This window comes from Epinephelus fuscoguttatus, linkage group LG1 (assembly GCF_011397635.1).
Source record: "Epinephelus fuscoguttatus linkage group LG1, E.fuscoguttatus.final_Chr_v1".
Lineage (NCBI taxonomy): Eukaryota > Metazoa > Chordata > Actinopteri > Perciformes > Serranidae > Epinephelus > Epinephelus fuscoguttatus.
The window spans coordinates 40,460,136-40,748,493 of record NC_064752.1 but is presented as its reverse complement, the minus strand read 5'-3'; the positions used below and the strand labels follow the sequence as shown (position 1 = coordinate 40,748,493).

General features: G+C 40.3%; 9 protein-coding genes across 16 annotated transcripts; 6 read left to right on the top strand and 3 right to left on the bottom strand.

Annotated features, from left to right (window-relative positions):
* Positions 1–44,828: 44,828 nt before the first annotated feature.
* LOC125888929 (deleted in malignant brain tumors 1 protein-like) lies at positions 44,829–50,624 on the top strand. The gene is made up of 7 exons (XM_049576579.1): positions 44,829–44,844; positions 44,947–45,297; positions 45,663–46,013; positions 46,379–46,729; positions 47,957–48,307; positions 48,673–49,023; positions 50,251–50,624. The coding sequence occupies exons 1-7, from the start codon at positions 44,829–44,831 to the stop codon at positions 50,622–50,624; spliced, it is 2,145 nt and encodes a 714-aa protein (XP_049432536.1).
* Positions 50,625–50,801: 177 nt separating this feature from the next.
* LOC125888918 (uromodulin-like) lies at positions 50,802–56,187 on the top strand. The gene is made up of 7 exons (XM_049576569.1): positions 50,802–51,171; positions 51,283–51,491; positions 54,894–55,042; positions 55,144–55,386; positions 55,482–55,641; positions 55,756–55,825; positions 55,925–56,187. Exons 1-7 carry the CDS (start codon positions 50,802–50,804, stop codon positions 55,933–55,935), a joined length of 1,212 nt encoding a protein of 403 aa, XP_049432526.1. The 3' UTR covers positions 55,936–56,187.
* Positions 56,188–96,039: 39,852 nt separating this feature from the next.
* Positions 96,040–101,646, top strand: LOC125888910 (deleted in malignant brain tumors 1 protein-like). Its single transcript, XM_049576556.1, has 8 exons — positions 96,040–96,392; positions 96,573–96,883; positions 97,002–97,210; positions 99,267–99,415; positions 99,517–99,759; positions 100,938–101,097; positions 101,215–101,290; positions 101,393–101,646. The coding sequence occupies exons 1-8, from the start codon at positions 96,040–96,042 to the stop codon at positions 101,401–101,403; spliced, it is 1,512 nt and encodes a 503-aa protein (XP_049432513.1). The 3' UTR covers positions 101,404–101,646.
* A 4,416-nt stretch (positions 101,647–106,062) lies between these two features.
* phactr3b (phosphatase and actin regulator 3b) lies at positions 106,063–172,428 on the top strand. 3 transcript variants are annotated; one of them, XM_049573141.1, is made up of 13 exons: positions 106,063–106,444; positions 132,069–132,227; positions 133,512–133,586; positions 133,735–133,875; positions 136,280–136,507; positions 136,587–136,794; positions 137,370–137,560; positions 140,001–140,154; positions 166,211–166,266; positions 168,434–168,495; positions 168,682–168,822; positions 170,411–170,487; positions 170,961–172,428. In XM_049573141.1, exons 1-13 carry the CDS (start codon positions 106,336–106,338, stop codon positions 170,974–170,976), a joined length of 1,617 nt encoding a protein of 538 aa, XP_049429098.1. In that variant the 5' UTR covers positions 106,063–106,335; the 3' UTR covers positions 170,977–172,428. The 3 variants fall into 3 exon arrangements, with proteins under 3 accessions (XP_049429098.1, XP_049429114.1, XP_049429105.1); XM_049573157.1 differs by lacking the exon at positions 106,063–106,444 and adding an exon at positions 127,172–127,288 and having other exon boundaries at positions 170,961–172,427; XM_049573148.1 differs by lacking the exon at positions 106,063–106,444 and adding an exon at positions 127,175–127,459 and having other exon boundaries at positions 170,961–172,427.
* On the bottom strand, positions 140,258–180,893 carry ppp1r3db (protein phosphatase 1, regulatory subunit 3Db). Of its 3 annotated transcripts, none has more exons than XM_049573256.1 (3): positions 180,557–180,893; positions 179,417–180,368; positions 140,258–150,092 (listed from the first exon to the last, which is right to left on the bottom strand). In XM_049573256.1, the coding sequence occupies exon 2, from the start codon at positions 180,346–180,348 to the stop codon at positions 179,452–179,454; it is 897 nt and encodes a 298-aa protein (XP_049429213.1). In that variant the 5' UTR covers positions 180,349–180,368; positions 180,557–180,893; the 3' UTR covers positions 140,258–150,092; positions 179,417–179,451. The 3 variants fall into 3 exon arrangements, with proteins under 3 accessions (XP_049429213.1, XP_049429204.1, XP_049429200.1); XM_049573247.1 differs by lacking the exon at positions 140,258–150,092 and adding an exon at positions 173,652–177,049; XM_049573243.1 differs by lacking the exon at positions 140,258–150,092 and having other exon boundaries at positions 177,500–180,368.
* Positions 180,894–183,030: 2,137 nt separating this feature from the next.
* On the top strand, positions 183,031–209,028 carry LOC125893377 (solute carrier family 41 member 1-like). 2 transcript variants are annotated; one of them, XM_049584011.1, is made up of 10 exons: positions 183,031–183,236; positions 193,483–193,590; positions 195,489–195,560; positions 199,014–199,158; positions 199,296–199,442; positions 199,773–199,917; positions 200,109–200,188; positions 204,399–204,533; positions 206,680–206,828; positions 206,960–209,028. In XM_049584011.1, exons 1-10 carry the CDS (start codon positions 183,039–183,041, stop codon positions 207,137–207,139), a joined length of 1,359 nt encoding a protein of 452 aa, XP_049439968.1. In that variant the 5' UTR covers positions 183,031–183,038; the 3' UTR covers positions 207,140–209,028. The 2 variants fall into 2 exon arrangements, with proteins under 2 accessions (XP_049439968.1, XP_049439976.1); XM_049584019.1 differs by lacking the exon at positions 183,031–183,236 and adding an exon at positions 187,769–187,963.
* A 259-nt stretch (positions 209,029–209,287) lies between these two features.
* On the bottom strand, positions 209,288–234,235 carry si:ch211-236h17.3 (carbohydrate sulfotransferase 11). The gene is made up of 3 exons (XM_049584033.1): positions 233,711–234,235; positions 218,495–218,574; positions 209,288–210,743 (listed from the first exon to the last, which is right to left on the bottom strand). The coding sequence occupies exons 1-3, from the start codon at positions 233,802–233,804 to the stop codon at positions 209,898–209,900; spliced, it is 1,020 nt and encodes a 339-aa protein (XP_049439990.1). The 5' UTR covers positions 233,805–234,235; the 3' UTR covers positions 209,288–209,897.
* A 10,003-nt stretch (positions 234,236–244,238) lies between these two features.
* On the bottom strand, positions 244,239–258,818 carry txnrd3 (thioredoxin reductase 3). Of its 2 annotated transcripts, none has more exons than XM_049579544.1 (16): positions 258,462–258,818; positions 257,693–257,753; positions 256,244–256,353; positions 254,553–254,660; positions 254,363–254,435; positions 254,059–254,241; positions 253,832–253,974; positions 253,316–253,431; positions 252,394–252,619; positions 251,918–252,010; positions 250,231–250,307; positions 249,058–249,214; positions 248,319–248,426; positions 247,546–247,641; positions 247,288–247,422; positions 244,239–245,518 (listed from the first exon to the last, which is right to left on the bottom strand). In XM_049579544.1, exons 1-16 carry the CDS (start codon positions 258,576–258,578, stop codon positions 245,456–245,458), a joined length of 1,866 nt encoding a protein of 621 aa, XP_049435501.1. In that variant the 5' UTR covers positions 258,579–258,818; the 3' UTR covers positions 244,239–245,455. The 2 variants fall into 2 exon arrangements, with proteins under 2 accessions (XP_049435501.1, XP_049435575.1); XM_049579618.1 differs by having other exon boundaries at positions 254,122–254,241; positions 258,462–258,816.
* Positions 258,819–264,792: 5,974 nt separating this feature from the next.
* bin2b (bridging integrator 2b) lies at positions 264,793–279,112 on the top strand. 2 transcript variants are annotated; one of them, XM_049579745.1, is made up of 12 exons: positions 264,793–265,231; positions 268,323–268,403; positions 269,539–269,593; positions 270,039–270,133; positions 272,254–272,349; positions 272,540–272,647; positions 272,766–272,851; positions 274,244–274,319; positions 274,506–274,588; positions 274,766–275,516; positions 276,807–276,899; positions 278,613–279,112. In XM_049579745.1, the coding sequence occupies exons 1-12, from the start codon at positions 265,139–265,141 to the stop codon at positions 278,724–278,726; spliced, it is 1,731 nt and encodes a 576-aa protein (XP_049435702.1). In that variant the 5' UTR covers positions 264,793–265,138; the 3' UTR covers positions 278,727–279,112. The 2 variants fall into 2 exon arrangements, with proteins under 2 accessions (XP_049435702.1, XP_049435781.1); XM_049579824.1 differs by having other exon boundaries at positions 264,794–265,231; positions 278,616–279,112.
* Positions 279,113–288,358: the final 9,246 nt, after the last annotated feature.

Here is a 288,358-nt window from a genome sequence, read left to right as displayed (position 1 = left end):
TATCTGATAGAGTGGAATTAAATTTAACCTGCTGTGGCCTCTTAGTGAGGAAAGTAATACCACCTGATTAAAAAGGGGTTTACATTCAACTGAGCAAGTTTCCTGAGGAGAATGTGTGGCTGAATCGAATTAAAAGCGGAGCTAAAATCAATAAGGAGCAGTCTGGCATGTGCACCTGGCTTTTCAAGGTGCTTCAGTGTAAGGTGCGTTATAGTTGATAGGGCATCACTAGTACTGCGTTTTTTTGTATACGCAAACTGATATTTATCTAGCACTGGCTCAACCTCTGCATGAAGTGAATTTAACATGAGCCTTTCCAAGGATTTAAAAACAGTAGAGGTAAGCGCGACAGGCCTGTAATCATTGTCCTCCCGAGGACATGCATTTTTCGGGACTGGAATTATAATGGATTTTTTCCAGATCTCAGGTACAGCCTGTGTATCGATGGAGAGCTGAAACAGCTGGTGCCATGCAGGAGTGAGTTCCTCTGCAAATGTCTTTAAAAGGAAGGTGGACATATTATCTGGCCCTGTCGCTTTTTTCAAGTGCATGGATTTAAAAACCTTGGTTACAGCCAAGCCTATTAATAACGTAAATATTGACCATATATGTGTAATGCCTTTCCAAAAGTGTCATCAAACAAATGGCCATACTTTATACTTCTCATAGTAATATGTGACCTGTCAGAACTGTCACACTTTAAAACTTACAGTTAACTCCTTGCAGCAGAATTGGGTCTTGACATTGTTGAATTTTGACCATTAATGAATATTCAAAGTAATGGAATACATTTTGCACAAGTGTGAGAAAGTTATAAACACGTCTCATCTAATAAATGACAAACATTCATTCATTATAACCTTTTAGTCTTTATTGGCTGAAAAAAAAAACATGTTTAATAAAACAATAAATAATTCATTATCATTATATTAATCATTTTATGTATAAAACTTAACAATATTTCTGTAACAGTTACAAATAATTAAAACCGAAAGAAATCTCATGGATGTGCTTATAGTTTGCTGGGCTCTGTGACTGGTTTCACCCTCAGGACACCCTCCTGGGAACACGAGGCAGCCAGCACCCCGTCTCTCCTCCACAGTCGGCCCTGAACGAGTCCCCTGCTGCCCCCTGTTGGACACAACACAAACCACATGTTAGGCCCAAGGCAGAATGCAGGTAAGTGTCATCGGTGTCCAGGCTTTTAATAAGCACAGCTGAAATGAACAATAAGCATTAAGCTACAACAGTAGCATACAAAATATACATAATATTCAGAAATGGGCCGTATTGACTAACATTCTACCAGAGGTGGGACCAAGTTTTGCAAGTCACAAGTAAGTCTCAAGATTTTGTACTTAATTCCCAAGTCAAGACAGACATTATAAAGTAAAGGCTCACAAGTCCAAATTCAAGACTCACAAGTCTCAAGTCAAGTCCCAACAAGTCATAATACGCTTTCCATTAGTTGATTCAGGCAATGAATTGATTCATGGCACATTTTTTAAATGACATACTTTTTAAATTGTTGAACATGGGGGAAGGTACCAAGTGTTTTCATGTCAAAAGGCTGAAGTCCAAAGGAAGTCACAAGTCATTGGTATCAAACCGCGAGTCGAGTTGCTAGTCTTTCTAATTTTGTCATGTCAAGTCTAAATTCATCAAATCTGTGACTTGAGTCCAAGTCATGTCACTTGAATCCATATTTCTAGAAGATGCTCTCAGAGAGTTTCTAACTTAGCCTAAATATTTTTAGAAAGGAGTCCTAGCATGGGAGTGATGGAGGGAAATTCTCAGAGCAACTCTGAGCAAGAGCAGGAAAGAAACTTTTATATGAGTGACAAGGTGTGGTTGACCACATTGCTAGGTATGATGCATTGGTTTAAAAAGGTATAATTGGTTGTCCTTTTGTGAGCCTGCAAGGTGCGGACATCCAGTGGAAATGCGTCACACAATAAGACCTTAGAAAGCACTCTAATTGTTAGTGTGATCAGTCTGCTGATAGATGTTTCAGACAGACCTGTCTTCACTGCTGCATTTTACGAGTTGTTAAATATTGTGAATGAACATGAACATTATCCCGGCACCACCTCATCTGTACCGTTTTTTTAACTCACAGTCACAGCCATTTCCTCCTCTGCCTAAGAAACTTTTAAGCCTTTCAAAAGTCCTCCTCCCTACTCCTAGCAGTTTTTCACCTAAAGATCTCTCTTAAGGGCCAAGATACTTTGTGAATAACTTTTATCTTTCATCAAATTAGTCTAAACTTTAATGGGAAATTTTAGAAAATATCACAATTCTAAAAATGTATTTCAAAATTTTGTCACTGGGAACTCTTTGTACTAGGAAGCGTTGTGAATACGCCCCAGAGGAGGAAGTAATGAATTACATTTACTCTTGTTATCTTGTTATTGTAACATAGTTGTTTTTTTGGGAGTACTTGTACTTTTTGGAATATTTCAAGAAACCTGTAATTTTACTTTTGTTAAATACTTTTTATCACAAGTATCATCCTTAGCTATATTTCAAGTCACATCCATTACTGAGCAAAAACAAAAGTCACATGAATCAGTAACAAGGAAGTTTGTGAGAACTGAACAAAAGAAAGGCACAGGAGGGCAGAGCTCAATAGAGATGACAGTCTGCACTCAGCCGACATTCTGGAAAAGAAACATGTTGTTAACGTTCAGTGACCAAGTGTCAGGGATGGGAATGGTGCAGAAAGGTGGTCGCACTCTGGGGTCAGACCTGGTATTCAGGTCAGTGAACAAAACAACTGCACAACAATGCAACAAATTAAGGGACACATCCATGGTTAGTATTATTGTACGTCAGCATTGTCAAAAAGGTCACAGCTACCTTAATTAAAGGTTGCATCCACCTAAATTACTGTAATCACTCAATTAATGCTCCACCCTGCAAGCATACTCAGCGACCAAAAGCAAGCACATATTGCTGGTTCAGGTTAACATGCTAAAATGTTCACAGTTGATCTAAAGGAACTTTAATCCTCAGTGAGGTGTATGAGGACTTTTGACTGTCTTTGACAGTATTCTGAGGCTGAGTGAACTGGTTATAGTGGAATAGAGAGGCTGAGTGGACAGGTTATAGTGGGACAGAGAGGCTGAGTGGACAGGTTATAGTGGGACAGAGAGGCTGAGTGAACTGTTATAGTGGGACAGAGAGGCTGAGTGGACAGGTTATAGTGGGACAGAGAGGCTGAGTGGACAGGTTATAGTGGGACAGAGAGGTTGAGTGAACTGGTTATAGTGGGACAGAAAGGCTGGGGAGGACTTTGTGGTGAACAAAGCTCACTGAGGGATGTTCAGACAGGTGAGTACAACAACAACTCTCCAGATGTGAATGTCAACAGCCTCTGTGTTGCCAAGCAACATTGCGTGTGTGCACTATGTGGCATTTAAGAACCGTCTCTCCTTTGCTATGTGTTTGTGGCTGCAGTCGCTGTAGTTTAATGTTTCGACAGCTCCATACCGCCTACCTTGGTGATGACTTTATTCTGCTTTTGATTTCATAAGAAGTGTCAGGTTATACATTTTATTTACTGTTTGTAAGTTTTGGCTGAGTGTGATCTCTTTTCTGGCTAATTCTCTCAATTCTAAAATGATTGATGATTTGTTGTATGTACAGTGTACAAAGTGCTGTCTGTAGAAATGGACTTTACTGTTGGTTTGAACATAAAGAGTCATGTTGCTCATGTTGTTCCACTAGTGTGTGCATTGACACTTAATGCCATTTATTTTGTAGCCAAAAGATGCCCTCCCCCTCTTTTAAATATGTAGCCCAGTAACATTTATTGGAGTATATTTTAACTGACTTACTTTTTTACTTTGACTTCAATAAATTTGTACACGCATGCTTTTCAAGTGTGACTTAAATTACCTGTACAGGTTCTGCTTATATTTCCTCTGTAGCTCCCCCACTGCGGGGGAGAGAAGTCATTACCTGTAAATGGCAAAGAAAATCTGTACAAGCAACACTTTCTCCAGTTGCTAAACTGCACTTTTTGCCAAGGCACACTCACCAACCAAACAGGAAATAAACTGACAACACTGGTTCCAGTGTCACATTTCAATGACATTAATCAGAAACATTCAGGTTTGTTTGTAACACACTGGAAAAACAAAGCAGAAGCTAGATCTGAAGGGATCTTACAGGTTCAGGTTTAACCAGCAAATATTTGGAATTTTCACTTGAAAAATGACGACAAAGATTATTCGATAATAGAAAATAGTTCAATTAATTTCATGTTGACAGACTAATTCATTATTAACTAGTCTTGGCAGTTTTACCTGAGATAAAGATGAATAAGCTCCTCTACAGTGAGGAGGTCCTCAGGCTGAGGGACCATCACTAAAACCTTTAGATCCCCTAAAAACACCCAACAGACAGCTGTGAGGACACAATATCTGTCAGGGACTGACTGTTTTACCAGGTCATTCCATTGATTGTGATAGGACTGCAGTCAGAAGATGAGTTAGAATCTGTGATAGAGGCCTTGATGTTCACAAACACTGATAAACTAACTGTAAGGTGAAGCACATGGGTCACTGTAACTGTAACTGCTGTTATAGTCTTCTGTAGGTTCATTCATTCTATCAAAGATCATTTGCATCAACTATGAGCCTGTTTTTCAACATTTGGTTTGCACCATTGTTTGCCAGCACTTTTAAAATGATGCTAAATCTTACCTGTTCGTACAAAGTAGCAGTGGAGAGAATGAGCATAGAAATGATCTCCGACTGATTTGGCAGCAGCAACGAGGGCCTGGCCAACTATTGACCCCCAAACAAACGCTGGGAATGAATGAATGAATGAATGAATGAATGAATGAATGAATGAATGTTTATTCTATTTGGTAACTTCAAAAACATGTTAATAAACCATACAAGGATCTACAATAGATCATATCAAGTATGGACCAAAAGCTGTAGACTGAAGCCGAAGCTTATTATGTCTGCCCTTTTAATGAGGTATGATTATGCCTCTAGCAAAGTGCAAGAAATAAAGAAAAAAATAAAAATAAAGAAAAGATTAAGAAAGAAACAAAAAATACAAAAATATATGTGTGTATATATGTACACATAACACATACATACCGTCACTTAAATAAGGATGAAAGTATAGTATAAGTTTATATTGTGATATTATATTATATTATACTATATATATATATATATATATATATATATATATATTCATTCATTCATCTTCTAACCTCTTCATCCTCTTGAGGGTCGCGGGGGGGCTGGAGCCTATCCCAGCTGACATCGGGCGAGAGGCAGGGTACACCCTGGACAGGTCGCCAGACTATCGCAGGGCTGACACATAGAGACAAACAGCCATTCACGCTCACATTCACACCTACGGACAATTTAGAGTTATCAATTAACCTAGTCCCCAATCTGCATGTCTTTGGACTGTGGGAGGAAGCCGGAGTGCCTGGAGAGAACCCACGCTGACACGGGGAGAACATGCAAACTCCGCACAGAAGGGCTCCCACGCACGGGATCGAACCGGCAACCCTCTTGCTGTGAGGCGAGAGTGCTAACCACCACACCACCGTGCCGCCCTATATATATATATATATATATATATATATATATATATATATATATATATATATATTTATTTATTTTAATATTAAGTACATATAAATATACAGTATTGCAATATATATCACTACACATGTACACAATACTATGGCTCAATATTCAGTGGTGTCATCCATTGAATATTGAACAACTTATAAGGGTAGAGTAAAGTTTTAGCTCTATCCTTTTGAAGATTTGATAGTTTGGTGTTTTTTTTATGAAGCATAAAAGAGCATTAAGAGCATGTGGTGACTGCCAGCAGAGCAGCATTACATTGGGCTTACCCAAAATTATTATTATTATTTTCTTTTTTTGAACTACTGAGGTAAGATGTCTGTTACGACCAAAAAGTTGGCAGAGGAATTGGAAGAGATTAATATTGATTTGTTGAAATGGAATGAACATAAATTAATAACTTTTGTAATACAATGTTTAGTTTTGGGCTTTGGCCCCTTATTGACAAACCAACTAGAATAACTCAGGAAAGTGCTACACTTATTGATAACATGTTTACAAATGTCCATGAAAAGTTAACAAGTGGTTTGCTTTTAAGTGATACTAGTGATCACCTTCCTATTTTTGTAAATTTAGATAATCATGATGTTAATAGCTCAGTTAGCCTTAATGAGCCTACTTGTAAATTTGTGAGAATAAGGACACCAGAAAGAACTGAGGCATTAAAGTTGGACCTTGCAAACTACAACTGGGATGAGGTATATGTTGATGACCACCAGGCATGTGATGCGTTTTGGATTTCTAGAAGTATACAATAAACACTGTGCTGTCAGGAAGTACTTGGTAACTGAGAATAAATATAATTGAAAGCCATGATTGACTAAAAGTTTGCAAAAAGCATGCAAAAAGAAAAATTTACTTCATAAGAAATATTTACAACTGAGAACTAGTGAAAGTGAAGAAAAATATAAACAGTATAAAAATAAACTGACTTCTATAATTAGAAGTGAAAGAAAGAAATACTACAATAAAATATTAGAGGACAATAAAAATAATATTCAAAGGAAAGTAATTAATCATATAATTTACAATAGAAATTACAAATCAGACTTTCCTAGTTATTTTTTGAACAAATCTGATGTTGCAGTCGACAATTTAAACAACATTGTTGACAATTTTAATGACTATTTTGTGAATGTTGGCACTACACTTGCCAGCAAAATACTTGTGCCAGATGACAAAAAAAAAGACATGTTTGATCACCTAATTGATGTTAATATTAATTCTATGTTCCTTTGTGGGGTTAATGAAACTGACATTATTGAAATGATAAGAAAACTAAAAAAATAAAACATCATCTGATATACAGTACAGGCCAAAAGTTTGGACACACCTTCTCATTCAATGCGTTTTCTTTATTTTCATGACTATTTACATTGTAGATTCTCACTGAAGGCATCAAAACTATGAATGAACACATGTGGAGTTATGTACTTAACAAAAAAAGGTGAAATAACTGAAAACATGTTTTATATTCTAGTTTCTTCAAAATAGCCACCCTTTGCTCTGATTACTGCTTTGCACACTCTTGGCATTCTCTCCATGAGCTTCAAGAGGTAGTCACCTGAAATGGTTTTCCAACAGTCTTGAAGCAGTTCCCAGAGGTGTTTAGCACTTGTTGGCCCCTTTGCCTTCACTCTGCGGTCCAGCTCACCCCAAACCATCTCGATTGGGTTCAGGTCCGGTGACTGTGGAGGCCAGGTCATCTGCCGCAGCACTCCATCACTCTCCTTCTTGGTCAAATAGCCCTTACACAACCTGGAGGTGTGTTTGGGGTCATTGTCCTGTTGAAAAATAAATGATCGTCCAACTAAACTCAAACCGGATGGGATGGCATGTCGCTGCAGGATGCTGTGGTAGCCATGCTGGTTCAGTGTGCCTTCAATTTTGAATAAATCCCCAACAGTGTCACCAGCAAAACACCCCCACACCATCACACCTCCTCCTCCATGCTTCACAGTGGGAACCAGGCATGTGGAATCCATCCGTTCACCTTTTCTGCATCTCACAAAGACACGGCGGTTGGAACCAGAGATCTCAAATTTGGACTCATCAGACCAAAGCACAGATTTCCACTGGTCTAATGTCCATTCCTTGTGTTTCTTGGCCCAAACAAATCTCTTCTGCTTGTTGCCTCTCCTTAGCAGTGGTTTCCTAGCAGCTATTCTTAACAGTTGTTCTAGAGATGGGTCTGCTGCTAGAACTCTGTGTGGCATTCATCTGGTCTCTGATCTGAGCTGCTGTTAACTTGCGATTTCTGAGGCTGGTGACTCGGATGAACTTATCCTCAGAAGCAGAGGTGACTCTTGGTCTTCCTTTCCTGGGTCGGTCCTCATGTGTGCCAGTTTCGTTGTAGCGCTTGATGGTTTTTGCGACTCCACTTGGGGACACATTTAAAGTTTTTGCAATTTTCCGGACTGACTGACCTTCATTTCTTAAAGTAATGATGGCCACTCATTTTTCTTTAGTTAGCTGATTGGTTCTTGCCATAATATGAATTTTAACAGTTGTCCAATAGGGCTGTCGGCTGTGTATTAACCTGACTTCTGCACAACACAACTGATGGTCCCAACCCCATTGATAAAGCAAGAAATTCCACTAATTAACCCTGATAAGGCACACCTGTGAAGTGGAAACCATTTCAGGTGACTACCTCTTGAAGCTCATGGAGAGAATGCCAAGAGTGTGCAAAGCAGTAATCAGAGCAAAGGGTGGCTATTTTGAAGAAACTAGAATATAAAACATGTTTTCAGTTATTTCTCCTTTTTTTTGTTAAGTACATAACTCCACATGTGTTCATTCATAGTTTTGATGCCTTTAGTGAGAATCTACAATGTAAATAGTCATGAAAATAAAGAAAACGCATTGAATGAGAAGGTGTGTCCAAACTTTTGGCCTGTACTGTATATTCTATTGATATGAAAATTATTAAAGAAGTTACTTATTCTATTGTTAGACCTTTGACTTACATATGTAATCAATCTTTTCAACGCGGTGTTTTCCCAAATGGTATGAAAACAGCAAAGGTAATACTAATATTTAAAAGTGGAGATAAACATTATATGGACAATTATAGACCTGTATCCCTACTTCCTCAATTTTCAAAAATATTAGAGACACTGTTTGTCAAACAATTAGATGTATTCATTGAAAAAAATAAATTACTGAGTGATCATCAGTATGGATTTAGAAAAAATAGAACTACTACTTATGCAGTAATGGAAATGGTTGAGGATATAACACAGGCAGTTGAAAATGATACATTTTCGGTAGCACTTTATAATACAGCCCGTGTTTTACGACGTAACTCCCCGTGTCTTACGGCGTAACTTCCCGTGTCTGACGGTGTAACTCCCCGTGTCTTACCATATACTTATTGGGACTTTCATGGTAACTCTCTGACATCTACATGGCATTTTAGAGGAACCTGTTGTGTAGTTTCGCTTGTCTTACAGTAGACCTGCCGGGGTCTTACAGTGGAACTGCTACTGTCTTATGCTGTCACTCCCAGTGTCTTATAATGGAACTTCATGCGTCTTACCTTGCACTTACTGGGACTTCCCGGGTGACTCTCTGACATCTACCATGACATTTTGGGGGAGCCTATATGGTTTAGTTTCACTTATGACTTACAGTGTAACTCGCTATGTCTTACAGTAAAACGTCTTACAGTCCAACTCCTGATGTCTTACCATGTAGGCCTACTTATTAAAACTTATAACTATAAAATCAGATATGATTTACAGTTTTAAAATACACGAAAATCATACTGCAATATGTAACCTGTTTAATCACACAATGACAACTTCAGAGTTATAAAATATCTTTATTCTTTACCACGCAGACACCTGGTACTTACATGCTAAGTGCCCAAGACTTCCCCTGTAAGTACCAAGGACCGGGCTGTATTGTAAAGTGCACACTGTTCACCCTTCCTTACCATGCAGGTACCTGGTACTTACACTCTAAGCACCCGAGACTTCTGCTGTACCTACCAGGGACTTTCCCTGTAATTACCAGAGACCTACACTGTACTTATCAGGGACCGGGCTGTATTGTAAAGTGCACACTGTTCACCCTTCCTTACCATGCAGGTACCTGGTACTTACACTCTAAGCACCCGAGACTTCTGCTGTACCTACCAGGGACTTTCCCTGTAATTACCAGAGACCTACACTGTACTTATCAGGAGCGGGCTGTATTATAAATTGCACACTGTTCACCCTTCCTTACCATGCAGGTACCTGGTACTTACACTCATTGTGTGATTAAACAGGTTACATATTGCAGTATGATTTTCGTGTATTTTAAAACTGTAAATCATATCTGATTTTATAGTTATAAGTTTTAATAAGTAGGCCTACATGGTAAGACAAAAGGAGGTGGACTGTAAGACGTTTTACTGTAAGACATAGCGAGTTACACTGTAAGTCATAAGTGAAACTAAACCATATAGGCTCCCCCAAAATGTCATGGTAGATGTCAGAGAGTCACCCGGGAAGTCCCAGTAAGTGCAAGGTAAGACGCATGAAGTTCCATTATAAGACACTGGGAGTGACAGCATAAGACAGTAGCAGTTCCACTGTAAGACCCCGGCAGGTCTTAGAGGAGTTACGCCGTAAGACACGGGAAGTTACGCCGTAAGACACGGGGAGTTACGTCGTAAAACACGGGCTGTATTATAAAGTGCTACCAAATTTTCTATTGGTATTTTCATTGATTTACAGAAGGCTTTTGACACAATTGATCACAGTAAATTATTGCAAAAGTTGTACAATTATGGAATGAGAGGCATTGCTCATTTTTGGTTAAAAAGCTATTTGGAAAATAGAAAACAGTGTGTGCAAATAAATGAGACTGTCAGGATTTAAGGAGGTCACTTGTGGGGTACCGCTATACCCATCTATACCACACTAACTTGGCGTTGCGACCTACTTGTAACTGTAAAGTGCTACAGTTGTTTTTTCATCGAGGTTGTTGCCGTTTGTATTTGTGTTAGTAGTGTACTGTATGCATTTGCACCATTACAGTTGGTTATGGATGTTATTAACGATGAATAGTCAAGCGTAATACAGTGTGTGTACTGGTGTAGCCCACAGTTTCGAAATTTGTGTTAATAGCATACATGATTTTGTTATTCATAGTTAAGTTGAAAAATGTTAAACAAATGGTTAAAAACATTAACTTTGTAGTTCAAAAGGAAATACGTAGTATTTGTAATTGATTAATAAGCTTAATAATCACAAGTTATGCAGATTACATTGTGCAGATCCCTGGGGGGACGGGGGGGACATGTCCCCCCCAAATTCTGAAAAACACAAATTGTCCCCCCCAATTCTAAATAGCTTAAATGATTGAAATTGAACAAATGTATACAGTAGTCCTATATACTGGGAGAAAGGGAAGATGAGGGATGAGGAGAAATGGGAATCCGTGAGAGGCGAGAGATGAGAACGTGAGTGGACATAACATGCCTGAGACCCTGAAACTAGAAGTAGCATTAACTAACAGCGAAGCAGTGAAAAGGAGGGTGATGGCTGGTTCCATGTACTACTGGCTGTTTAAGAGAAATAAACAGTAAAGGTAAGCATATGATTCTCTTTGTAGTGCTTTTTGAATGACTTGGTGATGGTGATGAGCCTCTATGAAATCGTGAAATATGCTGGCAATCTCAAGCGCTCTGTGGGCATGATTTGCATGCGTGCAATTAAAAAAAATCACAACTGATTTTGTCCCCCCCAAACTTGTCATCAGATCTGCACCCATGACAGTTTATAACAGAAGGAACAAAACTGAACTTGAATAAGACAACCAGTGGAACTCTGTTATTTTTTGTCAGGGACACTTTGATTTGTCTTTGTATTACTTTCTGGTGATATTGTTACCTTGTGAAGCGTTGAACTAACTGTTTTTAAAGGGTTAACATCTGAGTGCCAAGCTACAGACTAAGGACGGGCAAACAGTGCAAACTTCATAATCCAGCCTGGTCTCTCTTGTTAGTATATACTTAGGTGGAAAATACTGCCTAGTTTCCCTGTAAATTTTGGGGAAATTACCTAATACTTTCAGACTAAGGACAGGCAAACAGTGCAAACTTCATAATCCAGCCCGGTCTCTTTTGTTAGTATTTACTTAGGTGGAAAGTACTGGCTAGTTTCCCTGTAAATTTTGGGGAAATTACCTAGTACTTTCAGACTAAGGCCAGGCAAACAGTACAAACTTCATAATCCAGCCTGGTCTCTTTTGTTAGTATTTACTTAGGTGGAAAGTACTGGCTAGTTTCCCTGTAAGTTTTGGTGAAAGTATGCTAGATGTGAGAACAGCACCTACTATGTGGTTTCTGTGTAATTAAATAATAAAAACATTTTATAACTTTTCTTGACTCATTATTGTGTATTTTAAGATATATGTAGGCTATATTATTACATGACTGTATTGTTTGTGTTTCGTCATCGGATGGCACTACAAGACTTCCATAGATGTGCACTTGAGAGAGGTAAGTTCGCTTTGTACTCCAGCCTGCCCATTAATTAGGCAGTTCGCAGAATATAGACCCATTTCTTGACATATTCATATTCAAACTCATTTAATGAAATGTAAACAAAACATAAATGTTAAAACCCTGGAGTGTGGGTGAAATTGCCTGATGACACATAGGCTACATAAAAGTGACTGAATCAACTGCCATGAGCAAAGGGGCAAAAGCATTTGTTTTTATTGCACTTCATACAGATTCATACGAGGAAATTAAACCATAAGTTTCGGGAAACTCCTGGGAAAGTATGTGCTAAGTGACTGTGAGGGATACTCTAACTCCCGGAAAGTATGTGGTAAGTGACCGCGAAGGATACTCCAACTCCCGGGGAAGTATGTGGTAAGTGACCGGGAGGAGTTATACTCTAACTCCTGGGAAAGTATGTGCTAAGTGACCACAAGGGATACTCTAACTCCTGGGAAAGTATGTGGTAAGTGACTGGAAGGGATTATGCTCTAACTCCCGGGAAAGTACATGTAAGTTCCCGGGAGTTATACGCTAACTCCCGGGAAAGTGGGCGAGAGGTACACTCTAAAACGTGGGCTGACTTATGAAGTGTTACCGCTATTTGTTGGTTGACAGTAATCAGCTCTGTTTATTATCCTTATTGCCCTCTTCTGTAAAATGAAAACTGGGTTTGAAATAGTTTTGTATGTGTGTCCCCAGACCTCCACACAGTAGGTAATGAAAGGAACTAGGAAACAGTTATACAGCATATGTAATGAGTTTTGGTTTTGGTCCTTTGTTTCATGTAATATTCCGATAGATTTTGATAATTTTGATTTAACATGGTTTGCATGTGGCTTCCAGCACGACTTATGGTCAATAATGACTCCCATTATCAATATTGATTTGTACATAACTATTAATTTTACAGTATGCAAAGAACATAAATTTAGTTTTATTTAGGTTTAATGATAATTTGTTAATGTCAAACCATAGATTAGTTAATTCTTCTTCTATTGTAATCAGAAGCTCCTTCAAATCTTTTCCAGTACATACAGTAGCAAGGTGGTATCATCCGCAAATAGTACACAGTTTAAGACCTTTGATACATTAGAGATATCATTTATGTACAGAATGAAGAGTTTAGGGCCCAGGACTGATCCCTGTGAGACCCTGCACATTACTCTCATATGGTCTGATTTGAATTCATTTATTTGTACAAATTGTTGTCTATTGGCTAGATAGTCATTTAGCCATAAATGTTTTTTCCCCTCTAATGTCATATCTTTCTAATTTTCTCATGAGTAATTTATGGTCAGTGGTGTCAAAAGCCTTTTCGAGATCAATGAAGATCACTGTGTATTCTTTATTTTCAATAGCTGTTGTTATTTGTTTCGTTAAATCTATCGCTGCCATTGCGGTTGATCGATTTGACCTGAATCCATTTTGGTATTTGCTAAAAAGGTTATGTTTTTGAAAATTATGAAATTATCTAATCTTGTGACAAACAGTTTTTCTAATATTTTGGCGAACTGAGGAAGGAGTGAAATTGGTCTACTGAACATGTGCTTGTCACCATTTTTATAAATTGGAATGACTTTGGCTATTTTCATTGAGCTTGTGAAAGTGTCGGTAAAGAATGATTGGTTTCAAATATGTGTGAGTGGTTTAGCAGTATATTCTATATTATTTTTTGCTAATGCCATATCAATACTGGTGCTATCAGTGGATTTTTTTTTCATAAATTTGCAAACCACATCAACTAGTTCCTTCTCTTTTGTTCAGAAACATGGGGTCTCATTCATGAAAAGTGAGTAAATCTGTGTGTAGATTTGCACATAATAGCCTACGTTACTAAAAACCTACTCTGGATTCAGGAATGCCGCGGGAAACTCAGATTTGATCGTAAACATGCGTGTATGATCATGCCAATCCATCGTAAAGTGAAAGTGACAGCGTGCTCCCGGTAATCAATCAATCAATCAATTTTATTTTTAAAGCCCAATATCACAAATCACAATTTGCCTCACAGGGCTTTACAGCATACAACATCCCTCTGTCCTTTGGACCCTCACAGCGGATAAGGAAAAACTCCCACAAAAAAAACCCTTTAACGGGGGAAAAAAACCAGTAGAAACCTCAGGAAGAGCAACTGAGGAGGGATCCCTCCTCCAGGACGGACAGACGTGCAACAGATGTCGTACAGAACAGATCAGCATAGTAAATTAACAGTAATCCGTATGACACAATGAGACAGAAAGAGAGACAGAGAGAGAGAGAGAGAGAGAGAGATGCAGGACAGACGGTAATGACAGTAGCTTACACCAACATTAATGAAAGTAATAATATTATCGTTATAGTTCTGGCTACTGTGGTACAATATGTTGAAAGTATATATTAGTGTCTGGCAGTATACATGTGTAATAATAATCATATGTGTATAATAACAATAGAAGTATGACTAATGACTAATGATGGCAACAGCAGCAGCAGGAGGCATCTGGCAGGACCACGGCAGCAGCACAACCACACATGTCACGCTATCCAGGCACCGCTGCGATCTGAGAGACAGTGGAGCACAAAGGCTCCGGAGAAGAAGCTGAGTTAGTGACATCCAGAATGGCCGAGTTAGCAAGATGCAGTAATAGATACGAGAGAGAGAGAGAGAGAGAGAGAGAGAGAGAGAAGGTGCCCGGAGTATTATGGGGGTCCTCCGGCAGACTAGGCCTAAGTCAGTCTAACTAGGGACTGGTACAGGGCAAGCCTCTGAGCCAGCCCTAACTATAAGCTTTATCAAAGAGGAAAGTCTTAAGTCTAGTCTTAAATGTGGAGACGGTGTCTGCCTCCCGGACCACAACAGGAAGATGATTCCACAGGACAGGAGCCTGATAGCTGAAGGCTCTGGCTCCTGATCTACTTTTGGAGACTTTAGGGACCATGAGTAACCCTGCGTTCTCAGAGCGCAGTGTTCTGGTGGGATAATATGGCACTATGAGCTCTCTAAGATATGATGGAGCTTGACCATTTAGAGCTTTATAAGTTAACAGTAGGATTTTAAATTCAATTCTGGATTTTACAGGGAGCCAGTGCAGAGAAGCTAAAACAGGAGAAATATGATCTCGTTTCTTAGTTCCTGTTAGTACTGTACGTGCTGCTGCATTCTGAATTAGCTGGAGAGTTTTTAAGGACTTATTAGAGCTACCTGATAATAGAGAGTTACAGTAATCCAGCCTTGAGGTAACAAAAGCATGGACCAATTTTTCTGCATCTTTTCGGGTCAGGATAGGCCTAATTTTCGCAATATTACGCAGATGAAAAAATGCAGTCTGTGAGGTTTGTTTTAAATGAGAATTAAAAGACAAATCTTGATCAAATGTTACTCCGAGGTTTCTTACGGTAGTGGCAGAGGCCAGAGCAATGCCATCTAGAGAAACTATGTCATCAGATAAAGAGTCTTTGAGTTGTTTGGGGCCAAGAACAATAATTTCAGTTTTGTCTGAATTTAACATCAGGAAACTGGTGCTCATCCAGGTTTTTATGTCTTTAAGGCAGTTATAGAGTTTAGTTAATTGATTACTTTCTTCTGGCTTCATCAATAAATACAACTGTGTATCATCCGCATAACAATGGAAATTTATAGAGTGATTTCTAATGATGTTGCCTAAAGGAAGCATATATAGAATAAATAGGATTGGTCCATGCACAGAACCTTGTGGAACTCCAAAACAAACTAATCAGCAATTAGCATAAATCCCCGCCCATGAATAGCCAATGACCACCATATAAGGAGGTGTAGGTGCATCCATTTGACCTATCAGTCATGGCGCAAAGAAAGAAAGAGAGAGAAAGAAAAAATAATTTTTCCGAAGTGGAGATCGAAATAATTTTGGGCGAAGTGGACATTTTATTTTCTTCACTTAGTAGTGGTGTGACAGGGACAGGCAAAGCGAAGGCCTGGAGGGAGGTAACAGATGCTGTTAATGTTGTCTCCGTGGTACAAAGAACCATGTCAGAGGTGAAGCGTAAATGGTTTGATATGAAACTGGAAGCAAAGAAACACACAAGCACACACAAAAACACAGCGGTCACCAAACAAACAGAAGATTCATTTGTGGGGTTTTGAATGAAGTGTGAACAGGAAACCAGAGATGTTTTGTGCGTAATGGATAAACTCTAAATCAGTGATGGCTGTCGGAATGTAGAGCTATTTAACATTTATTTTAACGAATAACATGGATAACATATAGTCTACAGCAGTTTTGTATGCATTGTCTTCAAATTATTTGAATCTTAATAGCCTAAAGCTCTGTTTATACAACGTATATTAAACATTTTTCAAATCAGATTTATTCATTCAAATGATCAAAAAGCCACAAAAAAAGAAAAAAAAAGTGTTGTCTCAAATAATTCTTTCAGCTGGCGCGCGCTCCTTAGTGGCTCCACCACCTGCTGCTCCTTCTGCCCCTGCTGAACCCAGGCACCGAGGCCGAAGAGGCTGAGATCCGGCTGTCCTTACAGATGTTTTTATTATCATCATTCCACATGTAGAAAGTAATCTATTGAGTCGATTTACATAGATAATTCATAATCATGAACCTAATTTGGATCTTAAACCTGCTAATTGCCAACTAATTTAACTAAATGTGCTATATTTTTAATATTTTGTCATGTTTAGATTACGTGTTTCAAAGGCATCTGTGTATTGTGTACGTAACAGAGCGCAATACGAGTTAAAATTGTAATTTCCAATAGTGACAAGCAATATTTATGGACTTTACTAAATTTACACAAGCACTACGGGTGGTCAGGAGCAAGAGTAGATTTTGTTAGTAGCTATGAAAAGATCGGATCTACTAAAATATTGATGAATGCGGACATGCACGTAAATTTCCGTCTGCGTACAGTTTACACACAAATTCCTTCTGCTCACGTTTCATGAATGAGACCCATGGTGTTTGGGTTTCTGCTGATTATGTCCTCCTCTACCCCATCCTTTTGTATTGGATTAACACTATTTTTTGCTAAATTGTATCCTACATTTAAAAAATAATCATTAAATTAATTTGCTGTTTCTTTAGATTTAGTTATGAAAATAGAAAAGCAATTTAACTGTATGTAAAGCAGTCCAACAAGATGATGCTTTGACAGTAAGGCTGATCAATGCAGTGCTGTGAGTATGACTTTACCCAAATTTATTGGATTCAAATACAGCAGCCACAGATCCTGCCACTGTGAAGTGAATAATGACACTGTGCCAGAGAGGTCTTGTCTTTGCTTCATTAAAACTACATAACTATTTCACAAATAAAGAGGTATTTATTCAGACCTGCCCTTTTCATTGTAATACTGATGTGTTAAAATGTAGCTGTATTAAAATGTAGCTGGTTGAGTTGCAGCTAATTTAAATTATTCTGGGACATTTTAAGACCCTGCACACATACGGTACATGTCCACAGGTGTTCTGACTGCAAGGCCACCTGTGGAGTTGGATTGCATAGAATCCACTATAATTCTGCTCAAAATGTACTTGACTTTTAATATCAAATTTGAAAACATTTCAATGTACAGTTTTGGAGGTCATGAATAAATTGGACACTAAATAAATTATTCAGTGACCCTGACTATAACTATATAAAATCTGAAATTATTCTACTGTACAATTTTGGAAAATATTAAAGAGAAATATCCAACATCAAAATGCACTGCAGCACTTTCTTATATATTAATCTTTCCTTGATAGGTTTGCTGAAAATTTAAGTGCAGTCCTGTTCTGAATGACACTCACTGGCCTTATATGGCCTTATATGCACGTTTGTCAATGTACATGAATTGGATGAATGGAGCTATTGGACTTGTTCTAAATGTGTCTCCTTATTTCCTTATCATGATACTGATGATCACGGTCTGATTGCTGATATTAATCATGATTACAGGAAGACAACTGCTTTAGACCATAGGGTTTTCAATCCTTTTGAATTGAGCCCACAGAGTGACACTAAATTTATGGAGTTTTTTGATCCTGTTTTAAATTTTTTTAGCTCTTTAATTCCAGAGTCTCTATCCTGTGACTATTTTAATATTAATAAGTTAAATAGTCTACTACTTGAAATGCCAAAGCCCCATTCAAATATATTCTACTTTCCACTTTTCAAATATCCGCAATAGATCACTTGACCTATTTGGGAAGCTGATTGATGATGTCCCATGGGATAATGTATATATGCATGATGATGTTGAATTTGCTTATCAGTCATTTATAGCATCTTTTAACTCTGTATTTAACAGGTGTTTTCCTCTGGTCAATAAGCATATAAAAAGTAGCTACATTCAGTAAACCCTGGTTCACTCCAGGTCTCCACAAGTCAGCATTAACAAAGAATAAGTTATATAGGAAATTTATCACAAATCCATCTCCTTTGAATGTTGTGAATTATAAGAAGTATAGAAATAAATATAATCATTTAATTAGAATTGCAAAGCAAAAATATTTCACCAACAAGTTTGATGAGGCTTCAGATAATACTAAAGGAACATGGAGAGTCATCAGTCAACTCCTGAATAGGAAAAAGGCATCAGCCACTCTTCCTCCTCAGTTTGTTGACGAGAATAGAGTTTATACAGATCCATCCGATATTGCATGTGCTTTTAATAATTGTTTTGTCAATATTGGCACAGTTCTGTCAAAGAGGATGCATGCTATCACTGGGTCTCCATTTGAGTTCCTGAAAGGTTGTTATCCTTCTCTCCAGAGCTTTGACCCTCCTACTGAGAAGGAAATCATGGACATCATTGTCAATATGAAGGATTCTGCTGCTGGTTATGATGGTTATGAGGTCAGATCATGTCTGATTAACAAATCTATTCCCTCATTCATCAGGCCATTGACCTATATATTTGCTAAATCTTTAGAGTCTGGAACAATGCCAAGTGATCTGAAAACTGCCAAAGTGGTTCCTGTGTTTAAATCTGGAGACCGAAGCTCTTTTAATAACTATTGCCTTATCTCTGTCCTTCCATGTTTTTTCCAAGATTTTGGAGAAGGTGGTTTACAATAGAATTATGATCCATCTGCAGAAATGGAACATTCTGTATGAACATTAGTATGGATTTAGGAAAAACTATTCTACTGAAATGGCTGTGCTTCAACTGGTTGACAAAATTCACACTGCTTTAAATAACAATGAATATGCCTTAGGAGTATTTCTTGATTTATCCAGAGCTTTTGACACGGTTAATCATGATATTTTACTTCAAAAATTGTTACATTATGGTTTTACTGGAATTACTTATACATGGTTTTACAATTATATTCATAATCGACAACAGTTTGATAACATTAATGGATCGACATCTGATAGGGCGACTATAACCTGTGGGGTCCCACAGGGATCTATTTTAGGACCACTCCTATTCCTCATTTACATTAATGATCTGGCTGCAGCATTATCCTCCATGTTTCCTGTACTTTTTGTCGATGATACCAATTTATTTGTCTCACATTCTAATTTTTCTGTACTGATGGCCAAAGCCAACACTGATTTAGAAAGAATTTCCAAATGGTTTCTATTAAACAAATTATCTTTAAATGTTAAAAAATCAAATTTTATTGTATTTACTTCAAAAAACAAAAAATACTCTAGATCTAACTCTTGTCTTTCCATTGGAAACAACTCAGTTACCCAGGTTTCATTCACAAGTTTCCTTGGAGTCATAATTGATGAAACGCTAAGATGGAAGAATCATATTCAGTCTCTTTGCAATAAAATGTCTAGGTCTGTTGGTATCATTGGCAGAATTCAAGGTTTGGTTCAACAAAAGTGTTTATTAATCCTCTATTACAGTTTAATCTATCCGTACCTTATATATTGCAATGTTATTTGGGGAGCTACCTATCCCACTCACCTTCATAAGCTTTATATTTTACAAAAAAAAGTTCTGCAGAATTGCCACTTTCAGCAATAGGATATAACACTCAGCCCCTCTCTTCAATCAGCTTAATATTTTATCAATTTTTAAAATAAATGTATATCAAACCTGTATATTAATTTACAAAATCTTGCATCCGTCTGCTTCATTTTCCATGCCTTGTAAAGAATTTTTCCAGACTCGTAAGTATAATACGACATGCCAAATGTTTACATCTTCCAGTGTTTCATTCTAGGCTTTGTCAATTCTCCATCAGATATAGAGGGGCTCAGCTTTGGAACAGTCATATTCAAATTGTATCTCAGTCTACCTCACTCAAGAGTTTCAAGTATAGGCTACGGTCCTGTCTGATGAACCAAACTCTTCAAACTGATCACATTTAACTGTAACTGACCATCCTCTATCCACTGTAAGGATTTGACTGATTTGTCTGAATACAAGTGTGCTTTGGCACGTGCGTATACAGTCGCACACTCCCATGCTCGCTTGAGCATGCATACACACATACACTCATGCACACACACATACACATACACTTAGGCTTTTACTCACAATTCTATTTGTTGTTGTCTTTGCTTTTTGATTCCATGTTTTTATATTTGTTTGTCTGTTTTTTGCTATGGACAGGGCTGCCCCTGACCAAATTGGGGCCCTAAGCGAAATTTTATTTGGAGGCCCCCATCCCAAATGTATCATAGGTACAAAATGACCGTACAACAACTTGCCATTTAACTTGACAACCTTTATTGGCAATAACAAATGTACTGTAGATACAGTAGTTTGTCTGTATGAGTCAAATAAAACAAAAAATTAAAATAAATAAATAAATAAATAAATATTAAATAAAAATAACTTCAAACCGAAATAAATAAATAAACAAATCTGAGTCACAAATAGCCATCAATTACTCATCAAAAGAAAGTAACTTCCACCGCCTCAATCCCCCACCCTTGATTAAACACTGAAAATAAAATAAAAGAGGGAGACAGGTTTTTCCTATTTAATCTTATTTTGTTATTTTTCTCCCTCTCCCCTCTCTGGAGGCGTCCAATCTCCCTCAGCCCTCCGCCTCTCCCACCTTAATTAAACACTGAAAACAGAAATAAAATACAGAGACATTCTTTTCTATTTTCATCTTATCTAGCTATATTTCTCCCTCTCCCCTCTCTGAGAGCACCTGACCTCCCGGCCCCGCACATACCCCCGAGGCTCGGGTCTCCCCCTCCGTGGAGCCCCCTCGCCCTCCTGTCCCCGCACATACTCCTGAGGCTCTTTTGGACGACATGTCGACAACTCTTCACCTGCTGCAGCTCTGCAAGTGCCTGCCAGCGCACCCCTCTGATTGTTCAGATGTCGAGTGCTGTCAATCATTGCAGCGACACATGGGCGGTCAGGTCTCTTCTCTCCTTCCTCGCGCTGATTCTATGCGCGCCTCACGGTAGCGCATGTGTGCATCCATTGCGCATATGCGCAAATGCGTCCCCTCACACAAAATGTGGCCCCCCATGGAAGATGAGGCCCTACGCACAGCGCGTGTTCTGCGTTTAGGGAGGGGCGGCCCTGGCTATGGACTTATTAATATATGTTCTTAATGCTGATATGGTGAGATTCCCTCTATAAGCCTCTCGGGGTTTTGTAAATCTCACCTGCACAATCTACTTGCTGTATTCTGTCGGTTTTGTTTGCTTGTTTTTCTTTTTTTTTACTGTGCAAAATAAAAATAAAATAAATAAAATAAAATTAAAGTTATTCTACTTTTCTGTTTTGGAGAAACTTTACAGGAAAGTCACCCATTGAAATCTTTAATCAGCCTGCAGACACCATTTTAAAACATCAGGACAATTTTTGTGACATCAAATTTTCAACATGTTCATCAAATGATGTGTAGGATAATACAGTATCACTGCATTAGGTCTAAATAGTTCAGTGCCACGTTCATTTCTATTTACTCAGTAAATGCACTGAACCTACACAGTTGTAGCTCACTTGTTTCATTGTATCAACAATATGTAAAAAGCCTCTGTTCAACAGAAATGTGCAACACCTGAAGGACTCATGCTGTGTTCAGGTCATATGGGATGGATGGCAACACTTCTTATTTTAGGCTTATTTCAAAGTGCTTGTTCAGTCAAAATTCCCAATGCATGAGCACATCCTCCATTTACCACATTCACCTCAGAAAACTGTTGGCAAGAGATTTAAAAAGTCATGAGAATGAGGAAACAAAGATGTTTCAAGGAAGAAAGTATATTTCAGACTGACTGTTGACTGAGATTAGATTTCTTTGTGCAATGTATCCAGTGACATCATGTCATGGTGTCATATTGTAATTGGCTGTGTTGCTTTTTTGAAGTTATTTCCTGCTTTTTACACGCCCTACATTTCATGATGCTGCCCGAGGCCATAATGATCCTCTGAGGTTTTTTTAATCCTGTTCAGCTGTTCATGTTTTGCTTTCTACGGTAATAACTTTACATGTTATGTATGTTATTTGTTGTTTTAATGGCCAGTGGGGCCGAGGGACAACAGCTGAGAAGTAGCCTTTTGGCTAACTCTGGCTAACTGGCTAGTTGTCCGACTTTATGTTGACTTGAACGCTATTTGCAAGCATAATAACGACAACTCCGACAGTTATGATGGCACCATTAATCAGCGACAGTAATAAACTTTAGCCATGCAGCTACCTGTACAGGTCTACGTCGAGCTTTTCCAGGTTTAAAATGCTGTTGACAGGGGCCTCATTTATAAAACTGTGCGCAGGAGTGGTGACTAAAGGTGGCGTTCAAACAAAGCACCACAGAAAGTGCTTACACACAAAAATGTCCTATTTATAACAGTGCGCACGCATGTCTCACGCCTGTTTCCCTTTATAAATCACGAACAACAAAACAAAACTTCACACAGACTGTTTCAGAAGTCACGAAGAGGTGGTCCGATATGAAGGTGTTAAGGCCATTTGCAGTGATTTATTTAGACAGCTGACTATCAGACAATTTCAGTGACTGTCTGAAATAAACAGAGGGATACAGTTGCCATAGCTGTTTAACAAACAATCTGGTTGTCTTGAGTCAAATGATTTCTTAAAAAATACGTTATGAAAATACATTTTCATTAACGATGTATCACAACCAGACGCTGGCGGGCAGCAGTTGGCTCAAATGCCTGGGGATAGAGGTCGGGGTCGGGGCATCAAGCAGTGATGGCACGTTTCTCAGCTGTGCCACATTGTGCAGCACAGCTCCAACACAGCTTGGTTCCTGTGGGTGCTTCTTTGTAACGCTGGGCCCAACGCAGCACAGAGATCCAGCAGCACTGCAAGTGGCAGTCGGAACCGGCTCAAAAGCCACTCATCATCGCTGGCCACTAGGTCTTGCTGGTCCCTGAATATCCCCTCCTTCTGGACTCTCCCATCCACCACATCCTCCTACAGTACCAAATAAGCCATTGTGCATCATCGTGATTACTGCTTTTTATACCCACCCATGCATGTGAAAAGGAATTCCCTGAATTGTACCCAAGGGGCAATTTTGGCCAACGAACAAGTGAGATCAATATTAATACATGTTATTTGTTTACACTTTTTCTAACAGTGACACAGCACTTTTCAATGACATACAACGCATTTATCACACAGTGATAAAGAGAATTAAAAGCCTTAAAACAAATACATTATAAAACAAAATATATTGTCTCATATAGGATAACAGTGACACTCTGCACTCGCATCTGCCCGATTAAGGCATCTCAAACGGCAGCAGTACACTTGATTTGTACGACTGTTCACATCATTATTTCACAGCCTAAAGTTTATCAGATTACCTAATGATTATAGAATATACATGAGGAGTTCTTTTAAAATAAAGATATCTGCTTGTATTTAGTCTCCTAACTCACGTTTTTATGTGTGCACACCAGGGACTTACAGTCAAAGACATGTTTGTTCGTTTATTCATGTTTCATGTCATGTCTGTCTTTATTTTACACAATGATATCAAATTCACAACACTTCCTTTTCATCTTTCTGCTACGGGTATCGCAGTTTTTTTTTCCACCACTTTCTACGCAGTTTTTTGTATAGAAAGTGGTGTATGCCGCCTTTTGTGCATACACCACATTTATAAATGAGGCCCCAGGACGCTCTTCAGGTCCTGGGTATTCTGACTTGATGGACATTCCAAGCTCTCATCTTCAAGTGGTTTCGGTGACACGGTACCACCTGAATCATCACAATTATTAGTGGAGTCGTGAGCGCCACAGATAACACCCACCACTCTTTCTGCCATGCTGTTCTTTGTCTTTAGTTTTAGTGTCAGGCTGCAAACCAACATTGAAGGAGCATGCCGCCACCCGCTGTACCGGAGTGTGTAACATCATGACTTCACATAAAACTAAAAAAATTAATTTTCTATTAAGAAGTTATATTCTGGATTTAAACCTCTTTCATTTAAATATTTAAAACTCTAACAGACCCTCAATGCTACACCCCTAACACATCTACCAACCAGTCCTTTCATCCAGACTTTATCTTTCTGTAATGAAGGAGAAAGACTGAAATGTAGCAGGGTCACATCTCATGGGGAGGATGGCAGGGTGAAAGAGGATAAATGCTGACCAGAGGTGTAGCACCATATTCTGGGCCCTATGCAGGGGCATAAATATAGACAGTGCAGGAGGGCCCATTCTATGCTTTAGAGGGAGAGGGCCCTCCAGCTACTCCCTCTACACTCTCTTGCGAATGATTCAACTTGCCACCTTAGAAATACGGCTGTGTGCAAAGAGGAACACATTAAAACACAAATGCTGTTATTTGCTCTATATTCCCCCGAGAAGGCAAACCCATCTCAGTTAATGTTTCTATTGAAACTGTGAAATCGCTAGTAGAAATCTATAATAGAATTATAAGTTCATTTTACATAACTTATATAAACTATAAATAAACTATTTTAAAAATTCATTCATTCATTCATTCATCTTCTAACCACTTCATCCTCTTGAGGGTCGCGGGGGGGCTGGAGCCTATCCCAGCTACATCGGGCGAGAGGCAGGGTACACCCTGGACAGGTCGCCAGACTATCACAGGGCTGACACATAGAGACAAACAACCATTCACACTCACATTCACACATATGGACAATTTAGAGTTATCAATTAACCTAGTCCCCAATCTGCATGTCTTTGGACTGTGGGAGGAAGCCGGAGTGCCCGGAGAGAACCCACGCTGACACAGGGAGAACATGCAAACTCCACACAGAAGGGCTCCCACGCCCGGGATCGAACCGGCAACCCTCTTGATAGTTTGTTATTTTATTTGGTATAATCATGATCTGCAAGTTTGCACTGATGACTGGTAATATGTATGTTAATGTTTACCAAAGTCAAGTCTCTATTTGATTGTGATGATACTATAAAATATACGGTAGCCGTTTCGTAGAAAAATCTGGCGCTAGGGCCCTTCATAATACTGTGCACTGGTGCCCATCCTAACTACCACACACCACTGGCTTAATGCATAACCTTTAACAGGGGCAGGGGCCTCAGAGATGTTACTTTGTGGAAATCTTTACGCCACTGGTTCCACCCAATAATTAATACACTTAATTACTTTTTAAATGACATAACAAAAATAGTTCTACATGACAAGTTTTGACACACAACATTATTTCATTAAGTGACACAGCCATGGATGAGATGCAATAGCAATATTAGAAAATCAGACAACAAATTCTTGCAGAAATTCTGTAGTAGGCAAAATAAATGCACAAATATCCCATTTAAATCACATTGTACATTGAATAGAAAGCATGTCACATGCATGTATGTGAGTATCTTGTTAAATTATTCTACATTTATGTGGGGGTCAACCTTTTATATTTAACAATATAACAAGAGTACGAGAACTCATTTCTTTCTTGGCAATTATATTTGTATTGCTTTTTAAAAAAAAAAGGGTTGGCACATGACAATGAAGTCTTCACATTATGGCAGGGACAAGACATGGTGTAGGAAATGAAAATACTTGTAAGTAAAATAAATAAACAGAATAAGTGGCAGATACAAAAATGAGAAATTTAGTCCACAATGGCATAATAAGTCATATGTTTGGCTCCATTGATCTTTATATAAGTCCAAAAATGGTACCACAAGTCCCATCCTCTTGACAATCTTTTAATCCACTAAGCATTAATTTCTATACACATATATCTGTAGGCAACGGTAAAAGATTCTAGTTTCTGTTAGTAGTTCAAGTAGTACTGACCAGTTTGAGTGGGCTTTGACATACAAACACAAAAATATACAAATATATATATATATATATATATATATATATATATATATATATATATATATGTATATATGTGTGTATATATATATATATATATATATATATATGTATATATGTGTGTATATATATATATATATATATATGTATATATGTGTGTATATATATATATATATATATATATATATATATATATGTATATATGTGTGTATATATATATATATATATATATATATACATATATATATATTAGGGCTGGGACTTTAACACATTAATTTCAATTAATTAATTACAGAAAAAATAACACATTTAAAAAAATAACGCATTTAAAAAAAATAACGCATTTACTGTATTCGCACCTTTCTCAGTTCCCTAATTTCGGGCACACCGGTAACACTGATGCGCGCACTCCAGCCCAGTAGGTGGCAGTAATGCACCTAAAGTTTGTTTGTTAAACTTCCCGATGGCAGTTGGGATAAGAACATGGTTGTGTGCAAATTGTGCAACAAAGAGGTTTCTTATCGTCGCAGCACTTCAAGCCTTCTGTATCACCTCAATGCAAAACATGTTGCTGCGAGCGCGACACTAGAGCTAACGTTAGTTACGACAGTCCTGGTACAGGTAAATGGTGTAGCCAGCCAGGGCCGGCCCTAGCCATTGTGGTGCCCTAGATGAGATTGAGATTTGGTGCCCCCCCCCCGAACTACATTACCCCACCGGTACTGGGGACACAAACATCAGGGACTACAATGGTTTCAAGACAAAAAGTGCTGCTGGGGTAGGTGTAAATCATAAAATGTCACAGAACTCACTAATAGTAGTAAAACAGCATTTTTTATTTAGCCTAATTAGCCAATTCGTAACCCAGTAATCCAGTGTAGACCTAATTCATTGATATATTTCAATATCAATTGAGCTTACTACAATGTGCTACAATGCCAAGTGGCACTCACATCTCTGTTGCAAGCCAGTGCAGAAATCTGTTTTTGTGGATAAGTTATTGTTAGCAGTTATCACTGATATTTGTCAGCGAAATTTCAGCACAAGAAGGAGCAGTTATCCAGATAGCTAGTTATTGGCTTGCCATTCAGTCTCATATCCTTCAATCTGTAACATTATCTGAGTCCAACAGCTACAAATGTGGATAGACAGGGAGAAACACACACAAGCCTAAGATGTGGTAAGATACGATATTCCTCACTATATGAAGTGACTGATAACAAGATCTGTATAATGGATTGTAAAGAAATTCGTCAGGATTTTATTTTGTGGACAATCAATCTGTATTGCACAATGATGTGTGTGGCCCTGCACTTTCAAGTCCTATTAGTGGCATTTCTGTGCGAGCCTGCATTCGCGAGTAATCCATCCAAGAGTAATATGTGTGCAGAGCTGTATGAAAGCTCTGTTATACATCATTTTAGTCTAACTTTATCATTTTTTTTCGTTGTGAAAACATTGGACTACTGACAAGTGCTTGGTCTTGTCAGAAAGCTACGGTTCCACTCACGGTCGCAGAGAAAATCGATAGAGAAGAACAGGTGTGAATTTGGACGCACTATGCGTCGTTCGGGCCCATAGGGTTAAAAGATAACATAAGACAGACGACATACCTCTATATCGGACTTTCTTTTCCTCCTCCTCCCGCACCTGAAGGCTTAGACCTTTTCATTATTATGAAATGCAGGTAAAACGTATAATATCTGCCTATCTTGACCAGTTTTTGACACAGACCCCACTCTCAGTGCGCACAGTACAGGTGCAGGGGCAGCGCAGATGAAAAATTTTGAGGAACAGGGGTGCAAAGTGTATTTCTTTTTCCTTCTTGCTTGCTTTCTCTCTTTCTATCTTTTTTCTGTATTTGTTCATTTGTTACCTCCGGAAAAAAATAGGATGGGCGCCCACTGGCGAATTTTTATTATTATTATTTTTTTATCTTATTTTAATTTTTTTCCCAGCGCCCACCAGACAATGTGGTGCCCTAGGCGATCGCCTACATCGCCTATGCCTTAAGCCGGCCCTTTAGCCAGCCCACAATAGACCAGATGACAGGGTTCAGAGCCAAAAGGTCTTAAAATGTCCTGAGTCCTGAGTCCCACACAAGTCCAAATGTAATGCCATTTTAGCAATGGAGTAATGTTAGCTAAGCACTAGCCTGCTACCGATTTTAATATTTGGCCCCAACTTAATGTTCTTTGTTGAAAATCTTTGTTTTTCACACGTACCGTGACATCACCCACTGGTTTGTGGACTGCCATTTTGAAGCCTCGAGTTCAGTATTTCGACCCTTGCCATATCGTTTTTTTTGGAGCCAAAAGTGACCATATTTAAATGAGAGGTTGAAGCTGTGGAGGAGTGAAAAGTGGATTTAACTCATAGACTGTGGCAACACCTCACAGAAATTTTTTTTTTTATTCTTTCATCTTAATGACCCTGACTGACCCTATAATTTATTTTTATTATTTCGAGCAGTTTTGTACAACATCTTGCCTATAACAGTCTAATGTTGCCTATTGTAGTTGAATTAAAATAGTTCATCATTATGTTGTGACTGATTACCAGAAGCGGTTTTGTCATAATTCAGTAAGGTTTACTCACGATACAGATGTATCAAAAACTTAAGGCTGTGCACTCCCTCACATGTGTTCTCAGTGGCTGAGAGGTGTCATCTTCTGACAGCTTACAGTCATGCAAATTAAAATAATCCAAATGTGTCATTATCTACTGTTTGCAAAGCTGTTGGCACACATAAAACCTTGATTATGACTTGGCAGGTACAGACTGTTACTTTGTGGAAATCTTTACGCCACTGGTTCCACCCAATAATTAATACACTTAATTACTTTTTAAATGACATAACAAAAATAGCTTTCACATGACAAGTTTTGACACACAACATTATTTCATTAAGTGACACACACCTGTGGATGAGATGCAACAGCAACATTAGAAAATCAGACAACAAATTCTTGCAGAAATTCTTGCCCATGGTGAACAGCAGCAGTAGGCAAAATAAATGCACAAATATCCCATTTAAATCACATTGTACATTAAATAGAAAACATATCACAGGCATGTATTTAAGTATCTTGTTAAATTACTCAACGTTTCTGTGGGGGTCAACCTTTTGAACAGGCTCTGATTGCCTGCAGGCAACATGATTACAAATGAAGTGATCAAGCTGTGCTCACAAATCTAGGCAGTTACAGATGTAACACATGTTAAATGAGTGCTTTGGTGCCTCTTGCAGACCAGAACTAGACATAGATGATATGTGAAAACTATACTAACTGAAGAAGAACAGATACATGCAGAAAACCATGTGGATTTTCCACAACAGTGGAGTGGACGAATCCTGTTGACATTTCTATAATCATAGTTTTGCAAGTCACAACTAAGTCTCAAGTCTTTGTACTCAAGTCCAAAGTCAAGGCAGGCAAGTCCTGAGTCCTGAGTCCCACACAAGTCTAGATGTAGTGCCATTTTAACAATGGAGTAATGTTAGCTAAGCACTAGCCTGCTACCTATGTTAATATTTAGCCCCAACTTCTTTCATTCTTTGTTGAAAATGTTTGTTTTTCACACGTTGTGCATACTGCAAATCTTGTTTTTGTTTTTGTTTTTTTTTTTGGTGGCCACCACATAGTTTTTGTCCACAAAAGAAGATTATTTTGAATTTTTTTTTTCGTCAAGTGGCTCTCTGTAGTGTAACATTAGCTCTTTAAAGGAGCAATAAGCGAAATCGTTTCACCACTAGGTTCGCTGTTGTGCACTGCCTGTAGAGCAAACAAAGTGTGTCATGAGCCACTCCTCCCTCTACCTCTGCTCTCCAACACCCCCCACCCCACTCGCCTTGTCTGTGCCGGTGAGACAAGTACCGCATCACATCCAGACGGTCCTGGTGTTTCTTCCGCAGGCTCCGCTTCACTCAGCTTCACTCAGCTTCACTCAGCTGCCCGATATACCCGCTGCTTCTTCCCACGTTAACCTGAATAACAAACCAGGGCTCGGTGCTCTGGTTGGATCCAAACGGAGAGTTAGTGGAGGCTAACTGGCTGTGTTAGCAGTTGAGTGAAGTGGAACATGAGGAGGAAGCACTGGTTAGCCCCCGCTTTCACTGTAGGCAGATTCACTCACCACAGGGGCGAGGAAATAAAACCTAAACAGCCAGCTTAGTTTAGCAGTTAGCAATGTCCTTCACTCACTCTAGGTCTCTGCTGTGTTTAGCTATTTCCCTGCTTTCCTGTTAGCGTTAGCACTACTCGGCTACCACGCTAAGGAGCCGGGAGCCGGGCTCAGTTGGAGTTGGAAGAGTTGGAACGTTAGCATGGCAGCCCATTAGTGCTAACGTCCCCACGCTTCTCCACCAGGCTCAGTGAGTCGGAGCCGAGAAGCATGGGGACGTTAGCGTTAGCATTAGTCGGCTACCATGCTAACATCCCAGGAGCCTGCTTCTCGGCTCCGGCGAGCTCTAGTGTGGAGCCTGGCAGGCTCACGGAGAAGAGAGGAATGTTAGCGTTAGCTCCCAGAGTTAGCACTAGAGCTACTACGGCTACTGGCGTAGCTTGCAGCTATGGAGCGCTTCTACCAGCTCTTCTAGTCACTGAGCCTCGCCTCCATTTCACCAAATATATTGCATTTATTACAGGGACCATCATCATTGAAGTAGGCAGGGGAATAGCTAAACACAACCCGCATGAACGTACATGAACACGCAGCCAGACCGGCTTGTAAACAGTGGAGATCAACACAGAGAGAGGGTGTGTGAGGTCATGCTATACTCCAGATGAAATTACACCTTTACAATTTTTTAATTCCTTCAATCTAGAAATGATGAATTTTGCTTATTGCTCCTTTAAGGTTCTATCCAGCACATTGATTAGATGCTGTTGGACTGATTGAAGAAAGTGGATCTGGAGAATTAAGTGTCAACCATAGACTGTATGAATAGTACCGTGAAGTTACCCATTAGTTTGTGGACTCCCATTTTGAAGCCTCAAGTTCAGCATTTCGGCCCTTGCCATATCGTTTTTTTGTAGCCAAAAGTGAGTAGATGACAGGTTGAAGCTGTGGGGGAGGTGTATTCGACTCATAGACTTTGGCAACACCTGGAAGACAGTCTGTCACTCAAGTGACCCTGCCCATAAATATGCGTAACTTTGGGCCTTGATAAAATGTGCATGGGTGAGCTATATAAAAATTTGTTGAAACTAGCCATAAAAAACAAAACTGCTTTTTGTACCAGGCTGTGATATTTCTGCTGTAAAATTGGGCATTTTAACATGGGGGTCTATGGGGACTGACTCTGTTTTGGAGTCAGCCTCAAGTGGCATTGCAGTTTTTTGACACTTCCACGTTGGCCTAGATTTTCTGCCCTTGCCAGGAGTGAACAGTGTTATTGTTAGTTGATTTAGAAAATGAAGGGAGATAAATTGATTCATAGCTTTTTAAAAAAACAAACAAACATGCTTTTCAATCCTTGGCCTAGGGGAAAGGTGTTTTTATGTCAAAAAGTGAAAGGCCAAGGGAAGCCGCAAGTTATTGATGCTAAAGTCCAAGTCAGGTTGCAAGTCTTTTTTGATTTTGTCAAGCCAAAGGCATCAAATCTGTGACTCAGGCCCACACCTCCTGACTGCTTCCACTATACCGTTTTTTTTCCAATGCAGGATTGTGCCACAATGAAAAACTTTTCTGGAGTGCAACAACTTATTTATACCATTGAATGCATAAAAATGGGAGCCCATTTCAAATATTTGGCCTCATGAGCCATTTTAAACACACAGACAGTATAATCTAGGGTCGAGTAGGCTTTACCTTCCCTTTTTTTTAGGGAGCATACAGTTTATTTAGTTTAGTTCTGAAAAAGACAATGAAAGTAGAAAACATTACACAAGTTCATTGACCCCGACTGCATTCATTAATGGCATATCTCCAAGGTACAACTCCAACTCCTATCAGATGTTGGTGATGAAAACTTCCAGTGAAGACTTGTGATGCAGATGAGACCAAAGCCAATGCATTTGGGGCATGCGGAAAGTTCTCTCATTTTACCTTACCACACCTCAAAAAAACAAAAACAAATTAACTTGTTGGTACTGCTGTAGATTCTCATCCATCATATTTGATAGGTGTGCAGGGGCGTAGGTTTGATTTGAGCTTTGATACGGACTGTGCAAGCACCTGCTGGGCCCGATCTGAAAAATTTTTCAGCGCTAATTTACGTGCATACTGTTTTGAGCTACAGATCAGATGATCTTGATGACTGTTTCTTTAATCAGCGTCCTGAACTGATGCATTTGGCCTACAGATGATATGTAAGGGACAATGTATAATGAGCAGGTGAATACTGGGAAAATAACTCCCGACAGGGGAATAGAATTCATTCCCCTGAAGGGAGTTATTTTCCCAGTATTCACCGGCTCGTTATACATTATCCCGCTTATTACACGGCTAATTATCAGTTAAAGAAATAATGTTGTCTGCCTCTGCGAAGTGCATTAAAACTGACCGGATTCGACAACTTTTGGTGAAAGTTTTGTACTCACCCAGGCTTAGTGGACTGAACCGAGGCATAAAACTCGCGTAAAATGTCATTAAGCATGACTGCCGAGTGTGTATTCAACTCTGTCTTCTTTTGTTTTTGGCAGAGAAAGTCCGTAGGTATTCTTTTTCTTCAGCGGCATCCGTTAAAATCAGCCACTTCTGTTTGTTTTTTCCCTCGGAAGTTGTTTGACAGCTGCAGTGTTGCAGGGCAGCATCCCTAGCAACGCTGGGCTACATAGCAACTGTGTGTAATGACCGTTGCTACTAGCAGCTGTCATTACACAGTAATATCAGACCGCAGAATGCCGCTACTGACCAATCAGAATACAGCATTTAATAGAGCCGTGTAATAAATAACAGTATAATAGCTGTAGGCGGCTCTAAGCTTTATAATATTATCCACACATTACAACACCATTATTCCACAATCATATCTTTTAATTCTCAAGTTTTTGTAGTTTACAGATTAGTTTCAGAATTTTCATAAAACAATAAAACAGATGTATAGAGTAGCCTAACAAGCAGCCCACTATTCTTTGGTCCCTCAGACCCCTTAAACTTCTACAAAAGACCTGAATCTGATTGGTGCTGAGATGAACTCTTGGCCAAATCAGATTAATTTACATTGCCACTCATTGGGCAATGTGACAACCAATGACAAAGTTTATCCACAAAACTTACATCTGTTGAGTCAGACTCTAATCTCACCTGTAACCTTGATGCATCTCCAGACTCCTGCCTCTCCTGATCTTTCCTTTCTGCTGCTTTGGCAAAAAATGTCGAAAAGTAGGCTGCTGATTGGATAGCTTGCTGAATGCAGCTGTCAGCCAGGCCAGATAAGGTTTCGCAAGTTGTGAATGTTAATTCTAAAACTGTGATTTTGCAAAATAGGCCACAGTTTTCACTCAGCATTATTTTTGGTAGGGACATCGTGTTTCCGTGGCTTTGGTATGGACATGTCCATAGCGTCCATACCTAAAACTACGCCTATGTAGGTGAGCCACATCAGCCTACATGTGCACAGTACAATGCTTCCTTGTCCTGCCATGTCTCTGCCAGGAACCACAAACATCCCTGCATGAATATTTTACCACAAGTAAATTACCCTCCCACTACAGGAGGGCAGGTGTAGTGGAATGCTCCCAGCATGCACTGGGGCAACAGGTGTATTAACATCACTCTCTGTTTGTGCATGTTTCTGTAACATTACTGCTATTGTTGTTTTCTACAGTGTTCCTACAGGTCATCTGTGGTTGTTTCAGCCAGTCTCAATAGTAAATGTGTTTACAGTGTCAGTGTTGTGTGTAGGTAAGGTGATGGGGAAAGGAGAGAAAGTCTGAGTAAATCTGGTGAATGGTTGGAACATTGTACTGAAAGGGCCTGAGAAACAGGGAATGTGGCTGGAGAGGAGGAGACCACATAGAATATTTGTTCAAAAGTTTCTCTTTGAGAAGGAGAAGAGCCCCTAGGCCAGGCACGTCCAAAGTCTGGTCCAGGCCCTGGGGGACTGATTTTTATACGGCTCACAGCTTGTTGTTCACAGTCTACTATATGTGGCCCCCACACAATACTGATTATTTACGCAAGATCACTTTGCATTTTTTCCATTCACCTGTCGATGGCAGGACCATCAAACAGTTAGTAGACATGCACCAAGTAGGAACTACACAGGTGGAGCAAATGTGTTTTCATAAACAGACGGTAAACAAGCATACAAACAGTAACCAAGGAGACATTTCCTGCTAGGTAGCAAACATGGCCACAACGAAGAAGCGTAAAGTCAACAGCAGGAGCAGTGGAAAGATAAATTCTTTTTCACTGAAATGGTTGCATTTGTGTCATTTGTATGAGATTATTTTTAATAACCCATGTGATGTGAGAAGCAACTGGCCCCCAGGTATTTTCACATCATCTAATCTGGCCCCTGTTCAAAAAACTTTGCATACCCTTGCCCTCAGCTTCGTCTGCCCTTTCCAGTGTCACATTTTCCCCAGTTCTGACAGCTTCTCTTTGCAGGATTTTAGAAACACAGTTTTTGAAAACATTTCAAATATTTGGCCCCATGAGCCATTTTAAACACACAGACAGTATAATCTAGGGTCGAGTAGGCCTTGCCCTCCCTTCTTTTAGGAGCATACACTTTACCGAGTTCAGTTCTGTGTCTTTTTCCAAAGAAACCTTATTTCTAAAGGTGACCAAAAAAACTGCAGCTTATGAGGAAAACTGCAAATCTGAAAAAGACAATAAAAGTAGAAAACAATACACAAACTTACTGACCCGCACTGCAGCAGAGAATAGACTTCAATAACTGATTACGTGACTACACATTAATTAATGGCATATCTCCAAGGTACATCGCCAACTTCCTTATCCAGTGTTTATGATGAAAACTTCCAGTGAAGGCTTGTGATGCAGACTGGACTAAAGCCAATACATTTGGGGCATGCGGAAAGTTCTCTCCCCTTACTGTACCACATCTCACCAACAAGTTTCTAATTGTCTTGATGTAATATTACCCAAAACCTCTGAAAATCATCTCTTGCAACAATGTGACCTCATTACCCCAACATTTTTACATGTGCCAAGTACTGACAAACCCAACCCTATTGCAGTCACACCCACCATTAACAATAAACCTGTTGGTGCTGCTGTAGCTTCTCGTCCATCATAGTTGATAGGTGAGCCACATCAGCCTATACATGCGCAGTATAATAAATGCTTCCTTGTCCTGCCATGTCTCTGCCAGGAAGCAGAAACATCCCTGCATAAATATTTAACCACAAGTAGATTACCCTCCCACTACAGGAGGACAGGTGTAGTGGAACCCTCCCAGCATGCACTGGGGCAACAGGTGCATTAACATCACTCTCTGTTTGTGCATGTTTCTGTAACATTACTGCTATTGTTGTTTTCTACAGTGTTCCTACAGGTCATCTGTGGTTGTTTCAGCCAGTCTCAATAGTAAATGTGTTTACAGTGTCAGTGTTGTGTGTAGGTCAGGTGATGGGGAAAGGAGAGAAAGTCTGAGTAAATCTGGTGAATGGTTGGAACATTGTACTGAAAGGGCCTGAGAAACAGGAAATGTGGCTGGAGAGGAGGAGACCACATAGAATATTTGTTCAAAAGTTTCTCTTTGAGAAGGAGAAGAGCCCCTAGGCCAGGCACGTCCAAAGTCTGGTCCAGGCCCTGGGGGACTGATTTTTATACGGCTCACAGCTTGTTGTTCACAGTGTACTATATGTGGCCCCCACACAATATTGATTATTTACGCAAGATCACTTTGCATTTTTTCCATTCACCTGTCGATGGCAGGACCATCAAACAGTTAGTAGACATGCACCAAGTAGGAACTACACAGATGTCCCTGGACATCTGGGGGCCCTAAGCAGGAAGTTTTGGGGTCCCTACTTTGCCATGAAAAGACAGTTAAGGATACACAAAACCAGATACCACATGCAATTATAAACCTTACAGTATGCATTCAATTTTTATCTCTAACAACATGATGGGTCATAGTTTACTGCTAACTGTGCTACTGCTACCTTTACTATCTGTCTGAATGCTGCTTAGTGTTGAAAATGTTAAAATGGCATTAACTCTGCTTGATCACTAGACGACTCCAATCCTAAAGTATTATATAAAATATCTAATGTCCATCTAACAGAAGAAAAAGAAATGCAACAAAGATTATAGTGAGATTTTATATTTATTCTCTAAATTATAATTTGTAACAAGGCATGTAAGGTGGAAAACAACTTAATGCTGTAAAGAATCCTTAAAACAAAACTTCAAACTCTAAACTCTAAACTTTTTTTTGGAGTCTATTACTTTATACCAGTATCTTAATCATTATATCTAAAAATCATAAATTAGATCAAATTGTTGTAAACAAAGATATTATTAATTTCCTGTTGGAAATATAGTTTATGTACCAGGAACATGTGTTGAGGTTTCCTCTGTGGATGAACCAGGAGTTGGAGTATTGTCATCTCCAGCTGCTGTGTGAGAATACAAATAGAACATGCATAACATGTAGAGCAGATAAAACAGCAATCGTACCAGGTAACATCCATGAACAAGAAGACAACACAGTGAACTGTAATTTTAAAACATTTTCACTTACCAGTGCTTTCATCCTCTCTAGTTCCACCACCACCAAAATATTTTAGTATTCTCCTTATGAAAAATATTAATTACTTAATTTATTTATTTCAATAACAATTACTGTAAACAGAGAATAATACTAAACAAAATTATTATTATTTACCAATCCAGCTTCAGTTTAGTATGATTTTTTAACCCTATCATATTGTTTATATTCTGACCTTCACAGTAAGGAGCAGGTAGTTTTTGACCCTTTATTATTAGACACTGTCAAGAAATATGAACCACAGATATGTTGTGCATCCCCACAAACACTGCTTTTAATTTTTTCCATGAATTATATTGAAATTGAGGGACGTAACAACCTCGCTGAATGATAGGTTTCACGATAATCATTTGAAACTCTACACTGTGTGAGTGCATTAGTCAAACAACAAAACAACAAACTGGTCTGTAACTTTCAAACAGACACTACAAAAACACATATTGCACATACTAACCTAATCACCTATTTTGCTAAGTGACAAGCGTTGCTTTACTGGACTCGACCTTGAGCTTGTTTGCCTCTTCAACCTTTTTTTCTTCCTCTTCTCCGCACCTGAGGGATAAGCCCGCTTCGACATCTTCGTAGAAGGTACTGTGCATGCTCCGTTCAGTGAATGGCACCTGACCCCTGGTCCATAGGGTCCCCGCCCTGGCACAGGTCACATTATGTACCTATGTTAACCTTTAATGTTAACTCAATAGAGCTCCATGTTGGCAGGAAAGTCTTGAACGAAAATGAATGGCGCCAGTGCTGATTTCAGGTTGTCAGAGTTCACTTCGCACATTAAAGCCACAGAAATTGAGCGGTACATCGCAAAACTTGACCAGTTAAACATATCTGACCCTTACAATGCCCCCAGGGTGCTTTTCAGGAGACCTGAGACAGCCAGAGCGGACAATGTTCCAATATTGCAGTATCCCGACATCTACAATTACTTGATCAATTTTCCCTCCTGCTAACAATGACAGAATCTAGTGATATGTTTCCCGATCCCCATGGCAAAGCAATGACACGTGACATATCAGCAACCTTACATATAACTGTAATAAAATAATGTAAGTAATTTTCTTATCCCACGTTTGTTTCGCGTTGCTCATTGAGTGTGCGACATCCCTTTACTAGCTCCGCAAGATACAAGCCATAATTCAATGGTCAAACTTGCCTGTTATGAAAATTAAACGGTTAGAAAAAGCAATAAAAGCATGTATAATAAACATTAAAGTTACTGAGCATCGGATTCTGTACCTGATATTAAGTGATCACTACACAACCAGAATCCTTTGCCTGTGCCTGTTTTATAGCAGTAATTCCACCTCCACCGTCTTTTGGGATCTTTCAGGATTCGAAAACGCTGTCCCCTTCACGTGTTGACTGTTCTGACACTCCAGGGCACAACAGCTGTCCACCATGTTCACTTTTATATGAATACACCGCGGAGAAGAGACGAGTTAGCTGTTTGCTGTCCTATGCTTGGCAGTCAGTTGAACAGCGCGATTTTTCTGCCAATATGATGTTGTTTTGATTTCGACAGTGATTGTGTGACGTCAGCTACCGGCGCTCTATTGTCACTGTTGCTAGTTTTTTGGATCAAACAAACATGAAGATCCTCACATGCTGCCCCGTGAAGAAGCAGGCTGCAGTTCATTGTAAATAACGGGGTTACCAGGTCTGCGCAGAGGTGTGACAGTCAGTCAATTCAGTTTATTGTGCATCCATCTGGGGGCCCCCTAGTGGCTGCAGGGCCCTAAGCAGTGGCTTAATTCGCTTATAGGGAGGGCCGGCTCTGGGTGGAACTAATGTGTTTCCATAAACAGATGGTAAACAAGCATACGAACAGTAACCAAGGAGACATTTCCTGCTAGGGAGCAAACGTGGCCATATGGAAGAAGCATAAAGTCAACAGCATGAGCAGTGGAAAGATGAATACCTTTTCACTGAAAGATGAAACGTTTGTGTTTGTCTCATTTGTATGGGATTATTTTTAATAACCCATATGATTAGAGAAGCAACTGGCCCCCAAGTATTTTCACATTATCTAATCTGGCCCCATTCAAAAAAGTTTGGATACCCCTGCCCTCGGCTTTGCCCTTTCCAGTGTCACACTTTCCCCAGTACTGACAGCTACTCTTTGCAGGATTTGAGAAACACAGTTTTTGAAAACATAGCCCACCAGGGTTGACCCCAGTAGTCTATGTGGATGTGCTCCCCTGCCTGATAGACTCCTGATCTAAGTAAAATGCACTCTGTCTCTGACATAATTTAGAGCACGCTGCTTAATGTAAGAGCAGATCTATATGAAAGACTGTTGTAGAAACTAATGCTGTGCCTCAAACTGGATACTGGAAATACATTTCAAAGTTGTGAAATGTCAGCTGACTACAGCTTTGAACTATGAAACCTGGTACAGTTATTTATATATGTTTTTCATTACCACTGTACAGTTGTCGGATAGATATCATTGGTTTGCTTAATGGGTTGTTTCTGTAACAATCAGGTATCGCAGTCGATAAGGCAAATGCTAACATTAGCTTGCTAGCTAGCTAACAGTGGCACATTTTATCATCAGGCTTGGACACTACATGTTTTGTGCAGGCCCCCAGAAAAAATGCTCACCCTTGCAGCAAATTTCTCCAGTTGCCCACTGTAGTGAAAAAAATACCCTGTGGCCCAGAGGACACTTTCCCCGTAGGCCAGCACTGTAAAAGAGATTTCTGTATTTTTGAGCCACGGTGGTTTAATATATGTAAAACTTTCCTCAAGCCGAGACAAAACACTTTTAAAAAACTGTGACGTCATCACAATGTAATGTCTACAAGCTAAGCGTAAACTTGTGGGGGCAGCAAAACCTTACTGCACAAATTCAGTGGGCTGCAAACAGTGGAAGTTAACCCAGAAGCCAGAAAACTTTTTGGCGTATGCTTTAGGTAAGCAACTTAGTTGGAATGAAAAGTGGCCCTCTTGGCATCCGGTATCTTATTATTAAAATGTATAGTTTTGTGATGTTAGCTGTACGATTTCTGGGTGGAAGTTATGTTTGGGTGTTTATGCAAGTGACTGTAAAATGTTGTCTTAACTGTAGAGGATTGTAGTATTAGATTTGTGGTCAGGTGCTTGATCGTTTATATAAGTATTTGCAAAATGCGGCAGCTCTCATTAACCCAGTAGATCAGCTGGTGATAGCGCCAGCCAGTATGAGGCACGGGAATCCATGTGCAAGCATGTTTACTTTTAATACAATAGATAAATAAAGAAACAAATACAAAGAAGTCACGTGAGAGAACAAGCAGATACAGCACTCATTTGGTGAGTGAAAGCCATTGGTCTGATGTTGGTGATAATACTGTGCCAATTGCAATTCACCAAGCAGAGGAAGAAAAGCTGCCAGATCTTGGGATCGTCATTAAAGTGTGCAGTGGCCTTGTTTGATTTGAGACGACACTGCCCTGTGCAATATGTTAGTATAGACACAGTGTAAGCAGTGTACTCCATCTAGGTGTACTCATGGCAGAAAAAAAGCAAGCTGTCCTGGGGAGGATTTTTCATTTACCACAACCCAGGGGAAAATATTGTAAAAGACTGTAAAATTCAAAAGCTCCACCTCTTATTTTCAGTAACATAAAGGCAGTACCAAATAGGCTAAGTATTACCCTACAGAAATAATTATATGTTTGCTCATTTACAGACATAATCACAAATTATTACAAAGCACAGACAACTTAAGCTTGCCTAACTTCTCAGAGTAACCCATCTAGATATGCAACATTCTTTCTTAAACAAAGCATGATCTTGGCATCCAGTTCAGAACATACCAAGCATCACTGTGCCATCTGATCTGACTCAGACTCCTATAAAATGAACAGTGCATCAAGGGAGGCAGCACAGGCCTGCTGGGACTCTTCTCTCCAGCACTGGCTGAGCGCTACCACTCAGCCTCTGAGGACGACTGCCAGTGTCACACCTGGAAAAGGTAAGTGAATGATGATGACAACATGACTGGGGGAAATGGTGATGGTGAACAGTAAATATATATATTGCACAGTACATTTTATAGTTTTCATGAGATATGATTGGTTAATGCCATTGAACACAAACAATGTTTAATTTCTCTTCCCTAGCCAATTTGCACCCTTGTGTTGTTTATCTTTAAAATCCAATTTATATTTTAAGTGTTACAAGGTCCTAATAATATAATAGCCATGTCTCTGGACACCAGCACTGATTTTAACATGGTCCCATTCTCACAGGAAGATTCTCTAACAAGCTCCTTTACTCACTGCTGGATTCCCAAAAAGCCACGATAAGGCAAGTAAGGGCACTGGCAATACACTGTCTTTTAATCTAATCTACTTTCTGTCCTTAATATTCATGAATGGTAGCATGATTTGGTCATTTTGTAAATTAGAATTTACATTTACATTCATCATTGAGCAAGCCAGTATTTTGGTGCCTGTTCTGATGCAGGCTGTCATAATATCTCTTTTGTCCTTTTCAGCAGGTGTGTGTCCCGTAATGACGATGGCTTGGGGTTCGCTGTTGCTCCTGCTGATGCAGACGTTAACTGGATGGTCAGGTAAAATGTTTGACTTATTATCAGGTTACTCATTAAGCTCAATTTTTCTGTGCTTAAAGCTGCATCAATCAATAGTTTTACATTAACAACAGATCAAATGATTTCTTGTAATGTAAAGGGAGACGCAGGTTGGGTCAATACCACAGATAATTACCATCCCACTCTACAACTCAACCCCATTTTACTAACATCACATTGCATATCATTACTGTACATTACTATGTGGCTCCAAATCAAACTAAAACAGTTAAGGATCCATTCTTTTTACTGTAGCTGAAAACACACTTGCTTGCTGTTTTTTCCTTCTTTTTTTTGATAACATAACAATCATGGTTCCTTAAAAGGGTTAATAAAAAACAAAGACTTGAGTGGGGGCAGGGCAACTCAATTAAGATTATAAAGTACAGTGATCCATGTGTACGTCATGATTACTGTTCACAACTGCAACATCTGTTTATTCACCTCTGTTTTCATGTTGTTGTTTTGCTTATTTGTTTTTGTCAGGTTTTTTTTTCTTCTAGTTGCCTTTTCATATATGGTTTACCTTATTTGCTGCCAAGACTGACTATTTTATTTATACCTAATATCTTTTAGAAATGAAAACCCCAATAAAAACATTTTAAAAAATATTAATTGAAATCCTGCAATTCAGTGATAGCTTTTGGTTTAAGTGTGCGATACCGCCTGCTCAGTACCAAACAGTAGATAGAAAATAGTTTGCAGTGATTGGACTGCATGTTCTGCTGCCCCCAAGTGGCCAAATAAATCACTTCATTCATTCATCGTCTAACCGCTTCATCCTCTTGAGGGTCGCGGGGGGGCTGGAGCCTATCCCAGCTGAGATCGGACGAGAGGCAGGGTACACCCTGGACACAAAGAGACACAGGGCTGACACAAAGAGACAGACAACCATTCACGCTCACATTCACACCTACGGACAATTTAGAGTTATCAATTAACCTAGTCCTTAATCTGCATGTCTTTGGACTGTGGGAGGAAGCCGGAGTGCCCGGAGAGAACCCACGCTGACACGGGAGAACATGCAAACTCCGCACAGAAGGGCTCCCACGCCCGGGATCGAACCGGCAACCCTCTTGCTGTGAGGCAAGAGTGCTAACCACCACACCACCGTGCCGCCCTTAATAAATCACTTATTGGTACTTAATAATTCCACATGCATGGGACAAATAGCGGTGAAGAAAACTCTCGTTTAAACCCTTTAACAAAATGTCTTTGAATGTATTCCCATACTTGATTATCTCTACACCTTCATCTTTTTCAGTGCTGAACATCAGATCTATTAATGGAAAATAATTTTCTGACACACTGATGAAATTAATATCAACCAGTCTTTTTGTCTTCTGTCAAGGAAGCTGAGACTTTGATTTAAGTAATCTGTACCGTACTAACCCACTTCCAGATCCATAAAGCAGAACTGGGTGGAGTTTAAATTGGAAATGGGTGGGACCTAACCAGAAGATGTTAATTGTAACCTGACATTGGTATGGGTTGATCAGAAATTGCTTTATTTGTTATTTAGTAGAAAAGTATTTGCAGATTAATCTCAAGGATGGAGCCTCAGATCATTTTGATCTCAACAGTAATAGATAGAATACAGTGTCATACCGTTGTTCTGATGATCAATAATTCAAAAGGCTCAATAGTCCATCAAATGTCCCTTTGGATAGAAAGCCCAATTTGGATGACAGCTCATGATCCTGAACACAAACGTGCATTGCTACAAAGGTTCAAAAGCAGTGGGACTCACCTGAAATAGACTTAAATAACAAAACAAATAAAAAGCTTTAGAGAGTAGGGAATTCTATGTGGGTTTGTGTTCTACTTTGTCTTATATTTTTATATTGAAGTGTTCATTCACTGCCAGAAGGGACACTGATCATTCATAAAGGACATCATCTGATTTATCTCAACAATATATTATGTCTTTATTGTTGCAGTTTCGCAAGCAACACCTGGACCCTCAGTGAGACTGGTCAACTCTAACAGCCACTGCTCAGGCAGAGTGGAGATCTTCCACAATGGCCAGTGGGGAACGGTGTGTGATGACTTGTGGAATTTGGATGATGCTCAGGTGGTTTGTCGACAGCTGGGCTGTGGCAGGGCTGTGGAGGCACCACAAAGTGCACGTTTTGGACAAGGCACTGGACAAATTTGGTTGGATGACCTTCAGTGTTCAGGACGTGAGTCTTCTTTGCAAGACTGTCCACATGGCGGATTAGGGAACCACAACTGTGGTCACTCTGAGGATGCTAGTGTCATCTGTGAAGGTAAGTGTGTTTCCACACAGTAAGCAGACTTCACTTTGTGTTTTTCACATCTGTCTAGATAGGGAACCTTATATCCTGTCACCAACTGGATACCATACAGAATTGACTCTTTTCTTTTAGAACAATCAGTTACATTTACAACCAAAACACAGGTTTCTGATTTGACACTTCCAGCACTATAAGAAAACATCCAATTTGCTTTTCACTGTGTCAAGACCACTTATTTCTAAATAAATGAAAGATCCCAATGATTAAACGATCAAGTAAAGTTACATTAAAGAAATTGGGCTTCTGCTCAATATTGGTGTGAATACAACCTGCAGTTGTCATGTGGTTGACATAGTTTTTTCTTCTCCTTCAACCAGAAATTACCACAACGACCCCACTTATTCCAACAACACCAAGTGTTTCAGTGAGACTGGTCAACTCTAACAGCAGCTGCTCTGGCAGAGTGGAGATTTTCCACAATGGCCAGTGGGGAACGGTGTGTGACGACTTCTGGAATTTGAATGACGCTCAGGTGGTTTGTCGACAGCTGGGCTGTGGCAGGGCTGTGGAGGCACCACAAAGTGCACGTTTTGGACAAGGCACTGGACAAATTTGGTTGGATGACCTTCAGTGTTCAGGCAGTGAGTCTTCTTTGCAAGACTGTCCACATGGCGGATTAGGGAACCACAACTGTGTTCACTCTGAGGATGCTAGTGTCATCTGTGAAGGTAAGTGTGTTTCCACACAGTAAGCAGACTTCACTTTGTGTTTTTCACATCTGTCTAGATAGGGAACCTTATATCCTGTCACCAACTGGATACCATACAGAATTGACTCTTTTCTTTTAGAACAATCAGTTACATTTACAACCAAAACACAGGTTTCTGATTTGACACTTCCAGCACTATAAGAAAACATCCAATTTGCTTTTCACTGTGTCAAGACCACTTATTTCTAAATAAATGAAAGATCCCAATGATTAAACGATCAAGTAAAGTTACATTAAAGAAATTGGGCTTCTGCTCAATATTGGTGTGAATACAACCTGCAGTTGTCATGTGGTTGACATAGTTTTTTCTTCTCCTTCAACCAGAAATTACCACAACGACCCCACTTATTCCAACAACACCAAGTGTTTCAGTGAGACTGGTCAACTCTAACAGCCGCTGCTCTGGCAGAGTGGAGATCTCCCACAATGGCCAGTGGGGAACGGTGTGTGACGACTTCTGGAATTTGAATGACGCTCAGGTGGTTTGTCGACAGCTGGGCTGTGGCAGGGCTGTGGAGGCACCACAAAGTGCACGTTTTGGACAAGGCACTGGACAAATTTGGTTGGATGACCTTCAGTGTTCAGGCAGTGAGTCTTCTTTGCAAGACTGTCCACATGGCGGATTAGGGAACCACAACTGTGCTCACTCTGAGGATGCTAGTGTCATCTGTGAAGGTAAGTGTGTTTCCACACAGTAAGCAGACTTCACTTTGTGTTTTTCACATTTATCTAGATAGGGAACCTTATATCCTGTCACCAACTGGATACCATACAGAATTGATTCTTTTCTTTTAGAACAATCAGTTACATTTACAACCAAAACACAGGTTTCTGATTTGACACTTCCAGCACTATAAGAAAACATCCAATTTGCTTTTCACTGTGTCAAGACCACTTATTTCTAAATAAATAAAAGATCCCAATGATTAAACGATCAAGTAAAGTTACATTAAAGAAATTGGGCTTCTGCTCAATATTGGTGTGAATACAACCTGCAGTTGTCATGTGGTTGACATAGTTTTTTCTTCTCCTTCAACCAGAAATTACCACAACGACCCCACTTATTCCAACAACACCAAGTGTTTCAGTGAGACTGGTCAACTCTTACAGCCGCTGCTCTGGCAGAGTGGAGATCTTCCACAATGGCCAGTGGGGAACGGTGTGTGACGACTTGTGGAATTTGAATGACGCTCAGGTGGTTTGTCGACAGCTGGGCTGTGGCAGGGCTGTGGAGGCACCACAAAGTGCACGTTTTGGACAAGGCACTGGACAAATTTGGTTGGATGACCTTCAGTGTTCAGGCAGTGAGTCTTCTTTACAAGACTGTCCACATGGCGGACTGGGGACCCACAACTGTGCTCACTCTGAGGATGCTAGTGTCATCTGTGAAGGTAAGTGTGTTTCCACACAGTAAGCAGACTTCACTTTGTGTTTTTCACATTTATCTAGATAGGGAACCTTATATCCTGTCACCAACTGGATACCATACAGAATTGATTCTTTTCTTTTAGAACAATCAGTTACATTTACAACCAAAACACAGGTTTCTGATTTGACACTTCCAGCACTATAAGAAAACATCCAATTTGCTTTTCACTGTGTCAAGACCACTTATTTCTAAATAAATAAAAGATCCCAATGATTAAACGATCAAGTAAAGTTACATTAAAGAAATTGGGCTTCTGCTCAATATTGGTGTGAATACAACCTGCAGTTGTCATGTGGTTGACAGAGATTTTGCTTCTCCTTCAACCAGAAATTACCACAACGACCCCACTTATTCCAACAACACCAAGTGTTCCAGTGAGACTGGTCAACTCTAACAGCCACTGCTCTGGCAGAGTGGAGATCTTCCACAACAGCCAGTGGGGAACGGTGTGTGATGACAGCTGGGATTTGAATGATGCCCAGGTGGTTTGTCAACAGCTGGGCTGTGGCAGGGCTGTCTCAGCACCAACATTTGCACATTTTGGACAGGGCACTGGACCAATCTTGTTGGACAATGTCCACTGCTTAGGGAATGAGTCATCAATACTAGACTGTGGACATTTAGGCTTTGGATCCCACAACTGTCGTCATTTTGAGGATGCAGGTGTCATCTGTGAAGGTAAATATATACTCTATCTACACATTTCAGTCTTTACTGCTCACATATAACTGGAGAATTGAAAGAAAAACCTTTATTAGTGTTTATTAAACTAAACAAATACAGTGACATAGTTACAGTAGATATGTCAATAGTCATGATCTCGACCAACAACCTGCCTATCCAGTCCCCATGTAACCAGCTCCATCTACTACAGTTTTACTTAGTTTTATGTAATACTTTTTTTTCCTCTTTATCTCTTTCTGCGTTCACCTCAAATATACATCTACTTTGAAATCATTGCATATTACAGAACCTCACATTTTCCACATCATTTCTATTTTCCACTGTACATTATACATGATTTTGTCTTTGGTACAGTGTGATAAGTTTTCATTACAACATTACTGTTGTGCAGCTTATCTCCAACAGATATTTAAAAAAACTGAAGATAACATGATCATCACAGTCACTGACCATGGTAGGCCACTGCCTTTATAGAGGACCATGTAGTCATATGTTGCTTAGTTGTGTCATTAAAACACAAGTCAGTCGGGATAGTCTAATTTGAATATGGTTAAAAGACCACACCAATTTGGACATTAAACCATCACTTAGTTGGATTTTACAGGAATCAACAAAAACAGTGTCCTCATAATTCTGTACCTTTGAAAGATCAGGAGTGGTCCTATCCAAATTAGACAAGTACATTAAAAGATCATCTGCATGCAACAAAACTTGGCTCAAAGAGCAAATTAGAGAGGCAATGAAGGACAACTTTGTCTGCAACCTCTTTTGAGATGGAATTGTTTGGATGAGAACCCATGGGTTACTATCTCTGCCGTAGGAGCTTATACAAAAGTCCTACACAGATACAAAGATGATCTTCAAAATGTATTTATTTATAAAATACGGATACAAAGTCCCACTCAAACACTTTTTCAGCCACCATTATAATTCTGGTTTTTAGATTAGATTATTATTTTATGCCTCAGCTGAAGAGAATAATTCATATAGGATGCCATATTCAATGCACATTGTTTTACAGCACAATGAGCCCAATTTACAATGCATAATATCCTTATTTTGGGAGAACAGAATATAAATAGGATATGAGGGGTGACAAAAATTAGTAAAATGTAGGTGCAATTATACATATACATTTAGGATTTTCACTAATACTATGGGTGACTCTAGAGTCTGCAGATGCCACATGGGCTCACAAGATTTTTCTCTGACTTTAATCAGAAATTCCCAGCACTACCTCACCTGCACCAACACCACCAGGCCCCCTGGTGAGACTGGTCAACTCTACCAGCCGCTGCTCTGGCAGAGTGGAGATCCTCCACAATGGCCAGTGGGGAACGGTGTGTGACGACTTCTGGAATTTGAATGACGCTCAGGTGGTTTGTCGACAGCTGGGCTGTGGCAGGGCTGTGGAGGCACCACAAAGTGCACGTTTTGGACAAGGCACTGGACAAATTTGGCTAGATAACCTTCAGTGTTCAGGAAGTGAGTCCTCTTTACAAGACTGTCCACATGACGGACTGGGGACCCACGACTGTGCTCATTCTGAGGATGCTAGTGTCATCTGTGAAGGTAAGTGTGTTTCCACACAGTAAGCAGACTTCACTTTGTGTTTTTCACATCTGTCTAGATCGGGAACCTTATATCCTGTCACCAACTGGATACCATACAGAACTGATTCTTTTCTTTTAGAACAATCAGTTACATTTACAACCAAAACACAGGTTTCTGATTTGACACTTCCAGCACAATAAGAAACCATCCAATTTGCTTTTCACTGTGTCAAGACCACTTATTTCTAAATAAATAAAAGATCCCAATGCTTAAACGATCAAGTAAAGTTACCTTAAAGAAATTGGGCTTCAGCTCAATATTGGTGTGAATACAACCTGCAGTTCTCATGTGGTTGACATAGTTTTTTCTTCTCCTTCAACCAGAAATTACCACAACGACCCCACTTATTCCAACAACACCAAGTGTTCCAGTGAGACTGGTCAACTCTGTCAGCAGCTGCTCTGGCAGAGTGGAGATCTTCCACAATGGCCAGTGGGGAACGGTGTGTGATGACAGCTGGGATTTGAATGATGCCCAGGTGGTTTGTCGACAGCTGGGCTGTGGCAGGGCTGTCTCAGCACCAACATTTGCACATTTTGGACAGGGCACTGGACCAATCTTGTTGGACAATGTCCACTGCTTAGGGAATGAGTCATCAATACTAGACTGTGGACATTTAGGCTTTGGATCCCACAACTGTCATCATTTTGAGGATGCAGGTGTCATCTGTGAAGGTAAATATATACTCTATCTACACATTTCAGTCTTTACTGCTCACATATAACTGGAGAATTGAAAGAAAAACCTTTATTAGTGTTTATTAAACTAAACAAATACAGTGACATAGTTACAGTAGATATGTCAATAGTCATGATCTCGACCAACAACCTGCCTATCCAGTCCCCATGTAACCAGCTCCATCTACTACAGTTTTACTTAGTTTTATGTAATACTTTTTTTTCTCTTTATCTCTTTCTGCGTTCACCTCAAATATACATCTACTTTGAAATCATTGCATATTACAGAACCTCACATTTTCCACATCATTTCTATTTTCCACTGTACATTATACATGATTTTGTCTTTGGTACAGTGTGATAAGTTTTCATTACAACATTACTGTTGTGCAGCTTATCTCCAACAGATATTTAAAAAAACTGAAGATAACATGATCATCACAGTCACTGACCATGGTAGGCCACTGCCTTTATAGAGGGACCATGTAGTCATATGTTGCTTAGTTGTGTCATTAAAACACAAGTCAGTCGGGATAGTCTAATTTGAATATGGTTAAAAGACCACACCAATTTGGACATTAAACCATCACTTAGTTGGATTTTACAGGAATCAACAAAAACAGTGTCCTCATAATTCTGTACCTTTGAAAGATCAGGAGTGGTCCTATCCAAATTAGACAAGTACATTAAAAGATCATCTGCATGCAACAAAACTTGGCTCAAAGAGCAAATTAGAGAGGCAATGAAGGACAACTTTGTCTGCAACCTCTTTTGAGATGGAATTGTTTGGATGAGAACCCATGGGTTACTATCTCTGCCATAGGAGCTTATACAAAAGTCCTACACAGATACAAAGATGATCTTCAAAATGTATTTATTTATAAAATACAGATACAAAGTCCCACTCAAACACTTTTTCAGCCACCATTATAATTCTGGTTTTTAGATTAGATTATTATTTTATGCCTCAGCTGAAGAGAATAATTCATATAGGATGCCATATTCAATGCACATTGTTTTACAGCACAATGAGCCCAATTTACAATGCATAATATCCTTATTTTGGGAGAACAGAATATAAATAGGATATGAGGGGTGACAAAAATTAGTAAAATGTAGGTGCAATTATACATATACATTTAGCATTTTCACTAATACTATGGGTGACTCTAGAGTCTGCAGATGCCACATGGGCTCACAAGATTTTTCTCTGACTTTTATCAGAAATTCCCAGCACTACCTCACCTGCACCAACACCACCAGGCCCCCTGGTGAGACTGGTCAACTCTAACAGCAGCTGCTCAGGCAGAGTGGAGATCTTCCACAATGGCCGCTGGGGGACAGTGTGTGATGATATCTGGGGACTGAGTGACGCCCAGGTGGTTTGTCGACAGCTGGGCTGTGGCAGTGCTCAGTCAGCTCCACGAAATGCACATTTTGGACAAGGCACTGGACCAATTTGGTTAGACGACCTTCAGTGTTCAGGGAGTGAATCTTCATTAAGAGACTGTCCACATGGCGGATTCGGAAACCACAACTGTGGTCATTATGAAGATGCTAGTGTCATCTGTGAAGGTAAGTGTGGTTCCACACAGTAAGCAGACTTCAGTTGGTACTGTTCACGTATAACTAGATATGAAACCTTATATCTTGCCACTGATTGGATACCAAGTAAGTAAAGAAAGAGCACCAAGAACTAAATGATTAAGAACAATTACAGTGAAGAAATTGGGGCTTTTAGCTCAGTACTGGTGTTAATACAACCTGCAGTTGTCATGTGGTTGACAGAGATTTTGCTTCTCCTTCAACCAGAAATTGCTCCTCCAACACCAAGTGTTCCAGTGAGACTGGTCAACTCTAACAGCCGCTGCTCAGGCAGAGTGGAGATCTTCCACAATGGCCAGTGGGGGACGGTGTGTGACGACTTCTGGAATTTGAATGACGCTCAGGTGGTTTGTCGACAGCTGGGCTGTGGCAGGGCTGTGGAGGCACCACAAAGGGCACGTTTTGGACGAGGCACTGGACAAATTTGGTTAGATAACCTTCTGTGTTCAGGGAGCGAGTCATCATTAAGAGATTGTCCACATCTGGGATTCGGAAACCACAACTGTGGTCACTCTGAGGATGCTAGTGTCATCTGTGAAGGTAAACATGCATATTTCATTTTACTCTTGGAATATTTTGACATAATCCAGTGAGATCAAAGTTGATCAGAATCTCTTAAGTTTACTCTTTTTCTTTTCTTTGGTGTTTTAGACCATCAACCTCTACTCCAGGCCTCTCAGCTCATTTGCTCCCCTTATCAGCTTGTAGTTGGGGTGCAGCTGGACAGCCTGCTGTCAGCTGGTTTGAACCCATTCTCTGGTCACCTGGCAGCCCCTTACTGTACAGGCTACAGAGTGAGTCAAAACACTGTCTGGTACCAAGTGGCACGTCAGGCTGGCATCTGCGGAACTGTACTTACGGTAAAAATCGATTACTTTTTATAACTTGATTATTTGTTTCAAATTGCTAAAATTTGACTTCCCCACACAGCCAATGTAGCAACTGTAGAGATGTTATTTGTATGCTAGCTGACAACAGAAATACCAGCTGTGTGTGTGGGAGTGTGCCTGTGTTTGTGTCCACCTTAGCCTCTAACTGTCTCTCTCCTTTTCTTTCTAATCTCTGTTATGAAGCAGATTCATAGAGCTCCAGAATAAGCACAGTTTGTTTTGCTCAAGTTGAAACATTTTCAACTTGTGTAGATGAGTCTTTGGGTCAATTCCATAGACTGTATAAAAGAGGTAGAACTAGCTTCTGGTCTGTCGTCTTGCACGGCCAGAACCATCTTGCTGGAGAAAGGTCTGGCTGGACCCATCATCATTCCGCACTATGGGAAAAACACTCTTACTTGTTTGTATTTCTTTAAACCAATCACAGTGGTTGTCTTGGTGGCGAGGCGAGCACTAGAGGATGACACGGGAGTGGAATTTCAGTCCTGTCCCATCCCACTCCCACAAAAATAATCCCATCCCGTCCCAATCCGATGAAAAAGAGAAAAAAAAAAATCCCGTCCTGTCCCGTCCCAATCCCACAAGAATGGCTCCTGTCCCATCCCGCTCCCGTGTTGTGTTTCAGTTACAGTAAAATAAAAAATAAAAAAAAATATAGTACATGGATCACACAGTGCCTACTTTAGTTGAATATAAACTCAAATATGACAGCTAATGTTGTGTTTTGATGTTTATTACCTAATTATTTTAACATTCACTCCACCTTGATGCTGTTCAGAATGACAAACACATTTGATTTCTGATGTGGTCAGACAACATGTCATAAGAACCAATTCTGAGAGAGAAAAATGTAGTTAAAGTATTGCAGTAAAAGTAGTGTTTGGTTCCTCTGACTGATATCATATGATATCATTAGATTATTAATACTGAAGCATCAGTGTTGGAGCAGCATGTTACTGTTGTAGCTGCTGGAGGTGGAGCTAGTTTCAACTACTTTATAAAAACTTCACTATTGTTATTATGATTAGGCCTGTCACATAACAAATTTTGCTGGGCGATTAATTGCGTCAGAAATTAATGCAATAAGCGATAATGTTGCATAATGTTGTGCTTTTAAGACCATTTTTATGATTGTTGTAATTTTGCTGTTTTTAGACCATTTTTTAAAGTTAAATAATGATAATAAAGGCATAATGATGCAAGTACACCCTTTTAAAGAGAAATAAACATTTATTTAACAAGAATATTTAGGAATGCAAAAAAGAAAATTTAAATATCCGAAATAGCACGTAAAAATATTGAAATATATAAATAAAAACAAAAAAATAGACTCAGTCTCTCACTCTCTGGTGTGCAGTTAAGTTGGTCGTATTCGCTCTTTTGTTGAGATGGTTTTAGAACAAACCCGGCACACCGGCTCGTCCAAATTACTGGGCTGCCCTCTGTCATTTGGTTTAAATCCAAAACACTCCCACACAGGGGCCATTGCACTTTTATGTATGCTGCTACTGCCACTGCCACTACTGACTTAATGTGTTTTTATTTATCTCTTTATAGATCTTAGGTTATCATTTATTAGTATTTATTTATTTATTTATTTATTTTTAATCATCGTACTGAGACCTGAGTACTGTATTTCGTTCCTTCATGGTGTGAATGAGAATAAAGATCTATCTATCTATCTATCTATCTATCTATTTGGTTTAGGAACAAGTTCCATGTCTTTCTCTGACGCTCAACTCTCTGTTTTCTTCTCTGCCTCGTCTCCCCCTCACGAAGATTGCACTGTATGTGTGTGTGTGTGTAGCCAAGCTGGCCACAGACAAAGACTCCTGTCAGACTAGTTTGAACCCATTCTCTAATGCACCTGGGCAGGTTTCGCCCTCCTTCATTACAGGCTACAGAGTGAGAAAACAAACACGCATGAATATGGCAATTAATCCCTTTTAATTTACTGTGCACTTAACCGACTTATCACATATCGCAACAGGCCTAATTATGATTCCCAGTCCCGCCTGCTCCCGTTGAGTTTTTTTCCCATTCCATCACAATCACGTGACAAATAGTGAAATGATTCCCATCCCGTGAGAATCATATCGTTCTGTTGATGACCCATTCAGGAATCATGTGACCTGTGGGACTCCCGAAAAAATGTCAGCCTCTAGCGAGCACTGGCATTAAATGGCTAAGTACCCACAAAAGCAAACACCACATAAAACATTAAAAGATGTTTTAGCGTGTAGATTGCTAGCTTGGAGATTGTTGTAGTTGTTACACACACAAAGCTAAAATGAATAGATCTGGTTATGTGTGACTAGTTTCATGTAGCAACAAGGATTCTGAAAACAGTAAGACAGAGGAAGAGTGTTACCATCTGAGATAGGCGGCCAGTGACAGGCTTGTTCCGATAGTCAGACATCCTTTGAGCCAGACTATCGAGTCTGAAAGTGAAGCCAATGCAGAAGTTCCCTAAACCTGTCTTCTTTCTAAAGGCCAACAGGGGGCGACTTCACTGGGTGCAAAAAAGAATTACTATTATTAATTATTATTGATTCAGTTAACATTTTCCTAATAAATGTATCATCTCAAACATTAAGTTTCAAGGAGTTTCAAGTCTTCTTCAATACAGCATGGTGTTCATTTTGGAAATTGGAAATTTATTATGATATTGATTGATATTAATTAACTATGGTCCTATTTAGAGTACAAGATGATAAAGCATGGTATGCTTTACGGCAAGGCAACCTTGTGATTGCCAAGTTGCTATCGTGGCAACCTGTAAATCAGGATAGAGGCGTAGCAGCTTCAGAACAGTAGTTGGCTAACCAATGGGTGACACTACGATGGTTACATCCACTCCTGTTGTACAGTCTATGGTCAGTTTGCAGAATATTTTAGATCTCATAGCATTTTTCCTCTCAGTTTGACTGCTATCATGCAGCGTCTGCAATTTGCTTCTTCTATGAGCACACAGTAAGTGTTACGCACAAACACATTTATTGCCCCTGACTCATTACACTTATATGTGTATACAGTAAACTGTTCTATTTTCCTACAGTGAGGTCAGAGGTTAGGATGGGCTATAAAGTAACTCAGCAGATAAATAAGGGTGATTTTGATCAGTCATCAAGAAGTGTCAGCTATAATATGACGTAACCCAATTGTCTTTTCCTAACACAAACACGGATAAATATTGTGACAGTAAAAGCGTAAGATTTTTTTTTTTTTTTTTTACCATAAAATCTGTCTTGAAGGCTTTAAGTCAAGATCCTCCAGATGTTTCTCCAACCTCCTAGTTGCATGCCGGTTTAACGCAATATTGCTGATTGATTATGCAGCTGACAGTTCATCCATTTATCTTTCTTGTTTCAGACCAACACCACCCATGCCATCTACTTCAACAGCTTGTATTTCTACCCTCCAAGTAACGGGTCCATGGTTCTACCTGAGATTATTCCATTCACCTGTGCCTATCCCTTGGACACCAAAACTAGCCTAAACACTCAAATTAGACCACAGCTGTGAGTCTTCTATTTCATTCCTTGACTATAACAACACGTTAAATAGATATACATCACTGGAGGGGTGAAACACATCTCTGATTGTCTTTCTTTCTTAACAGTCCTGGGTATGGCCTCATGGGGTCAGGTTCCAGAGCCAGAGCCTACATGAATCTTTTCCGCGACTCCAGTTTTTCAAACAGCTATCCAGGGGGCCAGGTCATCCTGCCAGTGGGCTCTGCACTGCATGTGCAAGCATATGTGTTTGAGAATGATCCAAGCTTTGCAGTTGTTCTGCAGGACTGCTATACCACGAACTCCTCAAACCCTGAAGACCCCGTGCGATACTATCTCATCCATTCTGGGTATGTGTCTATCCAGATTTAGATGGACTGGAACAGAAACTATAAACTCTATGGTGATGTGTAATGGTCTTAATGACTGTTGATATCTCTGCCAGGTGTCCTACTGACTCTCGTCGTGTGTCGGTGGTCGAGAACGGCCTGTCCCTCCGTGCTCGTTTCTCTGCCCTGCTCTTCCCTCTCCAGGGTAGAGACCAAGACATCTTCTTACACTGCAGAGTACGCCTGTGTGACAAGAGGAGCCAAAGCTGTGCTCCAGTAAGTCAGACATCAATCCTCTCACTCAGTCGAAATAATCAATCTGCAATCAGTGCTTTATACCCAACCACTGGGTTTAAGTCTCTGATCATTCTCCCCCCTCTTATTTCACAGTTTTGCACAAGACGGACATATCGTTCTGTTGATGACCCGTTCAGATTTGTCACCGTTGGACCAATCACCTGTGAGTACAAAATACAATCTGGTATCTGAGCTGATGTCTCAACACTGTGAACTGTATCGAAGTTTTAACCATGTTTTCTTCTTTCATTATGATCTTTAGGGACGGACTGACATCTTAATGGAGTGAGCTGATAAACACTGACAAGTGATTGTTTTGATTTTCTTTTTCCTTGTGTTGTATGACTTTAATCATTCTTTAGTATAATCTCTCATATTTTACCTTTGTACTTTTGTTTAATAAAATAACAGTAATGAATATATGATTAATACAAATGACCAAATACATACAAGTGATTGTTCTAAATAAATCATTTTTTGTTTTATATCCAGTCAGTGACATTGAGAAAATAAAAAGTCTTAATAAGTAATAAAAATGTAGAAAGAAATTATATATATATGTGTGTGTATATATATATATATGTGTGTGTGTGTGTGTGTGTGTGTGTGTGTGTGTGTGTGTGTATGTGTGTGTGTATCAGGGAATTGTGACAAACATATTATGAGGATACAGTGACGGCAATAGTGATTCATTTTTGTTGCCTGTTTAGCCCTCTCATGCCATCCAGAATTCCTTCTAACAAAACATTGTGTTTAGGTGCTTGATAATAGACGGTGGGCTGAACGCGTTTTTCGTGTTGTTGATCGATCTCCATCGATAGAGTACACAGTTTTTGTGTGTGATATTAAACAATTCTATAGAGTCCGGGAAAAATTGTTGGCAGCTCTGGTTTGATCATATATTTTCACAAACTTGTATTTTAATTGTCACTCTGTTCAGGCAACTTGGGGGATAACTCTAGCTGATGAACCAATCAGATTGTAGTTTAGAGAATATCAACCAATGGCAGACGGCCTTAGGACCCAAAAATGTAAACAGGGAAAACTGACAGCTCCGTCTTTTTTTGACTTATTATTGTGTAAAAATGAACAATTTAATGTAAATATATGGTATATAATCACCATCATCATTAATATATGTATGTAACATGATTGTATAATCTTAGGGTCTACACAAATTCCTTTGCAGGTGCTAAAAATGGCCAGTGTTGTGATTTATTTTTCTATGTATGCCCCCGTTAAGTTTCTTTTATATTGCTGATACCGGTAATAGCGACAGCCTACAGTCTCTGCGTTGTGTTGTGATAGTGATGGTGGACTAACGGCTAACAGTTAGTAACGTCAGTTGACTCCAACAAAGACACAGATGCTCCGATGTCAATTCAATGATGACTGTTTATTGCTTACAAGCACTTCGGGGTCTGGGGGATACAAGCCCGGTCTCAGTAAAACTATTTAATATAAATAAAATCATAATCAAAGGAAACTTACAATACTAATAAATTATGTCAACATGACGAAGCTTAATAACCGTTAAATAACAAATTACATGGTCAACGGTCTAACCTGGACCAGGATCAAAGACCATAGGCTACCTGTCAAGTTTTGGATCTGAAAATAAGGGAAATTTTCCGGCGCCCGCCGCGAGCCGTCCCACCACCCCAACCAAGCTCCAGTATCTTTTACATTTTAAGACAGGTGTACAGGAAATCTAAAATAACCACTTGTCAACCACTTACTAACTACAATTAGGTGATCAGAATCTGATAGGCCTACCTTTGTTGACATTGAAATGCTGTGAACATTCCTACTTTAGGTATAATACAGGGTTGTTATTATGTTATTATAATACGGGAGATTTACGGGAAAATACTAATACGGGAGGACGGCGGGAAAGAGGGGTAAAATACGGTAGTTTCCTGGCCAAAACGGGAGACTTGACAGCTATGTCAAAGACTTACTATATTACAAATTACATAAAAGACACTATTGATACAGATGAACCAGTACACATTGATAATCACTCTGAATGTCAATATAGTTATAATTAGTAATAAAGTCTCTCTCAGATCAGCTATACATTAATATTTACAGGTTTCCATTTAACAGTCACACACTCACGTGGGGGATACAAGCCCGGTCTGACTTGTTCCCCCGGTGATGGGCTTTATAGCTGCATCGTTACCTTGGATACTGTGTAGCCAAGTATTAAATTTGAAATATAAGACAATAGCATAAAAATATGAAAATAACACAAATATGTACACCTTACAACTATTAAATAAAGGTAAAATTACTGGCAAAATTATATTCTATATTACAAGATTTTGCTATTCGACATAGTGACCATTTAAAGCTCAACTGATGTATTTAATGTAACATGCAAGAGGCATATGTTATATCTGTTTCTCATATTGTTCTAATACTATACAAAAGAGTAATTTTAATATATATGTATATATTTCTTAATAACAGACCCTAAACTGACTAGTTTATAAGCTTCTAGAGTCTAATGAATGACCTAATAAACTACAATATACACCAAGTGATGAGTCTGAGTCGTTTTCTCCACTTGATTTGATTTTTTTTTTTTTTTTTTTTTTTTTTTTTTTAAATGTCATCTCATTTGCATCAACCCAAACACGTTTACCTTAGCTAGCACATCTGCAGCTAAGGATGCATCCTGGAAAATATGGAGTGCTGTATGCACGTAGCAGGCAGCACAACTCCTAATATCATACGGTTTTCAGCCGAAAGTTAGGCAGCATTTGTTAAGAAGTTCTCTGGAGTGGGTCAGTTTTGATACTAAAGAAAGCCAAGTTGCAGCAATAGCTGTAGAAAAATATGAGTTAAAGGAAAATGTCTTTGTGTGCCAGCTAATGTTTGCTACCACCGAGAATGTTATATGCAATATGCCAACAGAAGAAACACTGAGAGAGCTCGCAAGAGTAAAGAGAGGGCAATACAGCAGATTGGTTTGTACAACATTGTGGTTTTGACTTTGGACAGTACATTCAATTTCAATTTTCATATCATAAATATTCATATATCATACAGTGGTGACGTATTCAGATCCTTTTGTTATTCATATATCATACAGTGGTGAAGTATTCAGATCCTTTTGTTCAGTACAAGTACTAATACCATAGTCATCACATAGTTTGATAGTTAGATAGTTTGCGTCTGATTTCCTGTCAACTCCATGGTCTCTCGAACCAGCAGGCGAGGATCAAGATGTCACACATGTGTCCAGACGATGATTAACAGCCTTTCAGTCATTCATTCAGTCAGTGGCGAAGATGAAGACAGCCCGTCGATGTCGTCCATGACAGCGGGGCCCGAGCAGTGCAGTCAGGATACTCTGAGCGTTAGCTGGGTTACTCACAGCACAGTCCGTTTATTCCCCAGGTTCTCCTCATCGGAAACTATGAACTGCAGCCTCATTAGTAAGCTGAGTTAGCTGTACTCATAGAGGCTGTACTGTGGCTAAAAGTCCGTTCACTTTGCTAGTGATGAATGCTAACAACACATCGGTGGCTAATGAGCTAATACATAACGTGAATAACTGTTCAAAACACTTCAACTAAGTTAACGTTAGAAACGTCTTCAGCTTCTCACGGAAGATATGCAGAAAATGTCCAGGTGAATACTGTCGGTTAGATAGCATAAAGACACAGACGACATACTTTATACTTTATACTTTTTACTTTTTACTCCTCTGAGCCGTGTTTACTTCCTATTTGGGCGAATATCATTAGCACACTTCAAGTCAGGTGACGCTGGAACTTGTTGTTGATTGGTTTGCGGTATAGTACGCCATAGCGTTTGCCTGATTAGTTTATCAAACATAAGTTTAGTTTTCATAAAAATATGATCGAATTGAGACTGACAACAAACGGAAACTTGTTCAGAAAAAATATGTTAAGTTAATGTTAAAAAAGCAGCTACTCTATCGCTGAGGATTGATCATTTCAAAAACAAAAGCATATAGCGACCTTCGGCCCACCGCCTATAAGACACCGTTCAGGTTAACTGGAGAGGAATAGGCTACAGATACGTAACCCTGTTGATTTAAACATTCGCACATTCTTATCAATGATGAATCAATCTCACTATCTGGGTTATGAATTCTCCACACAGTGATCTTAGTTCCTGCTCAAAAGAGATATACACAGACAACAACTTGGCGATAAATGAAGATTTATTTACGCTAAATGTATAAAAAAATGAGTAGGCTAAATGAATGAGGATGATATGAAATAACACAAAATCAACAGTATGTACGAATGGATTAAAACAAGAAGTAACACTCTTGTAAGTTATGTAGTGTGGCGATAGTGAGAGAGTATGTGACTAGCCTATAGATAAATTGGGAACGCAGGGATGCGCAAAACCATTTAGCCTACCTAAGGAAACCTAAATTCAGATTAAGATAATTAAATCTCCTATTTGACATCAACTCTTACCACTGCCCAGCGGCTTCACCCGTGAGGGAAATTCTTTGCCTCCTTTCTTAGCAGTGAATCATGCAGACGTTTCTCCTGAGGGCACCGGACTATTGCTTTGCGACTCCCGGCTTCACTTCACAGCCAGCAGGGTGATACGTCGGTGATATTAGGCTGCAGGTTGGTTTGGCAAAAGTGTCCCTTTGACAAGTGGTTGGCAGCCACTGGATCTGATGAATCTTTGGGGGGAGTTGTAGGTCGATAAGTTTATCTACTTAGCGGTGGCTACTCGCTTTTGATAAAGTTGAAAACAATCTCGTCGGCCGCTCGATATATTATCAAAGTTCTTATCAACGCGTAGAAAAAATGTTGCAATCGGCTAGCATCGTCACTTCAGGTATAATGTTACTGAAGCCACGGGAAACAAAGAAAACCTGGATAAGTAAAACTTAAAAGTTTAAAATAACTTCAATAGTGAGCAAGAAAGAGTTACGTGGGAACCAAGTTTAAGTGCATGGCGGGTTCAAAAAGAAAAAAATAAAGAAGAAAGTAAGTAAAAAAGAAAGAGAGTGAGAGAAGTGACAGAAAAGATTAAAAGAGTCAAAAGAGTAAAGAGATGCGCCGAGCTCACTTGTTTTATCCCACCCTTGACGGGGAGTGTCCGAAGTGGGGCAGGCCTCTTAGTCTAGACATTACTTTATTTCAGAGGAAATTTAATGAACTTTTAATGAAGCTTCAATTTGTGAAATAATATACTTAAGCATGTTAAGTGCGATAGACACATACTCTTCCCATTATGGTCAAAATCGGCTCGTAACATCAAGTTTAATTTAATATGATTATTAGGCTATAGCCTACCGCATGTCAGCGGAACACAAGTATAACTGTTTGATATACACACACTCTAGACTAACCTACAGTTGCAATAAAACAAAATGAGAAGGCACATATTCATGAAAAGAAGTTGATTAATCAATCCAACTATATTTTAACTCTAAATATAATATAGGATTCCTTAAGGGAACCCTCCTTAATTGTCGTCACAAGATGGCAGTATGGCTCCATGTTAAATGTAGTCTCTTACACAGACGCCGATGATGTCAGCACACTGACTGACTCTGTTGTCTGTGGACATTCCCATAGGAAAGTTGTAATAGAACTAGTGCTGGCTCCCAGCGGCTGTGATGTGATTGGATCCAAATCTGTGTACTTCCATACTTCCATACTGAAGAAAGGATTTGGGAAGAAAAAGAGGTAAACACATAAAAAGATAAAGAAATCGGGGCAAAATATTCATTTTTATACTCTGAACTCTACCAGCTAAAGATAGAGGGATGACTTTCCATCTCTGGAGATCTGATCTCACTTTTTCCACCAGAGCTGCAAAGTTCTCTTTATGTAGGGATTTGATAGAGCGAGTGATTTTTATGCCATGGTATTTGAAACCGGTTTTGGAAAGATGAAAAAGAAGTTCTCCTTGGTTTATCGTTAAGGTCGAGTTGTTAAGTGGAAAGCATACACTTTTTGTAAAGTTTAATTTATATCCAGAGAAAGCACCAAATTTTCCAAAGGTATCCAGTATTTCTGGTATGGAGATAACAGGGTCAGTAACATATAATAATAAGTCATCCGCATATATGGACACCCAGTATTCAACACCCCAACGACGAATGCCCATAATCAACGGGGATGCTTTCAGGGCTATGGATAGGAGTTCAATGGCTAAAGCAAATAAAAGCGGTGAAAGAGGGCAACCTTGATGAGTACCACGTGAAAGGGGAAAGTATGAAGAACGTAAATTATTAGTGCAGACGCAAGCCTGTAGGGAAGAATAAAGAAGATGGACCATTGCAATAAATTTTTCACCAAAACCAAATTTTTTCAAAACAGCAAATAAATATCCCCATTCTACCTGATCGTAAGCTTTTTCCGCATCTAACGAAATAACTACTTCTGCAGAGTCAGATGAAGATGTAGAATGAATAATGTTGAGGAGCCGACGTATATTGGAAAAAGAATGACGACCTTTCATAAAACCAGTCTGGTCCTCTGAAATAATATCTATCAAAACAGTATCCAAACGGCATGCAAGCATTTTTGCCAGTATTTTAACATCTATGTTAATAGTGAAATTGGACGGTAGGAGGCACAGTTTGTAGGGTCCTTTCTGGGTTTTAACAGAAGCGAGATAGATGCTTGAGTCAATGTTGGAGGTAAAGAGCCTATAAAAAAAGCGTCTTCAAACATTTCCAAAAGAAGAGGGGCTAGTTTATTTGAAAACTTTTTTAAAAAAAAAAAACCTCAATGGGGTACCCATCAGGACCTGGAGATTTACCATTTTGCATACTTTGAATGGAGCTTACCACTTCCCCCAATAAAAAAGGTTTGTCTAACTCCAGATTTAGCTCTGCACTGATAGTGGGCGTTACTAAGTTATCAAGAAAACAATTCATGGGTGATGTGTCACTAGGGGCTTCTGATATATACAGATTGGCATAATAAGATGAAAAGATATCATTTATGATAACAGGGTCTGTATTTAACTTTTGAGAGGAGTCAGCAATTTGAGAAATCATGCGTGCCGCAGATTTACATTTTATTTGATGGGCAAGGAGCCGACTTGCTTTATCTCCATATTCATAGAAAGTACCACGTGTATAGAGCAACAGTTGTTCTGCTTTGGGAGTGGATAATAAATTAAACTCTGTCTGGAGGCCCAATCTCTTTTTATACAGTTCTGGGGAAGGCATTTCGGAATATTGTCGATCTAAGTCTAAAATAGATTCTGTTACTATCTGTTTTGTATGTATTTTAAACCTGCGCTGCTTAGCAGCATGAACTGAAAAAGAAATAATCTGGCCTCTGAGAACCGTTTTCAACTTTTCCCAAAGTAAAGAAGGAGAAACGTCATCAGTTTTATTGGTTTCCAGGAAATGGTCAATTGATTTTGATATATAATCATAAAATAATTTATCTGATAGTAGAGAACAATTTAGCTTCCATAAAGGTCGCTGGGTGGAAGTTGATGGGAATGCAAATTCAAGCAAAAGAGGGGCATGATCTGAAATCACTATGGCTTTGTATTCTACTAATTTCACAAAAGAAAGGAGTGTTTTGTCAATACTAAATAATCTATTCTGGTGTATGAGTGATGCACATGAGAAAAGAATGAAAATTCCTTTGTATTTGGATGACAAAACCTCCATGGATCAACACATCCCGTTTGATTCATATATGTATATATAGCTTTAAACATTTTAGAAGGAAATATATTTTTGGAGTTGGAGTGGTCTAATTTGGGGTCAATCAAACAATTAAGGCCCCCCCCTAAAATTAAATGATGGGTATTAAGACTGGGAAAAAGAGAACAAAGCGTAGTTACAAATTCAACATCGTCCCAGTTGGGGGCATAAATGTTGAGCAGTATTACTGGCATTTGGGACAGAGACCCAGTTACTATAATATAACGGCCCTGGGGGTCGGAAATAATGTCAGCAGGAAAGAAGGGGACTTTTTTATAAATTAAAATAGCGGTACCTCTGGACCTCATATTGAATTTAAAGTGAAAGATCTGGCCCACCCATGATCTGCACAATCTGTTTTTGTCTGAGTCACGTAAATGTGTTTCTTGTAAAAATGCTATATCTGTCTGCAGTCCCTACAGATGTGACAGAACTCTTGTCCGTTTTATTGGACCATTTAAACTCTTAACGTTCCATGAAGTCAGCCTGACAGGTGTATTCCTTAAATTACAAGAGTTAGTCATTTAAGTTATTGTAAGAAAAGTAACTTAGAAATGGCCCAAGTAGATTATTTAAGTATAAGACAAAACATGTGTGAAACACGGAAAAGATTGTTTGGGTGCTGTGTAACTCGCATGCAGGGCATAAGTACAATATAAATAAATAAAGGTATGAAAAATATTCATCAAAATAAATGTCAATGTAAGCTTCCATTCAGTAAATATTTTAAAGGCAATCGGCATCCCCCTAAAAACCCTATAATCCCTTCCTCTAATACTTACAATATGCATGTCATCACATCAATTCTGACAGATACTTTACCCTCACCTCCTATACTGACAATCTTTGTTTACACCAAATCCTGAACAACAAAAACCTCTTGACACTTAAAGTGAATCACAGAATTTCTATGCAACAACACACGAGGAACATTTTTGGCAACTGCATCACTGGTGCAGCATCTTGAAAACTAAGCTCGATGCCTAGCTGCATAAACTAACACCATACTCTTGGACCTCATTTGGTCCTAACCTTGGATATAAAAATAACCCTTAGATATAAAAACTTTAAAGTAACTATAAATAAAGTTAAATAATACAAAAACAAATGTAACAAATTAAATTGTAAATGTAACAAATTAAATTAATAAATAATAATAAATTAAACACATAATAAATTAAAGGAACTAGAAAAGACTGCCTCACTAAATTAAGTAAAATCAAGTAAATTAATAAATGAAAAGAATGCCTTAAGTATCAAAAACTTTTTTTTTTCTTCTCAGACAGGCAGGCAGGCAGGCGCAGGCAGGTTTGGGTCAGAACAGGTTTGACCTGTACGACATGGCTAGGCTATACTCTCAAAGTGCCTTCATTTCACTGATTTTGTTTCCAATCTCTTTGTCATACTGCATTAGCTCCTGTTCTTTATCTTTAGCAGCTTTCCTGAGGGCATTTGACTTGAGATCTTATCAGTGGCTTCTGCTTCAACTGCAAGTTCATCAGCTGATGAGTGCAGTTATGTGTGTCTGAAGCTTTATTCTCTTCTTCTTGATTTGGTCCACTTCTTCCTCCACAGCCTTCCATTTCTGTGTTTGCTGTGTCTCCTCCCTCTTCTTCTTCTCATCATCAAGGTATGCATGTATCTCTGTCTCGCAAGGCGTGCAGACTGTAGTAGTTCTTTGGTCATCTGCACCTAATAATGAACATAAAACACCAGAATAATTATTGAATTGATATGTCCTATGATAATACAGGGCATGTCAGTGTACTGTAGTGTAGTAATCCTACACCATGAGATTACAATGCTAAGATTAATGCATTTAATTATTAGTGCACATAAACAAAACTTAAAATATACATGTACCTTGGTTACCCCACCCACATGGTGCAAGTGGTCTACAATTATCTGCTGGGCAATCAAGGTTCTCTCCCTCATGTTTTCAACGATGATGTTCTTATTAATAGAGAACCCTTTTTCCACAGGAGCCTGGCAATGGGACAACATAAGCACCTTTCTGACTACATCCCAAAGACCTCTGAACTGGTGCTCTTTGGCCAGCTGTGCATGAAAGAACGTGTCCAGTCTGGAGTGAGGACCAGTGGGCCACTGTGACGCATCCTCGCTTGTTTTGCAGACTGCAGCAAAGTCCCTGAACTGGTTGAGGATCCTGTCACATCTGTTCAGTCTGACACGTCCAGCACTGGAGATGATCTGCAAGCAACATTTCAGCTTTTTTCACTAGTGTCTGGTCTGTCTTTTATCTTCTGAGGATCCAGCCATCCAAGGTTTCTGACGAGAGTGTAATTCAGGGGGCATTTTTCCAGAAGCTTTGTCACAGCCTTGACAAGGAATTCCCTAGTAGCCACCTTAATCATGAAAGCATCTCGCTCAGAGACTTTCTTCTTTAATCGCATCTCAGAGAGTAGATTATCTGCCACAAATCCAATGCTGACATTGGAGGCATCCTTCTAAATAGCTTGGTCTGTGAAGTCCTCAGAGAAAAGTTTGAGAGGTGTCTTCACCCTCTGAAGTGCATCATCTGAAAAGATCATCTGCCAGATAAGGTAGCATCGGCTTGTCAGTCTGAAAAGGCTGGAGCTCTAGAGCAATGGAGAGGAAGATGTTGTAGTAAGAGAGGATGCAGGTGACACTGAGGCCAGTATGCCAGTCAGAGAGAGAACCATGGAGCAAAAGGTTAGAGTTAGATGGCTTAGAGCAAATGACAGTAAAGAATGGGAGATAGTTCATAGAGATTTGTCAGTAATCTTGAGTAAGCTTAGAGGAACTGCAACAGAAAGATTAGAAAAGATGGGAGATACAATGTATTCATATGGTGTAGAGAGGTTTGGGGTGCATGAGAGAAAGTGTGAGAGGGTACAGTCAGGTAAGTCTAGGCGGCAAAGAGAAATAGAGAAGTTAGTCACGGAAAGGAGACAGTTAAGAAAGCAGTGGAAAAAGGCTACAGAAGAAGAAAGGGAGGGAATTAAGGTGTTGCAAGAGGAGCTGAGAAGCAGGCTAGCAGTTCTTAGAAGGGCAGAGCATCTCAGGAAAAAGAGGAAGAAGAAATATTATAGGACAGGTTTTTTCAGGGACCCTTTTAAGTTTGTTAAAGGATTGTTCAGCCAGGAAAAGGGAGGGCAGCTTAAAGCAGAAAGGTTAGAGGTTGAAGAATATTTGAGAAACACGTATTCAGATTTAGAGAAGAATAGGATAGTAGGTTTCCCACCCAATATCCCTCCATTAGGAGGGATAGAGCATGAGATGGATGTCAGGCCACCGAGGTGGAAGGAAGTTCAGGAGGTGGTCAGGCGTGCAAAGGCTTCTTCGGCCCCAGGGCATAACGGAGTCCCCTACCAGGTTTATAAAAGTGCGCCTGATATCCTTAAATTTTTGTGGAAACAGCTAAGAATAGTTTGGGAAAAACAAATTATACCAAGAGCATGGCGTAGGGCAGGGAGAGTCCTCATTCCTAAGGAGAAGGAGTCTGTGGACCTTAACCAGTTCCAGATAATTTCTCTCTTGAATGTGGAGGGGAAGATTTTCTTTAGTGTAGTTGCGCAGACATTAGCTAGCTACTTAGAAAGGAATAGCTTAATAGATACCATGGTGCAGAAGGCAGGAATACCAGGTTTTTCGGGGTGTTTAGAGCATACTAGCATGATCTGGCACCAGATTCAGGCAGCAAAGATTAACAAAAGGGACCTACATGTAATATTTTTAGATCTTGCAAATGCGTTTGGTTCAGTACCCCACAGCCTCATTTGGAGTGCGTTTGACTATTTCAGAGTGCCACAGGTAGATGTTAACTTAGTGAAAGCATACTTTCAGGATATTAGGTTGTGTCTAAGTATGGCAGGTAAACCGGTATGGAATACAGCAGGTCTCAAAGATAAAAGAAAGCTGGTTGTGGAACAGATACGCAGACAGGAGGAGATAGTAAGGGGTGCAAAGGTAGTGGCCCGGGCTAAACAGGGACAGTGGTTGAATTGGGAAAGTGTAGAGAAAAGGAAGCTTAGTTGGAGGGACCTGTGGAGTATGGAGGAGAATCGTATTAGATTCCTAGTAGGGGCTACATACGATGTGTTACCAACCCCCCAGAACCTAAAACTGTGGGTAAATGAGGACCCATCATGCCCATTGTGTTCACGTACCGCAACCTTAAAGCATATTTTGTCAGGCTGTAAAGTTAGCTTGTCACAAGGCCAATATACATGGCGACATAACCAGGCGTTGAAATGTTTAGCTGCAGGAATCGAAGGGAAACAAAGACAGGTGAATTCCGAAGGTGTTAAGGATAGAAGTTTAGCAATTCAGTTTGTCCGTGAGAGGGAGAAATACAGAAGGGATAAGTTAGTAAGGAGGCAAGGGTGTGGCCGCCTAGAAGGTGCTTGTGAGTGGGAAATGCAAGTAGATTTAGGGGGAAAGCTTGTTGTTCCCCAGGAAATAGTTTGTACCAAGCAGAGGCCTGACATAGTGTTGTGGTCACTGAGTAGTAGGATAGTTTATTTCATTGAGCTGACAGTTCCTTGGGAAGACTCAGTGGAAGAAGCCTATGAAAGGAAAAAGCTTAGATATGCAGACTTAGGAGCAGAAGCTGAGCAGCGAGGATGGAAGACTAGGATTTGTCCAGTGGAAGTGGGCAGTAAGGGATTCATAGCAAGATCAACTGTCTCGCTCCTGGGGGAACTCAGAGTGCGGGGACAGAGTTTGAGGAAGACAGTGAGGGAAATGTCAGATGAAGCAGTAAGACCCAGCCAGTTTATCTATTACAGAAGAAATAATGTCAGTTGGGGGCCAGCAGGGGGAACTACTAAGCAGGGTAGTTATGCTATGTAGCGTGTGAAATAGAGTATGGTGAATGTGCTAGGAAAGGTAGTATCAGCATTGCTTCTACCTGGAGCTCGCATGTACGGAGCCTGGGTTTGGTTGAAGGTGGCAGTGCTGTTTGGGCTGAGAAAGCCATGTTTAAGTAAGGTAAAGGAGGTTATTGGGTTGGTGTGGAGAGCAGTGAGACCTGGCATTAGGGGAGTGTCTCTGGGACGCCAGAGATCACTGTCTAGCCTCCTGGAGGTGTCGTGGGATCAACTAGACAAAACACCAGTGAAAGGAGGTTCCCACCCGATGACCCCAAAGACATGTTAGTTATCACTGCTCACTGGTCTGTATAGTTAAGCCTTGCCATAATAGCTTATCATAGGGCTTAGGAGGTTATTCACTGAGTGCTGATCCTTTTCTAGAGCACAAATTTCTTGTGTTTATTTGAATGGCTTTTACCAAAAATATGGGGTCAGAGCATGTCTTTTCAATAAACTCAAAAGATTTGTTTTTGGGATGTGGTACTTTAGCGGCTTTAACATCTGCCACATATTTCTGGACATGTGGTCATATTTCAATGGCTCTTTCTAAGACAGTGACATTTTCTAGCCATCTATGCTGACAGTACTTAAGAGGGAAAACAGCTGAACCTGTCACTTTTGTATAATCATCTCGCCTTGCTGAGGAATCTTTGAAAAGCCAGTGAAGACAATTTAGAGTGTGCTCAATGTCCCAACTGGTTGTGGTGCTGCCAGCTTTAAATGCATTGTGCATTGCAAGACCACAGCTCCTTATGTTGAGAAGTTTGGAGCCAATATCCTCTTCCAGGTCCTTGTAAAGTTTGTTAAAGATGGACCAATTTACATTTGGTCCATCCATTGCAAGTTGCAATATGCCATGAATCCCAACAGTGTTACAGTTGGTGCGTAGTGGTTTGTAGACGTCATCAGCACATGCATGTCCAAGAAAATGTGAGTCAAAAAACCTTGTGGTTACAGAGTCTCCATCCCAAAAGCGTATGAGCACTTCTAATTGCTTTGACTGGAGGGGGCAGTTCAAACTATCATCAAAAAGTAGTACATAGTCACTGGATGATTTCACTTTTGACAACTGTAGTGATGAGAAATGTGGTGCCAAATGTTGTCAGGTAAGCTGCTTTGTCATCCCCACAGGTGAACTTTGAGGCAATGGGCTGTCTGGAAACATAAGATGAAAAAATTCACTTTTTCCAGTACAGCTGTTGAAGGATCAATGCTTCTCGATGACATCAAGAGCCCAGTACACTTCTGCAGACAGAAACTCTGGCCCACTCACATAGGTCCTCACTGAGCCATTGCAGGTAGCTTCAGCTGTTGAGCTACTGGATGCAGCTGCAGAGGTATCACTGAAAAAGAACAACAAATTTGTCTCATTAAGAAAGAATACTGTACATAACAGCTTCTCATCTAGCAATCACCAACATTTAAACTACGGTGACCAGACGTCCCCAATTTCCGGGGACAGCCCCCGATTTGGGTGACCTGTCCCTGGTAAAAGCTGTCGTGAAAATTTCCCCGATTTTGACAATGAATGGGGGGAAAATGCGCGCAGACTCAAACACCAGTTATTACGGTAGTCAGTAAACGCATCGCCAGAGAAGACGTCGTATGATGTACAGACGTTATCAGGAAGCACGACCAGACGCAGCAGCATCAACAACAACAATCTAGAAGCGGCAAAAAGGAGAGAAGAGGAGAAAAGGAGACCAGCGGCCGCGTTAAATGGTATGTTGTGTATGAACTTATTTATTTTGTGTGAGCTGGCAGTAGACTTCACTGTGTGTGTGTGTGTGTGTGTGTGTGTGTGTGTGTGTGTGTGTGTGTGTGTATGTGTGTGTGTGTGTGTGAGAAGTGAGGTAAAGTAGGCTAAGTATGCTTGTAACATGCAGTGCGCCTGTTTAATCTGAACTGAAGACCTAACGTAACATTATAAAAGTCAGTGAACGTTAACATTATGTCACTGTTTTTATATCTGTCATTGGTGAAGCTGTAACGTTAGCGTGAGATTACCAGGTGATGACATTGTTGTGGCTCTGTTTAGGAGGTGGAAGGCTGCTTTGGTAGCATAGGATTTTCCTGGAGGCATAGGGACCTGAGACTGTGTTAAAATAATAAATAAATAATAAGTAAATGGTCAATAGTTGTGTGTATTAACTGCTGTAGTTTGTGTCGGGCTGGCACCAGTCACTGTTGTGTGGGTAACCAATGAATTTAGTGGTTGGAAATTTGGTTTGGTACATAGTGATACATGGTCTGAAAGGTTTAGGAACCTCTGATGTAGCACATTTCAAACAGAGGCAGTTACATAGAGCATATAAAAAAGAGCACAATGACTAAATTATATAAGTATAGTACCAAAACTGATGTTATTTCTTTAAGAAACTATTCGCTTACTATTGGCTCTTTTCTTGCAGTTTTTCTCATGTTCTCCTCTGCTCTTATTCTACCCAGGCTCCTGAGGCAGAGGCTACGGAGGTGGATGAATGAGGAGATCACGGTGATGTCATCCCTTTTTTTGATTGCCACCTTTTGTGTCATAACTATCAGTTCAGTATTCAGTTATGAGTTGAAACCTTTGACCAAAAAAATCCATCCTAACTCAAGCTAATAAGATTAAGATATTTTTGTCTTTCTCAGTGGATGGATGGTTGGTGAGGTCACTCATTTGTTTGATTACAACCTTTTTTGTAATAAAAGCTGGTCAAAATACATGAAAAAGTACTTGTCCCCGTTTTTTATTTCATAATGATAATATTTAATGATTTTTCACTGCCGCACTGAAAATGTCCCCGATTTTCATCTCAGAAATCTGGTTACCTTAATTTAAACACCAGAATAATTACTGAATTTACTTCAAAAGGTGATAATATAATATGGTGTAGGCTTACTACACTACAGTACACTGACATCCATTCTATCACACAAGATTACAATGCTAATATTAATGCATTTGTTTCTTTGTGCAAATAAACAACTTAAAACATACATGACCAGTAACTTAAACTTTAACTTCAATGAGTGATGTCTGCGCTACAAATGAATGTTTAATTTATACCCCGTCGTACGACGGTGTTGCTTGTGGAGTATTGCAAATCTACAAGCCCACAACACATATTGCAACGTGAGCTGTGAACATGTACTTCTGCTATCATTCGGTCAGCACCACTGTTACAACAGAGTACAAATCAGTGCCTCCACTTCACTTTAGCCACAAATAGCTTGTTTAGCTAGGTTATTATACCGGTGCGCAGATGCATCTGGCATGCTAAATAACAGCATACATTGGCCTCGCTTCCAGTGTTTCTAGATTTCCAGCTAACATAATCTTAATAGTACATTTGCTTGTCATTTGAAGGATATTGTTGGGAATAGAATGATTTTATGTGTTTTACTATCAGTTGTGTTTCACTATATAAGTTTTAGATGTGTGAACAATGAGAATACTGAGATGATTTCAGCTGATCTGAATGTGTTTGCTTTGCAGAAGTGGAGAAGTACAGGAGAGGAAGAGACATGAAGTCTGAGGAGCACATACCGTAATGCTTAGATAATTAGTTTCATATATGGTAAAAAGAATAGAAAGTGATGTACAGATAGTAAGGTACAGCACGTGTAGGGAGTTGTGTTGTTCTCTTGTCTTTCAAAACAGGAACCACGCCCCCACTGTCAGCGGGAAGGAGTCAGATTAACACGAGGCAGGGGTGTGGTGTGGTGAAGGAGGAAGTGGAACTGCCAATGAGAAGAGGACAATGCCTTGCATGCACAATGACACTCTGTTACGCTCAAATATACTGGGTCAGGGAAAGGACAGGAGGTCAGACTTCGTGAACTGACACACCTTTGTTGTTCGTCAGGGACGTGAAGTTGAGACCCAGAGCTCTGTAATTTTATTCCTTTACTGCTTAATAAACTACATTAACTGAGACCGAATATCTTCTCCTATTGCTTCATTAAAGAACACGCAGGACTGAGCTCACACATAGCATATTGGAGAGTAGGATGAGCCCCAAGTCCATCAATATACATATAAAAGACATAACAAAAAAGACATTACACGACAGTCTTGATCCAAGAAGTTAATAATATAATTGAATGTTCTCACCATTCATCATTCAGAGTGTGGGCATGTTCACTTAATGGAGTCATTGGTCTGGGCTGAGGCAAAAAGGCTGGGAATGGGTGCAAGCGATCTAGTAACAAGACGTCTGTGTTTTTTTCCTTTCATTTGGCTCAGAATCGCCTTCTCCCCCATGTTGGCAATGTCAAATGATTTCACACTAGTGTCGCCACCAGACAATCAGAGATCTCTGCCTTCTGATAGTCTGGGGACACTCCTTTCTAAAGTGTGTTTAACACGTCGGCAAAAACGGCCGGCAACAAAGCAATGCCTCTTGCATTTTTGAAAAGGACACGCCTTTTCGGAAATGTGCGCTCCCCCTTTTCTCGTCCGCAAGGAAACAAACACACAGAGAGCTTGAAAATGGATGCCGAGAGATTAAACTCCGTTTTATCAAACGTGCTCATCCGTAAAGAAAATATTTTTTCCAGCGAATGTCTTAGTTACAACATTATTGAGCTAGTTTCATGTCGTATCCGACAACAGGAGGCTTTTAACAGATGAAGTCCTGATGTTAGCTTTGCTGCTAGTGTTAGCTGTCCCTGTCAGGTGCAGCCACTGATGCTTTCTAGACACCGTGATTTCCCAAAACTGAATAAATACCTCACATAGCAACACAAAACTGCTTTGCTAGTTCAGTCATGTTGTAATTAAGATATCCGCTGGAAAAGATATTTTTTTCACGGACCGTTTAATGAGTTATTACCTATTACAGACATCGCTAACGGCTAACAGCTAACGGTTAGCCCAGCTAAACGTGCACACAGAAATAGTAATGTTTGTTCAATCGTGTTTATAGACTTTACAAACATCGGATTAGTCTAAACGGTGAAACAGTGATGTGAAAAATGTGATATATAGGCTATATATATAGGCTATATATATATATATATATATAGCTATAGCTATATATAGATAGCTAGCTTAGATCTCCACATCTAAGTGTAATGAGTTTGCAGTATTCTTTTGCGACAAGGTTCAGACCATTAAAAATTCCATCAATTCCACAACACCAATAACAACCCTGCAGCCACCTAGACACTTAGAGCTGACTCATTTTGCACCTGTAACTGACAAAACTGTCCAAGAGATCATCACCAGTCTGTGTTCGTCTACATGCTGCCTCGATGTGTTACCCACTAGATTTCTAAAGTCTGTGCTGAGCAGTTTGTTACCACCACTCGCTCACATAGTTAACATGTCACTACAATCTGGAACATTCCCAAAGGCCTTGAAAACTGTGGTCATAAAGCCTCTCCTAAAGAAGAGCAGTCTTGATGCCACAGTATTGAACAACTACCGGCCCATTTCAAATCTGCCGTTTTTAGGCAAAGTCCTTGAGAAAGTTGTTTACCAACAGCTTACTGACTTTCTCCTAAAGAACAACTCCTTTGATGTTTTCCAGTCAGGTTTTAGACCCCATCACAGCACTGAGACCGCTCTTATTAAGGTGACAAATGACATCCGCCTGAACACTGACGCAGGCAAAGTCTCAGTTTTAGTCCTGCTAGATCTGAGTGCTGCTTTTGACACTGTCGATCATGAGATCCTTTCACAGAGACTAGAGGACTGGGTGGGCATCTCTGGCACTGCCCGAAATTGGTTGAAGTCCTATCTAGAAGACAGGAAGTACTTTGTTGAAATTGGTAACTGTGTCTCAGACCACATGGCCTTGACCTGTGGGGTGCCCCAAGGGTCAATCCTGGGACCCCTTCTGTTCAATCTCCACATGCTGCCTTTAGGCCAGTTAATACAAAGTAATAATGTGTCCTACCACAATTATGCAGACAACACTCAGATCTATGTCTCACTGACAGCAGGTGAATATGGACCAGTGAATTCACTCTGTCACTGCATCCAACAGGTCAGTGTGTGGATGCAAAACAACTTTCTCCAGCTAAATTCAGACAAGACTGAAGTCATCGTATTTGGTCCACAGAAACAAAGAGAAAGTGTCAGCAGTCACCTCCAGTCTCTCTCTCTAAAACCTACAAATCAGGTTAGAAATCTTGGGGTAATAATGGACTCAGACTTGAACTTTAACAGCCACATCAAATCAATAACATCAGCAGCTTTTTACCATCTAAAAAACATTGCCAAAATCAAAGGTATAGTGTCTAAACCTGACTTGGAGAGACTTATCCATGCATTTGTCTCTAGTAGGTTAGACTGCTGTAACGGCCTGCTCACTGGCCTCTCCAAACGGGCCGTAAGACAGCTGCAGTACATCCAGAATGCTGCTGCTCGGGTCCTGACCAGAACCAGGAAGTATGAGCACATTGGTCCTGTGCTCAGGTCTCTACACTGGCTTCCTGTAGCTCAGAGAATAGACTTTAAAGCAGCTCTGCTTGTGTACAAGTCTCTCCACGGCCTAGCACCAAAGTACATCTCTGACATGTTAGTGCCATATGAACCATCTCGGACTCTGAGGACCTCAGGGACCGGCCTCCTGCTGGTGCCCAGAGTCAGGACTAAACATGGGGGATCAGGATTCCAGTTTTATGCAGCTAAAATCTGGAACAGTCTTTCTGAAGATGTGAGACAGGCCTCTACTCTGACAATGTTCAAATCTAGGCTCAAAACAGCTCTATTTCTTTTAAAGTTCATTTTATAATGATTATTTATGTTTTTATTTTGTATTGTGATTTTAATGCATTTTCTTGTTCTGTAAAGCACTTTGAATTACTTTGTGTACGAATTATGCTCTACAAATAAACTTGCCTTGCCTTGCCTAAAAGCTCTGCTGGTTTTCTACCCGGAAGTATTTGTAAACAACTAGTCGGACTATGTTTACAAGCATAGACATATATACATAGATGCCGCATTGACTGCCGCTGCCTATCAGAGCCGACATCCTCGCCGGCCACCATCTTGGATGGGTCTCGCTTCGCCTCCACAGTGCATTCACTTCTACTGAGGAAGGAGCTGTATGCACAAGTAACATAGAATAACACACTGAATTTTCAACTGATTTTCACGCAGTTTGGTTTGTTACAAACGGCACATATGTAGTTATGATACAGGATGCGTTCGTACATTAAAAATACGGGATTTCATGCTTTAATACTTTCTGCAGTTAGCAACAGCATGTTATTTAGGTCACAACACAGTTCTTTTATTCACCTCATATGAGGTGAATAAAAGAACTGTGTTGTGACCTAAATAACATGCTGTTGAGAGAACAACATATATATATATATATACATATATATATATATATTCATCTTCTAACCGCATTATATTATTATATTGTTATCTGAGTGTAGAGAGGACACACATGCAAATAAGAGGCAGAACACAGCTTTAGGAAACATGTGAAAACAATTAACAAACGTGGATGGGGGAGAAAACGTTGAACAGGTCCTAGCTGCAGGATCAGCGCCTTGGGGAGCTCCGCGGCAGTCCTGACAGCTGTGCTCTGTTATATGATGAAAACAGGTTTGAATAATATTCCACAGATATTTAGTAGGGTTGGGAACGATTAACCAATACAATCGGATATCCAGTTTGACAAGCGAGAGATACGGTTGCGTCGGTAGCAGCCTCCTCAATTGATACAAATCAGCCATGAATCCTTAGATGAATCGATTGTAGAGTCATGGATCAGGTATCGCGAAACTAGCAATCGGTTGACTGGCTTTAACAGTTTGCATCTCTAAAACAACGTGAGAGCCGGCGGCATGCTCCATAGCAGGCATTACTGACAACGATAATGGATGTAAACATCAGCGCCAGCTTGACCGGTGGAGCTGAGGAACAGAAGCTAATGCTGGTTGGATAAACCAGGGAGCAGCCAAGCCGCAGCAGAAACTAAAGGCGAATCCTGCCGGTTGTGCGTTGAACGGGGGTCACAGACACAGACAGAAATACGTATTCCTGTCAAATACGGCGGCCATAGTGCTCCGCGGCGGTGACCGAGAAGCCCGGCTCCAGGTCCAAGAAGTCTTCATCGGTGTCATGACTGCCCAAAAATACCTGAACAGCCGAGCCGTGGCAGCACACAGGTATGTGACATGTCAGAGGAGAAACAAGCAGTTCACATTTCTACAAACCTCACCGCACTTTAGGGACTGTTCTTTACTTGTCAGGGGAGGAGGGTGGCTGGTTGATTTTGATTTTATTTATTTATTTTATTTTGATCCCACCTATGTTAATCACTTATTCATGCTGTTTTTGAAGTATAAATAAGTCAATAAGTAATTTATTCCATTGAAATATCAGATGTATTATAGAAAAGTGATTTATCTTTTTATAAATGACAAACAGAGTGTAGCAAACACAGAGAAATAGTCTGACATGCTGTCAGTGATAAGCTGCTAGTCATCACAGTCCATGATATCAACTAATAACAGGAGATGTCAGATTCTGCCCCTACATTGCATGTTATTATTTTATTCTGCTTTATGTTTATGTTGTACAGCGTTATGATAAACTTTATTCCAGACTCAAGTCCATATAAGATACATACAAAAACAGAGACAATGTGTGATTTTGTTGTTGTTTGTCTTTTTATTTTATTTTTGCCAGTGCCATACAGCAACAATGATTGGGGATGTGGTCTTTTACAAATTTGAAAATACTGTAAGAATGTCTCTTTTATAGAATTGGCTTCTTTATTTTATAATGTATGATTAATGTCTACATCAACAAATGTTAACCATAGAATCGTATCAAATCGTATCGAATTGTATCTTTCCTACACTGTATTGAATTGTATCGAATCGTTCTGTATTAAAAATATATCGTTTTGAATCGTATCGTAACCTTTGTATCTAGATACGTATCGAATCGTCTATCACAGAGAGATTACCAACCCTAATATTTAGTAAGATCTGTAAGATCTGTATTAGTGATCCCACGCCTGCTTTACCTCGGGGAGCTTGGGTGCCTCTCTGCTGTCCCCGTAGATCTGGTTCTGACGGGCCTTCACCTCCCGCACGAGGTGATCCGTCTCGTCAGCTGTAAAACACTCACTCTTTCCAGTTGGTAGGTCCGCCATCTAACTAGCTCTCTGCCATGCGCTCCAATCGCACTTCTTTTAAAGGGAATGAGAGGTGACACTCTGATTGGCTTATTGAATGATATGCCCAAAACACACCCATGACTAATTCACAGAGTAAGTCCAACCCTTTTAGACTCTCCGCCATGGCGCACAGTCTAAAAACGCGCTGTCTAATTAGCAAGTGACTGGGACACGTCCATGCGCCGCAGGCCTGGCGCTTCGCGTTTTAGACCATCTAAATAGGGCCCATAGTGTTAGTTGACTTACTTGTCCGAGGTTTGTAGCTGAGCCAAGGAGAGCTGGTGCTGATCCAGACTTAATCTTCAAATGTTCAGCGAGGCCAGCTCTGTGTTGGCCCAAATTGAGGAAACAGTTGTCCGTGAAATGTTTGGTGCACACATACAAAACTTTGGGAAGTTGTATCGGCACATTTCCAGAAAAAATAAAATCAATCCACTGGGTCTTCAGAGGCTCAGATGAAGGAAGTAAAAATAAACTTTAGTGTTCATTTGTACATCCAACCACAGAGCAACTGCTGTGCTTTGCTCGTTTGCCAGCCATGATGTCTCGATATGCTCAGCGAGTAAACAACAATGGTGCTCAGACGGGCGTAGTTCATTATGTTCGTTCAAGATGAGCCAGGCCTGTGCAGATTCGATCACCCGCGATCGCCGCACAATGCATGCTGGTTAGTTTTGTGTCCGACTTCATCCCAACTTGCTCTGACGTATTACAAAAGTGGACGGCGATAAAACCGCGAGAGCGAGGCAGCCGCAGTTTTTAGAGCCAGGCGCTGCAGTTGCTCTCCACCGACTGCACCGCCTGGCTCTCACCTGATCGAACAGCTGACTGGTTTAGATGTCAACTCAACAAGATGACGTTGTAGATACAGAGTCTACTGTATATTAACACTGGACTTTTTAATTATTGAAGTATTTAGCAACACAGTGACTTGTGGTCAGTGGGATGTGAGGATTCTTAAAATAACATCAGATGTGAAGCCCTGACTGTATCTGACTGAGCCTTAATGAAAGCTGCTGTCGTATTTTTTTCCTCTGAAAATATGAACCTTATAGTCAAACACAGTTTATTTAGCCTGTGTAGTTGAGGGGACAGGTCAAACTGATATGATGCTGATTTACAGGAGAATTCTTGTCAAATGGAGGATAAACCATGAACATCAATTACAGATCACCTGTAAAGCATTTTAATAAATTAATCTATCATAATTAAGACAACTGGAGACTGAAAACAAACTGATAGCCTTTATGGGTCTGATCACTTTTTTAATGAACTGACATCATTCCAGACAGGATGTTAGTGTGTCTGTGACTTCCTGTATGGACTGATGCTGTGTTCGCTTTGTACTCGGAGGTCGGAAATTCCCAGTTCCCACCCTGAGGTCGGATTTCCAACTCGGAAACTCGGAGCAACTGCATCAACCCCGACTTACGAATTCATGATGGCTACCAGTCACATACGTAGTGAGTAAACACTCTGCTAAAGTACTGTTTATAGTAATTCTATCTTATTTGTTTTACATTAGGTCAGCCACACCCATGGTACTGTAAAATTTTTATCCATCCATGCATGTTGCTATGCTCTCTGCATGTGCAAAATGCCACGTAGAGCGTTGTTATCAACTGATATTGCCAACAGTGGCTACGGCTAGCCCAACGGTAAAACGGTAACGTCCAAGTTTTTTTTCCCAACTTGTCTGCGTTGTCAACTAGAATGCAAAAACTGTTGTCAACTCGGAGGTGACGTCATTCCCACTTCCAGCTTCCGACCACCGAGTACAAAATAAACACAGCATGAAGGCTGCTGGAAACTGTAAGGAAACTGTCTGACTTCACTGCTCCCTGCTGCGGCCGCCTGCTCTCGTCTACTTTCCAGGCGAGGCGCAGTTCATCTCGAACGAGCCAAACTTTCTCATGGGAGGGCGATGCATAGAGTGGGAAGGTAACCTTTCCCCGTATGACGACATACAGGGAAGTTTCCAGATTGGCCTGTCTGAGCTTACATTTTCTGAAAGGCGGAGAATGACCTGCAGGGGATGGTTTACATCTGTCGCCATTTCTAGCCACTGGGGGACCATAGGCAGGCTAGGGGAACTCATATGAATGTTAAAAAAAACCTCATCAAGTGAAATTTTCATGCCATGGAATCTTTATAGATCCTGTAAGTACAATATGATCATTTTTTGGCTGTGCTGACTAATATTCGTATCAATAATGATACTACTGGTATTTAGACAGTAGAGCACAAAATAGCCTGGTAACTGACCCTTCATAGCTTTATTTTTTCTCTTCGTGTGAAAAACTGCCTGAATGTTATTGTTGGAAGCTCATAACAATAGAGATGTGTATGGTGACTTTTTATCTCACTTGTTGACACTGAGTGCAAATTGCATTTTTTAAGTTATGGCCTTCATGCCCTGGCATGTGGCCTTTGTGCCCTCAAAAAATTACCCAGTGGCAGGCCAAGTGGCCTTACCCCTAAAATTATGAGATTCCAGACCTGGTTGAAACTGTTAAATTTGTAGTGAAGAGGCTTTCGCACATCAGGATAATCAGCTTCTGTCATCAGGTGCATTGGCACAAAAGAAAGTGCTTAATATGGAAAGAAGGACTGCAAACACACTGACTTGTGACATAAGAACTAGTGAACTCGATGAACGGCCTATTATTGTCCCACGGTGACACTTGGTGGGGAAAAGTATGTATAACAGTCACAGCATTACTGTTGAGTTGGTGCTTCCAATTATTAAATGTTTATTTGTTATTTTGTGTTTATGATGGGCAAACTTAATGTTATGTTATGTTATGTTATGTTATGTTATGTTTATTGATTGATTGTTTGAGTTGATTGAGGACTGATTGATTGACTGACAGGCCAGCTGTCTGATATCCATTGTGGGCGTGTTTAATAAAAGCCTTGCACCCGCACCTGAGTTCAGTTGTGTGAAGGTGAAAGGGGACACAGCAGAGGGTCTCCGATTCAAGTTTACTTCTTTCAGTATATTCTTTCATCCTTGTATTCGGTGCTTGATCTTTTAACTTTTGGGTTCACAATGCTGAGCCGCTGTATAGCCTTACTCTGCCAACAGGTTATGGGTCCAGGGTAATCCAGAGACAGTTTAGCGTGTTTCCACCGCGTGTGATGATTAGACACTGTTAGCACCATGAGTAGAAGAATTGCATATACAAGCCACTGGTCTCTGCTCCTATTTGACGGAGATGAAAAGAATTACGAACTATGGAAGACGAAGTTCTTGGGCCAACTTTGTCTGCAGGGCCTGAAAGACATTGACCCCGACACGGAAGACACAGAGGAGCTGCTCGTGGATGCAGCTAAGAACGCCGAGGCATAAGCAGAACTTATTCATTTCTTGGATGATAAAAGTCTATCACTGGTAATGTGAGAGGCAGCTGACAACGGGCAAGGAGCTCTGAAGATTCTGAGGGACTATTAACAAGGTAAAGGAAAGCCACGAATAATCAGCCTTTATACAGAACTGACATCACTTCAAAAGTCAGACAGTGAAAGTATGACTGAATATGTGATCCGCGCTGAGAGCACAATCACAGCGTTGAGAAATGTTGGTGAATCGTTATGTGACGGACTACTGGTAGCTATGGTTCTGAAGGGTCTGCCTGAGTCCTTCAAACCATTTGCGGTCCATGTCACACAGCAAGTCATGTCACACAGTCGCACATGCAACCGAAATTTCATCTGAGCGACCTCAAAATATATTTGGGAGCACTGGTGTGAGCGTAAATAATTCTTCTGGTGTGACTATTTGGTGCCTGGATGTGCGCCGTCACGTGATGTCGCACAGGTACGCGCACGGCCCTGAGTGGCAGTCCAAGTGTGCCTACCTACACATCCTTCTTTGTAATAGTCACGAGGAGGAAAAAAAATTATACATTCATGGATACTTTTTGTCAAAGCTTGAATGCCAAGAAAATTTAATACTTCATAAAATCGCGATGAAGACTTTTTAATACTTTTTAAGGGCCTTAATTTTCCGACATTTGATTTATCAACTTTTAATACTTTATAAGACCCCGCGGACACCCTGATTTAACGCTGAGGCCGGCTATGAGCTGAAACGCGTCCTTTCGACTGCTGCCGTACAGTCCACTATATTAAAAAGTATTATTATTAGTGAGTGCTGTCGGGTTTTTCTGCTTTGCTGTAATTTTTTGGATCTGCACCCAATTACACTTTGAGACTTTTGAGTGAGCACACCAAGTTTGCTTAAGACGTATCTCCATAACAGTACTAGCCAGCCGGCTGTGACCTCCCCAAGATGGCGGTGACGTTGACGCATCACTGAAACGGGCTGAAGCTGTAAACGAGGTATCTACTGTATAGAGCTGCACGATTAATCGTAATAAAATCGTGATCTCGATTCATATGCGATCTAATTTTTCAATGACGCCGATTCTGCCGGCCCCGCCCATGTCAGGAGTTGGGGCATCATCTGCATGAAAACAAGCGCTCCCAACGACGCAGTGTTATACCATGTGATGCAGAGCGACAGCCGGCCGGCAGTTTGGAAAGCAGCGAGACGGGGGAAACACACTGCTAACTGTAGCCTCAGTTTGTGCTTCATACAGATCTGCTGGTAAAGTTAACTTAGCGTTAGCAAGCGATAAATGTGTTAACTAACTATGCTAAAGCTTTACAAGCTATTCAGGGCTGCCGACGATAACATTAACATGACGAACAGCAAGGCTACGGCTAACAAGTTAACGCACTGACACTCCTCAGACAGACACACAAATATCGGCCAGCCTCGCAGTCCTTAGCCGCTAACGTTAGCTCATGTACAACACGGGTACCACACAGAAACTTTTACAGAGGGTCATAATGTGCTTCTAGTGTATGGAGCTTTATCCCTATCTTTATTCAAGAGAGTGGTCTATCAGTTTGAGAGCATTATTTAGTGATTTCACACTCAAAAACTCAGGCCTCGCACTCAAATAGCCTCTGCTTGCGCTTGGATCTACTCTGTTTCTGCTCAAACTGTGTGCTCGCACTCAGATACCATGTTGCTCGCACAGATTTCCTGCTCGAGCTTTGGCTTTTCTCCTCGCACTCAATCTGTTTCTGTGTGCTCGCGGAATTTCTGCTCTCAGATTTCTGCCCTGCACTTGGATTTTTTTGTGTAACAACCCTGTCAAAATCCCCAAACCAACGGAATGCCAGATTTACTGTTGACCAATGAAATGATCCCTGCCTCCTTGTGGGCACGCTCGCTTTAGTATTAGAGCCCAGTCCAGGTGGGTACTCTTTAACCGGGTTCATCCACTCCCACCCTCCAGGGCTTCTTCATTAAATGTTCTTCCCTTGCTTTCTTTACCACTTTTGGAATAAAGGGACTGTTAATTTACACACATGCGCCATATGTATACACTGTATGTACATATATATATGTATGTATAAGGGATAATGTATAATGAGCTGGTGAATACTGGGAAAATAACTCCCGACAGGGGAATAGAACCCTGACCGAGGCGGAGGGGTTCTATTCCCCTGTTGGGGAATAATTGTAATTATATGATTTTTATTGATTTATAAATTAAATCGGGAGGAGAGAAAAAAAACTCCAACAGCTGAATCTGCGCTACAATAGCTACAGGGAATCAAGCGAAAATGAAAATTATGAAATATCATGAAAATACTCCATCTTTGTATCTTGTAAATTATTATTTTGAAGCGGTAACGGCTACGTTAGCCCGATAAAAAAGTAACTGTTGTAAGGGCAGCGTACCTAGCAATGCTGGGCTACATAGCAACGGTCAGTACACAGTAATATCAGACCTCTGAATGACGCGACTGACCAATCAGAATACAGCATATATATATATATATATATACAGTACAGGCCAAAAGTTTGGACACACCTTCTCATTCAATGCGTTTTCTTTATTTTCATGACTATTTACATTGTAGATTCTCACTGAAGGCATCAAAACTATGAATGAACACATGTGGAGTTATGTACTTAACAAAAAAGGTGAAATAACTGAAAACATGTTTTATATTCTAGTTTCTTCAAAATAGCCACCCTTTGCTCTGATTACTGCTTTGCACACTCTTGGCATTCTCTCCATGAGCTTCAAGAGGTAGTCACCTGAAATGGTTTTCCAGTCTTGAAGGAGTTCCCAGAGGTGTTTAGCACTTGTTGGCCCCTTTGCCTTCACTCTGCGGTCCAGCTCACCCCAAACCATCTCGATTGGGTTCAGGTCCGGTGACTGTGGAGGCCAGGTCATCTGCCGCAGCACTCCATCACTCTCCTTCTTGGTCAAATAGCCCTTACACAGCCTGGAGGTGTGTTTGGGTCGTGTCCTGTTGAAAAATAAATGATAGTCCAACTAAGCAAACCGGATGGGATGGCATGTCGCTGCAGGATGCTGTGGTAACCATGCTGGTTCAGTGTGCCTTCAATTTTGAATAAATCCCCAACAGTGTCACCAGCAAAACACCCCACACCATCACACCTCCTCCTCCATGCTTCACAGTGGGAACCAGGCATGTGGAATCCATCCGTTCACCTTTTCTCGTCTCACAAGACACGGATTTGGAACCAAAGATCTCAAATTTGGACTCATCAGACCAAAGCACAGATTTCCACTGGTCTAATGTCCATTCCTTGTGTTTCTTGGCCCAAACAAATCTCTTCTGCTTGTTGCCTCTCCTTAGCAATGGTTTCCTAGCAGCTATTTGACCATGAAGGCCTGATTCGCGCAGTCTCCTCTTAACAGTTGTTCTAGAGATGGGTCTGCTGCTAGAACTCTGTGTGGCATTCATCTGGTCTCCGATCTGAGCTGCTGTTAACTTGCGATTTCTGAGGCTGGTGACTCGGATGAACTTATCCTCAGAAGGTGACTCTTGGTCTTCCTTTCCTGGGTCGGTCCTCATGTGTGCCAGTTTCGTTGTAGCGCTTGATGGTTTTTGCGACTCCATTTGGGGACACATTTAAAGTTTTTGCAATTTTCCAGACTGACTGACCTTCATTTCTTAAAGTAATGATGGCCACTCATTTTTCTTTAGTTAGCTGATTGGTTCTTGCCATAATATGAATTTTAACAGTTGTCCAATAGGGCTGTCGGCTGTGTATTAACCTGACTTCTGCACAACACAACTGATGGTCCCAACCCCATTGATAAAGCAAGAAATTCTACTAATTAACCCTGATAAGGCACACCTGTGAAGTGGAAACCATTTCAGGTGACTACCTCTTGAAGCTCATGGAGAGAATGCCAAGAGTGTGCAAAGCAGTAATCAGAGCAAAGGGTGGCTATTTTGAAGAAACTAGAATATAAAACATGTTTTCAGTTATTTCACCTTTTTTGTTAAGTACATAACTCCACATGTGTTCATTCATAGTTTTGATGCCTTCAGTGAGAATCTACAATGTAAATAGTCATGAAAATAAAGAAAACGCATTGAATGAGAAGGTGTGTCCAAACTTTTGGCCTGTACTGTATATATATATATATATATATATGTGTGTGTGTGTGTGTGTGTGTGTGTATTATACAACAGTTAGTTGTATAATACACACACACATATATATATATATATATATATATATGTGTGTGTATTATACAACAGTTAGTTCCGACCAAGTAATTTTATTGGACGTGAGTGCTGATATAGAGTATAACATCACTGGGACATGTAACAGTAAAATCACTCCGCTCACAGGTGTTATAAATATAAATACAACCATTAATTAACCAGCTGTCACATTTGCTACATTGACGCAAACCGACACTAAAGCATTACACCAAGAAGATGGATATTTTCTCCCAAATTACATTTGAATTAAATTATGAGTGGTTGTCAGGAGAGCACGAGGAAAAGGAATGCCAGGACTCTTCTGTGCAGACCTCCAGGTGTGTTTGAGTCTGTGCCAAACATCCAGGTTTGCCATATATATATATATATATATATATATATATATACACACACACATATATTATAACAAATAAAAGCTCATCCATGTGAATAAAAATAATGTGATTAATATAACTCCCGTTTCAGTGCATTGACAAGTGCAGTTTTGCAAGTGTTATCTTCCCTCCAATACTGGCATATTAAATTGATATTAGAACACTGTAAAACTTACACCTCAGGAGTTCTTACCTGTCGGGATCCTTCGGGAAGCGGTGGACAGCCAGGTGTGGGGTGTTCCACTGATAGTTGTTGCAGTTAATTGCACTACACTGTTTTCTTTTACTTTTTTTCTCCTCAACATCTTGCATGTTGTCTGGGCACAACAGTCCAAAATGGTGGCAGCGCTACCGCAGCACTCCCAGTGGCTGTTGGCAAAAATTCAACGGAGCTTTGCCCCTTGGTATCCATGCTCTTTGGCACAGGGCAGAAATCTGAGAGCAGAAATTCTGCGAGTGCACAGAAACAGATTGAGCCCAAGGAGAAAAGCCAAAGCTTGAGCAGGAAATCTGTGCAAGCAACATGGTATCTGAGTGCGAGCACACAGTTTGAGCAGAAACAGAGTAGATCCAAGCGCAAGCAGAGGCTATTTGAGTGCAAGGGCAGGGTTTTTGAGTGTGAAATCACTAAATAATGCTCTCAAACTGATAGACCACTCTCTTGAATAAAGATAGGGATAAAGCTCCATACTAGTGACTGTCAAATTGCCAGCGAAAGTTGTTTAAAATACGGACACGGAGAGCAGCTGAGTGCCTGCTCTTATGGGACAAAGATCCTCTGAGAAGAAAGAAGGATCACTCTGCTCTGCCACCAGGAACAAACTGGGAGGCAAAGATCCTCTCTGAGGAAGAGGGTTCACTTTTCTGCAGGGTTCACCAAAACGTTTTTTTTTTTTTTTCGGTTTTTTTTTCTTTTAATAAATTGAACACACATTAAAGAACATACAAGATCCTGTAGAGAATTAATACCTATAATACAATACAATAAAAAATGTCAAATTAAATAAAGGAAGAATATTTTTTTAAAGGCAAATAAAAAATTGTGGATTTATGTAAAAATATACATAGAGACATATAATTATGTAATTAAAGATATGTAGGCTATATTAGGTGAATACTCCTGTCAAATGCATGGTGTTGAAACGTTTAACTTTGATCTTCCTTAGTCCATTTAGACTTTATTTTATCATAACAATAACAATGAATATTATGAAATGTTCACATTTTAATTTAATTTAAATAACATTTATCACACAGCATTTTGTGGAAAAGTCAAATGTTCAGTTTAGAGTTTTAATAAACTCAGTACTGTTTTTCAACACATATATTGTTTTGTCTTCATTCAATGTAATTAGCACATATTGTCACTGCGCCATTGGTTTTGGCCTTGGTACCCCACATTTTGGCCGTGATGCCCCAATAAATTTGTATTTATCAAAGGCCAAAGTGGCCTTGCCCTAAAAATGACTTGGAATACCCACCTCAGAAAAATGTTGTTCAACATTGATATTATTGTTAATTATTGTTGTGGCAGTAGCTCAGTCCATAGGGACTTGGGTTGGGAACCGGAGGGTCGCCTGTTCAAGTCCCCCTCCAGACCAAAATATGGAGCGTGGACTGGTAGCTAGAGAGGTGCCAGTTCACCTCCTGGGCACAGCCGAGGTGCCCTTGAGCAAGGCACCGAACCCCCCAAATGCTCGGAGCGCCTGTCAGGGGCAGCCCCACTTAGTGCATGTATAGGTCCTGTTTGTGCATGTGTGTTTTCAGACCTGTGTGTAATTGACAACAGACAATCCCCTTGGAGATTAATAAAGTATATAAAATTAATAAAAGAAAAATAATAATAATTATTGTTCAAAAGCTGTAAGAGAAGACAAGAGACTAAAGTTTATTGTTTTTACAGTCAGTGTCAGGCTGTCAACTGTTGCATTTAGCTAAAAACAGGAGTGTTCCCTCTCTGCTGACCAGAGTTTATGTGCATTGTGTCTCTTCTATCAGGCACAATCATAGGTTTTGTTATTTAATGATATTTTTTTTATTATTTATTTATAATTTTTGTTACTTTTCCTTTTGTATCAGGAAATAAGCACAATAAATCTTTATGTTGAAAAAAATCGTGAGAGAATCATGATCTCAATTATAAGCCAAAAAATCGTGATTCTCATTTTTCCAGAATTGTGCAGCCCTAGTGTGCACATACCGCTTCAGCCAAGACCTTATAGAGCTCCTGTTTAACTCCATCAGGGCAGGAATTCCATGTTCATGTTTCAATTATAATTAAAAGAGATGGGTCTGGTGCTGTCATGCTTTTTTTTTTCTTTTGTTCACATTTAAGATGTATGAAGAAAGTTTCATTTGCAGGGGAACCTTCCCTTTAACTATTCTATACCAGCCAAATATAGAGGATTTGAATCCAGTTATTTTAATATGAAAAGTAGGTTATGTGTGCAATGTGGATGCACAAAAATGGATGAATGAAAATAAAAATATGAAATTTAGTGCACAATATGACGTTAGCATAATGGCAACTGTCTGCAGAAGCGAGGTTATGTTAGAGGGGTAGGCTTGTTTATTAATGAGTTAATTAAATCCACTTAATAATAAGCATAGCCTCTAGAACTATGTATTTTACAATATAATAACACCATATGGGAAAATGTACACACTGTATTGCACAACCAGTCAACCAGGGTTTCAACATGTTTATAATAAACCAAATTTCGTGAAAACGGTTCAGAATTAAGTGAGTTGCAGTAAGAGGAAGTTTGGTAGACCTATCACCATACACAACAGTACTAGCCAGCTGGCTGTGACCTCCCCAAGATGGCGATGATGTTGACGCATCGCTGAAACGGGCTGAAGCCGTCAACAAGGTATCTAATGTATATGATATCTATGGTGCAAACAGTGTACCTTGCAAACAAATTTATTGTGGTGCTTTCACTGTCAATAGTAAATGACATCACGCAAAAGGAAATAGACATTTAAAACACATTTTACCCATTATATGGCTACACAAATAAAACAAGAAAATAGCCTAAGGTGTAGTGAACAAAATAACGCAGGGGGTTACACAAGTGTGTTACGTTTACAAAATGTTTTACTTAAATCATATATGGTGTCTTATGGTTTGGCAATTGATAAAAAGTAATTTGGATTCAACCCCTTGAAAATCTCTTAAGTATCTATAAACCAAAACTTTAAACTCATGAAGATGCTAGCGTAAAAATCAAAGGCTCTCACAGTTCACAAGGATTTATTGGTTGGGGACCATGAACATCTAGACAAAAATCCATGACAATATTTTTTTAATGAGCTGCTGGGATTACAAGAATTGTCTAGAGTGGCTGTGATCAGCTCTGGTGGCTGCAGCCAGAACATGGCTGCCTGGCAGAGATCTGAACTCTACTGAGTGCACTTTTTTATTGTGAAAAAAAGAAGAAATAATTTTTTGTTTGTTTGTCTTGTTTATTTGATGTGTAGCTGCCACATGTGGTCTATATGCAGGGATTCAGACAGCATACAGGGCGTGGGTGGGGGCATGTTGTTTAAGGTGTACTGGTGAAACAATTAAATATAATCCAGGAAGTCCAGTTTCAATGACATATCCATGAATTAAAAGGCTTATCAAATGCCAAAACACTACACAACACTTTATAATACTCAGAGGCAGGATTATAAAGCTCTTGAAAGTTTTCATGCTGGCAGCTAGTTTATATTTGTCACAATGATCACAAGGTAAACAGTAAAAATACAACAGATTCCTCCAACAATGTGTGTTTTTGTGGATCCGATTAGCCAGTGCAGCACCTTCCTGGATAACATGGTATTGTTGTGTGGCAAAGGTTTAGTCAGGTAACACTCCCAAGCCATCTGATTATGCAAGTATGGGTGTTAAATAATTGCTCTACAAAAAAATGGAGTTAACATGGTGTGATGATGACCCGGTGCTGATGTTACCAAATAAAAGAGAGAAGAAAATGAAAATATGCAGTACATCTGATACTGAGAAGGGGGCAAGAATAGATAGAATAGACTTTCACTGCTTAGTGTGAGAGTTAAAGTTGTACTATGGCCACTTTCTGCTTGGAATGTCGAGAGTTCAAGGTTTTTGTTGGTACAGTTGGCTAATGCAGACTTGCTGTATATTGTAAACTCGCTGCAGTACATTCACTGCACTGCCTTAATAAATGCACACACAAGCTTGATTGTTCACAATTCAGAAGAAGAAGAAGAAGTTTGATTGACCTAACCTTTTGAACCCATTATAGTAGAGAAATCATCATCAAAAAAAAAAACTACCAAGAGACACTGTGTCTGGAATACTGTGAGCACTCAAAGTACACACTGTTTTAGTACTAATGTATAGTTTTTTCTTCGTCTCTTTGTTTCTCAGGCCTGAATAGTGTTAACAGGTATGTTCTAGATTGTTTTCTGGATATGGTTTTTAATCCTGAGGCCTTGGGGAAAACATCCATTTTTTTTGTATCGCGGTAGGAATTTGATTTTCCTTTTTCAGAAAAAATGTTGTGTCATCTGCATACTAGCTAATAATCAAGTCTTTTTCAGTCACCTTGAGACTGTGAAGACTTTGGCAACGTGTTATTAAAATTATACCTCTGTATAGGTCATAACAACCTGTAGTACAGAAAGGCAGGACAACTGATCTACTTCTATTACTATAGAAAATATTATATCCATACAATTTTGTTCATTTCCAAAATGTTGTCGAGCTTGGGCTATGACTGTATGTTACCACTATCTTGTAGAGAGATAATCTATAATATTTAGAATAAATTGCATGTTGTCATAAATTGATCTTTAATTCATAAACCCAGACTGAGTTGTTCTAATAACTTGGGGATGAGTTCAGTCGCATAACAAAGACACGCGCCACGAGTTTACAAACAATACTCAGGAGGGGAATCAGCCAAACATTGTTAATCAGTCTTTGATCTTTTCCTGGTTTTGGAATGAGGACAGCAAGTCCTTGCTTCATGGCTGGTGGAAGGTTATGACTGAACAGCTCATGAGGGCACCTAAACCAAAAGTTGTCTTAAATTACTTAAAAAATGTTTGCAAAAACAGACATGAAACGTCTCTTTTGTTTTCTCCCTTCCTCTCTTTGAATTCACTGATTTGCCAGTTCCATTACCTTTTGTATCCTCCTTGCTTCCCTCAGTTCCACATTCTCCTTTGTCAGTGTCCACCAATTGTTGGTCATCCTCTCCACTGATTTTTTTTTGCAGACGCTAATCTCCACCATATTGAATGCAATGTTGTCACAGCTTTCCTCTATCATGCCCTTTTCTTAAAATTTTTGGTCTGGTTCCGCAAAATGATCAGTGAAGGATTGAATGGCAGCTAGCAGGGTGGCATTAGATATCGGTCAGACTCCATCGCACCTGTCTGCATTCTTTTGGAGGTTTTGGAGTCATTAATTGGGGGCTTTGCATTTTTAAGATATTTCTTTGGTGACAAAACAGTTAGTTCAGATGTAGTTTTAAAAACTGTCAGGTGTCTTCTCAGTCCACTATCTTGCCATACTCAGACAATTTGCTGTGATGAATGCTTTCGTGTGGTGTTCCATCTTTTGAGACCTTAACACTACAAATGTAGTAATGTGGTGACAGAAACTTTATAAACAGTCAGTCACTTACAGTTAAAGAGTAGAAAACAGGCTGCCTAAAATATTTAGCCAATTTTATTTTTAAGTCTTGTTCAACACCAGTAAAATGATTGCAGGTGTGGACAGATTTTGTTGACCATGTAGTATTTTCTTTACAGACTTAATTTGAAGCTTGTATATGCTGTTTGCGCGGCCTTTTACATCACCCCTCCTCAAGGCTATGGATAACTTCTTAACAGTGCATCCAAACAAGATGAAAACCTGTAAAAGGAATACTTTATAATTTAATACGGCATTGTGGTTTAAGGTTTGAATCTATTTAATGCTTGCCTTACTAGATATCAATAACTTCTTCAAAGAATTATCTTGGCTGCCATTCAAAAACAAGCTTTTATCTTTGTAGCAACCTGATCTGCTGAGGCAGATAAGATGGCACACCAGCGAGTCCCTTAAAACACCCTGTGGACTCAGGCTAGCAGCACAGGCCTGTAGCTTGCAGAGATTTGATTCTTCAGCTCTGGCAAAGCACTGCCAGTCAGTCCTCAAAGACCACACACCTGGAAAAGGTAAGAAATTAATGATGACTATGTTAACAGAGGCAGCAGCAGTGGTGATAAATAATAGTTACACATTCTATGGTAAAAATGAATCCTGATTGTTCAACTTTAACATTGATTTTGTGTTGTCAATAAAAGTGATATATTTTCTCATAGATAGTTGTATACATTATGTGTATTTTGGGCACTGTAGCAGAGTTTTAAAATTGAATTCTGTAGATTTGTGTTTGCATTTGTACCTGTAATTCCAGTCAGAAGAGTGGTACACTAGTTTGGTGCGCATTCTTAAAAAAGGCTTTTGATACTGCCAACCTCTGCAATTTACCAAGCAGATTACACTGTCTGGGTTTGGATGATCAGAAATGGTTTAATGCATATTTATTTGATCGATCAGATAAGATCTATCAGAACACAGAAACTCTGTACTGATGGTTTTCACATCAACTTCCCTTTTCATAACTAAGGAGAAACCACAATATTGAATGTTTGGTTCTATCATTATTTCATAATTATAAATATTATTGCTCAAACACAGACTTATACTATCTATTTATGCAGAACTCAAGACATGTTTAGGTCACAGTCTACTCCTCATAAATCTCTGCATAATCTCAAACTTGCAGATAAGATGAAACGTGTTTTATTCACAATAACCCACAGTTACATCCCCCTGCCATCCATACAGTAATGGTACCAGAATTGAAGTTGTCCAATTTTATAAATATCTGATCTATATATATCTTGGTCATATAGCAGTCTTACATTTAAACACAGAATCTTTTTTATATTGGGAAAAACAGTACATTTTTCTCTTAACAACAGGAAAACAATTGTGCAATTGCCCCTTAAAATCTGTGCTTGAGTATTGAAATCTCCTGCTGCTCATGTCACCTTAACAGGAGATAACGATTATACTCATTACTGTGAACTATCGCTGATCTGAGGACTGTGTACTCCATGAGTAAATATTGTATTTGGAAGTGCTGCTTTGCACTGTATAAATTGAATAAATCACAACAGACCTAAAAAAGTATCTCAAAAAATTACTTAAAAACCTTTTCAGGGTTGTCTGTGAATGTTTCTGATGCTGCATGTATGTGCACGTGAGTGACTGCCTGCAATTTTTGTCTTATCTCTGTTTTTATTTCTTTTGTTGTACTCAGTTCTCCCTTGCAAAACAGATCTTTATCTTAAGAAAGGATGAAGATAATATCTCTTTTGTCCTTTTATGCAAGGTTGTGTCTTATTTCCCGGTTGTGGCCCAAAGGAAAGATGACTCAGGGTATGCTGTTACTCCTGGTTTTGCAGACTTTTACAGGATGCACAGGTAAAGTGTCTGACATGTCGAAGTGGGACAAGTGGGTTGGTTTGTTTGTCTGCTTCCAGTTAGTAGAAGTACCCTCCCTTGCTGGAGTGTTTTTCCATTAGCTTCACATAGTTGTGCTGTCAGTCATATTAGGTGTTTCAGGAAGTTTGAGGTTCAGTTGAGAAAAAAAAAAAAAAAAAAAAGGAAATATTTCCAGCCGCTCAATAAGTGCGTTTGCATTGTCCAAGCTAGCTTGCTACATGCACAATGATAATGAAAATTAATGTGGGATCAAATCAGTATGGGGTTGACAACAAAAGTAATGTTATTTGTTTTAGGGGTAACTGTGATATTATTACTGAAATTTTATTAGTCATTTGTTACTGTACTGGTCAGTAATATTGTTACTTTGCTGTCAGACCACCAAGCATTGCAAAACAAACAAAGCAAAAACTCATATTTTAACCAGACAAATACAGGCACACAATATCCCAAGCATAGAGACTAAATCTTCTTCTCAAGTCTAAAAAACTGGCAAAAGTAATATCTCTGAATATCTCTATTCTCTGAATTTTAATGCACCTATAAAACAAAATTTTACCTTACATGCCAGCCCTGATTTCTGTTACATGCATGTAATATCTTCATTTTCAGTTTCTCAAACCTCACCACCAAGTCCTCCAGTGAGACTGGTCAACTCTACCAGCAGCTGCTCTGGCAGAGTGGAGATCTTCCACAATGGCCAGTGGGGAACGGTGTGTGATGACAGCTGGGATTTTAATGATGCTCAGGTGGTTTGTCGACAGCTGGGCTGTGGCAGGGCTGTGGAGGCACCAAGGTGGGCACATTTTGGGCAGGGCACTGGACAAATCTGGTTAGATGACCTTCAGTGTTCAGGACGTGAGTCCTTTTTACAAGACTGTCCACATGGCGGATTAGGGAACCACAACTGTGATCATAATGAAGATGCTGGTGTCATCTGTGAAGGTAAGTGTGTTTTCTACTTGGCGTACACTAAGGTAGTTATTGCTCACACATGGAAAAGAAATTAATTTAAATTTGAGTCTAGTATTATACCGTAGAGAATGGAAATTGAGGTTTCCAGCACAAAAAGCAACACACAAAATTACAGTATGTCTTTGTGTTAAGGCAATTTTCTCTGAACTAAGGGAGCTGAAGGATGAAATGTTTGAGCTATATTGGTGGAATTGAGCATTTCCTCCATCAGTTGCTACAGACATCACCCTTTGATTTCAAACAGGTACTGGCAGTACATTTTCTCCAACCTCACCTGCTTCAACACCACCAAGTGTTCCAGTGAGACTGGTCAACTCTGCCAGCAGCTGCTCTGGCAGAGTGGAGATCTTCCACAATGGCCAGTGGGGAACGGTGTGTGACGATTTGTGGAATCTGAATGACGCTCAGGTGGTTTGTCAACAGCTGGGTTGTGGCAGGGCTGTGGAGGCACCAAGATGGGCACGTTTTGGACAAGGCACTGGACCGATCTGGTTGGACAGTGTTCAGTGTTCTGGAAATGAGTCATCAATAACAGACTGTGCACATCAAGGCTTTGGTTCCCACAACTGTGCTCATTCTGAGGATGCCAGTGTAATTTGTGAAGGTAAATTTGTTATTTCATTTTAGATACAATCAAGTTGCCATTGCTTGCACATGGAGTAATCCAATTAATCTTTAACTCTATTTTACACTACAGAAGGGAAATAAAGTTCCACCACAATAAGCCAAACACACAGCATTACCTTTAACCAAGTTAAGATTAGTGCTAAAGAATGAAATGATTAAGTGCACCCAGGACTGGGCTATATTTATAGTAAATCAACATTGTGATATGAGATGAGATATCATCTTTAAATCTGGATATTGTAATATATGTTTAGCCTTTTCCTGGTTAAAGGGTGCTTTGCAGTAAAGGGATATAATTTTCTGAACTCACTAGACTGTTCTAGCTGCTCTATTATTTCTCTTTACCCACATAGTCATTATATCCACATTACTAATGGTTATTTATCAAAAATCTCATTGGGTAAATATTTTATGAAAGCACCAATAACTAACCCTATGATATCATCGCAATATCGATATCGAGGTATGTAGTCAAAAATATTGTGATTTTAATCTTCTCCTCATCACCTAGCCCTAAGTCAACATATTATCATGCAACAGTGTGTATGATGTTCTACGAATTAGCGCCCCACAAATGACGTTACGTACTTAACGTAAAGTTACATACTTAACGTAAAATTACGTACTTAACATAAAGTTATGGAGGTTAGGTTTAGGCAAGTAAAATTACTGTAGCTAGGTTTAGGAAAGGAAATATGGTGATGACTTACCTTAAAATGACTCAGAGTTTACACAGTTCCAAACACCTGTCTCCAAGGGTCTCCACTGTTATGTAATCGCAGCCTTCCTAAATATGTGGGCTATGCACTAATTACTGGCTCATAATTACGTGAGATATGTACAAATTTTGGTGCATTACTTTTAACAGGAAAACATACAAACAGTGCATGAGAACTGCCTGCCTAAGGACACCTATACTGTTGAAACAGAGCTTTTTGTCCTTACTGGTGGTGGCATAGCAGCCTACTGTTGCCATCTGGGCTCACCAATTTTTCTTTTATTGTAACCAGAAAGTTACAGTACAGTTTCTACAACCACTCCTGCTCCAACACACAGTTCTCCAGTGAGACTCGTCAACTCTAACAGCAGCTGCTCTGGCACCGTGGAAATACACTACAATGGACGCTGGGGAACAGTATGTGATGACATCTGGGGACTGGCTCATGCTCAGGTGGTTTGTCGACAGCTGGGCTGTGGCAGGGCTGTGGCAGCACCAAGAAGTGCACATTTTGGACCAGGCACTGGACCAATCTGGTTGGATAATGTTAATTGTTCAGGAAATGAGTACTTACTGACAGACTGTGCACATCAAGACATAGGATTACACAATTGTGTCCATGACGAGGATGCTGGGGTCATCTGCGAAGGTAACTGTTTAGGGTATGCATACTTTGAAATAATACATAGTCAGAGCTCTTAGCTTTTGAATTTTGGGCCAGCTGTTCCCCTTGCCTCCAATCTTTACGCTGAGCTTACCTAAAATTATGTAATTCATTATTTCATGCCAGTCTGACCTGAAATATTGAATCAAAACAATATTTGAGTCATCCTCCAAGTGGTATGTACGTTCATTGAGATTTTTCTTTGACCTCAAGCAGACATCAACAGCACAATGTCTGCAACCTCACCTGCGCCAACACCAACACCAAGTTTACCACTGAGACTGGTCCACCCCAACAGCCGCTGCTCTGGCAGAGTGGAGATCTTCTACTACGGCCAGTGGGGAACAGTGTGTGACGACAGCTGGGGACTGGCTCATGCTCAGGTGGTTTGTCGACAGTTGGGCTGTGGCAGGGCTGTGGAGGCAACACAAAGGGCACGTTTTGGACAAGGCACTGGACCAATCTTGTTGGACAATGTTCAGTGTTCAGGTAATGAGACATTAATAACACACTGTACACATCAAGGCTTTGGATCCCACAACTGTCATCATGGCGAGGATGCTGGTGTCATCTGTGAAGGTAAGTGTTTTTTTCTGCCTTAAGTTTTTAATTTTCTCTGAACTGAACTGAAATGATTGAGTACAGCTGGTGGAATAGAGCTTTTAGTCTCTCAGTTGCTATGTGAGTTTACACTGATTCTCCTTTGACCTCAAATAGATGCCAACAGTACATTTTCTTCAAGTACACCTGCTCCAACACCAAGTGTTCCAGTGAGACTGGTCAACTCTAACAGCCGCTGCTCTGGCAGAGTGGAGATCTTCCACAATGGCCAGTGGGGGGCGGTGTGTGACGACAGCTGGGGACTGAATGAAGCCCAGGTGGTTTGTCGACAGCTGGGCTGTGGCAGGGCTGTGGAGGCACCACAAAGGGCACGTTTTGGACAAGGCACTGGACCAATCTGGTTGGACAGTGTTCAGTGTTCTGGAAATGAGTCATCAATAACAGACTGTGAACTTCAAGTATTTGGGTCCCACAACTGTTATCATATAGAGGATGCTAGTGTAATTTGTGAAGGTAAATGTTTATGCATGTTTGAAGTACTCAAGTCATCATTTTAACTTTTTTGTTGTAATATTTTGAAATCATACAGCAAATTTAAGAGGGGTTCTTCTTTTTTGTCCCACGTTTTTAGACCATCAACCTCTACTCCAGGCAGCTCAGCTTGTTTGCTCCCCTAATCAGCTTGAAGTTGGTGTGCGACTGGACAGCCTGCTGTCAGCTGGTTTGAGCGCATACTCTGGTCAGCTGGCAGCCCCTTACTGTACAGACTACAGAATGCATGGTAATACTGTGTGGTACCAAGTGGCACGTCAGGCTGGCATCTGCGGAACTGTACTTACGGTGAAAATTGATTACTTTTATACAGCTTTATTATTTGTTAATTCATTCATTCGTTCATTCATCTTCTAACCGCTTCATCCTCTTGAGGGTCGCGGGGGGGCTGGAGCCTATCCCAGCTGACATCGGGCCAGAGGCAGGGTACACCCTGGACAGGTTGCCAGACTATCACAGGGCTGACACATAGAGACAAACAACCATTCACGCTCACATTCACACCTACGGACAATTTAGAGTTATCAATTAACCTAGTCCCCAATCTGCATGTCTTTGGACTGTGGGAGGAAGCTGGAGTGCCCGGAGAGAACCCACGCTGACACGGGGAGAACATGCAGGCAACCCTCTTGCTGTGAGGCAACAGTGCCAACCACCACACCACCGTGCCGCCCTATTTGTTAATTCTATTCTGTTTATTCTGTTAAACTCCCTTCTCTTCAGCTTCAATTAATTTGTTTGCTATGTATAATAGGGCTAAAGGGAACAAATAATTTCAGTTTTGATCCATCTTTTTGATACATTTTTTTAATTATCCAGAAATTGTTTGGTCTACAAAATGTCCAAACAGAGTGTATGCCTCTACAAATTTATGAAAGCCCAAGGAAAAATTTCTAAATGTCTTATTTTATGCAACTAATGGTCCAAAACCCAAAGATATTTGGGCTGAAATTATATTTATAACTGTCACAGCATGATTCTACTAAACATAAAGTCATGTTTAAAACAACGGAAAAGCCGGATTTAAGGGAGAATGCCAAAGCAAATTCTGTGTTGGTTGCAATTGGCTGAAGAAGGGATAGAGGAAGTTGGTGTTTGTTAAGTTGGGTAAGTTAAGTTGATTTCTTGCTGAAATCATTATCACCCGTAGTCTAAGGTTGGACTGCTGCGAGACTGTGTTTACAACTGCAAAGCACAGTCTGTTTTCATGAAAACAGGAGAGGATGGATGAACCATGGATGGATGAAGGATGGATGTGTAAAATAATGGACGTAGCTACTGTTATATTACCCACTAGTTTGTGGAATCCTGTTTTGAAGCCTGAAGTTTGGCACTTTAGCCGTCGCCATCTTGGATTTTTGGAGCCAGAAGTGACCATATTTCCATGAGAGGGTGGAGCTAACCCCAACACTCGCCTCTAGCTTGGTTAGGTCAGTTAATTTAGCATACAGACATAGTTAACTGTTATAATGCTAATGCTGATTTTCGTAAGCAAAAAACAGGCTTAAAACAATTAAAACAAAATGTACCCCAAAAACTACATCCAAATTGTTAGAGGGTCTTTTAGTATAACCAATCGCTGAACAATAAACCTAACAATAAACTTCAATGAAGTGAAAATATACTGAAGGAGTGGCAACTACAGCTAAGCCCATACCTTGTGAATCTGGGGTAACTTCATAGTTACTTTACCTAAGCAATGTTGTAGCTGTGGTCACCACCCCCTGTGGCTCAGTGTGGCCATGCTCGTAATTATGCGTAACTTTAAGCCTTAATAACATTAAAACAATTTAATTATATAAAAATTCACCCCCTGTACAGTTATCATTAATGGGAAATTAGCTGTAAAGACCAAAACCGCTTTTTTTTACCTTGCTGTGAACATGTACAATTCAGCTGTAAAGTTCGGCATTTTAACATGGGGGTCTATGGAGACGCTTTTGAAGCCAGCCTCAAGTAGCAAGTTGAGGAGCTGCAGTTTTTGATACCTCCATTTTGGCTTTATTTTTCAGCCCCAGAGATTCTTGCTTGGGTATAGGCTGGCATGACAAGTGATAAAAGGGGTGGCTGAGGTGTGGCCGTACCCCATAGTGTTCATTCAAGCGACAGCAAATGTGTTTGTTCGTGAGGAAGACAGAAACTACTTGTTGTAACTATATATTGTATTATAATCATTGACTCCAACTCTCCAACTTTAACTGTTATTAAACCCGTCTTTCATACAGTATGAAAGGTTTCCCAAAGGTTTTCAGTTACTTGCTGGCTGCACTGCAGCATGTAACTAAAGGCCTTATTCAATAACTATAGGCATTATTCAGCTGACTGATCATCCTTTCTCTTTCAGACCAACACCACCCATGCCATTTACTCCAACTCTTTGTTTTTATACCCTCTGAGCAATGATACCTTGGGTTTACCTGAGATTATTCCATTCACCTGTGCCTATCCCTTGGAAACCAAAACCAGCCTAAACACTGAAATCAGACCACACCTGTGAGTCTTCTATTTCATTCCTTGACTATAACAACACGTTTAATAGATGTACATCACTGGAGGGGTGAAACACATCTCTGATTGTTTTTCTTTCTTAACAGCCCTGGGTATGGCCTCATGGGGTCAGGTTCCAGACCCATAGCCAACATGGATCTGTTCCGAGACTCCAACTTTTCGAACAGCTACCCAGGGGGCCAGGTCATCCTGCCAGTGGGCTCTGCACTGCATGTGCAAGTGTTTGTGCCTGAGAATGATCCAAGCTTTGCAGTTGTTTTGGAGGACTGCTATATCACTTACTCCTCAAACCTTGATGATCCCATGCGATACTATCTCATCCATTATGGGTATGTGTCTCTCCAGATTTAAACTGAACAAAAATGTAAACACACTTTTGTTCATTCTCCAATTTTTCACAGGTTAAAGTTAAAGATCTAAGACTTTTTATGCACTCAATAGACATGTTTCTCTCAAATTTTTGGTTGCTAATTTGTTGAGGACCCATGTTGGTGAGCACTTCTCCTTTTCCAAGATCATTTTCCACCAACAGTTGTGGCATAGCAAGATGCTGATTAAATAGTATCATTACTACACAACTGTGCCTTGTGATGGACACAATGAAAGGACACTCTGTGCCGTTTGATCACACAACACAATGCTGCAGATGTCACAAGTTTTGAGAGAACATGCCATCGGCAGGCTGACTGCAGGAATGTCCACCAGAGCTGTTGCTTGTGAACTGAATGTTTATTTCACTACCACAAGATGCCTTCAAAGTCATTTCTGTGAATATGGCAGTACATCCAACCGGCCTCACAACCGCAAAATTTGGTAACTGCTGTTTTGTTTAGACCCTGGTGAGGATGACTAGCATGCAGATGAGCTTCCCTGAGATGGTTTCTCATGGTTTATGCAGAAATTCTTTGGTTGTGCAAACCAGTTATTGCATCCACTGTGTGGGTGGCTGGTCTCAGATGATCTGTCCTGAGATGGTGTGGTTACATGTGCTCTGCAGTTGTGTGGCTGTTTGATTATCCTGCCAAATTAATAGAAACGACAGTGGAGACTATTATGGTAGTGAAATGAACATTCAGTTTACAACCAACAGCTCTGGTGGACATTCCTGCTGTCAGCAGGCCAATGGCATGCTATCTCAAAATTTGTGACATCTGTGGCATTGTTTTGTGAGATCAAACTACACATTTTAGAGTGGCCTTTTACTGTGACCGTCCCAAGGCACACCTGTGTTGTACTTATGCTGTCTAATCAGCCTCTTGATATGCAACACCTGTCAGGTGGATGGATTTTCTTGGAAAAAGACAAGTGCTCACTAGCAAATTTGAGAGAAATATATCTATTGTGTGCATAAAAAAGTCTTAGATCTTAAATTTAACCTGGAAAAAATTGGAAGCAAAAACAAAAGTGTAGTATTTAAATTTTTGTTTAAAAAGATAGACAAGAATCAAAAATATAAAATCAGTGCTGATTTGTTATGGTCCTAATGACTGTCTGACATCATTGCCAGGTGTCCTACTGACTCTCGTCGTGTGTCGATGGTTGAGAATGGCCTGTCCCTCTATGCTCGTTTTTGTGCCCTGCTCTTCCCTATCCGGGGTGGCAACCCATATGTCTTCTTACACTGCAGAGTACGCCTGTGTGATAAGAGGAGCCAAAACTGTGTTCCAGTGAGTCAGATACTCATCCTCTCACTCAGTCAAAATAATCAATCGGCAATCAATGCTTTTATACCCAAACACTGGGTATAGGTCTCTTATCACTCTAATCCTCCTCTCACCTTACAGCGCTGCAGAGGAAGGACATATCGCTCTGTTGACTACTCAGCTCAGCTCGATCCCGTCACCGTTGGACCAATCATCTGTGAGTACAAAATACAGTCTGGTATCTGAGCTGAAGTCTCAACACTGTGAACTGTATGGAAGTTATAACCATCTATTCTTTTCCTCTCATTCTGATCTTTAGGGAAGAACTGACATCTTAATGGAACAAACTGTTAAACACTGCCAAGTGATGCACACACATTTTGATGATATTTTTATTTTAGATGTTGCATGATTTAGACTTGATCACTGATATAATTTCTGTTACTACATTATGTAGGCTTTGATCAATGGTGGCTGTCTTTTAGCTCGTTAGCAGCAACACTTTTGCATGTCTTGACCTGTATTATTCTATAATAAAAATGGTACACCAATTTAAGTATGCATTAACGAAACCCCGAGTTGTAATAAAGATTCGTGAGTAAATATGAGTCTGCCTGTTCTAAATAAAGAAATGGCAAAAAAAAAAAAAAAAAAAAAATCTCTTGATTATGTTCAATCAGTGCAGTTAATAAAAACACCTTTTCAAAAGTTACCAGAAGATTTACTGTGACAGTAAAGGTGATCTTTTGTTACCTGTTTGTTGGCCCTCTCATTTGTTGTCACAGAATAACTGTTTTTACAATAATATTGCTATTTGAATAAATATTATTCATCTGCACTGCAGTCATGAATACATATGAACCAATGCATCATCAAAGCATGACACAGGCAGAGCCTACCACCATGTGGACAGACAGGTGTATTGCATGCTTTGATATGATACTGGCTTTGATACCCATATTGCTCCCCAGTGTTTCCATCCAGTTTTCTGACCCAAACACATTGTGTGTATCCTTGAGGCCTAATAAACATACTGAAATGCATTTCTGTCATCAGAAATTTTTGCAAAGCAATTTTTACCAGAATTTAAATACATAGCTAATCCTCAGGGTTAGTGTTATTCCTTCAGTTTTTCAGTACGACTTTTGGGGCCCTTTGACTATGAAATGCTAAGTTAATAACAGCTACTTCACCCAAAGGCTCTGGCTTAGGGGGCCGCTGAGTCCATGTTCCCCTGGGCCCTTGGGCCTGTTCGTTAATCCACCCATGGAAAGAACCAGGTATTCTAACGCAGCTGATTATCTTTTGTATACATTTAAGTGAGAGTTTCATGCTCATCCAAGCTTTGGAACCATTCCAATCGTCAACCACATAAGGTGATGCAGAAAATTAATCAGACCTACTTCTGCTGTCATGTTTAAGTCTATTTATCCATAAATTTGTGTTTCCCCTTCCCTTAACCTGCTACCAACCTTAGCCCTATCCACAGCAAGCTATCCCTGCAAGGTCCTAACATTGTGATACTCAACTTAGGGCCCATGGGCCAAATCTGGCCCACAATAGGATGCCAGGTGGCCAGCCAACCATCTTCTAACTCACAATGAAAATGAATTGATACACACTGGGTATTTTGTTTGTGCTTTTAATGTAAGTTAGGTGCCTAAGGGCATAAAAAGCATCAAAATAAAACTTGTTTATTAAAAAAAAAAAAGGATCCCACGACAGGAGTCCAGGCTAAGCCCTAAATTTCCTCCTGCCATTTTTACTAAAAATGTAAAGCAAGTTGAGTATCCCTGCAAGACCTACCCTAAGCCTTGACCCCATCAACAAAAGACTGAAATCATAAGTGACCCTAATAACTCTATTTCTGTGAAACTAAAGGCAGGACTGTGTATGGCATCATCCGCCTGCACACATGTATAGGTCCCTCAATAAAAACAAAATAGGAATGCACTCATTAACCTTTCTCCATAGTGCTAGTGGTTAAAATCCCGTACAATAGCTTTAGCCTTACTCTTCTGACCTGTTCACATGGCTTATTCTCCCAGGCTAATCTTTTATTTTCTTCACCAGTGTCCTCCATAAAAAATCTTTTCACCTTTGCTTTACTTACTAAATGCTTCAAGTTGAGACATATTTCAATATGTCTGACTTTGCTGACTCATAGTGGCATCACAAAAGGCACTACATGTAGTAGAAAACAAGGTACAGGAGAAAATAGTAGACACAGTTGGAGATGAGTTGGTGAACATAATGAAACATTCATCAGCTAAAGAGACAGATACATTCCTCAGAAGTTGGTTGTGACCAAAAACAGTGCTAAAAGAGAGTGAATATTGGTGTGTGTGTGTGTGTGTGTGTGTGTGTGTGTGTGTGTGTGTGTGTGCAGGAGAGACTTCCTCCTGGAGTCCCGTGTGAAAGTTATACTGATTAATTACTTGACGTTGAAAAGACGTTTATGTAAAATGTAAATTACTTGCCCTCTTGCAGTGGGTTTGCTAGTATATGCCCTTGAAAAATTAAGATGTCTTTATTCAAAACGATCCTCACTCATCACACCTATTTTGGCTTCCCTGCATTGGCCTCCAGTCTCTTTTCGAGTCCATTTTAAAGTGCATTTAATCACAAGGCTCTCAATGATCTGGCACCGGAGTGTACAATTGAGCTTCTCACACCATACTGTCCAAACAGGCCCCTCAGGTCTGCTAGTCTGGGTCTTCTAACTGTTCCAGAGTCCAGGTTAAAAACAAAGGGTGATCAAGCCTTTTCAGTTCTTGCTCCTGAGCTCTGGAACAGCCTCCCACTGAGCATCATCAGCTGAGTCTGTTCACATCTTTAAATCTCGTCTCATGGGTGTCTTTGGCTTAGTGGATAGAGCAGGTGCCCCATGTACAAGGCTGTTGCTGCAGCGGCTCGGGTTCGAGTCTAGCCTTTGGCCCTTTGCTGCATGTCATCCCCTATCTCTCTACCCCTTTCACACTTGACTGTCCTGTCCATTAAAGGCAAAATGCCCAAAAAAAAATCTTTAAAAACAGATTTGGTCTCAAAACTTACTTTCACATATTTGCCTTTCCTGACAGTTGATAGACTTATTATGTGTGTGAGTGTGTATGTATATTTGTATTTGTATATACTTGTTTTCAATGTTAAATTGCAGTATGGAATATGAGTAAACAGAATCTGTGTCTATTACAAAAAATAAAAAAGTTATACTGTAAAGGTGGCCACCGGCAAGTTCAGCCTAGAATATTTCATTCTGGAGCCTTGTGGAGACTTCCCAATGGTCAGTACGCCCCCTGTATGCAATGCTCACGTTAAGGATCAACGTCTTTTGCATACATCTTTAAAATACACTCACCGGCCACTTAATTAGATACACCTGTTCAACTGCTCATCAACACAAATAGCCAAGCAGCCAACTGTTTGGCAGCAACTCAAGACGGGCTGGTCTGAGTATTTCAGAAACTGCTGATCATGTGGGATTTTCATGCACAACCATCTCTAGGGTTTACAGAGAAAATATCCAGTGAGCAGGAGTTCTCTGGGTGAAAATGCCTTGTTGATGCCAGAGGTCAGAGGAGAATGGCCAGACTGGTTCAAGATGATAGAAAGGCAACAGGAACTCAAATAACCACTGGTTACAACCAAGATATGCAGAAGACCATCTCTGACCCAACAACACGTCGAAGCGTTAGACGCCACTCCTGTCAGCTAACAACAGGAAACTGAGGCTACAGTTCATATGGTCTCACCAAAATTGGACGATAGAAGATTGTAAAAACATTGCCTGGTCTGATGAGTCTCAATTTCTGCTGTAACATTCAGATGGTAGGGTCAGAATTTGGTGTAAATAACATGAAAGCATGGATCTGTCCTGCCTTGTATCAAAGGTTCAGGCTGCTGGTGGAGGTGTAATGGTGTGGGGAATATTTATTTGGCACACTTTGGGCCCCTTAGTTCCAACTGAGCATGGTTTAAACACCACAGCCTACCTGAGTATTGTTGCTGACCATGTCCATCCCTTTATGACCACAGTGTACCCATCTTCTGATGGCTACCTCCAGCAGGATAACGCACCATGTCACAAAACTCAAACCATCTCAAACTGGTCTTTTGAACATGGCAATGAGTTCACTGTACTCCAATGGCCTCCACAGTCACCAGATCTCAATCCAGTAGAGCACCTTTGGGATGTGGTGGAACGGGAGATTCACATCATGGATGTGCAGCCGACAAATCTGCAGCAACTGTGTGATGCTATCATGTCAATATGGACCAAAATCTCTGAGGGTTGTTTCCAGCATCTTGTTGAATTTATGACCTGAAGAATTAAGGCAGTTCTGAAGGCAAAAGGGGTCCAACAACCAGCTAACTAAATAAAGAGCAAGTGTTTCATTTTACCTACTGTGGTTGTCGCCCATTTACAGCTGCATACATTCTACCTTTTCTGGCTGTAGGCCCTCACACTTTATTCAATATGTAGATGATTCAGTCCAGTGGGAAAATGTCATTAAGAAAGTCCTCATTTCCTACCATTCCCAAGCGGACGTGAATTCAACGCTGCCTTCAGGGGCTGTAGGACATATCACTTTCATATTCTGGCTTACAGGCCACGAGCCACCAATACGCAAAATTGCCCCTAAAATGCTGATGAGAGTTTTGCTTGCACCCAGAAACATGAGCCGCACAGTTCAGTGAACAATATTTTCCTTCGGCCCAAACATTTCGCACATGTGTTAATGCTGAAGATGGAGTTATTATTGTGGGCAGAGAACCTTTAGTTTCAGTTGCTGTAGTCTTTTTTTATAGTCTTTTTCTCCTGACATATCAGTACAATGCAGTGACTCATATTGTAGATATATTAGCCTATGTTTGTCACCATGGCAGCGTCACTGCAATTGGTCTAATAAGTCAGTGGGGGTGTGACGTCAATAACAGCGTTTGAAAAGTAGGTTTGTGTTACACAGATGTTATGCATCAGAAGCTCCCCTGCAATACCGGGGCGATTTTATTTATTTATTTTAAAACGAAAGGAACGTCAATACGAGTTTAGATTGTTAATCTGGGGTTTACGAGCAGCACTTGAAGGAGGCATGATGCTGCGCGCGTAATGGATTTCCCCAGCACTGCTGCTTATCGGGGACCAGGAGCTGCAGCTGCAGCAGCCCAACCACATTAAGATCTGCTCCCCCACTTGATGCCGGTGACCTTGGCTAACGGTGATTCCGCCACTCAGTCTTGCATTTTGCGTCTCTATTCACCATGGCATCCTCGGACGGGCTGGAGGAGGATTGCGTGTTGCAGCGGGGAAGATCTCAGAGTGACCCGAGCAGCATCACCGAGGTCCGCTTGGGGGAAGCGCACAGAGCAGGTAAGAGGAGAAGGGGGGAGAGGAGGTGGGGGGCTGAACGCATGTTGGATATCTGTCACCTGCTCGTTAGGTTGTGCTTTTGGCAGGTGCTTGAATAGGAAACACATCACCATGTCGGGGCTCGCCCGCAGCCGATCCCATCCGCGGTGATCCCTTTCCATTTGTATGCAACAAACGTAGTTGTGTAAACGTGCGTCATTTACTATCCGCTACATATAATCACTGCTGTGCTGTGCTGTGCTGTGGGCCTTATATATGAAATTGTTCCATTAATACTGGATGAATCACGGAAAATTGTGTCATGCAACATTACCCAGGAGATGTTGTCCAACTGGTGTCATACCAGTTATATGTATGTCTTTTCAGTGGTATAGACTAGTCATTTTATATCAATAATAACATGCATTGATTTCCTGATTCAGGGCTTTTGCAGACCCATATGCTTACTTACAGTGTCATGTTATCTGGTCTCATCCCTTGCCTAGTTTATTACTCTCCGTATAATCAAGCTGCATTGACAACCCTAAACAAACCCATAGCTGTCAGTTAGGCCCGCCTGCAGTTGATGCCATTAGTGCAATGAAAACCAGCACATCAAAACTGAATGTCCTCTATGTATGTTTTATGATCCTGTTTTTGCATTTGTGTACTTGCAGCATGGGAAGATAGGATGTAACCTGCTATCACACATGGACTGCAGTATGTTGAGTTAAAGCTGATGAGAGTGCTGGTTGTGTATTTGGTTGTTTCCATGGTGATCCAAATGGCAGAAGGCAGCACTTGGCTCTCCAACTGTGAGCCGACATGGTGTTTGTCTGCTCCACTTACTGATCTTTTTTTTTTTTTTTTTCCTTGTTCAATGCCTTCGGTGATGTACAGCAGCCAGCCATTCAAAGTGAAATGCCACTTAGACTGTGAATCGTGTTTATTTGGGAGATGGGATTCACATTTCCACTGGGAATCGCTGGCCCGGCATTCACTGCTGCTGAACAGCTCCTGAACAGCAGTCCAAAGGTGTACTGTTTTGAAAGGTATTGAACAGCGGATCGATATGAAAGCGTGATAAATCACTCATTTTCACTTGCAGGCCCTTGATGTTTGCCAGCACTCATTACCTACGTACTGTAGATTCAACCGGTCACATGACAGAGTGTCAGCAGAAAAAGTGATGAGTTGATACTGTACAGCTGTTGTATCTGTACAAATAAGGGGCTCAGTTACTGAATCACAGTCTGACGTGTGCGGGGGTTGCAGTATAATACATGAGACAGGATTCTTGGCTTCGTATTATAGCACACATATTGAGCTACACTTTCATTTTCACTTGTGTGTGATGTTACAGTCTGTTTGAACATCAGAGCATTTGACAGGGCCAGCTATCTTTAGATATGAGGGCCACAGCGATACTGCAAGAAGGATCTTCAAGTTCTCTTGGATATTGCTATGTTCATGCCCTCGAATCCAGTTCTTGTCACGTTGTCGTGGTTGTTATGGTTACATAATAGCGTTGGTGTATGTGCAACCCTGAGACAACACTTGCAGGATTGTCCTGTGATATACTGTTCATTACCGTGTTAGGCTTAACATCAAATTCACCCAGACCCCCCCCTAAAGCACCGTAACAGATTTCATCTAAGGCTGACGTTTCCTGTGCAGCTTCAGGCAGACATGGCTCGGGCAATGCAGCACTGAAAACCCGCCTGCCCTCCCCCCACCCCTCCATCCCCTCTGCTTGGTGCTAACCCTTTCGTAGCCCTGGCACCCCTACTGCAGTTTTGGTACTGGCACTTGAAGAATTGTCTCCAGTAAAGGGCAGGGAAGGGGGAGTGGCAGATCTCTGGTGGTGGCATTATCATGGCACCCAGCTGGGCAATGTCACAGTGAATCAGCTGCACAATTGACAGGATTTAAGATACAAATGACCTCCTCCTTCCATCGTGATGCTTTGATAATGATGCAAGCATTTTGTCTATGGCACGTAGCCACAACCAAAACAGAAAAATCTCTTGTCATTTGTGCAGACTCAGTACTTTTAAGGTTCTCATACTGCTCATCCCAGAGTCGTCTGAACACTGTGGACTCTGATTTAACCTGAATACATGTTTCACAGAATTGACATTGCTTTGCTGTACCAGCTAGAAACAGCAGATGGAGAACAGAACAATGCGCTATGGATTAAAATCTCTTTATTTGGCCTACTGTAGTTTCATTTTGAGCATGTGATAAGCACTTTGTGCAGCGCATACAGGTTACAGTACATTACTAGCTGTGTTAGGAATAATGCGGAACAGCAAGTGCAGCCAAGACAGTTTAGCCCAAAGGTGGAACTCGTGCTGCATTCAAATTTTTGGCATATGCAGTCATTGGCAAAGTGGATATTCATTACTTTCATCAGGAGAGAGACGGCGCGGGTGCAATGTGACACTTAACGTGCCTTCAAACAGAACTTGGCAGAATGACTCAAATTTATCCAACTTCTACAGTCTGCTGGCAGTGAAGGCAAGTGTGATTTTTAAAATGAAGCCAAATTGATGTATCCACATTAGTTTATGCACCTACCCAATTCTTTCATCAAGCAACAATGTTATAGCCATACAAGATATACCCAATAAATGGGTTTGGCTTTGAGTGAACTCACAGTTGTAGTCAATATCTAATGTGTAATTTGTCAGTTTTAGCAAAGTATCCTGGATCTGCTTTGACCTGAACTTAAAGCTGCACTAATCAATATTTTTATGGTGTCTGCTAGGTGCAAGCCTGGAGGGGGTCATTTGTTTGGTCATGTGTGGGTGTTTGTGTGAGTGTGTGTACCTTGTCTGTCAGCAACTAATCTCTCACACTACTGGACCAATCAGCCTAATATTTTGTGTGCCCATTTATGACTCTGTGCTCAAGGATCTCTTGGGATTTTGGTGATTCAAAGTTGTCAAGGAACTGGCTTCACTGACTGTTTGATACCATCATTGTGTGCTGACTCCTAACTTTCTCATGTTGCTAGTAGGGGCCGCAAATTTTTCAGAAATTGGCACAGCTAAAAACAACAAACCTTAACCCACCTTATTGCAGGCCACATTTCGCCTTTGTTGTGGCTCAAAAACTGACAAACTAACTCAAAAAGGCTGGTCTCATTTTAAACTGGAGTATCTGCAGATTAATTCCATTACTGATATGTTATGATCCAAGGTTAGGCACAATACAGAATGAATATGTCAATTCTTCTTCTTAGCTTCCATCTTGACCATGAGAGAACCAGAAGGGACAATTTCACCAGGTGCAGGTGCCCCACGGTCTGACTGTTAAGGCTGCAAGTCAGTTTGGAGCCATCTACCATGCGTTTTTTTGCATTGTTTCTTATCATAGCAAGCAGTTGTTTTCAGTGAAAAAGCTTTGAAAAACCCGTTACATTATCTGCACAGTACAAAACAGCAGACAAAGTTAGCAACTAGCTTACTAACAAGTTAGCCGTAGCAACTTTATGTGTTGTTGCATTTCTCAAACGTGGCCAAATAAAATCAGTTAATGCAGGCTGAAAGGCTAATTAAGGATATGATAAAAATGTACTCAACAAGTTAGTTGCTAAGATCTGGGAATTATCTTTTAGCAAGTTTAGCAGTTGGACAACTGGACGGGCTGTAAGAAAAAAAACCCACGTTTAGTCAAAAACGTAAAATCACTACCCAGTCTTCCTGTTTTAACTTTCACCTACCATTCTTATCTTGGAAACACAGCAAGTGGTGGCAAATGCAGCCTGCTGCAAGCTGCCATGCATTGGCAATGAAATGGACCATTTAATTATGTGGCAAACCAAAACCAAACTAAAGTTGGGGCTTGTTTACCTTTAAGTGGCAAATTGTGGCCAGACAGTACCCACAGCCAATCAGTAAACAGAGCCCTGTGTCTCCTGTGACATGCTGACCTATGTTATAAAAAATTTCTTCCCACCTGAAACACATGAACACGCCATGCCGCTGCTTAATGTATTTTTGGTGTTACAGTGGTTGTGTGCACACAGTTTGATGATGCAACAAGAGATTATTCGTCACAATTCAAGTGCATTCACTTTCAGTTTTACATCCAAATAAAGTAGTGTACCTCGATAAGTATGATTTACAGCTAGAAATGATGGCCAAAACAACAAAAGCAAGACTCATTAGTCGTACTGAAGTGGAATTTCCTAAATTTCCTTTGCATGAAATGAAATATTAGAAATGAATAGTACATAGAATGGATGTTGATTTTTTATTGTCAAAATGTGCACATTTAAGGCATCAAACTGGGGGTATCTTTTATGATGCATATAAATAGAAATGATCGAGGCGCCTGCAGGAGTCTCTTCTCTAGCTCCCCTCATCTCCCTATTTGAGCTGGTGCTGTTGCACTAATCTGACATGCTGCTCTAACATGAAAGGTTTTCTCCCTGGACTGCTCTGCTGTCCTCCAACCGCTACACACCCTCCACCACCATCGCCGCCGCATCCACACCTCTCAGCTACTGATAGGCGTCAGTTTAGTCCTCTCTTTCAGTCAGAGGAAGCAGAGGGGGCCTGATGAGGAGATTAGGACTCCTTTTATTTGATTCAGGGTGCCTCATGTTTTATTAATCAAGAAGCCTATACATGAGCCAGTTTGTCTCATTCCATATTCAGAGCTGTGATTGAACAGAGAGAATAGCAAACCTGGCACCTGGCAGCTGACTCCTACATGCATGTTCAGCTCCGCATGGAACATGTGCAAAATCTCTTCACAGCTACATGAGTCATTTCACACTAAGAGATCTGATGAAAGGTGTGCACAGCCGGTATTAGAAAAAAATAACAAAGCAATGTCCCTTCCATTGTACACAGTTGTTTCTATGGAAATTTCAGCTTTAAAAAATTTGGCTATTGATCATGTCATAAAGGTGACTATATCCACAGCATTGGCCGAGCTCATTGAAAATGTATTCTAGTGTTTTAATTTTTGTTAACACTCCATGAAAAGCACCATAACAGAATTGGTAAGAGGCTGAGGGTGTAGCTCTGGATACTGTTGAGGGTCCAATGGCGGATCTGACATCTCTGGACCCCAAGTCTGTCCGCCAATGGGAAAAGAGTAGGCCCCCATGCATGGAGTGTGTGACTTGCTTTACCAAAGCAATGTACAAGTTTTTGTATGATTTATGTCATCGTATAAAAGCAATACAGGAATACTTTTATGGTTTATTTAACTCCTAATGCTCGGTTAGAGGGTAACAGTCATGTGACCTTGGCACAAACTAGAGTTGACGGCCATGCTAGAGGCTTTGTGAGGCTGTCTTAAGGCACAGTGGTGCTTAGGGATGAATGCAAAATTTAACATGCTCACAGTGACAGTGCTAAGCAGGTATAATGTTCACCGTCTTAGGTAAGCACGTAAGCCTGCTAATAATGACTACATACCACAGAAAAAGTATATCTGAGACTGACAGGCTATTGTGACCTCATGGTCAGATGCAAAGTCAAGAGCAGTGTGTAACAGTGGTGTTTGGACCTAACTGCAGCAAACAGATGAACACTTTGTAATGAGGTTTACTGTGACAGCTCAGCAGGTACAGTGCAGGGCAAGTTAACAGTCCACAATACAGTCCAACTCTCTAGCAAAGTTCCTTCACAGAGTCTTTGGCAGCCCGGCTGGTTTGGCAGGCCGAACTGGGCTGAGAGGCAGGTGAGTGAGCAGGGGTGTTAGCCCAACAACAAACCGTTCAGTTCAACAGCAGGCAACGGTACTGGGGAGGAGCAGGCAGGGGACGCAGTCAAGGAGGCAGAAAATCTGGAACCAGGTAAATAAATAGTGCAAACATACGAACCAGCAGGGAGCAGGCAGAGGGCAGTTCGGGCCAGGTAGAAGGTGGGGAAGCGAGCACGTAAGTACTGACAGGACGCAGAAACAATGGCAAGTGTGGCGACACGGTGAAAATCTCTGGACCACAGGAAACTACAGGTAAGCCCACTGAAACACTCACGCTGTAGTGTCATTGTCAGATGTAATGCCAAACAGCCACAGGCAAACAGGAACCAAGGATGCGGAAGCAGGTCTTGTGGTCAGGGACAAAAGGCTGAGGTGTTTACTGGGCATCAGACGAAGCAGGCAGGTCAGAGGCAGGCAGGGTCCACAACAGGAAATCAGTACGGAATAATGTGATGGAGAGTCTTGCATGAGTGGTGAAGAACAATTTGGCAAGGAGTGACTAAGAGGCTGAGGTATATGTACTGTATGAGGAACAGATGAACCGAGTTGGCTTGACCATTTGGGCAAGGTAGACAGAAAGGAATGGGAAAAGTATCGATAGGTGATTGGTTGGAAGGTAGGCATGGCAGAGAGGCAGGATGAGTGACTGAGTGACTATGTGTGCAGAATAGAGCTGGTGACCAGGAATGCAAAGCTGTGACACAGTACCAAAGTGATTGCAGTTCAAAAAACAAGTAGCTAATGTGAACCTTGTGGTGGCAACACAAGAAAAGTCAGGGGATCACCAAATCAATATTATTCATCTTTGGGGGAACATGTATGTCTGCACAGAATTTCATTGCAATGCCCTCCAAACGTTAGCTGTGCTGTTAAAGATTAGCTTCAGGGTTGGTTGTCCATGCTCACCTTTGCTGAGAGGTAAATCCAGTCGCAGCAGCCCCACACAGGTCATGTTTGCAGGGGTGTTGCTAGTATTTTGAGTGTCTTAGGCTAGACCTCTGTCAGGGGCTTCATGTGCACTTTATATCAACCAGGATGGATTTATTTTGGTAACTTAGTATTTATTTTGCACCCAGCACACTACAAGACAGTGCATTTTCTTTCATTCTGATAAACAGGATTAAATCCCTAAATGAAAGAATGAAGAAAGAAAGATCAGATAACAGCTAATGGAAGTGACATACCTTGTGCCAAGACATTAAGTCTGCAGTGTGGACCCTCTTGAAAATAGCAAGCCTAGATGAGTCTGGAGAATTGATGAAAGACATATTAAACACCTGCCTGCTAGGAGAGCTCTAAAAATGCTGCTAAGTGGGATCAAGAGCAGTTGAAAGTGAATCAGTGGGTGAAATTGCCACAAGAGGGCTCTACTTGGCAGATAGATAGATGTTGCATAAATGAGGTAAGCTGTCACTGTCACAGCGAGTCCGGCACTGCAGTCACCAGACCTCTCACACAGAATAGGGACAAATGGTCTTTCCAAGGTCATGCTGCATATAGAGTGGGGAAGCACAGACACTTTCTCAGGATTACTCAGCAATATACTGCAAGGTTTAAGACGAGTTGGAATAGACTTAAGTGGGAAGTGCTTTAAGTGAATAGTCACTTACTGTCCCTCAGACTGTGAGACAGGGATGAACACTGTGCAGGCAGCTTTGAAATATTTTGAAATTCAATCAGAGGAGGTTAGAGCTGATGCAACTCCTCAGAGTTTTTTGGATCTCATGTCATCTCATTTCAAAAGTAGAGCATCGGAAAGCAGTGATGAAGGATTTAGCATAGACAGCATGGTGATGATTAATGTGGAGCATTGCAGAAGTGATGTGACTAATCTAGGACTACAGATGAGAATGTGACTTTGCTGAGACGGTAATAGGTTGTTCCATCAGTGAGTTTTACCCTTGAGTCTTTGGTGCAGCATTGATTCTTTTTTTATTAGCTGGCCAAGACTCAGTGGTACACTGGCTAATTCAAAAGCACCTCTTTTTTTCTGTGCCAACTCATCTCGCATGCCATTATGCACTATGCTGAGATGTCCCCGGGTCCCACTGACTACAGGGCCCCGGGGAGCAGCACAGAGGCAGGACAAAACATGACATCACCCTCCACCAATGAAATAAAAGAACATTAACATCACTATGTAGGGGACTCATACTGTAGGTACAGGGGCACAGCAAGAATTTTAGAAATACTGAGTCCAAATTCACCCAACAAAACCCCATCAACATATTTTTTTAATCGAATCCCCAACCAGAGTCTTAAACTTTCCACCCATTTATTTGTTCATTTAATGGGGGACTCCGCTGATTTCATTAAAGTGATGTAAAAAAGAAAAAAGTCGTATGAAGCCTTTTGTGGTTCCAGATGGAGCAGAAGAATTGACTCTAGTGATGTCACTTGAGTCATTGTCAGTTGGAGCTGAAGACTTCAAGTTTTGAAATGAAACTCATGAGGGAAATATCTGATTGTTTGGCTGCTAAATGCTCCACTGTATTCACCAGCTAGTCTCTAACTGAGTCTGTCTGCTGTTTGCCGCTGAGCACTTTCAAGTTTTCAAGTTTTTTATTGTCATATGCACAACAGTTACAAGTCGGGTTTCCATCCACCTATTTTTATTTGCATTTTCAACAATTGCGAAAAAACACTTGAATGGAAACACTAGAAATTCGAAAAAAGTTTTTACGCTTGGAGGGGGTGGAAAAGTCAGTGTATCGATATTAGCCGATCGATCGATATATTAAAATGCGACTTTTGGCAATGGAAACAGATTTAGTGAATAAACGATGATGTAGGCTACCAGATCCTACTTCTACTTCACACACTCACCTATATGAACTTAGAGAGAGGTAATTACTCCAGTGTCAGGTGAGTGTATTTCACAGCTTACCTGAATAGACTGGACATGTTGAATACCGCTGCATCATGTGCGCTGCCTGGTGTACCAACACAAACATCACGGCATTATGTAGGCTATGCTGACAACGCTGATATGAGAGCTCTCGTAATAGCCAAGAAGTTCCCAAGGAATCTCTCCATCTCGCCGTAGTCATGGATGCGCCGGTAATTGCATTTTTATTTTTATTTTTCACGAGAATCGTCACCTACTGCTTAACCTGTTGACTCCCAATACTCGCAAAACAATAATGAATGGAAACGTGCATGAATTCGCATTTTCTTTTGCGCATTTTCACAAAATTCGCTTAAAATTTGCGATACATTTGGATGGTGTGTGTGTGTGTGTGTGTGTGTGTGTGTGTGTGTGTGTGTGTGTGGTGTCACTCAGTGTACTTCTGGTGATGTTTCAGTGCAAAGTGAGTGCTCCTTGCTGTCATGCTGCTTTCCAGTACAGGCAACTGCAGACCCAGACCTAGGGTGAGCCTGACAGAGACAGAGGCAGCTGCCCAGTGCCACTTAATGTGAGCACACCGATTGGCTAACACAGTCGTCAATCATGTTGTAAAATCCCAGTTTTATAGCAATAATTAACTAATTAAAACCAAACTTATCAGAAAATCGAACACTTGAACATACAGCAATGTGATTAAAACTACCCTCAATAACAGAAGCCATCTTTGGGAAAATTTTATTTGATGTGTACTGTGAGTTATTAAATTGGCTCATGGAGGGGGCAGGGTTTATGACCTATACTGCAACCAGACACCAGGGGGTGAATCAGATATTTTGGCATCACTTTTGGGGAGCTGTCATGTCATTCATGACATTGCTTAAACACAAGAACACAAATTGGCTTCATTATAACTTGCAAGATTCATAGACTGACTTGTCTTTTGCTGGACACATTTTCCTATGACATTTTACATTGTATAAATTAGGCTAGCAGCGAGCAGAGATTTTATCTAGGATAAATCGCATACAGGACTTAAAATGCAGATCTGCAGTAAGTTGCCACTCATTTAGCAAGCGCTGTAGTTAACTTATTCAATTTAGTTTCATCCACAGGTCTGTGGCAGTAGTGCTTTGCTGGCTTTGGTGATTTGTTTGCCCTCTGACACCAGCCTTATTAGCTGCACCTGTTGCTCAGCTAGTCGGTTGTAGCTCAAACCAGAAGTACTTCTGTGATAAATTATTTCCATTTGACAAGATGCATTTTACTTTTGACTTGTCAACTGAGCCATCTGGGAGTTTTTAAAAGTGAAAGGAGGCATTTAAAAGCACAGTGGTGTCATTATTTTTTGTCACAGGCAAGTAAGGCTGCACTGAAGAGACAAACACTGACAGGCCTAGTATTATACACACACACATATATAGTACAGGCCAAAAGTTTGGACACACCTTCTCATTCAATGCGTTTTCTTTATTTTCATGACTATTTACATTGTAGATTCTCACTGAAGGCATCAAAACTATGAATGAACACATGTGGAGTTATGTACTTAACAAAAAAAGGTGAAATAACTGAAAACATGTTTTATAGTCTAGTTTCTTCAAAATAGCCACCCTTTGCTCTGATTACTGCTTTGCACACTCTTGGCATTCTCTCCATGAGCTTCAAGAGGTAGTCACCTGAAATGGTTTTCCAACAGTCTTGAAGGAGTTCCCAGAGGTGTTTAGCACTTGTTGGCCCCTTTGCCTTCACTCTGCGGTCCAGCTCACCCCAAACCATCTCGATTGGGTTCAGGTCCGGTGACTGTAGAGGCCAGGTCATCTGCCGCAGCACTCCATCACTCTCCTTCTTGGTCAAATAGCCCTTACACAGCCTGGAGGTGTGTTTGGGGTCATTGTCCTGTTGAAAAATAAATGATCGTCCAACTAAACTCAAACCGGATGGGATGGCATGTCGCTGCAGGATGCTGTGGTAGCCATGCTGGTTCAGTGTGCCTTCAATTTTGAATAAATCCCCAACAGTGTCACCAGCAAAACACCCCCACACCATCACACCTCCTCCTCCATGCTTCACAGTGGGAACCAGGCATGTGGAATCCATCCGTTCACCTTTTCTGCGTCTCACAAAGACACGGTTGGAACCAAAGATCTCAAATTTGGACTCATCAGACCAAAGCACAGATTTCCACTGGTCTAATGTCCATTCCTTGTGTTTCTTGGCCCAAACAAATCTCTTCTGCTTGTTGCCTCTCCTTAGCAGTGGTTTCCTAGCAGCTATTTGACCATGAAGGCCTGATTCGCGCAGTCTCCTCTTAACAGTTGTTCTAGAGATGGGTCTGCTGCTAGAACTCTGTGCGGCATTCATCTGGTCTCTGATCTGAGCTGCTGTTAACTTGCGATTTCTGAGGCTGGTGACTCGGATGAACTTATCCTCAGAAGCAGAGGTGAGTCTTGGTCTTCCTTTCCTGGGTCGGTCCTCATGTGTGCCAGTTTCGTTGTAGCGCTTGATGGTTTTTGCGACTCCACTTGGGGACACATTTAAAGTTTTTGCAATTTTCCGGACTGACTGACCTTCATTTCTTAAAGTAATGATGGCCACTGGTTTTTCTTTAGTTAGCTGATTGGTTCTTGCCATAATATGAATTTTAACAGTTGTCCAATAGGGCTGTCGGCTGTGTATTAACCTGACTGCTGCACAACACAACTGATGGTCCCAACCCCATTGATAAAGCAAGAAATTCCACTAATTAACCCTGATAAGGCACACCTGTGAAGTGGAAACCATTTCAGGTGACTACCTCTTGAAGCTCATGGAGAGAATGCCAAGAGTGTGCAAAGCAGTAATCAGAGCAAAGGGTGGCTATTTTGAAGAAACTAGAATATAAAACATGTTTTCAGTTATTTCACCTTTTTTGTTAAGTACATAACTCCACATGTGTTCATTCATAGTTTTGATGCCTTCAGTGAGAATCTACAATGTAAATAGTCATGAAAATAAAGAAAACGTATTGAATGAGAAGGTGTGTCCAAACTTTTGGCCTGTACTGTATATATATATATACAGTATATATATGTGTGTGTGTGTGTGTGCATACAGATATTTACATAGGTTGTAATGTGAATATAAAATGATAGCATACAGTGTTTTTGGTTTTAGCATATTCGCTGAATGGCAGGTATGGTGATCATCCATATCCGTCATCTCATCATCAACAATTTTCATTACACGTGATCCATTGTTACTATAAAGATTTTGTTTATAGTGGCTTTAAGAGCTGGGAGCAGGCCATTGAAATGTGTCTCAGTTTGGTTGAGGTTCAGAAATCATATCTTCTTAGCTTCTCAGTGTGAGGGATCCTACGTGAACACACTAATTACTGCCAAATTTAGAACAGTTGTAGTTAATTCAGTTTTCTGTTATTGTCAGGGTTTAGCAACACAATCAGAATCTGTTGGTGGGTTGTTTGGTCAGTGTCAAATCTTACCAATCAACACCCACATAGTCCTGATGAAGCAGATTAGCTGAGTTATGTGTTAAACTCTCAATATATTTTGTATCTGTTGCTAATTTACTCATGAATAATTAATGTAGAGAAATACTCCATACCTCCCTACGATGCCCCATAGAAGTTGTATACATTATCTGAAAGCTGGGAACCTGAAGATGAATTTGAGATGCAGCCTAGCAGGGTTTATCAACTTTTTTTTACTCATACATATGTAATAATCATTGTGTTTTGGTTAGGCGCCCGTTCAGACTTGGACAATGGAAGTATATGAAGACCATTTCCATGTCTCATAAATTGTTGCAGCAATTTTTGGTTTGACAGCAAGTCTAACACACATTTTGTGCTAAATTTACAGCCTCTGAAAGACTGTAATATCATCCGGGAATGCCAGCATCCCTGCAGAGTGGACAAGGTTAAATACAGAATTATTGAAAAACATGAATAAAAGAATGGTTATGATTTTGAGTTTGAAATGAAAATCCTGAGAAATAGTGGGGCTTTTCACATGATGACAGTCAGCTTATAGGCTGGTACCAAATCATCCTCAAAATGTGCTACTATCATACATTTTCTGAATTACGGTTAAATTATCTGAAATTCCAGGATGTAATTAGCATGATGTGTAATAATGTGCTAATTCTGTCTCAAGGCTGGTTTTCCTTTTCAGAGAACACAGATAAAAATTAATATAGAAAGATAGTCTTTGTCTCCATGTAAGGGCTTGATGAACGACAGCAAAAACAGAAATGGTGAAGTGCACTACCCCCTCCCCCACTACACACAAACAAACACACACACACACACACTGCCTCCCTTCCCCCAACAACTAAACAATCTTGAATCTCCAAATAACAACCATGTCACACATATTGTAAGACTTAAAAAATGCTGCTCTGGTGTGTTCACGGCCTCCACAATACAGGCCACATTAAAAAGAGAGCAGTGCTGAAACCATGGCCAAAGAGATGAAAGGCTTGTTGCTTGTGTTTACTGCTCTGCATGTAATCCACAGCCAACTTACTGTTTCTCTCTCCAAGCAGACCTTTGCTTTCATGCTCCATTGTGCTTTCTATGTCCATGATTTGTACTTGAGTAACGCTGCCTTTATGAATTTAAATGGATGTCACTCTGCATGTCACACGTTTGTAGTAACTCCTGGGGGTGAATGTGCACCTGTAATGATATGCTTCATTTTTAGACAGAAAGACAGTTTACTATGTGTGCAGCAGAGGCAGAGATCTACCCAGCAACTGAGCAAGGCATGTTGGGGAGAGCTACTTGACTTAAGCTGTCAGCCATTTACACATAATGTATCTTTTATGAATGTTTCATGTGCTGACCTAATTCCTTTCAGAGCCGAGTAAAAAGCAATATGCTGCACACGAGAACACAGCAGGGCATCCAGCTGATCCTTTAGACATCCTCATCCCACAACAAGGGGATAGGCAGGGCCAGGCAAATGGAAAGAGAGCTGTGATATGATCACTTGGATGCCCTGGAAAGCAAGAATAAAGGCTCTAGACCACCCCAGCTGAGTTATTTTTAGTCATTTGTTTTAACGAAAATCTCCTCTGCATCCTACTGAGAAAGGGAGTAGAAACAGCCTTTATCACAAAAAGAGATATTTTGCTCTGTGTGGCAGATGTAATTAAAGCAAACGCTTAAGCCCAGAGTAGCAATGGAGAGCCTGATCACTGACAGACTTGAATCTCTCAGCAGTGTAAAAGAAGGACGAGGAGGAGGAGGAGGAGGAGGAGGAGGGGTGGAGGGGGCAGCAGCTGCAAAAATCTGCTGAAACTGGTCGCTGGATTTTAAGCCCTTAGAAGTAAAAATGAAAGCTACTAATCAGCACCGAACGGCTGTTGTGATGTGACTCGAGCTAACCCAGTGAAATGCATGCAATTAAAAAGTATGGCTGTTTAGAGGGAGCCAAAACACAGACATGGACTGTTATCTGTTCTACAGACAGATTGCTTACTCTCTAGTTTCCTTCCAACCAGCCTCGCTTGTTCAAATATGGTATACATTTAAATTAGAGGTCGATGGATGATGGAATTCTTAAAGTCTAATTTAATAATGATAGTTTGAAACAGGAAACAGCCAGTAGATGATTAATCGGCGGTCAAGGGAGAAGATTAATGTAAATAAATGTTAAAATGAAGAACAATACACATAGACACAGTCACACAGCAGAAGGGACCTGCTTTCTCTGGAACTGTACCCACTGATCAGCCATTGTTGCTCATTTTAACCCAGCAGCAATCTCGGGGCTAAAGAGTGACGCCAACACAGAAGTCCCCAAGACACCCATGTTAAAATGCCCATCTTAACACAATTTTGGTCACAATAGCTGATTTCAACATTCATGACTACTGTAGGGGTGGTGAATTTTTCTAACACACCCGTTTGCATTTTATTAATGCTTTAAGTTGCACATAATTAAGGGTGGCTGCTTTGAGTGACAGGCTGTCTGCCGATAGTGTCCTTGACTTCTCAGTTAGGTCCAACCCTCACTTCACAACGCCAGCCTCTCATTCAAATATGGTCACATCTGGCTCCAAAAAACCGAAATAGTGACAGCCAAAATGCTGAATTTAAGGCTTCAATACGGAAGTCCACAAGCCAATAGGTGATGTTGTGGGTAGCTACGTCAATTATTTTGATAGTCTATGGCTCTAGCACAACCTTCCCTCTTTAGCTCTGGTCTGGGATGTACATCCCCACGTGACTGATGGAGGCTGCGCAGCCATCGGCCACCATCAGTTGCAAAACTTCCTGTCTGCGCCAATTAATTGGCCAAACCAATAAATCAGTCGACCCTTAGTTTACGTTTACATGATAAGCACCTCTAGCTGTTAGGAATGCCACAGTAAGGAAATATTGCTGCCATTTAGTAAACTCTCGACCTCACTTTTTGCAAGAAAAGATATGGGTCGATGACACTCAATATCTGTAGAGCGGGGGCTGCAATTATATGAGGGTGACCATGGCTCCCCCTTGGGGGTGCCACTGTTTGCAAGGTAATGAGAATGAGAAAGAACACACTTTGTTGTGTATTTTGGAAGACTTGTTGGACAGTAATTGCTAGCAATTATGATAATGAATGAATCGTTTAAGTCATTTATCAGGCAGGAGACACCTGCTGGTTGAGCCTCTCAGATGTCTGATAATTGTATATAATTGTAAACAGAATATGTCTTTGGAATTTGGAGTGTTGGTTCTAAAAAACAAGCAATCTGAGGACGTCACCTTGGGTTCTGCACAATTGTTTTGGGCATTTTTCAGGATTTTATGACACTCTATAAACATAAATATAAATTGATTAATCAAATCAACAGGGTACGTTCCTGCAATGCAAGCACCAAATCTGACATGAAGAAAACCTCGGCCTCCTCCAAACCTTTAAACATCCCCTTCAGAGGAATCCCACAGACTATTTTGTTTGCAGCTCACACACTCTACGCAGTGGAGGCTGTGTCTTCCCTACTGCTTCAGTCCCCTATCTGTCACTGTGACACTGCACTGGCATGTAGGCTGTGGCTGTACCTGATGAATGATTCAGCAGATTTAAAGGGGTACAGCACCAAAGTGGAGCAGCAGCAGGGTTTATGAACTCAACATTTCTGTTTTTAAACTGGCAGCACCGTCGAAATGCAATGCCTGTTCAGGAGTTAAATGTCAGACACATCATGAAAACACAGTCGCCCTCCCAATTACTGCCTGTGGAGTGGCTCTGAGCCTTACATGACATCCTGGGCTACAGTCTTTAGATTGTAGCCTTAATATTGATTTTTTGCCACTTTTGAATTACTGTATTTGATGATATAAAATCTGCTGTGTCGAACACAAATCGTTGGTAGTGGTCCCTGCCATGGATGACTACCTACAGTTCATCACAGAGCAGAAACATGCAGTGTAACAACTCACATTGTTTGTGTACTCCTGTCGCATTCATAATTTATTACATGACTCAAGGTCTGAAGGTGAATCAAGCTTTATATAATTCTAGCATAATGACCTTTAGATTCTAACTCCATAAACACGCAGAGTATGTTTATGTTTATTTTTTGGGATTACTGATGTCTGTAGCTGTGTGCCACCATTATCCAGTTATCTAAGGTTTAACTTAACCCCAAGGGACAGCTGGTTAAAAACAAAAAGCAATAATATCATAGCAACATGGGAGATTAATCTGACATCACAGACAGTAAAGCAACATGGATCACAATATGATGTGGCAGCAGGAGGTAAACAAACAGGGATGACAAGCAAGTAAGTGAATGCTGATTTGAAAAAAATGACTTGGCCACATGGTGCAGGCAGGCAGAACAATGGGACAGCAGCAAATACTGGGTGTGTGCAGTGTAGGAAATTTAAGAATTATTTGGGGGACAACTTTTGCACCTTCTGTTAAAAAATTGGGTCATTTTTAGGGAACCTAAAAATAGTAGTTGCTGTTTATAATGTGAAGTGGACCCAGATTAAAATTCATAATCACCAACTTGTGCCAACATGAGTAAATAAAAAGCAAACTGTGAAGAAATTTGTGACTATGAAGAAGTGTTTGTGTTTAATAAGAATGTTTTAGTTTGTGCACTGGCATGTAGTGGACATGAGAAGCACCCTTTGCACTTAGTATGTTTTATTTTGGAGGCTCCTGACTGTCTGGAAGATAAGTGTTCGACTTTGTTGATGCACACACATGCTTTGACTCTTATCTGGTGATGTGAACGACGTGGGAAAGACACTGTTTCAGGCTGAAATTATTGTTCTTTAAGGTTTTGGTATGACTGTCCGTGTAACACGCTGTATCAAGATCTTCTCTGATATCAGAGTTGTGTTGTAATTAAACTTATATATTCAAGTAAGAGCAACTAAGGCTGTATTTAGTCTATTTTATTATTCATCAACATGAAAATTGATGAGAGTACAAGCTTTTCCACATCACATATTGCTGTTTCAGAGAGAACAATGCAGTCATCATGTGTATGGAGTGGCATTTCTATGTGTAGAAGAAAGCAGGAGACAGTTTTAACTATTTAGGCTTTTATTTAACTCTTAATTGTATATGTATAATGCATTACTTTATAAATCAGTTGAACACTTCAAAACAGTCTTTCAAATGAACTAGTTTCTTTTTTAACATTCTCTTTTGAAACTGCAGAAGCATATGAATGCAGAATCAGTCAGAAGTTGTCTGTTTTCTGTTTGAGCCCGAGTAATACTGATTTAGCTTTATATTAGGGGTGGGAATCACCAGATGCCCACTGATCCGATATTATCACGATAATATACTCACATACTTTGGTCAAAATACAATATTATTGCAAGATTAAATGTGCTGCAATGTGCTGAGTGTTGTGATAACATACGTATATTGTGATATGTTGTGACTTATTAACATTTTTTTACTTCAAATTAAGTAAAAACTTTGTCAACATCTGTTTTAATAAGATAACGTTTTTAGTCTGTTCATCTCACTTCAACCATTTTTATCATAGCTGCATGTATTTAGAGCAGTGACTCCCAACTGGTCCAGCCACGGGGTCCAGATTTCCCCTTTATCATTAGTTCAAGGTCTACACAGTTTAACACTTCAGGCATTATACCTCTCTTTGGCCATGTTGTTGAGCTAGTTTGCTGTCTCTGTCAAGTAGCTCTCTGAAATTCACACTTAAAAATTAAATGTGTTTTTGACGAACTTGGACCATGACCCAACAGTTGGGAACCACTGATCTAGAGGACTGAAAAAGCAGTTGATCTCAGTATTTTATTGGGTTATCAAAGTTTAATTTGTGTTTGCAATATTGATAATTTATTTAAAAAATCAACATAATATTGCTTTGCAAAATATGCTGTATCGATTTTTCCACCACCCCTACTTCATATTCACTTTTTTTAATCTATGGGAATTCATATGCTGATGTCATTTAACTGAAATGGAATTCTTAGCCCAGATATGCGCTTACTTTACCAAACCTCCTGAAATATTTGCCGGTGCCCCCAGAGACTTATCATTGTCAGACTAATAACCGATGGGAACCAAAACCAGGTCAAGCTTACTTCACTTGGTGCACTGAGCTCAGTAATGTTAGTCAATGACACTGATCACCCCACTAATCATTCCATCCATCAACCAGTCAGCAAGATCCACACATCGGCTGCAACATTGTTAGCTAGCATATATTTACTGCTGACACTTTTAGCTAATGCACCAAATACATTTTTAATTCTGTAGCGTTTTTCCACTTTGAGAGCATTTCAGTAATATATTAGTCCAAGATGGTAATACCCACTGCTAGCACTGTGGTCACAGAACTGAATTTGCCTACACTGAGAATTGTGACCTCATTCCTGCAGTCACTTCATATTTCTCCATCTCTACGTTGGCAAGCTTGGGGTCAAGTGTCAGTTTTTTATTAAGTGATGGCAGTTGGTGTGCACACCCTTTAGGCATGCCCTCCATCCTCGGCCTTGTAAATATTGAATGAGAGTCACGTTAAGCGAGTAGCTTACACCGTTGTTTACATTCTTTGCTTACTGCTTGTGTGTCCCTGAGGAGAAATCCAGCCATTGACTTTTATCATCTCTGATGTAGTTCTGCCCTTCCTGCTGTGTGTATTGAGAGGCCCTCTAGAAAATCGATTTGAAACCACAAAGGCTTTGTTTACACACCGCGTGTTGTCTGAATAATTAACAATAAGCCTCCTGTGCTGATGGAGTCTGTGCAAGTAAAGGAAAAAAACATATTTAAAAAGTAGGTTAAAAAGTAATTTGCCTTGTTTGTTGGGAAAAAACATAGATAACAATGTACCCTTAAAAAGCGTTATTCCTGTATTTTTGCAAGGGTATTAGTGCAATGTTTATGACTGACCTGAGTGTGTGAGTATATTTCTTCCTTTGTCACCTGTGGTGTTTTCTGTGTTATAATTTTCTGACCTTGAGCCTGATATTTTTTGGGGAAAAAATGATTCAATTTAATTTCCAGTGTGTAGGATTTAGTGGCATCTAGTGGTGAGGTATCAGAACTGAAACCTCTCCCGTGTGCCAAGCATGAAGGAGAACTTCAGTGGCCAATGCAAGCATGCAAATGGCCCTATAGAGCCAGTGTTTGGTTTGTCTGTTCTGTAGAAGCAACATGGCAGACTCTGTGGAGGAGGACCTACCCTGTATGTACATATAAATGGCTCAAGGTAATGAAAACAAAATGATTCTTATTTTCAGGTGATTGTACACTAATAAAAACAAAGTTATTTTATACACCGTTTCTGCCAATAGATGCCACTATACACACTGGACCTTTAAGTATCACTTTTTTTCCCTTCGATTTTTTTGATGTTATGTTTATTTACAAGCCCAAATGTCCCTTCATAAATGCTACATTCTTCAGAAGGCATGTCCTAGTTTGATCATTGGGTGGTATCTTGTGAATAAGTGCTGACACAGAGGACATAAAAATTACATGTCCTATGATATGCTATGACCTATTTCCCATTTTTTACCCTCTACATATCTGACATTATTTATTCATTATGTAGAAGTGAGACTGTCATATACTGTAAAGAATATATGCACATATGCTGATTTGGAGATATGTTTTTAAGTGGGCTTATAAACTCCCCTGTAAGCCAGGCCGCAGCATTAGATCCTGTGTCAGGGCTATGTATCCTGACTGTTCCTCAGTCCTGGCTCAAAACTAAAGGTGGTCGGGTTTTTACATTCAGCTCTGGAAGTCCCTGTCCGAGTGTCTGAGGCTTGCAACATCAGTCACATCTTGTAAATCACTTCTTAAAATGTACCTTTTTAAAAAAGCCCCACTGTTTTATTTTCAACATGTCTCATTTTATCATCATTGTTGTTATTGTCTTTCATTTCATTTCTTGTGTTACTTTAATTGTTTAATCTTATTTGCATTAGTGTGGTCTGGAGGGCAGTAAGCTACCAACATTACTCATCTGTTTGGTTCTTTTTCCTTTTACTCAGTTTACTTCCTGCATAATCCCCTGAAATGTTATTATTATTATTATTATTATTATTATTATTATTAGAAATTCTGTCGATTTTAATTTGCAAGTATCAGTGGCCAGTTTATTAGTGTCAGTACAGCAGGCTCATTTTGTACGCTGCAGTTTGTGGTTTGTTTGCTTTTAAGATGTAACAATTAGCCGACTAATCATTGAGTCAATCTACAAAAAAATAAATAAATAAATAAATAATATAACCTATAGTAAATTGCATATCATTTGGAGTTTGTTGGATAAATTCAACAATTTAAAGATAGGACCTTTTGCTTTAGTGATTGTGATGGGCATGTATTTTCTTTCATCGACCAAAGAATAATCAAATAATTGAGAAAATAAGTTGAAGCCCTAAATTGTATTGCATTACACTAACAGGTGATTTTAATGTTTATTTCCACCCAATTTTAGGTTATGGATGGGAGGCTAAATATTAGAAACAGCTCTCTGTATGTAATTCAGTGGCACTACCAAGTAGTTACAGAAATTACTTATTGTAGGGCTGCATTTTGCATCTGTGTGTGTGTGTGTGTGTGTGTGTGTGTGTGTGTGTGTGCGTAGTCTACTGTAACACTATGTTTTGCAGTAGGCAGATGAGTGTGTGCCAGTTTATTTGCCCTCCTCCTCCCGTCCAGAGGGGCGGGGTCCACATGGCATATCAACACTAGCAGCTAGCCGCAGATGTCACCCCGCCGCCCACACTGTTTCCGCTCCCTCGGACTGCTCCAGCCTCCGATAAACTGGCATTTCACACCTTTTTGAACGAGGTAGTTTTTCTTAGAGTATTTTCATTCGTCTCTTTGTTTTGTTTCTTTAAACCCACGGCGGCTGTGAAACCACCCGCTCTCCGGGCAGCCCGTCGGCTCCGTGGGGAACAGGCTGTATGATGTGACACCGGGAGCTGCAGGAGGACACTGTCGCTGTGTATCTTATGATATGTATGTAACTTCTGTCTTATTCTGAAGCATTTGTTTTTGGCTCAATATTGCGCTGGTTTACAGTCAATTAGCGTCGAAGCCTTCTATGTGTTTACCCTAAACATAATAATGTTCGTGTAATGTGCCCACTGGGACTCGTAGTGTTTGACTTTATGACCAAATGGCACTTAGTTGGGCCATTTCCTCCTGTGATATCAACACAATATTCCCACTGTGACTTGTGGCGTTCAGCAGCGAGTTTGTAGTGAAGCATACTTGACTAATATTTCTTTTTTAATGGTGATATCACTGTGATAACATTTATAATGGACACTGTGTTTTTCTTGACTTTTTCGTAGTGATATAAACTATTTATTACAAAAACCACACAGAAATATTAAACTCCAGCAAGTGAAGAAATGTGAGTGATGCGGATGTTGTGACATCTCCAGGAGCTCTGTGTTTGGCTCCCTCAGCTGGCTCATCATCTGTAGTAGTCCACTCCACTGAAGGCCTACTGTCTGACTTTAACAATGAATGTTCCTTCTTCCTGCACTCACATTGACAAACATGTTAATGTTCACTCAAACCCTAACGCCTGAATTAATATTTCAGCACAGCTCACAAATTAAAAATACAGTGGCTCCCTGACTTACATTATGCATCGTTACATGCCGGGCCGCGATTGGCTGCAGCTCTCCATCTCTCTGTGTGGCAACAGCGTTCCCATCCACCCAGCAACTCCCTATTCCTCATGCTGTGGTGGTTCTCTGCCTCCGAGGGCCTTTTCTGCAGCATCCAGCGTGGTAACCATGGCAATGGCAGCCTGACCCTGGGTGCGCTGCTACTGTTACTACAAGCTTGACCTGAATCCGTCATCCTAGGCGTGCACACATGACTTGGGCGACTGACCTGCTTCTCATTGTTGACGGTCAAGCAGCTCTGAGTGTCAGTGAAAGCCGAGGCGTCAATACATCTGCTGTTCATGGATCAGTCAGTAATGATTGGCCTTGGGTTGTTAGCAGAGTCTGTATGTTTGTAGTCTTATCTCTTGAGCATCAGTCACAAGTCGGTTCAGTTGTGTAAAGGCAGTGGAAGTGGTTGGTGAAAAAAAGATGTATCTTCTGTAGGCAGATGAAACAACTGGAGCTGAGTTTCTAACTTGCTGGCTTAGAAAAACAAAGCAAGTAAAAATGGTTTTAGCCTCTCCAGTGTGAGGATTTGCTGCTATTATTTTTCTTGTTTGATAGTAACCTGAATATCTTTGGGTTTTAGAGTGTTATCAGACAAAAAAAGAGGCATTTGAATATCTCTTTAGGGCTATAGGAAATTATGAAGGACATTTTTCACTATTTTATTGATTATATCAGTGATATTTAACTTGCTTTGACTGGGGGCCACTTCTGCAAAATGACCGGAGGCCAGGAGCCAATTTCTCGGGGTGAAAATCACCAGAGGCCCCACAATACGATATTATTATGACACTTTGATCAGTGCAATATTATTGCAATTTTAAACATTTTGTCATATGCTAAGTTTTGTGATACCATATATCGTGATATATTGTGATTTTTTTGTACTGTTTTCAACTGCAAATAAATTCATTTTGTAAATATGTTTTTAATGAGATGAAGTTTCAAACATAAAGTTTCTCACTTCATTTTTTTCAGCAAAATTTATCTGAAAAATCAATTTTCTTAATTAATCTAAAAGACTTGTATTTGCCATATTAATAATTTTTGCAATAAAGAATAATACTTGGCTTCTGTGTATTGATACAATATTGCCACACAGAATATTGCAACACTGTGTTGTATCATTTTCTTCCCCACCTCTACCAGTTAATTAACCAACAGCAATAATTAATAAGTAAATAATTAGCTCATGCATCTGTCAGGGGGACCAGGGGACCCTTCTCTGGCACTGTTTTTATAAACAAGCCATATTTTCATGCTTTTTTTTTACACTGTGGTTCCTTATTTATATTCAGAGTACAAAAAATATTCCAAGTTTAAATCAGTTTCTTTTCATTGTGAATTAGAAAATGGTCGTTAGGCTACCTGGCACCCATCTGGCCCGATTGATACAGTAATTGGCAGTGTAACTGATAATGAAAACAACCGTCAGTTTCAGCCCTACCTACCTTGTGAACATTTTGATGTTGAACATAATGCTGACATGATGGCTTGTATCTGTGCTGGATGTTTGTGACTTTAAAAACAATAGACTTGGCTACCATTAGTCACCCATTGGTTTTGAAGCCTCGAGTTCAGCATTTCAGCTATTGCCAGCTTGGCTTTTTGGAGCCAGAAGTGACCATATTTAATCGATTGGCTGACACTTTTTTAGCAATTCTGCATTGGCTTTATTTTTCAGCGCCAAAGGTTGCCACTTGGTTCCTGAAAATATATGTCCTCAGCTGCTCCCTGTGTCATTTTGTAGAACTGCAGAACATTTTTTGATATCAGTTAGATTTTGACCTTTTCTTGAAATGTCACATTGTAAATATGTTGCACTTTTGCTTGGGTTGCTGTTCAGTTGGCCACCTTCCAGATGCCTGCACCATCACCTCCATATCCCTGCCAAATCCATCTTCACCTGTGAAATATCTCAGCGTAAATCACAGCACACTTCCTTTTGCCCTCATGTGACTGGGGCTGGTAATAAGTGTATGTAATTCATTTCTTAAGGGATATAAATGAGCAGATGTTGTGGATTTAGACGCAGAAAATGAAAGCGTTCACGGAGCGATCCCTGTGCAGCCCACGACTCAGCTGTAGGCTCCCTGAGGTGTTAGCTTGTTGTCGGAGCCAGACTGTGTAGGAGTGACTATTTCTGTCCTTTCTCCAAGGAACCTCTCTCTGTGTCTCTCTGTCTCTCTGCCACTCGATGCAGGAGTCAGCCTCTGTGCCTCTCTGCATGCCTGTGTGTCTATCATTGTCATCCTTCCTCTACAGCTCAGCCTGCAGACTTAACAGAAGTCAGAGTACCAGCTAGGAGGAATAGCCATTGATTGAAAGTCTGTCTCGATGGAGAGAAATGAAGCTTCTGCACTATTAGTCAAGTAATTGTTAATGTGATTAAGGGTAATTAATAGGGTTTTTTCTTTCTTTCTTTCTTTCTTTCTCATTAATTATAGTAAACTCAATATATCTTTTAGTTTTAGACAAAAAGAAGCCATTTGAATATGTCACCTTCAGCTCTGGGTGACTTGTCACTGTTCATTTTATGGACAAAAAGGTTAATTAATTAATAAAGAAAAAAAAACAGCAGCTTGATCTACAGTTAGTAGGGGTGTAATGATAGTTTGATTTTGATCAGTATGTTAATTAACAATTAACGGTCCAAAATCATAGATGCAAAGTAAAAAACATTGATACATATATATTAATATATACATATGTATGTGTGTATTCATCTTTAAGATCATATTTGAGACGGTTTCCGTCCATAGATGCAAAGTGAAAACATTGATTAGTCTGTAAAATACAAGAAGCACTAAAAGAAAATTCCCCACAGTCCAAGGTGACGTCCTCAAGTAGCTTTTTTTGAATGACTATCAAGATATTCCATTTACAATGTAATGGATGTCTATTATTTGTTGATTAATTGATAAGTCAATGGACAAATTAATTCAGAAAATTCATTCATATTTTGGTTTTGTGAGTCTTCAGTGACAGTAGACTGAGTGTATTTAAGTTTTGGATCATCAAATATTCAAACTTGGGTTCTGGGAAGTCATCTGACATTTTACAGACCAAACAATCAATCAATGAATCGAGAAAAGAATCTACCGATTAAGTGATAATTAACAAAAGTGTAGCACTACATTGGACTTTTTGTTCCAACACTCACAAAACATAGTGCAGGTAATAGATAACGGTTATTTGTATGTGTAAATAATTCATATAACACTTCAAATATTAAGCATTATGTGAAAGACAAATACAAGGCACCCTGAAAACAGGCTTTCCAAGACACGGGAATAAAGTCTTGTCAGTACCCTAAAAATATTAAGGAATATAAAACAACAAAAACAAACAATCAAGACGTGGAGACGTAGCGGAATGCTCTGAAAAAATAGCAAACTGTCAGCAGCAGCGTGTGAAATTTGTACTATTCTGTCACTGCTGCGTGATGTCAAACTGGGCTGTAGATTCACAGAGAAAAGGACGCAGCTTGAAACAGTGTAAAATCAGTGGGAACTGCACGCTGCAGATGTCTGCATTGACCTTAGAAAAGGCAGTTGTGCTGAGGCTGATTTTATTTATTCTCTGTGTGTCTGTTAAAAGTGCTCTATTGTCTGTGTGTTTGGGGCCACGAAGGTCTGGCTGCCCTGAAACCATGTGAGTCACACACAAACAATGTAATTCTCTGTCTTCTCCCCCACTGCTCGCTTCTCCTCAGAAATCAGACTGGAATCAATAAGGCATTTACAGCCAGTGACCCACATTTGGTATTCTCACACGATGATGGGGGGGTGTCAGTAGTATTCAGCCGCTTGTGTTATAAGTGATTTAAGAAATCCCTTAGTCCTTACCATGTCGGAGCTCTCATCGGAGTAGTTGTGTTTTCAGGATGGATTTTGTTGCCCGCAGCCTATTTTAAAGCGGTTTGTTTTGTGTTGCAGATGTGATGGACCAGCAGAGGGCGCTACATTCAGGTTGCCTGGTCTCAGGGGTTCGTACGCCTCCCGTCCGCCGCAACAGCAAGCTGGCCAGCCTGGGACGCATCTTCAAGCCATGGAAATGGAGGAAAAAGAAAAATGAGAAGCTGAAGCCCTCGGCAGGTGAGTGTGACGTAAGACTCATGTTTCCATCACCCAGGTGGCCACCAACGTCATTAGACCTTGATGTTTGGTTGAATTTACATTGTGATGTCAGGTGACCAAAATTCATTCTCGATTTGATGTAGAATACTTACGACAGATGATATTTGTTGGTTTTAAGTTGTGTTGTTAAATAACCGAAATCCAACATCTGCAGTTAACATTCACACAACATGAAATTCTAACTCTAACCCTAACACCCCAATTTTAATTCCAACTAAAATTAAACGTCTGTCCAACGTCAAGAGTCCAACGTGTTTCTGACGTCATATTGACGTCCAGTGCCAGCTGGGCAGTGGTGGTGAATGATGGCTGCTTTAGGAATTGAGAGTATTGCTCAGCCTGCATATTTATGTCAAAACTCGACTCAAGCCTGAAGACAGTAGTAACCGACCTGTGCCCGAGCCTGACACGCAGTCTGTTCTTTTGTGTCTGAGGCCAACCCAAGCCCGACACAGTTAACGTAAAGGTATTGTCGTTACCATGATTGCAGCTTGGCTGTAAACCATGATTACACATGTGGCACCTTGTAAATGACTGTTAAAAGGCACACGTCACATACACACATTACACAATGTCATCAGGAGGTATGAATAATAAAATTTGAGTCTTACTACAGTATTCATTTCCACAAAGTATTCTCAAACATGTTAACTAAACTATTAACATAATCCAACCATCATGATTTATGTTGGGATATGGTGGAGGATGATGACAGTATCCACTGCTGATGGCTTCAGGGCTGTCCTCCTCTGTTAGATGGTTCTTTGAGCAATACATACGTAACGTTCGCTGCTGCTTCTGCTAGCTGGAAAGACCAGAATGCCCTGAGCAAGTATGCCAAGCTTCGGGTAACATGAGGTGATTACTAAGTTTGATTATTATGATGTTCTCCATTGTTAGCTAGCTAATGTTTACTTATATAAATGGTTATTGCCTGCATCGCCTGTGTGTTGCGTTTGTGTGTTGTCATGCACATAACAAATTCAAGCACTGGACAAGAAGTAGCCCCACACTGACAGTAGATTTGTCATCGGCCAAACCCGAACACTATTTGTAAATAATTGTCTGAGCCCGGCCCATCCCATCGGGTCTGTGCAGGCTCGAGTCCAGTATCCACACTCTGTTGGGAATAGGAAGACAGAGGCTGTATTTGCAAATAGACCCAGGCTGATTCACATGTTTTCATTGTCCGTGCAATCAGTGGACCAGTTTCATTAATGTTTGTATGTTTGTTTTTTTTAGCGGGGGAGAAGAAGGCAGCTGTACGACAGAAGAGAGATGACCTCGTCAAGAGGAACCCCGGGGAGACGGAGACAGGTGCAAAATGAGAGATGAACACACACACACATGCACACACATGCACACACATGACTCCAGGCTGATCACGGTTCACTTGTTTAGCCACATGATGCCCAACTGCTCTGCAGACTCAGTTCTGTCCTCTTCCTCTGTGCTCTGTGTGCAGAGTCAGATCTAGCTTGTGGTGGTAATGGTGAAGATCCAGACACACCCACTCACTCTGATGGGGAGGACAGAGACGAGGAGCCCGTGGCACCTCTGGCCAGCACCAATGAAGACCTGGGCAGTGATTTAGAAGCCTCAACAGGTAGAGTACAGTACTGTAGTCTGAGACTGCATGTTCAGAAAATATGCAAAGCACAGCAGTACTTAATGCTTTTTATGTTTAAGGGTTAAAGCTGCATTTGGTAGTTACACGTGCAAAGAAGTAGAAAAGGGTAACTGTTTACTTAAAGCTGCTTTAATCAATATTTATATATAAACAATAGATCTGTGTGATGTCAAAAGATGTCACTAAAAGTGATAAATGTGGTATTATGGACCGCAACTTAATTGTTTTGGTTAAAAACTCTGCTCAACCTTGTTTTGTAACAATTTTTAATGAAAAAGCCCTGAAATCCAACTATGTAGTAACTGCCCAGTACCAATAAATGCTCCGCTTAGAATGGATCTTGTTCACAATTTAAGGAAAAAAAAAATCTAAGGGATCCATATCATGATGGTCTGATGGTCAGAAAAAAGTCAGTTGATAGTAAATATTGATATCTGTATCATTATTGGCCTCAAAACTCCTGTTTCAGTTGGCTTATAATTGACAGACAACCTTTAAAACTCATGTTCACAGCAGTTACAAGTGAACCTTAAATGCATGTTTTTGAGCTGTGGAGGGAAACCCAGTCAGACGTGTGGGGAACATACAAACTCCACGCATGAATAGCCGCTATATTCAAACCCAGCACCGCTTTAACATCTAACCTGTTTGGTTCGGTTAAAATGAACTCAGGTCCGTTTGCCCAGGTAAAGTCTATTCTCATTGAGGGCGAATATCCACGCGGATTATTCTTGCAGATAAATATAAAAGTTGATTTCACGGGTTCTTATGGAAGTTTGCACACCAGGGTGGAACTTTCGAGCGGTGAAAAAAGTTTCCGCCCAGACTTTGACCCCCGCAGAATTCGCTGGCAGAACTACACAGCTGGGCCAATGAAATTGTTTGTTCATAGTGATGTCGCGCAGACCTGGGAGAGTCCAAAATCCAGTCAGGCAGGACAGTATGGGAGAAAGGTTGATAAAACACAGCACCCCGTCCTTTTTGATAAAAGACGGGATGATTTATGATGTATGTTTTTGTATTGCTAGTGTGAAAGCTGTCAATCAAACAATTGAACCAAGACTTGCCTGAAAAGATAGGTCTTGGTCCACTTGCAGTCGGTCTCTGGTGCAGTCTGTTTGTGGCGTGAAAGAAAATGAACCAATCACAGGATTTTATGTTAGCGGATATTTGATTTTTTTTAGCACAATGTCAAAAGCTAAACAACTAATAAATCATCTGCTGATCATGAAGTCTGTTTGCAATCTTATAATTGTTCTCTATCAAAGATGTGGACGATTTGCAGTGTAATAATACTAATATGCTTATAATCAGTTATTTCTTCAAGAGCTCTTTGTGACACCAAAGAAAATAAACATACATCAGAAGCATTAAAGTGCTACTAAACTTCTGTCGGTCACCTGAATTTAACTTCCCACTTGGGTTCTAATAATGCTGGATCATCAAAACTGTCCAGTCAACAAGTTACCTGTCAGTCACTATAAGTTCATATTTACTCCCCTGATTTGTTTGTAAAAAGTCACTGTGAACAGGAACTATACCAGAACCAAAATGCAACAGTGTGTCCTTTTTTTCCCTTGGTCTGCACCAAAAGAACCAAAGCACAGGTATGAAAGTGCACTCTATATAATGGACTTGACTTATCCTGTGGTGCATGATTAAAGGTAGTGTAGCGCCACAGCTCACAGAGAGCAAACTTCTATCGTGCATTTTGCAGAAAGGAAAAAAACTCCTTTACGTTTTTGTGTTGAATTCCTGTCAGTGACCATATCTAGTGCTAGTTTTGTCATTTCTACTATTGTATGTATTGTTATTTTTTAGATGTACATTATCTTTTGTATGTATGTAAACCAAACACAACCAAAGGAATCTTTTCTTTGTTTGAAAAGGGCAAAACTATTAAAATAAGTACAATAAAAATGTCAGGTAAAACAACAAAGTGTGTAAATGCAAAGAAAAGGCAAAGGTGCAGATGGAGCACAACTTGTACATGTGTTACTTCAATTGATGCTTTATATTTTAGAAGACATATTTTTCTTGTCGGGGAATCTGCTATTATTTTTCAGGCTGTCCATGAAAAACCAGCTGATTTCTCCTTTGAACATTTAGTTGTCTAATTTGTCTTTGATTTTAATTTAATTATTGCAAAACAAGATGGAATACTTTCATTTGTTCTGGTTCCTGCTGGTGATTTAAGCTGATATAATGATCATTTGAGATAAAATTGTCAATTCTGGTTGAAAAAAACAAACAGAACTAAACTGTTACATGAATTCTTTCCTGGTGCAGCTTCTCTCTAAAACACTGTGCCTGATGGTCCACTAGGTGGAGACAGAGTCTTCCAAACCTTTGCATCACCACAGCTGACTTTTCATTTCAGTGCAAGAATTGACTGAAGATTCAAAGACGGTGGGAGATCCCAATCAGAGTGAAGATGGAGAAGATGAAAGCACCTCACTGAGCGACCCCAGTGACGAGCAGCCAAAGGGGAAGGTGGAGGCTGATGAAGGCAAACAGGAGGCCACATCGGCCCAGCCTGGACGAGCCAGCACCTCTCCTCCACCTAACCTGCCAGTCAAACTGCTCACCAGACTGGGCAGCCTAGACTGTGAGTTTACAAGGAAAGGCCTCATGCAAAGCCCCGCTGTGTTGCAGCAGTGTTTCAAGCTGATGATTTTCCTTCCCAGGTGCTCCTTCAGTGCCAGTAAAGAAGTCCCCAGCCACCTTACCCAGGAACTTCACTCTTCCCAAAGACCCTCATGGCTCCTTGTTGAGAGGCAGGATCTCCACCCCGACTGGATCCCCCCACCTTGGGGCGCTACACTCACAGCTGCCTCCTAGCTGCATCATTGAGGAACTGCACCGTGCCCTGGCCACCAAACATAGACAGGACAGGTCAGACTTTGGTGCAATATGTGCAGCATTTCTAATACGTTTATTTGAAATACTATGTTGCGTTTAATTTATTTGTTTAGTTTTTATTTTGTAGGTGTTCACACATTAAATCTACGATACAGGATACCTTTGCAGACTTTTATTCTTACAAAATGAAAAGCAAATACATTAATAATCATGACTCATTTTTGCAGAGACTCAGCCCACTGCCTGTATTTTCATATAAACAGACAAAAGAGATGCTATAGAGTCAGACAGAGATTTACAGTAAAGATGAAGATGGTGTAAACTATTGAGAAAACAGTATAAAACAGAACTAAACAGGTGAACAATTAAATAAAGGATGCAACGATGGTTGGATGGTGGTATGTAGAAAACACAGCAAAGAGTATTTTTTCATTTTCTCCTATTTTGGATGTTTATGGGCATGTCCTGCATAGTATACCTTTAAAATATCCTGTTTGCAGTATATAATATTCCATCTCCAAAACCCACATTGATACATCTTTAATATTTCATGACATGGAACAATAAAGTTGTGATTGACAGGCTGGTCTTGTGATGTGTGAGCTCAGTTTCCAGACGAAGGAGGCGCGCTCCTCTCTGAAACGCCGGCTGGATGGTCGTCTGTCCCGCACATCCAGCACAGAGAGGGAGCCTGCCGGGGAATCAGAGAGCAAGAAGGAGTCCGATGAGAACAAAGAGAACTGGCGTCTGGACGAATACTTGAGTGACCAGGACAGCTGGAACGAGTCTGTCATCTCTGGTAGGTCTGCTGACGGTAGACTTGCTGTGTACTATTTGCTCGGCCATGATCTGACGCTTAATATACAAAGCCAACAAAATCTGGGCACCCTGTCAGTGGATATTGAAGCAGCATAATCTCTGCTGGTGTTTTTGTTTACAGTGGGAGGCATGACAGCGAGATTTACAGAGATGACGAATAGCAGACTTACTGGTGTTAAATTTCAGCTGCCTGTCAACATCTGCTCTGGTGGCCTAATTCTTGGCCAGTCATGTGGGTCATTGGTGCAAAGCTGTCTGCAGTTAACATGTCTGTGACCCTGGGGGATAAAAATATGAAAATGGTAGACTATAAAGTTATGGTGGACCTGACAGACGCACACGCCACCAGCATGACAGTGATGTGATGCAAATATCTGTGATATGGATAATGTGTGGTGAAGGAGATGGCAGCAGAAAAAGGAAAGTAGGTCTGAAAGTCTCTGAATTTAAAGAACTTTAGCTTAATAGAATTTTTTTTGCAATCTTAGGACCTTAAACCATTTATCAGTTACGCTAAGGATTTATTATATTGCAGTGTCTAAACCTGTGTACTGGGATTCAAGGCTGTGACTGCTGGCCCCACCATATACTGACTTAAATAGTATATGAGGATGTGCACAATTAGTCGACTTTATTTTCACATCAAGCACCAGGAATACTAGTCGGTTAAACCTGTTATTAAAGTTATTTTTTGTGCTATTGCATTTACCCAATGAAAACATTTAAAGAATTATTGTCATAAAAAAAATATGATTTCAATAAATGTTACTTGGTAACATTTATTTGGTGAGTTGTGTTGGATAATGGCCATAATGTGTTTTGGACAACAGTAAACCTTGTGAAGTGTTCTCAGTTTTGACTGTTTTCTGAATGTTTTCTTACTTTAAGACTAGTTGACAAGTCTAAGTTTCAACTTCCATTTAAACATAAGGAAAATTAGTCATAAGGAACACCCCCAGTATACTTTAAGCCTTGAGAGGTAGGGTGAAAAAAAATAATTTTGTGGGCAATCTTGGCCAAAACCTAAATTTATCTCCTTCGTACAAGATATTATCTTCAACATACAGGATTTTATCTCCTATGTTGGAGTGATTCTAAAGGCCAAGACACAACAAACTGACGCCCAACAAGCATGAATGTTCTGCGCCTGCCTGAGAGGACAAACCCTCTGCATACCAGCAGACAGCGCTTGTCTGTAATTGTCATTCAAAATGGGAAACCGGAAGACCATCTTGACGCTAGTTAGCCAGTTAGCACATTACCAACACAATCCAATGTTGATAGAACAGAGCATACCTACCATGTGCCAGTGAACAACAACACAAACCATCATGAAACCTTTCCACTAAGGGGCACAATGGCTGAAGAAAAATAATCTTACCTCATATAACAAGTTTGTTTCAACTTCACTCCCTCTTGACTTTAGTTGATTGTTTACATTCCTCACTTCTGTTTCTCTTCTCATGCACTGAGCTGAACTGTTAGTCGGAGTGATGTCGTTCACCAACAGGCACCACAGTGCCACTGTTGATTCAATACACTGAATCGATGGAGGAAAAAAGGCCTACTAGTGCTGATGTTGCGGGACACACTGCACCGCAAAAGCCCACCTGTGGGCTGGAATTTGAAATGCGACAGGCTAATGAGAGTGTTACAGTGGTGTTGTATCAGTAATATTATTGTAACAAAACCTGAATCAGTCTCTCTTCTCTTGCTCACTCACCTGTTCGCTGAGTAGACTGTGTATATGTGCTTGTGAACTTAGACCTTTTGGACAGGGTGGTTTTTGTGTGTATAAAATAGAATGGTGTCGGCACCACTGCACATTTCCATTATATTTTACAGTGGACATTTATACTTAATCAACTGAGAAGGCAAACCTTTTGCTTATGCTGCATGTGGCTAAACTTTCAGCTTATCGTGCATTTAGCTCTTCATTCTGCACGTCGTTCTCACTCTCAAAGTAGCCAATAAAATGATCTCCTGCTCAGGAGGTATTATCTCGTACGTTGGAGGTATTTACATATTTACATACATTTATATCTTAGATATACATACTACTAGTAGTATGTATATCATTTTTATGTTAATATCATTTTTACTGTTTATCAATAACACATTTCTTAATTCATTCATGATTCAGACTTTTACAAATCACATAAAAAGTTCCAAGGGAGTGAACATTTTGTTTACTTAAATAACATTAAATGCATTATATAAGTCAGCTACAAATACAACACTAAGTGCATACTTTAACATTTTGTACCAAGTATGCAGACATGTATTTAATTAATAAGGTGTTAGCTTGAGTCTTATGAATAAGCACAAAAGCGCACTGTGCAGAGATTAGCATCAGTTCAGCTGGTTTAGCTGGAAAACCACTGTGTCGTTCCTGACCTTAATATGTGCTCAAACAACAGGGACCCTCCCGCGCAGAATGAGGAAGGAGCTGCTGGCTGTGAAGCTTCGGAACCGACCCAGTAAGCAGGAGCTGGAGGATCGCAACATCTTCCCCGTCCGCAGCGACCAGGAGCGGCAGGAAATCCGCCAGCAGATAGAGATGAAGCTGGCCAAGTGAGTCGCTCTGTGCGGACCCAGATCAGCCTGCCATCAGCCCCATCAGCCCCCCCACCCTCCTCTGCACCATGTATGTCTGTTTCATCACTCAGCATCACTTCTGTCTACACTTGGGCTGCTTGTCTGTCATCCCCTCCACCATCCCCTAACAAATGCTCATTCCTCAACATTTCACAAAGGCTTTCATTCTAGACGCTCACTACAAAGCTAAAAGAAGTTTTGGAATATCAATTTAAAGTCTATTTTGATGTGCAGAGATGCAGTGGAGCGTGAACCCACTCAAACTCAGTTTACTGACCATTTTATACAGAGGTCAGCAGCACATAGGCAGGGCTATGGTGTTATGGTGCTATTTTTGACAACTATCCACATATGTAGTGCTTCTGTGCAGCATCTGCAGTTAAAGTGTGTGTTTCTAGAGGGTTTTGATATTGGTACCAAACCCAGCTCACTGTGAAGACGCGATGAATTTGGTGGGGCGGTACTTTCGGCACTTCAAGACGTTTGTTCTTTAATACAGCTCGTCTGCAGTTATGACAAAACATATTATTCATGGCCTCTGCTCAATTACAGTGCAGTTCAGAGCACCTGAAACATCACTTTTACACACAGTCAAAGAAATAAAAAGTGAGCATCCTGGTCGTAGTTTGGAAATAATATCCAAGAAGTTGTTACACCTAGAAGAATCAAATGCAGTTCTTGTCTACAGTCCCACCAATAAAAGAACGGTGTGTGAGATTTAGGGGGAATTAGTGGCATCTAGTAGTGAGGATTCCAGACTGCAACCATCTGAAATTTCTTGGGTTTAGAGTTCCTTCAGTGTTCATTGTTCAAGAGGTTTTGGGAGCCGAATATCTGCAGAGTTCTCCTGCTCTGCAAAACAAACAGACCAGGTCATTAAAATCAATAAAAATACAGTTTAATGTTACAACTCAGTGATTCTCTGACGCCTTGCTGCACGTCACAGGTGGGCTGCTAGCCTAGCGTCTGCTAATGTGTGCTCACAACACTGAATAAAGCAGGTTTTTCCATGCTGTCATTGTGGAGGGGTTTGACACAAAAATGCATATATATAGAGCCAGGGTTTGGTTTGGCCATTCTGGGCTACTGTAGAAACATGGCAGTGTAACGTGGCAATCTCCTTGGATAAGGATCTGCTCCCTATGTAGATACAAAGTTTATTCTAAGGTAAAGAAAATACGATTCCTTTTTTCAGGTGATTATTCACTAAATAAAACATACTTATCCTATTATATTCCATTTCTGCCAATATATCCCCCTAAATCCTACACACTGGACCTTTAAAGGTAACTGTAGACTTTTTGACATGTATTTACACTATGGAGCAGTTTATCCATGACGGGTCCTTGTTATTTAGTCTTCTCCACCTGGATGAGGACGCAATACACAATGGTGTCACACTATTCCACTAATCTATATGTGGTGATAACAGGCCAAGATATGCTGCAGTGCGCCAGCAGATGCAGGAAAGGAGATGCCAGTAAACTTGGATGTAAACAATGCATGTTTCAAACAAAAGAAAAATCTGCCTTTCAAATGACTCGTGGGTGGAAATGCAGTCGACATGTCAGTTCTCAAGGATACACACAGTGCATTTTAGTGACTGACAATGAGGGTAAAAAAACAAAGAACATTTTGTCTGTTTACGAGAAAACTCCACAGGGCCTCTTTAATGCTCGAGGTGCTGTTGAAATGTATTACAGTACGTTTATGCAGGCTTAATATTAGCACACCTAACGATCACAGTATAGTGCACTACGTTACGGTAAGCAGTGGCAATGATGGCAAGCTATGTGAGGATAAGAAAAGGCAACAAAACATCTCTTGGTCTTTACTACTAATTTCCTATCATTGCATTGTATGGATTCTACATCCACCTGTTTCCCACAGTTCATCATATCATCTTTAAACTCTCCACGCATGACATGTTGCTTTCTCTCTAACATTTTGATGCATGTTGTCTAAAATGCAATCATGTTTTCACAACCGTCTCAAATAATATGTGGTGAACTGCAGAAAATAATACGGTTTAAATAGTCACAACAAAAGTTGTGTCTCTCTTTCCCTTGGACATAGTGTTTCTGGGTCAAGTGGACAGATTTTTGAGTGTGGAACAGGATTTTCTGAAAGGCAGAGGAGGAATGCGACAGAGAATATAATCGTATTTGTCGTGTTATGTAAAAGGCCATAGGCTGTTGTTATGGTGACTTTAATAGGATTAACAGTCAAATCAGGTTTGTTTTTTCGTGAATAATAGAGTGGCAGGGTGTGCTGGTAGGCTTACGCAATGCTCAGGGTGGGAGGAGGAAGGTTTGTATTATTGCTCCATGCACCATATGAGTTTGCTCAAACAGTATGGCTGCCTCCTGATATGTATGTCAATTTTGGGTGCTTGACAGTGTAACAGCAGCTCTCTTGACAGTTAATTGACTTTTTAGATTCACAAGCTGCTTTTGTAGCTGTTTGCACTTTCCCCTCTGTAGACTATTAACATATTTAGTTGTTTTTCATACCTGTGTTAAAACAGGCAGCTGTGATAATGGCCTGTTAGCGCAATGTTCACACTTCACTGTGTGCTGAATGCTGCCGAGTGCTTTAATTTGAGGGTGACCTGCTTTCAGCTGCCAATTTGGGTTGAAACGGAAGCTATTCTTCTCAGTGAGTGACAAACAAACCGCAAACTTGTAATTAGCATTTTCAAATGCATCATTACCTTAAACGACAGCTCAAAATAGTCAGCAGGCCTTTTGACTGAATTCAGCTGGTTAGAGAAGACATTGGGCAGAAGCCATCACATTGGTAACATCTGTTTACGGGACAATTTACGTCATGAGACCGTCATAAAGACACTGTAATTGCTTCATATAAATACACAACAGTGCACCATAAATCTGGCACGAGCACATTACCACACTTGGTCGTGGGTTGTACTGTAATGATGCCTCTGACTAAACACTGTTTGATACCAAACATCATTGCCAACACATCTTATTGCAATGATTGAACTGAATGTTCTGTAAAGACACAGAGAATCATCACCCAGCTCTGCACTTCCCCTCTGCTCTATGTAGCATTTCAGCATCTTTACGCTCATTGTTTTCATTTTACAGCCAATGACTTTGCTGTTTTTCTTCAGTCTCACCGCTCCTGTCACAGCAGGAAGCTGTTTTCAGTGAAAAGGCACTTAAAATCTTGTTAAAAAAAACTGTACATGACCTGCCAGGCACCAGATGATGCACAGACACACTTAGCGGGTAGCTGGTGATACTGGAGCATTTAGCCGCAAAAGCCATCTATTTCTCTCAGGAGTTGGTGGAGGCCAAAACAGAGCTTAAAGGAGACTATTTGCTTGAGTCCAGCAGGCTACTTTATTGAAATACATTTTTACTCTAATAAAACAGTTTTGATAATAAGTTGAAATTTTATATTTTACGACCACTTGCCTTCACTTCAAAGCAATGCGAACATGATGACAGAGATGTGTGCTTGTATCAGTCCCGCCCCCATATGCTTGATATGAATTTGTGAGCACTGACTCAGCTGAGAGGTTGTGTCCTGCGGAGAATCGGCTTCAGTGTTTGACAAATGATAGCAAAATAATTAATGACAGTCACTTTTTCAGTTGCATTGATTGCACAGACAGAGGACATCCATCCATTTGATGAGCTACTTTGAAAAACACTGGTGGTAGCAACTTGATGATTGTGCACTTAGCATTTACAAGTCCACTTAAAGTGCTTTTCCACATACACCGCACAGACAATTATGGGCTTAATGAATGAACAATAGTGGTGAAAATGAAGATGACTGGAAGTTATGCTGGATGTGGAATCATATGATTTTAGTCAAGTGATTGACATGTTTAGTTATTTTTGGCAGAGATTTATTTTTTATAAATACTTTATTTTAAAACAAATATATTGCATTGATAAAAAATAGGATAAATGTATGTAACCTTGTTTATTTTCGTTGAATAAGCATGCATTTATGTTTCTAGTAAAACAATACATTAACCACAGTTAACCATTTTTGGCATGTCTTTATCAGAGCATGTGAGTGAAGCAGAAGGATTTTGGATGGAGCGCAGAGCAGATTTTTTATTTATTTATTTTTTTTAAGTTGGAAGCATCCCCTTATCTCCCACTCCATCCCACTCATAAACAAATAAGAAATTCTTACTGCTCTGCTCACATGCTCTGGGCTTGATAAACCTGACAGTGAAGGCGTCAATAAATAGATAAAGAATAGTAAATAAGGTCTAGTGATTCTTGATTACAAAGTCTTAATTAGTCAGGAATAGACTTGATTTTAAATATTAATAGCTATTTAAAGACTGTGGGTTAAAATGCACAAGAAGCTTTACAGTAATTCACTTCACTTTACAGTCAGGTCGGCATAGTCATTAAAATATGCAGTAACTAAGATCAGTGTATTGGATAGTGGCATTAGACTGTGCCAGAGGCCACTAAATGGCCAAAATCTTTCCAGCTCCCAGACCCTACTTGTTAGCCACTCCATCAAGTAGACCTTGCTTTCACACTCCCAGGTTGCCTGACACCGAAAGTCCAAATGAATGCCAGTTTTACTTTGTGTCTCCTGGTTGTTTTACCGTTTCCTTATGTGCCTGCCATATCTGTTAAGCAGTGATATACCTTGTTGGCTGTACTTTGAAAATAAAAAGCAGGCAGTTATGACATTATGTCCGTAGTATATTAGCACCAGCTAAAAGAACCTAGCAAAGCAAATCCAATAGCCCACATTTTGTCATAGTAGGCTGCAGTATGTGGTACAGCATGTGTGGCATTAAAGTATGAATCTTTCCATTAGCTGCTCGCCTTGTGTTTGGGTAGTTCAGTCAAGATTTGCTTATAGGGGACGTCACTCTTAAAAGTCAAAGAAATAGGAGCAGGACTGTAGCTTGCATTGTCATCTAATGTGTCTTTCTGGAGGAGCATCAGGTGTAAGGATGTTGTGTGTTGTTGGAGAGGGATCCACAAAATGCTTGGATGAGAGATGGGTTAAATGGCAGCAGTATCCTCCCTTGTACCTTTGTTTTTCGTACCTTATAGCAAAGTATAAAATGCCGTCATCCAGCATGAGTGTGTTTGTCTTTTTTTAATTCATAGTGCTGCACGGCAGACAGGTTGTAGTTTAAGACATAAGGCCAGCAGTGTATTTTCATATTCTTGATAAGACACAGATGATTAGTACTGTATGTGGAGCCTCTTGTAAAAAAAAAAAAAAAAAAAAAGGACAACACGCTCATTTATCCAAAATGCTTTACAGACAGTACTGAATCTCCATAATCCAATTTTATAAACAATTTGTTTTCAATTTTTCAGAGGTCTGTGTTTTCATCCACTTAAACTAATCCCAGGTCCTTTTTGTCTGCTCAGGACCAGACCGAGTGTAAGATATGATAACATAATATAAGATAAGCCTTTATTGATACCCAGAGGGAAATTCAGGCACTGCAGCAGCACAAGAACAGAAATCTAAATAGATAAGTAGAGAAGTAAAAAAAAAAAAAAAACAGAAATAAGTCTATATTAAATAAGAAGCAAATACAACAAGTAAAAGTACAAATATCATCTCTCAGACAGAGTGCTCATGTACACAATAGAGTCTGCCTGTGAACTAAATGCAGCCATTATGAAGAGCCTTTGCAGTGATGACTTTGAGTGTGATTGTTCCGTGGAGTGTGCCACAGTGGGTGCTGAGGAGGTGTCAGAGTCGTCACTGAGAAAACAATGTCATTTAATTAAGTATAAAAGAAGCTTAAGTCAGTTCTTCTTTCAGCATCCATGGATCGGCTCCAGAAAGTGACATAACATCACAGATGGTTTCTTTTATTGGGTCGTTCATGCTCACACGTATTTATATTACTGTCAAGCTAAATTAAGACTCTCTGTAGAGTTGTAGTGAAGTAAATGATAGAGAAATTAAATCTGAAATGTAGTGGTGTAGAAGTTTAAAGTAGCAGAAAATGATAAAACTCATGTAAAGTACCTCAAAAATGTACTTAAATACTGTGCTACAGTTATGGCTAGGTCATTTTTAAGAAATTACGATACCAGTACTCTTTAAGTGATATGGGCACCAATAGAGTATCTCATTTGATACCTTTAATGTGAATCAAGTTGTGTGTGGTATAATACTTTCCAGAACTGCCAGCTCCATCAAATACACGGTGCTCAACTTCACCACACTATAGACATAGGTTGTGGGGCATCGGTAGTGTAATGGATAGTGCCGGCGCCCCATGTACAGAGGCAATGCCTCGCTGCAGCGGTCGCAGGTTTGACTCCGGCTTGCAACCCTTGCTGCATGTCAACCCCCACTCTCTCTCTTTCACCCCATTTCAATCTGTCCTGTCCATTAAAGGCAACAAGCCCAAAAAAAAATAATCTTTTGAAAAAAAAAAAAAAAAAAAAGACACGGGTTGTAGCTGCTGCTGAGGAAGTTTGAGCTCTGAGCCAGGGACAGTAGAGAGTTCGCCCGGCCACTCGTACACAGTGACAGGGCTAACTGTTGGCATCAAACAGCCAACATTATGTGACAGTAATTTACAGGTTCCATGACGGAGTCGAGCTGTTACGGCGTCTATGTGAGTTTGTTGGGACCATTTAATGGCTGGGTAAAGAATCCCGCTGATACTGTGTTAGCTTGTACTAACCGAGCAGACATTTAGCCTACCGTTCACCTGGAGGAGAGCTGGCCTAGAGATGGCAGCAACAGAAAGTTTGCTGATCCAGCGGGGAGTTGGGACAGTCTAGGATGAGATCTCTGGCATAAAAATGATTTAATGCAGGAACTGTTTGACTGGAGTATTACTGACGTCAGTAATAATTGGGACTGGGTTGTTTTGGCCAATACCTGAAAGGAATCAAGTACTGATGCCCAGCCCCAACTACAGTACAGTTAATGGTAGTAGTTAGTCAATTTGCTTTACTGCAAACATGTGAAGTATCTTCAAAATAAAAGGATCTAACGTTTTAAAGATTAAAGTTATAAATTGTTATATTTGTTTCTTCACTTGCACCTGAAAAGGTTACTTCCATTTTAAAGTCATCATTTAAAGGCAGAATTAGGAAATTATTAATTTGCAAATTAGCTCTGAATTTTGGTGTATCAACATGTAAATGTCAATTTATTTATTTATTATAAGTAAACAATATAAAACCTTGAGTAGAACAGTGGCACACCTAAGCGGCAATGTCTAAGTGCCAAAAACTGCAATTCCTGTAATGGCCACTTGAGGCTTCAAAACAGAGTCAAATCCCATAGACCCCATGTTAAAATGCCCAACTTTATAGCTGAAATAAACATGTTTACAGCCTGGTACAAAACTGTTTTTTGTCTTTATAGCTTATTTAAACATTCATGACAGCTAAATGGGGGGTGAATTTTTCTATAACTTGCTTGTTTACATTTTATTAAGGCCCAAAGTTCCGCATATTTAAGGGTGGTGCTGCCTAAGTGACAGGCTGTCTACGAGGTGTCGCTACATTGTCAGAGTCAGATCAACCCCTCACGTCTCCACAGCTCCACCCTGTTGTACAAATATGGTCACTTCTGGCTCCAAAAAACCAAGACGGCAACAGTGAAAATGCCAAACTCAAGGCCTCAAAACAGCAGTCCACAAACCACTGGGTAACGTTATTTGTACAGTCTATGGGCACAGCCCGTAAAACATCTTCATTCATCTCTACAATTGGGATTTTTCCATTTTCTGGTGTAGAGTAGTTCAGAATAAGAGGATGAGCATCAGTTTTAGGGAAAAACACTTTTTGAGCTAATATCTGATAAATATTTAAGTTTTAGCAAAAGTCACAACTGTTAATAAACATTAACATCTGAAATAGTTTTCCTGTAGAAATAGTCATTGCATAATTTTTGTAGCATAAAGGTCCCCAGTGGACTCAGTGAACTCCAGGGAGGTTGGACCCCTGTGTGGTCTGGGCGTAGTTTCATTACATACCCAGTTCTATCACAGGTCAAAGCAGCTAATTAAAGAGATGAAGACTTTGAACTGAGAGAAAAAGAGAGCTGGTTTCCGCTCCTGTCCAACCACACTGAGAGGGGAAACAGGGCAGCGAGTGTTTGATGAGGCCTAATTAATTTACAGCTAAGCCTTTTGCTCCTCACTTTGTAACTAAACTGTGAGAGATGAGTAAGGCAGGGTGACATTCAGACAGGCTAAATAATACTGCCCATGAGCTTCTTTGAGCCTGGCATCACGCTCCGCCATGTGCCTTTTTCCTACGCCCTCAACCGAGGCATTTCACAGCTGCTTGTCAATCTGGATAGTCAACGCAGCTATGCATGCGTCTGATGTATGTGACGTTATCATAAAGCAAAGCTGTTCCAAACACGCCTCGCTCCATGTGAGCTCCTTCATGAGCACATGGACAAATTCCAGTGGGTAATTGTGGAATAGCAAAAGGCATTGTGCTGCATGAACTTAATTACTGAACTTCTACACATACCAGAGAGGACGCTGGAGGCACTTTGGCCTGTAGTCTGCAGGGGGCTTTATAGTGGGACATCACTACAAAGTGCTTATGTAAACCAAACTCCTGATTACTCTTGCATAATAAAAACAGGAAATGATCAATTATGTGTCACAAGGGGGGAAGTGTGACAGTGGGATGCTGGGTTACGGACAGTGTGTACACAGTGTTGTTTAAGAGCAGAGGTCAGAGCAGCGGGGCTGTTGTGAGCCAAGTTCCCTGCTGATCATACAGTTCACTCAATGTGTTACATTACTGCAGTGATTAATTCACTGACAGGAGCATCTGTGCCAACCTGCTCTTAAGTAATGAGCCATCAGATAGAAATGTGTGACATAATTTTTTATGACATACACAACACAAGAAAGTGCTTTTCACGCTGCTTAGTCCTGGGTTATCTGTAGCCCCTTTTCATACACACATTGTTAACCTAGGTTTAACCTAAGCCCAGGGATATATGACTCACACTGCTCTGGGTTAAGTGTCCATTGGAACATGTTCCTAAGCCTGTCACGATAAGTGCACTGACATATTGTACAACATATGGACATGACCGCAACCATTTTGCCAACCTCGGTATTGCCTGTTGTGTTCACATGCATGTTTGCATAAGAATGTCACTAATCTTGTAGCTAACATGATACCAGGATAAACAGCAAAGTTTTCCCGACCATTACAGGACTTGGGCGCAGTGCGTCTCCCTTTTTTCCCACTCCACTTCTGCATACGTACTTGCACAAATCTAAAGAAAAATAAAACAAAAGACATAACAGTGTAGCTCACCGGCAGCCTGCAGCTGCACTTTCAACTTGCTTTAATTTGCCAAGCCCAGGCAACAAGCCAAAAAGTCCATCAGTTGTAGTTTTATCCTCCAACAACTTCATCCTCCACTCTGTAAATCCAACAGTTAACCACTAGGTTCCCAGGTCATCCATCTCTGGGAGCCAACCGCAGCACACGGGCCGGATTAGGTAGTTACTGCACTGTTCCTGGAGCTACGCAAAGATTGTCTGTTAGTCACAATAGGCATCATTTGGGATTGCTTTTGTTGGACAAATTTTGTATTGAGGCAGATAGATGAAATTCAGCCATCACTGATTCTGTCTGCTATATCAACAGCTACTGATAGTTTTTTATAGTAGTAAATGATCTAATAATCCAGTTAAGGCTCTTCAGGTTCAGCTTTGTAGCAGCTTCTTAGGTAACGTCCCATGAGACACATTAAATGATGTGTTTTATGTTCTTTTTAGCAAAACACTAAGAATTAGATTGTTAACACAAGCGGTGATTGTCATGGTGGGTGAACTGAAAAGAGAGCCGCCCACAGAAACTTCATCAGCAGAAAATCTAAGTAGGAGGCATCACACAGGAGGACATAGTTTGGTATTTTTCCAGCGATCTCTGTAAAGTGCAGAACAACAAAACAGCAGCAATTAGCACCTGAAATGGAACCAACAAAATACCTTAAAGCTGCAGTAAAACAGACTCCGTTTGAATCAGACATTATAAAATGACAGAAAGGCACAGACAGAGCAGATTGTTGCTGTTTACAAACAAGTTTCTTTTAGGTTTTGCTCTCTTTTGTGAAATGTCTCTAGCACACAGAGGAAAGGCTTTGGCAGAGTTTTGTGTGAATGTCACCATGGGGTCATGTCCCATGCCAGACGCTGTTTTTGCAGCCTGGCTCCACTCTCTCAGGTGCCGCAGTACTTGGTTCCATTTGTGACTGACGGCAGGCCTGGCTGGTCAACAAGAGTCATTGAGATGAACTGACTCAGAGCTGCGGACAGCTGAGGCATGCCATTGTTTGGGGTGACGGCACCATGTGCTCGTCTGCCAGCGTCTCTTTCTTGCTGACCACATGATCTGCCAGAGGACATGACGAGCCCCTCGCACAGAAACAACAAAAGGCTGAAGGGACCCTCTCCAATGCCTGCTCTCTAAACATCCATCCTGTAAAAGTGATTGTTACACACCAAATGAATCATACTGAATCTGTCGCATTGAATAAGTCGTGCTGAATGGAACAGAGCAGTATTTGTGGAGGTGGATAGCACACTGTGTCCTGTCTGAAGCATTTGTAGTGTGTTTGAGTGCTGTGAGGGGCCTTGGGCTGTGCAGCTGTTTGTACAACATCAGGAACAGAACAGCCTTCATCACGGACAGAGAACAAACAGTCATTTCCACCTTGGCTCCTGTGTAGAGCAGCAGCAGGCAGCATGATGCAGAGGCATTCATTTGAGTTACCGTCTCCAGAGAAGATTTTTATAATCTTTGCACTGTTTTAATGGAGTAGAGACTTGTGGTTTTTAGTTTGGCACTGGAGCAGCTGAAAGCAGCACAGAACAGAGCAGACGTCTAGCCTTCGGTTGAAACTGGACTGAATTGCTTTACGAAGTTTTTTGAGATATAACCTCTCTTTTATTGGCATTTAAAGACTATAGTTTCAACATGTAAAGGCCCTGCTGGATAGTGAGATCCTTGGCATAGATTACAAATATGCAGGCTTTTAAATGAGTTGCTACCACAATCTACTTGGACCACAGCAGACAGTATGATGGAGGAAAAGCAGTGAAAAGAAAGACATGCCAATGTAACTTTTGCTTCATACAGGAATGTACAATGATACAAACTGAAACCCACAATGCATCATCATATTTCGCAAAAGCTCCTTTACAGAGCTTCACCGGCCTTACACCAAACTACTTTTCAAGCAGTGTCACTGTCGCAGACACATTTCTGATGTCTAATGGCGTTTTACCTCTGTTGGTGTGCATGCTCATGATCTCAGTTTGTTGAACATAACACTCAATCTGAGCTGTTTTAGCTCAGTCTTTTTCTCGTCTTGGTGTTTTGACATAATCCCACATGTTTAATATTATTTTAAGTTTTTTAGTCATGGCTCATGCAAATACTGAAGTTCAATGACATGAACATTGTCAACAACTAACAGCTGTGCTCCCTGCAGCACTAAACAGGGTAGACAGTAAACATGGAGGGGACTCCAGGGAGATGCCCCTCATTCCCACAGTCTCTTCCCATTTAAATAGTGCAGCTAACCAACAGAAAATGCGTTTGCGACGAACAGAGATCTTCCTTTTCGGGACAAAAGGACGCAGTAAACGCACTATCATCGTGTCAGAGGATGCATCTTATTGTGTCCATGATAGTGCTACACTGTGAGCAAGGATCTGTGTTAAAATCCACCGGAGAGCTAGCTAATGTTAGCTGGTGGCTGCAACTAACAGCTCATGGAGGTTGCATTGATTTACATTATAATGTGTTCAAGTTCTATTCAGTAAAAGTGAGCGTTAGGCAAAGTTAAATTGTAATATTCTCATGATGTGTTCAGTGTAGTCCTGCAAAATGTAATTTTTATTGAGAAATATGAATAAGTACAGTATTACTGTTTGAAGGAGACACTTGTTGTTTTCACAGCAATATAACATATATCAGAAAGGTAAAAAGGCTTTTGAAGCCTTTATGTTTTTTAAAGATGTTTTTCATGTGTAACGTTAGATCGAATGTTGTTTCATAAATTTGTATGATTGAATTTATGCTCATTCAAAGGTAGTGTAATGAAGGGCTTAATTGCTTTAAAAGAGTTTAATTATTTCTTTAGAGCGTTGATTACTTTGTTTCCCTGGCACAATTGGGGGAATAAATAACAACAAAAACAAAATTAAACCATTGGTATTAGCAGTCGGCCAAATAGTTATTTTAAGTATCGTATCAGCCCAGAATTTCAAAATCGGTGCATCCCTAGTTTGTAGGCAAATTCAGTTTATCTTTATAGATTCTACTGATCCCGAATTGACAAGAGTACTGTCGACATATGACGCCTTTTATCTTGTGTGTCTGGAGTTATGTGTTTTTGCATTTTTATGTCATGTTTTGTAAATGGAGTTTGGTGTAATATTGTCCACCAGGAGCAAGATGGGAAATAATCTCTAATTGTCGTCTTGCAGATAGAGAACCTGCAAGATCTGCAGTCTTAGCGAAATCTAGTAGCGTGTGACCACAAACATTGTCCAGTAGATGTGAGATGGTGTCAGACCTTTTAAGGTTTTAAGTAGAGTTGTACCGATACCAATAACAGTATCGGAATTGCCTCTGATACTGCCTAAAATGCGGTATCGGGTATCGGCGAGTACAGCCTATGACCAATCCGATACCACGTAATGCCTCACGTCATTACGCACACGCACGCTACAGACAAACGAAATGGAAACTGAGCAGAGTTTAAAAAGCATTCTACTGTAGCCTTTAAAATGTCTTTTTTACCAAATTGTGTGGCTGCACTTTAACCTGTGTCTTGATCTGTGTCAACACTGGATAATAATAATAAAAAAGTTTTATGGCATTCATTCTGCTATTATGTATTTATTTCTTAATATTTTACATAGAGTTTTAGGAGTTGAGACATACAGCAGTTCATATCCCATCCATTTTTATTTTATGCGCTGGTATCGATCGGTACTCGGTATCGGCAGATACCTAAGGTTCAGGGATCGGAATCGGTATCGGGAAGGAAGAAGTGGAATCGGTACATCTCTAGTTTAAAGTCCTTCAGTGTATGGTGGTGTATGTGTACATTTCTGCATTGCTGCACTGCTGTGACATTATTTGGATTATCGGGAATACAAACACTATAAAAGCACATGAGACACAAAGGTCCAAAAAGAGACTTTAACCTTAATTATTTTAATCATCACATGCAAATAATACATTAAGAAAACTGTATTTTTTCATCATTATCCATCAATTTCTCTCACATGTACTAGAATAGATCTGAATTTGTTACTAAACTGTGTTGAAGGGTATTAAAAGACACCAAACTGACAGAGCTAAACAAAGATTGATGTCTTCATACACCCACAGTACATAAACATTGTGCAGTGCTCTTCTCATTTTTCCTGTGATGCAACATGTTCCCTGATATACAGTTTATTGAAGAGCACATGACATGTTGCATTGATTTGCAGTACATAAGCACAGTGCTCTGCAGCAGAATGCAGAGCAGTGGGCTGGCCCAGGACAGCAAAAGGGAACCCTCTGTTTCTAAATATAGCTCTCATTGGCGAAATGCTGCAGCAGCAGCCATAATCAATGGCCTATGTACGTCACAGCCCAGCTTGCCTTCCCTCCGCCCCGGTTCCCACTGATAGATAACATTTCCTCTCCCCCGCTCCCCTCTCTCTGAACCCTCCCCACTCCCCTGCGGCGCTCTTCTGGAGAGCTGGACACAGTTTACTGCAATGATCTACATCTCCATTGCTGTCCTCTGTTACATGCTTTTATGCAGGCATCCTCAGCTCGTGCCCTCAGCTGAGGACACAGTTACATAAAAATGACAATGTGAAGACCTTTATAACTCTGCTGACATTTTGCTGCAGCCCGCATGATCCTCTGTAAGGTTGTGAGAGGGTGATCATGCATCTGGTGACTTGGTAAAAACCCCTGAAGCATCAGTGCCCTGAATTCCCAGAGGAAATGTGTAGCTTCTATTTTTAGAAGGGCAACTTTATGAATCCATTGTTACCTCGTACCTGTCACGTGACCCTGCAGGAGAGACTGTAGAGAGAGGGAGAGACAAGAGGAGCTGGAGCTGGCAGGAGGAATATAAAAAGAAGATAAGCAGATATTTTGAAGATGTTTTTTATTTGTGTTTCTGTCAGTGGAAGTTTAGTTATGCAGTAATAGCTTGGCTGCAGAGCTGCGCTCGTGGCAAAAAATAATCTCATTGTGTAAATTAAAGTTAAAAGAGTGAAGCCAAGAACTACAGTGTTTTAGACCATGACCCAGTGACAAAAGCAGGGTGATGGGACAAAATACAACAAATATTATGAAGCCTAAATGTACCTAAATGTTATGTCAGCACTCTGACTAGACTGTACCAAGTAAGATCCACTTACACTTTAAACACATTTGTCATGTTCTCATGTCAGATTAGTTAATAACCAGTTTATATAACCACAATGATAATCAGACTAGCACTCTTAACTGCCCTCATGCCAACTGCATAAATATCCAGCAAAACATTTCATATACAATGCGAGCACATAGGAGCTAGACAAGAGTTTCAGTGCAAGTCCTGGTCATTCTTTCCAGTCACACCAGAAATATGTATAGTGAAATTAATCTGCATGTCTTTGGTTCTAGAAGCTTTGTGTCGTAGTTTCTATTCTCATGGGGCTAGTTGGTGAGCTGCTGTAGCTGATGGGCTGAGCCGTTAGACAGCAGCACTAGCATGAACCACCCTTCCTGGAGCTTCTCTCTACTGTTCTGTTTGTATTTTTGTCATTCTAAATGTAAGTGTGACCACGTCTTCAGGCAGTAGAATTTGCTATATGATCAAACTGATCAAATATGATCTAACAGAAAAAATTCTGAACATTAATGTAACTGACATCTATGTCTGACTTACAAAAAAAAACATCACTTTATAAAGAGTACTAAATCAGGTTAAATGTAATTAACTTATTTGTTGGTGGTGTGGTTTTTGGTTTAACCAGATAAGCTTGTCTGAACCTCCAACTTTAGTTTCAACATTTAGCATAAAGCTGTAGACTTAAGCTATTTACAGTAGCTGGCTGACATAACAAGATTATGAAAATCATGTTCAGGAATTTGTAAATGAGACTCATACCATAGCTAGAATTGTGCTTCAAATTTCCACTACAGCTCTTTGCTATTCAAATTTGCCGTTAGCTCATTCTAATCTCTTCGCCTATCCTTATTAGAGTGTAATTCAACAAGATTATTTCTCCCACCAGGTCTGCCCCAGTGAAATATCTGTGTAACTAAAACTCAAGTCAGCAGATAGTGACAGGAGCAGTGGTGGAGGAGGAGGAGGAGGAGGAAGGCAGAGGGAGGAAGACACCCAGCAGTGATGGTGATTGTGTCAGGAGCCTACTCAGTGTTTGCCACAGTCCGATGAGCCATGGAGGAACCAATAATTGGATATTTGTGGCACATAGACCAATTTCTGCTGACACCACATCTCAGCAGCTAGCCTCAGCTGCTTTCGAGGACCACTATAAATAACCAGCCACACAGCAGCTGACTGCAAGACAGCAATATTAGCATTTAGAAATTTAGTTAGTGTTTAATTATTCTGGAGTCACTCTTAATGCTGAACAGTTAGTCAGTGGAAAATAATTGTGTGTGCTGAGATTTTCAGCCAATGAGTGCTCCACAACGGAGGCTGCACTGATCATTTCACTGACATCAAAAGAACAGTCTCCCCATGTGTCGTTTAGGCACAATCTTTAATCTTGTTCACGTTCCTGTAAAACTCCCATTTCTATGAATGGTATTCAGCACAATTGCAGTTTCCAGGCAACCATGTCTGTCCGCGAGCGGCCGGCTGCTCTTCCTTTTGGAACCACAGAGAATGTTTTCAGTTTTGTAATTCCTCTCACCCGTGATGAAATATTAATGCATGCTCTGCTCGGGTTCCCTCTCCTGCTTTCTCCCTCCTACGGCCAAGTTAAGTCAGCTAGGCCAGTGATCGCTTTGATGCAATCCAGAATTGTCTGAGTGTTCAGCTTTCACAACTAGAGCACAGTCATGTCTGATACAACAAAGACTTGGCTCTCTTTGAGCATAAAATTGAATTAATTAAAGTGTAATTGATGCAGGAATGAGAGCCCAGGAGTTTCAGACCAGCAGTCCAAACATCTCACGATATTTATATATAAATGGGCCACACCAAAAAAAGAAATATTTCAGTTTCATCAGATTCGGCATATTCGACAATTTGGGGATTTTTATATAAAGCTTTTAAGTTTGAACACGCTCCGCAGGCTGTTCAGTTTGACAACAGCATTTATGTAATATAGTAGCCCTATAGATATTAAACAAAATCAGAGACTTGCTCAGCCCTAATACATATATGTTTTTATGTTCTTGTGTACGTGTGTCTTTGACCTGCAAAACATAAGAGTTTTGTTAACTGGAGCATATTTCCTGCTGAAGAGTGCAGAGGGAGTCACTGAGTGTCCTCTGTCCCCCGGGTTCAGAAAGAGATGGAAGCTGGGAAAAAACTGCTTGGTTTCTATTTTTGATATGAAAAGGTTCTTGTTTTGGCAAGAAAGTGATCCTAATGTAACAAGATATTTTTCAGCTTATATTTTTCTTGTAAACATTATGTCCAAAATTATTTGATTTCAACCAAAAAAATCATCTTGTGATAACAACCAATCACTTTATTTTGTTATATCATTAAGACTTTATATTTATTCCACAAAATCACAGTATCTTAATAAAACCAGAAACTTTTCTCATGAAAACATCAGACCTTCTAAGCATTTTTGGTTAAACCATTAGAAGCTGGTATGTTGTTATAACCTTCCCTGTGTTGTCATAATGATAAACAGATCTACTCACTGCCAATTTGGACTTCAGTATCAGGTCAGTTTATAGAGGTGGAGAGATATATACGTATATACACAAACACAGTGATGGGAATAACTGTTAGCATCACACAGCTAACGAGCCGTTTTGGTGTTGGTGTGAGTTTTTTGGACCATTAAAAAGCTCTATTTTGGATGTTAGCTGCTGCTGTGTTAGCTCGTGCTAACCCGGCAGATGTTGAACTGACCGTGAATAGATGGCTCTGGAGCGTCAGTGCTGCGTCTTACCTATGAAACAGGAAAAAAAAACGTCATCACATTGATTATTATTATTATTATTTCATTTTTATTTTGTTTTCAGAAAATAGCAGCATACAGTTTTATTTTTTCTTTAGCTACATTCACTGCCTGAAAGTGTTGCAACTGTCAAAAAAACCTGTAGGCGGTAACATCGATATGTCTACATGTGCAAGTCTGAACTTCTGCTGCCATTTCTTACCTTTCCTATGGGTAGCTTATATTGATAGATGTGGAACTGGTCCAACAACGACCGAGCAGCTCCCCCCTCTCAGAGAATCTGCAGCCTACTAAATGTGATTCAGTGTGTTTGTGAGTGAGTCACAAGCTATTTATTTTATCCTGAATATGTGTTATCGTTTCTGTGTCTCTTCATATGCAAAGAATATTTTGCAGCAACACAAATGAGTGTCACAGTGGGGTGCTGTTCTTGGTTACAAATATAAAGATTCTTATTTTTAAATCAAAGAGCAGTATTCAGTATCACTAAATGTTCGTGTTGAAAATCCTCTGACACCCCCACCCCCCACTACCACCCACTGCTCTACATGAGAAGATGTCTGTAGTCAGCTGAGGGTTAAAATAATGAAGACAGTGTAGTTTTTGTCTCTGTGGTTTTCACACGAGGAACATTTCTCTCAGGATGTGCCTCTCGGTTTCTATTTGTGCCTTTATAGCGAGCTGCATCACAGCCGGGCATCAGTCCAATTACACGACTGGAGTTGGCAGATATTGTTAAGAAGTTGGAGAGACGTAAGCGCCGGATGAAACAGCCTGCACATATAAGGCATGAAGTGAAATCCTCAAATTACATGTTGTCACCACTGTAGACCATCCCTGTTCCACATGCAGTAATTAACGTTACACAATGGCTTTTTTTTCCTCAGGATCTGGCTGCAAGTACCCTCTAATTGAAATGTCAAAAGTCTTAAAGCCTCGGCACCCACTCACTGAACAGTGGTTGTTTTTCTCTCCTTTCGAGCCCCATACCAAGCTGGGGTTAGATCACTGGTGATCAGGAGACGCGACCCGGGACATCTGTGGCTAGATGTGTTTGCTCGTCACCCACTGCTACATTTCTCAGGCTATAAATAAACTGATACAGTAGGGTGTACATTTGTTTTCCCAGCCTGGCTTTTGTCCTTTTCCAGCACTGATGATGGCTTCCTAGTTGACTGTAACAGTGTTCATTATGCAAACAGAATAAGATATTGATTTTTAAATAGGTTAGATCTGCTAAGTTGGCTAATGGATGTCCATTGTCTAAGGAAATCAATGTTTGTTCAGTCGTTACAGGACAGTTAATGTACTTTGAACAGATAAGACACTTAACTCAGATTTTTAGCCGTGCGAGTAGTGGCGTTGTTCTAGGGATGGCAATGTTGGTCTGTTCATGAAATCTGATACAGACATTCATGGTCCCCAGATTATGTACACTAAGGACTTCCTCTCACACCATTATAACATTTTCAGTCATGCTTGGATGGATAAAAATTGGACAGACACTCATGTTCACCCTGAGATACATTTTAGGGCCTTCCTGAAAGTCCAAAGCAAGGCCTGAGGCACGTTTATTTTGCATTGTTTATGGACAAACTGAAACCTATACTGTACATTTTTTTAGGGTTGACAACTATACTACTGATTTCTTCTCTGCTCTGAGCGCAGCCACCTTCACTCTCTGTCATTAAACCACTACAGGCGCTACACTACTCTTATCACTTGATGATAACCTGCTAATACCAAAAGTTCGAATTACCCAAAAACTGTTTTCACACCAGAAACAAACCAAAAACATGGTTCAGTTTGATTCAGACCGAGAACATCTCTTTTTGTCTGATCAAGGTTTGGTCCAGTCCAGTGGCCCAGTAGAGGTTTCACAATTGTAATTTTGGTTCCAATCAAACTACAAAGTCCAAAAGGCTGAACCAAATGAGGTGTGAAAGGGTCCTATTGGTGATCCTTTAGCATCAATAGTAGGTCAAAAAGTATTCTTGTCCAAAGACCAAATGCCTGCTTAACTGTTTTCCCATCAGCCTCAGCTGTACTTTGTGTTTTGTGCTACTTAGCAAATGCTAGCATTCTAAAATACTAAAGTAGGATGGTGAACATGGTAAGTTTTCAGAACAGGTTACGTTTTCCGTGTTTTGTTTTGTTTTGTTTTTTTCAACCATCAGAAGAGTTGTGAAAACAGTGAAGGACATGTGGCATAGCCTACAGGACACAAACATCTGCAACAGGAGAGAGGACCAGGGCAGAGGTGGATGGCATGGCAACAAGAAACGGAAGTGGAAAGACATGGAAGCAATTACCTTCTTGAAATCTTCCACAACAAAGAGATCATCATTAGCCTATCCAGAAATGCCCAACAGCAATAATGATGCCTATGATGAGTGCAATTTAATAGCCACACAGTATCATTTCATACCTCAGGAAGCTGCGGTGGTACCACCAGGGGAGAGAAACAAGGGAGCAAATGTGTCTTTATATTTTGCAAATTTTTGCAGCTAACAGAACAATAAAACACATCAGACTCACAGTGGAAGGTGTCTGTGCGTAATGATATTTATTGAATGACTGCTTTGAAAAATTTAAATACTTGGTGTGCAGAGGCATTTAGTCTAGTTTTATTCCTGGTAAATTTAAATTTAAAACTTAGGTTGCAGCTGCTGTGAAAGGTCATGGCTCATGTCTGGTAACCTATATGTTTTTCTTTAGTGTTAAACTTTATGGCTTATGTTAAGTAACTTGTGTTGTCCAAAGCAAGACCACGCTATTTGAAGTTGTCTCGTCCACACTGTGCTCCCAGCAGGTTGTTCAAGAGCCAGACATGATCCCCAGCTTGATCTGTGGACCTGCGCTACAGGGCAAAGCCTCGCAGACAAACAACTGGCTAGATAAAGAATTGATTCTTGATTTTATGTCTGAGTCTTTGAATGCGTCCCATTCATCTATCATCAATAGCACAGCGAGCCTTTGAACAGAGGGAGTTTTAAAGGGCAGCTTGAAGGCTCTTGTGTGATTAGCTTTTTCATAAGTTGGAATTTTGTCATGGGTGCAGTAGAGTGTTTGTCGATGCCAGAAGTGTATCTATCCAAGCAGTATTTTCCTCAAAGCCAGTCTTTCATATTCATGTGACCTAGTAACAGTGGGAGACATCCAGGTCAACTCTTAAACACAGCCAAGGCCTGAACCAAGTTACATAAACATCGAGCTTCTGGTAGGCTACAATTAAAGAGGGCTTCTTTAATTATTCCTGGCAACTACTCACCAGCCACCCCCTCACATCCCCCGTCCCCTGGGCATCCCGGGCTAACTCAGACTCTACATCCGACCATGGCACTGCTGTCCTCGGGCTCTGCCACTGAAGGGAAGAAGCGCGGGATTAGGACACACCTCAGTGGGCAGTAGCAGGCCGCTGCCCGGCCCGTGGCGCCTGACTCATCCCATTCTCCTCCACTTTTCATGGGCTGACATTCCCATCAGCACCTGCTCTTACAGGCAGCTCATTGCTTTGACATGCTGGTGAGTTCTCCAACAAAGGAGGAACTTTTACCTCTGACCAAGCAGAGTGGGTGAGTACTTGTGAAGCACAGATCGCTGCAGGAGGCTGTGACTAAAGGCCTGTTAGGGTTGTTTGGCAAAATAGAAACAGGCTGACTCACTCTAGCTTTTATGTTGTTTAGTTTTTTTGTTTAATCCACAGCACCTAAATTGTCAGATGTACACAACTGATGCTTTTTTTTTTTTTTGGCTTTAAGCGTGTGGCTGCAGCAGATTTGATTCACTCTGTGAACTGAGCCAAAAGCTATTGACCTGAAATGTTTTCCACTGCAGACCACACATTGTACTATAGCTCTGCTCCATATAGCACATCGACTCCCCTCAGCTTCCATTATTGTCATGTCGATGGTCCTGTTTTGTAAGCCCTCAGTGGTCCCAGTTACAGCTGAAGCTTTAACAGGACAGAGGCTTTTTTTAGATATGCACTCTAGGTGCCATCCACCCTGTCAATTTCAGGGCTGGTGACAAAATGTTGCAGCTTATGAAAGGTTTTCCATTTCTTTGTCCTCGTCATCATCTGGGCTCAACTGATTTAAAGCCAATAGGTTATTATATCAGTTAGAAAAACTATGTATCAAGTATTACAAGGTCACAAAAGTGGTAAGTGTAATGAATAAAAGGCGGGCCCATATGTATCTCTACATTTGTATTGGCCTATGCTGCATCTCCTGATTTATGTCGAGGGCCAACCGTCTGTATGCCAACATCTGACTCATCCAGGAGACCAGAGTTCACCTCCCTCAACAGACCTGCAGTTTTTGAGCACCAGTCGTTGGGATGTCCCAATCAAGTTAAGAATAGACACTGTGGGTCACTGCTATACGATGTTAAGGAGAGGCCACAGAGTGGAGTCTCTGCCTGTGTTCGGGATGAGCAAACCATGCAGCCATCTTGTTGAGGTCAAGATATGTAAATAAAGCATGATGTGTCTCCCAGGAATACGAGAGATAGAGCCAATCAGGGTCTGGAGCACATTCCAGGACACCATCATTGACGTCACCGATGACATCAGTGAATTCACTATGTCTCTGGTGGATTTAATTTGTAAAACAACAGAAACAGCCACACCCAAAACTACAGTTCAGTCAGGAACACTTTTGTCAGAGAAAACTTTAGTTCCATTTGCAGTACTATATTTGGTGGTATGGCTCTGTTCTGGGGCCCCTCTGCCTTTCCTCGGGCCTACGCAGGAAGCCTCCTCCACTCGCCTAAGTGGAAAGCACAAGTTGGAGAGAGCACACCTGTCTACCCTTCCATGCACCTACATGGAAAGCCCAAGGCAGCAGCAGCAAAGACCCCCCGGGAACAGAACAGCTGCTCCATCAGTTGATAGGGCTGCTTGAGATCAGCTGATGTAGCTGGGATGTGAGCTGAACTTGACATTGTGTCCTGCCTGATCTAACGCTATGCTCAGTTTGAATCTTTACACTACTAGGAACTATGCATTACCAGACACATCCAGAAATATGGATGATTATAAGGCACTAGCCAACAATTTAAAAAGAGCCACAAAAAAAGACCAAATTGCAGTGCACAAGTTGAAGGAGCTGACAGGATTGCATTTCACTGGAGTTGTACCTTGTATAATTCCAGGTGACAAATAAATTATTGATTGACTAATTGATTGGATGAATTCAACATATTTATGAGACTCAAGCAGCTGGACCTAAAAACTGAAGCTAAAGCAAAAGTTCTAAAAACTGCAGTTCCTCATATGGCCAGATGAGGCTGGTTCTAGAAGTGAGGCAATCCCCAAAGACGCTAATTTCCCTGTTCATGACGGGATGAATTTTTATATAATTTATCTGTTAACATTTTATATAGGCTTAAAGTTACACATATTTAAGGGTGTGGCCACTTGAGTGACAGGTCGTTGGCGAGGTGTCGCTACAGTCTGTTAGTCAGATCCACACCTCCACCCTCTCATCCAAATATGGTCACTTCTGGCCTCGATAAACCAAGATCGTGGCAGCCAAAATGTCAAACTTGAGGCTTATAAACATTAGTCCCCAAACTGAGGGGTGATATCACACTGGCTACGTGCTTTATTTTATACAGTCTACAGTTATACCACAAGGATTAATTCTACACGGAAAGTTTTCTTCCAAAAAAATTCCACAGCATACCTTTAATGTTCATGTTTTATTAAATATAGCCCCAATCTTTCCTAAACCTCAACCAAGTGTTGTAGTTGCCTGGTATAAATGGTAGATCTAAATAAAAATAGTTGTTATGATAAATACAAATGGTGTATTTGTAAATAGTTTTTTGTATTTTTAAAGCTTGTACTTAATTATCAAGCCTATGGAAAGTCATCCTTAAGCGTTTGTCAAAATCCCTGTCACATTAATTCTGACTATGCGTGGAAAGAGCAATTGCAGGGGGACAGTTAGTACTTCAGGCATCACTTTCACAATTTAAAGATGATACCGACTCTTCTTCTGTGAACCCAGACTCAAAAAACTGTCCGTCCACCTCAATAATTTGTAGGATGGGGGTTGTCCTGCTCCGAAAAAGACACTGTGTTCCCAGTAAATGCAATGTCCCTCTCTCGGTCAGCACTTTAAGCTCCTGAGCTGGTCAGAACAACATCTGATCTAATTTTCTGCTCACCCAGTCTGCTGTACATTGTCCCTGCTGCTGGTGTGAATCATAGTTTCATCTCGGCAGTTAGAGTGTGAATACATTGTGGTCTGACACTTTTCTGGGTGATTAGAAAGTGGATTTTATTATGAGCTTGCACCTTCTTTCCCAAGTTAGTCGTGACTGATTATCTCCGTGTAACCTGTTCGTTCAGGGAGGGTCTGTTCTGTGCACTCATACTGTGTTCAGCAGCTCTTCGTATCACATTAGTGCATCTAAGCGTGATCCCATCTGGGGGCTGCCCACTAAAACTACCTTCTTTTTTTTTTTTCCTTTGGGCACCTGGAAAAATTTTGAGATTAATTTGATGGTAATAGTTTAGCAAAAAGAGTTAAAATTTTCTGTACTGCATAACAGGTAAACAGATGTAATGCCTTCATTTTAGGCCTTTTTAGGACAATTATTTTACTCTAAAAATCATTGTGATAGAACCCACATTATATCTACAAACGCAAATACTCTGCCTCTGGATCATCTTAAAAGAAACTGCAGTAGGCTATCTATCAACAAAATGTGTTTTCTCTACTTTCTTATGCATTCAAACTAGTTTGTTTTACTTACTTTGATTTTTAACTTCAATCCAGAACTGAATGAAATATCACAAACCACAATTTGCTTCACAGGGCGCAAGGAAATTAAATGTATCTCTGTTACACTAGCCAGCTAATTATGCTAATGTCAAAAGGTCCAACATTAGCTTTAGTAGGGTCAGGGTTGGGTCTTATGAAGAATAACAAACTGTATTACCACGTTGTTGGTTCATGAAAATTGTATCTTTTATAACAGCTAAAGAAAAAAACATGCTCTAGCTTTATTTAGCTTTACAGGCCTATCCCACCAGCTAGCTAGCTAGCTATTTTTTTTAGTTAGGCTATTGCAAATTCAAAACCTGTCTCACAGAAATAATGCATTTAATAATAAAACTTGTCAAAAAAAACCCCAACTCTGACTCAAGTCTTGACTCAATTTTGACCAAATATGTAGTTAAAGCATTTTGCTTTGCCAGCTCATATTTAGGCTACCTTCTTGGTCAAGGACTTACACTAGCAACCAGCAAAGTTACATATGCTACGTAGACATTTATCTAAATAGTTCAAGAGGGTTTTGAGTAATACCATCAAAACAAACAAAAAAATGTTACAATTGGCCCCAGTCTCCCCTACACATTCTATTCTGATAACAGTCAGATCAGTTTTGTTCATGTAACCCACAGGCCTATAACTCGAGGATCCAGGAGGGGATTTTTGTTTTCATTAAAAAAAAAAAAAAAAACACAGAGCCCTGCTTTGATCAAATCACAACATTAAGTTTGATCTGTATTTACTATGAGTTAATATACTCTAAGTGTTTCCTCTTTGGAATCCTGTGCTGTCCTGACAGCTGTGTGGCAAATGTAGTGGCGGTGAGTGTATTGGGGGTGGGGTGGAGGATCTATCCTGGAAAATCATGTAAGGAATCCTAAAGTTCAGGTGATGTGGAATGCTGAGAATTAACTCAGGCTAAACGTGACTGTGCCAAATCACCCTGTCTTGTTAAATGTGTGGGCTGCATACAATGAACACATGAATACAAATGTAGGTATCAGCTGCCCTGTCTCTGTTTTCATTTCCTCTGTGTCCACGTGATGGCATTTCTACCACTATGTTACATATAACACATTATAGACATTGTTAGTGCTGAAATGATTAGGTGATTAGTAATCAAGTCATGGTGGTTTAGTAATCATTTAAGTCATTTATCAAGCATAAATGCCGAACAATTGTTGGTTGTAAATTCTCAAAATTGATTATTTTTTTCTGTTGTACAGTATAGCTTTGTATACGAAGTAACTTTTGTCAGCATATTCTGAATTTTGTAACAAAATATAACTGACAGACGTATAATGAAAATCAGTTGCAGCCATTAAATATTTCGGCAACCTATCCATCTGATGTTCTGCTTATTATCCAAGATGCTTTACATGTTCTCAGTAACATATACACAGTATATGCTTTATGTCTTCTCTGAAACCATCCTCAGTTTACAACACCATACCACAATATCACATATTACTCTAATGGGAAAAGTGAGTTTAGATGGGTTCACTTCAGTGTGTGTGTGTGTGTGTGTGTGTGTGTGTGTGTGTGTGTGTGTAAATGTGCGGGCGGGCGCGCGCATGGGGAATCTCCTCCTCAGTCCCTCCCCTTCACATGAGTACTGTGCATGTGGTAAAAGGAGGCAGGCAGTGCAGCACCATTCAGTCTACTCACAGCTCAGTACTCAGCATCCTCCGCTCCGCCGGGACTACAACCAGCGCTCCTCTCTCTTTAAACTTCCATCTTACCAAAAACCAAAGCGGTCTTTGAGGGAAAGTCTCCCTTTTTTCTTCACCAAACTGGCTCTGACGCGTGATATTCAACGCGCAGCCTGACTTCCTTCCCGATGTGGAGCTTTAAATGTTATAATACCAAACTAAGCCTCTTTTTGGACTCGAGGTGGGACGCGGTGTTTGCGTTTTGGATGTGCGGATCTTGGCGCTCTGCGCACCGGCTCAAGCATCCAAAGTGCTAGTATTAGTGCAAAGACTTTGTGCCAGGAGAGGGGGTGAGGACAGAGACCCCAGCAGCAGCCTGAGGGGACAGAGATGGTCCAGAACGTAATTCTGGTGTTTTTCCGCAGGAGACTGAGCCAGAGGCCGGCCGTGGAGGAGCTGGAGAGCCGGAACATACTGAAGCGTAAGTACTGTACTTCAAGCACTGATGGAGGGTTTTATCAGAGCCAACAATCATTGTGGGTATGTGTATCTGTGATGGGGAACCACCACTGGTTTCTGTTACATTTCGCTATAGGGTGCCCTGCTTTTTGTTTGTTTGTTTGTTTGTTTGTTTGTTTTTTCCAACATATACTTTTAATTTGAAAACCAAAAAAATGAGTTTATGCTGACTTTTCCGTTAAAAAAAAAAATCTTTAAATTAATTTTTAATATCTATCTTTATAGTTACTATAGACTGTTGTGACTGACTAAATTTGTACTTCAAAATAAGAGATGTTTATTACTATCGTTATTATTACTTTATCATTATTTATTAAGCTATATGATTATTGTTGTTGTTTTTAATGGTCTTTTACACCTGAAATAATTCCTCCACTAATCAATCGGTGAATGACAAAAATTACTTTAATAATCAGTTAAAAGTTAGAGCAAGTCAAAACTCCATATTGTTGTAAATTGATCTTTGGCTCTGGGACCGTTCAGACAAAACAAATAGGAGACATTACCTTTTTTTTTAGTACTTTCCGACATGAATTAATCAAGAAAATAATCAGCAATTTTTTTTTTTACATAATTGCAATAAGAACATTGAAGTACTGACGTCATGAATGATTGCTTTTTTGTCCAGTGAAAGATACACCCCTGACCACATATCCCCTAAATCAGTGTGCTATCCCTTTATTATTTCCATGGAGACTGTTGAAGGAAAAAAAATAAGAAAACAAAAATATTCTTTCAGGTCCAATTCTGTGGCTGGTTCAGATGAGTTTTATTCACTGTGCAGTGGAGGCAGAAGTTCACAACAAGGGTGTAAAATTCTCTGTGAGGTTACACATTCGCAGCAGAGTTGTATGCTGTCACATCCAAGGCTAGACCAAAACAATGTGGGCTGAGCTAATCAAGAGATCTGAGAGGCAAGGATAGAGGGTAGGACTTAGGAAACCCTGAAAAGGACAATTAACAATATAATCTGATACAACAGTCTGATCAGCCTTGGCACCCTCATCCTTCAACACCTCAAGGACTGTTTTCCTGGATGAGTTGCTAAAACAGTTACACAAAGGGTTGTGTTAATCAATGTTAAACAACTTGTAATGCAATCAGAAGAACAGGAAAGACAATAATACATTAAGATAAAACTCTAATGTAAAACATTTTCCTCTATAGGACTTTGAGTCTCTATACTTGGTGGTTAGTTGACTGTGGTCCAAGTTGTATGTTCTGTGCCCATGGGGATTTTGTGTTTGGATCCTTGAAATCACTTTGTGGGAGTGATGACACTGTTTTATTCAGAAGAATGGTTGAACTCGTGTGGGGAGAAGGTGTCAAATCGTAGCACTTCAAACTGTGAAACTACTCGTGCTATCCTGACGCCGCAGAACAATTATGAAACATCAATGTGAGGAATGAGAATCCCACATTCGTAATGAACTGCGTTTCCCAGTTGAGACGGGCCACCTGTGTGCTCTGAGCAGCTGTCTGTTCCATCACTGACCCTGTCTCTCTTTCTCTCTCTCTGCACGGGAACATGTGTTCTAGCTAAACACAACCCTTTGCAATCGGGACACTGTCCCTGAACAGAAACACATTCATTAAACCAATATCCTAAAAGCTTTCAGTGAAAATGCAAATGATTGAATCGTGCGTTCCTGTTGTACCCAAAGAGTGAAATACACTCAGATGGTGACAGGTGTCAGCCTCATTTTAAGCTGCCAAACTAGTTCAACGGCTCAAAAAAATATTTTGGAATGAAAAAAGAGAGAGATTAAAATAAGTGAAGTGACATCTAGTGATGTTTCTGCTGCATCTAATAAAGATAAATCCTATTAGTGCTCTAATCCGCCCGTGTCTCACTCTCTAACTCTCATTCAGCACTGATCCACAGCTGAAGTCAGTCAGTTAGTCCTGTCCTCAGCACAGTCTCCGACGGGCTCACTTAGCAGTATTGATCATGAGGAGGATCATGCACATTAGCTCAGTTAATCACATCAACTGTCCGGTCCCAAGAACTTACTTGACCTTTGGTAAATTGACGGAGTATCTCCAAAATGCCTAAATATTTTGTGGGAATAATAGTCAATGTGACTGAATGCTTTTGGTGATAATATTTGTCTTTTTTGTGTCAACAGAAAGAAATGATCAGACAGAGCAGGAGGAGAGGAGGGAAATCAAACAGCGGCTGAACAGAAAGGTAGGCAGCTGCAATAATCCGGGCACATTTTGGGCAACACACCAGCCCTCACGGGAACTGTTAACCAGTCAAAACAGAACCTTAATACCTGACCTGCTGTGATTTTTAATATTTAGTTTCTATCACCAATCTCTTTGGTGATTGAATGCATCGATAAGCTGATGCGAGTTTATCTTTATTTTGCAGCTGAACCAGAGGCCGACGGTGGACGAGCTGCGGGACAGAAAGATCCTCATTCGTTTCAGTGACTATGTGGAAGTGGCCAAAGCTCAGGACTACGACAGGCGGGCTGACAAGCCCTGGACCAGACTGTCAGCTGCTGACAAGGTAGCTGAAAAAGCAGCCACTGGTGTTTTTGTGTGCATATTTGATATTTTGTGTGAAACAGAGCCATGTTAGCCTCTCACTATGGTTTCTGCAGGTTTTAAAAAGTCGTTGAAAGTGCTTAATTCCTTAAAAAGGCCTTCCAAAAATTATTAAAAATTAAATTTACAAAAGTATAAACTGTTTACGGGCTTAAAGACGAGATTACACAGCTATAAACTAAAAGTGGGATTGTTTTGACAGTGGATTGTGCTGCAGGAGACAATCATTGCAATCATTTTATGTAGTGAAGTCAGCACACAAGGGTGTAGAGTTGCTTTGTTCCAGCATTTGGTGGGACACATTTTAAGCCAGTATGGCGTCTGAGGTTTGTTCCCCCAAAATTTTGAGTGTCAAACATTCTGGTGAATTTTTATCCACCATATTGTCAGTTTTTGGTGCAAATGTTACGATACTTCCTGATTCGACCATGCATAGTTGCTTCATCTTCTTTAATTCTATGGCAGATTGCAGTTATTGCATTAGAGCTTGCATCCTGCAACCACCTAGGTTACTGAAGGCATTTTTGCATCTCTGGTTCATGTTCTAGCGGTTTCTCAAAATTAAAGTCACTACCATAGACTGCGAGGAAGCTCACAATGGGCAAGTGTCAGTTCAGCACCTGAATGAACGTATAATCCATTCCCAATTCATTCACATGGAATCAGGGAAACGGTAGACAGCAAACTGAATATCATATTAAAGGATGAGACGACTGGCAACTGTAACAGTAGGTGGCGTTGCCATTCAGAGTGTAAATATTTGAACTTTTTGCCCTCCTCCATGAGGGAATTTACAACCAGATTTTACAGAGCTCCTTCACACAGGGTGAAAACACAGGTGAGCTGGACAGCTACTGGACATTACTGGAAAAAATACATAAAATAATAATAAATAAAATAAATAGTTTTATTAAATATATTTGAATACATTCTTTGTAAACAATACGACATCATTATTGCAACATAGATTGTTGTTGTTTTTTTGTTTTTACCGTGCTGTCCAGAAGGTGTTTTCCGTCTGCTGTCTACCGTCTGCCTAATTCCATGTGAGCGCGGCATTATCCTGGTCCAGACTGCATTAATTTAACTGATTATGTCAGCAGAATTTTTTTGTTGCACACTCCTGAGAAATACTGGCAAAAGTTGACAGTAACAACTAATTTCAGGCCATATTATCCCTTTGGTTTTTCACACTTGACTGGAATGATCATGAAACTAGTAACTTGCATTCTTTGGTTTTTAAAAAGCTCTTGAAACGTCTTAGATTTAACTCGGTGAACCCTGCAGAAACCCTGTCTCACACACAATGAATAATTCTAATATAACCTCCAGGTTGGCACATACTTTAATACTTGCAGTACTTGACATCATTATCTCCACCAGATTTTCTTTGACATAATCCCCAGTACAGCTTACATAATTTGCACCTGAACAACAGATGTTTCTCCACTTTCACATCATCCCCATTTGAGCTTCACCACCTGAGTGACTGCGTGGCCGTATGAAGTGACACACCTGGCCTTACGCTCGATGTTGCTTTTGTTCCGCAGGCAGCGATACGAAAGGAGCTGAACGAGTTCAAAAGCAACGAGATGGAAGTTCATTCTTCGAGCAAGCACCTGACGAGGTCAGTTTGAGTGTGCATCATTTTCTTTTTGCTCTCCTTTTGTCTGCTTTATTGTAAGCAGATAATATCTAAGAGGGTCAGTGTGACATTGTGCAAAGACTCAGAGGTGCACTATCCCACAGTTTCACATCAATGAGTGCACACCCTGCAGAGTAGGCCTTAAATTTAGCTGCAGCCAGGCCCCTTGAGATGAGAGAGTTGCACCTTTTTGCACCACCTCTCCACTATAATGAATGTCCGTGTATATTTAGCTTACGTTTTGCTTATGTCAAGACTGTCTGTAGCTAAAAAAAAAACCCACTGAATTAGCTGTGGTTGTGCTTACGCAAGAACCCTTTTTTGATGAGAGGTCATTGGCTGCTTTTAAGAGCACTGTCCATCAGGCTAATAATAGGACCTCTGATTGATGAAACCCCAGTATGTGAATGATTTAGCCCACACTCACACTCTCCCCTCTTCTTCCCCCCGGGCAGGTTCCACCGGCCATAGCAAGGTTTCTTCTGTGAAGAGTTGCTGATATCTGGTTCTGTCAGTGAAGACCTTGCACGGAGTCTTCCAGCGCCCTGGCCCACAGTTAGTGGGCGTCCTGGTATTTGGGTCCAGCGAACCTTTGGAGGCTATGTCTCTAGAAATGGAGCTGCCGGTAGACGGGGACGCATGCAGCGAGCTCCACTTCTGCTCAGAGGAACATCTCTTTAACCCTCACTTCACCTTGTCAGAGGAGCGGGAGGAATCAAGGTCATGTATTCGCCATAGACAAGCAGAGACTTTTTTTTGTAAACAGACTCTTTTGAAAGACGTCCTTTTTGATGCCACAGGGGGGAAATGTGCATGTGACCGAGTCGACCAGTCCCACTCCAGTATCAGTAGTCACATCCCCGAGCTGTGTCTGAGTCTCACTGATTCAGTTGATGCGTTTCATATCAACAGTGTAAACAGAATCCTTGTCTGTGTAAAAGACAAATTTCCCTTTGTAAGCACTATTTATTGTCTGCACAATACAGGTTTTCAATTTCTAACAAACTTTGTCTGTCTTGTGTACAACAGAATGCAGGCGCTTTTTTTCAGAACATATTTTAAAGGAATATTTCACCCACAAAATGACCATTTATGTACGAGTTAGTCACACTGTGTTACCTTGAATTTGTGAAGAAAACTTTTTTTTTTTTCCAGCATGCTTTCATGAAAAACAGCAAACATATCGATGTATTGATTGATTGGGAACTATGCTTACAAAACTGTATCAAAACGTCAAATTACAAACTCTCACACAACTGGTGCAGGATAATACAAGTCTCATTTATCCAGTGCAGAGTGCTTCCCAAACACATGCATTTTTGTTAAAACCTATGTATTGGAGCAGGGCTTTCAGGGGAGCATAGATAAGTTTCACTTTCATTTCACTGGACATTTTCAGGGTGAAATATTTCTTCAGTATCACGACAAAACATAAGTGTGATTTAATAATGTGGTTTGGAAGTGACAGTTACGGCCTGTGTCCACCAAAGTGTTTTTTCATGAGGGCATTTTTAAATTCTTTGCTGTAAGAGTGTCACATATTCACACTATTTTAAAAACACCAGCAGCATGACGAGGTGCTGAGTGCACCAAACGGGGCCTGAGGGTGATAATTGCTGACTACACATCATAAATGGGTTGTAATCCCTTCAGATTAACCAAACAGATTATCTAAGCATTTTAGTGCTTTGTAAGCAGATAACAAAAGTGTCATGAAGTGTACCTTGTTGCATCAGAGTTGGGCAGGGAGATAAGGAGAAAATCAAATATCACAATATCTTTGACCAGTGTAGGGTTGACTATTGGTGCTTTAACAACATATTTACACAGTGAGGATTTTAGTGAGATAGTAATGTGGATACGTTGACCAAGTGGGTAAAGACAAAGCTAGAACAGTCTGATAAGCTCAGAAAATTACATCACCTTACTGTAATGCAGCCTTTAAAGGACAACACTTTCAATATTATGATATCCAGAATCCACAACAATATCTAGTCTCATATCCTGATATTGATTTATTGCCCAGCCCTACACCAGATCAAGCAGCAATTATTTTACAAGTGCAGGCAGTGACCTGTTTGTTCTCATCATGCTGTGCTTTATGCTCTGACAAATGAGGACATGGATGAAGGGAATTAAGCAGGTTGGTCAGGTGAAACTCCCACATGAAAACAAGTCCTCCTCTGTTGATCTATTAAGTGTTTGTGCTGCGGCATCACACAGGCAGAGAAGAAGCCATTGGCCCACACTAACTGTGAGGTGGCGTCACACTTGTCCCCGAGCTCAATGTTACCAACCAAACACATTAAAACGATTGGTGCGTGTGAGGCCACTGAAAAGCCTCTTTCAGAAGGTAGAAACCTCTTACCTGATATTAAAAGTGTAAAAACTACAGAAGCAGCCCTGGCACTCTGTCAGGCACGTTCAGATTGGCAGTGCAGTTTTTAGCTTTACTGACATCAACACGCACGTTATGTGAGTCACAGCCCCCGTCCTGGCACCGGTGGAGGAGCAGATGGCAGCTCCAGTTAAAATTACACCATACTCCAGGACCACTTGCTGTCTGGAGTAACGAAACAAGCAGCTACTGGTCGAGAGCTGTGGCAGCTGATAGTGGCCAGTCCAGTCCAGAAAGGCCGTGGTAACCTGTGGAGCTGCGTGGGAGGAACGAGGGATGCTCTTACGGTCATGAGGGGGATGTCCTGACTTCCGGGTGTCCCTCAGATGGGTGAGGTCCAATGGGCAAACACGCACACGATGAACATATGTTCGACAGTTTTTAGCCAACTGTAATCGTGATGACCTTCTGGTTCAAAACTAGGCTTTGGATTATGAATCGCGTCATATTTTGGACCATTTCCTTTTTTCCATATATTCCCGGAAAACATTTTCCAGTAATTGCATAAGAACAATACACGTCACTGTTGTTCAACATCACTGAGCACCTCGAGCTGTTATTCTGAACCACACATTGGCTTTAAATAAACAAAATATTGCTTCTATAAATAAAAAATCATATGAGGAAATCAGTCATATCTTTGACACTAACTGACATGCTTGTTTTATTCCAAAACACACATCAGTATGTTAAAGACGTAACTCATAATCACTGAGACCCATCATGATGCAATTTTTACATTTTAATCCCAGCCAGTCTGCGGAGCAAACGTCACTATTGAGCATCATGTTGGCTCCTAATATGGTGGCCTCTTATATAACTACCGGCAACAAGCACAAGATGACAGCCCCACATAAAGGCACAGTGCTGTGAGGCAGCATGGATGTGTGCCCCAACAGCACACTGGCACGACAGCTAAGACTGTCAGTGAAGAACATCGGTACAAACGAGCACCATGTCAGAGCGATGAAACCCAGGCAGCCTGGGGCAACTGAGGGGATGTTTGCTTTTTGTTTCTGGTGCAACTGTCAAAGGTTTAGGAGAAATAATGATTTCATTTCAAGTACAGAGGACATACTAAAGCCTCACAGCACAAAGACCATTTCATTGTTGTGGCTACAGTTTGCCCTTCATTGCTACGCACATGCCTTTATCCACAGTGACGGCTACAGTGGAGTAAGTCATCATCTGTAAATCCAGTAATTACAAGCAACCTACAGAGACCAAGTACAAGAGACAACAACAAAAGTTGCCAAGTTATGATTGCCCTCTGAGGGTCCCAAACACAATACACATTTCTACTGGGAATGCAACTGTATCATGTTGTATACAGGGGTGGGGCCAGATGGTGTAAATATTTGGGGCTCAGACCAACCCGTGCTTCACTTGAGAGATTTTTCCCCCATTAACAACAGCTACGTGCACTATTTTTCAAACCATCTGAGGTAATAGAAAGCCTAAAAATCCCCACATCACTTGCTTGAAACATAGTTGCCAAGGAAAACCATCATCATGTGTTGCCTACATCCAGTTTCGTATCTAATTGTCCTCCACCACCAACTGTTTTCATCATTCTGAAACCATAACACAAGTGTTGAGGATGACTAATTTTTACTCCTGCTGCCTAGAAAGAGGCAACATTGTCTGATGTTACTATTTTTGAGTTACATAAGTAGGTCAGGAATTTGGTGTAAGCAGCCTTACTAATCCTGAAACCTTTTTTTATTATTTGTTTCACTATGCTGGAGCAGAATTCACAGAATGAACGTTTAGCTGACAAATTCAAATTGCAATTCAGGGATCCCCAACAATGCCAAGTCAATATGGTCTTTAATTCTCTGCACTGAAAATTAGGCCAACAGAAGAACATTTACACACTGTTGAATTGCTTAGGAAATAGCATCGTAGGATAAACAACACTGACATATATTGATTTGACACAACATTCAGGGCTGTTTTTCCAGTTAGATTGATTCAGTTTCTAAAGGCAGATGGACATTAGTGGAAAGCTCTCAGGAATCAGTAATGAGATAATGAGGGTAAAGCAGCACACCACTCAATCCACAAGCAGTAGTTTAGTTACGGTAGTTTTTTTATAATGAGAGATGATGCTGTCACTGACGATGCTCTCCAGTAATGTAAGGCTCATACACTTAATTTTACTTTATGGAAGTAGCGAATAAAGAAAGGCTCAACAAAAGGACTGTACTTACACTGCGTATTTATATGGTTTGAAATAGAAGGAAAATTTGTGAAAACAAAGCGCATTTAACTTGCATGGATCGTAAACACTGGGGAGATAAACAGCACAGTAATGTCGATTAGTACGCTCGCTCAAAAGCTGTACTTTAGAGAAGTAAATTTTAAGTACTCATACTTCACTTGAGAGTCAGTACTTCCCACTTTTTCTTAACTACATGTCATAGGCAAAAACTGCACTTTTTACCCCAATACATTTATTTGACAGCTACATTATTAATTGTGGTACTTTGCAGATTCAGATTTTACATGGTAAACTTGTTATTTAACCTTAAATTAAAATGAAATTAATTAAAATTAAATGTAAACTTGTGCTTAGTTTTTTTAATGCAGGACTTTCGGGTATTTTTACATTGTTGCACGGCTCTTTTTACTTAAAGGGCCACTGTGTAAGGTTTAGGGGGATATATTGGCAGAAATGGAATAGAATATGATGAATATGTTTTCTTTAGTATAATCACCTGAAAATAACAATTATAGTATTTTTATTATATTATATTGAGCTGTTTATATAATGCATACGGAGCAGGTCCTCATCTCCGGAGATCACCATCTTGCATCGCCATGTTTCTACAATTGCTAAGAACAGACAAACCAAACACTGGCTCTAGATAGGGCCATTCGTGCTTTTGTAAAACTCTGATATTTTTTTTTAAAAGTAAAACTGCTTTAGCCAGTATTTTTAGCAGTTTATATCCCTGGGTCCATTTGTTTTGGAAAGGAACAGATCTCTACAGATGATTTTGCTCCTGGGAAAAACCGGCTGAATGTCTGGGTTCCAAATAAGGTGAGCACACATTCAGTTATCAGAGAAAATAGCTGAGAAAACATTAGCAGGTGCCTTGCAAGTGGTCCATCTGCAACAAGCCAAACAATGTAGGGGAAACGCTGATTTGTAATGTGAAACTGCTTTATTCAGAGTTTTTACTGTTTTTAATCACCTGGTCCGTTTGTTTAGGAGAGGAGGAGACCTCTGCAGATTCAGCTCCCGGTAAAAACCTGTTGAACAATGAACACTGGAGGAATTGTAGTCAGGAGAAAAGTTTCAACTGGTTGTGTCCCTGCACTCACCTAAATCTTACACACTGTTCCTTTAAATATAGGATCTGAATATCCCTACCACAAGTGGAAACAAAAAGCATACATACTGTGGCATTCACTGTATTTTCAATGGAATATGTAGGGTCTTTTATTTGAGCAATGCTGCCATCTAGTGTCTCATAAGTGCAACGTGTGTGTGCCTCGGAATTGCACAGAAAATTCTCAGTGTTCCTGGAATGAGCAGCTGATAAGTGTACGGTGACGCAGCAGAGTAGAGCCTCAACCAGCAGTGTCTATTTACATTTTTCTTGACAAATCCTGAGAAACCCTAAACTGTATTAGGTAGCCCACAAATTGGAATTATAGCCACATTCATATTAAAAAATGCTGCATGGGTCTGATACAGTTATTACTGATGTAAACAAATCATTAGAAGTTACAGAAGAAATAATAACTTGGGTTTAGTTGTGTTTAAAGACCTGTCAGTCAGTCAATCTTCTTTCCTTCTGTTCAACTTTAGATCACAGACTGTGTCTTTAATAAGCGCTCCCTTTATTTTAGTTTTCTCTGACTGATGCATTCCTTTTTAAAAGGCTCGACATGCTCAGTAATGTTTTGGGTGTTCAGATAGCTGTGATCATGTTTAAAGCATGCCATACAGCTGCAGTGACTAATGCAGGCAGAAGAATGTCCTCCTGTGAGCCAAGCGTTGCAGCCTGCCAGTTTTCTGGCATCTGGCCTCGTATCAGTGGAAACTTTTTTGGTGAAAGGTCACCGCTGTCGGGGGACCTGAGGGGAGCGGGTCACAGTGCCACAGAGGAGCTAACACTGCTCACTGTAATCCTCCTGCAAAAAACAAAACAAGCTCCAGAAGAATGGGGTCAAGCCCTGTCGGTCACAGCAGAAAGTTCAGTCACAAACAAGCTGCTCAAAAGATCAGCCGTCTCCATGTGTGTAAAGCAGCAAATATCACACTGGACAAATTCTGTGTTATGATACAATGATAGTGTTGTGTAACTCAAACTTTTAATCAATAAATTGGGTCGGTAGACTTATTAAAATGCGAAGTGAGCAGAATCTTATACAAAAGGATTTAATCTAAATAGAGACCCAGCAGGAGCACAGAAATCCTTCCAGGACTTGAACCAGACCGGACCTTTTTAAAAGGGGTTATCTCGGCTCTGGCTTGAGACTTAAAAAATGTAATCAGAAGGCCGGCATAATAAACTGGAGGTGTGTGTGGTGTTGTGTTTTCGGAGCATGACTCATATCAGGGATGAAAAGTCAGGTCTCTAGTGCTGAATGAAACCATTCTTTTATTAAGATGTCGCTAATGAGTCCCCCAACTTTGTGAAAGTACAAACAAGTACAAACATATTGCAAAGAACTTTTTTCTGAAAAATCGAATTATTTATGTATTATGACATGTCACTCTTTGTTCAGTTTACTGAAGTTTAAAAAATGGCTGAAGATGAGACAAAGCTGTTGTCGGCAGGTTCAGGACATGGGTTGAAATGTGTATTATGAAAAACTTGAAATTAACATACACTTCTAAAATCTTACAGTCATATAGTTTATACTCTCATAAATAAAAAACAATATCCTTGTAAAGAACAGAAACACTATATCTTGATAAATTTGATCATTTATCTCCCTTACTGCCATAAAAGGTGTTTGCTGCAATTCCCCCCTTTTTGAAAAGACTGTTGGTCACACCCCCATGTGTGTTACATCACTGGAAAACCCAGGATGTGCTGACCACAGAACATCAGTGCTCAGATAGATTGCATGTATGGTGTATGAAATATATATCTCAATATCATGCCTCCCACAGAGGACAAATATAAATTGCTGGGTCTCAGGAGGATACCTCTCTAAGGCTGAACTTCACGTGTGGTGAAGCTCATGTTGATGTTTTGCTGTACCCATACAAATGAATTATATCAAACTAGAATCGTCCATCAGAAGCTGTTTGTAATGAAGCCTTTTTTTTAAAGGGACAATTCACCCAAAAATTATAAAAACACATTTTCCCTTTTACCTGTAGTGCCATTGATCAATGTAGATTGTTTTGGTGTGAGTTGCAGAGTGATGGAGGTATTGGCTGTAGAGTTGTCTGCCTTCTAATAATGTCAGTGTAAGGAATTATTTTTTCCAGAAATCATGACCTGGTTATTCAAGATAATTCACGGACCTTGTTATCAGCACTTTCACATAAGAACTATTTTCTCTCTGCTGAACTACACACCATATCGCCACGCAGAAGGAAGCATACCTACTGCTAGCTCACCAAGCACCTCTGAGTTAATGTTAAAGAACAGCTGAGGAAGATGCCATTAATGTTTACATCTTGCTCTGTCACAAGCATCTCTTCTGTGAGAAGATGCACACTTGATTCTGTTGGTTGGTGTAGTTCAGTAGTAGAAAATAGTTCCTACATGAAACTGTTTACAACAAGGTCTGTGGATTATCTTGAGTAGTTGGTCATGATTTCTGGAAAGAGACATCCACTTTGTTGGAGAGATGGCAAACATCTCTGCGGTGGATATCTCTAGATTGATAAATAGCACTACAGGTAAGAGGAAAATGGTTTTGATTCTGGGGTGAACTGTCCCTTTAACATTAGAAATACCAAAACAGGCCTCATTTGATGACTTCAAGAAATACAGTATCTCAGATTTTACATTGCCTCCGTATGACTGCCTTTACCTCTATCTTCTGTTTAATACATTTGGTACAAACCACTGTTGTTAAATTATTAAACCACTGAAGACCGCGGCCTACGCACTGTGTTTACCCCTTAAAACTACAGTCTTACCCTGCTCTAGTGTTCCCAAATGTCTAATTGTTTTAGTATTTCTAGAATTTCTCTAGAGTTTAAGTGTAAATTGAAGTTTATCCTTAAATTTAGGGTTAATCCTTGACCTTTAGGTTAATTTGAACTACTTTACACATTACTGGGGTTTTTTGGAGCAGTATTAATGACATTATTTTTTACAAAGTGATCATGCCATCAGGGAACTAGCTATCAAGTACATATACTGGTGTAAAAAGTGCAGTATTTGCCTCTGAAATGTGGAGTAAATATACAGTGGCAACAAAGAGTACTTGAATAAAGATATTTAGTTGCATTCCATCTCAGCTTGTAATACATAAAGGGAAACACAGGTTATATATTTACTGTACAGCATTTTGCTTGTTTGTCTCTGATACCTGTGTATATGTGTTACAGCTCCCCATGTGGACACTCAGGTAAAATGCAGCATGCTGTCCTCACACTCCCTCGGCACAGTCACCTTGTAACTGTGGCATGACAGTTTGTAATTTTGTCCATTGTTGTTGTCCCAATAATTAGATCCTTTCACACGGTAGCAGATGGCAAATTCTAGAATGGTTCCTGGCTGCAAAATGAAGGGTGGGACAGGCAGACGAAATCTGAAGATATCTGTTTCTGGAGCACCACACTCCACACGGTACCCACTCGACACCCAGGAAGCTGCTGTTTCTGTGTGTGTTCTCCAGTTGGTGAAAGAGTAGTGCACTGTGACTTCCTTCTCATAAGCTAAATTAAGTACTTGTATCGTGCCTGTTATTCCCTGCTCCGAACACAGGACCTGCTCCAGACACACGCTCTGAGTACAGAGACGTGTCTGGAAGTCCGACTGAGCTCCTACATTTTCAGGGAAACAAGGTTTGAAGTAAGGCAGGGACAGTTCCAGTGACTTCCCGAAAGCCAGTTCAGAGCTCATGAGCAGTCTGAACATGACATGTTGGGGTATCAGCGGGTGCTCTTGAACTTTAAAGACCTTAACTTCCTCTAACTCGAGGCCCAGTGAGTCCACAAAGCGGACCTGCAGGCTCCTAAGTTCCTTTTTACTCTCTGCAGATGAAGGAAGAGACAGAGTTCGTCTCCTCATAATCGTCTTGGTTGGAGGATCACTGGGTGAGCTTTGCCTTAAATTGAGTTCCTTTACAGAAGGAGGTCTTGGACCTGGAGGACGTATCCGGACTGGAGTTTTTGGAGGGTTAGGCTGAGGATCGTAAATGTCCCGGAGACGAATGGTGGGGTTTCTAGCAGTGGATGTGTTACTGGAGCCACTGATGGACTGAAGTTGGGTCCTGCTCTTCTCACCAGTGCTGTCCATGTTTGTCACATTAACCACACCTTGAGAAACAAGCCAGTCAATGCATGATCTAATCATTTAATTTCCAAACTGTACATGCAAATATCCTGTTACAATCACCAGTTTTCTAGACACAATCACAGTTATTTTAAAACCATGAGTCCCATGCTTAAAATCTAAAACAATGCAAATGTTGCTGCACACTAAATGTATTTAAGAAGGACCAAACCTGTGCAGCAGAGACTTCTTGTGTTCTGTTGTTGAGCTGGTCTCTTGCACTGACGTTGCTCACCGTCTGGAAGTTGCTACGAGCCTAACTGCCACCAGATGACAGACGAGAGCCTGCCTCTGCCAGCACATGCCAGCAGCACTCCACAGGAAACCAAACACAACATCTTGGGCAAAAAACTAATAAAGTTCTTGGACGCCACAGACAGCAGATGATCTAGTCAAGAGACTTGATGGACAAAATAATCTGCCTACCAAGCCATCAGTGAGTCCAACACAAACTTGATCCACAGACCGGACTGTAATCTATGGCTCCCACCCTTTGAGCTCAGCCCTTGACATATAACATGAGACCCTGACTGGAGATGGGAGGTGTAGAGTGAATATTTATAGCAGACAGTGGGCTGTGTCTCTGTTCTCTGAAAATACATTTCTGCTTCTTTATAGTTACTGACATGAAACACCCAAATTTATTGTCAGACTACCATTTTGATTCACAGAGTGCCCAGAAAAACATAACAAAAAATGAACAGACCAACAAACAAACCAACAACCAACTGTTACCCCTGACTGAGGACTATGTATAATGTAAAAGGGGTCACAATGATGCTAAGATCTAGTATCAGTCATCATTTTTGATTTATTATACAACAATGACGACATAGAGCCTATTTATACCTTGTATTAACATGCACCTTGGGTGACCCGATCGCAAGTGGACAGTGCTAAATACTTGTGTAAATGATCACCAAGGCACATTGCGATCCCCTGGTCGAGGTGATCTGGGACTCATTTCACCACACATCTTTCGTAGTGTAAACATTAATGTGTCCCCAACAAGGACTGCATTGATAATGTAGTCTCATTGTAATTTGCCCAAATTACAATGAGTTGTTTTTGTTTTGTTTTTTAAAGATATTTTTTGGGGCTTTTTAGGTTTTAATGTATAGGACAGACAAGCGTGAAGGGGGGAGAGAGAGAGGGAGTGACATGCAGCAGGGGGCCACAGGCTGGAATTGAATCCGGGCCGCTGAGGCAACAGCCCTGTACATGGGGCACCCACTCCACCACCAAGCCACCGGCGCCCCATTTACAATGAGTTTAACGGAGAGTTGCTTGACCATCCATTGTTTTGCCCCATGAAAGGAGACATATCTTATCCTGCAGGCAGCAGGCAAAAAAAAATCACATTATACAGCTTCTTTAACCTTTCGTCTTTTCTTGAAAAAATCGGTTTGTTTTTTAGCATTAGTAGCTAGCATTCCCACTAGGACAACAATTCGTTAGAAAAGGGTTAACCTTCGCGTGAAGTTGTCAGGTACAGCAGAGCAGGTGCCTTTACCTGTAGCCCTTAGATAATCACATGAGATGATATGAAGCAGCCCATAGATTATGTCATGTCATGTTCTGGTAGTTGCATTACTCTGAAATCATGCTCAAGTTTTATTGTTTTCTTTAGGAACAGCAAATAAATATAGTAAAACAGTGGCCTTCATCTGACATCTATTTACTAATATAACACAATTGCACACACCAGGTCAGTTACTGGCTGTTATCTGTCTCTTAAGGATTACTCTACAATAGGCCTATGTGCAACAACAACCAAACACTTTGCCTGCAACATAAGATCTTAAAACCACTGTGTGAAGAGCTCACTAATGCTGAAACAAGGCAGTTATTTGTTTTAATAAAAAGCAGACAGCAGTAGTTCATTTGTCCATCAGTAAGAAAATGCATATTATTATTATTGATTTATAAATGTAATGACTTTGAAGATAAGAGTTATGTAAATATGCAGTTTATAGATGTTGTGTCTTCTGACCTCCTTTTCATATAATGCATTTCAGAGTAGAAGTGCTGATCTGTGTTTTGAAGGAAATTGAGGCGTACTTATGCCATCTGCTGGTTCACAAAAGGTCATTATTCATGTACCCATAGGAATATTTCAATTGATTATAAATTAGGAATAGCACAAATGTTCATCATACATGACATTACATTTACACTGGAAAAGTTTCAATGAAAACTCTGATAGGCCTAATGTGTTTTAATTCCATCTAGTTGTTTTACTTCATAGGAAACCGTGGTGGCCAATAAACGTTTTACACAATACTGATTAATCTGAAATCTGAAACCCACCCAAGTCACTTTGACAAAGAGATCAATGTTAAAGCATTGGAAATGTTAATGTAAAAACGATTAATTTTGTAATTATCTATGTGGTCTTAATACAGATATAATATATAGTATAAGATATAATAATAGTGGTGTCGGGTAGCTCATTCTGTCAGATTTATTCAAAATTATACAAATGAGTCTTGAGCTGTCATCAGAAATAAAAAGTATAACAGAGATGATATCATTGTATCTGACATTTTAAGCACATGAGTAACCAAGTAGATAGCTAGCACAGGACAGGTCAGGCTGACAGACTGAAAGACAAACAGTATTGTGCTCTTCTAGTTAGCACCAGTTTGGTTTGAATGAGCACAGAAAGCTGGCAGCTGTGCAGATCAGACATGAATCTCAGCAACAATAGTTGTCCTGACAAGATGGAGGAGCAGAAGCTCCACATTTCCTCCAGAGCGTCATCAAGTGGGATGTTCTTCCAGGTGCTGCCCACATACCTGCTGGCTGGACTGGGCATGGTGACGGCCGGCATGCTGCTGGACCATGTGCAGGTCAGTGACACTCTGATGTTAAACCCCACAGCTCTGCGACACCAGTACAGATGATATGTAGTCTGAAGTACAGCAGGATATGTTTAACATTATCTGCACCAAAAAACTGCTTATTTAAACATTTTTAAAGGGAGATCTTTTATATAGATTATTGAACTTAACCTCAGTGTATTCAGTAGCTGATGCAGTGAGAAAGTGTCTTGTTAAATTATTTCCAAAGAGTCTAACTAAAAAGAACTTGTAACAACAGGACTATGATCAGATTATTATTCCACCAGAGTAAGACTGCTTACAGTAAGTCAGACAAGGCAATCATATCTGTCCATCCATGTCCTCCTTTCTCTGTCTCTGTCCATGTCTCTCTGAGGTGAATAGACTGAGCAGTGAGCTGGTGATAAGCTGGGTTTGAAAGCCACAGTGACCTAATGGGGTCTAAAAAGTGACCTTGCCTCATGGGAACAAATTAACAGGTCTTGGCAGTAAGCTACAGCTACATGTGAGTTTATAAGTCAATTTAAGCATAGTATTCAAGAATGCATAAAGTTGGACTCCAAATAAAGAAGATATAATGAAATAAATAATCCTATGAATAAACTGTAAATACATAAATTAAACAATACTTTCTGAATTAAAAGATTTTTTAAAAACTCATCTCTGCTATAAGACACTATTTCCTCATGCTTGTTGAGAAAGAAAATGTACTTTTCCAACAACTGCTACCAAGTTTAGTCACACCAGCCAGATTGGGTCCTTGTCATTGGTCTGAAAGCCCATTGGTCCAACATCCCATTAGTCCGACGGTCCACGGTGATGAGCGGCTCCCGGCGGGCGTATTTCTACTTTGATGGTGCGCCTCGACCGGCTCTGGGTCAGCTGGGAAAGGCTTGAGTCGGAGCAGGCTCACAGCTTATGTGTTTGTCACTTTCTTTTTCATTTTAACCCACACCATGATCTTTTCCTGACCCTAACCAAGTGGTTTTTGTGCCTAAACCTAACCAGACCTTAACCACAGGGCATCATGATGATTTCGGAACCATGGGACTTTGGAACAATGAGTTTAATATGGTCGGAACAATCGGCTGTCAGACCAATGGGCTGTCAGACCAATGGGCAGTTCCCGCCAGATCAACAACAATGCTAAAGTTATTGAGGATCGAACTACTAGAAGTTGTTGCTGTAACTAAACAGTGCACAGACCATATAGCACCGAACATTAAACCTATGAAACCATTAAACCCAGCTGTAATGTTTAACAAGGTTGCTAATGCTACCTACGTAGCCGGCTAACTAGCATGTTGGCCTGTGGGCTTTGCTCAGATTATCACTCAGCATCAAAGTGAAGGGACAGTGTTAGCAGTGGTAGCTAGTTCCTAGCTATCTTCACAGAGTTGTTTGTCTGAGAAACATCAGATATGAGCCACATCACTTTTGTTAGCTTAATAATAATAATAATTAATATAATTTAATTTTACCAGATTTATTATGAGAAAAAAAGGAGTTAAATTTACTGTATAAGTAGCTTTACTTTTGTGGCAGAAAAGGAAGTAACATCTCTCTTCCAATTGGCTCTCAGACCTCGGTCCCCAGACATAAGGTTTGCAGTTGGACGCTTTTAAAATCCAGCTGAGGAAATGAACCAGCTAACACAGAGTGGGGCAGAGACGAGTGCTAAAACCTGAAAATGAGTTAGCATTTTAGCTTTAGTTCCCTTGTCTTGAAGTCAGTAGGTTTTTTTGGAACGGGTTTTTGGTTAGATGCCTGAAATAAGGTCTGTGGGGCAGCACAGTGGAGTAGTGGTTAGCACTGTCGCCTCACAGCAAGAGGGTTCCTGGTTTGAACATGGTTTGCATGCTCTCCCTGTATCAGCGTAGGTTTTCTCTGGGCACTCCGGCTTCCTCCCACAGTCCAAAGACATGCAGGTTAATTGGTGACTCTAAATTGTCTGTAGGTGTGAATGTGAGTGTGAATGGTTGTCTGTCTCTATGTGTCAGCCCTGCGATAGTCTGGCGACCTGTCCGTAGTGTACCCTGCCTCTCACCCAATGTCAGCTGGGATAGGCTCCAGCCCCCCGTGGTGTTAATTTGTGAAGATTATTTTAGTGAACAAAATGTTTAAGTACCATAAATTTTTTTTTCTGCAATAATCCAAAATCCAATGGGAAAAATTCCACTGGATTTTTGATGAGGGAATCACAGTGGCACTTTAACATCGGCCACCAAAACCCGTCATCCCTGCAGCACTCTATCAGACATGAAAAGTGACATTATGAAATAAAAAGTGGTGTGGAGATGCCATTATCAAATAAAACAGATTTTTCGAATAAGGGCATTTTCAAATTGTATTTTCTTTGAAAATAAAAATGATGAAATAACATTTTACAATGAGTAGAGTATTAATTTTTTAAATATTTATTTAATTTATAGATTTTACACAATGTAGTCATTTGACTGTTATTTTTATAATTAGATATTGATTTAATATTTAACACTTTGGGGTTCTATAATGTCTGATGAAAAATAAGGTCTGAAGGCAAAGAATGGAATCACTTCCTTTTTTGTAATGTCTAATTCAACACTTAGTCAGGCTGAGCTGCAGTGAATCATCACTGACATTGAGACGTGTTGACAGAAGCTGTAGCTGCTACTGTATTTGGACATAGGCCAATACAGCCATTATGAGAAAAGTACAACAGATTCAGGAATAAGAAAAAGCTGTTATAAGTTGCCTTGCTAACTGTGGTGGCCTGAGTGCAGTGTCTGTATGTGAGTGATTTGACTCCATTATTCATGTGTACAAACACCATAAATCTCCAGATACAGTCTTTCACAGCTGTTGCTTCACACTTACAGTCAGAAGTCAGAAGGGGGAGCTGCAGAGAGAGCACCCACTCCAAGCCATGTCTCAAGGACACTTTTCAGCTGAGTCACTGTCCTTGTGTGTGTGTTTGTGTGTGTGTGTGAGGACATTGTCTTACTGAGTATTCTGCTTATGTAGTGTGAACAAATGAGTAAGGAGAGGCCAAAAAAATTCTTATTTTAATTCTGTCTTTCTTTCACAACTAAATAGCAGTTTAGGTGTATATAGAGTCTATTGATTTTTATCTCAGTGCCAGGCCCTGGCAAACTGACAGAAAGACACAAACAGACGAATGATGTAATAAAGTCTGACAGACCGAGGAAGTCCAGCAGATGACATTTTGTGGCAGCCTGTGTGGTTCCTCCAATCAAGGAGGATAAACTGTGTCCTTTCCACGCAGCAGCAGCACCACGTGTTGGTGACAGGTACAGCACCTGCTGCTGCTCAGAGTGCGTCACCTACTTATAGTGAGGACATCGAGAGCAGGGGAAGGAGGAGCTATCAAAGAGGGGGAGAGCACAGCTGCAGTATCCTCAGTCTAAACTGATCTCAAAAGAAACCAGAAGAAAGAGGAAAGCTGAAGACAGAAGAGTACAGCCTGGTCACCTTGCTTATACAGACATCTATAGCATCACCCCCCCTCACACACACACACACACACACTGTCCTCTGTCTTGTCCCTCCCTCCACCACAGAGCGCCGTCACGACTCATCTGTCCGTCTGGAATCAGAGGGAAGCCCTGGCAACAACACGACAGTCTCCGTGTCTCTTCAGACAAACCTTTGACATCACACTGTCCATCAGTGTCTCTTCACTCAGCTCGCAGCCTGGACGGACATCCCTGCACTCCCCTGATCAAAATGAGGAAGGGACATCAGAGTGGTCAAGCTCACACTGGGCATCAGCTCAGCGCCGAGGAGAAAGAGAAGGAGGTGTGGAGGGAGAGGGATGAGAAGGAGCGACAGCACAGGAGGGCTGAGAAGAAGCTGCTGGCCTTCTGGATGTCCTTGTCCCACAGGACCTGGACCCTCTTCAGGCCCCGTGAGAGACCAGGCTTCCAGCGCTCCACCTCGGCCTCCCGGCTGCTGAAGAGTGAGGCATGAGGAGAGAGAGTGTGTGTGTGGCTGTAGTGAGTGTGTGTGTATGTGTGCATGTGTGTGTGGAGGTCTGTCAGTAGCAGAGTGTCAGAAGAGGCCTCACAGATCTGCTGTCAAGTGGACCCATGTGTGTGCATGTCTTAATATGTGTGTGTGCTCCATACAAGTGGATGAAAGCAGCTTCCTCCGCCTAGTCCACCATTTGCAAAAGTACTTTGTGTTCCTGCCCTACCAGTGCGGGAGTGACAGGTGGGGGGCAAAACAAGCCTATTGATCCATCTTTGTCACATTTATTTGAAAATCAACTTTAAGGAAACCAGTTTTCAGCAAAGAACCATCAGCTGTGACTTTGAAGAGCCGGGGGTGAGGTGAAGACAACTTCGGAACAGTCAAAAAAAGGATATCTTCTTCTTTGCCTCATTATTGTTCTCTCTGTCAAAATGGATCATTACATCCTTCTCAAATCAGCTTGACTGGTTCTACAAGAAAAAGCTTGGGAGTTGATTTTTGTGGTGCAGACGAGCTGTCCTTCCCTACCAACACTATAACAGGCAGGGATGGGTTAACGGAGATCAGCCATGGTGGTGACCCATCTTGCTCTGGAGCTGTGTTTTGAAAGGAAGAAGCTAAGGGGCTTCAGGTGCAAATTGACCCGTACGGCCCATGGCTTACTGCCAGAGAGCTCATGGATAATCGCAACCCAGATCCTACTGCCATACCTGGTGTCCGGCCTGGGATTGGTGGCGGCTGGGATAGTCATGGATGTAGTGCAAGTATGGAAAAAAAAGTGCTCCAAAGTGTGTCTGTGTGTGTAAGATTGTACTGACATCAGTTTTTTGAGTCATGCGAGACTATGAGAAGTATGGAAGTAAGAAAAATTGACTGATAAAAATAGAGGTGATGAAAATGCATGAGAAGTGAAAAACAGAGGGGCAAAAATAGATCCATGTGAAATGAAATATAGAGTGATAAATTATTAAGTGATTTAATAAATGTGAAGGCTCTATTTTACATGTATCTTTTTTATTGCCAGTAGGTGCATTGTGACATAACACATGCCGTGTTTCCATTAGGCATGTTTTGTACCAGAGGCCTGGAGACATTCGTTTAGGGCTGTAGCAACTCAAATTCAACCAGTGCTGGCTGATGTGCTAAGTCTGTCTCCAGAGCTGTCGTCCACTCTACCCCTGGCAATGTATTGTCTTGTCTTAATTCTTGTCTCATTTGTGGTCTGATTATTCATCGATCCATATCATAATTCAGTGCCCCTTGGTGCTGAAAAAAATCCTGAAGGAAACATTAAAAATGTGAAACGTGGTGAAATTGTGCGTTTAGCTGGCTAATGCTAGCTAACACTAGCTTGCTTGCTCATGCAAATGAATTGCTACCTAGCTAATACAGCAAAATAGTACCTTGAGTGGATTATTATTAAATATCATCCAGACCCCCAGGGCTGCTTTCCAAATAACTTCATCCGCTTGCATTACAAAGTAACAAATGCCAGATCTAGCGTTAGCTTGCAAAACTACTTCTCCAGCTTATGTGATCCATTACTAACTAAATATACTGATTTAGCCAGCCAACAATAAATGATTTAACAGTGCAATGCAGAGGTGTAAAACTAACAACTGCCTTCTACCAGCCAAGGGCAATGCAAGGCAGGGGTCACCAACTAGCTAACTGTAACGTAAGCTAAGGTTAGTCGGGTCCATGTCATTGGTCCAACAGCCCATTAGTCCGACATCCCATTAGTCCGACGGTCCATAGTGCTGAACGGCTCCCGGTGGGTGTATTTCTGCCTTGATGGTGTGCTGCGACCGGCTCTGGGTCAGCTGGGAAAGGCTTAAGGCGAAGCAGGCTCACGGCTTATGTGTTTGCCACTTTCTTTTTCATTTTAACCCACACCATGATCTTTTCCTGACCCTAACCAAGTGGTTTTTGTGCTTAAACCTAACCAGACCTAACGACAGGGCATCATGATGATTTCGGAACGGACTTCAGAACAATGGGTTTAATATGGTCGGAACAATGGGATGTCGGACCAATGAGCAGTTCCCGGTTAGTCAGCTGGCTGTAAAGATGTGCTGCATGGATCTGTTTTGTTAACTGGTACGTAATCTGCAAACAGCAAGCTAGTTTGTATTATAAAGCCAGTGGTCCAAATAAAATATCTATGGTGGATTCAGCAGATACATGAATTATGTTTCACTTTGGGTAAACTTGCAATGCACACAGCTCTAACCTCAAATGTCACAAGCAAACATGCAGGTGGCTGAATGGAAATGGTGGCATTTAGCAGTGCGGTGTGGCAAGCAGTGCTGTGCTAAAAACGGCCATCCCATGGGTCCTGCCACAGTGTTATCATGTAGCATTAGCACCGCCGTATTAGCACCATTCTGCACACACTCAGCACAAGTCGTGTGCAATGCAGAGCTGTGGTGATTAGCTAGGCAGGAACATAACCACTAGTGCAGCTTCATTCTCTGCTGCCATTACATGTCATATCCTGTACCTCCAACACTGCAGGATAGGGCATTTGGCCTGAGGTCTGCACTCTTTGACTGCCCTTCTTGTTATCAATTACAATTGTCATGTTGTTTGTGACACCCCTCATAATTAGACGGATACATTTGATTCTAAACACCTACTATGAATATGACAGGTGTGGTTGTATGTTTTATGACTACTCATGATTACCACTGTTGTCTATAGGTTCACTGTTTCATTTAGCAGTCAGGTACAGTAGTACTGAGTTGCTGGAAGGCTAGTCTCTATATAAAGACTCTACATACAGTGAATGTAGAGTCTGTAGGCAAACCCCAGAGATCTTGCCTCTGGAAGAAGAGCGGAAGAGCCCTGGTTTCCAGTTGTAAGCTGTTTGTCGTCCGCGTGATATTGACCAATCACGTTTGAGCCGGCTGCAGTTGTTGCCAGGTTAAACGGTCCGTGTGGTGAACTAACGGGGTGGAACATAATTGGTGTCACTGCAAACTCTGAATCCATCGCAATGGTTCAGCATATTTACTTTTATATAAACGGAAGTCGGAAACGGAAATTCACTTCCTCCGCCCAAATCAAACCGGAATGCCAAAAAATCGGGGGTCTGCCCCCAGAGGCTGTATCGCCGTCTGCCGGAAGTCAGACACCGAATACAGCCGATGGGTTCTGAGAATGCTGGAAGGCAGACAGTTAGACAAAGGAGGAATGTGATAAGTAATGACTTTATCATCTAACAGTTCTAACAGAATTCTTGCGAATAACACAAAATGCACTTTAGAATTGCAAAAGAAATCAGAAAACGCTGTTTACAGAAATTGAGGGTTTCTATTCCATTGAGCTGTCCTTTTTATTTTAAGGGACCATTAGGCAATCTTTCAAGCAACCTTTGGCTAAAAACTATGATACAGAAGAATGTACATGTCTGATAATATCTGGCCTTTAGAGAAGACATGACTGATAGGCTACAGTACTTCCGCAGGCAAACAACAGAACATTCAGGACACAGCCAGGCAGACAGTGGTATCAGAAACCTAGTCAGATAGAACAATGCCAACTAAAACCTCTCTCCCTGTTTAACCTCTTGTAAATACCTCACCAGCAGCATGACATGACTGACACCCTGAATTATGCAGCAGGGCAGCCAGCTGCCAGTGGAATCATAAAGAGCTGAAAGATCAAGTTTCATGGGAGATGGGACATGGAAATACAGGCACTTGTCAAATCAATCAACACTCAGACAATTCAGAATGTCTAAATTCTCTGCTGCACCTGAGAGGTGGAAACATGATTAGGCATTTGGAGCATGTTTAACTTTATTATTGGCATCTTCTATATATAGCCTAATAACATAAATAGTAGGCCCTTAATGTCTCTAAGCCTCCTTTTTTCTCAACAACATTATTCATGCTGTCAGCTAAAAAGTAGACGATAAAAAAATGTAAAAAAAAAAAAAAAAAAATTAGGGCTCTGTCATGAGGTTCCCTGCAGCCAAAAAAGACTTATCCCATTGACTTACATTGGGAAAGATAAGTCTGTAAATCAGTAGATACATTTTTTTAAGCGGCACAACTCCCGCGAAGTGACTCATTACACTTTAAGGATTTGATCCATTCAGTCCAGTAACCTTTTGAAAGTCTCGAAGAGCCACAAGGTTAAATTATTTTATCCCCATTCAAGTTAGCAGGGCACTAAAGAGTAAGTTAGCCATGCAGCTGGCGTAAGTTAGATGCTCAGCTGCACTTGGTTCTGCTTGGCTGCTGTAAGTCTCTAGTGCACCTGCTCTATGGGCCGCACATGCACCTTTTTTTTTTCCCCCGTTAAAGGGTTTTTTTGGGGGGAGTTTTTCCTTATCCGCTGCGAGGGTCATAAGGACAGAGGGATGTCATATGCTGTAAAGCCCTGTGAGGCAAATTGTGATTTGTGATATTGGGCTTTATAAATAAAATTGATTGACTGATTGACAATGCAGAAGCATTTTATACTCGGCAGTTGGACCATTTTGACTTCATGTGCAACTGAGCAAGTGTCACAGGAATGAACGGGGCCCTGCCGCCAATGCTTTATCCAGGTCTCCTAATTCATCCATGGCTGCCCCCATAGCTCTCACACTCCTCACAGCCCTCTCCCAGTTTATCTCAGGTAGCGTCTCATCTTATGTTAACTCTGTGGTCTTCAGAAAAGCAGCTCAGCCTTGCTTCCAATTTTTCCAAGTGGCCATTTGCAGTATGGTGGCTGCTCAAAAGCATTTCTCTCCATAAACCACATTTATAAAAGAGACATCTGTAAAACTGCTGATAGGATACCTTGAACTGCAAACAAGTTCAATAATAACATTGTTATGAATTTTTGATCCATGGAGGTTTAATGGTTTAACTTTACTCAAGTCAGGAAAAACTTGAAAATCGATGTCGTTGTCACCTTGTAAACTCTATGAGCCGAGTGGGAACTTATGGGCAGGGCTAGCAGAAGAAACAGTACCGCACATGTTCAAAGGGCCGCAGAAGTAAACCTGGAAGCTAAAAACATATTGCCGTATGTGCCAGACAAGCAACTCCACCAAAATGAATAGGTGCCATCATGTATCTATGGGGTTAACACACATAGCTAACATAAGCTGAGTTTAACAAACTCAGTTAACATTAGCTAACTTGCCACTAATTGGCTAGTTCTTGTTGCCTCTGTTGGTTGGATTGGTTAGGTTTAGACAAGAGCAGTGACACTGGTTAAGGCTAGGGTAAGAATGTCAGGGTAAGCCAATCAGAGGCAGAGTAAGGCAGAAAAGTGTGAGTCATGCCGTCACTATCCTAGAAACAAACAATGCTCTTTTGCAGGGGAGTCCCACTCACTTCAAACCAATGAGAAGTGCACAGACAAAACTGCACACACAGAAAAACCTTGTGAAATAATCAAGACCACTTTAACTGTGGCACATCACTTAGTGTTAGAAGCTGATTGAGGAATTAGGTATTCAGAGCCTTGATGAAGGCCTTAGGAGGTCATTTACTACTGGCAAATGTTTGAAGGGTCATTGTGATATGTTTCAATGACACGTGCAGTGTACTTAAAAATCCATCTCCATTGGCAGGTTATTAAAATTTATTTACATCAACTATGATCTCTATTTCTATCAAATGTTAATGTAAAAACAATGTAAATAGTATTGCTTGTAGCGATAAACCTACGAAAATTATCACCTGAATCTGCAGCTACCCCTGGCTTTCAATTAAAACAGAGTTTCATTGTTTAGCTGTCTGGCTAAACAAATGTTTTGTTTTGGTTCACTGTTACCACTGATTTTCAAATGCAGCAGGCAGCTGCTATCAGAATATAAAGCTCTAAAAACCCACTTTATGCTCAGTACCAAACAACACAGTTAGAGACTACAGCAGCTGGTGAAGCAGCTGGTGAATATAGTGGAGCACACTTGGAGCTACATATATCCCTCATAAGTTGATAGAGACCATAAGCAGTGCTAAAAAAAAGAAAAAAGTAAATATCTGACTTATGACCAGAAACAACATCTAAATGGATGTTCATGTTGCTCTGTGACTGCTGGATGTGTAACAAGCTCACCACTTCAACTTAAAATGTGACAGTGTGTTCACAACATGTCTCCAAGTGGCCTTAAAAGGTTTAAAGTAAAAATACTAATTCAAAATTTTAAGCACAATGACTGGTAAAAGAACAAAATTTCTTGCAGTGTATTTCACTGTGATGTATTTGAACAATGGGCTGTGTTTGATGAACTTGTTGGCAACTGAAAATGCATAAAGACCACTGTGGTGTTTTTCAGCACTGGGAGGTATTCAAGGAGGTCTCAGAGGTTTTTATCTTGGTGCCAGCCCTGGTGGGGCTGAAGGGCAATCTTGAGATGACATTGGCATCCAGACTGTCAACAGCAGTAAGTGGAAACAAACTCACTCACATATAGAACACACTCACCCACACACAGAAAGAGATGATGACAATTGATTTAAATGTGCACAGCTATACAAGGTATCCTCATACAATGGTTAGTATGATATTGATCGAACTAGTGGCCAACGAATTAGGGCTCTTACCTGTGGTGTTACGTAGATTGTGTTTCTGAAAAGAATCATTGTTGGGCATCATCATGTATTCATTGTAAAGTTACATACCCTAAAACTTCAATTAGTAAAACTTCAATTAGTAACCTGGGCTATTATTTGCTTAAATTACTGAACTCAACAGGCTTATATTTAGGACAGGCGTCAATATGGGACAGGCCTTCAATTCCTCACACAAAACTGCTGCTCAGCAAAGATGGGAAATACAATCAAATTGTTTACTTCAACCAGTATGAATACATGTATCAAAATTAGGTTTCATCAACATCAATTAGGTATGTTAAGACTATTGTTTTATGGCACCCGAGGATAACACCACTTTATCCTGTTCAAACAATATTTATAACTTGGATTCATTTTAATGAAAAACACTTTTGATTCTTTTGATTGGTGGAACTTTACAGACTAAAGGTATACAAGTAACTTACTGGGTATTTGGGGAATGGACATATTCTGACTTTACTGTATGATAGCTTCAGAAGAAGAAAGTCACTTCTTGTTTTTTCATCATGCTGGTAATTCTGAGGGACTTTGGGTCTTCTCTGGTGCTCATGGTTTCAGCAAAATTAAATCAACCAAGCTAACGATTTGTAGCATCTCCATATTATTTAAGTTTAAACATTTATATTTGTACGTGCGATCTAAACAGCTAACTAATTTGAGCTCAAGTGGGTAGTCAACAGTCCGGTTTTATACATCCAAAGAACTTCTTTACAAATAACTGCTTGGCAACCAGACTGGGCTTCTAATTGAGACAGGCCTTTATTTGTGAAAATGGGTAGCTACACCAGGCTAGTAAAAGGGACTGGGTGTTTAATTTGGACTAGGAGTTTTATGGTAGGTTAGGTTTTGGAAATTAAAGTTATGTACATTACGTTTAGGAAAAAACACATTGGTTGGGCATTGTCAGGTTACATACATAATGAAAGTTACATACTTGACAACATACCTTAAAAAAAGTGAAAAGTTCACTTGGTTTTGTACAGGACACGAACCCAGGTCTTCTGGGGTAAAGTCATATGTTTGTTTGACCCAGAATTTCGCACTTTATACTACTTGTGCCTTTACTCCTGTCAGCACATTTGTCACATGATCGCAGCCTTTACGATTTTGTTGGTTATACGAATTACTGGGTCATGATTAAGTGGATTATAGAATTCTGGTGCATTACTTTTCGTAGGTATACGTACATTGCATGAGAACTGCCTGAACTATAATATTAAATACATTTTAGTTTGTTTTTAGTAGGAAATTTGGCACAAACATTTGGCATCAGCTTCCTTGGATGGCTAATTGTGTGCATATGTAGCAGGTATTTATTAGCCTATGATGTACTTTTAAGTTTGTGACTTGTCCTTATAGATGTAATGCTACCATTCTGTCTACCAGCATCCTAACATCAGCAAGTATTGAATCCACTTCCACAGGCTACACAGAGAAATATGCTTTAGGGAGCAAGTGCCGTGACATCAGCATCCATCGATAATAATTAGTCTAATTATCAGTCACTCAGCAAGTAACCTCCTGACTACAGCCTGAGTGATATTTACTCATTAGCTATGCACACTGTTGACCAATCAAAGCATTTGTCAGCATAACTCTGACATGATGTTAACATGTAGTGCTAATTAAATTTGCACAGTGACACTTGAAAACAACTTTAAAGCCATTCCCAATACCATGTGAGTGAGAAATGTGACTCCATCCACAGGCCAACACAGGGCTGATGGATGATGCTCAGCAGCAGTGGAGGATGGTGTTCTGTAATCTGGCTCTCATTCAGGTGACACACTGCTCCGCCACACACTCTCCATCCTATTAATAACACACTCCATCATTGTGCTGGCTTCAAGACAATTTAATTTAATTCCAAGAAGCTTTGCTGGTGTGATAAGATTCTTCTCTTACTTCACTAATGCATCTCAGCCAATTAAACATACAGAATAACAATAGGAGATGGTTTCCAAATGGTAAGATATTGGATCATAAAATTAACAAATTGGGCTGAAACTGCTATTGCCTGCTGTAACTTTTTATTAGGCAACTATGAATTGTACATGCAGCAAGGTGAAAATATTCTGTGTTTTACTTTTGAGACATTTCACCAATAACTTGTGAGTTTTTAAATCAGTAGTGTTTGTCGATATTTTTTGGGAATGACCTCATATGTTCTGTGGGTGCAGCAAAGAACTCAAGTCTTACAGAGCCAGAGACATGGAAAAAAGTAAAGGGAACCATATTAGATCTCATATTTGACCTTACATCAAATGATAGCAGTTCATCAGTGTGATGTTCACAGAATTAATTGGTGCTATCAAGTAGATATATTTCAAGACAGCTGAGTCCTGACAGTGTAGACAGAAATAAAAGCCATAGTTAGTTATTTATGATGTGATCATTATGTTTTTATTAGCCTAAATCAATTTTCAGGTTTGGTTCTAAGTTTCAAGTTTGAAGCAATAAATGTTATGAGTGACAGATAAATTTAAAGAGAAAGCAGAGAAGAAAGTATATCATAACTATAACTCACCCAAACCTATTACCAATCCCAAATTGTCATTCATATTTCTCTGTAAATTATTGGCTGACCTTACAACTCAATGGTGAAGTGAGCAGAGTAATACAGTATATGATTTTTATGTGCATGCCTGTGTGTGTGTAACTCATCTGCATCAGTACTTTAAACGCCTCACTAGTACCTGACAAGACATGTGTGACCTAACCAATATCTAACATTAAGCCTACAACTCCCATAGGCTTACAATGGTTACACGGGCGTAATGCAAATGTCGTGTAGGTGATGTGTTTCATTTCGGTGACACATTAACATGATCGTTAGTGCCAAACCTACGCCACACTTTAAGGCTTATGCACACATATGCCACATTAACACTACCCCTGAAATAACAAATTAACATGATGGTGTTGAGTGAAGCGCTAATGATCAGTTGCACTGCACTATAGAGAAATGTGTGACATGAACCTAAGACTTAGAAAATAGAGTATTTGCAGTCACAGGCAGACAGGTGTGGCGTAGCTGTGCAGGGTTGAGAAAAGCTCATATGAGGTGTGTGTTTGTACAGACAAAGTGCGTAGTGAGTTAAAGAAGTTTACCTGAACTAGCAGGTTCACTGCTTAAACTGGGAAAAAAGTTCAGAGAAACAGAATAAAGAATTTGATAGGTTAGTCTCTGTCTTGTGAATAGTTTTAATTTTGAATTAGAAAAAGAAAGACAAGGAGTAGAGGTAAGCTAAGATCAAGTAGGTTTTTTTACTGGCCTCCTTCTGAGATTCTGTGTGATAACATTATCTTTGAGTTTAAATGCCCTGTCAGTGTGTGGGTATAATGTTAGCCTGCCAGTCACATCTCATAATGTCCTTTTTTATTTCATGGTAGAGTGCCTTAGGGATGGCGTTTTCCTGTAGGCTAACGCGTTAGCTAGCATCGCCCTGGTTCCCTCGACAAACAGCCTTTGGTATTTTTCCATTGTATTTTTGTGGAAAATAAGCTCTGTGGCAAACAAAATATTATGGTATTTAAAAGTTTTGTTCCGCAAGATAATCTTCACATACGAATAGCAGTTTTATGGTTACTGAAGTCTAAATGCAGTCGCCAGAAGTAAAAAGCTAATAGGCTATAAACAAACTACACCATGGTAGCATGACTAAATGTCATCCGCACAGCACAGCGTAAAGCCATACTCAGCGTGATGATGTTCTGTAGTCCCATTTCGCAATTCGTTAGCAACTGCCTTTTTTAAGATGCAAAAGCTTCAAAAGTCTCGACTGGGGTATTTAGGCTACTTACAATTTTTATGTAGTAGAACAAAATGTGAAAGTCTTGCCCTCATGACCAGGGAAAAAGGAGTGCTGAAATGCTAACTATTTCTGGGTTTTAGGACTCATTTCTAGAGTACTCTATGACACTTTTAATGACAGTAATCTCAGCCAATCACATGCTTCCTGCCTCTTAAGCTAGCACATACCTGTTAGCTTCTAGAACAACAACTATGTCAAAGTAATGTTGCATCAACTAACTGGCTTCTATCGTGAATAAACACAGTACACAGACACAGAAACTAACATCTTAATGCTAGCTTAACAAGGCTGTAATTGCTACCTACCTAGCTAGCTAACAGGCCAGTTAGCTAGGCTGTGAGTTGGTGTTACTCAGTATCACAGTGAGACAGATGGAAGCAGCTGCCTAACTCAAAGTTACCTGGAAAATGTTTGAATGGAGAAAATGTTCCACAGAGAAAGACAAACAACTCTGTGAAAAGCACAGACACTTTCTCTGTGTTCGCTCTAAGCAACGGGTGCTACTACTAGCTGACACTGCTAACACTGTGTCTTCATTTTAAATGCTAAGTGATAATCTATGGTCTTACGCTGTCATGGCAAGTTAGCCAGCTAGCTATCTAGCATCCAGTCTTGTTAAACTAATGCCGCATTCAAGTTACATTGTTTATAGCACTTTAGAGCAGACATGATCAAGCACTTGTTGAAAAGAACAACAAATCTGTCAAAATGGCTGCAAATGCAACCCCACAGGCAGTTACATTTACATAAATTCCATATTAATACTAATACAGGTTTTACAGCTATTTAATAGGTGCCATACACTGTTTGTTTGTTTGGTTTCATTTATGCACAAACCACTGCCAATGCGTAACCCTCACAGGTAGTTAATTTAGGCTACGTATCTGGTTTGACTACAAGGTTAGCACTGCTTCCCATTGTGAAGCAGTGCATGAATGCAGCATAATATTTAAAAGCTGAATAGGTTAAGTTACTCTGTCTATATACAGTGTTTAACGACATTATGAAATAAAACTTGAAATTGTGAAACATTCCATGTTTAGATAAACATAGCCCTTTGAAAAAAGGCATTTTGATATAAATAGGCCTATGTCATGGTTTCCAATAAGATTCTGCTATTATGAAAATTCATGATGGAATGGAAAATTATTGAAAATGTCTTAAGTTTTTTGACAGTTTGCTGATTATGATTGATTACTTATGTAGTTTTCATGTATCGAACACTTTGGGATTCCATACAGTTGTGTTTTGCACTGCATTTTTCTGCTTCTCTATTTTCCACACCTCTCTTTCATCATCTTCGTCTTCCTCTAAATGTTTTGGCCACTTGAAGAATAAACAGATAGGCCTACAATGAGATATACACTATGGATTGATCAAAAAGACTCATGGTCCTCTGCTCTCTCTTTCATGCCCAGGTCCAGGCCACAGTAGTTGGCTTCCTGGCAGCTGTTGCAGCGGTGGTTCTCGGGGGTCTGACCAAGGGAAGGGTGGATGTCATCCAGGCTGCTGTCCTCTGTGCCAGCAGCGTCACTACTGCTTTCATCGCTGCGTTGTCTCTAGGTCAGACAAAGGCACATACTGCTGCAGAGGAATAATGGCTGACAGTGTAATAAATACACAGTGTACAACATGGAGGACAGTAGAGCTTACAGTGTTGTTTAACTTTTTTGACAAGTCTTCATCTTGCACTTCATCAGGTGTGGTGATGGTGGCAGTGATTATTGGATCCAGGAAAGTGGGCATCAACCCAGATAATGTGGCCACACCACTTGCTGCCAGCCTGGGAGACCTCATCACTTTGTCTCTGCTTGCTGGTGTCAGCAGCCTCTTGTTCTGTTACAGAGGTCAGAGCTCACACATTACATTAAGAAACCCTCCATGAGTCACTTTCTGTACACTGATTTTCTGTAGCAGTGACATGTATGGACACTAGTTTGAAAAGGGTCTTTAAAGCAGAGAAGAGCAAAGGATAATCAAAAAATCACACAACTGCATAGCAACAGTATTGTGGTGATAAAGGAGTATTTCAGCCATATGAGGGCAGTGTAGTCCACCTTTGATTTTAGCAAAACTGCCAACAGACAGAAGCAATCATTTTTGTCATGGTCAGACTCCTTTATGTCTTGTTTGATCCCTTCTAAAATGTTAACACACTCTGCCATGTTGCTCTCTAGACATTTGGTACCTGCCTCCTGCGGTGTGTGGCTTCTTCCTGCTCCTAATCCCAGGGTGGGTCATTATTGCCCGTCGCTCTCCACCAATCAGCGAGGTCCTGAAGTCAGGCTGGCAACCAGTCATTTTGGCCATGTCCATCAGCAGGTGAGCTGACCTGTGACACTCTTTCTACCAGAGGGTCCAGTCACTTCAGGACTTTTATTATCATTACATTTTTTTTGTAACTATAAAAAATATGTGTCTCTGACATTTAAATGAATAATAAAACTGAGGAAAATATTTTTAAAAGGTGCTCCACTCAGACTCAGCCTGTGTGTTCTTCTTCTTCTTCCCAGTATTGGTGGACTGATTCTGGATAAGACAGTGAGCAGTCCAAACTTTGAAGGCATGGCAGTGTTTACTCCTGTCATCAATGGTGAGCTGAAGAAGAACTCATCTGAACACTTGACTTTAACCCCTCTATTAATCATGTAAAAGCAGTGCATAAGTATATAAACACTTCATAAATACTTTATAACACACTATAGTGTATTTAAAAGCAGATATAAAGACAATGCTGAAGTTTTATTCTGTATGTTTCAACAATTATTATTTTGTCATTTCTTATGGAGCATCAATAACTGCAGTATAATTAGTTTAGGAATGACTGATGACAAAGAGTGATAGAGACAAATCTTTACAGTGGGTTATAAAGCATGTGTTTATTCTTTATACACATGTACAAATCATTCAGTGGAGGGCCTAAAATTGTTGTTTAAAATCATGAAGAAGAAATAGCATCAATGTCCACTTTGGTCTGTGACTTGCCATGACCCTGACATGCAGGAAAAACTTTCTCAATTTACAGCTGACATATCTTCCTGAAAACATCAGACATGAGAAACAGGCAATGCAATGCAGAATCTTAATTATTATTTGATCAGCACTGCCTAGTTTGACAGTTTGACTGATTGACACGATCAACAACTGTGTTGGAGACTTCTCGACACTAATTGGTTGTTTTCACTCACATGTGGTGAGGCCACAGAGTAGGCAGAGGAGTATGATTTTTTTCACAGATTATCTGTGTCATTAAGTACTGTGAAACAATGACAGTTTCAGCAAATATTAAAAAAAGTTATTTTTTTAAACAAAAGGTATCAGCACCAGCTTTATGTAAATGTTGAGATGTTCAACAGGATAAGTGAAAACATAGACCTGTTGGTGGTATTAGAGGAAAGTCAGTACATTTATATGATACAGTAGCTATCATTACTGAATACCTCGCAAATAAAGGCTTTGCATAATGTACACCTGTGTGGGTGTAAATTGGTTATAGGTAAAGTTGGAAGGAGCTATGCGATGGAATACACACAGGAAATTATATGATTTCACCAAACTCTGTGTAGTAAGGAGAATGATAACTGTGTTTGTTGCCCCACCTCAACAGGTGCTTCAAAATCAACAAAAGATGACAGTCAAGCACAGCTCTTACTAGACGACAACAATAAAAACATGCGTGTGGGTGGACAATAGGTTTGCAAGATTCTACATACAAAACATGGTATCTTCAAAAAAATGTGATGCATGCCTATTGACTGTTAAACGTCATAACACTGTAGTAAGCACTAAGCATTAGCATCTCAACCAGCTACAACATTAGGATGCTGATTATTCTTAAGTGCACTAGTTGCACCAAATAAATAATATATAACACGAGCAGGGTTACTTTTACTTTAAGATACTTTAAGTATATTTTTCAGATAATACTTTTGTTAGTTGGATGCTATTTTGAATACATGACTTTTACTTGTAATAGTATTTTTACATTGTGATATTATTATATTCCTTATGAAAAGCTAATAACCTATGTACCTCTTTCACCACTGCATGAAATGACATTGAATTTTAGCAGGACTGCATGTGCTTAAGTGATTGTCCTCCCCCAAAATACGATCACAAATATTGTTTGTACAAGCAGATTTTAAGGCCTGTATTTATGTTAATCATGGACAGCGACCTCTAATGGCCGTACTAATCATGACAGGAGCAAAGGAAAAAACAAACACAGGACTTTGACCCAGGAGACCACTGTTTGTGTCTCGTGTGAAACCAAAAGTCAACACTGAGTTATTTTAAATTACATATGAATGTCAACATACGCAACATACTTAAAATTACATTTAGTGATGTGTTAGGTAGTACAGTGTACGTAAAAAACCTTTTTTAATCCCAAACTGTGATCCTTTCCTAAACCGGACCCTTTAACAACCATTATTGGCCATACATGTTGTTTTTGTGTTGATCTCCTGCCACCAGTGAGGGTAGTTATTAAGGAAATGCTCCTGTTTGTTGTATTAGAGGGTGGAATGAGTCCCGAAACCCAGAAATGAGTTAGCATTTTAGCACTTGGTTAGATGGCTCAAATAAGATCTGTGGTTAAGACAAGCTGAAGAGACCTTCACGTTCTGTTCTACAACATGAAATATGTCAGTAAATACTCTGTTCATGAATTGTAAGTATGTATGTGTCTTTAAAGAGGCAGTTGCTGACAAATGGCTAAATGAGACTATAGAATGTCATCAGGCTAAACACAGCTTTACAGCCTTGTTGTGGCGGTAACGTTAAGTTGTGCAGCCGTAGTATAGTGCATTTATTGCCCAACGTTAGCTTTTTACCTCTGGTGATTAAATTTAGGCATCAGCATAAATGAGGTGTTAATTTGTGAAGATTATCTTGGTGAACAAAACATGCAACGATCATAAACTTTTGTTTACCATAAAGTTTAATTTTTGCAATAATCCAGTGGAAAAATCCAGTAGACTCTTTGGTGAGGGAACCTGGTTGGCGCTAATTTCTGTGTCGAACTACAGTCATCTGTGGAGCACTCAATGGATTGGTGGACTTGGTACATACACAGTTGACACCTTCTCAGACAAGATCCTTTGAGGCTCTGCATGATTAAAGTAGGATGATAACTTTAATTAATTTTGCCTGAAATACATTTTATTGTGGATACAATCCTTACAGTTAAAGCTGAAATAATTTGTGACATTCCCTCCACACGCACTAAGCAAAGAAATTAACACTGACATGTTTTCCTAAAGGAGTAAGCAGAGCTGGGTTTTGGGGTTATAGTGTTTCAACAGTCCTGATCTTTGAAGAATGATATTCAAGCTTAATAATTAGCTTCATTATTATCAATAATGTCAACTGTAGTAATGTGGAAATTGTCAGAGCATGCAGACGCCCAGCAGCTAATTCCATTACTATTTAAAAGGACCTCAAATCTGAGCCATTAATCAATCATGAGGTATTAAAGTGCTGCTGAAGTTGAGCAGTCTCCTCCCCCGTCAAAGGAACCTCAGAGAGGCGTTTAGGGCCACATCTTCATTGACAGAAGTTTGTTTCCCACAAAGCAGCATACTAAGTAGAGAGCAATAACAATGGTCTTTACATAAACCACAAGCCTGATCAGAATGCCAACTATGCATTCACTGGCTCCTGTTTACGCAGTATCTCTGCCAGCCTCAGTGCTACCAAAGACTCCTGCATGTATTACCACCACGGTACAGGAAGTGCATTTGCATTCCAATTCAACACTCTTCCCTTTTGGCCTCTTGACCAGAAACCAGTGGTGGGTGAAGTATTCAGTTCTTTACTGAAGTAAAAGTAGAGACACCACAGTCTGAAAATACTCCCTTACAAGTGAAAGTCCTGAATTTAATGTTTTGCTCCAGCAAATTCTTAATGCAGAGTACTCATTATGGAGTATGGCTTCTTTGAGGGTATTATATTATCAGATTATATTCTGTTATGCAGTTCTTATCACTTATAAATACATGTAGCATTTTAGTGTTGTAGTGCATCAGTGTGGAGCCAGTTTTAGATACTTTATACTGGGTGAATTATTGTATATAAACATATAATATGTTGTTGGTGGGTTTTTTTGTAAATATAAAATGTTAATAATCAAGTTATTTAAATTCAGTGGGGTAAACTGTAAAATATTTTCCTCTGAACTGTAGTGGAACAGAAGTATAGAGTGACAGATAATGGAAATACTCAAGTAAAATACAAGTACTTCAGATTTACACTTTAGTACAGTACTTGAGTAAATGTACTCGGTTAGATTCCACCACTGCCAGAAACACTTCTCCTGTTTTGTGTAAATGATCCATGTGCTCCACTGCTCTGCAAGCCAAGAGGTTTTGTTCTACTCCTAATGAACTCAGCCTGAGGAGAGAGCAGTGCTACAATGAATATGGCACAGCATCCACACTGCCTATTCCAAGCCTTCAGAGAAAAAGTCCCCCTGGGTGTCTGTGATTAGGGACAACTGCTGAATAGATTTCAGGCAAAATGACTGTTTGGACAGTGTATCATTTTTCCAAGAGTGTTTACTCTCTACAATGACTGCTCAGCCTCTTGTTTGGCAATGAGATGACACAGTGGCAAATATTAAAACACAATGTAAAAGCAAAATGAAAAACATTTTTATTAGCTGGAACTTTTTTTTGTCCCAGACAACAAAACATCACTGCCTTCCAGTTCAGTCCAATCTGGAAATGCACTTGTATTTCCCTTAGTTTTATGAAATGTTTATTATGGAACTGATCAGTGCTAAACTTTCCATGTCTATGCAGGCGTTGGGGGAAATCTGGTGGCTATCCAGGCCAGCAGGATGTCCACCTACCTCCACTACTGGAGTGTTCCTGGGGCTCTTCCATCTACAATGAGTGTGAAGTGTCCTGGACCTTGTGCTGCCCTCTGCTCCTCAGGTCAGATACAGGAAAAGCATACATGATTTAAAACTGCAGTGTCCAGGTGTAGCCCTTCACTGGAAATTATGAATCAAGAATTAATTACTATGTTACATGTGACAGTATTATTAAAGCTACATAAATCAGTATCTTATATTAATGAATCAAATGACTACGTATGAAATGCAGCTATCCATTGTTGATAGTTGGCAACACTGTGTGAACCCCTCTAATTATTTTGTTTCCAGCCACGTTTCCAGCAGCAAACATAAGCAAACTCGCCCCCATAAAACAGTGGCGCCACCAAGGGGGAGGCCAAGGCCACCCTGATACAATCTCTGGTCCCCTCTCTTTGAAAATAATGGAAAATAATTGGAGGTCTCTGTGTTGTATTTTTAAACATGAGCAGGCTCGTTCCCAATAAATGTTTGGTTCCTTATAGTCAATGTACTCCTTCAAATAAAAGTTATATATTTTTCCTTTTGTGGAAAAAGACAACTAGCCTATTTGAAGAACAATGAATGACACATAACACATCAAACAGGATTGTTGTGGACCTCAAAATGGTAACTGCATAGGTATTAGACTTCGCACATCAGAAAATTAGTAATATTAAGTGTAAAATAAGAAACCAAATTAAATCAGAACGTGGTTCCTTAATGCTCCATAGTGGCATAGTTTTGCTCTAACCTATATACTTCAAAAACTAATAGAATTCCTGGGATTCAGTTCTGACTCAGCCACCTCCATGTTAAGAACCGTGTCCAGACTATAGACTGTATATAAAGATAGACGATGCATCTCCACTTACCCACACTGTACATATATGTAGCGAAAATATCCCGAATACTGCCACTGCCATCTTGCACCGGTGACACCACTTGGAGTCTGCACAGATCTCCACGATTATTGAGTTCCTATCCATTCACCCATCTAAGCAACTGCAAGCAGCACCATTGATAGTGAGCATACCAGTTAGCACACACAGCTGTCAATCAACTTAACAGTGGTTATATATTTCTCTTACTTATTCAGTCTCCCTCTCAAATTCGTTGCAGAGTAAATTGGATTGATGTTTGAGCGCTGCTTGGGCGGAGATGGATGGTATTTTATACGCCTCATTGCATCTTACTTGTTAATGGGGGTTGAAATCAACACGTTCACTTCGGTGTTGTGCTTCAATCAGTGCCAATCAGAGCAGGAGACGCTTAATTCCATGAATACTGCAGAGTCATTTGACCCACATGTGAATGCCAATTGTAGCCTTTCCTATTACATGAAAAAGCCAAATGTTAGTGTTGTTAGCAGGTTTTTTGTGCAGTGGAAAAGGGGCCTCATTTGTCCTTGCACAGCTCTGGTACCTGTTGCAGGTACATCTGTAACGTTACTAACGACCAGAGTAAGCTAAATTTGTTGCTTCACCAACAGTGTCGAACATGCAGCCATGACAAAAAGGGATTGTTCTTGTAACCAGCGGTGTAGTTTTCATTGCTTACGTACAGAGAGGGATAGGTTGCTGCCCATACTGTATGACGAAAACGTTGGTTCCAGTTCGGGGCTGAAAGTCATGCCCATAAGTCATGCAAGGTATCATGGGGGTTAGGACTAAGGTGGATATACAGTCTATGGTACAGACAAATCGTATGCTCTGAATTTTACAAAGAGCCCTCTTAAGAGCCATGGACTGTATTCACAAAGCTTTATAGTCCAAAGAGTTGCTCTTAGTGATAATATTCTAAGACAATTCTCATGTGATGTTTACCATTTCAGTTTTGTATTTGGAATATGACCCCCTCCCATGGCTTTTTTTTTTTTCTAAAGGGGTCCTAATATGCCATCATAAATAAGTGTATTTCCCCAGTTGTCAAGTGTTACAAGTCTTATTGGTACCACAAAGAAACTGAGTTTATGGGAAAAGTTAATTTAATAAAACCAAAATCATCCAATCTTATCATGTGCTACCATAGTTTTCATACTTGTTTACAAGTGGATCACAATTCATTTAAAAATAAAGACATTGATAAATAACAATGCTACACACAGTGCCCCTAAACAGAAACTAGCAACTCTGAAGCTTCTAGGAAACACAAGAACATATTTTTAGAGCTGAAACTAGACATACTAGTTCACACAGCTTGTTGATTCTCTTGTTACCTTAATGTAGATGTGAACTCCAAATCAGCCAGAGTTCTGGTCCTTCTGGTAGTCCCGGGTCACCTCCTCTTCCTGTACGCCATCCACCTCCTGCAGGGAGGCCATACTGCCTTGACGCCCACCTTCATCATCTGCTACCTGTCTGTGGCTCTGCTTCAGGTCAGATAAACCAGTAAAAATGTTGTTGCTCATGCTGATTAAGACATCATTGCTTGAGTCTACATGTTACGGAAGTTTACAGTTTACAAATACTCTCATTTGAAACTTATCCAACCACTGTCATTATCCAGGTGGTGATTTTGCTGTACGTGGCCAGCCTGATGGTGCGATGGCTGTGGCGAAGGGGACTGGATCCAGACAACTTCTCCATTCCTTACCTCACAGCTCTGGGTGACCTGCTGGGGACTGGTTTCTTGGCTCTGAGCTTCAGACTAATGCTGACTGTCAGTTCTGCTGGGACTGGAGTTTAACACAGACACTTGTTCCCTCACACCCTGAGTGTACTGTTCCCTTTATGCAAGAGACTGAAACACACTTGCAAAGCTCACTGGATTTAGAGAGGAAGGTGAATAGGTACAGTAAGTATGATGTTGTCATGAAGTACGCCTCAATACTGAGCGTCCAATAGGACAGAATCCTCTTTTTTTGCAAGCAGCATATCCAATTTATATTTTGTTGACAAATAATTACACAAAGAATAATTTAATTTGCGCAAACACAGATCTAATCTGGGCTCAGTGAATGCATCTGTGTGTTTGCTATTATCCATATAAGGGGACAGTAATACTCATTTGCGCTCTTATTTCCTGCTCTGTGTGCTCTTCTTGGACACCTGCTCACTGTGTCTCTCTCAACATCTCTGCTTGCCTCAGCCTGACACAGTGTTACTGTGTGTCCTCACAGAAAGCGAGAGGGAAACCACAGAAAGAACCAAACTTTCTGTTGAGCTCAGTCAGAAGCTTGATAGCTTAGCATTTCCCTGGTTCCTTCAAAAAGCTAATGGGATTTTTCCATTGGATTTTGGATTATTGCAGAAAATAAGCTCTGTGGCAAACAAAAGTTTATGATACTTGCATGTTTTGCTCAGCAAGATAGCCTTTTCAAAGGAACACTTTACAATTTTTGACGTGTAAATGTTATTGGAAGAAGTAAAAAGCTAACGTTAGGCTATAAACTAAATATACTACTGTCGTCATTGGCGCAAAGCCACTTGATAGCAACTGTCTTCTTTAAAGACACGTAAAATCTTCAAAATTCACGAGTGGGGTATTTACTGCTGTATTTTGTTGTCAAGCAAAATGTGAAAATCTCTCGTGCTTATATTAACCACAGACCATATTTCAGCCATCTAACCAAAAACCCATTCAAAAAACCTATTGACTTTGAGACATGGGAACCTGAAATGCAAAAATGGTAGCTCATTTAAATTAAAAATAAGATGTAGCACACGGTCCAATAAAAACGGTTTAAAACTGCATTAATGATTATAATGCCTCGGCTGAATATTCAAGTTATTAACTTAATTAGGTACTGTTTATCTGGCAAAGCGGAGAATTACACAGGAAATGAGCAAAGGTACTGGAGATTATTCTTGTGTGCTTACACAGATAACAGCAAACACAGAATTTATTTTCTAATCCAACTTTTCTGCTCTCAGAACCCTTCATGCTCAGGACTGAGGCACAAAGCTAACATTGTAGATAAGGGGCTGCAAAAACAAAAGTGGAAACAACCTGGCTCAAAATAGAAGAACAAAGTTAGGAAAGTGTGTCCTTATTTTGCACTTTGGTCTCCATATTTGCCAGCTCACTGTGGTCAATAGTTGCACTGGTCTCCACCCAGCTTGGCTCTGTAGAAACAACACCACCTATCTAAAATGGTTACAAATACTGTAGGACCACTCTGTTGTAAACTGTTGACACATCTGTACACCTGTTGTCAGCTCTTAAATGTTAGATGGCAAATGATTGTATTACGGCAATAATTACATATAACTGTAGTGTAAATGTATATTAACACAAATCAGATGCTGCACTGTCTGGATGAATGTTAGATTTGATCATTTTCATTTTATGTAGGTTTGTGCCTTTAAACCGTGATAAGCCTTCAGTTCTCTCATGTGGGTTTTGTGTCTCCAAATTTCTACTGGTATTTTACTTTTTGTGCAGCACAGTACAACTGAATATAGCCTGTTGTACTTCACTGTCTCTATGTTAGTCTGTGTTCCAGATATTGACAATACAGATATTTCTTTGTGCTATTTTTGTGAACAAATGATTTAGTATGCAAGTCTCCGTATGGGGGCATTTTCAATTGTTTGATATGCACTTTTAGAAAGATGCTTGTCTTTACTGATCTGAAAATAGCATCCAAAGATGGTAATAATCCTATTTTCACAGTCACATCAAGCTTGACTGGACTCTGCTCTCATATTTGTAAAAACTCCTAGATGACATCTTTGCAGCCATGATTTGTCAATGAAATAAAAGACTGACATGTAAGTCATGACTGCTGTATTCTGAGGGGTTTCAAGTGTCAGGTTTGCTGCATCTGCACAGTAATATTCAATCCAATATTCAAACCAGTAAACAAATTTTTGCTGAAATGCATTTATTTGAAAATTGTGAGAGAAACTATATATCTATTTTGGTTTATCTGACATTGTAGAGTCAGCAATAACACAATAAATAAAGACAATTTTGTTGCACAAAAATCTCTTCCTACAGCACAAAAAAATAAACATAGTCACAGTTACAAAAATTATTACCTGCTCGGGTCAAATAAGGCCCACAATCAGAGGCACATACGTTTGGAGACATTCACTGTCTGGATAAGATTTGAATACTTTCGTGAAGCTACTGGAGATTATATTTGTCGTGCAAATTACAGTTTTGAAACAGCAGATGACAACTGAAATTAAATTAAACCAAAAACTGAATGGTAATTCACACTTTTAAAGGCAGTGACCAACATCCACTGGATCACTGTTTACAGTAAAACATAGTTTGCCTTCTTCAGGCAGCAACGATCATCTTGTGATTAAATGTCCTCTCCTATTTGTATCCTCTGTGTGCACAGAAGTCCTTCAGTCTGTAAAAATGAATTTACTTTGGTGCTCTCGGGATACATTTTCAACAGTAATTGCAGGGTCCATTTTAAGGCCTACACAGAGAGAAACAAGAGTCCAGGCTCCACAAGTTGAGTCTGTGGATGAGTGATTTCCCAGCCTCATCTAAATTTGAGGTAAGCTGGTATTGAGTAGTTGAAGAGCAAGAAGTCCATGCGATAGAGGTTGTACAGCTTCTTCTGGTAGAAGGGGCTGATGTTGTGGAAGAACTGGGCCGCCATATCTCCTGTAGTCCTGGTGCTCTTGGATGAGGCGGGGAAGCTGACCTGGTCCTCCACCCCAGCCAGCTGTAGCACGTAGCGGGAGTCCTGCTCCAGCGTCTCATATTTACCCACCACATCGTAGTGGATGAGGCAGGGGTGGCACAGCGAGTGCACCCGCTCCCAATGCTCGTTGAAGGGCTCTTCTCTTTGAGTTGCTGGGTCCACAAGGTAATACACAAACTCCTCGAAGGAGACGTCGTTTCCTCTCTCCAGAGCTTCCGGCTGTGGGTCTGGCCTGTGCCGTCGCACAATCTTTGTGCCGTATCGTTTATGAAAAGCGGTATTGTAGCTCCGAGTGAATTTGTTGCGGTATGCAGACACCAACCGCTCAAAGGGCTCACGTACGAAGACAAACTTCAGGTAGGAGCGTAGGCGCTGGTTAATCTGCGAGGTTGAGTACTCCGACAGAGTGCGGAGGTTTCCAGGGACGTGGGCCTCATTAGCGGGGATTGCCAGCGGATCTCTGAGGGATCCTGCAACACCTGTCAGAACCATGAGCACCCGCTTCCAGTTGGTGCAGGCCACTTTGGGCACATAGCAGTATAGCAAGCCATGCTGGTCATCGACGATGACGTGCTTGAGGTCCTCTGGGATGAGGACTCTGCGTTTGCGGGTGTAGGAGCGGCAGGCTTCTTCTAACACCTCCCGTCGGCCCTGATGGATCGCCTGTACTGCTGATTCAACCTGCAGGGAAAAAGAAAAGAAGAATTAAACAGCAAGAATTATTTATGTGTGAGAAAACCTGAAGCTATCACTAGTCTACTTTAAAGCGACATTTACATTCTACAGGACTTCTTTTTGTAGTTGTAGACATTATTTATAAGATTATAACAAAACTGTACTACCCATGTTAACTAGTGAGTGTTGGAAGATATCGGCCATAGAGATGTCTGCCTTCTCTCCAATATAGGAAGACAATTAGACTTGACTATCTAAAAGAAATAAAGTCGTTACAAGATTTCCACAGTGAACCTGCGGAAGGATCATTAGCGGTCTCTCCATTATGGACGATACCTCCAATACTCAGCAACTCACACCAAAACAATCTAGATTTTGGATTTTAGGGTGAACTGTCCCTTTCAGCATTTGTGACAGGAGAAAAGCTTATGTCATTCATATGTCACTTTTAAGTGAGCCCTTGAAGGAAAAACAAACCAGAATGTATAACATAAACTTTGGCCACGTGGAGCAGCTGCATATGACCAAGACCTACTACGTTCTCTGACAATGTTTATTTACAGACGCTTCCCCTCTGTAGGTCTTAATCTTGGTGCATCCCCGACGTCCACATACTGCCTTAATAAAATCGCGGGTCAACCAGTTCAGCTTGGCCTCCTCATGGCTCAAACGCCTTATTTACTTCTTTCATTTACTCAGCCTGGCTCACCACTGCAGCGGTCAGAGCCCAGAGTCTCTCAGTTTGACTCAGTGCCTGACACTATGTGTGGCTCTGTATTTACTGGCAGACATTGGAACATCAAGGATACACCAGACTGGCCAAAGACTGCAGAGCCAGCACTGACCAGTGCAGAGCCAACACTGACTGTCTCTTGTGTACCATATGTTTGACACTGTATTTCCACCTCCGACTTTAATTCCGTCATGTGAGCAATATGCAGATTGTGAAGGTGTTAAAATAGCCACCAGGATGCACCACAGGACAAACGTGCTATTCAGAGAGAAAGTTGAATGCATACACGTGTCAAATGTAACGAAAAGCAGCTCTTACATTCAAGCCGTATTCACGCTGTAACCAAATCCATATGTCCAACTTTTTACCGAAGCAAAGACAACATAATACATGTAAGATCCTCTGAAGGCAGTGTATAAAAAAAGAAACAAGGGAAGCTGTTTTATCCTGCTGTTTGAAATTTGATTAAAGAGCACTCAAATTATAAGGGTGTTTTGCAGCGCAAAGGTGGCACATTTACTGGATTAGATTCACATGTGATCCAATTTTCATTTGTAGTTTGTGAAGGAGGAGGAAGGACTTCTTTGCTTTTTATGTACTTTTAATCTAATCTCTTGTTACACAAACGTTAAAAGCTGCACTGATCAGTATTTCTTACATTACCAAATTCTGTGTGTGACGTGAAAGCCATCTCTTTTACAAAACCACAGGTCATTTTTACCAGACTGCCATTCCCATCACCTCTAAAACACATTTTAGCATCTTTCAGCTCTTTTTTTTTTTCTTTAGTTATAGGGCCTGAAACTGTTCGGTTTATGTTCATTCCCACTGCTTTCATCAACACTGTTTTAAGCTGCAGCCAGCAGCAGTATTGACCCTACTGTACACTGCCCAGCACCAAACAGCACACAAACAAAGTTAGCAACTAGTTGGTGAATACAGTAAAGTATTTAGTATTATTTAGCAGCTTAAGAAGCAGAAAAAGCTAATAGAGGGCAAATATTAGACTTCATTTCATCAGCTGCCAGAAACATGGCTTCAAATGAATGCTAAAGTTGCTTCCTTCTGCCCTGTGTGTAAGTGTAGATAGGCAGTTGTTTGCCAGTATAACCTATAAGGTTATAATTTGATAACATGGTTAGTGTTGTATTTACAGCTTGATCCACTGCCCAAAGCAAATAAATAAATAAATAAATAAATAAATAAACAAATGCAGCTTTAAATTCAATATCAAAAACATAACTGAGATGTGATATTAGAATCTAAATGGGATAATACTGAGAGTTTTAAAAATCATTTATTTTCTCTGAAAATTTCTAAATGTGTATGGTCATCTCACTGTGACTCAGATGGTTCGGATGTAAATATCACCTATGGACTGAAGGTGTAACAAAATATGATTTATTTCAAAATATTTGGTTGTATTCAAAATTAGCTGGGGATCTTTAAGAAGCTATATACTATATAAAATAAGCTATATAAACTTTTTATAATTGATTAAAACCTTTGATATCTGATTAAAAGATAACAGTGGCTGACAAGAAAATGCGAAAATGCAAATGGCTTTATCTAGCACCTATGTTTGATTTATCCATTCTGAGCCACTGTAGGAACAACATGGCAGACTCCATGGGAGAGCACCCACTCTGTATGTAGATATAAACAGCTAATATAAACATAGCTATGAATATTATATACCATTTCTGCCAATGAATGCCTACAAACTGGACCTTTAAATCAATAATATAAACATCTTTAATGAGCCATAGGAGCTGGATTTATTTTGTCATCTGCACAGGATGCTCGCCTGCAGGCCATTATCCTCCATTTCCATCACTGAGCAAAGGAACACAAAAGCATAGTTATGGGTTTACTTATAAATACACAAATAGACCTTGCATTAATCCATTAATCCAGTTCTCTTCCTATTTTCATCCTGACAGTTTAGCAGCTTCCTCGTATTGGGGAAGCGTTTAAGTGGAAAGGAAGAAGAAAATATCACAAGCAATTAAAAGTAAATGATGTCTGCTGGAGCCGGTTTGTTTTCTGGCATGTTCACCTTCCTTCTCCTCACAGGGAGATTTAACTGGGAACAGCTGTTACACAGCCTTACAGCACTGCGCTCTATGGATTCTCAGAGAGATACAGAGACTATTTACAGCCCCACCCAAGGGTGTTTATTAGAGATTTAAAAAAGCAAAATTGTAATAAACTTGACCACAACAGTCCTTTTGCGTGGACAAGTGAAGCATATTGAGCCATCTGTGTATGTGATTTAGCTCTTAACACAGTGGTATGAGGTTTTAAGCCTTTGATGCAGTGACTCTATTGTTGTTATCAAAGTAAGACATGCAGATTAACTGAGAGATATGGGATGATAAAGTCAGGGTGGAGAGGCTTATGACGGCAGTGGAAATGAAGGCTGTATACGCTCTGTAATTATGAGCTCTAAATACATCAGATACTGTTCACAGATTTTCCCCTTGAGCTTTCAGAGCTGTTAAAGCACATCTGCTGACACCAATGTGTAATTCCATGGTGGACAGCTGTCCATCATCAGCACTAAGTCATGAGTTACTCTAGATCAGTTACTCTGATCTAACAAAGATTTCAGGTTTGGTTCTTCATGAAAACATTAACTGGCTGAGTGAATTATGTGACTTTTGCAAAAATAACTTCCTGTCACATTTGCTAAAACTGTCATTATTATACCCTGACAAAAGTACATGACACAGGTAGTCATGTTCCTCTGCCTTCTCATAATGTCTAAAGGCATTTACAACTAGTGAATTTCCAGCACAGAGCTTTTATTTTGATGTGCCATTTCCTGCTGTAGAGTGAGTGAATAACGGATAGCTGCTTAACAGACACAGCAAACTAGCCCAACGACATGTCCAAATGCAAGTGTGACGCTGGATGTATTTTACTGTGTGGACCTTGAACTAAAGACTAAAGAGACATCTGGACTCTGTTGCTGGACCAGTTGGGAACCACAGATGTACAAGACTCCACCGCGTCTGATCTAAAAAACAATCAGAGCCAAGGAGTTTCTTAACACAGCTGTCAGTCATGTTAATCGGTGCTTCTGAACTGCGGTTAAACTGTCAAACTAGGCAGCTCTGATCAAAAATGAATCAAGATTCTGTCACTGCATTGCCTATTTCTCACCTGAAATGTTTCCAGAACCATATTTTAGTGACGATTGCTCCGGCCGGTGGGCGGAGCTTGGTTTCAACTCAACTGTTTTTGACATGTTAACTGAGAATATCTAGGGTGAGAAATAGGCAATACAATGAAAGAATCTTAATTCATATCTGATCAGTGCTGCCTAGTTTGACAGTTTGACTGCAGTTCATGAGCAGTGATTGGCATGACTGACAGCTGTGCTAGAGACTACGCGGCTCTGATTGGCTGTTTTTGTTCAGACATGGTGGATTCTAGCAAATGCCATTAGAAGCACTATATGGATTAGGACTGATTTTAAAATCTTAATGATTACTTTTAGGGCTCTTCATGGCCTGGCTTCAGATTACATTTCAGACCTTTTAATCCCTTATGAACCTTCTCGTAGTTTGAGATCCTTGGGCAGAGGTCTTTTGTTTGTTCCAGAGTCCAGACTGAAGGATAAAAGGGACAGAGCTTTTGAAATCAGGGACCTGCCCTAGGATACCGCGGGGGCTACCAGACAGATCAGGGTGTCTGAGTCACTGTCTTCGTTTAAGTCTCTCCTAAAAATGTACATCTATAGGAAAGCATGTCCTGTTTTTATTTGAGCTGTCTATTTTACTGCCATCTTATTGACTTTAATTCTCGTTTATTATCTTGATTTAAGTCCTTGCCTTCTTTTATTTTATCTTTCACGTTGGTGACATTTTCTGAAATTTCAATTTGTTTCATTCTCCTTGTGTTTAAAATGTGTTTAGTTTTATTGCAAAGCACTTTGTAACTGTGTTTTGAAGGGTGCGATATAAATAAGGTTTATTCTGTGTAGTTAAAACAGTTTGTATAAAGGTTGGCTGATCAGATTTCTGATAGATCCGATAGGCTTGTATCAATTCTCGTCCAGTACAACGTTGCAGTGTAAGTAACCATCTATACTCCTCTCATTACAATCCCCTCCTGTCACACATCTTTAATGGTCGCCTTCTGCTATAGGCTACAGGAAGAGCTGTTAGACCAATAAAATTTCACCTCTGTCTCTCCATTCAAATCTGTTTTTCTCTCACCCTGATGGCCTGACACTTTACACTGTTGAGTCATCTGTCGACACAGTATTCCCCACCCTGATATCCCCTTTCTTTCTGGATAAACAACTCCATCAACTCCTTACAGATACTGGACATTACTATGGGACAGACAAAACTTATAACTACATTACCACTGTAATGATACTAAAGCTTACAGCAATAACTTTAAACTGTTATGTCAGCATCGTTTTTTTATGGACATTTGATTACTGTTGTTTGTTGTGTTGAACAGCAGAGGATAATGACACTGACTGTCTTTATTAAAGCAAAACAAGAGTGAAGGCGCCAGTATGCTCCATCAGAACTGCTTGTCAGACAGCCAAATAACGCTTTCATCTTTTCATAGCCTACACAAACTTACACTGTATGCTACTGTGATGTCCATTCCTTATGTGCCCACAGTAAACAAGCAACTGCTTATGTTACTGTCTTATGATACTGCCTTACTCTGTTTGTAATCTATACATGCCAAGAATCCCACCATAATCATAATTTTTCTCTCGCTCTCATCAAATGCAGCTCTTAAATTACTCAGGTCTTAATTGGCTGACAGCACCCGTACAAACCCATAAACTCTCCTCAATAAATGTCATTGCTGTAATTCAACAAAGATGGCTGACTTTTTGTTTTTGCTGGATAAAGCAACATTAAAGCAACTGAACCTGACATGAAAAATATCACAACAGTCAAGATATCACAAAGATCTGGGTGATTTGTTTATCAGCCACAGAGTTACCCTGACCCGAAGAGAGTCTGCTTGCAGTTCGGCTGAGGTGGGTTTATCAGGGCAGGCGCAAAACAGATGGATTTAATTTGATTACATTTCAGATGCTGATAGCTGAAAGTAATGCATTTATTCTTTTTACATATCTGTGCTTACTCCTGCTTAAGTTCAAACATAGAGGCTGAGCATTTCCCACACGCAATGATCTGGCAACCAAATCACCAGAAAAATGTTGGCATTGTACATTTCTGCAAAGCACAGATGTGTTACATTTGTACATTATTATGTTGTGGATTTGATGAAACTTGTTTCAACAATGCTGTGGTTAAAGAATGGTTAGGTTTAGGCACAAAAATCATTTGGTTATGGTTAGGAAGAGATCATGTTTTGGCTTTATCCTGACTGGAAAAGCAGCAATGTCTTGGTAAAAAGCAACCACTTTTTGTGCCTAAAAGCTGCTGGAAACACCACCACAGGTCGCTACAAAACACCCATGTCTGGTGCCTAAAAAGCTGCTTGGTGTCATGCCAACCACCATCCTCTCCACCTCCAGATGAAAAAGTCAGCTCATACACTACATCACTTTAAAAACATTGATATGATACATATGAAACATACAAATGTAACATGGTTTGCAAAAACGTAAAATTCCAACAGCGACAAAGCTGGACTTTTAGAGTAACTCAATTAACAAACAAGACTAAGAGCCTACAGCAGTGATACTCAATGAGCGGCCAACGGGCCAAATCTGGCCCATGACAGGGTGCACGGTGGCCTCCCAACCATTTTTTAATTCACAATGAAGATAAGTTGATTCACAATGGGCTTTTTTTTACTGTTAAAAGGGAAATTTCAGTTTATTTCAACCTGTCTCCTATCGTCCTAAATTTGTTTCAAGTGACCAGTGACATAAAAATAGTGTGAATGGTTGTCTGTCTCTATGTGTCAGCCCTGTGATAGTCTGGCAATCTGTCCAGGGTGTACCCTGCCTCTCGCCCAGTGTCAACTGGGATAGGCTCCAGCCTACCCTCAAGAGGATAAGTGGTTACCGAAATGAATGAATGAATGATCTGAGGGGGTAGTGCAGGGTCAGCCATAGTACGGCACCCTTGGAACAGTTTTGGGGTTCAGTTCCTTGATAAACACACCTCAGCAGTGCCCAAGAGGCGAATTGGCACTTCCCCAGTTGCCAGTATACACTTGACTTGAACTGGCGATCCTTCTGAAAATACTACCTTACAATATTCACCTAGAATACCCTGCATGATTCACTTTCCCAACTGCATGTGATCATCAGTTGGGCATGATAAAATCTGTAACACCCCTGCTATAATCCTAATGGAACAATCTGTAGTATATCATACGGGTTTTGGATTGACCATTTATGATTATCTGTGCAAGTGCACTGGGTAGAATTCAAGGTGTGTCCAGGTGCGCACATTTTGTACATTTCAAAGGAAACTGCATGCAGAAGAGCGTGCACAAAGTTTTATAAATCGAATTAGTTTTTAAGTTCTTTTGTAACTTTTGGTTTGGATCTTATAAGATTTAAAGCTACAACCTTCCATGCGGTCTTGAAGCCACAATTCCTGTGAGTTGATCACAGTGTGGAAATGTTTTGAACTTAAATTTATTCAATTTTTATATTCAAACTCATAATAGCAGAAAAAGTATAGACCAGGTAAGATGTGAAACAATGACACTTTTCCATGCATTCAATACAGCGGATAGGCCAAATAATGTAACACTCATGAAAAGTGGTGTAAACTTGTTATCAGCCAGTTATTGCCTCTCCATGCTCCCAGGCATCAGGAACACACAAAGAATCAGGATCATAAATTTTCCATGCACCATCACCTTTGCCAAGAGCACTTATCTGAATATATCAGTCAGAGCTTGAAATTAAGTTTGCTTCCTAAAATATATAAATATTTTGCCAAAAAATGCATGAGTAAGCCTTACTTACAAATAAATATTCAATGTGCAGAAAGAGTTCAGGCTAGGCCTTAAAAGGAGCGATACTGCAGACTGTATGTGGTTAGAGAGGACTGACCTGGTCACCATCATAAAGCGTCTGTAGAGGACTCCTTCTTGACTTCTGCCCACTGCTTCTTTCACCAACAGGCTCTGAGGCTGAGGAAACACAACACATCTGCCATGAAATCCTAAGTTAGGCAACAATCAGACTTAACATAATGAAACAGCCTATTATAATACTTTATGAAATAACAACACTTCTACATTCAGCTAAACAATGTGGTCCACAAAAAAGAAAAATAAGTAAAAGAATAGAAGTTGGAATATGAGAAAATAAATAAACGTTCAAGTAGGAACGGACTGGCTCCATTGATTTTACACAAAATTGTAAACAGAGTTCTTTGGAAAAAATAAAAATAGACATAATAAAAAGTAATGTCATAAATACAAATAATAAATAGTTACAATAATAAATAATACATAGTATCAATTAAACACTAGGAAACAGTAGATGTTAAACAGTAGAAACCCTACAGAGCAAACTGCAGGAACACAGAGAATTCCCATTCCCATTCCCATTTTGCATGGGAGCAATACTGGCAATTTTATTGGTTTGTTATTGCCATGGTTGTATCTGCTCCAGTGCTCTTGTAATGGTAGATTATAAAGGTTTTGGCTGTTCAGACCCTTTCAATTTAGAGTCCAGTTAATTTTCTATATTTAAAACATTACTCTCGTCAGACTGTGTGTGTTAATGAGAAGCAGAGAGGTAAGTCAGAGGACCGAGATAAAGCTTGGGTACGTTGAGAAGCTTTACTGGATGAGCTTTCACACCAGCGTTAGGTTACACAGCGTCACAGGGTCAGAGTCACAGTGCACAGTTTCACTGGCTAAACCTTAAGTTCATTTGGGCAAACATAGTGTGGCATAATGTGGCACTGCAGCTTTGTGATCTAATGCAGTGGAAACTTTAACCTACTGGAGTAAGATTCACCATAAATATAGCTTGAAACAAAATATGACATGAGACATCTGAAAGGTTGGTTTCTACGGTACCTTAAGTTTTTAAACTGCTTTCCATGTGATGAAGGTTTGTGGCGGTCATGTTCAAATTTTGTTTGCTTTCAAACAACAGAACAGAGTAAAAAAAAATGGCTTCTGTATTTAGTTTTATATAAAAGGAATAGGTCATTCACAATTTTAGGACATATGCTAATTGCTTTTTTACCAAGGGTTACATGAGAAGATCAATTTACATCTGTACATTAAATATGGAGGAACAGCCAAGAGATGTTAGCTTAGCTTAGCTCAAAGACTGGAAACAGGGGGAAACAGCTCGCCAGGCCCTGTCCAAATAACAAAATGCCTAAGAGCACCGATAACGCTTATGAGTTATCACCAATTAAACACTAGTTTGATTCACATATAATCTGAAGTTTTCAGTTTCCAGTTGTTATGCTAAGCTAATACGCATTTAGCTGCACTGTTGCTCTATATACTGTATTTAAATGTGAATAAGTTATTTCCATCAAATTCTTCCCCTATCACATGCTATTTGCTAAGATGTAAGACAGGTTAGCTTACATTATTAGTCAAAAGATGAAGGCTGCTTGACTTATCTCACCAACTTCTTTCAGTTGTTTGCTTATTGTACAGAGACTGATGGTAATACCATATTAATTATGTGACCAAGATGCAAAAACCTGCAGTTATTAATCACTTTACACATACTACAGCCTGTCTCCAGTCATGAAGTTTTACTGTTGGTAGGGCTTGGTGTCATTTAAAAAAAATACGATACCACTACCAATACCAGTACCTTTAAAGTTATACCAATTTACCTTATTCAATACCACTAGTTTGAATGGAGTGGTGTGTAGTTAAGACATACTTTCAAACGTTTTGATAGCATTTTGGTTCGCTTAACTGCCAACTTTGGCAAAACACCCCACTCAGCTGTTTAGGTTGTAGCTGCTGTAGCTGCTGTAGCTGCGGCCAGCTGCGCGCACACAGTGACTGGGCTTACCGTTAACATCGCAAGGCTAACATCAGCAGAGTCCAGAGTTTATTGGGACTGTTTAACAGCTTTGTTTGGAAATTAGCCGCTGCTGTGTTAGCTTATGTGAACCTGGAAGACACTTAAGTAACAGTTTACAGGCAGGAGATCGTTTCTAGAGACAGCAGCAACAGAAAGTTTTCTGATCCAGCACAAACTTCGTACAGTTCAGGATCAGAACCTTGACACAAAGGATTGATTGCAGGAAATGTCTGACTGGAGACGTTTTGATACTACTTGGTACTGGGTTATTTTGGCCCATACCCTATAAAATATCAAGTATCAATACCCAGCCCTACATATCGGTCCAGAGATTTAAACAATTCAACAAAAATAAAGCAAGAGAATTTATATTATAATGAAATGAACTGAAGGTTGCCTGATTTGGGTTTTCATATCTCAGTTAAAACAATACTTCTCAAATTGATGAAGTGGTGAGAGATAACCCAGTGAAAACAAGACAGCTACTCAGGAAATTGAGTGACTCTGTGCTTCAGGTTTATTGCTGCCACCTATAATAAATTCAATATAACTCAGTTGCCTACAATTCTTAGGAAATTCTTTCTTTGGTCTGTATTACTGAACAGAGGCAGTGCAGCCCATGCCAATCAAAGATTAACATGTGGCTTCTACACAGACAAGCAAAATGGCTGGCATGATATCCAGTTATTATCCTCAGTATTTGGTTTGGTGCATTAAAATCTTAAGCTTTAGGCAAAATGCAAAGAAAGGAAAGACACAGAAGTTGCTGAGACATGCTTTGTCAATGCATAAATAGTAAAATGGAGGAATATTTGCAAACAGAGCCCTGAAGCTGTAAGCCGCTGAGTCAAGGAGCAAGAAATCTGTTTCAACTGCTCATTTCACAGATCTTATGACTGTCATTCTGCAGTGTCGTCATTCAAACGTGTGTTAAAGTCTCACTGACTTCAGTATGTTTTTATTAATGCTTCCAAACAGCCTTTTTACATCAACCACATCCCTTCAGCATTGTATGCTGTCCTTAAGCTCCACAGATGCTTAGAATGCAATAACATTTGTCATCTGTATGCAACTGAATTTACAAGTACGTGGGACTCAATGCTAATTAGCGGCATTCATTCAAGAGCCCAATCACATCCAGAGAATGATGCATTGACACACAATATTGAAACTACAGGAAGAGTCAGCTGCGTGACCATGTCTGTGTGTGTCTGCCGCTTTCCACACTGTGGTGTGATCGGCTAGTCATGTGTGCCAAGCAGCTTATGAGCTGTAAACCCACCGACACACTCACAGTCGAGACCTCTGATGAGACATGTGCAGTAATGAACGTGTAGTCATGGCCAAACTATGGAGGAATAAAGTAGATCTTATGAAATGTCTGACTGAGTTATATACTGTGGGCAACTCAAACTCCAACAGGAAAATGAATCCACACATCTTTGGTTCTAGAAATCTGGTGACGTAGTGACTATACTAACTAAGCCTTGTTTCCACCAAGAAGCTGTTACACATTACAACATTTATTTTTGCGTTTCCATTCTCAAAAGTTATGGATGGTAATAGAACCCTTCCATTTTGTAGCTACTTTTGTCTTCCCTCAGTTAAGGTACCTAGCACACTGATCTGATACTAAAATGGTTAGCTAGAAACACTGCAGTCCATTGACTGGTCAAGAGAGAATTGTCAGTCTTGCTCTTAGAGTATTCAACGCACAAACCGGCTATTTTTAAATCGAACGCAACAGAGACTCTAAACACTCCAGACTGTTCTTTTTTGTTCTAAAAATATCGCAGTGCTACCCTGTTCCTTGGACCATAAGCGAGGTGCAGACGTTCCTCTGCATTGCCCATGAAGAGGAATTGTAGCCAGAGTTGGACAGAACAGTGACACAACTATTTGGTAACAACTCAGCCTACATTTGAGAGTACTGTCTGCAGTGGAAACGCAAAACAGATCTAGGGTTTACGTACATGTCTGCACTGGTTACGTTCTTGTTCTAAGAGTACTATACTGTGTTAAGTGGAAACATGGCTAAGGCTATTGGGTGCTGAAGTAGCTGGCAAGCTAACGTGATATCAAGCCGGGCTAATGCTAGTTAATCACAGAAGCACCTGGGCTTCTCTCTTTTTTTCTCCCCCTTTTTTTCTTTTTCTTCTTCTCCTCCTCCCCCCAGGGCTTCTCGTATACTATTTTATTCAATAAAAAGTTACTGGAAATGGAAAATAAAGCTCCCCAAGCGGTCAGTTGGCAACCAGGTCGGCTTAGCTCAGTCACTAACGGAATAATAGTCTAAGTTTACACAGTTAAATAAAAAGATGCAGTTGTACCATTAACTCCTGTCATACAAATGTCCACAAACCACTGAGGAGCAATTTTTACATACAGAGATTAAATAACAGTAAATGCTGATACAAAGCTAATTAGCTACCTTCCTCATTTAGACTCTCTGGTTCTCTGTTACCTCAAAGGTCAGTGCTGGTAGGATGGCTGGCGACTGAACCTACTGAAATTTGCAGGTTAAACTTTACCAAACTCAATGTACTTTAAAGCTTGCATAGTTTGTATCACCCCCACAAGCAAATTCAGAGGTCACTGTGATTCAATTCATACCAATGGCAGTTTCACTGGATGAAATGCTGGTGGGTCGAGGGCTTAATAATGCACAGTGTGAACATGATGCCAAATGATGCCTTATTAGTGGAATGAGCAGAGACAGAGATGCTGCTGCCAAAGAAAGGTTTTGTCCTCTGCCTTGAGCTACCAACGTGATGGGAGCATTCTGCTACAGTACACTGATTTATCTGACCTGTTTTCTCATCACATTAACATGTCCTTATGGAAACTGCCAGTGATTCAGGGACATGTTTCCAACATGACCACTCCCTAAGCCATCCTTCCTAAATGAAACACCCTTCAGCAGAGGTAACGTCTGAAATTATTTTGGAACTGACAAATACCTGGCAGACTGAGAGTGTTTCAGCAACAAGCTGAGATGGCACATTGACTGGACTGAAAGAGTGCATTGTGTGTCATCACTCCCCTGCTAATGGCATTACTCAGCAAGAGAGGAAATTTACAATCCACATTTTGTTATGAGGTATTCCACAAAGAGCCAGATGAAAATATCAGAGAATTAACTGCTTAATTTGATAAAGCTGAACTGAATTTCCTAAAGCTGGATATCAGGGGAAGCAGAGAATGGAAAACTGGGTATTGTGGGGAAAACAGAGAAAATTTTATTTTGGTCACTCGAAGAAGACATGAAATAGTGTCTAAAAAAGTGAGAAAATGCTATAAAGACACAACTTATAAAGCTATGAAGTCAAACCATGTGCTATTCTAACCAAACACTGTCTCAACTGTTCGCCCAAATTCCTTCATCGAGGAGATTCACCAACCCCACCTAAGACCTACTCAAAGGAAGGAGTAGTCCTGTTGGTTTAACCCTGTCTAGACCCAAAACTCCGCAGCATTCCTCCAGACTCGCACAAAACCGAGGGCTTCGGAAATGCAAAATATAGAAAGGCCGATGTGTGTTCCTCCCGTCCAAGCCATAAACGGAGCTCTGTGTTTAAGTCCCACTGGGAAAACTGGGGCCCCCTCCCCCCTCCTTGGCCTCTCCTGCCAAAGAGCAGCTTTACTGAGAGACACACTGTACAAGGGAAAGCCTGATCCTTTTAGGCCACAAATGTGTGTGTAAAGGGTGTTAGTGCAAAGGCAGAGGCATGTGGGTGGTGTAGTGTCTGTGTATTGAGTCTTTGGAGAGTGCATGCAGATGTAAGTCTTTCTGATCCTGTTCAGAGACAAAGGAAATTTTAGTTAACTAATTTTGGTATATAGTGGCATGTTTCAGCACACCTGCATTTAAAAAAAAACTTTCTGCGCATTAACAGAGTGATGATTAAAACTGAAGACAAGCTGACATATGCAGCTGTTAGATAAGCAGATGTCGCAAGCTGTCTGCTCTTTTGGATCCTCTCCAATGTTTAAATCATTAACTGGAGACTTGATTGCTTGCCACAGTCAGCTCTGCACTCTGTCAAGTCCTTTAAATGTGTCATGAATTTTTGGAACTTTCCATTTTCGTTCACCAAAAACCAGCATTTTGCATAATCTCAGTAAAAATGGGACTAAGAGAGAGTCAACAGCAATTCTAGCAGCTCTGTGAGGAAGTACTAAGGCACAGTGCTGCTTTGAGTGCTAAATGCTAGTGTCAGCATGCTGCAGTAAAATGTAAACACGCTGATATTCACCACGTTGACCACCTGAGTTTATGCTGCATTCACATACTGTCAGCTGAATGGAAAGAACAGCAAAACTTCCTGTTATTATGACCTGAGAGTCTTTCAGCTTTATTCCAAGGTCATTACCTGCACTGCAAAGGCTGATGCTAGAAAGGATGGTCTGGAGGGACAGGGAGGGATGCTCTGCTGTGATAGGTTGTTACATCATCAGTTGTTCATACTTTTACAAAGCAATGCAAAAATGTTGATTTTGACCACAGCGACAAAACTTTTTTTTGCTATCATCGCAGGGAGTTTCATTTATCACAAATCATCATGTTTTAGAAAGTATTCATTTGTGTTTTGTTTATAAAAATCTGGAGGCTTTACTGAGGCTGGAGAAGCAGTCAATAAGAAGAGACCCAGAGCATGTTGGAGGCTCCATGTCCAGGGGTGTGTGGATACTGGGGGACAGCTGGCAACAGGAACTCTGCCTTGAGCACGGACCCCCACAGACATCTCACCTCTCACATCTCTCTGGGTCTCCTAACACCCACTTAAGCCCCTTTTATACTGCCTAATCAAGGTGGTAATATCATGCTGTTATTCCATTTTGCAGCTCTGTATAAAAGGTACAATCAAGGAAAGAAGGGACAGAGTTGTCTCACCTCTGTGCTGGGAATGGATGTAGTGACAGTGCTGAAACATTGTCTGTATAAATGGGACAGTCGTCAGGATGGGATAATGGGTGGCATCGGTGCGACATTGTGACAATGTGTTATGTGCGCAACCCACTGCGGGAAAATTAAAAGGTAGCTTGCAGCAGTTAGCGTCTAACTTAAAGAAGAACAAGAACAGCGGCCAAAAATGTCCACAGAGTGGGAAAACAATGAGATCTGGGAGCTCCTAACCCTCAGCCACGTAACACAGACGGTAAATGACTATCATTGCCATGTAAAGCCATTATTATTGTTTATCAAGCGCTGCTGACACATATGTTATATGTCACACTAGAAGCTAACACTGTTGTGTTATATGTCACCCCTATCAAGTTTCTATTGATTCCGCTATGTAAGTGTGCTGTCCAAAATAATGCCTAGGAGCAGCATGCTGCCACCATCATTTGGTTCTGTGTAAAAACACAAAGGCGGCATGAAGAAAGGACTTTGTAGCAGCCCTATAGCATGATCTCTGGGTAAAAAGGGCTTGTGACTGCCTCCCCAGCCTGGGAAAACCCTCCAGCATACTCTGGGGGCCCTGGCTTGACTCTCAGCTGCCTGTCTCTATCCCACAGCCCCTAAGCAGGCTCAAGCAAGCCCCACTGGCCCAAGCTGTGCTCTGCTCCTCTGCCAGAAAACCAGAGGGAGGATGGGAGTTCGGTGAGGTTTGTGCCCATCTCTGAGGGTCCTCTGTTGGCTTTCCTCCATTGTCCACATAACCCTGGATGTGCAGCTGTGGACTTTGTCATTTTTCAGGGATTTGGTGATCCTGCTCTCTGAATGATGTTCACTATGATTGTATGAACAACATTTTGTGGTCTAGCAAATCACAGTGGGATAAAAACACATCCTGTCCAAAACCTCTGACCCATCCATTCTAGCATCAACCCACTGCTAACCTTGTAGTCACACCATATAGACTGCTTTAATAAGATATTTGTTATGTTACGTATTGGTAGCGTTTCGCTAACATGAGAAACCACAGTGAATCAGAGTGAATAGCTCATTCAAAATTCTATTACTTGACTGTATTATTGTTAATACTGAGTTTTTCTTGCGATGTAACTGCCAAGCAACGGTGTCTTTGGAGCCATTTTGCCAGTTGTCAGATCAGACTTCTGTAGTTCTTCTCATCAAGTGGGAAATACTGTTGCTGATATCACCGACTTGGAATCACAACAAGGAGTTTTTAGAAAAGCCACAGCTGCTGTTGTGGTAAACTGTGTAAACAAAAGGTTCTGCTTAAGCTGAAGGGAATGGCTTTTCTGAATTTCTAAATTGTGTTCCAGTGAATTGAGCTGATATTTGACTGGATAATTGAATACTTGACCTGATGATGGTGCTAAGAATCAGAGGATCAAAAAAAATCATTTGGATTCATCCTCTGGGGACCATCACTGTCTGTATCAAATTTCATGACAATCCGTCCAGTATTTGTCAAGATATATGTCACTCTGGAACACAGGGATAAACCGATTGACTGCCGTTTGTAGGGTGAACCACACAGCAGCACAATGACTTTGGTAAAACAACAGAATTCTGTTGAGTGGAGGTCTTATTGAGCAATATCAACAGCAAAAGGACAAACCTGCAAATCAATCACTTGAGGATTTCGGCTCTGAAAGCAGATGGTCTTTATGGAAGAAAAAAAAATGCTCCAGGGTATTTGCTGAATCATCAGCTCTTGCAGCACTGTGTCATGAATATGCAGCTGGCTGGAGGAGAACAGGTTGGAACAGCAGGGCCACCCTGACCTGTCGGAAGATGGCCCCGGATGGCTGAGGATCTGACAGCAGTTAAAAGACTGAACTGATTTTAGCTGGCAACTGCAGCATGTGAGGATTAGGTTACACTGTTCCTTTGTGGATACTTTGTTTTGTTTTAATTGGACAATGTCACATACACAAGTCTTTGTGAGACTACAGGGACGGAGACTGATGCCATTTCTGAATTCAGTCCAGAGAAGCCCTGCTGTTGTTCCAATGAGGCTGGAGTGTTCATTTTTAAGACTCTTTTAGGGCCTCAAGTCAAGTCCAGACAAGGAAGGTATGAGGTGGGGGTACCTCTCCAGTACAGGGATAATGACAGTAGCCCCGAGGACCAAGCGATAGTCTCAAGTTCTGCTTGTAATTAAATAGCAAGAATAAGTTACCTAATAACCATCAACTCACATCTTTATCTATAAATGTTAGAGGTGACATGTAAATCAGTGTTTTGGGGTTTTATTCCCAAGGGGGTGTATAGGAGAAGATCCTCACAGTGCTATAAAACATACCACATACCAGACCATGCTGCCCCACGCAGCCTCCTCTGTCTTTTTGTCTGTGTAAACTTTATAGAGAAACCACAGCTGCCCTTATAAAATAGACACCACACACTGAAAGAAATGCTCATTTTAAAAGAGACAGTTCATCCCAAAAATCGAAAATTCATATTTTTCCTTTTACCAGGAGCGCTGTCTATCAGTCTAGATTGTTTTGGTATGAGTTGCCAAGTGTTGGCGATATCAGCTGTAGAGATGTCTGTCTTCTCTCTCCAATATAATAGAACTAGATGGCACTCAGCTTGTGGTGCTGAAAGTGCCAAGAAAATATGCCAGGTGAGCTTGCAGTAGATGCACGCTTCATAGTAATTGGTGTGTGTAGTTTGCTAGCAAGATAACAGTTCTTTGATGAAAGTGCTTACAACAAGGTCTGTGGATGGTAACTGAGTTCTGGAATGAGACATTTCTGTTGACTTGTTCAAATGTATTTTTTGGCGCTTTGAGCACCACAGTGCCATCTAGTTCAAACTCAGGACAAAACAATCTAGATTGATAAATAGCACTACAGGTAAGAGGGAAAATATGTATTTTTGATTCAGGGGTGAACTGTCCCTTTAATGAGTCATTTCTTCGGGAACAGAGTCAAAAGTCCTTGTAATTCTTTAAGAAAGACAAAATCTGGCAGAGCTGAGAACATTTGAGATCTTCTAACCCAGGTTGCTTGTAATGTGGTGGATCACTCTATTACTGTAATATCAAGAGGATGAGTCAAGATAATGAATGAAACATGTTGATCTGTACTGGAAACAAGTGAAATCATGCCAGACCAACAGGCAGATTTTGCACTTCAGGGTAAAAAAAAAAAAAAAAAAGATGTCATGATGGGTTGAAATGGTCAGTTTTTCCAGTGGGGAGACATGTCATGCTCTGTAAAACTATTATTTCCACCCTCTGTCTCTGTGACTGTGCAGCATACACGGCAAGTACAGTGAGCCAACTCTGCATCTATGTAATTATCCTAAATTTAGATTAGCGCTGCGAATCCTGTGGCAAGAAACGGGTACATTCAAAAACGGGACATTTGATACTGTCTAACTCTGACTTGGTGGTGCATTCCTTTGTTATGTGCTTGCTCTCTTGCAGCTTTATATAGTCTTTGAACAAACAATATGACCTCTACCCCATATGGAGCAAGGGAGGGAAGGTGTTCTAAATGCAAATAGGACGGACTGGCTGCATATCTGAAACCAATTTAAACTGATTTAAAGCTGACAGGCAGCTTTAATGTCTGAAACATGAGATGCACTCCGTATACATTCAAGCTACTCAAGAACAAAAATACCGGAGGCAACCTCTTAGATGCTAAATAATCACCTTCAGATGTTTCACCGGCCACTGATATAGCGCTGACATACCTGCTTTTATCAATGCATGTGTGAGCCCATGATGGCTACTCCACGAATCCTGTGCCTCTTCCCAGCACTGCTTGTGCACATCCTCAGATATTAACCAGATATCACCAAAATGCAATTAAGCACACTATACGAGGCGTCCGTATCAGAATGTGAAGTGAAGTCAGCAGAAGACTAAACAAACAGTGGCTTCAGGTTTTAAAGAGAAACTAACAGAGGTTGTTGCGTCTTCCACTTCTGTCGATCTTACCCTCATCTGTCGCCATGTTTTATTATGGTGGCTTTGTGCAAAATCAGAGGTTCTCAAGGGAGAAATTTGGGTGTTAGCCAAGGATGATTTGGCCCTAATGTGTCCCTAGTTGGATATACTTTTTAATTCTCCAGGCACATATAATGTAGGCAGTAAAGTATGTGAACAGTGCTGCTCACAGTGCATCAACTTATCTTGTTGTATGCCTTGGTGAAAATCAAGCAAAACACTAGTTTTAATGATGGCTCACACATCCCTGGCACACTGGCATAGAATCTAACTTAAGTAAAGCTCACAATGAGAATTTGTTCCATCGACTAACTGCTAATCATCTCAACAGTGCTGACCTTTGTAGAAACTGAGAGCTTGAGAGTACAAAGTGAAGGAAGCTATCATTTTAGCTGCTGCAGCATCTAATTTTCTAAAATCCTCCTGCCGGAATATAAAGTGTTCCACAAAACATTTGGCACAGTTTGCAGTAAGTTATCATATCTGCTAACTAGCTGATTTTTTGGCCACTCAGGGGCAGCCGACACAAACTGAAACATAACACTGACATATTACCTTTTAAGGTGATATGGAAAATCTATTTAAACATCCAGCAGTTACGGCACAACATTATCATTCATTTGGCACAATGTGTTTGGCCACCTGGAGAATATAATAGCATGTCTACACAGGAGGTGCTTCAGCCATGTTTTTCAGTCGTCAGTCTCACAGACCCCTGATGGATACAGATAGGCCGACAGATATTTTAATGAATACAGCTGTCTACACAGGCTGTGTAATGGCTCCTGTTTTATTTGTGCTATATGTGCGTAAAGGCAGTCCACTAACTACAATGATTGTGTGTTAGACTGCTGCCAAAACACTGAGAAGGGTCCAGGGTACACGCTGGATCTCATTGCCCTTCCACTTCTCCCGATCCTTACCCAACAACACTATGCCACGTGTCCTGTGTCACCACATCTCTTCTGCGCCTTCTTCCTTTCTCTCAGTTGTTGACCATTAGCTCTGTGGCCGTGCAGTGTTTGAATGTATTATAAGAACAGTGCCAATGTGGCTCGCTAACGTTAGCAGAGATGCTAGTGGAGGCATGTTCTTTTTTTTTTTTTTTTTTACCTAGAATGGCAAAGGCATGACCCTTCCTACTCTGCCTTTGACTGGCTTACCCTGATATTCTTCCACTAACACTGACCAGTGTCACTCCTAAACCAAACCAATCCTTGCTAACGTTAGCTGAGATGCTAGCAGAGATAAGTTGGGGTCAGTAGTGTCAATGGATCCTGTGCGGACACAGACAAAGGACTTAAACTGCTGGTAAGCATGCTGCTATCAGCATGGTTACGGTACTTTTCTACAGTCTCACTTTCAGGAGAGTCTTCTTTCCCATAAAAAACTAAAAGTGGAAAGCTTGGCCGGTATAAGTCATGGAAAATGAGAACCATGCTACTTTTTCATTTGTCTCAAACATCAAGTAAGTTTGTTAGGGTTAATTTGCCTAATTTGACATTGCACGTCCTTCAACGCAACTACTGGGCATCACAGTGTTGATGCTGAAAGAATACATCATGCAGCCCTAGGCTGACGCATATTAGAGCTACGTTATATCAATGGCTAACTTACAGAAAACTGTTTGCCGTCATCTTACATTACATATAATTTTATCCCCAGAAGATTACTGTAACAATTGATTTAATCACAAACAACAAACTTCTACGGACTTCCAAAACGTTCAATGGTTTTTGCTAATTCCATGACTTTTTTTGGGCTAGAGAATGAGACCGAAATTCCATGATGTTTCCAGGTTTTCTATGACCTTGGGAACCCTGTCAAACACTTTGAATTCTCATGGCAGGGAAAGCACAGGTTAGACTAATAATGTTAACGATGGATCTGTTGAAGTTTCCAATCAAGTGGTGTCCTATTAAACCATGATACCGAATGCACAATATCAGGGTCCTCAAACTGACACACCTGCAATGCAGCCATTGATTATGTCATGAATAACATTAGTGTTTTACCTTCTATTACCTGTAAAATCAGCTGTGAAAAATGCCTTTGTCTTATTAGCTACTAGTGAGTGCTTTATGGTGAATAAGGATTGGTGTGACAGTAGGAATACTGAAATGCTGTTATGTTCCTGCTACTCTGTCACAGGAGCAATGGACACTTTGGATCACTGCTAAACACCATTCAGAGGGAGCCACAGAGCGGAATTGCTGCCCACGTTTGGTTAGTGAAACCATACAGCTATTTTGGTGAGGTCCAAAAATGTAACCAACATATGATGCTTGCTCCAAGAGACATGAGGGGTCAGGAAATGGACCAGTCTATCAGAGGTTGCCCTTCAGTCTGGTTCCTGGACACCACCATCAATGTCTGGTATGACATCAATGAATTCACTGAGACTGTGGTGGATTTAATTTGCAAAACAACTGTACCCAAAACTGCAGTTAAATCATTTTTCAACCCGAAACCATGAATTACCAGAACCATCCAGGACGCCATAAACACATGCACTGCAGCCTGTCTGGAAACATGGACAATTATAAGGCAGCAGCCTACATTGTAAGAAGAGGCAAAAAAGGGACTAAATTGAAATGCACAAGTTGAAGGAGCTGACAGGATCACATCTGACTGGAGCTGTACCTTCTATGATTTCATGTGACAAATAAACTGACTGAACTGAATAGAGTTTAACAGAATAATAAATTGTGCTCTAAAACTTTTATTGTTTCTCCAGTAAAATCAAAAAGAAAGTGATGTGCTGAAAGAACTTCTAAAATGGGAGGACAACTCAGGGAGGCACACTGAACCAGCCACTGTATATGAAACATCAACACAAGAAAACTCCTGGAATGCATCGAACATGACAGCCTGATGAACAGTGCACAATCATCCAAGGGATTCAAGGTTTTTTATTTGACCTTGAATGCTTTCAACAGTCCCAACAAACTTACTTTAGTGGTGTAACGGCACATTTCAAGCAAATACTATTCAGGAGTATGTCAGGATGTAATCTGTCCCCACAAGAGACTGGTCGTTCATAGATTTCACATAACTCTAAACACTCTCTGCTCCATGTCTCACATCCAGAACTGACTGACTCTCTTAAAAACCCAAACCCTCCTCACAGCATGGGCTATATAAGCTTTTTTGGCCTGTGATATAGCTTGGCATGTCTGAATGAGGCCATTGTATGTGGCAGAGAGGGACCTGGAAGAGGTGAAACAGATCGAGGTCCTGCTCTGCTAACCAGCCAGCTGCAACCTCTCCACGTAGCAGGGGAAACACTCCACTAATCAGTTTGCTAATGAAACTGTTCCCCCACCAAGACCTGTGGTTTTCAGGGAAATCCAGATGCAGGATAAAAGTGTAGAAGGGCAAACATGATGGTAGGGGGGAAGGACATACTGTACTAAGAATCAATAACACACAGAAATCCTTTGAGTATCATGTGAAAGGCAGATTTTCTCCATTCAGGCACACTTGCATCAGATTATTACCATGCCTTACAGTAGTGTCAGTGCATGACATCAGTGGATTTGATTATTATGACGTGGACATGGCATGAGTGAACCAATACAGAATGGAAGCAGCTCGCCTGCTGTAACTACTGAGATCAGACCAACAGGCCATTAGACAGTTAGATATTATTTGCTATAATACAAATGATGTATTTCCAGGATACATCTAAAATATGTCATAACTGAATGCAATCTCATATCTATTGATAAAGACAAATATATAATCACAGGGCTGTGTAATACATAGATATAATATCAATATTGTGATGTGAAACTAGATATTTTCTTTGATTTTGGATATCGTATTATTATACATGGTGTCTTTTCCTGGTTTTAAAGGCTGCATTACAGCAAATTCGTGTAATTTTCTGAACTTACAGACTGTTCTATTATTTGCCTTTACCCATTTTGTGAAAAAACCAATAGTCCACCCTACAATATCGCTGCAATATCAATATCGAGGTATTTGGTCAAAAATATTGTAATATTTGATTTTCTCTATAGCCCAGGTTTAAAGGGTCTAGTTTAGAGTCTATATTCTGTAGGCTGTTTCTACATCCTGAAATAGATCCTGGTGGTACATTCTTATTTTATTTCTGTAATTAGACTGGTTATGAATAGAGGAAAAAATTAAAGACTTAAACTTGGCCTACTGAAACAGGGGTGGTGAAGCAATGATGAATCGACTGTAATATCTGACCTAGGCCTTTCTCTTCTTTTCCTCACTACTACTGAGGCATTACATTTATTTTATCTTCGATAAAGAAAGGGGAATGTTTAAACAGTATTTGTGATAAAGACTGAACATCTGGATGTATTGTGGCTATTGTGATGAAGAACCCCTGCTCACTCACCTGGCTTCAGACTGCTGTTAAAGTAGAGGATGACCATAATGAAACATCCCAGACACAAGGCAAAAACCATCCGAGTGACTTTAGGTTTCCTCATCCTGAGTCTGTGGAGACGAGCAAGGAGCCGAGCCCAATCCTGCAGCCAGGGTTCATGCGAGACGGACGCTGTTGTTGCTGTGACGGCCGTGTCTACTTTATCACCGATAAGAGCATCGATCCGGCTCGCTGACCTTTGCTGCTCCTTATCTTCCTGTACATCCTTGGATGTCCAGTGTGGAAGTCGCAGCGGTGAAGAGGGTGAAGGCAGAGAGAAATGAGCCAGGCTGCAGGTCCGCCGGTCCGCCGTGTCTCACCCTCACCGTAACGGTACTGAACGCCGGCTCACAGAGACGAGAACAGGAGGCATTACTGTCGGTGTATCCGAGCACAGGCCGCCGGTCTGTTTGTGTAAGGGGGGGTAACAGCCTCTTTCCAAAGGTTTGGTTCACTTGTTAACCCCTTTCTCCCCAAACATTAGCGGTGCCTCGAGAAATGATAGTCGAGCTCGAGCCTACACCGTTTAAATACAGAGGCTTCCGGTTGGACCTTTCAAGGTAAAACACATATCCATGGGCTGGCTAGATAGATAGATAGATAGATAGATGAACATGTACAAAACATAAAAGTAGCGGGGACTTTTACTTTTGGAAAATAAAGGCATTTACACCACAGAGTGACGCAGAAAAGGCGAACATTGGTTCATAGAATGTAAAAGTTTTTGATGCTCAAAATTTTCTGGTGGTGGTGGAGGAGCCCACACCCCTCAATTCTTATGTGCCACTTGCCAAGGCACCGTTGAGCAAGGCACAGAACCCCCAACTACTCGAGGTGTCTGTCCATGGGCAGCCCCCTCACTCTGACATCTCTCCATTTCATACATGTATAGGTCCTGTTTGTGCATATGTGTGTGTTTCGGGCCTGTGTGTATATGACAACAGAGTGAAAATTTTTAATTATCCCTCAGGGATTAGTAAAGTATATCTTCATTTTCAAAACCTACACCCTTGGCCCTCAGGACATTTGTTTATGAAGATGCACCACTAAATGGCATTGCCAGTACACAAGGCTCTTTAAATATGTCCTGCATAATTTCCCTATCTTGAGGTCCTTCCTCATGGAAAACCAAAAAGACTTATGAGAAATATTCATGTTTAAGAAAACACTGCCCATGTTTACTAAATGTGAGTATTATATTTTGCAAGTGTACATAAATGTCTCCTGAAGGTTTTAAGGCTGATTCTCATTTATTTGAGATCTGTGTTTAAATGTTACTTTTTAAAGATAAAATAATAAAGGATACTGAAAAGCTAGAGCTAAATGAATAAATACAATGTGGGGGGAAAAAAACTCAGCATTTCTAAAATCTTGGCTATGGCCCAGGATGCAATGCACACTTGCACACAACGGGTACTGGCAATGTGTGAAACTATTTCATGCTTTTATTGTGAAGCCAAAATGAACAGATATCCTGTGTCATTATGTTTACCTCTGGCTGCCTTTACAGAGCTTTAATGTGGCAAACAACCACATGTGTTAGTCCAAAATGTGTCAAAGTGATGGATTGGTCTGTAGTGAGTCATCTGCTGTTGATTTCTCCTCTCGTCTTCCCAACATCACTTAATCATTCACCTTTAAAGCTCTGTCTCAAATTCAAGTCTTCCCCAGTTTACTCATTGGCTGGATTCTCCAGTCAGCTGTGACGGTGCAGTGCTACCCCACCACACTTAACACACAAACAAAAAGTGAGACAAAGGTCAGGTCACTATAAACCCATTATTGACCACTATAAGTGAGCTATACACAGATAGAAATACAACAGGAATATAAGAAGTGTATGTATTTTTTATCAGTGGTATGTTCACGATATAGTCATAAATGTGATTGCACTTTAATGGTGGTACACTTCTGGCGCAATTTAAAGGCACATTTTGCTAAATCATCTGCAGACTATTTCCTGTTTTCTTCCTCTGATCATGAAGCCACAAAGAAGTGAAAAGTGAGTGCAGGATGACACAGGAAATTCTGGTCTTTCAATCTTGCCAGTGTAAAGAAAGGGGATCACTTAACGGGATGAGTCTGATGGAGCCAATTTCAAACAAACCCTCATCTCTTGATCCACATTGGAATTTTGGCTCTTGCGTAGCGAGTCGAGCGTCAGTAAATATGACACGAGGATGAAAAAGAAGTTCATGAACTACATAAATGTATCTGACACACGTCCTGTCTGATGGAGGCATCATGGGGAGTTTAACCTCCACAAGACGGAGCACATGACTGAAGCAAGGCCGTCAGAGTTGGACTTAAATCCGACTTGTGATAGGACGGCTCCCATTTTGAACCCTCGGACCCGGAAGGGGACCAGACAGCATCTTGTAGCTCCATCCATCACAGGACAGGAACTCATGTTTATCGTATTAGGGTAGGGATGACTTCCTGCAGTGCTGCTTTTGACCTCTGACCCCTTTTCACATTCCTCATGTCCATCTTCCTGGGCATCATGGATCAAATCCCCTGGGTGAAGTCAGGATGGGTTAGGAGCCACGCGACTGATCAAACCCCAAGCCTGATGGCAAGATGGTGCGAAGCCTGTCAGTGTTTACTGTCTGAGAATGGAATGATGGGTAACCATCAGTGGGTGAGGGTTAGGGTTAGGAGTCAGCGCACACATTCCCTCAGCAGCTGACCAGTCAGACAAGAGGTGTCAAGCAGAATCAATACACGGTCAGAAGTTACAGAAGTATGCTCCACACGGGAAGTTTGAGTCTGGTCTGTGAGGAAAGTTAAGAATGAGAAAACTAACTCTCCTGAACGGGCCTAAAGACAGTCACAGAAAGATGCAAAACAATTACATAGTCATTTTGTGTCTGTTTCAGTCTGCTGGTCTTGCTCCCGTGTATTTGTTCGGGCATTTACATGTCTGTGCCCAGGGGCCTATTGTCTTATAATCCGTCCATGAATCCAGAACTACCATTTATGAGTTCTTGAGCAAGACATCACACTCCCAGCTGCTTATCAGCAGAGGACTGGTGGGAAAAAAACAGTGAGCTCAGTTGAAATTCTCAGATAAATGAGGATATAAAATCTGGTGACACTCAACAGTAATTAGGCTCAAAAGCCCATCTAGAGCTGAACTCAGAAGTGTAATAATCCTCCATTTGACCAAGTATTAAACTCATATTTGGGGAAACAATCAGAAATAAAGAAATGAATGATGACTGAAATGTGAAAACATTGTTTAGTTGGAAAATTATTATCAATACTTGAGTCATTTTTATATTTAAACACATCATAGTGTCATTATCTGTTATTTAAGTAACACCTTTAAAGGTCATTGCAACAGTTCATACAGCATCTTGAGAAACACCTAAGCTTTAGGTAAAGGAGTAAAAACAGCAACAGGAAAATTGCACAACCTGAAAATTGAGCCACTGTGGTTTTATTTCTGTGAGTGTGTGTGTTTGTGTGTTTCAAAGGAATGTCCCTGATGTCTAAAAGCTCAATTTACTACCATGCTGTATCCTTGAGTGTTTTTTAATTCTCTTGATAAGGCAGGAAGCTCGGATGATGTCTGCATTCCAGGTTTATACTATTTGAAGGAAAGCAGGAAAACTAAAAGGCCAAGTGAAAGTCAGTAAACACATTTAGTACAAAAAGGACAGTTTGGTATTAAGTGATGGGGAAAAAACTTCAGGTAGAACATGAGTTCAAACATTTGGGAATCACAGTTGATTAATAGCTTTCCTTTAGGAGAGCTATGAATATAAGCTAAGTTAAGAAAGTTGCGAAAAAATTGTCTGTTAAATTTGGCAAACTTCATCAGAAATAACTTGAGTTTGGAAGCACCAAAATGATTTATGAATGCTATTTTTCTCCATCCTGGAACATATTTTCTCGACAAGCTGTAAAACCACCATCACTGTAACAAGTGTGATCTATTTACTTGGAAAAATATGCACATACAATACAGTTTAAGAAATACTTGTAGTTTTAGTTTTACTCCCTCTGTTTTGTCTGAATATGTGAAATAAAAACTCCTGGTAGCACAGTAGAACTCTGTGACCAACCCAATCACCACAATAATTGTTGGCACTATGTTTCTGCAAACCACAGTTACAGTGGTATGTTAATTCGCCTACAGTATGTAGTGTAAATGTTGAAACTGTGTTGTTCGGTTTAGGCACAAAAAACACTTAAAATACCCAGTTCTGGCACAATCATGGGTGGAAACACAGGGACGTCTTGTGGCACTACCCCCTGTGGAAACACAACAATGGGTTGCAAAAAAACACCCACGTTTGAAGGCTAAAAAAGCCACTGACAAGGCAGCGATGACTCACTAAAAAAACAACCGCTTTTGTTGTTTGTTGGTCTCGAACAGTGGTCTGCGCCCTACAGCTTGGCAAGTGTCTTGCCGCAGTGTCACGCCATCCACCATCCCATCCACCTCAGACCTCAGTCAGATCATATACGACATCCCTTTAGAAATGTTGATATGATGCATATGAAACTTATAAATGTAATGTATCCATGGCTTACAGAAATGTACCATTCCAACATATTCTTGTGGCGTCTGGGCTGCTGTGACTGCATCATACCAGTACAGAAAACTTCATTAGCCAATCAGGCTTTCCAACTGAGTTTACATGGCTGGAATACGATTCATACTAATTTCAAAGACCCAACCTGTGGTATTTTAACTGGAAAAGTATGTCATCGTCGGAGTATTCTTAGAACCATATGAGAATGGTATAATTATGGGTTTTCATCTCTGGTGGAATTCACTTACATTTTAGTGTGCCATCAGCTTATTAATAGCATTTTAACCTAAACAAAGAAATGCATAAAATTTCCAGAAATGTAAGTGTTGCTTTAACCTAACAGTGGCTAATGTAGCCTGGAGCCGCTCAAGCAGATATGAGGAGCAGGCTACAGAGGTCACTTTAGGCAATTCCATGAACGTCACGCAGCACCTTCTGGAGGCACAAAAGGCTTCATACAACATGTTTATCCAGTAACAGTAAATAACAGGACAGCACTGAGAACATCAGGACACTGGAACAGCTTCCCATCACTTGGTTGTTGTGTGTCTCCTCTGTCCAGCAGTGCATGCAACAGTACGAATGTGAAATGAGGTACAGTGACATGATGCAGAAAGCGCAGCAGTGTGTTCTCTCTCTGTGTATCTGACACAAGCCCAATAAGGCTTAACTCCCAGCTGGAGAGACACTCTATATGCTGCAAGCCCTCCTCTCCTTCTTTAAAACCTGCCCTGAAGATTCATTGCAAACACGTTTTCTGGAGGAGGAGAGACACACTGGTTTATGGGGACATTGTGTACAGTACAAAAGGAGCAGACTGCAGCCATGTCTATCAACGCAAAAGAAAAAAAGAGATTCTAAAATAAATGATGATGCCCTCTTTGCATGTCATTGGTGTGTGGTGGTAACTAATCACAACAGTAAGTATTGCTAAAGTGCCTCACATTTTGAGAATGCTTTGTTTAATCTAAATGCTTAAAAAAAATCGTGCTGAATTAAAACATACTGTTCGCCCAGATTCAAGTGTCCCCTGCAGTGCTTCCAGGGCCAGAGCAGGATGCAGACATTTGTGAGACTGGGCTGCCCTCTAGAGGCCAATCACTGTAAGCATCATCAGGGTGTATAAAAACCTACTAAAAAGTCATGTAAATCATGTGAATCAGATTACCCCAAACTGTAGATAATTTACATCTGTCACAAGTGGAATCTAAATGTGAACATGTTTTGCATAGTCTGGCTTTTGTTAAATGAGCACAGTGGACAAATGTAAATTCTGTGAGTCCATGTCTGCTACAAGGAGTGAAGTCATGTACTTGTTCACGGATTGCTTTCCAAGTCTCATTTCTAAGTGGATGGCCCGAATCCTGTTTCCAATGCTAAACAGCACATAAGAGTTTGTAAATCCTAGGGATCATATGCATAGTTTCTGTATTATATGAGTGTCAGAAACTAAGATGTCTTATTGCGAAATGACCTTTGGTATTATGTTAGTCCCAAGATCATATGAAAACACTGTTTTGTATATTTTAATGATCAATTTAATAACTAATGTTTAAACTGAACAGTGGGCCACCCTGCCTGACAAAGCTGCTGACCTTTATTGGTCAGCTTTTTTTTTCTTTTTTTTTTTGCCCTGTAATTGTCTTGTCCCATGATAAAAGACAGAGAGAGCATTCAGCTTTTTATACCTTCTTAATTCTTACAGGAAGTGATAATGACAGATACTGATTGCATGACTCAGCTTCATATAAAGATTTATATCATATCAATCATCATCATTTATGCTGATATACTAAACTTAAACTTAAACTTAAACTCAAAGAATGACTTGAACTCATCATTTTTCATGTCAGTTAATCATTCCCAGCGAGCACAACACAAAGGAATTTTCCACTCATTACACAGTGTATCCATGGCCGTAATATGTGTGAGATCTGATTACATAAGCGTGGGTATTGCCAGTAGCTCGTGTTTGGCTGTGATGATAAGGAGTGTGTTGTGAAACTTGCAAGTCATAATGAGCCAAGGATGACTTTTGACTTCTCATTGATTACACTCCGTAGTGTCAGCGAAGGCTTCAGTTTCCTTCTGACAACTTTTCCAGGACTCTTGAACTACATTCTGAACTACAGCGTCCACAAAGCTGTCAAATCAAAGACAAAGCTGCCCGGTCTTTCAGATGAGGGTTACATCGGTGTAAATTTTAAACACAACGACAAAGGTCTTTCAAAGGTCAGAGGTTTCTTCAGACAGATAATATCAGCCATGATAAAAGAGAAACAAAGAGATTTAAGTTACACAGTAGAGGAAGAGGCCAGACTGAAGTCCATTGTGGTATGTCTGTGGTGTCTGTGCTCTCTTCCCAACATTAGCTGTTTCAGATGTCACTTCCTTATTCGAGGGTGGTTGAGTAAAAAAAAAAAAAAAAAAAAAAAGAAATCATTTTTGCAACAGTTGCAGGTTGGTTGTTGCAAGATATTCTCTGAAATAAATTGAAAAACTATTGACCTGGGCCACAAGGCAATGAAACTGAAAATGTTTTCACACTCTTGTTGAAATACGTTTTGAACAAATGTTTTTGCTCTATTCTTGACTATTTACAGAACTATACATCCACAAAAAGATTTTGCTATATTTGGATGCTCAGAGGATGTTTTGTTGGTAAAAAAAAAGATTTGCAAAAAATTACTACAAACAGTTGAAAGAGACACAGTATGACTACAAAGAGTTGTAGAATGACTAAAAGGTCGAGAAAAGACCAAAAAGTTGCCAAATGACCACAGTCACACAATGACTACCTCAGTTGCAAAATGACTACAGAGTCACAAAATGACTACAAAGAGTTGCAAAATGATTAGAGTCACAAAATGACAGTCACAAAATGACTACAAAGTCACAAATTGACTAGAGTCACAAAATGATTCGAAAGAGTCACAAAATGACACAAAGAGTCACAAAATGACTACAAAGTCACAAATTGACTGCAAAGAGTCACAAAATGATTACAAAGAGTCACAAAATGACTTCGAAGATTGACGAAATGATTACAGAGTCACAAAATGACTACAAAGATTGACAAAATGATTACAAATAGTTAAAAAATGATAACAGTTGCAAAATGACTACAGAGTCACAAAATGACTACAAAGAGTTGCAAACTGATAACAAATAGTTAAAAAATTATAACAAAGACTCGCAAAATGACTGCACAGAGACAGAAAAAGATGACAAAGAGACACAAACTGACTACAAAGAGACACAATATGACTAGAGACACAGTATGACTACAAAGAGTTGTGGAATGACTAAAAGGTCGCGAAAAGACCAAAAAGTTGCCAAATGACCACGGTCACACAATGACTACACCAGTTGCAAAATGACTACAGAGTCACAAAATGATTAGAAAGAGTCACAAAATGACACAGAGTCACAAAATGACTACAAAGTCGCAAACCGACTACAAAGAGTCGCAAAATGATTACAGAGGGTCACAAAACGACTCAGAAGATTGACAAAATGATTACAGAGTCACAAAATGACTACAAAGATTGACAAAATGATTACAAATAGTTAAAAAAATAATAACAGTCGCAAAATGACTACAAAGAGCTGCAAAATTACTACAAAGAGTCACAAAATGATTACAAATAGTTAAGAAATGATAACAAAAACTCACAAAATGACTACATAGAGTCGCAAAATGACTACAAATGCACAAAAATGTAAATGATTACAAGAGACACACAACTACAAACAAGATTAAACTGTTCTACTTTTTTACTCAGTGTAACCCCTAGACTTTTATGTAGCTCCTTCTCCTCCTTTGTAAATATATGTGTTTGTTCATTTGACTGTACACTGGCGATAAAAACAAATGAAAAAAAAACCAAAACAAAACACTGATGTATTTTATCAAAATGCCCAATATTGGAAATGCACTTTTACATTTTGTTCTTCTTAGTAACACCAGAGAGGACAGAAGTACTGTTCTGCACAATTAGTTTTGCTGTATTAAGGGGAGCCCAGTACAAGAGAATGGTGGTGTGTATATAAAAGTCACCTGGGCTAACAGGTAGTTGTTAATTGGGCAGTTGAATAAATTCAGTGCTCCTCGGTACAGGCTGAGGCACATTTACTGCACAAATATGTGTTTCAACAAGATGAGCACTGTCCTAATAATTTGGTAGACTGAGATACTGGTGGTCTAATACTTCACCCCTTTCTCATTCCTTTGGTTGTATGAAGACATAAATAAAGTGTACATAAAGTGAGGTGGCCAAGCATTACACAGGTAGCTGGAGCTCAGGTGCCTCTGAGCTTTGAACCCCTCAGCACAGCCTCACCAACAGGCCTCTGTTTTATGTGCTACTGGAATAACAAACACCAGCGAATCAATTAACTGCCATCACTGACAGATTGTCCTCAATCAAATGGGTAGCAGCCAAATAAAACCCATCAAAGCCTGGGTTGTCATGGCAGCTTGTGCAGGTGACAGCGTTTTCAGATGTGAGCCAGTGAAGCCAACAAAGGCTTCACACCAGCCCAGATGCTATTGATGAAGACCGCCACTTGTGGAGGCTGAATAGTCCCACAGACACACAGACACCCAGAGGAAATGATGCTATTATTTCTCCACAGCTCTCTGATGTAGATGACATGAATAGGCTGCCGATTTTGATCCATTGCATCTGTGTATGAGCAGCACTCAAAACATCCAACCACCTCATGTCTTTGTTATTTAAGCTGTATTGCAGAGTGAGATGTGAGTGACACAAGAGCCCCTGGACCCATGAACTCCAAAATGTTTCACATGAACTAATATAAAATAATGGAACAATCAATGTTAAATATTTAATGGACCAATCATTTATGAAATAATAGGATGAATTATTGAAATTCAACAAATTATTGTGACGTTATTTTATCATAGTAATATTTATTTCATTATTGAAATGTTACAAATGTTAAAGTGGTCTGCTTTAATTTCATGATGGAACATTTCCCAAGGGCACCTTCATTCTGTCACGTGAGAGGCACTGACATCACTGACAGGAAACATTAAAGATAAAAAAAGGTAAAATGTGACTGTAAAATTAATTAATAAACAATTTTTTTTTTAATAAGTCTCATTATGACCCGTTATTTGATAATATGCCATAAATGTATGCCATAGATATAAGTGCCATCTCTTTTTTCCCCTTTTGGTCAATTTCAGTTTGTCACTTGTGTATTTTTTTTTTTTGGACAATTTTTGCTCTCTGATGTCCACCTTTTTATTTTTCAGTTTTCAATAAGGTGTAATTAAAAAAAGTGACAATAGTAAATTCAGTTTAACTAATCTCTTTAACTTATTTATATATTTCCCTCAGTGCAGTCATTAAAATTTCATACACTTTGTAACGTCTTATTTATTTAGCATTGATCACTTTCATCCTGGGCTCCACATGGCACAACATAGTCTAAATCTTTGTAATATTAACACATATTATAAACTCAATTACCACAAACAAGAAGTAGCTTAAAGAGTCTTAACCAATGTAAAAATTTACAGCAATCACCTATAAAAGTATTATTTTTGTGCTGTTAAGGGGATGCATATAAAGTCTTTATTGGTTGTTGTAAATGTGCTAAATTACAGTGGTCCAGTTAGTGTAATCACGCTCACTTAGCAACAGGTTTTATTATATACACACTAGATAACCTTAATAGCAAAATGGAATACGTATGACTGTTTGTATGACTTCTTAAATAACAGGGACCCTCCTGTTGCACTGCAGCACCAGAGCCAGATCACATATTATTCTGGTCCTCCCTGTTTTCCAGTTTAGGATTGCCAATAAGAAAATACCAGAGTAACGTCATCAGCTATTGTTCAAGAATGTGACAAGCAGGGTGCTAAGGAAAAACATTTTGGGGGAGGTTATTTTCCCACAAGTAAAAAATTCAGACAAAACTGGAGGTGAATTCATCCTTTATTAAGTCTTGAGAGAAGAAATCTACAGTGGTTTGACACCAATGAACAAGTCATTTATACAGATGACCAATGTCACTCACTGACAGCAGTCAGAATGCTGTCCTCTAGAAGATTGAATATATCTTGTACATACACATAAAGCAGAGTCAAACAGCAAGATGCAACAAACAAGCATTAAATTAATTTACTATAAACTTGTGAAAATTTTTTTTTTTTTTCCTTAAACACAATTTTCAGTACAATCCATAATGTATTTTCCATTGAATTTGTCTGACAGTGTTTTGTTGCAGCACATCGAGGTTTGAAAGTTGTAGGTTTGCCGGCTCTTGATCTCTGTGAAGACTTGTTTTGATAAACACTTTGGTAGAGATAAAGGGAGTTCTCTTTAAGGCAGAAACCCCTCCACACAGCAAGGACAGGTATTGATAGCTACATGTATCACCCTCACATTCAGCCTAAACACATGTTAAGAGGAATATGTGTGGAATGATGAAAGCTCAACAGAAGAGACGTTGACAACATATTTTCTATACACACTCAGACAGACCTGATTAAATATTAAGTTTCCATCACAAGCTGGACCAAATTCAGAGCCGTGCATCCGTTCAAACCCTGGTTGTGTGCCAATTTAAATCTGTCTCACTAAAGTCAATTTCCGGCTGTATGCCATCTGTGTACTGGGGCTGAATGAGAAGTGTTTGAAGTTGGGGGTTGGACGAAGGGTTTGGGCCACCATCAGGTGCTTCTGCAGAGATACATCGATCCTCACCCACCTAGTAATTCAGGTTACGGGCCAGGACGTCACAAACAGCCCAAACACACACACATACTCAGCAGCAGTGTGTGTGATGGTGCTCCTCTGAGAAAGACACACTGTTGGAGTCCAGTAGAAACATCAGCAGAGTAACCCCGCTGTTCAGCAGGCTGCCCTCATATCAAACGACCTCAGCCAGAGCTGGAGATTTACACATCCTCAGCTCTGGCTTCTTTCAGTCACCTCTGAGCTCTCAGCGAGCCTAAATGAGTGCTTTCACTCGTCCCGACGCTGGCCGTGGTGTTAGGTTTGTCCTGAGAAACTACTGCCCTGTAAACTGAGCAGTTGGAGGTGAAGCTGAGCTTAGAGGTTGAACTGAGATGAGAGGGGTTGGTAAGAGAGTCTAATATGAGAGCAGCCCGCTAAACTAGCAGGGTTTAACCTCAGCAGCCGGCCTGGCTGATGTCTCCACCGGAGCTCTTGGTCACCTCCAAAGTGGTGAAGACCTAAAGGGATAAGGAGAAACACACGTCAGGGGGCGCAGCTTTAACCACAAGTTTCAGAACACCCAATGGAAATCTTTTGAACTAACTGGACTTAAACAACTGTAAAGTACAAAACTCGCTATTCCAAGAAAGAGGTTTCTAAGTGAACACTGTGGCTTCATGTTTTGCTCCACAAAAAGGACTTTCAACATGGACACAGGCACAACATGGTTAAATTAACAGTGTCCAAAATAAAGCTACGTGGGCCGAACTTGGTACTAAAAATGGAAGTGCCAGTAATGTAAAACATGAAACAAGGCAATTGAGCAGCTTAATTTGCTGCAATTATCACCCTGGTGCATTAACATAATGAATGTGAAATGCTGAGATCTTTAATTAAGCGAATTCATGCACAGCGTGCAGTACAGTGGACACACAGAATAGAAATTTAAATACTCGTTTAACGTACAATCTGCAGAAAACTAACTATGATTAAAAAGGCTCTTCTACTACATGATAAAAAGAATGTGAGGCCTCTAAAAACAGACATGTTAATACTTTAAGCCTCTGCCTGTGGCTGCCCTGTTTTATGTATCCTGATTAAATCTGTGTCAGGCACAACAAGATCATTCACACAGATTTAGAGTGAAAAGCTAGCTGAGTGAGGGAACAGGAAAAATTTCAGCAGGAAGCAAATGTTCATGACCTTGACAAAGCTAATCAAAGTGCAAAGTGATTTTTTTTTTTTGTTTTCACCACATATATGCAAATTCAGATCTTTCAAATCAACCTGCCATGTACAGGCAGGACATCTACATACAATACATACACCACCTCTTGTATAATTTCAGCATGTTTGTCGAGCAAAAAGCCTTTTGCACTGTGGCGTTTTGTCATTTCCTGCTCGTTCTCACTGGTTAGTCAACACAATGTTATTGCAACATGCTGTGAAAAACAGCAGTGTTTTGTTATGCTGTGAAATGTTTTGTAAAGTACTGGAGCCAGTTTCACAAAAATATTTCACATGGATCTCAAGGCCAGGCTTCCTTTTGCTCTTCAATTGGTTTCATACAGGTTAGACAGTTCTGACACTTTTTTAGATTTTAGCTTGATACTACAAAACAGAAAAAAAGACTAATGTCAAACTGAAAACTAAATCCAGACTCCAATGAAGTTCATATAAAAGGCACAGACAGTTTCACAGAAATAAAGACTGACTTAAGCCTAAAGTTAGCCACACTACCCACAGGCCAACTCTAAACTAAGACACGTTTACATGGCAACGGTCAGTGAGTGTGTTACGCACGCATTAGTGCTCTGGTTTTGAGCCTCACCCTGACTTCAACTGTATTTGGGATGTGATGTTTATATGAAACATGAGGAATCAGAGGAAAATATGGCTCATAGTGGTTTTCTAACAATGTTTTTGGGCGAGTAATGAGAGGGGATAGAATTTCTAGAGCGCGCAGTAATCTGTTGGACATGAACAGAACAAACAGCCATTATTCATTTGCTAAAAACTATCCTGAATCTGAATGAGGAGCAAGAGGAGGTACTAAGCCCTGCTACATTACCAAGCCACATCATCTCAGCTCTGCTACTGCACTGTCTGCACTACTGCAATTTTTTTTGTATTCTTTAGAAAGTTTGCTGGATTTTCACAGTAACATGTCCTTGTAACTGTTAGTTTTTTTTTTCAAGAGGGCAAACATAGTCTGATAGAGTAACAAAAAACGTCACAGTTTTCAGAAATTTGACTGGTATTTAAGATAACGACTACTTCTTCTTACCTCAGCGCAGGTGGGGTGGATGCCAATGGTGCCGTCAAGCTGCTCCTTAGTAACACCACATTTCATGGCTGCGCCGAAGCCCTGCGTCACCTCTCCAGCATTTGGACCCAGATAGTGGAATCCAATGACTCGATCCTACAGCGTGACAGAGTTACAGCAACATGATCATTCACGTGACACAACAAGAGGGACAAGTTCCTGGATGCTACAGGCTCAGACTTGACATGATACTGCATGTAAAAGTAGTAACGATCGTACGTTATCCAGTTTATTGCAGATGATCTTAGCGTAGCATCTGTTGTTGTCTCTGCCGGGCACAGTGAACTCCAGAGGCCAGAACAGACTGTGGAACACCTGAATACAGAAACACAGTGATGGCCACTTACAGTGTGAACAGTTAAGCCACATTAATATAAGCAATTAATAACATCAGCTCAACATTCAGTCACATTAATTATACTTAGATAGGCATTTTTTTGTGTGTTCGAACCTTAAACATTAAAAATAAGGATGTTCTGTTGTTGAACTAAATCTGCAGTCAGTCCTCTGGCTGCACAGAGGGGCTCATGTTACTGTAAACTATGTAATTATACACTACATTCTTTCTAGCTGGTATTCTGACCAATCTACATGCACAAACACGTCCATGTAACAGGCACATTAAGGCTGCAAGCATCATCTTGCAGGAAACCATAGAAAAAACTAATCTAACTGGATGAGTTCTTTAACTGGTCAAATGCAGGCACACACACCTCAGCCTATGTGAGAGCATCAACATTTACCAACATGCCTGATTGAGTCAGATACTTTAGACTTTAGAGACAAGTGAGGGATTTCAAATTAAGGGGAAAGATTGAAAAAATGTTTGCAGCTGAATCTATTCATGTAAACTGCACTGATTTTGAGAGCCTATATTATAAAGTAGAGCTCTGGTCTTGGAGATGCACTTAACACCAGCCTCTCAGAAGGTTCACACTCAGGTGACCCAGATAGATAAATTATTCAGATGACTGTGTGTGTGTGTGTGTTACCTCAAGGTTTTCGTTCCCGTAAAGCTCAGTGGCTTTCTCCTCTGACAGACCGCAGGAGCCATACTCCAGTGGGGTGAAGACAGTGGTGGGAACGTTGATGTAGTCACACTGCACAAACATGCACAATTAATTACTGTTTGTCGGGGGAAATTAAGTCTTGTGTTGGCACATGTCGCATAATATTCCAGTGATAACTGAAGGGTGGTGCATTTTATGGAAGGTTCCAGAGTATTTTAATAACCTACAGTAAATACAGCAGATCAGGTTTTCACGGAAGATTTAGAGAGTTACACCTGAGATCAAAAAAGGTATCAATGTCAAACTAAAAACTAATTCTTCTAATTCTATAATCCAAATTAAATACTAATAAAAAAGGCAAAAAACTGTAAAAGATTCACCTCTTTTACTGCAGCACACCTAAATCATCACTTATGTTTCTGAATGTGACAAAAACAGTTCATTTGGGATCACCTGTGTGACAAGTGGGACTGGGGTTTTCGACATACTTCACTGATAAATTTCTCTTCAGGATACAACAAATCAATCACACAATTCTATTTTTATTCTATTTGCACATACCTCTTATTACTTATTTTTACTTCCTCTTTATCTGGACTTTTCTATCTTTGTGCTGCTGCAACACCTGACTTCCCCTTTGTTATTGTTATAGACTGTCTGTTTTGGTGTTTGGAGTTATTATTGTGGTGGTAGGTCTAAGTGTATCCTAGTGCCGATGTACCTTGACTGTTGAGCCCCCATAGAGGCGTCGTGCCAGCAGCTTGCCAGCCTGGATGGCTACAGGTGTCAGCTCCCACTTGCCTTCCAGGATGTCTCCGACGGCGTAGATGTGGGGCACGCTGGTCTGCTCCTCATCGTTCACTGGAATTTTTCCGTTCCTGGAGGACATAGGGAAAGGTCAGTGAGGAAGAACAAACCATACTTTATTTTTTTTATGCCTTTTTTGTACCAAAGAATTACATTTATTTTGGCCAACAAAACAGTCCTAGAGAGCAGATTGTGATTAACAATCTTTACTCAGTGTTAGTATTTATTCCTACTCATTTGACATGTTGTAGGTAAACTGGATATTTAGCCAAAGGATCAACATAACAGCTGTGTATCCATCACAAGGCAGAAATCAATTCAAGCGCCCCTCTGGTCATGTAGGGCAGGATGGAGAAACATAACTGTAGTATTATATAAGCCATATATTTACACTGTACAGCAGCAGAACAAGCAAACCTACTGATGGCCCCTGAACCCAGTGAGTCCTCTGGCTGTTTGTCAGCTGCATCAGAATACTATAAAGGTCATAAGACTGGGTACATGTGACCCACTGAGTGCACTTTTAAGCTGGCCTCATGCTGTCTTAATCCCTGCTGACCTCATAGGCTGAACCGTTCAGTCATTCACAAAACAGAGGCGAGACAGCATCCTCAAAGAAAAGGCCACTTTTTCAATGTTTCTAATGTTGGAATAAATCATTAACTGCAAACATACAACTTTATAAGACAACTTTAACGCTGCTTTTCTAATTAAGGCATACTAAAAAGGACAATAGAAAATGCATGATGCGAACCATCAACCCAAACTGAGCCTAATTATATAATCTGGTAATATAAAAGCAGACAATGCATCAAATGACACCAGCATGAAACGCTCTTAGATTTAGATAATTCATTTTATGGCATTACAAAGCAGCTGATACTCTGTACAGGACACCCCTCCTCTTTCCGTACCAAATCCCTCAACGCACTCACACACCACCCCTGCAGAGAGCCGTGGGACGACAATAACTGCTGAATCACCATGACTGTACCACGAGTCTTAAAGGCACAGGCCACCCCCTGTAAAGGGATGGTCATACCAGTATGTAGTGAAAAAAATATATACAATGAGATAATAAACTTACTTGGGGTTGACTTTGACCCCAGTCTTGTCTAAGCCAAGCTTGTCTGTGCATGCATCTCGGCCCACTGCTATCAACACCTGCAGAACAAAGAAATGGCTTGTAGTTTAAAGGAAGTCCTCGAGTCATTCCTGCAAGGAAGTTGCTGGTATTTTATTTACACAAGAATGGCTGAACAGGAGGCTTGAGACAAAACACAAGAGGTAAAAACTAAAGAAAAGAAAAAGGTATTGCAACATATTAATATCTTACTTGGAATATTTCCACTCTTGGATCATTTTCCACTGTCTGATATCAACACTGTGTCACAGCTTAACATCAGAACAACATGGTAGCTCTCTTGCTTTTTGAGACTGGCACTAAAACCTGATTGTTAGCTTTGGTTTTTAACATAAAAACGGCAAAGAACAAATTACATCAAAATCAGAAATTCACTGATCATGTAGAAAAAGCCTTCTCATCTTTCAGCCAGTCACGTATCCCCTGCCTCTTGAGAAAGCAAGCTCCACCTGCTACCACATTTAGTCAGTTAGCATGTTAGCTGGAGCAACAATGTCAAAGTATTTCTGAATCAACCATCTAACTGCTACTGTAAATAAACACAGAGACACGGAAACTAATGACTCCTTTTGGTGTGTTTGGCTTAACAAGGCTGTCTGTGCTACCTACCTGACTAGTTAGGCGGGGTTGTGAACGTTTATTATTGCTCAATGTCACAGTAAAGAAACTGTTAAAGGCAGCAGCTAGCTTTTTTCTCAAGATGTTCCTCAGAGAAAGACACATACAACTCTGCAGATTAAAACTACAGGTAGCTAACATTAACTCTTCACTCTGATACTGAGTGATAATTCAAGATCACAAACCAGCCTGGCTAGATAGTCAGCTAGGTTGGTAGCATTTGTAGGCTTCTAACGCTAAAAGCTAAAGAGATTAACTTTATCCGTGCATATTTACAACAACAGCCCAGATGTTGAGTCAAAATAACTTTACCATTATTGTTGCTCTACCTGACAGGAGCCAGCTGGCTAATTTTAGTAGCTTACTATTTTAAGAGGCACAACTTTTTCCCCCTCAAGAATGTTTCTCCTGTAATGTATCCCGCCCTACTGTGCAGTGATTGGCTAGTACTCGTTACATTGACACGTCAAGGTCAGAGGTGGTTAGGGTTAGGGCAAAGAGGTCAGGGTGAGGTTAAGTAAGAGTCAACCACAGCTCAGTAGGGCCTGACTATATAAAACTCTTGGGGATAAAAATAACGTGTTTAAAAGAGGGGGGGAGTGATGACAACCCCATGGTCATAAAAAATGACATGAAATAAAAAGTGTCATTATGAAATTAAATGTGACATGAAGTAAAACAAAAAAATATGAAACAAAAACTGACTTTTGAAAATTGATATTTTGAATTTAAATGTTCACAATGAAATAAAAAAAGATGTCCAATAAAATCCAGCTATTACAAAAATGAGTGTTACAACCTTTTCATAATAAATTCTTCAATTATTTTACAATTTGTTGGTCCATTTATACATTTTACAAAATTCATTTGAATAATTAATTATTTAAAAATGTCTTTTTTATTTATTTCATATTGAACACCCAATTTACCTAAAAAACATCACGAATAACTTTCAAAGTATTCTACAAAAGTAACATCAATAACAGATAGGAACGGATAGATCAGTACATACAGTGTTGTACTCGCCCTCGATGATCTCATCGGTTTCAGTGGACTTGGCTGTCACCTTCAGCCTGCCTGGAGTGCCTGCTTCCAGCTCCTCTATCTGACACACAGATGCAGGAAGGTCAGAGGGGAGAGGGTCTTTATGCTTATGTCAAATGCTAAGATGGGAGATAAACTTATGATGCAAGAGGGTTCGACAATAAATCTGATACTGTACAATTCAAGGTTCAAAGTCTGCTGACTGCCAGTTGCCTTTGCTACACTCTGAGGCTTCCTTAATTAAGATTAAATTGTTAAATAAATCTTTCTTTAAATTGGAAAATTAAAAAATGGACTTGATGCACAAGCTATAATCTTTAATGGGTTATACAAGTTTCACCTGCAGCTGGCCATGTTTACACAATCATGCGCCATGCTTCTGTGTGTGTGAATTAAAGTGCTGAATCAATTAAAACACTATCCATCACTCTAGTTAATACTCACCTTAGTAGGGACATATTTGCGGAGGAACTTGACACCATGCTCCTCCATGTGCTCTCCGGCACGGTTGGCCATGTCCTGGTCAAAGCCCCTCAGCAGGATGGACCGCACCATGATGGTCACATCAAGACCCAGGCCGGCCAGGAAACCACCGCACTCCAGAGCCACATACGATGCTCCGATCACCAGGGTCTTTCCCGGGCAGTAAGGCAACGAGAAGAGGTCATCACTGGTGGAAAAAAAAACACAGACAGACACAGACGATATCAAACAGAGTGGGTGTAAAACATAAAGCTGCAGTGCTATACAGCTAACCATAACCTTTCAAATGTCTCAATGCATTTTCCAAGTATAACATATGCTGCTGTTGTCTGAAAACTAAACTTGAACTGGTCTTAATTTTGTCCACACCTTCCTGCCATAGCACCTCCACAGTGACACCCCTCTCTCCACACTTAAAGACCAACTCTGCCAACAATGAACATGCCTAACTATACGCAACACCATAGGACACCTTACAAAATACTGTCAATACAGAAGCATCCAGGATAAGGTTGTATCTTATGTCAAACAACCTCTGGTTTGAAGCTTTGTGGGCCTAGGTGGGCAGCCATTTGTAAGTTTCCAAAAACAACAGCATAATCACCAAACACACTTGAGGATAATCTTACAAAACAATTCTGACAGCTGGGAGATTAATGGGTGCCCTGAGGCAAAGCCACCTGCAGAGGATACAAGCGTCCAGATCATTAAAGGGTGCTTTCAGACATCACACACTGGGGCAAGAGACACTTGTGCAGACACATGCTGCACCCACCTTCTGGTCTTAAAATGAGCTTTGGGTGGGGTTTTCCAGTAACACAGCCTGTCATTCGATAGGGCTGGTGGTGTTAGAGCCACCATGTGACTGGCATTGTGCTCTTACCTGGTGATACAGTACTCCTTGTCTCCAGGGATGCCCAGGTAGCGTGGCCTCTCGCCTGTGGCTAAGACAAACGTAGCCCCTGTGTAAAATGTCTCCTTTCCTCGTTTGTTTGTTGCCTGTCAGAAAATACAAACAGAAGCTCTGAGATAGTGTTGGAGCAAGGAATACAGAGCAATAATCTGAAAGATTTAAAAATTTAAAAAGATTTGAAAAGCAAGCAACAACAAGGGCAGCCAAAGATGAATGTTAAATGTTCAGCAAAGCCTGTTCCAGAGAAAGAAAACTAAAAAAATAGGGTGCTACCACAGGCTGGACAACATTTCAAAGCAGACAGCTTATCAAGATTAGTGTAGAGTTTTGGGATAGCAACTTGGGCAGTAGGGAAAAATCGGCTTATAATAGTTATAGAAACTGCTGTTTGTCAAGTCTCATTAAACTAGAACCAAACCAGAAATCCCAGTTAAGCGTCTGCACTAGTACAGTCAAGGTTCCTTCATGTCACAAGTACTCATTTACCTTGATTTTGTGTGGTTCAAGGAACTCTGCATACGCATTGACGTAGTTGACATTCTTGTCTCTTAGTGCAACCCTGTAGCCCCAGTTCAGTGAGCCAATGTAGTCGTTCACCCCCGTCTTCATCGTCTCCCAGTTGTGCTTGACTGAGTACAGACAGACAGAAGCCCATCAGTAGAGTCAATGGAATGCCAACAAGTAACTGTTGACTAAGCTTGCTTCTGATTTACCGCGCCAAACCGGTGTGATGTCCCCCCTTCGTGACCTCCTGGGTCGCTGCTCTGAGCCCTCACCTGTCTCATCGAACTCCCAGCCGAACTTGCGTGCGTCCTGCATGGCGGTGCCCAGCATGGCCGTCTGGTGCATCAGCTTCTTGGGAATACAGCCCACGTTCACACAAGTTCCACCGAGACCTGATCACCACAGAACAACACATTAACACGTGGAAATAGCCAGTTACAGACCATATTAGATTTGAATGTATTAAGCATCACTTGTAGCTAACGAAGTGTTGTGGAAGTGGAAGTATCTTACCCCAGGTTGTTCCCTTTGGTGTAGGCACAACGTAGTCCAGTACCATGACTTTCTTCCCCAATATAGCAGCTTCCTGTTGCCAACAGAGCCAATGTTACTGCAACATTACTTAAATCTGTAATTTACTAATAAGTTTCTGCAGTCTGTATGCAAGCTTAGGTAACACTGTGAATGTGTGTAATTGTGTCACCTTTGAACAGGCCAGACCTCCAGATCCTCCTCCGATGACAATCAGGTCATAGTCGTAAGATTCATTTTCTCCGCTCAGTAGCTGCTGCAGGCTGCCGTCTTTATGAGCCTGACAGAAGCATTAACACAATTTTGCATCAATACAGCACCTGTAGGTCAATCCTGTAGTGACAATACACACAACTCATTTCAAATATAGCTAGAATGACTAAAAACAATCAAATATTCATCAGAGCTTCCTCACAACAGCTGTTATTATTCACAAGTGCCCCAGCACGAGCATTGCTCTCTAAATGCGAAGCCATTATTTGCTGTGGCAAGGCTTTTTCTTAGCCATGTCCTGTTAATGTGGGCCTCGATTTAGCTGATGTACTATCCAGCGATTGTGACATCATATGCAACACTGCATTAGCCAGCAGACATTTCGAAATGAGTCAAGAATGTCTACAGAAAACTTGATGATACTATGCACCCTGTAACCTAACCAGACTTATGCTTTATTTCAATTACGCACATAAAACAGTACATGCCACAAATGCTAACTTGAATCAATAGCTCAATGTGGCATGTAAACAAACTGCCACGTATACCAACAGCATATTAACAGCACATCTCATGTACCTTCTGCTCTGTTGCTCTCCTGTAATTTAACAATACTGTCGTATTAACCAATATTAGCATCACTTTCCCATTGTTGTCTGCCCCACAACTACACTGCACTCGGCACTCTTGCTTACCTAGCGGACCTGACAGAGTGAAGGTTTTATCTGGATAGAGAAATATATGCGTCTGATTTTGTTTCATAGATATAGGGGTGGGCTATGGGACGCAATTAAGACATGATGTTCAGACTTTTGCTGGGATGAATTTTAGTAATTTGAATTTTATTTCAATACCCCTGACTATAAGGGTTCTTACAAGTTCAGTGTGTGAGAAGCTCCAGGTTATTGGTTGTTAGGTGGAAAGAGCCGATAGCTTGCGGTGGGTGAATCCGAACTAAAGTTATTGTACCGTCCCTCTCTTGGCAGTAGTTACCACAGCATCTACACTACATGTTGCAGTTTGATTATCAGCTGATAGAAATTCACTGTCATACCTGCTGCCTGCACTCATTTAAGCAGGTTTGCCTGCCCATGCCACTACTTACTGTACCAAGCTGTGCAGAAAAATGGTGTGCAGCCGCTGTTTATGTAAAGACAAAATAACAATTTGCTTCATCAGGCCCATCATCCCTCTGCAGCAGGGAACCTGAGAGGGCATTATCATGATCACAGTTAGCCATTTCCTTGTGTTTCTAGTATTTGCCAAGAAGGAACATGCATGCCATGACTGACTGGCATGACTCCTTGGCACACCTAGATGTTTAGGTTAAACCCGTTTCATTCCCGTTTTATCTGCTGTGAGAAAGATCTACTCAGTACTCTTCTGTGTTGAGTTGGGAGAGAATAAACTCTGCGCTTTATGGGATATTTTTATGCAAATAAATCCTACTGGGTTAAGCTTCAACTTGGTCCAAACAGGCTCGTTTATACACAGTAAAAAGGCATCTGAATGAGCCACTCAATTGAGTAAAATTTCATGGCAATTATGTATTAAGAAAATATGCAAGATTTGCAGCGATGTAGGATTTTGTGCATCAAAGAAGAAAATCTCTTTAAGACAGTCAGATAGATTCAAACATTTGCTCCTCACCTGCATTGTTTTGTCACAGCCGCCGACATGCGTCTTGTTGATGAAGACATTCGGAACACTTCTCTGTCCGGTCATCTCGAGCAGCATCTCCTGGTAGTTGGTTCCATCCTCTGGACAGAAGGGTTAATGTTGTTTAAGTGCAAGTTACTAGGGTGGTTGAATTCTAACAATTACTTCAACTCATCTTCTTTTCATTGGGTATCATTTGTATTTCTTCCCCATTAAGCATCCATTTAGATTCTCTGCCTAAAGCACCACCATACTGATTGATACGCAAATAACGTGCAAATAAAAGGGGGAGCATGACATGGCATGAAATGTTTCTTCCACTTATTTTAATCTTTTTTTGTATCAGCAAACCTCCAAATCTCTCTGTGCTTACACGATGGCAACTTAGTACACGTACAATATATCAATATTTCCATTTATTAGACCTGGAAGTCAACTGGATCTGTGCTTGCTAAGAGGCTGGTTAAAATCCTGCACTCCCCTATCAGTGGAAATGCTCGTTTATGCCTCAGCAGAAAGTTATGGCTTTGTCTTACAGAATCTGACTGTGGTTAAGTCAAATTTCCTCTTGCGGTCAAATTTTGCCACAGCAGTTATTCCCCAAAATTTTAGTATTGTCCATCTAGCTGAAATTTGTGGGCCTAAGTGCTTACACACTAAGTAATTTCCTTAAGTGGAGTTCTCTTGGTTTATATATATATATATTCTAATTGATCATATTCTTTATGGTGATTAAGTTCATAAAGCATCAGCATCCTTACTTCCTTCAGCATATAAGCAAGACTTTAACTGCAAGACAGAGCAGGTTAGAGTTTACAGAGATATGGCTCAGGGCCAAGGTATCTTCAGTGAGTGACTCAGCATGTTTTGTGCTGCTGCACAAGAAGACAACATCCACGCTATATAATGGGGGACACTTTGCAGCTGTGTGGATTCAAACTCAACCACGACAAAGCATTTTAAATTTAAGCAAGGTGATAACGCTTCACTTTAACCCCTCCACCCCGCTGCTTAGCATCAATAAGCACAATATAAGGATAACATAAAATGGTTATAACATATAATGACATTTACTGTGGTTGTAAGCAAATATGAGGACATGTTTAACTGTTTATTAGGGTACAATATCAACATAACTGCTTCTATAAACACGTATTTTATATTGTTACAGCTGTGTTTTACTATCATACATCATCTGTTTACACACGAGCCTCCACTTATGGGTTATGATTGTTCACAAATAGAGTCAAACACTTATATTTGTTATCTACATTATGATCTGTTGTCAAACATGTATTCAGTGCTCATTCAGTGTTATATAAATGCTATAAATAAATGGGGTAAAGTTAGTGTTACTAATGTACCAGACTGTAACAAAATGAAACGTGACTTGTAGCATTAAATTTACAATGCATACTAAAGAAATCATCTCCATCTTACCTATGAGATCCAGCTCCACCACATTACACTCGACTTTAAGCTCTTTGAACAAGTCTTTCACCTACAAACAAACAAAATGATATATCAGTTTCCTCAGTCACATGGTACATCATTTTTCAAATACACAACACACCACTGAAACCCGAAACGCCCTTTCCTATTAGCAGATTCCCTTTAAATTGAATACTGAAACACTCCACACCTTTCATTACAATTATTAGTCACCAAATATGCTATAGATTTGTTTTAATAAGATTATATAATCCTATTAATTGTTAGCTAACACCCTCTGCCTTTAATCTATGTTGGCGGAAGACAGAATTTAGCTACAAGAAACCACATTAAAAAAGTGTGAACTTCAAGGGAACAAGTGTTCATTAGTAAACCGGAAGTATGCCGAACTGACAATGAGCCTTAAGCGCGAGGTCTAATTAGATGTTAAGTTAGCTATGAACTATAAATTACGCAACATGCGCTAACATTACTAAGAAGTAACCACATTCAGATAAGAGGCTCTGGGGTGATATTATCTCCAGCAAACAGTGCGTAAACAGTAAGTATGCCAAAAATGTTTGACGCTAGTTGTTTTGTGTAGTTTGGCTAATGTTAAAAACGGCATTAAGCCTCCAGCGAAGCGAGGTCGGTGGCTGCACTATCGTAACAAGGAAAAACCAGCAATTAGACCAAGCCCGTGTACTTCGCGGGAGAATATGGAAGTTTCCGGCCGGCGTAAGCAAGCTCTGCCCCCTCCCTAAAATAAATACCTTACCTTGACACAATACGGACAGTAGCTTTTACTGAAAACCATCACTTGGTTTGTGTCAATAAGCTGCTGTATCCGAGATTTGAGTTCATTCTTCCCGGTGTCATTTTCGATGGGAGGCATTTTCAAGGTATTTCCGTCTGCCTGCGCAGGGCAAGCTTCGATAGACGGCCGACGAGAGAATGAGGAAAGACCCCAAATAAAACCGCACCAACTCTCTCTTAGTAAGCGTACGAATGTCTCTCGGCCTTTTCTCCAAGAGAAAATACTAGAAAGCAGCTGAACCGCCGGTTTAACCTGCTCCCCTCTCCCTCTGCCGTCTGCAGTCCGTCTAGCAGCCGCGCCAAACGTCTTTTACCATTTCTTGTCCTACTACTTTGGGTGCGCTCGATCTAAGACACCTTGTTTACCGCATATCCCGTTGCATGTCATTGTCAACATAACAACTCCGCCCACGCGGTCAATGCCGTACTTCAAAACGTACCTACCTACACAGACGTCACAGGGTTGCCTATTTACATGCCGTAAAAGCACAAAAACTATTAAACCACCGAATTATTCTCATTTTAATCAAAGTATTTCATCAGACATGTGTTTGCTTATAAAAATAAAGACTTCATACTAGTTGGGACGACGATATCAAAACAGGGGGCCTACAGGCGCCACTGGAAGACAGCTAATACTTAATTAAGAGGAAAAAGTCAAGTGAAGAAGAGCATGGCCTGTATTATAGATAGCATCTGAACTGAATTAAGTCGATACTTGATAACGTGGTTGCACTGAGCAGGTCAGAGTTCTGTTCCTACATTACCTTTCGAGTGTATATAATACTCGGTTATCTAGCGCCATCTGCCGGTGAAAATAAGGAATGACGACTAACAAGTGTACTGTGTATATCCATGTGAGTATATATGTATATGCTTGTACTCAAAAATTTTAGTTTAATACAGTACAGTAATAAAAAAAAATTAAGTACACGTGACACAAAATAAATGTGTCACATGACCCTTGTCTGACATGAAGTTTACATCAGGTTAACATAGCTTTTTATTGTTGTTGTTTAAGCATTTAATTCTGTGTCATATAAACATAAAAACATTGAGTTCACATTTCACATTTAATTTTATGGAACTATAAAAATATATTGTGGCAAGCTTAGGTTTTCCAATTGCTAAAATAAGGCTAAGAGATGACTTTTAAATCACCTTAACCCAACTTTATGTTCAACACTCTAATATACACTAACAATGTATACAAACTCATGGTGCAAAATGTCTTTCACCACCCATTAGAACCATTGTGTAATCTATAAACATTTATCACTGTGTAATGGGTAACATGAGTAAATTAGAACACATTTAGACAGTTTTCTTCTCCTAATGGCCTTAAACACATTGTCTCGCAGCATGCTGGGAAACTCCATCTGCCACAATATGTTTAGTGCACAATGATAATGTTGTTTATTGGCCTTAACTGATTAGGCAAGATCAGCTCTGTCAACCCAAAATTAACTCAAAACTAACAAAATGTTGAGTTAACACCAAACTTGTGTGAAGCTTACAAGGGACGGGTTTTTGTTGTAAGTAAACATAAAGTTTTTATGTCATTTTGATGGTCCGGGGCATTTATGTAGACTTAACATTAAAAGTTTGCGTCATGGATGGATTGGGGTTTTACAGTGTACTACTCTGTCTCCTCCTCTTCTCCCCAACAAGGTATTTATTTTTCATTAAAGGCTTTTCCTATGATCATTTCAATATTTTATTATTTATTAACATAAACCAAGTTTGGGGGTTATAGATACTGACATCAATAGAGATAGGCATCAATTGAGATAGGCATTCATGGACATGAACAGAATGAGACAATGGCCCTCTGGGCACAGACAAGTCATTGGACATGACTGTTTGTAATCATTTTGTGTCTCTTCATGTTTGTTTTATGTCTTTTTGTAATCATGTTGTATCTCTTTATGTTTGTTTTGTGTCTTTTTGTAATCATTTTGTGTCTCTTTATGTTTGTTTTGTGTCTTTTTGTAATCATTTTGTGTCAATTTATGTTTGTTTTGTGTCTTTTTGTAGTCATTTTGTGTCTCTTTATGTTTGTCTTATGTCTTTATGTAGTCATTTTGTGTCTCTTGGGCCCCTGACCTCCTGGGCTCATCGGCTTGTGCTCAGTAGGCCTGTTGAGTAATCCATCAGCCTACATTCTCGTGGTTCTCTGTGGGCCAAAGCCTTATTTATAAATACACTCTTCTACACCAAAATCATGAGTGGCTTTTCTACTCACATTTACATTTTTTTTTGTCAATATAATAAATCAATTGTATTAGGAGGCTGGGAAAACAGGTGTAGTGTAGGTTTACCTGTAATATCTGAGGACACAATAATGAAATATTCAGTTAAATGGCATATAGAGTGTCTTATTTCCTTAATGTGAAGTAGGCCCCATTGGGTTGGAGCACATTTGTTTGTCATATTAGGCTTGTTATCATGAGTAGCATAAATGTCAACAGTGGCTGACTTGGCAAACAGTGCAGCTCAGTTCCCCAACATGATGAGGAAATTTGATATCAGAGTTGTAGAATAGGTGAATCAGAAACAGGAGAGACTCATATGACAGGGTGTACATCAGAAACTTGATATTTTAAAACAAACTGACCAAAGCTGCGAAGCCATGGTTAAGGCTAAGTCTAACATACTTTATTTCAGATTTGTAACCCTACTGAAAATAGTGATCAGACATTCAGCTGGTCATGGACACATGAACATCTTTGTACACTTAGATCCCAGTGTGTTCAAAAATTATTTATCAACCAAATGAAACATGAAAAGTAAATAGATTAAATTAAATATAAAAAAAAAGTATCTCACCATGATAAATAAACAATATCAATAAAATCAATGTAACTTAGTAGCTACAGGAAATACTTCTTCAAAATATACTGATATGTAAATGTATCCATGTACAAATTGAATTCAACCAGAAGTTTGGAAAGGACTTAGAGAATCTTGCCTTATGCGTGTGAAATTTACCCATTGTAAATATAAGATTTGTCATGTAACTCAAAGGCTTATTTGAATTAAGTGATAATGCACCTCAGCCACTACCCATCATTTATTTTTCCAGTGTATGTATTCAGTAGCTTTAAGACTTCATGTACACGACTAGCTTTCCCCCAAAGTTTTTCAACTTAAAAACTTTTCTCAAATGAACATTGTTTATGGCTTCATCGTGGATAACAGCAAGGATGACTTCATGGTATATAACATTCTTCTACTTGGAAAGTTTTACTTACACAAATCCAAGTATTTGTAAGTGAAACATAGGTTTAGTGTGTTTCATAACGACTTTCTGTCTTATTAGAAAGCCCTTACAGGGGAACTATGCCCATTTTCAAAATCCATATGTTATTCTTATGGTCTAAGACAGTCCAAAATATTAGTAAACATTAACAAATCTCTCTCAAATCCAAAAACTAGAGTGCTAAATTTCCAATTTGTGATGTCATAGGGTATAAAGTCTGCTCCACAGACAATAAATGGTGAAAGATGACACTGAGAGCACCTATGGTAATGTTCTGAGTAGGTCTATATGGGTACATTTTCTGCGTCAGAACTAATATAGGATAACGCCTGTTTGGCTATAAAAAAAGAAAAAAAAAACTTATGTTTGATATAGTCATAGCAAAAAGGGTTATTTTGTGAGAATGGAAATTAGCTCCCCCTCCTTGCTTTACAAATTACATGGTTTCTTGTCTACATCATGAAGAAATCTGATACACTCTGTCTAACTCCCTCATCAAGTTTTCTAAAATCTGGGGACCTTTTACCAAACATATCAAGCGAGTAATGTGGAATTTATACTTTTGCGTTGAATCGACGGCCATAGCTATGGCACCTACGCCGTAGCCTGACATGCACCTCCCCAGAGATGTAACTACATGTCGCGGTGATGCAGACCTCTGTGCTGTTCTTGTAAGCTAAAACCATTTCCCTCAGTGGAAACAAAGCTTCTTTTTACTTTTATTTAACAGATAAGAAAAAACAAATTGTGAAGATAATAAAGCCTCCATAAAAATAGCATTTTAAGTCCTGATTGTGATTTATCCTGGCTTCATATTTGCAGAGGAAATCTCCTCTTGTTGCTAGGCTAATTTATAAAATGTAAAATGCCATAGGCTTGTGCTAATAACGTTAGCATATTGTATTTGTTTGGAAAACATGTTTAGTATGACAGTTGTTTTGTCGGTGAATGTTGTGAGTTGTAATGGAGCCAAATTATGTGCCGTTACCTTTGTTAAATGTTGCTGTTTTATATGAGAAGAGGAAAAGATCGCTAGCCACTAGGCTAATTTATACAATGTAAAATGCCATAGCCTTATGCTAATAACATTAGCATGTTGTATTTGTGGGAAAATGTGTCCGGTTAAAGACAAGTGTTTGTCTGTGAATGCTGCGAGTCATAGACGAATTTGGCAAGCGATTTGTGTATGCCGCCATCTTGCGGTGGCGCCATTGCTGCAGTGACGTGTCAGTCATCAATTCATTATGCTGTCATTGTGAACTGACTCTCTACAATGACAGCATCATGAATAGCTGGACTGATGATGTTAGACAGTGGCCTCCGGTAACTGATGAAGGTATCTTAAATGAGTACCGATATTAATTTAGAAATTAATCATTGTTTGAGCGATAAGCAGGAAAGATTAGAGTAATAGGGAGACAATAGACTGTATCATTAAACACTGTGTAATATAACGTTAGCATACGTTACGTGTGCTGACGTTAGCAAGCTAGCAGCGTGACATCATTATGGACAGGCTACGTGACTAAAAACAACAACAACACGTGTTTGTGTTTTGTTTTAGGTATTCAAGAATATTTTATTGATCGCCTGGCCTCCGATGACCAGAAAAACGGCAATTACAGGTCTCTGATTGAGGGTCACAATTAACTGAGCTCCGGATGGGTCGAGCAAATTTTACACCGCCTTTTAGACGACTATCACATCATATTGAAGGCGATCAATACTGATCGCCTTCAATATGATGTGATGGTCACGTAGCCTGTCCATAATGATTAAATGTCACGCTGCTAGCTTGCTAATGTAACATCATCAATCCAGCTATTCATGATGCTGTCATTGTAGAGTCAGTTCACAATGACAGCATAATGAATTAATGACTGACACATGTCACCGCAGCAATGGCGCCGCTGCAAGATGGCGGCATACACAAATCGCTCGCCGAATTCATCTATAGTGAAGCTGATTTGTGTACTTGTGTTTGAAATTGTCGCTATTAAGCCATGTAAATGTGTGTTTAATATGTGTTTTGGGTGTGTTTTGAATCAACTAAACCTTACAGCACGTCACAGAAACCAAGACACTAACTAGTGTTTTGGAGGTCGTAACTGCAGAGAGACAGACACACCACTGCACAATGACGTAGGATCTGCTGCACAACTATAAATCCCACCTCAAGGAGTCAAGCTGATGAACCACAGCCTCCTTGCATTGGACTGTACACTGTGCTTTGATCTGCCAGGACACTAGGTGTCTGTTGGACCTTCCTTGACCACCCATGGTCTTTACCCCATGGATGCTATCTTTTAGCTTCAACCCTCCTGTGGACATAAGTAGGAACTGACATATACTTGAACTTTATTTCCCTTAGCTGGCAGTGTGTTATCCTTTCTCTCATAATTTCTTAACAATTTTATTATTACTCCTATTATTATGATTATTTATTCATGTTTTAATATTTTGTTTTTGTCATCATCTTTTTTCTTTGTCCTGTATTTCTTTTGTCTGTATTTGTGTATTGTTAAAGTGTTTGAAACTCAGAAATAAAATCTAAACAAGCAAAAAAAGAAACAAAATTCTGTGGATCCTCAAAACCAGTCTCCCATTCTCTGTCTATGGAGCAGCTCCAGACTTTATACCCTATGACATCACAAATTTTAGACTTTCTGCCCTGGTTGTTAGCTTTGAGAAAGAGTAGCTCATGTTCACAAATACTGGTTGAACTTATGTGGGCCAGGAAATAACATACTGGAATTATTAGTTTAGGTGGTGTTGCCCTTTAAATTCATGACAAAGAAATGGAGCGTTTGTGCGATGTAAGGCAAAGATTTCAAAACCATGTTGTTTGTACATGAATATTTGAAAAAAAAAAAAAAAGAAGAAGAAGAAGCAACTCAGCACTACCTGTAATCCGCGGCTACCCTGCTGACGTCACACTGCTGAATCAGGTACGCATCATCAGACAGACGCAATCTGCTCACATCGTTTTCAGGTGAGTGTTGGATGACTTCCACCTTTGATAGCAGATGGGAGTGGAGCGAGGTTTTGCAACAGTGAACACGATGTTTATTTTGCGGATCAGGACACGCACAGACTCATGTCAATAATTCCTCGGACAAGTTGAAACTAGAGAAGACTGATGATGGTGATGGTGATGATGTAAGCTTGGCGTCCAGCTGGTTTTAACACCGCTTGTGTGTCTGTGAGTGTGTGTGTATGCGTGTAATCCTTGTGTCTTGACACTTAACATTGTTGCTCCACCTCCATCGCCTTGAATTGAAGTCGCAGTTGAGCAGCGGTAAGGCAGTTTCTCAAGAGGAAGCAGACAAGCGGGAGGCGGATTGCTTTCAGTGAGGAGACGCACAGAAAAGTTGACGATGGCAGAGAACAAGATGGGCCCGAACCTCCAGGCTGGAGCTGGATTCCTCGCCAAACGGGTCCAGAAGTCTTTGAATCGAGCTCAGGAGAAGGTAAGTCAGGGAAAACAACTTAGTAAAGTTTCTTTGACGTTTAACTTCAGAACTGTACACTAGAGGCACTGACATTAGTTTGGTGAGCTGTGAGACAGACTTGATCAAGCTTGTTCTGTCATCCAGGTTTACGCTGTGGTTATATAAACTAATTAAATGCCCTACTGTGAACAGATTTTCCTTCAGAGTAGCTCAAATAACGTTTTTAAACAGAATATGAGGCATGTCTGAAGGGGATTTAGCTTCTAGCATAGGATTTACAAGAAGGCTTCCAAACTGGGACAAGCAGCTCCTTCAGAGGATTAGTCCAGTATAGCTATAGTTTAGAGGCCCACATAGAAAAAACTGGCAAATGAGAAAATGACAATAGCTGTAGCCTGTTGCTTAAGAATTGTGTTGCTCTGTGGCTACTGTTACTTTCCCTATCTATGGTCCCGTTATCAAGCTCTGTACCAAGTTGTAAGTCATAATTAAATGCTCCCAGGTGTGAGGATACAATCGTGTAAAGCTTCATCATAACAAATTGTAACAACCTGTGATACTGACCAGAAGAGAAACGGAAACGCTGTTTGTGCAGGCAATTCAATGCACAAGGCTGTAAAACATGTGCCATAAGCCATGTCTACTGTGTGTTTGAAACTGTCTACATTTGAATAATAACCTTGGCTATTAGTCTGGTGCATTAATAAAACAGTAGCTTGGACTTCCCCTGGTCTAAGCATCATAGTGTCTTTCAGCACTGTACAGCTGTGTGCGGACACACAAGCTGCCACTTCCTGACTGTGCACTTCCTCTAGCTTACTGAGCCTTTCTCGCACTTTTGTTTGTGGTTGACTAGTTTGATTTCGCTGCTGCTGCTCCACCTCAGAAGAGCAGCTTGCACGTACTCTGAGCTGCGAGACCGGAGCCTATTTTAGGGAGTTGGAGTTTTCATCTGGAAAATGAGAGTATAGACATCATAATGAGAGCCTTTGTTGCAGATTTAAAGTTAAAGGTCATGTGATGTGGCGTTCAGGCTCTCAACCAGCTGCATGCAGTGGACTGTGAAGGACAATGTAATACTTGGCCATGTGTGTCTAGTTTGTTGGAGGCATAGGAGTATGTGTTACTGAGTATGTGTGCAGCACTAATCCGTTATGATTATTACTGCTACACTGTTAAATCAGCTTGGCCTGTGTATTCCAATGTCCTGACAGTGGTGACACTGTGTTTAAGTCACCTGAAATCTACTTTGACATTTCTGTAGTGCAACTTCTTATTGGCCAATATGTACACCAATACCAATATATGATTTGGGCCAGTATATCGGCCTGGCTATTTAAAGAGTAGACCACCAATTTAGCATTGCACTCCCGAGGGCAATGTCAGATTCATGATGGACAGTAAAAAAAATATCAAAATTGATACAGCAGAACCAGAGATATTGTCTTTTTTAGTTAATACGTTCTTCCACCTTGTCAAAAACTGTTGTCTACTGTCTAACTTACCCACAGTGCAACTGGACTGCAGACAGATTGGTCAAGATATGTATATGTGCTGCAGAAATGAGCCCTAAAATGTGAAATTGCGAAATTTTTCATTTCCAGTTCCCTCATCTCGAAGTCAGGGGATTTTTTAAATGGCTCTTTAGTTAGATGCCTGGAATAACAGTTTTAATGTTTTGCTCTACAAGTTTTAAAAAGGTCAGTAAATACTTGTGTATTTGTAAATTTTGAAGCTTTTCTGTGTCTTTTCAAAGGCGCTTGCTAACATGTGGCTAAATGAGACTAAAGAATATCATCATGCCAAAAAATGTTTTTAAAGTCTTGTTGTGGTGGCAACATTGAGATCATGCGACTGTAGTGTAGTTTGTGTACAGCAGGGGTGTCCAAACTTTTTTGAATGGGGGCCAGATAAAACAACGTGAAAACACCTGGGGGCCGACTGATTCTCGCATCAAAAGTGTTTTTGTTTTTTTTTAAGTGAGATAAATGCAACCATTTTTATCTTTTAATAAACTATTACTACTTGATGCCTGTCTACAATGTAATGTATGATAGTCCTGTCATTGTGAGGTGAAGGGTAAAAATGCGAAGTGATCTTGCTTGATTAACCATTATTGTGTAAAGGACCACATATGGTGTATTTTGAAAGTCAAGCCAAGGGCTGATTAAAATTGGTCTGTGGGCCACAATTGGCCCCCGGGCCAGACTTTGGACATGCCTGGTGTACAGCCTAACATTAGCTTTTTACATCTTGTGATTGCATTTACCCTTCAAAAATCACGAAATTGATGTTCATATGTGAAGATTGTCATGCTGAACAATACATATAAGTATCATAAGCTTTTGTTTGCCACAGTTTATTTTCTGAAATCATTCAAAATCCAATGAAAAAATTCTATTATAGCTGCAGCCACATTACGTTTGGTACGTACACAACACGGCCCTTCAAACTTTGTCTCCCGCCTGTACAAGATAAACCCAGCATTAGCATTTTCTTTGGGGCTTCCAATTCTGTACCAAGGTTCTAAGGGCGCTGACTGTGCACTGGCGCGTAAGCATGGCGGACAAGTCATGTAGCTGTTGGGTGGCTCACATAGCTGTTCCAACTGCAGCAATATTTACTCGGTTTGGTCAGAAATTCGGATGTGTTATGCTAGTTGGGGCTAATGTAGCCTCCTCTAGCTTGCTGTAGAGATCAGGAATGTCTACTAAGGTCTTTAAGATCATTTCTGACTCCTCACCCCCAGATTATTTCACTTCAGCCCGTCTTCAGCCCCAACCAGTGCAGACTCAAGTAACATCACTCGAGGCAGTTGACCAGATTGTGTGTATCTACCTCTGGAGCCACAAAAGGTTTTATACACAGTGTACACAGAGTGGCTGCGTACCTTTTAAAAGTCTTTAAAAAGTCTTGCATTTAATTTTAAAAAGTGTTTAGCCCCCTTGAATACAACTTTTTCCATAGAAGCAGTAGAACTTCCCAACACCTGGAAAACAGATATTTATGAGTAAAATTGGAGTTCCCCTTCTATCAGTCTAGCTCTATTACTTACTAATTTTACCTTTCTGATGTTGAAACTTACTCTGAATCTGCCATCCTCCCTCAGGTCCTGCAAAAACTGGGCAAAACCATGGAGACCAAGGACGAACAGTTTGAACTATGTTTCCAGAGCCTCAACAAACAACAGGTACACCAACATGTAACCTTTTGAACACGAGAAGCTCTCTCTGCCAGGTAGTCCTTAGCTACTCATCGCAAGATGCAAATAAAGGTCACAGAAAGTGCTTTGCTTCAGTGAGTTTTTAAGGTGGCTTCTTTTATCCGTCTTACCTAACATCTCTAGTTAAATGGAGCACTGGTGAAACTGAAAAAAAGATGCCAACCCACAAGTTCACACAATCAGCTCAGCCTTGACAACAGGAAATAGGGCTTATCTATTCTGCATAAATTCAGCTTGTTCTGTCTCTTAGATATCTGTACACAAGCATTACCCTTGATACTAAAAGAAATGAGAATGCTCAGATTCAAGAAACGATCTATTTTAAGGTTTACCCACCTCCTCATGGATTAATAAGTTGGCCCAGTTTTGGTCTTTAAAAGGATTGAAAAGTGAGACTGTAACAGTGGAAAGAGGAAATAGCACAACCCTCTTTTTACAAATGAAAGGTTCAATTTAAAAGCAATAAAATTCCTCCTCATACAGTTCAATACACTCCGAGGTTGTGTTGCTACAGCCTTACTTTTAGCTTATGTGCTAATGTTTGCAAACTGTATTGCTATATAATGAAAACTACTAAATTAGTACACTTACTGCATGTCTCATTTCTAATTGTGCTGCTGTAACGCTGTGTTTTAGTGTTCATCATTATCTACTTGTGGCCACAATTGCTGCTGTTAGGCAAAAGTCACACAGGTTCACTTTTAAGTTGCTCAAAGCTCATTCAGGGTTTATTGCAACAACTGCAGTACATATTGGAGGGACACTGATGAGAAGCAACAGGAAGGAAGTCTACACGCTGACGAGACACGCTGCTTTCACTTCACCACTACCATCACCACATCAAATGTTGTGATTGTTGTTTATTTTAAAACACAATGTTTTGGTCTGACTATCAAGTGTTGTGGATTACATGCAGCTTGATGCAGAAAAAGTTACGCTGCAAGTAAAAGCAGGCCGCAGTCCAACAGAAGCACACTGATTTCAACATTCGAGGCTGCTGAGGAAATGATAAAGCATAAATGGCACCGGTCAGCCCCAGCGATAATGTCGCTGGGTGTCACCCGCTTTGACTTCACATTTTCTGCTCTGTATTTCCACACAGATCGATGGAACCAGGTTGTTTAAAGATGTCAAAGCCTACCACACAGCTGTGAAAGGTATGTTATGAAAGCACACACAGCACATACAGACCCACAGCACAGTGTGAACAGAACGCTGCTCTTTGCTGAGGACAGTTGGTGAATAATAGGGAAGTGGATGTCTACTATTCTTGGACCCTGTGTCGACTTTTGCAATTCTGTCTGCGTTGCCATGCTGAACAAGAACAAATAAAATCCTGCAGTAAAAATTGCAGACGCAGCACTGCATATGTGATTCATATGCAAGAAACTGCTAGTGTTGTCAACTATCGCTGCTGCATTGTGAGCTCCACTCAGGAAACCAGTGTTGTTCTGACCTTCTTGGAGTGGGTGTAGCAACAGTACCACAAACCCTAAAAACAATACGGCCACAATGAGCTGTGCTGCTGATGCTAGATGATAAGTTGATCCTTATGGAGTTATAAATACTTTTTTTGTTGCATTTTCCTGATTCTTTCCACAGCTGTGCATGAGACATCTAAGAGGCTGTCCCAGACGTTGCGAGACATCTACGAACCAGACTGGAACGGAGTGGGGGACCTCGCTGTCATTACAGAGGTATGTTCATAACGTGGTTTAGTGGATGTTTGCTTGAACAGTATTCTGAGAGCCACACAGGTCCTCAAAGCCAGGTCATTTGATAAATCAAATTTTATTTCAGCAGGTTGGGTTTCACCAAGCAGGTGCAAAGCTACAGGTAACTTTTATAAAAAATAACTTGTTGTCATTACTCTAAAACTGTGACTATATCCTGACAGTAGTACATGAGACAGTCTAAAAAACTCAGGTTCCTCTGGCTCCTCCTAGTGCTCCTTATGGCAAGAACCCATCATGCCTGAATAAAAACAAGTCAGAGCCAGGAGGAGTCTCTTACGCAGCTGTCAATCACTGTTCGTGCGCACACTGCACTGCCAGTAACAGTGCGCAAACTAAGATAAGGAAAGCAAACAAAAGAAGACCATCAATGAAAAGCTACCTAAAATGAAAGAGTTAAACTGAGCCAGGGATAATACAAGAGTAAACATCGGAGTGGCTTTATTGACATGGATTCGAAACTAATGCCAGCTCAGTTTCTGTTTAACTCTTTCTTTTTAGTTCACTTTTCGTCATATGTCTTCTTCTGTTTACTTGTCTTTGCCATGTACGCTGTTGTCGTCAAAGGTGGAATGGCCAGATTGCATTGCATGTGGTTGTTTCTTAGCCAGTGTGTTTGCAATGGTCCTCCTGAAGCTGCACACTAAAGATATTGAGCTTGACTGAGTGAGAGCGTGCGCACAGGAGGGGGGCTGCGCAGTGTGTGCACAAGCACTGATTGACATTGCGTTCAAGACTCCATCTGGCTCTGATTGGCTGCTTTTGTTCAGGCACAGTGAATTATTCTAGAATGCCATTAGGAGCACTAGGAGGAGCTGGAGGAACATGATTTTTCCCCATATTAACTGGTTCACATACCACTGTCAGGATATAGTTACAGTTTCAGTAAATACGACCAAGTTACTTTTTTATAAAATGTTCCAACTGTAGCTTTATAGAAGCTTGATCTAAGCTACCATGGAAATATAAGCATCCAGACTAACTTGGTCCCCATTTTGCAAGCAAGCATATGTATTGTCTTAAGCAGCGTTAATCTGTTTTGTTTGTTGTTGTTTTGTTTTCGTAGCTACTTTGGGGGCAGAACTAGACAACAAGCTGAACATCACACATGTTTGACATATTATGACGTAATACATTTGATGGCTGACATGTTAGCAAATATATTTATTTACAGATCCAGTTGCAACATGAGTATTCATTCGGGATCATGTTTCTGGCCACCAAATATAAGTCCAATATTCTCCCTCCTTTTAGCTCTGTTTTGGTCTCGACAGACACCTGAGGGTAGTTTTTAGTTTTTTAGCTGCAAAGTGCTACACATATGTTCACCAGCTAACTATTAAAATAAACACACAAGATGGAGACATAGCCTTCTCAGGGGAATGTTGCTACAGTTTAAAGGTGACAAGCATAAATCCTGATGTCCAAAATGAAATGCTACAGTGGAGTCACATATTTTAAGTTTGACAACTTTGTCAGAAATTCAGTTTTTTAATATTAGTACTTTTAAACCCAACTTTTCCCATCTCCGATTGATAATACTTCTTTCCTAGGCAGAGCAGACGTTCACAGAGCCAGACAGCAGACACACCAAAAGCCACAGACTCTGAGCAACTACCCACATAAGCCCTTGAGTCTTATCTAAGTCACAAACATGAGCACATGTCTGGTTCTTCGTGTAAGCTCGTTGAACAAGTAACCAAATAAACATTTACTGGGGAAAAAAATGTACTGCTAACGTCAGTGTGCATGCTAGATAGCTAATTAGCTGCTCAGCTGCAACATATCAATAACATTTGTCCATAAACCTTTTTTCTTCCTTTTTTTTAAATAATAAAAGGAAAACAGAATTTCTTTCATTAGATTAGTGTTGATAAATGTAGCATTGAAGATCTTGATATAAGCTTTTCCCTTCTTTGGTCAGTTGCTGCATTTTGTTAGTTTAAGTGAGTCAAGGTTTTTTATATCGTCCAACATAATTAAATCCGTATTTGCTGAAGTTATGTTTGTGGCTTGCTTAAAGTTATCTGGTCTTTAGAGACATGTGTTACAGTTGCAGTAATGTGATAACAATTGTCTCTTAGAGTGAAGACTTACTGTGGAACGACTTTGAAGAGAAACTATGTGACCAGATTGTCCGCACCATGGAGAACTACACAAGCCAGTTCCCTGAGGTCAAGGTAACCTGATGCTTTTTAAGTTGAATCAGTTCCTGCCAAAACTGTACGCAAACACTAGAATGGCTTCTGCGCCTCTTAGATATCACCAGTCTGATTTCGATGACACACATAGAGATAATCCACCCTCTCACTGGTGGATGACATATTCACTGAAATATCTCTTAACTCGAAACACTTGTCTGTGTTTCAGGAGCGAGTAGCTAAACGTGGTCGCAAGCTGGTGGACTACGATTCAGCACGTCACCACCTGGAAGCGCTACAGAATGCAAAGAAAAAGGATGAAGCCAAAATAGCAAAGGTAGCATTAGTACTACAGTGCACATACCGCAGAAATGCAGAGTGTTGTCTGATAAGAGTTTACTGTCAGTATTCTTTTTTTTTTTTTTTTTTATCGAATTCCTAATCTTCTTTATCAGGCAGAGGAAGAGTTCAACAAAGCCCAGAATGTCTTTGAAGAAATAAATAATGAGCTGAGGGAGGAGCTGCCTGTTCTCTATCAGAGGTACGGTACAAATCAGCACAGTCCAAGGTAACACTGAGTGGAATCCCATAGTGGAGTTTTGGATCATGATAAGATAAGTAAAGTTAGAATATCTGTGTAGAATAAATAAACTAGTTAAACGATGTCATGACAGTGTCTTGTTTGGTATTCCAGACTAACAAGAGCAACCCAGGCAAATCAGAACATACAGTGTGTGGCAGATGTGCCAATAAGCTATTTAAGATGTTTTAATATAAAAGAATCCCAATGGAGATATTCAGAAATGTGTCCAGGTTTCACCTTTTCAAAAGCTTTCCGGGAAGGTGCTCAGATATTGAATGAGAATACATCAGAAAGCACAAAACACTTCTGTGCAGAAAAGTAGGATTTCACTCCGTTTCTGTTTTTATTTTATTGTGTTTTTTTTTGGGGGGGGGGGGATTATACCTGTATAAGATAGCAAACAGTGGAGAGCTGACAGGAAATGAGACAGAGAGCAAGAGAAAGATGGGAATGATGTGCAACCAAGGCCAGACATAAACTGGAGACATTGCGGTTCATGTTTTGCACCCTGAAAGTACAGTTGGTAAAAATAACTTTTGTCATATTTGCTGAAAATGTCACTACATCCACACAGTAGTACATGAGACATATAATCTGTGAGAAAAAAATCATGTTCTTAGGCTTCCTCATAGTGCTTTTAATGGCATTCACACAAATCCACCTCACTAACAAAAACAACCAATCAGAGCCGAGGAGTCTCTAACGCAGCTGTCATACATGTCAATCACTGCTCATGAACTGCTGCCATACTCCAAAAGTGGGCAGCACTTGTCAAATATGAATCAAGATTGTATTGCTGCATTGCCTATTTCTCGCCTTAAATTTTTTAGAAACTTATTTTAGTGTACTGTTTAGTTGTAAAATGAGAGTGTTCAACCCACCCTCCATGTTGGAGACATGCGAGTGAAAACCAAGCACCTGGCCGATGGATTCTAGCAAATGCCATTAGAAGCACTAAAAGGAGAAAGGGGAAGAACACGATTTTTTGTTTGTTTACAGACTGTCTCAGATACTACTGTTCGGATGTAATGACAAATATGACAAAAAGTTGTGTGTGCACACTGTAGCTTTAATCCCGAGGCCACCCGCACCACTTGAAAGACATAAGTCTGACTGGAAAAACTAACTCAACCTTTGCATGATTGTTCTGAACAAGATGTGCAAAACCTCTCTTGACTGGAAGGACAAAACAAAACTTTGGGCCAGAAGTGTAAATGGCCTGTAGAATGTTCTGATGGAATCAGTCCATGCAGACATTTTCCAGAATGTGCATACAACAACATAAACTGAACGTGATTTATTGAAGGTCATATGAATGAACTGAAAGATAAACTGTCTTTGTCTCTGTAGCCGGATAGGTTGCTACGTGACCGTGTTCCAAAACATATCCAACCTGAGAGATGTCTTCTATAAGGAAATGAGCGTGGTAAGATATGACAGACATCCTTTCATTTCCACAATCGCAAAAAAGTAATGTGCTCTACTTGATGTGTGAAAAATCCGATTAAAAAAGAGACTTCCAACTGCATCTTTAAGTGATATTTAACTATGATAGATATGGTATTTGTGTGGCAAGTTGGTTTGTGTGTTTATGTTGCACTTTGTGTTGCAGCTGAACCATGAGCTGTACAATGTGATGAAGAAACTGGAGACTCAACACTCGGGAAAAGCTTTCATCATCAAGGGTCTGAACAGGTAAGGCACTGTGTTGCAAGTGTTCCCAACAACAATGTCTTCTTGTCTAGGAGGGAAATAGCACACATACATAATGCATGTCCACCATTTCTGTTCAGTATGCTGGAGTACGAATTATTCTATTTAGGTAGATTTTTAAATCTTCAAAAATAACTAAGGTACTTTTTCTTCAAATAGCACAACAAGCAAGTCAAAGAAGAGAAAGTCTCTGGTTATCTCCAATCCCATCCCTTGCAATACTGCTTTCCCAGCTGACCATGTCTCCATCCATGCATCCACTGAAAATGGAAAAGACGCTGTGCCCTCTTCCCCTGTCCAACGACCTCAAAGCATCTCTGAAGAACCTGTCCCACCAGAAGAAAGTTCTGTTTCATCCAAAGATGTCAACTCGTCAGACTCCGATCTCAGCTCCAGCGGTGCCAACACACCTAAGAGGCAGTCAGTGTGTGACAATGAGAACAGCGACAGGAGCACAGGGAGTCAGAGTCCAGCAGTGGCAGAGGCAGAGGCAGAGGCAGAGGCAGAGGCAGTGGCGGAGGCAGAGGCAGTGGCGGAGGCAGAGGCAGTGGCGGAAGCAGAGGCAGTGGCGGAAGCAGAAGCTGAACTTGCTACAAGCCAGTCGGATGACTCTGGGGTGGTAGTACCAGTGTCGGAGGCCACAAGTCAGGAGGCGTCCAATCCCTCTGATTCTGCAGATAGTGCCCCACAGAGTCCAGAGCAGGAGACTGTGAGTGATCCACCAGCAGAGGAGGCCAAGCCCAAACCTCCACCAGTCCCGGCCCCTCGCATCTCCTTCCGCTCCACGGAAAAACCCCGTATCTTACCTGCTGAGGAGCAGGAGGAGACAGAGGAAGCATCAGTCCACCAGGAGACAGCTGACTCAGGAGATGACTCCCGCTCAGACAATCCACCAGGCTTCCTATACAAGGTACACGACTTGAATTTAAGGAAGACTTTAACATTTGGGTGAAACTGTTAATTTGCTTTCTTGCATTGGACATAGCCACACTTGGCTTGTTTCCCCCTGCCTCCAGTTCCTATACTGAGCTAGGTGCTCTAACTCCAGTTCCGAACTTCACCAACATGAGATTAATGTTGACTTTCTCATCTCAGTCTTTAAAGATTCTGTATACAACATTCGGAGCATTAATATAGCTTCAAACTGCTCTTTGCTATAAGGACATAATGGAGTAATAGCATCCGGAGCAGAGAATTAAGTCACGCTCCTCAGGGTGTGTTGTAATCTGAGCTTCTTTGTGGTTTGTTGTGGTAGACGCTCCGGCCACATGTGCATGTCAGTGCACTGGGAGTCCTGTGTGTGTGTATCCCACTAGCTCGCTAATTGCTACCACTGGGGTGTAGCGCCTACCCTCTGGTTCCCGGTGGTTAACACCGTCAGCTCTGTCAGCACTGTTGCCATTGTTGGCACTGTTCACATTGTTAGCACCATTAGCTGCTAGCTGCTGGCACGGCCACCTCCATGTTGAGAGCTGTGTGCGGACAGTCCCCACTGAGACTCTGAGTCATAGATTACTCTGAATGTTGCATACAGCTCCTTTGACGAAAGCAAACAACCATATTTTCCTAACCTGTTTTACCTGTTCTTTCAAAGTGAGACTGTGTAACTATGTAAATTGGGTGAATCGTGACCACACGTGACAATTACAGTATAATGCTAAATGCTAAAATGTTGTGTAACAGTAACACAAGTAGCCCAGAGAAGAGTCGTATGTACCAGTGTTATAAAAGGAGTATTAGTTGTATTTTGAAGTGTTAGTCTACCTGCCCAGAGATTGCAGATGGAAACTATTCAGTGGCTTAATCTAGTAAAAATCATACTTTGTAAAAATGAAATCAGTGTTTTTTCTATGTGACTATTATGATGAGCTTCTAAAATATCTGCCTTAGAGATTTCAGTTTCCACTTCAATACAGAGAAGGTGAATAACATTTCCTTTGAAATCTGAAAACTAAAAAAGCAGTTCCTATGAAAACTCATGCCAGTGTGTTCTCTGTGTAATTGTATATGTTCAGATGATCAGAGACACTGTGCCTGGAATGACTAGTTGCTGTTGAAAACTTTAAATGTAAATTTTCAAATCTGTGAACATTTACCTCCACTGTATTGGGTTGGAACAAATCTCAGATATCTTTAAACCTGGAAACTGTTTTAATAATTTAGGTGAATTGCCCTTTTAAAGTTGACTGTTTTACACCAGGGGGTGGCATTAGAGAGCCATGAAGCATCTGAAGACGGCCTGCTCCAGTTTGAAGAGGGAGACATCATCCTGGTGCTTGCTGACACTCAAGAGGTTTGTGTGCATTCTTGCAAAGCATAGCTCACTCTTTGTGGCACCTCAGACATAGAGGATTACACATTTCCTGTTAAGACTGCTCATTTTTGTGGACATTGGACTGTGTTCTGAGCCTGGATATGTTGTTTAGACCAGTGTATTGTGGGAAGTTGTTCTTTCTGTTTAAGCCATGTATGCATCCTGCTGGTGATGTAATTTTCATCATGTCTGGGGTCTTTGTCGAGTGATTAATATAATCTTTCCCTGTGGGTAACTTTAAGTGGTAATGTCACATTTAGGCATTTCCACCGCTGATAAAATACAGTCTGACAGAAGGAAATGTTTCAAACGTCTGAAATAAAATATCTACTTAACAAGGGGCCACACTCACAAAACATCCTAAGGCTTAGGAGAAACTCCTAAAAATAATAAGCTGCGTTTTAGATTCAGTTAATAAGGATCCAGTCTACTCACCAACAAATCAAACAGTCTTGTTGATACTGGCAAAATGCTGTTGGCAGGAATGGTGAACTGTCTGTGAGAATTAATACCAAACCAAAAACTTCAGATTCACGTTTGTGTGAGAGTTTATTTATAATAATACATTTTTATTATTTGTTAAGTGTAGACTAAATAATTACCAAATGAAATGTAGAAATATATAGCTCTTTTTTTTATGGCCATCGACAGACTACGCATGGATATGCTAATTGTAGGATATGAAAAATTAGAGTCACCACCCAAGACTATGCTCCCATGAATACATATTTAATTGAATTACCACCTCGGTGACATTTCAAGCTTCACACTCTTTATCCGACCTGATGAAGAGAATGTCACCTTGGTGGTTATTTTACTAAATATATGTTCATGGGAACATAGTCTAGTGTGCAAACTCTATTTTTTCATCTTTTGCATAATGCGTTGTTCAGCACCTGATGTTCCCTGTCTGGATTTGCATGCTTTTGTATACATTTTTTTAATGTAGAATTTCCCTATTAAAGGCAAAATTCTTGAGTATAAAAAAAGAAGTCAAATTTAACTTTGCTTCATATTTGAAATCTATTTTAATTTAATCTTTAATCAAATTGAATAAATGTAATAACATTTTACAGTCCATTCAAAAAAATCTATATATTTTTCAAATGTATAGTTAAATTTAATTTAGACTTGAATTACATTTTTTAAATTGTATTTATTACATTTATTAAAAAATGAAAAAAAAAATTAATCAAAATTAATTAAACTTTTAATTCAGTCTATAATTCAATGTTTTAATTGTTTTGTTAGATTTAATTCTCTATTTTTTAATAATTTAATGTCAAAATTTTTAATCTGACCTAATCTAGTTCCTTTGCACACCCCTTTTCACATATTGATGAATATTTTATTTCACATTCACTGACACAGACCAATCCCATGTTAACCCACTTCAACAGGGTCAGCTATGTCACCTTCTCTTAGCTTAGGAGTTCTCTTAGTCTCTAAGTGTCTCTCAGCAGCTTTGTCAATTGCTCTTAAGAGGAAACTTTTTAGGAGGAGATGTTTGATGCCTAATGGTAAGAAAAGACAGGTAGTGAACACAACCCCAGATTTTATTGTCGGTCCCTTAGAGTGCAAGAAATCACACCAAAAGTAAATCCTAACACTCATTCACAAAGTATCTGATCAGAGTGTGGATTGTTCACTTGAAATCTTGTGCTACATGGGTTTAATGTGTGTGTCTCGCAGCAGGAAGGCCTGGTGAAGGGGATCAGGGAGGAGAGTTGGAACCAGCACAGGGATCTACAAAATCACTGTGGGATCTTCCCGGAAAAACTCCTCCGGCCTGTCGAAGCAGAGTGAGGCAATAGTCAGTCCTCAGTCTGTAATACGTTATTCTTCCATCGAGCAGTTGGTGACTCACACACTCTCACACACACACACACATTCACACACACCCACACACAGAGGGAGTGAACCCATATGTTGTGGGTGCAGAAGCTGTACAAACAGATGAGCACAAGTCCCACGTGGGGCTTCACATGCAATGATGTTGCAACCTGTGGAACAAAAGCAACTGAGCTTTAGAACATTTTGTGAAAGAGTGTTTGGATCATTAAATGTTACAGTATTTTCTTCTTTTTGCATTTTCAAAGTCTTTCCGTGAAACACTGTGAAACAAAAAAAGTTTTTATATTGATGCTGTGATCTTGTAAAATTCCCTAATAAAGTTTCTAAGTAAAAGAGAATAGGAGGTTGTTCTGGTATGAAGTTCTGCATATTTGAATACAATAAGGTTTCATTTTGGGCCATTTATTTAGCTGATGTGGGAGTTTCCAGTCTAAGGGAAGTGGATATACAGTAAATGGGATTTGCATTTTGTAAATAAAGGAAATTGTTGCTGCAAGACTGGAGATAAACAGCCTGAGTTTGAGAGAGGACTACAATGATTCACCACAATGGAATGTGAAAATATTGTCAAGACCTGCAAACTGAGACACACTGACTGATTGACTGTGAGGAGTTTATGGAAGAAAGATCTGTCTTGTATAAAAACATACCGAGCTTGGCAGGTCTACTGTGTGGGAGGAAGAACCTGAAGTGTGTTGGAGTGTATTCGTATCACCGGACTAAGCACAGACAAAGCCAGCCGGATGATGAGGTAACACCAAAAGGAGGAGTTAAAGGAGTGGCTACAACATTCAGAGCATTCATATAGCAGCAAACCACTATTTGCTATGTAAAGATATTATTGAGTGATGACATCCTGAGCAGAGAATCATGCAACCTCTGCGTGTTATTGTTGCAGCCAGTCCAGCTGCACATGCATGTTAGTGCATATGAGTCCCTGTGTGTGTGTGTCCCACCGGCTAGCTATTTGCTGCTGCTCTGCATTTTGCTCATACAGTGGGTGATGCTACGGCAGTGTCACATATGTGTAGCACCCACCCTCCAGTTTCCCCCAGGTAAACACTATAAGCTCTGTCAGCACTGTTGCCATTGTTAGCTGTTTGCAGAATTTGCACCATTAGCTGCTAGCTGCTGGCTGTTTCACGTGTTTTTAGAGTGATTGTGATTAGCTGGTTGGGTTTATGCTTTTTTTTTTGGTGTGATTACAGTTAGGTCATACCACTGGGACTGATAACATGCCCCCCACCCCAGCAACATCATTTAGAGCACTGGCTCTCAGCTGGTGAGTTGCGGTCCAAAAGTGGTCATGGGTCCATTCTGAATGAGCCGCAAAGGACTCCCAAACATGTCAACTTTCTCAAAAAAACACTTAATTTTTAAGTACTAATCCAAACCCATTGGTAGCTTTGTCACCTTCTACCTATGCCAATCTTCAATACCTATGTTCAGTTTCACATAGATTGACCACGTCAGTGAGTAGAAAAACGGGGAACAGACAGAATGACTGACTGACAGCTTTAGATATTGGTCCCTAGATTGCGTTCACTGAGTTTCATGCAGATCGGTCAAACTTCCTAGGAAGAGATCAATTTCAAGTGTTTTTCAAAAAATTGAAAATGACAGAAGTTATGGGTTCTTGTTATTAGTTATGTGTTCCTCAAGAGGAGAGGCATCTCTGTGCAAAGTTTCATGTCTCTACGACATACGGGGCATGAGATATGCCCATTCAAAGTTTGCAATTTCATTCGGTTGCTATAGCGCCCCCCTTTGGCCAATTGATGTAATATTGCTTCATTCACATCCTCCCATGACCCTCTACCACTGTGCCAAATTTCACATGGATTGACCATGTCAGTGAGGAGAAAAACGTGGAACAGACACACAGACAGAGTTTTCGGCATTATATGGTAATTTATAGTGAGATGGCTAATTTCCAAAAGAGCTTTTATTTTGAGGTGCCATTTCTTGCTGTAGAGAGAACAACTAACGGACAGCTACTTGACAAAGACAGCAAGCTTGCTTGAGGACATGGCCAAACGCAAGTACGATGCTGAACGTATTGAGCTGTACAGACCTTTAGCTAATGATTATGGAGAAATCTGGACGCCGTGACTGGACCAGTTGGGAACCACTGCAATTTCTCATATATCGAAAAGACTGACACATGGCAGTATCACACATTTAGTAAAAAAAACAAGAGTTGACTACCATTCCTGTGGGTGTTAAAAAATAGCAGTTCATTGCTGTCCTGGTAACTAATCGTTTTTCTGAAAGGCAAAGCGTTTAAAGCTGTGCTAGCAGCTCTGAAGCAGTAAAGGCAAAGTGGGTCTTTGTGCTATAAACTAGTGCCAGCATTCTAATATGCTCACAGTGACAAAGCCAACATGCTGCTGTGAAGCTGCCCTAACATGTGCCATCTTCATCTTCACTGTCCTATTTTAGCAGGTTAGAATGCTTTTTGTTTGCAGAGTACAGCTAAAGGTGATGGGGATGTCATTAGTTTAGCAAGTATTTAGCTGTAAACCAAAGTACTAATTACAATTTTAGCCTGGTGACATTTCACTTGAGTAAAATCAAGGGGATTGTCAAAGTCATTAGGATCCATCCTCTAGGAACCATGAATATCTGCACCTAATTTCATGGCATCCAATCATTGTTGAGATTTTTCAGTCTGGACCAAATTGCTAGACAGACAGATAAATCAACATTGCCATTTTTTGAGCCATGTGGCTTGGTCATTGGAGATATTAAAGCATTCTTCCCTGCACCATTCAATAAAGGGATTAGACTGACACTTTGCAGACATCACACAGTTGTGTCCACTGTGAAAGAAGCATTGAGAAGAGTTATTCCCATTTTGTGGCAGACTGGGAGTTGTTGACATCTGTGAGTATTGAACAAACAACTGTTGGTTGATTAAACAGACCTTTTCAGGACAGCTGATAACAGCTTTTGATCATATCCTATGACCTTCATCAGCAGATGATGTTTGCAGTTGTCAAGGAATTGTTTGTTGAGGATTTGGCATCTTTTACGACTATATACACTATGTTGAGCGTCAAAGTTAATCTGTCTAGAAAAACATCTCCATGAGAACAGGTGAACTTCATCTCTTGATGAAGAATTTAATCAAAATTATTGGGCCTAAATGAACCTTGAGGTGATATTGCTACTACAAATTGCCATTTCTAAGGTCAAGAATGAACTCCAAACCTCAAATTTTCAACATAGATTAAAACATTCTCATTCACTGATGGATAGAACTGCAACGAAAATGTTGAGGAAGCAAGGTGCAGGTAACACTGTACCAATGGTCTTGTCCTTCATGATCTCAAGTGATCAATGAGACGCCCCACTGTGGAAACAGTTCTTGAAAAGGTTCGTTCGGGTTGGTCAGTAACTAATGCAACTGGGGTTGATGGCTGAATAAACGTTGGAGTGAAAGCTTTCCTTGGGGTCTGTTCTGTTCCAGATGAGAATGTACTGCTGCTGCATGACTCTGTCAAAATCACTTTTATTGGCGTAAACCTCATTTCGCACCATTCCTGCTGTATGAAGTCACCACAGTGACACAGGGACTTAGTGTAATACTCGCCTGACTTGGATTAAAATCCCACTTCGCCCCTGATTCCTGGAAGAAGAGCATGAGATCAGTAAAAGTGGTAAGGGTTTTTTTGTGATTCTCTTATGAAAAAACATCTGGATATGAAGTGATTTACAACTTACATGAGCCCTGATTTACAGCTGTTGTTTTTGCCACTGAAGTGAAGAAAACATTTTCTTTATTTGGGACCTTTTTCTTAACACAATACTAAGATATTTACCACAATGAATAGCTCTTTTAACCTACAGGAAGCTTTGTCAGGTGAATGTTACTGGTTGATAACAGCAGTTAGGCTTTTACATTTCCTCAGTGCCTCTTATCAGAAACGGAATAATGATGCATTTATGTTACATTTCCTAAGCATACTCCATCCTCGGTTTCCTGAACAAAAACATTTTACCCCTGGTTTTTATTCTTTCTGTCACAGTGAAAAGTGACCAAAGGATCAATAGATAGAGAGAGATGTTGATACTTCTCAGTGAATTATTTTTCAGGCAAGCTGTGGGAACACACACTGAAAGATCAGGATGAGGGCAACCACACACAACTCTCCCCTTCTGATAAAAATCCAACAGTAACTGAGACTGTGTTATTTATAGAGCTGCACTGTTACTGAGAGGTTAATATAGAAAAGTGATATTCACAGTGGAAGACTCTGGGCTGTGCTCCAGTATAATTATAATGCATTGTTACTTGTCTTTTTCTCAATGAGGGGCCTTTATCTGGGCGAGAACATGTCAGAGGCCTGTTTCTTCTCCGCTGGCCTCGTGCTGCTCTGCTTGTTTGCAGTGTGAGTTTTCCTCATGGCTCCTCTGGGGATTGGGTGCGTAGGTTACACGGGGCTAACTTAGCTCAGGTCTATTAGGAAACAGCGTTGTGTTGACGTGGCAGATGATAGATCAACTTGGATAAGGTCCCCTGGAGAGCTATGGAGTTTCAATCGCTGCTCGGTCACATTCTTCGCCAGCAGAGCGTTCACTGCTGTATGTATGTAAATGCAAAGGTTTCTAGTTCTACAGTTCAACTTCATGCTGCTTTGTATGTCTGAATATTTTTTAGCTGAATGCAAAGTCTACATCTACAGTCTCCATAGATCATACACACTTTGATAGCAAAAAGATTGCAGAGACAGGGGCATGAATCATGTGAAAAACCATGAACTAATATATTACTCTCTGTGGAAAAGAAGAGGGGAAATCTTTAATCTTAATTTCTTCCTGTGATGATATACTTTTTCCTCTTCCCCAGCACTCAGGAAGAGTAGAGGTCAGGGGAAGGTCAGAGGTCATGCTTAACAACACAAGGAGGTGGCCTTGTGTAACAACACCTCAGCAGGGTGGATGCTTGCTGACACTAGTGTTTGATCACAGGTTCCGGAGTTTAATAACAATATTCCAGGACAGGAGGCCATGACAGGAGGCCAGGGGTCAGCTGATAAATAAACATTAATAATTTATATAAATGATTAGCCCAGACCTCTGCCAGGGGGACCCAGGGATCCTCTCCTGGCACTGTCTTTCAAAAAATAAACTCTCTTTTGCTGTTTTTAATGCAGTAAAGCACTGGATTTACGTTTAAAAAGTAGAAAAAAATCCAGTTTTGGATACATTTATTGTCATTGTGAATTATAAAATGGTGAGCCGGCCACGAGCTGTCACTGCTCTAGCCTTCTGCCCATGGGAGAAGTTTCAGTAGGTTGCAATCTGCAGTCTCACCCCTATAGATGCCACTGAATCCTACACATTGGACATTTAATATAAAGATTAGTTGATGAACTTCAAACTTGCATTCATTGATTGTTTGTTTGTTTTTTTACCACTTGGGGGCAGTGCAACAAGCTGTAAACCAGAGGTGCTCAAAGTTATGGTGACTAAGTGCCAACTTAGGGAGCCAGGACATGATTGAGGGCTGCACAGGAAAATTGTACACATCTGTCTTTCACATTAAACTGTGGAGCTGTCCATCAAGATTGCTAACGTTAGCTAATCGCATTAAGAACGCAATTCCCACAACACTTGTGAGGTGTCACCAATTGCCATGCAACCAGTAGTTTTCCACAAGATGTCGTATTCAACCTGACAGACACTTTACAATTTTTACAATTTTATTATGGCTTAAAGTTACACATATTCAAGGTCGGGCTGCTTTGAATAACAGGCTGTCTGGGAGGCATCACCGCAGAAGTCAGATCCACCACTCACTCCTCCACAGCTCCATCCTCTCATCCAAATATGATTACTTCTGGCTCTAAAAAAACCATGGTGATTACCAAAATGCCAAAGTTCCATGGCTGACCTCATGGTAGCTACGTCCATTATTTATACAGTCTATGGTTTGACACAGTAGGCATGTCGTGTATTAAATGCAAGCAATTGAAAGTGTTAGTGTAAGCACTGAAATGGATCCTGAATGATTCAAATATAATGCCTGCACAAAATGTTTCTGAGGGCTGCCATTGGTCCAAAAGCCACACTCTGAGCAACTATGATGTAAACACAACACTGACTTATTGTGTTATCACCATAAAGTTGTTATGGCCAGCTGCTTGCTAACAGTTGACTATTTACAACAGACAACATCAGCACTGATATGGAGTTGTGTATGTGTCCACCAGTATGAACTCCTCTTTTATTGCAACTGCAGAGATGGTTGATAATTCCTTGAGTTAGTCCCTATGAGTGGCATCTTTCACATCAAGCTATGATTAATGTAAACTTATTAATTATTGCAGCTTCCCTGTTTAAATTTCCCTGTGGAGTTTTTGACCTCTTTTTCTGGGAAGAGGTCCCCATTTTGTTAATATTGTGCATTCATACAATACAAGTTCCTAACAGTAGTTTCACAGTATACCTCTGATTCACAAGTGGCGATAACGTGCCAAGATATGTAGCAAATAGTCAAAAATACAGGAACGAAAAAGACTGCAAGCTAGCAAACATGGATGTAAACTATGGGCTCTTGTCATTTCTTGATTCCTTTCCTCACCTCCTCTCCTTGCGTCTAACTCCCTCCCACCTGTGACGCCAGCAGAAAAGGCGCTGACACGATGAGAGAGGAATCGAGGCAACAGGCATTTAACTAAATGAGACATCCTACTTCAGAGGTGTAATTTTAAAGTGACGTAAATTAAATACAACATGTGGCACAGCTGCATCATTGGCTGTGTGTCACACCTCTTTCATACATAATGGGTGCTGACAGGACTTCTCCAAAGGATACATCTGTGCATCCTCGCTAATAGTTCCTCCGGCAGGCCTCCCATTTCCTTTTTCCTCGCGATGCATTTTAGGAATCCAGACGTCCTTCAAGATGGTGTGCTGAGACATTTCCGAGTCACAGGCAGGAGGACAGAGGAAAGAGGAGACAAGGAGGCAAGACCTAGACAAATGAGAAAAGTCCCTTATGTTTGATTTAAGATACTTTTCAAGGAAATGTACTCAGCACATTTTTAGACCTCAAGGCTGCACATAATGCATTTTGGTGAGATACACTGAATGTAATTCTGTAATCCACTGACACTGATCCCTTACCTGCCATAGCAGTCATAATTACATAGAGTCATCTGAGCCTCTGGAGGCACACATTAGCAGCCATGTTGTTTTAATTGTGGTAATCCCATGGCTTCCTGTGTGTGTAGGTGGGCTCGTGCATGAATGTGTGTGGAGGGAAGAGTGCTCTTTCCTCCAACATCAGTGCTTGAGACAGCTTGCAGACACTCCTAGTAGGCGTGTGTTATGTCTCTTATCACCTTTACTCTGACATAATGCAGACAGTCCTGTGTGTGTGTGTGTGTGTGTGAGTGTGAGTATGTGGGAGTTGGGAGGTAATTTTGGCTGTGAAAAGACATAAATAAAATCCCCCACATGGCTGGTGAGTTGGGCAGTGGAAAATACAACCCTTTAAACTTAACAAGCCTCCACATAGCAAAATAATTGCCGAAACATTGAAATAGGTGTTCCAGCGTGCTTCTTTTCTCAGGCTTTTTCAATTAGCTTGCAGATGTAAACTAGCTCAGCAGGTCTTTGAGCTTTTGCAGTTTCAACGTGCTCCTTGTAGCTTGGAACATAATCTTTTTCCACAGTCTTGAGCCAAATCAGTAAAGGTCACCCATGTTCACTTTTTCCTCTTTTCTGTCTTTGAAAATAAAGTAAAACAACTCAGTGCACACTGAGGTAAAGATGCATCAGACAGTAATCAGTTCATCTTAAATCTGATTGATCTGTCTTTAATGTAATAAGTGCCTTTGGTTTGTGGGCCAGTGTTTACTGTGAAGTTAATTCATTGAGCCAACTTTGCACAAACGTAATGTTTAGCTCCACTGTTTGACTCTCTGTGAGGTTGAGACAGAGACACAGGGGAGGTTGTCACAAGGTGTATCTGCTAAGTAAGTTTAAATGCACAGTTAGGGTTTGAAATCATGAGGAAACAGTTCTTGGTTAGTATATCATTACTGTAATTTAAAATATTTTAGGATGTTTAGACATGAGGCAGGACAAGATGTCTGAGAAGTTCAGTAAATGGTGAAACATAATTTTCAGAAGTGAGGCGACAAAAAATATATATTGTGGTAGCTCGTGGCTACTTTCATTGATCTAAAGTTAGATAGGATAGGATAGGCTAGGATAGGATAGGATAGGATAGGATAGGATAGGACAGGATAGGCTAGGATAGGATAGGATAGGATAGGCTAGGATAGGATAGGATAGGATAGGATAGGGTAGGGTGGGGCGGGGAAGGTGGGATAGGATAAGATAAGATAAGATAAGATAAGATAAGATAAGATAAGATAAGATAAGATAAGATAAGATAAGATAAACTTTATTGTCCCAAAGGAAATTTGTCTAAGCCAAAAAGAAAGTGCTAGACACAGCTGCATGACATTCAAAACATAATACATTACCACAGGAACAACTATGTGCAGTGAACAACATGGTATCACATGACATAGAACAAAAATTAAGCCGAAATATTGCACATAGCCCAAAATAAATTAACCAAACTACAAGACAAGAATCGTATAAAAGGCCTATAAACACGTGACCATGACACCATGAGTGGTGCAAACTTAAGCAACCAAGCCAAGCACTAAATTATCTTTATATGAACCAGCTCCTCAGCTCAGCAAGACATTACCACTATGGGGGATTTACTAGTTGTTTGTTCAGTGATGCAAAAGAGGAAGGAAAACTTAAAACGGTTACTTTTGCATCTGCTGGATCTGTAACGTCTGCTTAATGTTAAAAGTTCATATTCATTATAAACGATGTGTGTCAGATTGTTTGGAATCCTGTGTGCAGGTTATGTTGCAATATTAAAAATTAACCACAAAGAACAAAAGGTTGCGCAGAAGTCAATGTGAGACCTAGGCGAATTTGATGATAAAGTTAACACTAAAGATGTTATCCAAGCTGCCAGAAGAATATTACACACATTTTTTTTTTATTCACACTTTATTGTCCCCCTAGAGGAAATGTGATATATCACAAGAACCTTTGCCTTTAGAGAAGAAATTATGCTTTGTATCACCCAGAAGGATACAAATCTCATATCTGTAAAACACAGAAAGTTTAGAACAATATAAATGACATCCAGCTCTACATATGATCATATAAATGTTAAAAAAATGTTTGGTGTTTAAAGTTTGTGAAAAAAGAATCTTTGTAAAGTGCATATTAGATTTTTGAGTGATAGAACGGAGACATCAATGCTTTCCCAGCAGGATTGTGCCAAACTGGGTATTTTATGCCAAAACATGATCTTTGCATGTTGTAGTATATTCTCTTTAAAGTATTATTTTCTTGGCCACTGGAGACAGTACACACTGACATATTAAAAGTAATTTTCCTGGTAAATGTGTTAACCGCATATTTACACACCCAGCAGACAGAGCAATGTCTTGTTTAAGGCCACCTGACTCATTGGAGTTTCCCACAAGCACTTGAATACACCAACACAAAAGTTGTTTTTCCATGCAGCAAAT

Bases quoted from the DNA above. Each gene is read 5' to 3' on its own strand.
- phactr3b (XM_049573141.1), top strand. From the start codon at position 106,336: ATGGCATCCTCGGACGGGCTGGAGGAGGATTGCGTGTTGCAGCGGGGA. The intron at 136,508-136,586 runs GTGAGTTTACAA...TTTCCTTCCCAG, and splicing joins CAGACTGGGCAGCCTAGACT to GTGCTCCTTCAGTGCCAGTA. The intron at 136,795-137,369 runs GTCAGACTTTGG...GTGTGAGCTCAG, and splicing joins ACCAAACATAGACAGGACAG to TTTCCAGACGAAGGAGGCGC.
- LOC125888910 (XM_049576556.1), top strand. From the start codon at position 96,040: ATGTCTGCAACCTCACCTGCGCCAACACCAACACCAAGTTTACCACTG. The intron at 96,884-97,001 runs GTAAATGTTTAT...CCACGTTTTTAG, and splicing joins TGCTAGTGTAATTTGTGAAG to ACCATCAACCTCTACTCCAG. The intron at 101,098-101,214 runs GTGAGTCAGATA...CTCACCTTACAG, and splicing joins GGAGCCAAAACTGTGTTCCA to CGCTGCAGAGGAAGGACATA.
- LOC125893377 (XM_049584011.1), top strand. From the start codon at position 183,039: ATGAGCACAGAAAGCTGGCAGCTGTGCAGATCAGACATGAATCTCAGC. The intron at 183,237-193,482 runs GTCAGTGACACT...GGTGTTTTTCAG, and splicing joins TGCTGCTGGACCATGTGCAG to CACTGGGAGGTATTCAAGGA. The intron at 199,443-199,772 runs GTCAGAGCTCAC...GTTGCTCTCTAG, and splicing joins CCTCTTGTTCTGTTACAGAG to ACATTTGGTACCTGCCTCCT.
- LOC125888929 (XM_049576579.1), top strand. The intron at 45,298-45,662 runs GTAAGTGTGTTT...TCCTTCAACCAG, and splicing joins TGCTAGTGTCATCTGTGAAG to AAATTACCACAACGACCCCA. The intron at 48,308-48,672 runs GTAAGTGTGTTT...TCCTTCAACCAG, and splicing joins TGCTAGTGTCATCTGTGAAG to AAATTACCACAACGACCCCA.
- LOC125888918 (XM_049576569.1), top strand. From the start codon at position 50,802: ATGTGGTTGACAGAGATTTTGCTTCTCCTTCAACCAGAAATTGCTCCT. The intron at 51,172-51,282 runs GTAAACATGCAT...TTGGTGTTTTAG, and splicing joins TGCTAGTGTCATCTGTGAAG to ACCATCAACCTCTACTCCAG. The intron at 55,387-55,481 runs GTATGTGTCTAT...TATCTCTGCCAG, and splicing joins TACTATCTCATCCATTCTGG to GTGTCCTACTGACTCTCGTC.
- ppp1r3db (XM_049573256.1), bottom strand. From the start codon at position 180,348: ATGGACAGCACTGGTGAGAAGAGCAGGACCCAACTTCAGTCCATCAGT.
- si:ch211-236h17.3 (XM_049584033.1), bottom strand. From the start codon at position 233,804: ATGAGGAAACCTAAAGTCACTCGGATGGTTTTTGCCTTGTGTCTGGGA. The intron at 218,575-233,710 runs GTGAGTGAGCAG...GTGTTTCCTCAG, and splicing joins TAACAGCAGTCTGAAGCCAG to CCTCAGAGCCTGTTGGTGAA. The intron at 210,744-218,494 runs GTCAGTCCTCTC...TTTTCCCTGCAG, and splicing joins CGCTTTATGATGGTGACCAG to GTTGAATCAGCAGTACAGGC.
- txnrd3 (XM_049579544.1), bottom strand. From the start codon at position 258,578: ATGCCTCCCATCGAAAATGACACCGGGAAGAATGAACTCAAATCTCGG. The intron at 249,215-250,230 runs GTAAGTTTATTA...TATGTCCTCCAG, and splicing joins GGGGTCAAAGTCAACCCCAA to GAACGGAAAAATTCCAGTGA. The intron at 247,423-247,545 runs GTACGATCGTTA...GTCACGCTGTAG, and splicing joins TCTGCAATAAACTGGATAAC to GATCGAGTCATTGGATTCCA.
- bin2b (XM_049579745.1), top strand. From the start codon at position 265,139: ATGGCAGAGAACAAGATGGGCCCGAACCTCCAGGCTGGAGCTGGATTC. The intron at 268,404-269,538 runs GTACACCAACAT...ATTTCCACACAG, and splicing joins AGAGCCTCAACAAACAACAG to ATCGATGGAACCAGGTTGTT. The intron at 275,517-276,806 runs GTACACGACTTG...GTTTTACACCAG, and splicing joins CACCAGGCTTCCTATACAAG to GGGGTGGCATTAGAGAGCCA.